General features: G+C 40.0%; 10 protein-coding genes, 6 long non-coding RNA genes and 2 other non-coding genes across 29 annotated transcripts; 10 read left to right on the top strand and 8 right to left on the bottom strand.

The window, feature by feature from the left end:
• Nucleotides 1-14,113: 14,113 nt before the first annotated feature.
• On the bottom strand, nucleotides 14,114-28,046 carry LOC137196656 (uncharacterized). Of its 2 annotated transcripts, XR_010931291.1 has the most exons (5): nucleotides 27,961-28,046; nucleotides 24,342-27,876; nucleotides 15,514-20,685; nucleotides 14,426-14,545; nucleotides 14,114-14,331 (listed from the first exon to the last, which is right to left on the bottom strand). It is a non-coding gene; the product is annotated as an uncharacterized lncRNA (long non-coding RNA). The 2 variants fall into 2 exon arrangements; XR_010931292.1 differs by lacking the exons at nucleotides 15,514-20,685; nucleotides 24,342-27,876; nucleotides 27,961-28,046 and adding an exon at nucleotides 14,947-15,124.
• Nucleotides 21,368-30,118, top strand: LOC137196657 (uncharacterized). Its single transcript, XR_010931293.1, has 3 exons — nucleotides 21,368-21,846; nucleotides 24,121-28,432; nucleotides 30,034-30,118. It is a non-coding gene; the product is annotated as an uncharacterized lncRNA (long non-coding RNA).
• LOC137196658 (uncharacterized) lies at nucleotides 30,041-36,185 on the bottom strand. Its single transcript, XR_010931294.1, has 2 exons — nucleotides 31,352-36,185; nucleotides 30,041-31,085 (listed from the first exon to the last, which is right to left on the bottom strand). It is a non-coding gene; the product is annotated as an uncharacterized lncRNA (long non-coding RNA).
• Nucleotides 36,186-39,592: 3,407 nt separating this feature from the next.
• Nucleotides 39,593-46,347, top strand: LOC137197591 (uncharacterized). The gene is made up of 2 exons (XR_010931467.1): nucleotides 39,593-39,936; nucleotides 45,162-46,347. It is a non-coding gene; the product is annotated as an uncharacterized lncRNA (long non-coding RNA).
• Nucleotides 46,348-85,545: 39,198 nt separating this feature from the next.
• Nucleotides 85,546-92,357, bottom strand: LOC137196655 (uncharacterized). The gene is made up of 3 exons (XR_010931290.1): nucleotides 91,041-92,357; nucleotides 86,693-86,860; nucleotides 85,546-86,034 (listed from the first exon to the last, which is right to left on the bottom strand). It is a non-coding gene; the product is annotated as an uncharacterized lncRNA (long non-coding RNA).
• An 18,264-nt stretch (nucleotides 92,358-110,621) lies between these two features.
• Nucleotides 110,622-110,715, bottom strand: trnai-uau (transfer RNA isoleucine (anticodon UAU)). The gene is made up of 2 exons: nucleotides 110,678-110,715; nucleotides 110,622-110,657 (listed from the first exon to the last, which is right to left on the bottom strand). It is a non-coding gene; the product is annotated as a tRNA-Ile (tRNA).
• Nucleotides 110,716-114,875: 4,160 nt separating this feature from the next.
• On the bottom strand, nucleotides 114,876-115,891 carry hcar1-3 (hydroxycarboxylic acid receptor 1-3). The gene has a single exon (XM_067611116.1). The coding sequence runs from the start codon at nucleotides 115,864-115,866 to the stop codon at nucleotides 114,967-114,969; it is 900 nt and encodes a 299-aa protein (XP_067467217.1). The 5' UTR covers nucleotides 115,867-115,891; the 3' UTR covers nucleotides 114,876-114,966.
• A 3,997-nt stretch (nucleotides 115,892-119,888) lies between these two features.
• Nucleotides 119,889-122,188, top strand: LOC137196653 (transmembrane protein 229B-like). The gene is made up of 2 exons (XM_067609415.1): nucleotides 119,889-120,120; nucleotides 121,429-122,188. The coding sequence occupies exons 1-2, from the start codon at nucleotides 120,084-120,086 to the stop codon at nucleotides 121,911-121,913; spliced, it is 522 nt and encodes a 173-aa protein (XP_067465516.1). The 5' UTR covers nucleotides 119,889-120,083; the 3' UTR covers nucleotides 121,914-122,188.
• Nucleotides 122,189-123,809: 1,621 nt separating this feature from the next.
• On the bottom strand, nucleotides 123,810-127,926 carry haao (3-hydroxyanthranilate 3,4-dioxygenase). Its single transcript, XM_067609416.1, has 10 exons — nucleotides 127,722-127,926; nucleotides 127,451-127,529; nucleotides 126,865-126,948; nucleotides 126,453-126,559; nucleotides 125,920-126,009; nucleotides 125,774-125,817; nucleotides 125,542-125,687; nucleotides 124,444-124,512; nucleotides 124,192-124,274; nucleotides 123,810-124,021 (listed from the first exon to the last, which is right to left on the bottom strand). The coding sequence occupies exons 1-10, from the start codon at nucleotides 127,808-127,810 to the stop codon at nucleotides 123,949-123,951; spliced, it is 864 nt and encodes a 287-aa protein (XP_067465517.1). The 5' UTR covers nucleotides 127,811-127,926; the 3' UTR covers nucleotides 123,810-123,948.
• Nucleotides 127,927-129,553: 1,627 nt separating this feature from the next.
• On the bottom strand, nucleotides 129,554-137,276 carry LOC137196652 (uncharacterized). Of its 2 annotated transcripts, none has more exons than XR_010931288.1 (2): nucleotides 132,637-137,276; nucleotides 129,554-132,547 (listed from the first exon to the last, which is right to left on the bottom strand). It is a non-coding gene; the product is annotated as an uncharacterized lncRNA (long non-coding RNA). The 2 variants fall into 2 exon arrangements; XR_010931289.1 differs by having other exon boundaries at nucleotides 129,554-131,138.
• Nucleotides 137,277-138,563: 1,287 nt separating this feature from the next.
• Nucleotides 138,564-138,635, top strand: trnae-uuc (transfer RNA glutamic acid (anticodon UUC)). The gene has a single exon. It is a non-coding gene; the product is annotated as a tRNA-Glu (tRNA).
• Nucleotides 138,636-139,870: 1,235 nt separating this feature from the next.
• papolg (poly(A) polymerase gamma) lies at nucleotides 139,871-160,223 on the top strand. Of its 2 annotated transcripts, XM_067609413.1 has the most exons (24): nucleotides 139,871-140,206; nucleotides 141,446-141,604; nucleotides 141,919-141,985; nucleotides 142,153-142,234; nucleotides 144,009-144,118; nucleotides 146,907-146,960; nucleotides 147,330-147,441; nucleotides 147,724-147,813; nucleotides 147,975-148,113; nucleotides 148,282-148,354; nucleotides 149,932-150,052; nucleotides 150,352-150,436; nucleotides 152,028-152,081; nucleotides 152,368-152,487; nucleotides 154,196-154,305; nucleotides 155,036-155,157; nucleotides 155,280-155,437; nucleotides 155,537-155,637; nucleotides 155,773-155,975; nucleotides 156,094-156,177; nucleotides 156,267-156,323; nucleotides 156,445-156,548; nucleotides 156,668-156,768; nucleotides 157,874-160,223. In XM_067609413.1, exons 1-24 carry the CDS (start codon nucleotides 140,190-140,192, stop codon nucleotides 158,047-158,049), a joined length of 2,499 nt encoding a protein of 832 aa, XP_067465514.1. In that variant the 5' UTR covers nucleotides 139,871-140,189; the 3' UTR covers nucleotides 158,050-160,223. The 2 variants fall into 2 exon arrangements, with proteins under 2 accessions (XP_067465514.1, XP_067465515.1); XM_067609414.1 differs by lacking the exons at nucleotides 152,028-152,081; nucleotides 152,368-152,487; nucleotides 154,196-154,305; ... (7 more) ...; nucleotides 156,668-156,768; nucleotides 157,874-160,223 and adding an exon at nucleotides 150,758-152,005 and having other exon boundaries at nucleotides 139,873-140,206.
• Nucleotides 160,224-163,972: 3,749 nt separating this feature from the next.
• On the top strand, nucleotides 163,973-180,508 carry rel (v-rel avian reticuloendotheliosis viral oncogene homolog). The gene is made up of 11 exons (XM_067609412.1): nucleotides 163,973-164,102; nucleotides 164,561-164,599; nucleotides 166,569-166,708; nucleotides 166,903-167,051; nucleotides 167,736-167,827; nucleotides 175,869-176,009; nucleotides 176,912-177,016; nucleotides 177,270-177,488; nucleotides 177,691-177,747; nucleotides 177,869-177,943; nucleotides 178,066-180,508. Exons 1-11 carry the CDS (start codon nucleotides 164,096-164,098, stop codon nucleotides 178,962-178,964), a joined length of 1,923 nt encoding a protein of 640 aa, XP_067465513.1. The 5' UTR covers nucleotides 163,973-164,095; the 3' UTR covers nucleotides 178,965-180,508.
• Nucleotides 180,509-192,453: 11,945 nt separating this feature from the next.
• On the top strand, nucleotides 192,454-196,827 carry pex13 (peroxisomal biogenesis factor 13). Its single transcript, XM_067609411.1, has 4 exons — nucleotides 192,454-192,625; nucleotides 193,856-194,577; nucleotides 195,018-195,140; nucleotides 195,728-196,827. The coding sequence occupies exons 1-4, from the start codon at nucleotides 192,462-192,464 to the stop codon at nucleotides 196,099-196,101; spliced, it is 1,383 nt and encodes a 460-aa protein (XP_067465512.1). The 5' UTR covers nucleotides 192,454-192,461; the 3' UTR covers nucleotides 196,102-196,827.
• A 407-nt stretch (nucleotides 196,828-197,234) lies between these two features.
• sanbr (SANT and BTB domain regulator of CSR) lies at nucleotides 197,235-208,705 on the top strand. 2 transcript variants are annotated; one of them, XM_067609408.1, is made up of 21 exons: nucleotides 197,235-198,098; nucleotides 198,884-199,035; nucleotides 199,190-199,361; nucleotides 200,475-200,571; nucleotides 200,707-200,945; nucleotides 201,162-201,220; nucleotides 201,587-201,747; nucleotides 201,951-202,037; nucleotides 202,323-202,433; nucleotides 202,671-202,794; nucleotides 203,036-203,188; nucleotides 203,347-203,489; nucleotides 203,582-203,678; nucleotides 203,802-203,906; nucleotides 204,018-204,117; nucleotides 205,926-206,011; nucleotides 206,124-206,152; nucleotides 206,242-206,315; nucleotides 206,426-206,514; nucleotides 207,631-207,713; nucleotides 207,847-208,705. In XM_067609408.1, the coding sequence occupies exons 2-21, from the start codon at nucleotides 198,886-198,888 to the stop codon at nucleotides 207,881-207,883; spliced, it is 2,196 nt and encodes a 731-aa protein (XP_067465509.1). In that variant the 5' UTR covers nucleotides 197,235-198,098; nucleotides 198,884-198,885; the 3' UTR covers nucleotides 207,884-208,705. The 2 variants fall into 2 exon arrangements, with proteins under 2 accessions (XP_067465509.1, XP_067465510.1); XM_067609409.1 differs by having other exon boundaries at nucleotides 197,240-198,098; nucleotides 203,802-203,834.
• A 2,057-nt stretch (nucleotides 208,706-210,762) lies between these two features.
• On the bottom strand, nucleotides 210,763-239,608 carry xpo1b (exportin 1 (CRM1 homolog, yeast) b). Of its 4 annotated transcripts, none has more exons than XM_067609404.1 (25): nucleotides 239,241-239,608; nucleotides 237,714-237,845; nucleotides 237,269-237,370; nucleotides 232,185-232,257; nucleotides 230,502-230,563; nucleotides 229,177-229,221; nucleotides 227,243-227,424; nucleotides 225,692-225,740; nucleotides 225,478-225,597; nucleotides 225,256-225,384; nucleotides 225,006-225,164; nucleotides 224,703-224,900; nucleotides 223,942-224,080; nucleotides 223,020-223,201; nucleotides 222,701-222,857; nucleotides 222,408-222,571; nucleotides 222,111-222,245; nucleotides 221,397-221,580; nucleotides 219,452-219,558; nucleotides 218,646-218,840; nucleotides 217,452-217,620; nucleotides 217,107-217,241; nucleotides 216,802-216,961; nucleotides 216,602-216,698; nucleotides 210,763-212,226 (listed from the first exon to the last, which is right to left on the bottom strand). In XM_067609404.1, exons 2-25 carry the CDS (start codon nucleotides 237,837-237,839, stop codon nucleotides 212,080-212,082), a joined length of 3,216 nt encoding a protein of 1,071 aa, XP_067465505.1. In that variant the 5' UTR covers nucleotides 237,840-237,845; nucleotides 239,241-239,608; the 3' UTR covers nucleotides 210,763-212,079. The 4 variants fall into 4 exon arrangements, with proteins under 4 accessions (XP_067465505.1, XP_067465506.1, XP_067465507.1 ...); XM_067609405.1 differs by lacking the exon at nucleotides 239,241-239,608 and adding an exon at nucleotides 238,711-238,841; XM_067609406.1 differs by lacking the exon at nucleotides 239,241-239,608 and adding an exon at nucleotides 231,069-231,117 and having other exon boundaries at nucleotides 237,714-237,736.
• A 5,746-nt stretch (nucleotides 239,609-245,354) lies between these two features.
• Nucleotides 245,355-246,849, top strand: LOC137197589 (uncharacterized). 5 transcript variants are annotated; one of them, XM_067611089.1, is made up of 6 exons: nucleotides 245,355-245,495; nucleotides 245,603-245,688; nucleotides 245,796-245,888; nucleotides 246,099-246,242; nucleotides 246,351-246,443; nucleotides 246,625-246,849. In XM_067611089.1, the coding sequence occupies exons 1-6, from the start codon at nucleotides 245,456-245,458 to the stop codon at nucleotides 246,817-246,819; spliced, it is 651 nt and encodes a 216-aa protein (XP_067467190.1). In that variant the 5' UTR covers nucleotides 245,355-245,455; the 3' UTR covers nucleotides 246,820-246,849. The 5 variants fall into 5 exon arrangements, with proteins under 5 accessions (XP_067467190.1, XP_067467188.1, XP_067467186.1 ...); XM_067611085.1 differs by having other exon boundaries at nucleotides 245,356-245,495; nucleotides 245,979-246,242; XM_067611086.1 differs by having other exon boundaries at nucleotides 245,356-245,495; nucleotides 245,979-246,242; nucleotides 246,540-246,849.
• Nucleotides 246,850-250,976: 4,127 nt separating this feature from the next.
• Nucleotides 250,977-264,624, top strand: LOC137196646 (RING finger protein 122-like). Its single transcript, XM_067609403.1, has 6 exons — nucleotides 250,977-252,012; nucleotides 256,075-256,231; nucleotides 257,683-257,725; nucleotides 257,829-257,870; nucleotides 258,908-258,990; nucleotides 261,673-264,624. Exons 1-6 carry the CDS (start codon nucleotides 251,988-251,990, stop codon nucleotides 261,791-261,793), a joined length of 471 nt encoding a protein of 156 aa, XP_067465504.1. The 5' UTR covers nucleotides 250,977-251,987; the 3' UTR covers nucleotides 261,794-264,624.
• The last annotated feature ends 326 nt before the right edge of the window (nucleotides 264,625-264,950 follow it).

Raw genomic sequence — 264,950 nt, 5'->3', positions numbered from 1 at the left:
TTAAAGTATATTTACCTGTCTGTCTGTCTGTGCGTCTCTTTGTCTGTCGCTTTGCCTCCATAGACCACAGTACAGCACATGACAAACAGTCTAAACACAACCAGCTGTGCTTTGGGCGACTGGGAGCCCCCATCATACAGCTTTGCTTTCCACACATATACACGGTCAGTCAGAAATGCACACACACTTATGAGCACAAGTTTATACAGTATGCACACACAGTTGTAAGAAAAACACACTTAATGGCAAACATAGGTAGGTGTATACTGAAGGTATGCAAACATACACGCATGCACACACTCAAAACAAGTAGAGTGTGTGTGTGAATCCCTCAGAATGGAGATTATGTTCATTCACATATTTCATTTTGAAGTCTTTATTTCTTTTGCTTTACTTCTACAACTTTTCCCTCTTCTTCTCTTCTTCTTGTTCAAAAAATTGTATACGACCATGTCCTTTGTGTCTGTATTTATGCAAGTACATGGTGCACAAATGTCCGCTTAGTCTAACAATCAATAAAAGACTCTTTGTTAGAAATACATTAGAAGCAGTAAACCTTGCCTCAGGCCTTGCTGTGCCATAAACACCACTTATTAAACTGTACGAATTGGCATTATCCAGCACAGATCTGACAGTAAAAAATGTATTTTCAGTGCTGCCTTGGCTGGTGTATATCAGTAACAGCTTCTATAAGTTATTAGTTAGGGTGTGTGGAAAAGCTATGATGACAGAGGAATATGTCCCGTACAGCGCAGAGCTATTAACAGAGCATGAGCTCAATGTGAATTGAAGAGTATTAGCATACATTTCAGCACCGCCAGCAATTAAGAGAGAGCAGTGGAGTTAATTTGTTTGCTGTTACCGGAGGAAAGTCAGCCAGCGTTGACTGACAGCTCATAAGTGTCTGTGCTGAAACGGTGGATGCAGATGATGATATTAAACATTGACGCAAGGAAATACATGAGGGCACTGGAAATGGAAGACAAAGTATACAGTTGTTATACACTGTCAGTGAATGCAACATCCACTTTTGAGGCCGGCCCATTCAGATCGACCACTGACTGCAGGTGCACAGTACAGCTACAATACATAGAAGTGTAATGCCCCATGTTCATGACCATAATAGTCTTTTTCCACTGCAGGAATGTAACAACTTATAAAACTGTGGGTCACCTTGACTTTTAAGAACTTTGTGAGGCTGTGATGCTTCATTCTGCCTTGCACTTTCACTATATTTTACAAATTACGGCATGTCAAATATACCTTATTAAAAAGCATATGGAGGATAAACTATTGAATTAATTTAATTTTTATGTACTGCTAGGTAGGTGAGTGAAGTAAGCAGTTGTGGGACAGACTCATGCTCACATTTTTATGGAGAACTGAGGGCACTGCTGGTTGGTGGCCCAAATTCAAACTACTTTATAGTTTTAATCTTTTGTTCCTTATATTACTGGTGACGGCAGCTTCTGTCCTTTTTTAAATTTTAAGTCACATAAGTATTACAAGGACGATTATAACTACACATCAATACTAACCACCAATTGACCAGGATGAAGTATTGGTTGTACATATGCAGTAGTAAAATGGAGGTAACTATTGTACTATGTACTTGTCTTGTCTTGTTGTGTTGTGATGACACACCTGCTTAACCAATCACAATTGGCAGCACTGTAAACATCTGAAATGACCTGGAACTTTTAATATCACCTCCAGAGCAGTGTTGAAATTACATTCTAGGAATTCATGCCTAAAGCAGGCAGAGAACAATAGAAACAACGGCAGAACCTCTGACAATGGCTTCAGTGTTGTGTTATGTTTTGTTAAACCTGCATTCATTGATTTTTTTTGGCCATCTGGAGGCCAATACTCACTCTCCTTTTAGCCCTGTCTGTGTCTAACTTCTGAGGGAAATGTGTGTGTCTTTAGCCACTAAATGTTTCACTATGTTAACTTGCTATTGGCTAATGTCTATCTGCCATTTTGTGTTGGGCACATAGTGTATGTATGGTTGGTTTTTGGAACTTTTTCACTGACACCTGCTGCAACTTGAAACCACATTGATGAGAGCAGTGAAGCAAAACAGTAACCAAACCAAAACAATGTGCTGAAAGATGCTATAATGCTCTGTAATGCTGAGAGGAACCCCAGAGCTGGTAGATAATCCTCTGTGGGTTCATCACTATGAGTGACCCCTTTCATGTTACACTGTACATGCACTGTAAAAGGACTACAACTGACAGTAAAGTCACTAAATGTGCATCAGACAGCAACAGTGGAAAACACAGGTGTGACTATTAGTTTTCCTCCCAGTTGGCTCTGCTTCTTCAAGCCTGGCTCCATCAGCCTCAGGCTAGCTGCCGTTTCACAGCTCATCAAAATGAGTGACAACTGCTGGGGTGGGAACTTGACCAGCTGAGGGGGAGGAGAGCACAACTAACAATACACTTTCTTGCCTGGGGGAAAAAAGTTGCGTATTGGAGTTTCAAGTCGTGTCTTGCAACATTTGCACCCGAGTTTGAGGCCATAAGCAACTCCTACAGGTTTTTCTTTTTTCATCCACAATTCATAGAAGCTGATGAATATCAAACCTGCTATCTGCCAGACGAAAAACTTATAAAATGAAACTTCAAAAACTCCCCTGTCTGGGAGAGACACCAACAGTAAATAGATTATTATCAGTCCTGGTTTCTTAGTAACCTTTGATTTTACATAGCAAAAATTCTCAAATCCAAACCAAACAATCACTATGTTTTAAATCCCAGCACCACATCCTTCAACACACACACACAAGAGGTTCAGTGTATAAAAGGTCCACCTTTCTGTCTTTGAAAGCTGCCCGAGCGTTCAGCAGCTGTAATACTCTGCTGTTGACTTCATGTTGACTTAGCCATTAAAGGCTGAAGCAGGTCTGAAATCAAAACCTGCCCAACTGTTTGGCTTGGACCGAATGTGCCTTATAAGTATACACTTGAGCTGGGTTAAACACTTGTACCTCTGACAGAGTCCTCACACAGGTCGCTGGTGCATCTCTTAAAGAGAAACGTCACTCAGATTAATATGTATTTCTCATGAACCCTACAAAATTGTGAAAATGAGTAACTCATAGAGTCAGACGCCAGTGAAGTGAAACTTAATCTTTGGGTTTCAACAAGTTGAGAGAAGACTGTGATTTTGAAAGAGAAGGATACAGAATATGTTCATGTGTGTGCAGATGGGTGATTAATCGCCCTGGCTCAGATAAAACAATAAACAGAGGAAGAGAGGGATTGTTCACATCAACCTAACTGTCATGTCAGGCTCAAACATCTTGATTTCAACATTCCTCAAGTCTCCGCATTTCATCCTTGACTCATAATGTTTGTTCTTCTTGAGTCTGAGTCTTTTTTAACTCAAGACATTTGAAGGCCAATTCCAAGTTTTGTGAGTTTTTTCTTGCTTTATTCCATTTATTCACTCTATTCATGGGTTTTTCAGTGTATCAATACACATCAACACACATTCACAGTGTCTATCAAAACACAAACCACATTCCAACTCTCACACTGATTGCTACACCCTTTTACATCTCATTCAGGTTCTGTGGACCCCCTCGTTTTTCATTTTGTGTTTCTTTTTCGTTGCTTTGACGTTACAAAGACATTTTGGCAGATTGTTGGAACGACGTTTAAAGTTCTTCCAGATGGATGGGTCGCCTTAAAAGAAGTCCTTGTTTTATGGAATCAAAGTGGAGTCAGGTCTAATTAGAGCTGAGAGTGACATTAGTGAAGGAAAGGAAAAGAAAGCTGGCGTCTCTTAGTTTCAGGTGTCCCACTTTTCAGGTCCTCAACTTGTCCCTATTTTCTGTCGTCAATCCTTGAATCAACTACCTGCCATTACCTCCCTTTTTCCACTGAAAGAATCATGTTATATAATGTTTTTGTACACTGTAATACAAGCTAATACTGCAATGATGCATGTGTTCTCCCCCCAAAAATGACAAATGCTTGAACATTCACAGTATGAATTGGTAATGTGTGTGTTGGCAGACAAACCTCAGGCTGGTAAATACAGATATTTGACACTAGTTGCACACAAAGTTTCACAAAGTACAAGGCTGAAGTGTTTCCTGAAAATCTTATCATCCATCTGATTAGTCATCCTAGCTTTAGCTCTCTTCCAACAAAAACACACACAGAAATATACAAACATGCCTTCCCCAACTGCTCTGAGACGAGTGTGATGTATACTGTATGTAAAGACATTATTTTTAAAAAGAGGACAAAGTGCAACACAAACATAGACGTCTTCTTCTGCCGCTGATGTAGCATCTGCTGGCCCCATTACTCAGCGCTGAGTTAAACAGTCCAGCCAGGGTCTTGGGACCTGGAAATACTAAGGAGATGACTAATACACATGCGCGCGCGCACACACACACACACACACACACACACACACACACACACACATAAATATGTTTTATCTGTGAGTTCTGCCAGATATGAAGTTTCTTGGTGGGGTCCTGCCAAGACACGCACACCCCCACACATGCAAGATGATACAACATCACATGTTCCCATGCATCATTTATCTACAAAAATATGATGATACACATCCTTTCAATTATACTGGTTACAGATCATCTCCAGAGACTGACAGACGCAGCTAGGACAGAGATAAAGGAGCTTAAACCTACAGTATGCTACCTTTAGCCTTGAGACAGTGAAAGATATTAAGTCCTGTCTTCCCTCTCAGCTGTAAGCTGTTACTCCAACACATGATGATGATTGTCTTTTGGTGTATAGGTCAGTGACAACCCCTCTTCTTTTCATCTTTAAGCCATAACCATCATATGTCTCTGTCCAGTGGAACACTTTTATTCCTAATGGGTCTTTCGGCACCCCAAAATGGCCCAACTGCTCCTCTGGTCAGCCCAAGTTTCTCTATGGCTGACTTTAACACCTCTCTCATTAGTCCAAGTCACATTACCATGTGACTTTACATCTTTATTTTTGCCCCTACCCCTTTGAGATTCTGTGCCAGTAAATGAAATGTTTTACAAGCACTCATGTTCCCCAGAGGATGAACCATCAGCCAAGTCTTTGGTGATCCTCTGACTTTTCCTCTGTCACCACCAACACGTTGACCTTTTCAGCTTTTAGTGAAATATCTTAATAGCTATTGTATGGGTTGGCATGAATTTTGGTACATACATACATGGCGCCTAGAGGATCAGTCCTAATGACTTGATCCTAATGGTGATTCCTGACATTTCCTTTGGCGCCACAAGCAAGTCACATTTTTAACTTATCCTGTGAAATTTTTCAACATTTACATGATGGCTTGAGACCACAGCGTGTAAAAACATTCATGGTTCTATGTAGCCTAATGACTTCTCCTCTATCACCACAATGAGGTTCACATTTGGGGTTTTGGGTGAAATGTCTCAAAGTTGGATGGATAGCCATGACATTTGGTGCAGATATTCAAGTCCACCTCAGGATGAAGTGTAATAACTTAAATGACTCCTTGACTTATCTGCTAGTGCCATCGTCAGGTCAAAATTTTACTTTACTCAGTACTTTGTCATTTTTGACCAAATACCTGCAGAACTAACTGATACTAACAGATGACATTCCCATCAGTCTGAGGTGTAGACCTACTTTGTGTTTAGAGCTAATTAGCAAATGTTAACATGCTCACACACTAAACTAAGGTGAACATTGTAAACATTATACCAGCTAAACATCTGAATGTTAGCATTGCCGTCATCAGCCTGTTAGCATGCTGACATTTAGCTCACAGAGTTGCTAGCATGGCTGTAGACTCCTAATCTTGTTAATAAACAGTCTTAGCTTTTAAATAGCCTCAGCCAACCTTTTTACAGTATTTTGGCACATTTTCTTGTTTCTTTATTGAAGGAATTTCTGTGGCATGCTAGCCCCAAACTAACCCCAACTAAGGCTAACTACAACACTGTCTGACTGTAATACCAAAATAGTTTATTTTTCTGCTGATCCATAGAATAATAAAATACTATTTCACCAGCCTCTATTATCATTCCACATGCAGGGCAGTTTGGTTCCAGTAGAAACAACACTGCTGCCATACTGCTCACCATTGTCCAGTTATCTGAGAAATAATATTTTCTCTCTGAATTAGCATTATGGAATATGGAACGAGGCTCAGAGCTTTAACATAACAAGGCAACAAATCATTGGCAGGCAGACATGCAGACACACACAAACAGGCGGGCAAGAACTCACAGGCCAAGACACACAGTACTGTACACACACATATACTGTAAGCACACACACAATGCGTCAGCTGGGTGGTTATTGTGTAGAGCAGTGTAAACAGGAAACATGTCGCAGGACCTCACGGTTCGTCATCAGACCTCCCAAAGCTTTGGTACACAGGAGAACAATACAAGCAAGACCCTAAAAATACACACACAGACACCCACACACACACACACATTTGTCAGCATATCTGCACATACCTGCCATGTGTGTGAGAGTGCATGTGGGTATCTGTTCATGTCTGTGCATGCATGTTTGTATGCCAATCTTTCTACTGTATGTGTGTGTGTTTGTGTTTGTGTGTGTATGTGTGTGGGGTGGTTAGTTGTGTGTCGGTAAGGAGGCAGAGATACAAACAAACTTGTGGTCTGTTCTGGAGAATGGGGCAATTTCCTGGTACACACAGCAGGATAAAACCCTGGACAAGTTAAGACAGAGAAAGAGAGAGAGAGACAGAGAGAGAGAGAGAGAAATAGGAGTGGACGATGCTTTCCTTTTTCATCTCTTCACTGCTTTCACAGGAAATGGCGTGGGATTCATAGATCAGAAATGAATCACTTTCACTTGCATTTTTATGAGAAGTTACTTATTTGACTTTGTTACTTACCCTGAAAAACATTAGAAAGTTATTAAACGTTTTCAGTAGCGCCCTTTCTAATCACCAATCAACCCTGTAGAATATATTGGCATACACAGACAGAGAATAAAAAGCCCACACATAAATAATTCTGAAAGTTTTATATTAGTGATTGGGAAACTCGAAACATTGGCTGCGCTTTCTCAGGCAGCTGGTTTCCTGTCAAGTTTTGAGAGTAAACTTCAACTCTGACCCCAAAAACATTGACCTTCCCAAAACTCCAACTCCAACATCCATGACCAGTTGGATTCTGGTATTGAAGGGAGGAGGAAGTTATAGCGGCACCAATTGTACTGAAGAGAATAATATAACAGTTCGTTTTGTACACTATGTAACCCCTTATCTCTGAATCTAATGGGACTTGAGTAAAAAAATCTAAAGCATAGCAGAAAATATCAGAGAGGATGAGGATACAAGGTTAGAATTAATACTGTGATTCTGTAGCATCCTGGTTAGCCTCTTATTAGCATTATGCTCTATCTTGTGTTAACAATTAGCTCTTGCACACTTGTTTTGAAACTGACATAATCTTTGCAACACTAACTCTCACTGTGTTAGCAAATGCACTTTAGTTAATATGCAAAGCCTCTAGTGTACCTAAACATTGAGCAGCCAGCAGCAGTTAATGATTTCTAAAAGTATCTCATAAATATCTATATCTAGTACTGCAACACATCACAGAGAGTGACACTCCAATAATGCAAATTCCTGCCTCTAACCTGAGATACAGTAGGTTAGAGTAGGAGTGACAAGGGGCGTTATGTTCACATAGCCACAAGGGTCTGCGTAAATTTTGTTAACTGCTCACGTTTGCGAGGGCCTGCATGGATGTCTTCATGCAGCCTAAAATTTATGACTGCGCAGACTATATGTGCACATGTGAACACACATGCATCTGAATACACAAACACCCAATGTTCATGTATACAAACATCCACGGTCTGTGTTCATTTTGGAGTTTAGCAGGTCCTTGATACCCATACCAACACTTTGGGATTGAGGATGTGATAAGATGATATGTAGTACCCATATTTAATGACTTTAAATTTGTGTTTTGTAAATTTGACGACTTCCAGGTCACAGATTTTGTGCCCCAAAAGTTTATTCATAAGCCTCTGAAAAGGTGTTTAGCCTTATAGACAGTTGTATGTACAAGGATGTACAGGTCGTATTGTCACTAACTCACTGTCCCACCATCAGGTTTGATTCCAACAAAAATGTCAACTTTGCTCATTTAGTGTTAATGACTCTGGATAAAAGGAGGCAGCAAAATGCTTACTATTTAATGAAAAATTCAGTGTATATTCAGCTTATACTGTACGTGCATCTCAGAGGGATGTGTGATAAAGAAATTGGGTAAATCCACAGCAGGTAAAGTGAAAGCGGGCAGTTGTGTTTGTTTTCTCTGAATGACATGTGACAGTTAAAGTCTGAACCTGCCTGCACATGCACATGCAGCTCATACGGTAATTGGATGGATAAGAACAATCTTATCATTCTGCCATCTGAAAGGAGTCGTACACAGACACACACACAAAATGCGAGGATGAAAGCAGCACATTTCATACATTGCTTTGGCTGTACTTAACCTGCCATAAATTAACAGTGCGTTTCCTATATTTACTCTGGAGATCGGCCAAATGTTCTCACAGCCTGCATGTCTGACTGACTTTCTTCATAACGTGTCGCTGGTTAAGATTTGGGCTGCAGATCAGCTACTCATGTTCACACACACACGCACACATGCACAAATCATTAATGTGCGACCCCCACTAAAATACTTAAACCCTTACAGATTACTCTGGGGGTAAGCCCTCTGATGATTTTCATTTGAAGTGCAGAGAGCTTGTTTCAGTACAGCACATTTAAAATATTTTTAAAGCTTAATTGACCACGAACGTGACTTAAGATTTTTCTCTCTATCTGTGCCGAACTGTGTTTTTCCGTACTGAAACAAAGAAGGCTTGTGTGTCTGCAAAGTCTGGGTATTATGGTTAACTCTTTGATTACTGAGTCTGTATTAGGACGGGATGGAAGAGTGAGAAAGAGGGAGGTAAGAGGACAAACAATGAGAAACAGGGGGAGGAGGTGAGACTGGGTGAGAGGGTGTGTAGGAAGCAGTGCTGAGTGTGATGACATGAAACGTTAGTGACAGCTCATCCTTGTTGGGTAAAAAACATCTCAACACCTTGTGTACATGTGTGTAAGTGTGTGTGTGTGTGTGTGTGTGTGTTTGTGGCATCATGCCAGAGTCTCACACCCTCTGAGCAACCTGACACCCATTTCTATTGTTATCTTTGTTTTCCATCAAGTTTCTAGAAGACTGTGTGTGTGTGTGTGTGTGTGCCAGGCATTCCTCATGTTGTGGGGACGTAAATATGTGGGAATTTGCCTCCCTTTTACAAAAAGCAAGTCCCCTTAACGTAAATCATTATTTTAGGGTGAAGACTTAGTTTAAAGTTAAGGTTAGTTTAGGGTTATGTTGAGGTTAGGGTAAGGGTTAGGGTTAGACATGTGGTAGTTATGGTTAAGGTTAGGATAAGTCTCCAGGAAATGAATGTAAGTCAATGTAATGTCCTCTGAAGTGATGGAAAACTGACTGTGTGTGTGTGGATGAGTGTGTTTGTGTAGCGCTTCTGCATGCTGGTGCAAGATTAACTCTACTGTAACTCCGAAACCTGATTCATACAGATCTTGTGCTGATGTACATGCTACTACAGCAGTGGTGAAAGAAGTATTCAGATTCTTTACTTTAGTAAAAGTACCAACACAACAATTTAAAAATACTCCATTACAAATAAAAATCCTGCATGAAAAATCCTACTTAAGTAAAAGTACATAAGTATTATCAGCTTGATGTAGTTAAAGTATTGCAGTAAAAGTAGTGCTTTGGTCCCTCTGACTGATATATTATTATATATGACATCATTAGATTACTAGTACAGTGTCTGTTCAAAACTTGCCTGTTTGGAATGGGCAGATTTCTTAATACTTAGAGAGAACAGTGCCCATCCCCTAAACGCCTCTCATCAAGACTATCGGTAGACGCCACAATTTACCGATGTTCCCTAAACGCCTCACACGCAGGCTATCAGACGACGCTATAACTGCCCATGTTAATATATAACATGGGCAGTTTACCCATGTTCCCTAAATGCCTCACTTGCAGAATATGTGGAGACTACAATTTTGAGTTGAGCTGAAGTTGATTGGATGAACTGTAGTGCCCGTTCAAAATGTGCCTGAGACATCCTGCACTATGTCTTGAACATTCATACAAAGTTCTCGCATGTGAGGAACGGCAATAAAGCTTAACTCTCTAAACTTTTTCATTTCATTCTCTATGGTAGTTCCTATCACTATGGATGTAATCCTATCTCCGACCACAATGTGGGTTGCAGTGGCAGAGTGGCACTGTCCGTATTTGCTCGTTGACTCCATGGGCAGATGAAGAAGCAAATCAACGTTGTTTATGAGGTACTTTTATATATTTCTTGAGAACCGCTCATCCAAATAACTTCACACAACGACATTGCACTTCCTTGCTTCCCCAGAAATCCACCTGCCAGGTATGAGGTAGATCGGATGAACGGTTCCTAAGATACGTGAAGGACAAACACACATACATACAAAGATTCCTTGCTTTATATAGGGAGATTAATACAGAAGCATCAGTGTTAGAGCAGCATGTTAATGTTGGAGCTGCTGGAAGTGGAGTTAGTTTGAACTTCTTTATATACAGTTAGCTAGTTTGGTCCAGTGGTTCCCAAACTAGGGGTTGGGCCCCTCCAAAGAGTAACCAGATAAATCTGAGGGGTTGTGAGATGATTAATAGGAGAGGAAAGAAAAAAAAACAAAGTTCTGATACACAAATCTGTTTTCAGTTTTTGGATCATTTGAACATTTATTGAAATGAAACCATGTGAGAAGTTTAGAGGGAAAAATCAATATTTGGTGGAGCTGTTAACAACTCATAGACATCTGAAATGTGACCCCGAAAACACACTGCTTTTTGTAAGACATCAAAAGCCAAAAAGGTTGGAAACCACTGGTTTCATCTTTAACAATGTGTTGTATTTTAAAAGATTGTTATATTATCCATTGTGTCAAATCTTCATCTGAAAAGTAACTGAAGTGGTCAAATAAATGTAGCGGAGTAGAAAGTACAATATTTCCCTCTGAAATGTAGTGGAGTGGAAGCATAAAGTAGCATCAAATGGAAATACTCATACAACTAGTATATGTACCTAAAAGTTGTACTTGAGCATAGTACTTTAGTGCAGTACAGTACAGATTCACAGTGGTTGTAAATTAATACAGTACAGGCAACATCCAGTGTACAATGCACACTGAAATTACACGGAAATACCCTCTTGGCTCATTTAAGCTGTTGCATGTTGTAGTACTTACCCTGCTGATTTATCAGAGCACTGGAATAAAAAATACATTTGCATTATGATTTACTCTACTGTCTGCTGTATCACTTTGAGTTTAACTTGGCAGGTAAAGAGGAGATTTTCCATTAGAAATGAATGGGAATTCTTTGGATGCATCAGTCATGAATCCAGCGACGCAGATATTATGAGCACTAAGTGGCAGTGTGTACGTTTGTGTATGTGCATGCATCTGTAAGTGAAACATTCATTCATTCATTCTTGCTACCACGTGCCTGTCATAAATTTCAGAATTTGCATGCTGAATAACATACAGATAATATGGATAATGATATCAGTGTGAAAGAAAAGTTTCCAGGAGGGAAACAATTGACATTAAGTGTGATTTTCAAGTCTGGGTCAAATTTGCAGGGTGGTTTTATCCCAGTCTACCTCTGCCAGCTAAAGATCCGGGTTTATCCAAAGCGTATCAGTTTAGCACCAAATTGGTCACAGCTTTTCTTGCTTGTTTTTGGTTCACTGATGTGGTGTTATTTTATTTCCCATCTATTTTCTATACCCCTGTATCCTGTTCAGGGTCTGTGTTCAGTGGCTGGAGCTGATCCCAGCTTGCACGAAGAGAGAGGCAGGGTTTACATCATTTTATTTTGTCTCAATCTTAAATGTGAAGTACTGATTGTGGTTTGTGATTCTTTACATTTCACTTCCAAGAGACCATTTGTCACTCAGTTTCACTCGCTTTGTACTGGCAAAGAACTTCCAGACACCAAGTGTTCGAAACAAATGAAAAAGCTTTCATGAACTGGTGGTATATGGTCACAAAATTGATTTTCTTTATCCGTCTTCCAGCCTTCGTCTACCACACATCTCTCGGTTAAAAGTTCGGGTATTTAGGAACGGCGGTGCTTAGGGGTAAATGCTAATGTCAGCAGCCTAACATGCTCAGAGCGACAATGCTAAGATGCTGATGTTTAGCATGTATAATGTTTATAATGCTAATTCTCTTAGTTTAGTGTGTTAGCTTGCTAACTTTCATCATCAGTTTGCATTCAATTGGTCATTAACTTGTCCAAAGTATTGGACAAGTGAACGAATGAATGAACAAATGAATTTTGACCTGGTTATGGAGGATCACAAAGGTTAATACAGTTGATCCTGAGGGGAACATGAATGTCTGTGCAAAATGTAACACCATCCATCCAATAGTTGTTAAGATATTTCAGTGTTGACAAAGAGACTGACATTGCCATTCTTGGAGTCACACCACTAGTATAGCTAAAAAAAAAAACCCAACATTTTCACACTTACTTCTTGTGGTATCTCGCCAAGCATATTGTACAGTTTTGGTTGTATTCACCCAGGTTTGAAGATATCCGTCTCTGAGATCTGTGCCTCACTCCAAACACAATGGGGGTGAAATAACCGTTTCACAGGGACTATTTCTTCAGTAGAATGTTGTTTGAAAGAGAACTTGACTGTAACTGGGAAGATGTTTAAGAAAAGACAAATTTCTGCTGAACTTTTAAAATATAATTTTTCCAATCCATTCACTGCCATTTATTGGGTTGGGGACAGAAACTGATATATAGAAACTTGGACAAATTAAACTAAACACTATCTGCCTAAGTAGGAACCTTTAGAAGTAAGTGAGAAAATATGATTGTAGTAATGGGTGAACTGACCCTTTAACTGCGAGTGCTTCATGTATCAACCCCTGAGCAAAGAAACCAGTCAGTTCAACCTGTCAGGCTTTCACTGCAAAGGGAGCCGAGCTGTCCCAATCCTGAGGCTGACTTCTGATTTATGAGCTCATATTGTTGCCGCTGCACGGCGGTATTAGAGTGCTCAGGGCAGGAGTGATGTATGCTGTGAGATGGATTCTGCTCTCATAAATGTAAAGATTTGTCTGATTCTTTTCTTGGCTCTGCCTTTGAACTGCAGCTCGTGTAATAAACTCTGAATTCCAGCACAATTTCCTGTCCTGCTGGAAGACGCTTTGTGATTCAGGAGATGAGATCAGAGTTTGAACGAAAACACACACACACACACACACACAAGCCCACAATACACACAGTTTATCTCATACATATGCGTATAGATGCACACCCACGTCCACCCAGACACACTTGTTATACAGACTGATTACATGCGCTGCGGGGCCCGAGGGAATCTAGATAAAGTTTGAGTGTGGTGGCAAGTACGAATAACCTCAAATCCAACCTGACTTGCAGGCTTATAAGACAAAAGACTGCAGAGAGACAGGATGTAAAATGCAGACAGTAAATACCTCCTCGTAATGATTATCCTCAACCTGTTTCATAACTGCACTCACGTCAAGAACCTTTTTTTTTTTTTTTTTTTAACATGAACCTCTAAACTGATCTCAGCAGGTTTTTATCCTGCCCTGCTGTCAGATCTTAAAGGACAGTTCCAGCTATTTTCTTTTAATGTTTAGCTTTTTGTATACAGTAGCATACAAAACATGACTTTATAAAATATGTATTACTATAAATTAAACTACCCAACAGTGTATAAAATACTTAAAATTAGCTCCACCTCAACAAACTACAACAGTAAATATTACAGTAATAATCCAATATTTTTGTGTGTGCTGCATTTTTCTGCATTTTGGGTAGCCTTCTAATTTGATACTTTAAATACATTTTGCAGATAATAATTACATTACATACTTTTTATTGAGTAACGTTTTTAATACAGGACTCTTACTTTTAGCAGTATTTTTATATTGCTTGTCACAACCCAGCTAGAGGCTGGACAAAGGAGGGGAGACCACACATGAGTTGTAACTAAAAATAGATTTATTGCACATAACTAAGATAAATTAAACTAACTAAAACAAAACCAAACAGGGTGGAAGTCAGAGGAGAGAGGGCAAGTGACTGACTGTCACCTGCTTCTATAGAAGCCCGTCAGTCCAGGTGAGCTGAATTTCCCTGATGACCCAATCAGCACACCAGACTCCTGCAGGGAGAGACCAAGGGTCCACCACGATCTGGAACTACAACAAACAATGTTAAGTTAAAATTGGCATTCACAGTAAGCCACTGAGTTTTTAGTCCTTTTTTGCCAAATGGTTAAAATGAACACAATACCATGAATGAAGTACACCTCCCACCAATCTGGCACAAAAAGACCACATGTACCGCAAGTTTGACCATCTTGTCCAGCCTCAGATGTCTGCAACCTTGGTACTGGTGGAACTGTCTTTAAGACTAATGAGGAGACAATCAAGACTATAGTTGGCTTAAGCAGAGGAAAAGGACAGAACAAAAAACATGTGGGATAGTTCTGTACATATGACAGATGTGTGAGTGTGTCAAGGCCAACTCCATTACTCCACAGCACTAAAGACAATGCATCAGGTGAATGTCAGCATTAAGGCCCTATTCCTGACTACATGACACACAAACAGGAAGGTAACAAACCCTTTCAAATTAAAAAACCTGATACAAAACATGAAACTTAAAGTGCTGAATCCTAATGTGCATCAGCAAAACCAGAAGGTAGTCCACACAAAACTGGAGCTTCCCCACTCTAGGCTCACGAATACAAGTAAATACATAAACTCAACCCCAGTCTTCAGAAAGATAGTGAAAGGGGGGTATTTACTCACTGTAAACCAGTGGGTCCAGTAAGCACCTGCTATGCAGTTACCCCCAGAAAGCATATAGCTCTACCCACTTTCACTCCCATTTTAAGAGGTCAAGCTGAAACGAACTCACCGCTAGAGCTTGTTACCAAAACCTAGTGGGAAAAACTCCAGCAACATAATGGACACCCTAAACCAAAATGCGCAATAGACAAGCACTTACCAAATTTCAACTAAACACAAAACAAAAAAGAGACAAAGGACTAGAAATTTTCTCTCCCCCAAAAGAAAATAAAGCTCATGTATGATACTCCCCAGACTGTTAACCAAGTAGGCAAAGTCTTTCCAAAATCCACATGCCTACAAACAAATTGACAAACCCCCATCATCACAGGAGGCAGCAAAAACAAAAGCAGGCCAAACTACCACAAAGGCTGAATTTCATCTCACCAAAATGGTTTATTTAATCCCGGATGAGCCCCCTAATTTGTCACAACCCAGCTCGAGGCTGGACAAAGGAGGGGAGACCACACATGAGTTGTAACTAAAAATAAATTTATTGCACATAACTAAAAGATCAATAAAACTTACTACAACAAAACCAAACAGAGTGGAAGCCAGCACAAGCCACCAGCTTGTACAGAAGCCCGTCAGTCCAGGTGAGCTGAATCTCTGAAACTCTGCCCACCAGGCTCCTGCAGGGAGATGCCAAGAAGTTTGTCCAGAGAGGGTTGTCACATTTATTTAAGTTAAGATCTAAAAATGTTCTCCATCACTCACAATGTCCTATTTTAGATGCTAATCAGTGTAACCACATTGTTTCTATATTCTCCAGCTCCGATAGAGTTGCTGAGGATTAAGTGCCTCGCTCGATGGCAATACACAGTAATTGTACTTGAGAGTGGCGAGAAATTGGTATCTTACTTAGATCAGCAGGCTTCCAATGAAAACCCTGCAGGCCACAGATCATCCAAAAATCCCAAAACATTCCTTTACAGCAGCGTAGTAATCTGCCTCTCTTTGTCTTAAGCACAAATCTTATAGAGCGGTGCAGTTTCTAAGATTTAAATCAGAGTACACCACTATCAGATGTGTCTGCTTTTCTCGCTCTCACGTCAGTCCATTAAGGCCATTCATGTTTGCCTTGGTTCATCTGTGTACGTGGACTTGCACGAGCTCTTACACAAACTATAGTCAGAGTTGTGTTCCACACATGTGCACTAGAAAACAGGGCAGCGACCTCATGACAGCAAGAGGAAAAGTTTCTGTTTGTTGTATTTGACAGAACAACAAGAAAAATGGAAAAGAAGAAAATTGTGTGTGCGACCGCTTAATAAGAAGGGGACCAAGAAATGGGAATATAGTAAATACAATACACAAAACAAGCCCCCAGTTTGCTTTTCTAGCACATGCACAGTCGGCACGCTTGTAGTGCGGACAGTCCATGCGGTTAAAATGGGGATGAAATTTACATCACACAGACTCATGCGGTCATGCAGAACTATGCAGACGTGGAAACTATGGTGGCCTGATACTCCAAGTAAAAGAACTAGTACTGTCAAAGGCTTCACCTCTTCTTATAAGTTGTACTATCACTCCAGCTGATGGCCAACATGTACATACAGTACATTCTATACCATCATGAGAGGAAATAACTAGTCAGTAGTTCATAATAATAATAATAATAATAATAATCTTGACTATAAAAGAAGTGGAAACGAACAAGGAGAAAATCACACTAAACTACTGATTCACTACTGAACACCCGGTCACACAGCTCTGTCTCACTGACTAACTCTGATTCACTTCAACATGCTGAATCAGCCAACAATTAGTGCCAACAATGATGGACACAAGGTTCATGTTTCACTTTATTATTCAAAAAGAAACTAGAGGCGATGGTCAGCCAAACGGCGGCTGACTGTCGGCTTGGTGTGTCAGGGCCCTCTGACTCAATATTTCACTTCATCTACCAATTTTGTCTCATTCCTCAATACTCTCAGCCCCCTTCCCCACTTTTCTCCCTCTCCCTCTTTCTCTCTCTCTTTGTCTCTCTCCCTCCATAGCCCCAGGACTTTGATAAACACAGTTGATCCTGGGCCTATGCACTCAGTATGGAGTGTTTGAAGGGCAGCCTTTCTACTCAGGACCTTGTTTATTCTGCCCACTCCCCGTCAACCGTGTTTAATGTCACCAAGGCTTTTCTCTCCCCTACACATACACATACACACACACACACACACACACACACACACAGTCTTTACATAAGTTGTCACAAAGGGAGAGAGAGAGGGAGAGAGAGAGAGAGAGTGGAAGAGGGGATAGAAACAGATAGCAGCTCCATGTGTGTGTGTGTGTGTGTGTCTTATTGGAGGAGGGGGAAGGCAATGCATGAACACCAGAGCTGCTGATTACATCTGTGTTGAGAAGTGTGTGTGTGTGTGTGTGTGTGTGTGTTTGTGTGTATAAGTATGGGGGAGTTTGCTGAGTAAAACCAGGCATACCAGCATCTTGGCACATGCACATGGTTTTGGCATTTTGGTTTTGTTCAGAGGAAAACAGCATTCCCTGTATAGAAAGACTCCAAAGAGAGTGCAAAGAGGTCTAGTGTGTGTACGTGTGTGTATACGCATTAAGTTGTTTGAGCAGTGGTTGTGTGTGCTGTCAGTGTAACACTCAGGTGAAGGTATATGATTTGTATGGTGCGTGTGTGTGCATGCAGCTAATGATAAAAGTGAACCAGCACTGTAATCTGAGTGCTGACAGTCTAAATCCTCAGTGGGAAAGTGGCTTTTATCCAGTAAAAAAAAAAGAAAGACATGTGACCCAGATAGCTCGCAGCAGTGTACATATCATTAGATTATACAACGTATAATCAAATATCATTCATTTCAGTGGGGAAACTCATGATTTGGAAAAAATATATGGAAGTCATCCAGGCTCAAGGGATATCCTTGGAAAAACAAACAGCAACACTGAGTGCAGGATTTTTGTTGCCTATTTCCTTGTCACTGGCTTTGTTTTGGTGGTGATTCATTGGATTAAATTTGTATTTTACTTTGGAGCTAATTATTACAAACCACTTTCCTACTTTCCAGAGGTGTGGCTGTATTTAAAGTAACCTAAATGACCAAGCAAGCACCACTTAGAGTTTAAATTTGGGGAAAAAATACTTCCCTAAAGCTCAGCTAATCTGCTTCATCAGGACTGTGTGGGTGTGGATCAGATTTGACTGACAGTGGCCAGGCAACATAAGCAAATAGCCCACCACTGTCTTCACTTTTTGATTCAAATATTGCTCACATTTCATTGGTGTACAGTAGTATGTGACATCACCTGTTTCCATCTGAGTCCCGCCCACCTCAAACCAGTGAGAAAAACACAAACACAGATATGACTCATGCGAAAACTCTTTAAACATTGGCAGAAAATAATGTGTTCCTGTAGAATCCAATTGCTCGTAGTAAGAAATAGTTTGAGAAAATTGTCTTTAGGGGGCTTTAAATATATGCATGGGGTTTTTAACCATTCTCAGATTTCAAGTTTGGTTCACTTTTTATATTTATGTAAAAGCTCTACCAGAGGGCACATTTCTTGAACCATTTGAAGTGTTAATTGTAAAACAGTAAAAAGGAGAATTTCCATCAGTTCTTCAGCCATATTCCTGAATTCCAGGGTATATCTGTGAAGCAGGAATGTGTAAATTTTGCTGAACAGCGGAGACTGTGGCCACAAATGGCAATTATACGGCAATCTCTCCTTTTTCCATGATTCTCTTGCTTTAAAAAAATAATCATTAGATGATGGACTGAGTGACTGGAATGGGCAAGAGAAACCAACTGCAGACCAGCAGGAACAGAGAAAAGGTCACCAGGAATGAGATGGACTCTCCACCAACCACTGAAAAGTTTAGCTCACATGCTAAATTTAGTTAGCTCAAATAGAGAAGAGCCACAATGTCAGCTACACAGCAATATATATCTAAAGTTCGCTAACATTAGCCACCATAAGCTACTCAAGTCTGGAGCAGCAAAACTCCTGAGTGTGTTAAACTGAGCAACAGTTTTTTTTATTTCTTATGAGATTAATCTTTTCATCTGTTTCAGTGCAAAGACCTGCTTTAAGGCAGAGATCAAGTGGCCCACCTACACATTTACTGCACCTAAATATATCCTGGGTTGTATCAGTAGACAGTTTGCTGTTTTCCCCACTTTGCCTCTACAGGTCTACTTGATAGATTTCTATAAATCAACGGGAGCAGCAGCTAAAGACATTTACACGCTGAGCCTGATGTTTTACTGAGACCTGGACTGGACAAATACACACACACATGCACACATGCACACGCACACGCACACACACCACAGATACACGTGTACAATAAAACTCCAACTGGTTCATGCACGAGATCATGGATGCAAGCACACCACACACACTCACATATGCACACTTTTACAAACACACACACACACACACACACACACACACACACACACACACACACACACGTGCACATCCAAACAGCCCCCTAAGGTCCAGCCTGCTCTACAACCCCCTTCCAAAAGTCCCAAACCCCCCATGTCTGCTGAGTTCACAAAGAATTTATTAGCCGAGCGCAGCCACATCTGCAAGCCATTTCAGCTGTTGTTGTTGAGTCGGGCCGGGTCGAGGAGAAGGACTGGACACTGCATCCAGCCCCCACTTACCTCCCCCACACCCACCTCCCCGGGTCAGGACATCTTAAGGATGTCCAGAGAGGAGGATGGCGTGTCTGCATATGTGTGTGTGTGTGTGTGTGTGTGAGGCCAGCAGGAAACCCATCCTCCCATTTCAAGCTCAGGATGGACTTTATTGTTCAGGTCCGGTGCTAAACCCCTCAAGTTCATTAACATGTTAAAACTGTTTCAAGGTTTCTTCACCAATACAACCCCCCCCCCCCCCCCCCCCCACCCCCTACACACACTACCACCAAACTCCATCTATTGCAATAGCAAAACAATTGCTCCTCTCGCGTGGATTAACATTCAAATGGGGCATAGAGAACAGGCCCTTCGATGTGTTCATATTAATGCTCCTCATGCATGTGAAAGAGACACAGTAGGGGGGACAGATCTGGACAAACCCCCTGAATATTTGCATGTTTCATTAATCTGCTAACATTTGTCCTTGGGTGGGCCGTGTGGGTGTGTGTGTGTGTAGAAGCATTTAAATTTTCCACAAATTTAGGCATTCGATCTCTGTTGAATAGAGATGGTCTGTGAAACCACGAAAAAGAGAAAAATCCTGTCAGAAGTAAAAGGAGCACACAGAGAGTTTGGGTGGCCCCATCGTGTACAGTTATGTGTGCAAGTGTGTGTGTGTGTGTGAGCTGGGGATCTAGAGTAAGCCCCGTGCACACAGCCTGTCTTCAGTGATGAATAGGTGTACCTGTGTGTGTGTGTGTGTGTGTGTGTGTGTGTGTGAGAGAGAGAGCCCTTCATGGACATACACACACATACACAGGCTGTTTGAAAATGGATTACTCTGCACCGAGAATAGTCATCTTCTGTTTCATCTCCTCTATCCAACACAGACACAGACACACACACACACACACATACACACACTGAGTGTAATCCACTGTGTGTGTTTATATTGTCCACGGCCCCCTGGATTACAGAAGCTAAGCGGGGAATGCTGGGAACAGCAGGTGAAGTGCCGTGATGGGTCCTCTTTCCGTGACGTGTAGCCCTGACACAGGGGAGCTGAGGTGGCCACACAGGCCTGCAGAGAGAGAGAGAGAGAGAAAGAGAGAGAGAGTAGTGGACATGAAAAAAAGACAGTAAGGGAAGGTAATACTAAAATACTGTATGCGATGTGAATCTATGACTCTTTTTAAAATATAAAGCTGCACTAGTCAATAATTTTATATAAACAATGGATTAAAAAACTAAGTGTAAAGTGAGGGTCGCTCATAGTGATGAACCCACAGAGAATTATCATCATGCTGCAGTTTCTCTCAGCTCTATGCAGCGTTTTAGCATCTTTCAGCTCATTATTGTGATTTTTTTGGCTCTCAGCTTTCCTGTTTTGGTTTACTCTCATCTCATCACCAGCAGACAGACAACATTAACAACTAGCTGGTGAACATAGTGGAGCATTTAGCAGCTGAAGAGGCAGGGGTTTTTTTTCTCTCAGGAGTTAGTGGAGACCAAAACAGAGCTAAAAGCTGAATGAATACTGGACTTGCGTTCATCAAGTGGACAGAAATATGACTCCAAATTAATGCTAATGTTGCTCCGTGTCAGCTGCTTGTGAACACATTCACCATATTCAATTCATAAGGTGACAAATGTCAGTGTTTGCAGCTCATTGTGCTGCCCCAAAGTAGCAAAATATCTATGAATTAACTTTTGCTAAACAACTATGGTATATATTGTTTCATTTTTGCGAAACAGCACTCATTTTCATTTAGTTTCAATTTCAAAATCTAACCAAAGTAGAGGAGATTAAAAAAACTCACATGTGGGAAGATTTCAACATTGCTACAACAATGTCTGACAGGAAAAATTTAATTAGATTTTCTAAACCACTTTATTTGGAGGTAAAAACCGAAAGTGAGAACATCAGAAATGTCTGTAATAATGAAACTGGGTGCACACACAGCTGTGGCAGGTCCCTTGGATGTTTACAACATACAGATTGAGTAATAATTTTACCATTGTGTTTTCTTCTCTCTTCCAGACGAGTTGGGTCAACATGGAACTTCTTTGAAAAGGCTGCCAATTGTCAAACCGCTTGTTTTTCTTGACCCTTCTGACTTCTTTTTAGCATTATTGCTGCATTCTCAGACCTTTGCAAGAAACTTTGGGAGCAACATTAGTAATGGCCGAAACTACAAAAATAAGACCAACATGAAGCCAGACAGCCAGAAAGCCAGAGCTGGTGAGTGAAACAGAGTGGCACCAAAGAGAACCATGTAAAGAGACAAACATCCTCTTCTCTCCCTCTGCTGATCGCTGAGGGCAGCAGCAGTTAACCTGCCCGTCACTTGCTCTACAACAGGAAACCACTGTCCAAACAAGATATGCTGCCTCTCCGACACTGCGCTCTGACTCATATGACTCATCTGACTCATCTTCCTCGCTTTTATCACCGACACCACTTTCCCACAGCCGCATCCAAAGCCATTACCAAGCAGCTTCCAGGTCAAAGGTCACAGCAACAGCCTGGGTCTCGAAAGTTAATTGAGGATAGAACACGAGATTCAATAAGCAACAACATCCTCATATTTTACATCAGAGTATCAGATTATGATTATGCCAGCAATTTCTACACACGTTTAATGGCACGGATGTGTTACTCTTTCATTCACAGTGGTGCAGGTGTAACACTGGTATGTCTTCTATTTAGGTGTAGCATTATCTAAGCCTGCGCCCCACTGGCGCCACACTAGCTTAATTCTGTACACTTTACTGGATTTATGCGAGAGGAGATATTGATAGCGATCTTCTCTCATAACATTTGCGTGTCTGCATGTGGAGATGCCTGGCCTTGAAAAATAGTCAACAGGCTCAATAGCGCACTTTTTTTGGGAACTGGTTACTAAGCTTGCCAAGGGAAATTTCTGATGGAAGGAAATTTCTGCCAAGGTTATTCGAAGCTTTAAGCTCCTGCTGCTGAATCTTGATGTTTCCACTTGCAGACATCAGATTTTTCTTAAATAACTATCAAAGCAGGAAAACCATCCAATAAATAAACATATGAACAAATGTCAAGTGAAGCAGAAGTGCTCTATGCAGGCTTTGCAGGTAGCAGTGTGGTGTAAATCAAAACTCTTAGACAGACATGGTAAGCATGGTGTGTCTGTGGGTTTTGAGAACAGCACAGATGAATATGTGCTTCATTCAGGTTTCCCACATTTCTATGAATTTTCATGAAAGGCCAAGCCGCTGGTATTTGATTCTGTTTTGAATTTCAGAAATGAAATAGCTTTCAACATAACATTTCCAACATCCTCTCTCTATACAAAACCACCACTGGTTGATTGTCAAAATCATACAAAGAAAAAGTAGCCATAATTATATTTGTTCCCTTCAAACGACAGCTTGTTGGCCTTCTTCTAGACCCCCCAAATCCTTTTGGGCATCATAGGTTGGAAGCATCTGGGAATATTTAGCTCATAGAAATGATTTTTGTCACTGAAATGTTTAATACCCTTGCATTGGTCCTCTATTTTGTGATTTCATCCTCCTGGCTCGGCTTGAGTTTTCTGTATCATTGCCTTTCCGGACACAAGTGTTGCTAATTTCTTTCTGCCTGAGCAATTTTATCTACCGCAGAAGATGTGATTCTCCTCTTGCCAAAATAAGGCTATGTTCCTAAATGACCTGTAAATGCCGGTTTTATTATAAGAGACAGAATAACAGAGTAAATATAGACTGAAAGATGAGGAGACATGGATGTGGTGAGGCAGCAGAGAGCTGGAGGCCTGATTTGGAAAAAGAAAGAATGGAGAAGAAAGAAAGAAAAGGAGGGGGCGGATGGGAAGAGAAAGCAGGAGGGCGGTATTCATCAGTCAGTTATATAAGCCAGCTGAATGAGTCAGTGAAGAAATCAGAGCTATCAGACCAGTGAAACAGCCAGACTTGGCCAAGCAAACACTGTGAGGAATAACACACACATGATAAGGCTGTTTTATGGCTCCTGGCTGCAGAGTCATGTTATGTCTTGGTACTGTTTTAATAAACCTGGAGATCAAAGTCTGAAACCGATCTGGGTCCAACAGATACTGCACTTATGTCTATTTCCTTAACAGATCGATTATGTCACATGCACGTTGTAGCAAGGAAGCTGTCGATCACAAATTTGTAAATTCTGATCACTGGATTAACTTTCTGGCACTCCCATCCTGTTGTGCATTTGCCAACAAACCCATTACAGATTCTATCTTACCTTAAGCAGGAATGTGCACTAAAATAAACACTGTAAGAATGTGTGTGCATGTGTGTGCTTGACTTACCTTAGACAGACACCAAATCCCTCTGCTGCACCTCAATCAGTCAATATGTAATGTCATTGACTGAATTAAGTTCATTAGTTCATTATTAGTTCATAAGTTCATTATGTGTCCATGACCTTAAGCATATCATATATATTTTAATATATAATATTTTCACAAAAACATGTTTTTTCATTTTCTCTTTTTTTCCATTATAGAAAAAGCAGACTTATTGGAGATGTGAGGTAATAAGATGATTACACTGGCAGAGAGACAGAGGAAGAAAGAGTTTCCAGAGTTTCATTTGCATCCACCTGAGTGTGTGTCTCTGTCAACAGTACACACACATTAACCCCAGCTAGGTTGCCATAAGTTATAAAATCAGTTTTTATAACTGGAACATCGGGACATTTGACACAACAAGTTCAGATTTTCTTACCATTTAGTTTTATTCTGATCCAGCACAGGGCGTTCTATACGCCCTGAGGAGGAGATGCCAGAGCAGATTGATGTGACTGGAGAGGGTGGGAGACCTCCATCAGTACTGCCAGTCTGGCCCTACACAGCATGCCCGACAACGGTCACCCTGCTGGGCTGAGCAGTGAGGAGCAACATCAGCAGAGAAAACAGTCCAACGAGGAAATGAAAAAGGGAGGATGCTGACAACTCTGATCCGGAGCTGCTATCATCAGGACAACACTGTAAAAAACTATTAAGCAGTCATGTAAAACAGTTACAAACGACTGTTACAAAAATTACTGATTGGATTGTTTTTTGATCTGCCATCACTATGGTTTAGGTTCAGTTGAGTTTAAGAAAAAAAAAAACTGGTTAAGATTGAGGAATGATTGTGCTCATGGTTAAAAGAAAACAACACTGACTGTTGGCAGGAAATGGGATGAAAACTGCAGGCAAACTATTTGCCCCAACCTTCTCTGTATGAGGTTTTCCAGGACCATAACCATCTCACACTACTACTACTACTACTACTACTACTACTACTACTACTACTACTACTATTCGAGCTTTCCTTTATTATACTTTGCTTCTGTCCCTGGACCAGTGGAATGATGGGATGATTTGAGGAATGGAGTCATTATGTGTGTATATGTGTTGTGTGTGTGTGTGTGTGTGTGTGTGTGTGTGTGTGTGGCTGATTAGCTCTAGATATAAAGATTAGAGATAACGGTGTAGGATTTCATCCAAATGAATGCAACTTCTAAATGACTTTAGGTGTGTGTGTTTTTAGGTGTTCCTGTGTTCCTGTGTGTGTGTGTGTGTGTGTGTGTGTGTGTGTGTGTGTTGTGACGCCACAGAGGAGCCAAGCTGTAATGGGCCCGCTCAGTTTGTTTGCACAGCCACCCAGCAGAACCAGCAGGTCCACAGATTCAATCAGAGAGGATGTGGTTTCACTTCTAATTTTACACAAACAGTTTCGTTATGAGTGACTGTAAAGCTGAGGATGAATGGATGTACAGATGGATGGGTAGCAGGAAATGTGTGTGTGTGTGTATGTGTGTACATGCATTTCTGCGTGCATCCATGTCTGCATGTGAGGCATGCAGGCGAGAGGGATCTTGTTATTGCAAAGGCATGTAGACTGTGTGCAAGGGTGCGTCCCTTGCATGCATTTGTTTATACTGTATGTACTACATGTGTTTTTGCACATTATTACGGTGTGTATCTTTTGTGTGGTTGTGAGTGTGTGTGCAGAACTCCTGACCCACTGCTCTTACAGGGGAGTAGTAATGAGCTTATTAGTCTGGGGATGTATTTAAAGCAGGTCACAGCAGTCTGGATTATTAACAGCAGACTGTATGCACATGGACATGTGATATATGTGGTAGTGGTGGTATTTGTAACTGCAGTAATAGCAGTTCAGGCAGTGTTAGTGCTAGTTGTTTGTGCTGTGGTTATGTAGTTTTCCTAATAAGGGGGATGAGTCTGTGTCACGTAATTTTGATAATTGCCACCATCTGGCTGTAATGAATAGAATAAGTTAGTACCAAGACATATTTCCTAAATCCTTGATGATACTGAATATTCAGACTGTTTTGCCGCAAGTCCCACTGGTACCAAAGAATTTTTTTACATGTTTTGCCACAAGGCCCACTGGTAACAAAGAATTTTTTTTAACTTTCATGCAACTTCACTCAATGATAAATGGAGCTGTTTTTACCCCAAAGGACTGGACACCATTTTGGCTGCTTGTGGCTGCAGTGGGAGTAGGTGCAGTAGTTGTAGCTGTAAAAGCAGGTGTAGTTGTAGTCATTACATGGGCAGACTTCACAGCCATAGAAAGAGCCTGAGATAGAAACACACAGTGGACATCTCAACTGACATGAAATATTTTGTACAATTTTAGAAGTTACTAAGGGGTAAGGAGCAGTTATCCATTTTCTATTTGATAGAGGGTTGTTTTGTTGGTCACCATTTTTGTGGCAATTTACCTGTTGCTATTTGTCATGGATGTAGTTAGCTACCTATAAAGGAAGGTGACATGCCCATTCTTGATCCCAACCTACAAAACTGGCCAATTGTTTGTCCACACCGGTCAATGAGCATCACAGCTGTACAGTTGGAGATGTGGGCAGTAATCAACTAGCTGAAAATTAATGAATCACTAATATGTAATTCCTAAATAACTCTGAATTGAGGACTAATAGATAATGAAGTTACTTACAGACGTAATGATTTGTTCATGTAACTGTGAATCTGATGAGTTAGCGGCTGACAAAGCTAATGACTCATCAAATTTGAATTACTCCAATATTACCTACTATTTTTGTGCCATCTCAGGTAAGAAGTCAAGAATGCCTCATTACTTCATGATCACTATTCCCAACCATTTTTTGTGTCACCTTAAGTTTGTCCAAACTGAGGAGTAGCCAGTTTTAGCTAGCAATTACTTTTTACTGGGGATCCACAGTCACTTCCTTAAAACCAAAGACAGCTAACTGCTAGTCAGGTCACGATTTGTTCCTGCATGACTACACAAAATTCTATGTACCATAATGTAAAGTGTAAGCATATTTTGTCAAATGCTAAGGTGAATTGATCCACATTAGAGTAGCATGCATTGTAATACTACTACTACAAGAACTACTAAATTGCTGAAGGGCACAGCAACATACAAAGATACAGTAAATAGGCTAAGCTACACTGTGGCTCTAGAAAATATGTTAATCTCCCCAACATCTTTTCCATAAAAGTATTAGCCTATAAATCACTACATATCATGAAATGTCATTAAAAAATACACAGCTCCCTCAATCTTTGCTTTCTCTGACTTCCTGACACAGGATTTTTGGTTCCTCGGCTTAATGGTCTCTCCAAGCTCGACTGCAGTGATGGCAGTAATTGAGTAAAAACGTGGGTAAACACACAGGTCAAAAGTTAAAGGCAAATATTGACCCACTGACTCGAGACCAGGAGGCCAGAGAAAAGAGCGAGGTGAGGAGACAGCGAGACATTACTCGTGGAAAGTTTTTACTGCTGGTTCACTGAACGGCTCTCTTGGATGATTTTCACAGGCAAAGAAAGTCACACCACAGGTCCAACTCTCTTCATTTCTATGTGGGCTTTAAGCTTTCCAGCAATGAGACTATTTCAAGTTCAAGTTCCTTTTAATTCCCACCGAGTCAGGCAGGAGGAATTCGTCTCAGCTCAGATGAAAATCACTCTGACATTCACAGCACCTATCAGTGCCATGCAAAACTAGAGATCCTGTACACAGAGCACTTAAAGTTCACTTAAAGAATAAAATATAAACAAATGTGGTTTCTTAGTGTTAAACATTTTGCTGCTTGCTCATATAGCTGTTTCCTTGGTCTTTCACATGATTATTTTCATTTAAATGCAGCCTTTTAGTGAACAAACTCAATGATTATTTTCAAAACTTTCTTCTGTGTCCTTCATCCTGCTGGCCAGGTTTCCTCGTTCCTTCTCAGGTTACAGCTGCCTATCTCTGACATCTGCATGGAAAAATTAGACCCATGAAAAGATTTCCAATCTCTGAGATTGGACAAAGAACCTTACTGCCTTTCATAGTAAATTACCTATATCAGTGTATGTGTATCTTAGCTATATCTTCAACTGCTTGCTTTTGCTTCCAATGGGCATTCATTATGAAAACTCTTGAGTTTCAGCCGAGCAACTATCACGATAAAGACTCCGGGGTGGAAATCTAGAGCAGAGGCCATTTTGGTTCTTCAATGACACGTAATGGAGGCCATTGAGTGGTCCCTGGACAGGAAACCAGGGGCCGTTGGGGGTCGTTGACAGGCGTCACTGACCCCTTTCTCCACTCATGTGGGGAGAAACCAGAGCCCCCCAGCTGACAACACAACATCTCCTCACATTCAGACCCGGCCAAAGATTTGGTGCTAATAGCTGAGGAATGATGATTGTCCCCGTGGTCAGGTTTCACAGAGGAGACGTTCACAGACAAAGAACAGGGAGGAGAATCAGCTCAGTGTCAAACACTGTGTGCATGTAAGCTCCTACAGACAGACTCCAGAGGATTTTCATGTGAGTAAATGGCAATTTGTCCTCTTTCTGTTAAGTGAAAACAACAGATTCAACCTGTATAGTTCATAAAAGTTCAAAAAAGAAACTTAGTCTGGACATCCCAGATAATTAAAACATCTGCTAATAGGCTTGAGATTTACTTGCTTTTCACCAACAAGACACACATTAAAACAAACTGCAATTGGATATACAGTAGTTTCATTTTCAGACTTTGCTGCATTTACTTAATCATACCTTGTGAAGCTTTTGACCATGAGTAACACTATGGAGCAATGTTTTTACGAGTTGGTACCCATTTGGTTGCGAACATGCAGGTGACGCAATTCACATCCTGCTGCTTGTTTCACCCTATTCTGCTAAGTGACAATTGGTGTCGGTACAAGGCCAACAATGTGGCAGTATGCTAACAAAGGCAGTGAAGAAGAAGACTGCAAGCAAACATGGATGTAAACAATGCAGGATTTAAAATATTTATTTTAAAAAATCAGCTTTTCAAATGTTTTAAGAGGAAGGGAATGCATTTGACACATTTGTTAGACCTCAAGGATAACCACAATTGCTGTGGTCAGAAATGCTGATACATAATTACAAACATAATTTTCATTGGTTTACAAGTAAACTCCACAGGGAACCTTTGATTGCATCTTGCAGATGTGCACTGTTAATATGTAGGGATGCATACAACCTCCGAACACAGGATAGCCATCATGGGCACACAAATGTTAAAAATAAGTATATCATAGGCTTTAGAGTTAAAATACCTTCCCCTAAATGGATTGAACAACTGGGAAAATATATTGGAACCACAGTCAAGCTCAGTAATACTTGAATCTTGTAAGTTATGGGTTCAGACGACACAACTGTCAATCACCGCAAGACCCACAAACACAAATACTCCTCTCAGATAACGACATGTGCAGCGAATCAAGTGATCAAGTGACACTCAGTCACACAGATCCCTCTCTTCAAACACTCACTCAAACCCACCACAAACGGAGATGGAGAGGCCTCCAATCGAGTGAAAAGTCAAACTCCATCTCAGAACCAAACAAACAAGAAGATTTGCTTAAGACAAGCGAGACCAAACAGGATTAGTGTCGACTGAATAAAACACCGACATAAAGGACATAAAGGAGTTACTTGGATGTCACAGACAAAACTCTGCTTTGCTTTTCAAACCACTGTTTGAAGTCTGAAGATCTGGATATAGGTCAATAGCGCCCACTCTCTCTCTGTCTCTGTTTAAAAATCATCCAGACCTTTCCTCCTTCCTCCAACCGCAGATATCCTACAATTTCTGCCAAGTCTTCCCTTGGCTTCCATCCAGTAGGCGAGCACAAACCTCCCCTCCCTCATTCCAAACCAACCATCCATCCCTCCTTCTTCTTCTTCTACTTTCTCTGTCTGTTGTGTAAACCTCTGAACTACAACCACGGGGATTTTCATGTTTTTACAAGAAATGAAGTTTGACATGGCCCTTAAAGGTACAGCGAGCTGCGTGACCCCAGGTCCCCTGAAAGCTATTCAAACCCCACAAGAGCAAATTAAAAATGCATTGTCATTAATCTGAAGTGACGTCTGTTTTTTTTTTTTTTCCCAAGTTCAAGGACTTTTTTTTTAGGTTACAAGCTTTCCATCCCTGTCCCTCCTCCTACTCCTCCTCCTCATCATCCACCCATCTCCCTGGCAAGAAGTATTACCACTAATCCTGCTGTCTGAATCAAGCCTGGGACCCTCTTCACATTGATGGCCAAGAGGGAGAAACCCCCATCCAAAACCACACTGCTCTATGAAGGACGTGTGAAAACCCTGCAAATATCTGGGTTTGGAGTAATGAGAGGGAATCTGATGTATAGCTCAGAAACATGAACGCTGTTTCTTTGGTTTGTTCTCTTGCCCGCTCCTTCCCTCAGCTCCTTTCCCTCACATACATGTGACGCATCAGTGAGTCTCGGTTTGTGTTACTGGTGCATTCAAAGAGCTGATAGTTGTATCAAACCTAATTTTTATTGGCACAGGTCAAAAGCAAATACCAGTGTTCCAACAGTCAAACACTATACACACACACACACACACAGCTTTCTTTGTTTAAAGATATGACGGCGTGCCTCGGATGTAAAATTAAACATGTTTAATCAACAAAGCTCTTCTTTTTGTTTCCAGTCACATAAAATTGTCCACAGATCCTCATCCAAGACTTGAATGTGAAAGCAAGTAGGGTTTAACATGCAGTTCAGTATTAAAGTTAGATAGCCAGTGTTCCTAAAGTAGACTGAAGTATGTTTAAGTTCTGTATTTTCATGCCAAAACACTTAATAGCTTAAAGGCTGCAAATGGAAATCAGACGGCTCCTGATATCCCGTTTTAACTTGTGAGAATCAACATGAAGTATGAACATTGTGCAACTTTTCAAAACATGGTTGACTTATTCTCATTACTGAAGGATTACCTTTATCGCTTTAAACGTCTCCAGAGTTGATTTCGACATATCTTTGGTCATTCTGCTTGCGCACAAATATCGTCAGTACCCACAGAAAATGAACAAAAAGCATACTGGCACTGTGCTTTAATAAATAATAAATAAAAGCTGCTTAGACACCATGATGATCAGCAGTGAGACCATTTACTTGAGGGGCAAGTCAAATCCATTGAGCTGTAGGAAAACAGATAAAAGGTCAGAGGTCACAATGCTTTTGTCCCCTAGGATGAATATGTGATGATTTACAATGGAGGAGCTGGAGAGTCTCATCTTGTTTTGTTAAAAAGACATAAAAAGTCTCAGTACTCAGTACTAACCAACATTAGACCACCCATTGAACACACACACACACACACACACACACACACACACACACAAATAAGGCCAGATTTAAACCCCAGTGGTGACAGATAAATGGGAAGCCTGAACATGAGACTCACTGTATCAACAGGCCTTGAAGGGTCACTGAGGGAGAGGGCTTGTCCTTAACGCCTTTGTCGTAACAGCAAACATGCAGCCAGACAATGACCTGAATCGGAAAGGCATTCCGGGCTAAACACAGCTGACTGATGAAGGGCTAAACCACCCCAACAATGACGTGACAGCTAATAACTAAAAAAATAAAATGGAGTGAGGCATGCAAGCTAGATCAAGCAGACAACTTGAGCTCCACTGCTGTAGTCTGTTTACTCTGCAACGTATGGCACCACTTGCAATATGGTGGTTTATTTATGCTGACATGCACTGTGCACTCGTGCTGCCAATGCTGCTGTTGCACACTTCCTTTGTTAACCACTGCTGCTAACATTACTGCAATTGCTGCTGCTGTAAGCCAAGTTAACTGTTGTGCATTATATTTGCTGTACCAAGCTTGGTTTACTTTAGCAGGGAGGAAAGAGTTAACACCTGGACGGCAAGCATCAAATTTGTACTCCCATAATGATAAATACATTTAACACATATAGGTTGACTCAAACAAGGATTACACTCATGAATATCCCATATTAGACTTTTAAAACTATCGGTAACTCTTACTTCTGGTAAGTGCAATTACATAATATAATTATACAATAATTATATTTCTTCCATTGTAAGTTAATATTTTATTCATCTAGATTCAGTTGTTACTTCAGAATAATTATAGCATTATAATAACGTTAACATGGAGTCCATAAAAATCACAATACTAACAACTCGACTTTGACTTAAACACAAATGACTTGTGACTTAACTTACACTTCAGTCTTTTGACTTGGAATCACTCAATATCCTAAACAAGCCTGAGGATTAAAAATGATCTTATAACATATACACTTATAAGTGTGCAGCGAATTAACTCTGATAATAATATACTTTGAATCAATCCGAAAGCGGCTAATCACATTCAAGCAGGAAGAAAAGTTGTATTTGGGCCAGCAGACAGACAATAGATAATACCTTAGATTACCACATTAGAATATAAAGACTGTGCTGTGGTCAGCAGCAACATGCAAAACATGCAGCTAAGAAATATCAGACTGAGATAAAACTTCCACTGCCATTCAAAATTTGAGGCCACACAAAGAACGGTAAGTTATGTTTAATAATCTATGGCCAGCTACGGTTTAAGATAATGTTAGCTAAGAAGTTAGTGTTGAATACTTAACTTTGAAAATGTGCTATGTCTCAATTCATGTTCTTCCGTACTTACATTTGCTATTTTGAGTGCATGAGTGCATTCACACTGACATTTATAGCAAAATGCAGTGTACTATGAGTACCCAGATGGTGTACTCATAACGGTCAAAAAGTTGAGTATGGAACACTGGACACTTCTCACCCTCAATGGCTGCCATCTTGGCTATGTAGCGGTAGGGGAGGGACCACCAACCTAGCAGAGATTTTAAAGCAGGCTAAAAGCTGTTGTAATTTTCACTGAAGGACTGTTAATATGTCAATTTATTAAGTTTTATTATTTCCAGAAAGTAACCATGTAGATTCCCAATATGTGGTAAGTTTATCCAAATAATGCCTGTTTGTAAAGCTGTTGCGACATTTTCAGAGATGTGAGGAGCCGCTAAATGTTTTATTTTTATAAGCCACATAACAGTTTGTATTTTTATTCTAGCTACATTACAGACTAAAATAATTAACTTAATCTCTCCGCCAGTGAGGTTATTTTTTTGTGAGAAAAAAAGTCTTAGTGGAGCTTTGAGTTGAGGTTATTTTGTCACTGTACAGTTAGGTAGGTTTGTTGAGGACTTGGCAAGTTCCGCTCGGGAGTCCAACCTCCCAGGAAGTGAGGACGCCATCAAATGTTGTGATCATCATTTCCAGTAAGTGAACAACAGCCATGTCCAATTTGAGACAACACTACCCTGTCCAAATTCATGCACTACACAAGTATATAATGTAATAATGGAAGTATCCAAATAGAGACACTGATGAAAACAATAAACCCTCAACAGTGTCAGCGTGGTAAGGAAATCCATAACTCCATAACCTAAATGCTGTCTTTTAAAATCATCAGCATATTGGTAATGTGTAATGTTAGCTATCCATCATTGACTTGTTTTTAGAAGTAATAGCCTAATATTTCCTTCTGTTTCAGTAATGTGTTAAGGACTTAAAACATGATGGTTCAGTCTTGAACTTGACTTGGGAACTTAATTTATTTAAGGACTTATCTTGATACTTGTCTGTCTTGACTCTGGACTTGCAAAATGTCGACTTTGATCACCACTGTTCTGTACTGTAGAATCTGGTCAAAATTCGAACGAATTGCTTTAGAACATGTTGAGTTTAAGGGCTTTCCATAGGACTCAAGTAGGTCAATTTAACATAAGTACTCGGTGACACTAAGTGGACCACATCTGAATTTAAATAAAAAAACAATCAGCCTCATACATCAGTCTAAAGCTGATATGTCATGAAATGTTCAAAAGTGCTTTCCTGTAATGCTGAAATGGAGAATGGTACTCAAGGACTATTTTTCCTTTTCACACCCTACCCAACATACCATTTATTGTGGCATTTCTGAAGTGCCATTATTAGGTGCTATTACGAAGTAAATTACAGTATATCTCCCGACACACATGCTAGCTGCAATGACACTGTAAATGTTCATACACACACACACACACACACACACACAGCAGCTGGTGCATAGGCTACATCTGTACATCTCAAACACTGATAGACCCCCATTACTTTAATATGAAAATTACAACCACATGAAATTTCTCCCATGGTTCAAACATACAGCGGCTGGCGACCACACTGTATGGCAGGCTGTCGCTCCAGTTCTGTGCTTTTTTTTTCCCTCCTTCAACTGTAGATCAGGCACTTCAAGGTTTGCCAACCATAACACAGTTGGCACAGCATTTGCCCTCCCATCACAGCCGTGCACGCAAACGTTGTTTTACTTCTTTCTTCTCTTTTTTCTTCATCATCTGTTTATTTTGGTTTTTCGTCTCTTTTCCGAATGGAAATTTTGAGGTCGATTGGTGTTGCCTGTTCCGGGCGAACAGTTCCAAGCACAAAGGGTAGGATGAGGGATGGGCGGAGGGTTGAAGGGAGACAGTAAGAAGTCGCGGGGGAAATTTCGATTTTTAACCGGCATTGAGGGAGCTTCAAAACAGCTTCCATGTGTTCTTTATTTCAGCTGGGGTTCGATGGCAAATGGAGCGAAACGAGAGCTGGCTAGACCCTCTACCCGACACACAAGTACTGTACGCACACCCGCATACACACACAGAGAGAAAGACGTACATACTCTGCCCACTATCCCCATCCGCCAACCACATCCACTGACTACAAACCGATACAGAGCAGAGGACTGTACTTTCCCAGACCCTGCTGCCAGTTTGGACTTATTACATTACCTAGATTTGGTTTATGACAATACAACAAGACACTGAGGTTTGCAAGAATGTAGGACTGTCTTACAAAGCCATGGATATACACATATTATAGTTTACAGTCATTCAGGGGAGGCAATTGAGTATATACTTTCTCTTTTCCAGGAGCAACAGTCTGCTTCACATTCAATCTGTTTCAGGCTTGGGAGCTGCCAGTAGACTGTTGGCCACAGAGCAGGGCTTCCTGCCTTGCTCAAGGGCATAGCAATGCTAGATGACGAGGGAGAAGACAGCATTACTCATTCATTCTCCCTCATCTTCCTGGCTGGTAAAGACACTGAAAAAAAACACCCATCTAGCCACAACCCCACTGTGTCATACTAACATGACAAATTTCTTGGCCAAGCTATATCAAAAGGAAAATTCTGGTTAATTGCAACTTGCGTCTTATTCTCGTAGTTGTGGCCATCATCTTTACTGATTATGATGATAACAGTCATGATCTGATCAGGCAGGAAATGGGAGAGGTCAGACAGTTATTGGACCTTTTGTAAACAAACCAATCTTTCACTGGACAGGAAAGGAAGGTCAAAGTTGAACCAGTAAGTGAGTCTGTAAATTGTGATGGATGATAACGACGGATAAGTTGGGATTCATTTTATTGCTGTTTTGTCTTTCAATTCTTATGCCAAAGCAATGTTTCTGCATTCCATTTATTTAGACACTTTGGGCCAGTGCTACAAGCATTTAAAGGTTAATATGTTTAATGTCTTAGCAAGCAGACACGGACCAACATTAACATTCAGTTGGAGTTGGGTTTCTGGCCACCTGGAAACTGTAGGCCCAATATTCACTCTCCTTTAAACTTTGCTTTGGTCTCCACAAACTCCTGTGGTGGTGCTAAATGTTCCACTATGTTCAATAGCTTGTCAAATTTGTTGGTCTGCTGTTTGTTACTGAGCAGGTAACGTACAATGTGTTTATCAGAGCTTTATTACTGCAAACAGCTGCATACCACAGCTGGAAACTGATGAGAGCAATAAGACTTAACTAATATAGTTAAGTTGCTGGCTGTAAAACCAAAACAATGAGCTGAAAGATGCTAAAACGCTGTGGTAGAGCTCAGAGTAACCTCCAGAGTTGGGTGATCCGGGTTTGTCACCACAATAGACACGTTTCATATTTCACATACTAATTTTTTTCATCGTTAATGTAAACATATTGATTAGTGCAGCTTTAAAATAAGACCAAAGTTATAATAAATCCAAATCATCCTCTAACAGAAGAAATTTACTGACCATAGTTACTAATGTTTAACTAAATAGACATTTGATCCTATTTGTGACATAACTATGTTCATCAGCAGTAATCCTCAGTATAAATGCCAATGACCATTACTAATGACAATAAACATTTATCAGTTGTTCTTTTAAGCTTGCTGCTTGTCAAGCTCTAATCCATTAGAGCAAATGTTTTGTTTCTTACTGCTAGGAGGGAAGGCGGTCATGGAAACAAGCATATTACAGATAAACACAGGAGGTGAAGCCCTCCTCTGTTTGTTCTGCTGTAAACATGAAAGCACTTTCATGCTGGTGGAATGCAGCGATGAGTGTGTTTGTTTCATGTATGAGTGTATATAGAGCTATATGTCTGTTTATGCTCACCCTTGCATGTGTCAGCACTATTGCTCAACCTTGATATATCAGCTGTATCACCGCGTCATGTTTCAGTGAACAAATTGACCTTGCTCTCTGCCATTTGTAGCACAAATGTTGCAATATCCGTTGGGACATATAGCTATTCCAATTTTGGCTGCTGATGGGAGATGCCCCTCCAAAGTTCAGCTACAGCCAAACTCTCAAACCCACCAAATGAAGAAACAAGATGACCGTGGTTAACATCAGCCAGAAATAGTTTTGCTTGTCACTGAAAATCAATGGATTTCTTGAGGTTTCTTTGGTTTATTGCAGTGGACATATCTTCAGCATTCAAGGCATATGGTTGTAAAGAGAGTATACATGGAAACAAGGGTCATAAATCCATGAGTGGAAGTCTGAGAAAGCAGTTAAAGGTTTTTCAGCATCAGTATATATCTGTCAACTTTCCAATCTTTGGTAGTGTGCATCTCACACTTTTAATATTGCTAAATGATAAGTTTGTTTAGCCTTTTTTTAACATATGTACTAAAAAGACTATAACCCAGTGAAAAATTCGATGCTGCCACAGCCTAATATGTCTGCTGTATCTAATTTCATGGCAATCCATCCAAAAGTTATCGAGACATTTCACCCAAACTTCATGGTGACGCTGGATGAAAAGTCAGGGGATCAATAAAGTCAACAGGATTCATCCTCTGGAGACCACAAGCATTTGCACAAAATTTCATGGCAATTCATCCAATAGTTGTTGAGATATTTCAGGCTGGACCAAAGCTGTGGACCGAATGGCTGACAGTAGGTTTCCAGTTACCATCCACAGGGCAATGCCACAAGCATCAGACCTGTATCAGTATATTGTTTTTGAGTCTGTCCCCACAATATAACATAATTGGTCATTTGGTAAAAGACTTAAAAATGACCTAGATATCATTTTTGGTGACAACCTTATCAAATACTCTTGAGTGACTACAGTTGACCAAACCTTAATCATTGAAGTGGCTGATCAGAAAATAATTATTGGGTTGTTTTGGAGGGCAACAAGCTGTTGTTATTAGGGAGTTGAACAGCTCAGCCAGATTGAGCCATCATCCTCTAACACTTCTCTTGACACATCCTTGGTGTAAACACACAGCATGCTTGGTGATGTAACAGAGCTACTTTTAACAGATCAAAAATGCAGATGTGGATTTATGTCAAAATAAACAGCACTGACCATGATGATTGTAATGAAGGAATATGTACTCCACTGCTCTTTTATTTATAATGCAAGCAGCTCTTAAAAAATAATGGGTCACTTTAACCATTAAACTCTGGTGGACAGCTGTAACAATGAGCAACCTGTGGTCCTGCAGTCTAGACACACTGTAACAGGTTCCCTCATGACTGTGATTATGCTCTTAATCTCACGGAAAATGTCAACGATCCGTGCTAAATAACTTGACCTATAGCCTCTCTACACATACACACACAACCTGACCTATAGCCTTGATACACATACACACATAAACATACACACACACTGTGCAGATCAGCCATTGGTGTCCTCCCCCCAGAAACAGGAAAAGGGGAGGTATAACAGATTACTGGGATATACATCGATCAGGACGTTACATCGCTCTTCAGGTTCCCATATACTGTTCAAAAACACACACAACTATTTAAAATCGAGCCAGATCCTCCCTTGAGACGAGTTAACAGCCGACCAGATGTGGCTGTAATGCTGTTTTAATGTCAGACTTATATAGAAACTTCTATAGGAACAACCTGCTTCATCCAGAGGGCCTTCAACACCTCGTCACCAGCACTAGAGCTGCCGAAGCGAAACAGTCAAATCCCTTGTCTGACGATTAATTTAAGTTTTATTGCAGCAAGTGTAGGCGGTCAAAGACTGAGTGCTGTTTGATAGCATCACTGCCAAACATTTGGATGTTTTATCTTTCTTAAAGTTTGGCGGTTCTGCTGTCTGGGGATGATGTTTGTTAACATTGCTATGGAAATGTTGGACATAACAATTATTATCATAACGGGAGTCATGATGAGGGAATTTCCACTGGAGGAGTGTGTGTGTGTTTGTGTGTGTGTGTGCATGCGTGTGTGTTTGTGTGTGTGTGTGTGTGTGTCTGAGGAGGAGATGCAAGCAGAGATGGGAGAGATATCTGCGTGATGATAGTGGTGGTTTGGACTAAATCATCATGCAGGTTGGTACAGCCAAAAGTCTCTGTCTCATTCCCTCCCTCATCCATGAAGCCTCTGCCTCTTTCTGTGACTCTCTCACTCTATTTTTCCTTTTCTCCTCATAGCTTTATCTTATGCAAAATAACCCTGTTCTTCATTTCATGACCTACCAGATCATTTGTGTTCAGAACAGATAATGTAAAAGCTTTCATGAGAAAAAACAAAATGCTTTCAGTGGAAATAAAGTCAGTCTAACTGACCAGACCTACAATGAACTGCAGCTTAGTGAGCATTAAAGTGAGATTTTGCATGAATGAAGGGGAAGCATACCTCTAATTCTGAGTTTTAAGCCTCACTGACTCACCAGTGGGACAGTCATTACAAACTCATGCTGTGCAGCCAAAATTTTGTTTAAATCTGCAGAACTTTATTTAAATTCCAGTGGATAATCCAGAGTTAACATGATACCAAAATAATGTGGTCTTAAAGCTCAGGCTAAAACCAGGGGGAAAGTATGTGAATAGGTTCAATTGTATATGAAAGAGTTGTGTCTGGAGCAAAGGTGCATGTGTGCTATCTCAAAAAAACTTGGGTGGGTGCAGCCAAGTCATGAGCTAGATTTACTGTGGGTGTAATCATTGCTGTTCAGTGATAAAGAGATGCAAAATTGACTATTTTGGCCCTCTCTCACTTTGGACAACAAACCTGTGGGTGAGTTGCAGTTCATTCAGAAAGCTGCAGACAGAGTTCTGACTTGGAAAAAGAAAAGAGAGCACATTACATCTGTCTTCATACTGTATCATGGCTTCCAACATGCACAAGAGCTGACTTAAAAGGGAGGAGAAGAAAGAAGCAAAACTTCCTTACTTGGTCTGGTATGACTAGTAGCGTATGGTGGCTAATGTTAGCAAACTTAATATAGATATTGCAATATAATGTACATTACTGAGTTACTTCACTGACACTTTATTTAACTTGCCCTACTGTTATGCAACATTGTAGCTTTTACCATTATTCCATAGTTGTCACTTATGGCCACTGTTCAGTAAAAGTTATATAGGCTCGCGTTAAGGCCTGAATTAATGCATCAAAATGGGTTTGACGTGCTTGAAGGACAACTCCATGTAAGTTTTTTTCCAGGTTGTACAAATGGAAACGCCCACAGCCGTTAGCAAAAGCAGTGAGGTGGGTTAGAGCACTAATGCCCCCTGGAGGAGAGAGCTGGGAGCAGAGCTGGAGCATCGAGACGAATAACACCTGCAAGTCACATTGGATTCTGCTCTGATCCGGAGCCGTTTACTGGCGGGAGGAGAGTTCAAGAGTTTATTTTTTAAACTTTGAGCAGCAGCAACAGTGAGTGCTCCGTCTATGTGTTTCTGTTAGCACATTTAGCAGAGCAGCAGCAACAGTGAGTGCTCAGTCCATCTCTGTGCCTACTGGCTAGGCAGGCTAGAGGGTTTATATAGGTTTCTATGTAGCAACGTCATCATGCAGAAACCTACACCAGGTCATGTGGGAAAAAAGTTTTTAGAAGGTTTGAGAAAATGGCATTTTGATGCTAAACATACATACTTTGACCGAAATTTGATTTTTCAGGTTTGAATTCATATAGAACACTACTGGGAACCAACAGAATAATATAAAAACCACAAAAAAACAAAATATAATGGATCCTTTAAACGCTTTAAGTCGTTAATGTATAAACAGACCTATCAGGTCATCTAGTATTGGTCTTCTTGCTGCAACCAGCATCAATTCAAAGTATTGTGAAGCTGTCTACAAGTTTTATGCTTCACGTTGCTATTGTATATTAGCAGTTGAACAGTTGGTGTGTGCACGTTGTAAACCACGTGGCTGTGAATGGGTGTCCTGAACTACTTTAACTTTAAAATGCATTTGTCTTTCTTTTCTTTGAATTTCCATGTAAATGGCAGATTTGGCAGTTTTTCCTTGAAAACAAAATGTTAGCCAATCGTCTTGCCAGCAGTCAAGCTCTTAGTATTCAAAGCTTTGGATGGTCTTGACATGAAAACTAGTTGGAACAGCACAGCGGATTTCAGTAAATACAATCAGGGGAGATACATTATAAAACCAGTCCTGGCTGCCATTGTAGGACATTTCAGCTAACATTTTCAACCCAGATACTATTGAGCAACATGAGTTTATGTATTTTTAGCACATTCCCAGTGAGAAATGAAGCCAAAACCATGACAGTATTGATGAACTTAAACCATAATTAGGTCTCATTATATCAGAGATACAGGCTGTAAAGATGTCAAACCTCAAAACAACTTTACGATATTAATCATTAAAGCTGCTTTTGGCAGTCTGGCAGCACCTTCAGGCAACAGGGGATGGCTGTTTTAACCGGAATAACAATTAGGTTCTTTATTCCTTATCCAACTTTAATTGTTGGCGAGTATTTATAGTTGAATGAATTGTGCAATAGTCCTTACATATTTTTGGCTGGAACGTAACACACGCTAAAGTCTGTCTGTGACTGACTGACTGAATCAATGACAGACAGTTACTGCATTAAAACTACTTTTCAGGTTGTGGGTAAGTGAAATAATATATAAAGCATATAAGTAATAGCCTAAATATTAAATATCTCTTATGTGTACAGCACCTTGAGTTACAACTACTGTATGAGAAGTGCTATACAAATAAATAAACTTAAACTTACATAAAAACAGACATCTTAAAAATGCTGCAATGTCCATGTCTGACCGTAACCAGGCAACACACAAATTAAAAGCTCTCTTGCGTTTCATACACAGTCCAGCCGTATAATACTAGGTTTTGACCTGGTCTTGTTTATTGTATGTGAGATCCTGTTTCTCATGCGCTACGCCAACACTCTGTGTATCCTACTGTGAAGAGGTATTTGCCAATATGTCATCATCGGTGTAACAACATGAGAATCCTTAATTTTTATTGCACTCTGTGATTTAAAGTGGCTCTCATTCTGGTTCTGATCTAATGAGTCGGAGCTGCAGACGGCTATTGCCAAACATTTCTGAGAGCCAGTTCCAAAACAAACCCTCGCAGACGTTGGGGTGAGTCTTTCAGTCTAGTGAAATCAAACCCATTAACCTCCTCTTAGTCCTCTTCCTCCTCCTTTACAGTAAATGTTGATGAGTAAATAGACCACAAAGAGGGAGAAAAGGCAAACAGAGCCTCTTCACTCCCGCCTTTCATTGACAATCTCTTCTTCTCCTCCTGCTTTTCACAAGAGTATGAATACAAAGTAATACAACTCAAACTGAAATTAAAATAAATTTTTGCTGTGAAATTAGTGTATATATTATTAGTCTTTAATTTGACTTGTAACATATTTGGCCGACATTTAAGCTTTATTTATTGCCATGATTGGGCCTCCACATTAGCATGGATTTTGGTACTAATTTGATTGTTGCAGTATCTGTGTGGTCAAGTACTAAAAACAATGTTACTTGCTTAGCTTTAGCTTAGCTTTAGCTTAGCTTAGCCCGTGTCTGTGATTAGAGGGGTTACAGGGTAATGTACAGGATGAGAAGGTTACAGATGTCTGTTCCTGTGAGTTTTGACTGTCTGGTTATTTGTCATCACAACAACTAGAGCCATGAAAAAGAGACAACTAATGCTAGCTAGCGCCTATGTGGAATGAACACAACGCTGAGCGTGCAAGAGCTGTCAACGACTCAGTAGAAGTTGAAACAACATGAAGCAAAACAGAACACAGAGCACTTTGTTAATGTTACCCAAAAAGTCACTCAAGCCAGGGGGGTGTTTTGACCCAGGTTTAGTGTTATTTTTCATTTTACTGTTGGGTTTTTACCCAAACTAAAGCTTGTTATAATTATTCATTTTAAACTTACACATCATGGTTTGTTATTGATTGTTAATAACTTGTGTATTTTTTGAATGTCATGTGCAGTGTCGCCAACTATTTTCAGTGGGAAGTAGCTAAAGCCTGCAGGAAAAGTCGCAAGATGTCGCTAGATGATGTCAAATGCGAATTTGCATATCTATGACATTATGACATAATTACATATACATACATACATGCAAGATTTAAAAAAATCTAAAGAAAATTAAGTTAAACTGAACTGACTGTAAGTAGCTATATCATTAGCAGCTCCTCAATGTGCATCTACATCTACCTCTAATAAACAAAAAACTGTTTTATGCAGGCTGTTGTATCGACTCTAACTGGAGTATCATGAACAGAGACATGATAATGTACTGGAATAAATCCACTATTGTTAACTGTGTCTATTGTAACAAAACAAAGTCAAACTTAGTAAAGTTAAAGCATTTAGAATCAAACAATGGGGATCAGTGATTGGTAAGTAGGTACGCACATTAACAGCTCATTCATGTCTCTGTCTGGCTGATGATTGATCGACTGAGTGAACTGCTGCTCTGTCTCACCCACAGGGTCCAGAGAGCCTCATTAGTGCATGTTCACCAGAAATACTGGCAACTCCCTTCAAGGAGAGGAGTTAAGGTCTGTCCAAAAAGTTGCTAGACACATCGCTAGCTGCTTTTTTGAAAAATAGTCACTAAAAGGGTCTTAAAAGTTGCTAAATCTAGCGAGAAAGTCGCTAAGTTGGCAACACTGGTCATACGTACATGTACAAGAAACAATAATTTGTGACAGTTTTTAGCTAAAGCTTGTCATGTGTAACAGGGTCAAAATAAGAAATTGCTACTGAGTAGAGCTAACCTAGTGTTGTATTGGTGCTGTATTGACCCAAATGTTTTTTATTGTGTAACCAGTCATAACCAATACTGTGTGAGCTTGTTGAAAAGGGGGAAAAAAAACATCTTGTTGGCTACAGTGCTATGACGTGCTCTAGTCTGCAGCTCCACCAGGAAGTTGACAGCAAATCTCCTAACAACGCTGGCTCTCAAAAAAAGTTTGATCTCTTTTTGAAGGATGGAAAAAATTGCACAATATCATCATAGTTTATGTCATTACACAAAGAGTGAACTGAAAATTCAGTTTCGACTTTAAATTTTGCAAACATGCTATATATGTGTAACTAAAAACCAAAGTCAACACACAAAAACAACCTGTACATTACACACACACACACACACACGGGAGCAGCAGCCAAGCAGGTGCACACACACTCCAGCCCTTTTTCCCCTTTATTTTTCTACCTGATTAAATACTAAATTAAAAGGCCTTCATGTTCCTGTCTGGGGACTCTGCTTTGGCACACGCTCACCAACCTGGCTCGAGCACTGCTGCACGTCCTGGGAAAAATCATCATGTATGGGACTTACACAATTTCCATGTTGAAATCCAAAGGAACAATATTGATGTTTAAAAGTCTGTATTTTCACCATCCTTCATACACACACACACACACACACACACACACACACTCACTTTAGTACAAGGAGTTCATTGAGGGAAGAAAATAAGGCTAAGCCCTCTTGATTGCTGGAGCGGCCTTTTCCTCCGACTCCCTTGGGTCACCTGCTGCTCCAAACCACCACCACCACCACCACCACAACCACCAGCTCCTCCCTCTTCTCCCTTCTCCACACTTCTTTTTTTTTTCTTTCTTTACATTGTTTGCAGACAGCGGGCCAGGAATGTGTTAATCCGTTGAGCACGCCTGCAGATTAATTGAGGGTGTTTTTCTTTGATCAGGACGGCGGTATCTAACGCTTGAAATATTTAAACTCAATCAGCAATGATCAATTAGCAGAACAATAGTTACAGGGTCGGAGTTGAGGAGCAGGCAAGTGCCCCCTCGTCTTTCTCTCCTCCTTCTCCATCTTGTGTTATTTTGCCTGTCTGTTGATGATGACCCCCCGGCCAGCAATCAGAGCAGTGCAGGAAGGATTAGACGGACATTAACTATGATTAATGGGAAAAATAACAAGGCAGCCAAACAAAGGCTCCACTTCCATGGCATCTCGGAGACGCTTTGAAGGGGGCTTCTCTTTCTTGATCTTCTTGCGCACACTGCATGCAAATACACACATGTGCACTCACACTATGCAATATGCACAGATGTACACACAGATACGCAGACATACAAACACACTCCCCCACACAGAACACACACTTTTCCATCTGTGGGCCACCTTTCACTCAGACTGAGGACCTATAAATCAAAGCTGGAAGAAAAAGAAGGACCCCTGGGCTTGTGTTTGCGATATAAAGAAGCAGAGTGTGTGTATGTGTGTGTGTGTGTTTGTGAGAGATTTAAGGGGAACTGTAGGGCCATAAACCCCTGAGGCTGAAAGAGAACAAAGGGCAGACATTCATTAATCTCTTTGTGCAGACTTCTATTCTCTCCACTCTATTGGAGTACAGTCAACGACACACACACACATACACAGACTCTGCTGCACTATTATATGTGACAACCTGCCTCTTCAGTGTGTGTGTGTGTGCATTTGTGTGTGTGCATGTGATCTCAAATAAAGCCCATATGGAAACACAGCTTCTTGAGAAATGCATCTTTTCCATACTGTTTATGTATTTATTCCATTGATGTGGACACAAATAAATAAGTGATATGTGCGTGTGTGTGTGTGTGTGTGTGTGTATTCCTGGCTGGTGTGTACAGTGCCTCAGAGGGAGCTGGTGCTGCAGCCAGGCCAGGGAGGCAGGATGTTCCCATGCTATGGAGTGTCAGGCAGCTGGCTGGCCCGCAGCCAAGCCAAACCTGTGGCGGCTGGAAGGAGAGCGGCCCAGCACTGAGATCCAGTTACCATTTCCTCAATCACCGAGCAAGAGAGAAAGAGACCTGATGAGCAGTCTTTCCTGTCTACAGAGAGATGATAAAATGATAGATTTGGAGAGCAGGCTCGGCTGTGGGCAAATGCCCCGCGCCAGCGAAAGATGAAAGCCGCATTTCAAATTTCACTAAGAAAGATAAACTGCCAATTCTCTCATTTCTTCTTCTTCTCCCAACATGCCCGTCAACCTCCGCCCCCGTGGAAAAGGAGGGAGAGGTGAAATAGATGTGTGTACCCCATATGGAAGCCATTCTCCCGTCCCTCTATTCACTGCTGGGAATGTTTTGACGTTTTCTGGAGATGAGCACTGTGATGTCACACACTGGCACAGTACTGCTGTGTCAGGAAAGAGGAGGAGAAAAAGAGCGAACGGAGAGAGAGGAGGGGTGGCGGTTGGCGGGAGGAGGGGGCAGGAGAGAGCGAATTGCTGAGCCGCCAGTTTTTTCTCACCACACTGTAAATTAGCGTGCCGGTTCCTTGATGGAAAACATTCGGGGGGCAACACCGAGGGGCCTCCTGAGACCCGAGAAATGCGAGAGAGCCGTGTTCAGTCATGGATGGGGGTTTTGGTGTCCTTTCAGTTAAAAAAGGCCCATGAACAAAACTTCTCTCCGTCAGGATGGGTCCCAGCAGAGGAGCAAAAGCCTGAGAGAGAGCAGATGAGCCCTGCTCTGAAACAGCAGGGGCTGCTTCTAATAAAGTCTCTACATACTCCCCCCTTTATGGAAAAATCAGAGGCGGTACAAACAGCCCGGCCTCACACTCTGCTGGAGATAATTAGGTAAAAATAGAAGAGTAATTTCCACTGGTTAATATTACACATCTGTGGTGTTGTCCCACTGACTGTCTCTTGAAGGGGGACATGCTACGAGCTTCAGACACACTCCCAAGGCTTTATTTACCAATGACACTCCATGTAAAGCAGATACACTTACCTCACTGACCTTACTTAATCATTGTTGTCATTCAAAAATGTTGGATGTTAAAAAATAAAGATGTTTAGTCTAGAATTTCTACACGCTAATTCCAAAATTTTTATCATTATAAATGGTTTTGGAACATCGATTACAGCTTTAAAAAGGCTCAAAAGGTGAACTCTGTATTTATAAATGAACTGAAGATGGAGGAGTGACCTGAGCATTTTTCTAAAAATTATGTTTCCATGAACTGACATGCACTGCAGCTGTGTTTGTGTGTGTGTGTGTGTGTGTGTGTGTGTGTGTGTGTGTGTATGTGTGTGTGTGTGTGTGTGTATGTGTGTCCATCATACTGCCAGCTGTAATTGGTGCATTTCTTTTTTATGTGAGCTTTTAGTATTTTTAGTAATGTATCAAATCAGGCTCTCGATTTCAGAAAGTAAATGTCGAAGCGATTTCATAGCACCAGTATTGGCTTATGACATTATCCCTGCAGTTGAAATGTTCTTTTTTACTCTTCAGAAGCTGCAGTTTAAAATTCTAAAGCTGCTCTAATCAAATTTTTTATATTAACATTGGATCAAATGACTGTGCGCAATAGAGAATTATCATCTGACTCTGCGGTTTCCCTCAGCACTACGGAGCGTTTTAGCATCTTTCAGCTCATTGTTTTGTGATCCACAACTCTAGTGTTACAGTTCAGTCTTACATTGTTTCCAACTGCACACTACCTGGCCACAACTAAACAGTAGTTAGTTGACTAACTAGTGAACATATGAGAGCCACATATTTCCCTCAGGAGTTGATGGAGAGCAGTATTTGAATCCTGAGGGGGAACCAGGGGGTCTTAGCTTCTTGAGACCTTGAACAAACAACAAAAGTTTGAGTTTGCTGGGGAAACATATAAAGTATTATCAACCATTATCTTATAGATACAGACAGACAGATCAGTGATTTGTAAATTCAAGCCATATGCAAACTTTACAGTATGTGTAGGGATTATATGTTTCAAATTAATAGTAACTGTCTATCGTTGACAAGCACATCTCACAGTCTTCATCAGCGTATAGAGGTAACTCAGCCTAGTTGTCATCATGGGGACTTTTGTTGATTGTCATTCCATCCTGTCTCCCCTAATTTCCTGTCTTCCTCTACACTGTCAACTGTCAAATAATGGCAAAAAAAGGCAAAAATGCCGAGAAAAAGTACAGTTGCAGTAAGATTTTGTCAGGCCTCTGTTTCCATGGTCAAGAATGAACCTCCATGCATAATGTTTAAAGATTAATTCTACCATAAAAATGTAATGACAATACCTGCAATGACTGAACCATATCTGGTATTTGATAAAAGGCCAATAGTGGGCTGACACAGATCAGAATAACCAGACTAGACACACTCCTCTCCCTCTCCCCCTCCTCCTTACAGTTGTAAGATCTGATCTTCTGCTCTCAAGTTATAAATTTGGACAGAGAAGGGAGGCGAGAGGTATAAAAAAGGGAAAAAGAGGGGCCAGTCTTTACGAGGCTCAACTGTATTGGCTGTGGCATACATGATGATCGTGGGGGTGAGGGGGTCTTCTGTCACACACACCTAAATTTAAGCCATTCCCAGAGGCCAGGCCAAACAAAGCCTCAGGAAAAGGCCCCTGCTCTGGTGCAGTGAGCCGGCGCAGCGCTGTTAGTCTGAAAAACAACAGGAAACACATGTGGAGGGCTCGATACAGGGAGGGGATGGCGGGGCCGCGGAGCAGCCAGGAACCAGGATCCCAGGGCTGAGACCCAACCTGACCCGGCTGGTTCCCACTGACACTTCCTTATCCGCTACATTAGGGCAAAGGTCGGGGCAGTGGGACAGGCTGAGCAGATATCAGTGCTGAGCTCAGCTACAGGAAGCAACACAGAGTGAGGGATGGAAAGAACGAGAGGAAGAGATGATTGATGTTTTTATCCACAGAAGGATATCGTCCTATCTATGGCACAGGTTTTCTATGGCGTTGTCATGCTTACATAACAGATAAACACAGACTCAATGCTAAACGCTCCTGCAGAGCTATTCCTGAGTTAGAGATGAAAACAGTACATCAATATATCTTGATATTTATATACAAAGATAACAGTTATAGCGCGCAGCTGGAATTAAAGAGCAACACCTGTGTCCTTTATTGGAGGCTGAGGTGGACGAGGGTCATTCAGACATGTTTGTTTTGGGAAAGAGGCCTCATCTGTAGAGAGTGGGATTACTGAATGACTTGAACAGAGGCTGAAATGGGGTGTCAGCAGAGATGTGTATGAAACTTGTCTTCCTTAAACTCATACAAAAGACACATATCGCTGAAACGCCCCCAGTGCATGTTCTCTTCCTCCTCATCATCATCGTCATCATCCTCACTGTCTTCTTCTTCTTTCACCTGCTTCTTCTCTGTTGTTAATCATTGAGGCAGATGGAAAGTAGGACAGAGTTTAGACTCAGTTTGGGAAATGGCAATCTCCTTTTCGAATCTATCCCCGCTACTCATCTCACAGCCAATGTCAATATTTACCCCGAGAGAAAGGGGGCAAGCCAAGTGCTTAGTGGGGGGAAGTTGCACATGCACAGAACTGTGAATACAGTGTATGTCCCCCAAGTTTTCTTCATACTCCAACTCTCTTATTTCTCTTATTTCTTGATAATGTACAAATCTCATCTTTTTTTTTTTGGATTATATTTCCATATACTCACTAAAATCTCTTTAAATCTTCTCTTATCATCCAACCACCAAAAAAGAGCCATGCTAGTGCCTCTGTGAGGCTGTACTTAGCAGTACTTTGAGCTAAATGCTTACATCAGCATGCTAATATTGCTCACAATACCAATGCTAAAATGCTGATGTTTTCCATGTTCACCATTTTAGTTTGGCATGTTAGCATGCTAACATTTGCTTATTAGCACTAAAAGTAAAGGACAGTATTCCTGAGAAAATAATTGTGCTTTGGTGACTAAACCTTATAGCAGCCCTTGTGTGTAAAGCTGTTTATTTAGCCTTACATTTAAAGGAATAGTTCAAAATTTTTGGTAAATGGTTTTATTTACTTTCTTGCCAAGAGTTAGACAACCCAAGACTCGCAGGAGAGACGTCCCGCGTTGCGTTTGGATTTTATAAATAAACTAATACCAGGACACAAGCTTTTTATTTTTCTGACATTTTCACGTCACAAACAATGAACAACAGCATTAAAACACCAGTCTTGCAGGTAAAATATGAGACAAATATATCTGTTATATCAGTTTAGTCTGGTGCTGCTGCTCTGTAGGTGCGTTTGATTTGACTGTAACTGCGGAAACCAGGTGGATTTTTGAATTTGCACTCAAAATGCTGTCAAAACTTCCATTTACAATTTCCACTGCAGCCTCCATAATTCTCAACCGAAAGGCAGAAAAAAAGGCGTATAGAGGCATGAGAGAGAGAGCACACAGTCAAAGCGCCCCAAATAACAATCACGCTGACAAAACACTCAATGCAGAACGAAAAACAAGAGACATCCACAGAGTGAAACAGATGAAAAAGCAGGGAGGGTTAACAGATAATTAGAAAACTTATAATCAGAATTAAAATAAGTTCAAATCAAACATCCCAAGGTATGAGAGGAAAGAATTGTTCTTGCAACTGCATTTATACCCTTTTTTTAATAACTCAAACATAACTTAACCATCTTATGTGATATGCTACTTCAATACACTTTACCAGCAAATATTACTGGGACTGCTACAGAAAATTGCAAATGGACATTTAATATCCAGGAATTCACATTATAGACACTACCACTGACTATCCCTGTAACACAATGGCCACAATTTCTCACACTGACCATACACGGTCCAGCCATAGGTTTTGACCTAGTCATGTTTCTGTAAAAACATGAGAGCCATGTCAATATTCTCATTTAACTCTCTTGCTCACCTTCAAAGGGTGTGACACTGTGGGAAACTACAGACTTTTAAGTGTAGTGTTTTTCTCTGAACTACAAGTAGCACTCATTTGCATTTGCAAAACTATATTTTGGTCTTGTGTCTTTGCATATTTTATCAGTTTATTTATTTTTATATGGTTTTTGGGATGGAAAATACAAATGTTATTTAATTTCCTATCACCTCTCTATCAATGAAACTAAAAATAATCCTCAGTTAGTGCATAAATAATACTGAAATGCAGGCCACAGGTTTAAATGTGTAAAATAAAATAGCAAGACCAGTTTCATTATCATGTTGGTGGGTTAAGATATACCCCACAATTCTGAAACCAAATTTTTGCACATGCTCTGCTATTTTCATGTTAAACACTCTATATTTGCTGTATTCCTTTCTCTCTTTGATGAACCACATAATGTCACTACTGCAACCACCCAATTTCTCTGCAGGATCATTAAAGTTTCTAATCTGACAGGCCAGATGGTTTGTTACACAGAACCATCTGAGAAGTCATCCTTGGAAACTGTTTGGAAAACGGCAGGCATTTTCAAAAACATACTTGGCAGGTGATTGGATGAACCGTCTGCTATCACCGTCTTACCTTGCAATCTCACTATCCTCATAGGATGCTGATTGATCTGAACCACCAGTGGTCCGGACATAAGTGCATAACTTGAAGCCTGACAAGATGGATTCTCGTGTGATCTCGTGATTTCACAATCTCGCAAATCCAGCTGCCTCGCAAGGTAATAAAGTTTCATCTCATCCTACAAACAAACACTAATCCCCTCTGCACTGTGCTGTTTGCACATTTAAGTCTTTCTGCATAAACATTTGTGTATCGTGTTGACACAATCATTGTGGATGTCTCATTAAACTGCATTGAAGGGAGTTATAGTGTGCAGAGTTTCATCTTTCTTTTGACAGAATCATGCGTGAGAGCCTCATGTAAAAACCCATACTCCTCATCCAAATCACGTAACACTCGTAACTAAACATTTTATTTCTCAAGGATTATTGGCATTGTCTCCTGTCAGAAAAAGATACTGCAATTCTTCACCGCATCCAGTGTCAACATCAGGAGAGACAGAGGCAGTTTAAATCGGAGGTGTGATCCCGGTGTGCTGGGACCGACCGGCAAAAAGGAATGTGATTCAGTAACATGCACATGAACTGACACACACTTAAGGGGATAGTTTGGATTTTTTGAAGTGGGGTTGTATGAGGTACTTGTCCATAGTCAGTGTATTACCTGCAGTAGATGGTGGCCTGCACACCCTCAGTTTGAAGAAGCAGAGAGGAGTACTGGCATGGAAGCTAAGTAATGTACTGCTGTGGACGCGGCCAGCAGCAAAACATGTTTCAGCCAACTAGAAAAAAGCTCACCTAAAAAAATCAATATCAGTTTAAGTGTACACTATATTTAGAATATTTTCACTGCTTTACCTTGCCATCAGACAACTCTTTACTTTGGCACTACATTTTCTCAACCGTGGAAATTCCATACTCCTACACATGCCATGCACTGTATTATGCCGCAACAGCACTTTCAGCTGGTCTACGGCGTAATACAGTGTGCAGCATGCGTAGGAAGTTCTACGGTTGAGAAAATGTAGTGCTAAAGGAAAAGGCTGTCTGATGGCATGGTGAAGTGGTGAAGTGGTGAAAAAAATAAAATAAAATAAAATAAAAAAAAAAAAATATATATATATATATATATATATATATATATAGCACACACTGATATAAACTGATATTTATTTTTTTAGGTGGGCTTTTTTTAGGTGGCTAAAATACATCTTGCTGCTTGCCCCGTCCACAGCGGTACATTGCTTAGCTTCCATGCTGGTACTTCTGCCTGCTTCTCCAAACTGGCAGCATGCTGACCCAAATCTACTGCAGGTAATACACTGACTATGGATAAGTACTCCATACAACCCCACTTCAGAAAATGAGGACTATCCCTTTAAACCTGCACATGCACCTACAATCTTTCCGTAGTTCTCAGCTAATCGACATGGGAAAGTGTTGATTCACTGAGTGCTGTTTATTGAAAAAAATCAATCATGTTTAAAGCGTGGGATTGGGGAGTGACTCTTTGAGATTAAATGAATTAGGCTGAATTTCTTTCTCATTTGCTTTCCATCCTCATTCGGCACGAAGCTCTCAGGCAAAGCTATTCCGATGGTAAGGAAAATAAATACAGGCCTTGGGAATCCATGTCCATTCCAAGAGCCATTCATCTATGAAGCAACCTCATTCTTATATAAGAGTCCCTATTTGGATTCGGTTCACATCACAGTTTATTTAACTTGATTTCCCTAAATAGGGTCCTGATTGGGTTGCATAAGGGCTCTGGGGTCCTCTGTGGAAATGGGGAGGAGTGATGGGACAAGTAGGGAAAGGGGGATCAGGAGGAGAAAAAGAGGATGAAAGAATAATGTGAAGGGTGCTTTAAGTTCAAGTCTCCACTTTATTTGTCCAAGTGGGGAACTGGTTTGGCAGTAAGAAATTACACTAACATTACAGGAATATGTAATCCACCAATGCAAGGTGCTGAAAACAAGCAGTGAAAGACAAATCGTCAACATCATTGACAACTTCATTGTTGCCCACATCATGACATCATGACTGAGCCAGAATCAAAGCTATTGCACATTCCTACTATTACAAATGAAAAGTTGAATTCATTTGCAATAGAGTCTACCTTGTTCAACTCAATCCAACAGTCTTGCGTAGTTCAATAAGACCAGTGTTAGCAAACTTTAGATAGATGTTGTGGTATAACTGACATTACTCACTCTGTTTGCTGACTGTATGATTCTTCTCTACTCGTCTTACAGTGTGTTATCCTGTAATTGCCACTTGTGGCCACTCTTTAGCATATGTTACACAAGATGGCTTTAAGTCTTTAGTTATGGTCACTGCAGTTTGTAGCATGGTAGGGTGATAATGTATTGAAAATGGTGATGAAACACACTAGAATAATAACTTTCTATAAATAAATTTCCAAACACAGTACAGCAGTGTTTCCATTGGCCGAGCAAGCACATCCGCTAGTCAAAGTTTAACAAAGGTGAACTCTTGAATATGTCTGTGCTGCAGGCTTCAGTAGTGTAATGTGACCATACCTTAAGCCTTATCATTGCGCTGTCATCTATCAGGAGACACAGAAATGTCAGATATGTCATATACAGCCCCTGTATTTTATGTCTGTCTATAATTAAATACAGAAATCCACACAGAGACATTCTGAGGAAAGAAAAAGTTGTCTTCTTTGTAACATTGCTGGCATATTTATGAATAAATATATGTCACATCTCTTAAAGTTTCTATTTTCTTCTGTCCAATACAAGACCTGTGTTTTTACATGTGTCCACTTATCCAGGCTAGACTGTAGAAAACAGATTAATGTTGTGTAACGTACTCTGAGCTTTTCTCTAGAGGATTGTACTCTGTAAGGCCATTGTCATCAAAGTTTATAAAGTCACTTCTGATTCCTTATAAGCTCTGAAAAACAAGTTCATGTAAGTTTTCCGGCATAAACAAGAGACTCTGTTTCCCTCATTTTGCACACCATTTCACTGTTACAATCAAATTTCAGTCAAATATATTTATGTAGCGTTTCAGGGTGAAAGAGCCCGTGAACCAAGAAAGTTGAACTCCATCAGTACTTGAAACTATCTAAATAAAACAGCTGAATGCAAGAGTTGAATTGGACTCTTGAATCTCACAAAAGCATGTCCAGGAATTTGGCAATATCTTACTCATAGTACCCCTAATGGTTTTTAGAGCAGGATAATAATACATTGTCTGCTTTCAAAAGACCATTCAGATTTTATTGATGTTATCCATTTGCTTCTTTCATGGTGCATCTGCACCTGAGTAAAATATAATATCTATTTCTCATGGCAAACACTGACAGGAAATGACAAGAAACCAGAGACTTGGTGAAGACCTTCCCATGACTGCGTGTATCACAGAATATTTTTGCAGATATTTGGCCCCAAAAACTTTGTGGTCAGTACATCCAAAATAAATTTGGAGCTGCAGCTGAGTGAAATAAAAACCCAAGAACCAGTCTGGTGATTTATTCAGAGAGACTTTTGAGAGGCCGGAGACATTTCACACACTGCAGACACAGCAACTGTTCAGTCGATAAAAAGGTGCACACACATTTCCACGCAGGGTGACCTCATGACCCCCAAAGCAGCATCGTCATACAAACTCCCAGACTGGCCAGACCGCCCTCTTAACACGCACAGACAGGTGTGTGTGGGGGGAGTGTGAGAATCCGTGCTAGTGTGACGATGATGGTGAGAGATTGCTAACACCACAGGCTTAATGTATAGTTTCCAAGGTCAAGCTTTTTCTCCCACACGTCTCGTCTGGTGAATGCCCCTCTGTGCGGTGTGGCGGCCCGTCCGTCGGCCCATCCGGATGCCGACGCAATTACCACGGGGATATTGCGGGTGGATTCCTTAGTGGCCGCTGTGACATTTCAGGATTAGTCATGATGGCTGATAGCATGAGCGCCTGTTAATTGCATTATCAATGGATGGTACTGTCTGTTCTGTTCGCCCACTCATATTTGAAGAATTCTCTCTTCCTCTCTACCCTAACTGTCTTGTCTTTGTGTTTCCTCTCTGCTCATCCCTGATACTTTTAGTTCATGTCAAGACTTTCTAGCAAACATATAAGATTTTATTTGATGACCTTCAGATCACAAATCTACTTCGCACTCTGTTCTTGCTTCCTATTTGACCCGGTGTGTCTCTCTATACGTGCAGCAATAAGTTCAGATACAGTTTGGAGCCCTAATCCTCAGGGGATCACTATATAGAGACGGGAGGTGATGGACAGTGAGAACTATGTGGACTATGAGATCCCCCTCTAAGCCCCGGTGATTGTGGGATAAGACGAAGGTCTGCTGAGGCGTCTTAGTGGAGTGCGAGGAAGCATGTTAAAACCAAGCGCCAGCGTGAAAAAAAAAAAACAACCTCATCTTCTTCTCTTCTCAACATCTGCAGCCACTCACAGTTTCCATGTTCTGGCTTGATGAGCCACAACACATGTTGGGTCTGAGTGAACACACACGCACACACGTACACAACGAATCAGGGGCGACAGGGCTGGTGTGTGTGTCTGTGTTTGTGTACACTGGAGGCAGGGAAGAGATGTTCTTGGCCGAGGCACAATCGGGAATCAGACATCTTGCCTTGCCAAGGACAAGTTTAACTCTATTCTGCTTATTTTTGGCAGCAGTGGCCCGAATAAATCACAGTGCTGCTTTATTGGCAATCGCTGAGAAGCTGCCACGGACTGCAGCCCAGCTCCTATCCGCTCACTACGTCAACAAGACTCCATGCCGCTTGGGGGTCAGAGGTCACACAGTTACACGACTCCAGGCCAGTGCAGGGGCACGAAAAGAGCAGAGCAGCAGTTACAGACAGCAAATCTATTTTTCGGATGTCTGAGAAAAGTGAGACAGCTGCCCTTTTTCTTAGTCACAGGCTGAACAGGAATGTACAGTAATACTAGACTATGATTTAAGGATCCTTACAAACAGAAATATCCACAAAGTCGTTCCTCAAGGCTTTCAGACACGTTTTCATTGACTACTGCCAGTGCAATTAAAGGACAATGATTAGTTGAAATCCCTTATTTTTGGTGTTCAGATAACAGTCAAGGGTCACTGTCAAACACAATATTGTCTCATTTGCTACAGTTCTATTGGAGGTTATGCGCAAGATAATTTCTTGGCCCAAAGTAGTGGCCTCCTCATAGTCACTCCTCCCGGCCAAGAAATAGTCAACAGCAACTTGTTGTTTTTGCACGTACATCATACATATTTGACAAATGAGGTATAATGTGTTAATTAGGGAGCTTCAAAAAAACTGAAGCTTTGTTCATTCGTCACGCAGCTACTTCTGCCATTTTTAATCCAACACCATGAATACCTTTGCAGGAAGACTGTCAGAAAGTCATTGTCCTCAATTATTTGATTAATCACGTCGACTACAAAGATGCACAAACACAGAATTCTTGCAGAGAAGGATCAGAGAGGCAGCGTGATGCAATACAACCTAGTTCTTAGCATAATGTCTGTTACAGTACAGAATGATAAATAATGTACTACAACTTGATTCTCTTGATATACTCAAATTATTCAAATTATGATGAAAGAACTTAGAAAATCTTAGCTGAAATGTAAAAATCAGTTTAGCTGATGAGGAGATATTTTGATTTGTAATGTGTATTTATCATTCATATATCGGCCCAACCAATGTTTTGGCTGCATCATACCACCACAGCTCGTACAATACTTAAGAGCCTTCTTAAATATCTATAGTATATAAAGATTTTAACTGCAGGAGCATTGAAATATTGCCAAACATCTTTGTTTTTATCTTCACATGATAACAACTAACTTGAAATGTGGTCAAATTAGGTGGCACCAAAGCACAGCAACTTTACCTCTAACCCAGCTGATAAAAACACATCAAATTTGCATGTCAGTTTCTGCAACATTTTAAACATTTTCGGAAAATTAAACGAATGCTTAACTCGCAACTGAGTTGTTCTGGATGAGAAAATGTACTAGCTACTTGTCATAAAAGTAAATGAAAGTGAAGGTTCGTTATAGTGTCATGCAAGGCGACCAGCAAGTTCAAGCTGTCATGTTCACAGTCCAGGTTTCTGGTTTGGAGGGGTTAAGGGGTTTCAGGGGGTAGGAGGGATAACAGTGTTGGTGTCTCTCCAGTGATTAGAGTATCATTACGGGAGGATTACTCAGAGGATCATCCAGGAGGTTACACTAAAGACAGCTGTGGGATGTAGGGGTGGTCTGGTGGTCCTGGGAACGAAAGGTTGAACTCAGAACTGAACAGACAATAACGTCATTTAAAGTGTGAGAAAAATCTACTACCAGCTCAGAAACAGTGTTGTGTCTGGGAGTACGACATGTGGTGGGCAGGCGGTGGAGGCCATTTTGGCTCCAAACTGCCCTCAGTGGTGGAGTCAAGTGTCTGCAGTGTCACCACTGCGATTCATGCAAGTCTGTAACCAAACCTGCTCTCTGGGGAGCACTGGGCAACCGCTGCTACAGTGTGTGTCACTGTGTGGTATGTATGTGTGTGTATGTGATGAGGAACGTGAGAAAGTGCAGTGGAACCCCAGAGGTTCAGACTTACAGCCAGGAGGGGTAAAACACACAGCAGGCCAGATTTCACTACACAGCGTAACACTCAAAGAGAGTTACACTGACCAGACCAGCGGCTCCCCACACATAGGATTGTGTTGTAGACATATGGGCCAATGTTGCACATTGTCTCGTCTGTTGGCAGTTTTTATTTTCACTATTGCACTTGTGGTGTAAATGTCAGGGCAATTTTTCATATGTAACAAACACAGTTCACCTATGGAAGGAACTTGAACTTGAAGCTTTTCAGATTTGATTTTTTTCTTTTCACTCAGTGGGAGGGAAATAACATTAAGAGTTCTACAGAGAGGAAAACATGGGTTCATGTTTGAAATAAAATACCTACATCGTTTGTTTTTTTTTTAAGTTAAAATCTGTTATTGATTTTATTAATTCATTCTTGTTATTAAAGGAATAGTTTGACATTTTGGGAAAGGCGCCTATTCGCTCTCTTGCCAAGAGTTACATGAGAAGATCGCTATCACTCTTCTGTCCTGAAATATACATTTTCCCAGTTTTAATCCCATGTCACTGTTTTAATTGTTTATTAATCTCTTGTTATATGCCAAATATATGTCTAAAAATCAGTATCAGAGTATTTTTACATCAAAATCTCAGTTTTTTCTCTTCCTGTAAATGTTTGACTCATCCTTCACCCAAGGATGTTTACAAAAGTTCATCCAATCAAATGTGACTTGTGGCAAGAAGCTAGCCACACTAGACATAAAAAAACACACTTCACCATTTGTGGGTCATAGTAGCTAACAGAGCAATATAGAGAGAGATAGGAGGAGAATAGTGTTTGGATTTTAGTGGGAAAAATCTTTGTTTTCATTTCTAAATCAATGTGGCTGAGGTTTAATTCATTCATCTCTCCCTCGTCCTCCTCCTGATCTAACAACAGGTAAAGGAGGTGTGTGTGAAGCCAACAGTCCTCTTTAGCTCTCTTTAGGTCTCCCTGCAGCTCCGTACCTGCAAAACTCTGTAAGCCCCACCCACTTTTTAAGGTCCAATCAACTCCGAAGGATTTAATTTAAATCCCTCTTGTAACTACACTGCTCAAATGTTCCATTTCACTGGGAAGTAAGTCACAGTACAGAAGCTAAAGACACTCCAACTTCCATTACATGGGGCCTTTAAATACGGAGCTACAGCCAGTGAGATGTTAGCTTAGCTTAAAGACTTAAAGCAGGGCGAAACAGCCAGTCAAATCTGTCCATCGTTCAAAAACACATCACCTCTAAATCTCACCAATTAATTCTGTCTCTGGCTGACTTTAAAACATTTCCAGCTAGGAGTGCTCTGGTAGCCAAATGGTTACTGCTCATGCCATATAACTGCAACATTGTTAGTTTGATTCCAGCTAGGGACCTTTATTGCATGTCATACCCATCTCTCTCTCCCCTTGTGTCCTGCCCACTATCCAATAAAAAACAACTAAATAAATAAATAAAATGTATTGATTTAGAATTTAAATATGCACTTGATGGCTACATTCATGATATTGTGTTAAGATTGAGGATAACACTACATGTCCCAGGCAAAAAGTCACCATCCCTACCAGCTGATGATCAGGTGGAAGACATAAATGGAAATAAAGAAACAGCATTGTTCTTGTTCTGCAATGTAGAACTTGTTAGTCCTGGTATCATAAATAAAAATGCTAAATCACTGTTATTTCCTTCTGAAATGGCCCTCTTTGGTACAAACAATATATTTTCACTTTTAACGTTACAAGAGAAAAGGCCTTTAGGATGATGTGTAATTTATTGCAAATTTATGTGCAAATTTATTGCTTTCCCCAGTAACATTGGTTGGGGTTGCTGGAGCGTAACCTTCCTGAAATCCAATAAAAAGCAGGATAAGTTTAGAAAGTAGGTTAACGCTTGGTTACTACTGTGGGTTGTAAGCTAGTTAGCAGGACATGCTTGTGTTTTTGGTTTTGGAAAACCTAATAAAAAGACATTAAAGCACTTAAAAGATAGATTCACAATTTTTCAATTTGTTTTAAAGCAGTAGTCAGGCACCCATATGAACATTGAAACAGGTTTTGCTGTAATCATTCCTCAGGTCCATATTAGCCATTAAAAGAAAAATGCGTTCCTGATGTGCTTTTAATGTAAGTGATGGGGGACAAAATCCACAGGCCTCCTCCGCTGCAAAAATGTATTCAGAAGTTCATCTGAAGCTAATATGAGGCTTCAGCCTTTCAAATGAGTAAAATCAAGTGGATAGCTTCCAAAGTTACAACAGTTTTAGTCCAAATTGTGTACAATTTTGTAGTTACAATCTTTCCATTGCAGCTCAGTGAGGAACTCACTGTGGAAACACAAAGGGGAAGGTGTTTAGCGAACAGTCAATTATAAGTTTTACAAAGGTAGTTGTTGTAGTGCGGATTGTATTATATTGTTGCTTTTGTTTTGCCCCCCACACACACTATGCAGCAGCTATGCACCAAACTCTGAACATAGCCTTGAAGACACTGCTTTAGGTCAATTTAATTAGAACGGTGTCCTTGCCACTCCAACATTTCTGAACTTTAGGACTTGAAATCATAATAATCGTGCACACACACACGTTAGATTGTAAGTCTGATACATTACTGATTGAGAGGAAGGATGAATAACAGCCTTGTGTTTGACGTCACTGTGTCAGCCTTGAAAAGAGCCAAATAGGCCTCCATTCATAATCGCTAATCATAGACCCGTTGCTTAGCAACAGCAACAAAAACACAACTGTTGTGGAACAAATTAGTCGATGTGATTCAGTGAAAATTCGTAAAAGAGGACATGAGGCCCTGGATGGCGCACATTTGAGTCATGAGTGCGGTCAGGCTGCTTTGTGATAAGTTGCACTGAAGAGCTTTAATACAATACACGTACACACCGACACACACAAACAGAGGGAGTCTCATTAGCATATAAAATCAATTATCCATACACTTGAATATGTATGCACCACACTTAGGTACATTTTCACACATACACATTCTACCTCACACAAACACACATCTCTTTATACTACGGAGTGCCTTTACAACTCCCTGTGGATGAAATCCCTTTATTAGTGGCCAGTAGCCCGCTGGCTGGCTTTAAACCTGGCAGCATTTGCCAGGGTCCCAGCAAGAGTGGTGAGCCATCTATAAATGTGATGATTGTTGCCCTGCGTTTTCCCCTGCGCTCTGTAAAAAACAGCCAATGACCTCCCTACCTCCCACCCTGGCACCAGTCTCAGCATCCCACTGGCCCCAGAATGGCTCCTGCAACAGAGCCGCGAGCTCCAGCGGCCTGCACTTAACTGTAATCTCAGCAACGTTATTGGGAATTCAATAAAAATAACAGCCGCTGAATCTTTCACCCAAATTATAGGGTTGTGTGTGGGGCACAGTCAGGAGGGGTGGGGGTGAGGAGTTGGAGGAGTAAGGTGTAGGGGTCTTGAGGAATAAAAATAAAGGGTGGGAGCAATGGGGGATGTACAGACCAAACCCTGAGTTATGGCCACAAACTGACCGCTAATGGACAAAACTCACACTCCTGTATGATTTGTGAGGGGTTAGGGGTCACTCCACAAGTCTTTCTCCCCGCTCCGAATCCAAGAACCTCACAACGCAACCATTTATTTTCTCCATCCTTCAGTTACTTCCTCTATCCACCAACACAGCAGCTCTCAGTCTGAGGGTCATGGTCCCCGAAGGAGTCACAAGATGATTCATAGAGTGTGAAAACATGGATCTTTAATTCACAGTTACACAGTGGTGCGATTAATTACTTTTTCCATGTGAAATTAGTGCTTGAGCCTTCAGCCTTCAAAAATTAATCAAATTAAATGGCCTACAAAGGTAACATCAAGTGTATGTGAACATGTACGTTCACATCTGCACTGAAGGACTCTGAGTGGGGTGAGGCTCATATACTGTATGGGTTTGATTTGGACCAATGTTGGCCTTACTAAAAAATCTGATCGGCCATCAAAGGATGATTCACTTTATATAATACTGGAAATGAACACATAGAAAATGTCAGTGTAATCCCTCATTACACAGTAAAAATGTGTGCACACATAGTTGGCTAGTAGGTCAAAGTTGAACCAGGAAATTGGTCTGTAAACAGTGTTGGATGTTTAACAGACAGTTAGTGTAATCATTTAGATCATCACCTTTGTTGTCTCTTCCAGATGAGTTTGGCTAACAGGGAGTTTGTTTAAAACCAGTCTGATTGTCTGACCGCTGAAGTTTCTTGCCCTGTCTGATTTCGTTTCAGTGATGTTGCTGCATTTCAAGATTTCAGCAGTTAACTTGGTTAGTGTTGATATAGCCAATAGACAAAGTTATGATAATAAGACCAATTTTGTAAAATAAAACAGAATTATGGTTAAAAGTTTATTAGAGATTCAATTCAGAATTTTTGTGTCCTTTGAGGACATAAACACTAAAAAGAATAAGTATCTAAAGAAAAGAATGTTCTGGCATTAAAGTAACTAAGTTCAGTACTGAGTGAAACCTTAGTAATACATTAGACAGTAATGCGTAACTGAAAAAGGACATTACATCACTGTTATTACATTACTGTTACTACTTTTTCCAGTAACAAAGTGTGGAGGTATTATTGAAATTCAGTAATCACATTACAGTTACCAATCCAAGTAACGCTCTCTTACCTTGACAATTTGTTGTCGGTATGTTTGCTATCTTACTGGTGTCATGGTTCTGTCCCAGTCTGGCTTTATGTCCCTCCACCAGTCCACTGGATGCCCTCAGACCCTGTTTGTTGAACTGGACTGAGTGGCAGTAGGCCTTTGAAATTGTAATTGAAGTTTGCTTTCATACTAGTTGTTTTCTTAAGGAAATGTGACTAAGGACTGTTGCTTGCTACATACTGACCCTCATAGAAACTACGTGCAAAAGTGAACTGAAACTCAGAGCAACAGTTTTCCTTCAGTCCTATTTTTGTTGTTACACGCAGGTCACTCCACTTGACAAATTTATTGTTTCATGTTTATGTCCACAGCGATGTATGTTTGAGTTCCTAGGTTGTTATGTAATGCTGTAGTTTATTTACTGTATTTGCTAAGTGTGACGTGTGTATTTAAGTTATAGTCAAGTGTATGATTGTGTTTTTGGCTTTCTACTTGCCCTGAGTTTTTCCCCCTGTGTTCCCAGCCTGCTTTTCTCTCCACACTTCCCTTCACACCTGCCCTGCATCAGTCTGATTAGCCCTGCCTTGCTCCCTGTGTCCTTCCCAGCCAATCAGCTCCCAGCCTGCTCTTATGTCTTGCCACCTGTTCCTTGTTGTTTCATTAGTTCAGTTTGTATTTAAGTTCTGGTTTTCAGCTCAGTCTTGTTGGATCCTTTGTTCAGTTTTGTTCTGCTCTGTTTGTTCTGCTCTGCGTTGTTTAGTTTTGCTCTGTTCAGTTCCATTTAGCTCTGCCTGCGCTCAAGCCTAAATAAAGAATTATTCTTCAGTTCCTGCTACTCTTCCATCCTGCACCTGGGTCCATCTCCTCCATCTCCCTGGGTCCTTATTGACAACCGGGAGTTTGATTACAGGCTGACATCAGTTTAGTCTCTCTACGTTCAGTAGACAGGCTGGTCCCTAATTAATTTCTTGTGCTGTTTTGCAAAGTAATTGCATTGTAACTACTTTTTTTTGAAGAGGAACACACAATGAGAAATTGATTACATTTTTCAAGTACCCACCACTGATCATGAGCAAATGATCACTTCAATCCAACAATGCATGCATGTATTGTAACCCCAATATTAATCTTATTCTTTTTATGAGTAGAAACCGTTTTACTTTTGGAAGATGAGCACCACAAGGGCTGTGACTCAAGTAACCCCTAGGTCACTGGTGGGCCTCATCCAGGGGTCCTGAGAGACGATCCCAGGGAGGGTGTTTAATGGCTGGGTGGAGGACACAAGACTTGCCAGGAATAAAACAACTCAACAGGGAGACGTTACAAAAGATGAGTTTAAAGTGTAATGATCCCTGTGAGGACCCTAGGTAGTTGGGGCAGCCAGTGGTCATAGGATACTGGAGCTATAAGAAAAGTAATAAATGCATGAACATACAAGCAGATTTTCATATGTGCATTTCGACTGCACTGTAATCCATTCAGTCCATGCAACGGTTTGCTCGGTGACGCCATCTCTCCTCCTTTCTCCCTGTTTGACAAGAAGCCAGCAACTCAGAGAAGCCAGCTGTTTCTTATTTTTCTTCTTCACCCCCCTGAATCCTTCACCCATCCCCTCGCTCAGTCTCTCCTCCATCAGCACTCCCTCCATCCAAACATCCAACCCACCTCCCCTCCACATGGGAGCCGCAGAGCCTACCTGATATCCAGATCTCACACACACACACACACACACACACACGCATGCACAGGAAGGGTGGAGGAACAGGGAACACATATGATTGGTCTTTACAGTGTTGGCGGTTGGAGGTGATTTGATTGGCTCATGCCCTGCACATCACAATACCACTCCTACAAAAATGCAGTTTCTTCCCAAACAATATACTCTGTATGTACGTTAAATGATAAATTTACAGATTCGTGTGTGTTTTTCATGTGTTCAAAATCTCAAATACAGTAGAGGCTGTCTGTTCAAGCTACCAGCATGCAGCCTGAGGTTGGTAACTCACACTACAAGGTGCCAGCAGTTAGCCTCTACAGTGATAGCGTTGTGAGGGTCTACACACGCAAACTGTCCAATTAGCTCCTGACATGAAAAACAGTACTTAGTGCTGTTTTCCTGTAGTTTATTGAGTAAACAGCACAGGTAAATGAGCATCAGACAGCACACACATAGCTGACAGTGCCTCTTTCTCACTTTCTCTGCATCTCTTTATATCACTCACTAACCTGCCCTCTGAGCCTTAAATAGAATCTCTTTATATATAAATATTTTTCTTTTTTCCCATTTTTTCAGAAAGGAGATGATGGAATGATTCCTGACATTTAAACCTGTCAAAATAAGTCAATGGAAATGTGTGTGTGTGTGTATGTATATGTATGTAAAGCCTCTCTAAGTCTCTTCTATCTCCAGCTCCGCAGTCGCCGACAGTTTCACACACACATTTATTCCAAACAGGCTCCTTCATCCACGAAATATCACACACTTTCTGCTTTTGTATGCTATTTTCTGACTTCACTCATGCGTGTGTGCTCGCTCTGTCACACGCACAAACATAACCACAAAAAGCATCTTTGTTCTTGCCCTATCTGGAGAGGGCGAAAGATAAACAAGCATTCTTTTGGGGGAGATGAAAGAGAGCTGGAGTGATTGTAAGGGAGGAGGAGAAGGTAGGGAGGGAGGTGATGATAAGATCTGACCCTAATTATGTGGGAGAGATAGAGCCCCGTTATAGCAGGGGGAAGGCTCAGGCTTCTCCTACATGACACCGAAAACTGCCTTCAGATAGCAGGATGGCACAGTTGTTAATCAGGATATGAGCATCACAGAAAGGTACATTTTAAAGCAGCCTGATTTCTTTACTGGCCTTCAAGGCAAGTTTCTTGGCTTCTTGGGTAAAAAAAAAATTCTTCGACATTTGGGGGGAATGCACTTATTCATTTTCTTGTGCATCTAAAGCTCACAGATTAGCATGATATATCTTATATCATCTGTGCTAAAATTATAATGTAAAAATGGCAAATTGTCACAGGCTAGCTATTTCATGCTAAGCTAGGCAAACTGTCTCCCTGCTCCAGACAGTATCCATCTTCTCATCTCACTCTGAGCAAAAAAAGTGAATACATGTATTTTCCCAAAATGGCATGGCAAGTAAGGTCCCTGTTACATTACTTTAATATTATAATATCTTCGGTTTCAATGGAGAGATTTATTGTCCTTTTGATGGTCTAACTACTTGAAATAACACACATTTATACACATTTATAGATATTCAGTTTTGCCTCAAATCTTTCCCTCCAAAAAAATTCATGTTGGCTTGAACCTTCACTTCCCCTTGATAATCAGTTCAGTATGAGATTACGTATTAGTTATTTAAAAGCCTAAAGTGACTGATTCCTTGTCTGGTCACTGAATGTTCTGACAGGAACGCCTAAACTAACACAGCTGGTCTGCAGGTGATGCAACTCTCTTGTTGGAAACCTGGCAAGATTCGAGAATCAAAGTGTCGATGAAAATCGTGTTGTAATAACAGTTGATTTAATGGGTGAGCAAAACTAGAGCATGAGATTATTTATCAGTGCATGTCAGAGAGTTTATTATGAGTTGCAAATGTTAGGTCCTTAAAACATGCTCACGAGTGTTTCATTTTCTAAACCATTAAGTCTGTGATTACAAATGTTAGTAAGTCATTAATAGAGTGTTTTTACAACAAGCCTATAAAGTTGTTAGTAATAGGATTTTTGTTATCTTCAGCCATATTCTAGAGGATAAGTAGTTGAACGGCCCATTGGAGAAGTCTTCTAGAGAACTCAAAATGTCCTTTTTTTAAAAAAAAAAAAAAAAAAAGATTTTTTTTTTTCAAACTTGTAAGCCAAAGTTGTTCTTATTAATGGGTTATGACTGATCTATAAAGCATTACTTATTTATTAACCTTCATTAAAGCCGTTAGTACAACTTAAAAACCCTTTAAATTTTCAAATATGACACCCAGATTGTTTGAAACAGAGAGTAATTGGACATGTTAACATAGACGTAATATAGTCATTATATTAGCAACATTCATTGTGGGGGGTTTTTTTGTGGGCAGCAAAACATGCTGAAAACACAACATTGACATACTGTCACCTTATAAAGCTGGTAATGGTAAACCTGTTTGGTCCTGTCCTATTTGTCATCCATCAGGCACAAAGCAACATTAGCATTCATTTGGAGTCATGTTTCTGACCACTTGATCAATATTCATTCTCCTTTTGATCTGGTTTGTTCTCTACCACGTTCTCTTTAGCAGGTTGTTTCTTGACTATGTTTTCCAGCTATTTGCTGACTTTGGCCTGCGGTTTGATGCTAGGAAGATAGCGTACAGTGAGTGCTGCGGCTGACAATAAGGTTGTTCACAGCTGAGGGTGAACCAAAAAAGTCAAATTGTGGGCCATAAAACAAAATAAATGAGCTAAAAGATGTTAAAACTGTTCCTACAGCTGAGGGAAACTGCAGAACTGACTGATAATTCTCTGTGGGTCTGTCACTCCAAGCGACCCTTTCACAAAACACAGGGTGCGTCCTAATACCAACACTTGCAGTCTTGAACACGGGCAGTCTGGAGCACTTCAGTGCATGTTCACGCACGGTGAGGTAGTAGGCCAGTGTGTCCCGTGTTTGCCAACACACACTACACTTAACCCGCGCATACAGACTTCTCCTAATACTGCTTCAAAGCGGTATTCAGAGCCAAGTGTATCCCACAATTCTCCACGGTGTATTGCATAACATTGTTGACTGCAATGCACTGATAAGCTGGTTATGTGAAGAGTAATTATAAACAGACATGAAGAAGTTGAAGTTCATGACATGTTGGATTCAGCGTGAATATTATTAATCTCCAAACACTAAACAGTTGGCAGAACCTCCACAGATGGTTATTATTTATTATTCAAACCTGCTCTTCTCTGTGAGAGAACAACATTACGTATCTGAAACATTCATTCTAATATAATTTTATCAATGATTTTGAGACATTTGTTCCTTTTTAACCAGAAAACTTTCCAAATAACATTTTATTATGTCTCCTATGTACAGTTGACCCACGTGCTTCTAATTTGATTTATTTATTAACTGTTACTCCTAAATGTGTTTTTACTGTATGGTTGATCCTACCTGTTTGTTGGAAAGATAAATAGAACCAACAAGCTCGACTGAGCCATGTACAGTGTTGTATTTGTGCAAGCCATGGGATGGCCTCATTAATCAAGCATGTCTCAGTGAGCTCTGATCAATCTCCACACTCTTGTGGTCTTAACGGGTACTTGGGAACTGTAGCAGTTACTGGAAATTCATCACACAAGTAGGCACTTGACTATTTGAAAATGCTGCAAGTGTGGGAATTTGGACAGACCCATTAAGTCATTTGATCCATTGTTAATATAACGAAACTTATTAGCACAGCTTTAAAATTTGGTTGCAATAAATGGCTGGCTGGTATCTATAACCACACATCAGCAGACACTGATGTCTTCCCTTTTTGCCTTCAGTTTGGTCTTCAAGTGAAACATATGTTCAGTTAAAATGAGGTCAGGTGACTGGCTTGGCCAGTGAAGAACTTTCCACTATTTGGCCATAAACGTCTCACTGCATTGACTTAAAATAGGTGGTACTGCAGATAAAAAGGACTCCAAGTCATTTCTTCAATTTAAATCCAAAGTGTTTGAGTACAGAGCCACAGCAACAGATACTGTGTCACTGTACAGACTGCACTGCGCAAGAGATTTTAGATATTTTTAATGGAGATTAATGGATTACCTTCAATTTACTTAAGGTAATGGTTTATATTGTTAAAAGCAATGGATCAACTCATCAGTATCAGTCATGTCTAAATGTGTAACACTTGGTTCTGGGAAGAGAAATGTATTGTCCAGGTATTTCTCATGTTGTGGCGACTCACCTCTGGAGACAAAAAGCAAGTCCCCTTAATGTAAATCATTTTAGGGTGAAGACTTGGTTTAAAGTTAAGGTAAGTTTAGGATTATAATAAGGTTAGGGTAAGGGTTAGTGTTAGGCATGTGGTGGTTATGATTAAGGTTTCCAGGCAATGAGTGTAAGTCAGTGTAATGCATTCTGAAGTGATGGAAACACGACTGTGTGGTACGGTTGCTATTACCATGCCACAACCCAAGGCCTCATAAATCACACAAGGGCCAATCCCTTACTGTAAAACACTCCAAGGCACACTGTAAAAAAGGAGTTATCAACACGGGAGGGAGGGGTGATGTTTGAATGGTGTGTGTGTGAGACAGAGAGAGAGAGAGAGAGAGAGAGTGAGACAGCGAGTTGGGCAGGGGGGTGAATGGGAGAGAGCAAATGGTGATAAGATTGAAATATCTCAGCAGTGTGTTTACTTTGAGAGTTAGCGGTGCTGGTTGAAGTCCAGACCAGCTGAGAGTTGTCTGCAAAATGAGGACTCAGGGCGGGAGTGTGTGTGTGTGTGTGTTTGTGTGTGTGGGCGTGTGTGCGTGTGCATGTTCATTCCCTATCGAACAAAAGGTCAATGGGCTAAAGAGGCGAGTAGCTTGCATCATATACAATAAAAGCAGGAATGCTCTCAATCTGGAAGAATCTTTCTCTATGTCTGTCTCTCTCCATCTTGGTTTCTCATTCTTTCCATCAGTCTCCTCTCTCTGTCTCCCTCTCTCTCTCTGTAGGGATTTAACGTGGATCAGTGTGCCCTGTTGCAGCCAATCACAGCTGCCCTGTAGTCTTTTGTGCCAAGCGCGAGTGTGTTTTTTGAGTTATGCGTACTCAGCGGACCGCAAAATCTAAACATACGCATGCACGCAAGCACACGCACACACACATGCACAGACAACATTGAGTACACACAGCACATCAACCTATCAAATTCTCTTGGTGTGCATCATATCCTCTGTGTTCCAGTGTTGTTCAATCACTCTCCACAAACTCTGATGTTTTGTACTGTACAGTTGATTATTGCACCTAATCAGACACACGTTCAGAATATTTATTAATCTATTTCTACACAATGGATTTCTAGGTTTAGGCGTGTATAGTTTTTATCAGATTGTGCATACACGTGTTTAGATTTTGCGGTCCGATGAGTCAGCAGAACAGTGTTATTCATCTTAAAAATAATGCAACTTGACTACATACTTTTTTGGGAATAATTAATGCTGCACTATTTGTATTTGGATGCCTTTAATCTGAATACAACTCTGGTAGGAAAATAGAAACCAAAAACCCATTTTGCACATCACATGTGTTTGTACAAAATTCGACTTTATCTTAAAATCTTAAATCTGAAAATACTCACATGCTAATATGTACATCACATATCTTAGGTTATTAGTTATTATAATCATTCCCCCTCTCTATATTGACTGGGAAAACATCCCTTCCTAATGCAGTTATCTGTATGAAGGGGAACAAAATCCACAATCCTTTTTTATGCTAAAATGCACCTCAGTTCAGCCAAAGCTAATATTAGCCTACATTAGACTGAGTTAGCCAACTCAAGTGGGTATCTTCCAAAGTTATAGTCTTGCCAGTATGAGGTTCCTTCTTTGTGTTAGTATCCCTCCAGTCCGCTGCAGCTTAGCAAGGAAAGACTGTCTGGAGGAGCACAAAGAGGTTTTGTATTAAAAACACAGTAACTTTGGAAGACACTCACTTGATTTGGCTAACTTCAGCTGAATTTAACTTCTTCTTCTTCAGTGTGTAGAGGAGGCATAATAACAGCAATCAATAACTGTTTCGACAAATATTTAGCAGGGGAGTATTGCATTAAGATAGACTTCTAAAAGTCTGAGTTTATCCCTTAAGTGACAATCATCTGTTCTTATGAGTCCAGTGAGGAAAACCAAATATGGTGCAGAGTGCTAGCTCAGGGGAGAATTGCACTGTTTTCCCAGAATTGAGGTGGATTAAATGGAAAATAACTAATTAAGATACAAAATGTTGAGGTATTCCAGCCTGTGGGTCATAATTAATGAACTAAAACATGCTCATTGACACATCTTGGTGTTTCTTCACATGCGGAACAAACAAAACTAAACCTCTGATTCATTTTGGGTTCCAACCAACAGTTTCAGAAAGTAGGATCTAAAGCCGTGGTATTTTTCCTATTCCTATGCTTCCCCCTCTCCTTACACGCTCTGCTGCTTTTCATTCTCTCAGATGGTGATTGCTGTCTGTTTTTCAAGAGCCCAGCAATAGTTCCCCGATGGATGGGGGGCCATGATACTTAACAGATGTGTGTGTGTGTGTGTGTGTTTGTGTGTGTAAATGTGAGCACGCCAGTGCAGTTTCCACTGATCTGTTCTTGGATTTACGAGCTGGCCTATCAGATGAAGAGAGCTCCTGAAACGTTGCTGCAGGTTTCATCTCACCACAACAACTGCAAGCCTAAAATATATGCATGCGTTTGTTTGTGCATACGTGCATGGATGTGTTGCCCTCTCTGCCAACCAGCATTCCCTCTCTGTCCTTCAAAAGCAGGACCCAACAAGCCTGCATTTATTAACCAAACCAATCCTTTGGAAATCCTGCGTAATCCTCCATAAGTCCCCTATAGCCCCTTTATAAACACTCCAAAAAGTTTACCTCATGCTTTGCCTCATCAAGGATCTGCATTTCCAACCACCATAGACAAAAGATGGAGAACGCCCACCACTCAATAATCAGACACAGGCTGATTGAATGGCGAGCAGACTCAGAGGCAGCCAGCACTCGTCATTTGGGTCACTATGTTACAAAAGATGAGGATTGCTATTGTCATGTGAACCCAGATATTTTCTGTCTGTGCAATTCTGTTTAAATTTGTTGTTTTATTCAAAAGAATTGCAAACACTAGTCATTCTGTCAATACAATGTAATTTGTACAAATCCAGTGAGTACACACCATCTCATTCAGCAGAGATGTGTCACTCTTACACATTGTAGCTCAGTCTTTGATATAAGGTGATATGACATGCAGTATACAGCCTTCCCTGAAAATCTCTCTGTTACGTTTTTATGTGCAGGTTGTAGGTTTATCTCTCCATGATTTAAGTAGATGATACAGTATATAGATTAGGGGATCAATGCATTTATTGAAGGGTCCTCATAGGAGTACAATCAAGTGTGTGTGTGTGTGTGTGTGTGTGTGTGTGTAGTGACAGCAAAGAGAGAGAGAGTAAGACAGTAACACAGGCATCACAAGGGTGTATAATCACACAAGCACTCACACAAAAGCACCATTATTTACATACTTATACAGATTTTCACAAATACTTTCTACATACATGCACAAGCACACATAGATGCATGCCAACACACGGTCTCTACTCTCAGTGTAAATGACACAGCAATAAAGGGTCATTGTGTGTCTGCGTGCATACACACAGACGTGGCAACATAGTGGTGCAGGTACTGACAGATACATATAAGAATGTGCACAAACACACACACACACCTCCCACCAACACAACTCCCCACTGCCACTCATGTAGGTCTGGAGTAAAGCTTCTTAGGCTTAACATCAACTAACAAACAAGACGGGTTCAAGTCAAATTATCAGGGCACATATTTGGCAGGTCTCATTGAAACCCTGCTGGGAGAAGGTCAGCAGCACAACATGTTTGAATTTTGTTCAGCAGTTTATGCCACCTCTACGCTAACTGGATGTTTGTGAGAGTTTTATCTGCTGCTGCACATTACCATCACTAGTTTCAGCCTGGTAGCCAATGGACAAATGTTTCTTTGTGCATCTAGTGGGAAGAAAGAAAGAGAGAGAGAGAGAGGTCACACCTGAACCAAAACATTCATTACTTCTGGCTAATTGTGTGTCTGTGTAAACAAACAGCATCTTGTAATGTCTTGTAGTGTAATGCGTGCAGATGTAGCATCTCCTAGTCTGCACAAGGCCTTAATTGAAGTGCTATGGGCTCACTGTGAGGAGTGTTGCGTTTCAAACACTCAGCAGTCATAAACCGTGTTGCTTCCAAGACCCCACTTTGACAGTCTCAAAGAGGGGTCGTAACACAGGACAGGAGTCCAACCATTGCACCTGATTTGTGTCAGAGGAAGATGGTTACTGGAATAGCACTTGGTTTAAGTCATGTGCATTACTGTCTTTATTTGAAGGGGCCGCAGGGAGGTTCTGACGCATGCTGGCGAACCAACAGAGAGCGGCAATGAGAAACAGACTACAGTGGGTTGGGGGTTGGGTGGAGGTAAAGAAGGAGGGAAGGAATATAGAGAGAATTTGATTTCTGACACGTCTTTTTGGTTGCAATATAACACCACATACAACTGATAGAAATACCTTACGCTAAACCAAGCACTAGTACAACCAGATTAAAGTGTCTCATATTCGCAAATCAAGTTCTGGCATGGCAGAAAATAAGAAAAGGAACAAGTGAGAAGAGCAGCAGAGCAAAAGGCAGTGAAATCAGGGTCAGCTAAACCATAACTCATTTTGTTGGCTTTGTGGCCAGTTTGGCAGAGCTAGCTTGGAAGATCCCAAAGAACCAAGAGTTCCAATTAATTTCCAGTGGGTGGATCTGCATCCAAGGGGGACACAGTCATGTCCCAGTGTCCCATACAGGCTTGACTTCCTGCTGTCCAAGCAGAATGAATGGAGTGTGAAAAGACCATCTGGAAAAATGAGAGGTGATCCAGGAGAGGCAAGGAAAAAGGACAGAGGGGGAAAGACGCAAAGTAAGGAATGGTCGGATATTTATCTTTTCCACCAGAGGCACAGCACAGAGTCAGCTCTCCTTGGAGTCACAAACGACATCTTGTTGCAGTTTTATCGTGGTGAAAGTTGCATCTTAATTATTCTGGATTTAAGTGCTGTTTTCAGTACCATAGATCATAATATTTTATATAACCATCTGGCAAAGTTAGTTGGGATATCTGGTACAGCTCTTGAATGGATTGCTGTGAAAGTGTCTGTGCCTCTCTGCCCTTTGATGTTCCTCAAGGGTCAATCCTGGGACCTTTCATATTCTCTCTTTACATGCTCCCTTTAGAGCACATTCAGAGTCAGGACATCATCAACATAGATCTTTGCTGATGATGTCCAGCTGTATGCATTTGTGAAACCTTTTCAAATTTGACTATTTTACATAATTGTCTTAAGGAGATTAGTGCTTGGATGTCTCATAAATTCACAACAAAACTGAAGTTCTTGTCTTTGCTCCAAATCAAACTTAGGTTCTGGTTTGTAGAAATCTTGGAATCATTTTTGATTCCCAGTTGAGAAACATCTTATTCAGACCTGTTATTTCCAATCAAGAAACATTACCAAACTACGCCCCGTCCTCTTTCCAACAGCTTGATCAAATCATCCATTGTTTTGTCTCTTCATGTCACAACTATTGTAATGTCCTGTATCATTTATTAAGCCAAAAACCTGTAGCACATTTACAATTAGCTCAAGATAATTCTGCATGATTACTAATTTGCTAATTACCCTTCAGGATTGACTTTTGAGGCTTTTAAGACTTTACACAGTTTGGCTTGACCATACATCCATGAGTTTCTGACTCTATATAGGCCCACTCCTCCTTTCAGGGCTCCTTGTTGTGTCCCCCTCAAAGTTCAAGACATGATTGAGATTTTGCTATCCTGGTTCCTTAATTATGGGGCTCCCTCTGTGGGTCAGATCAACAAACTCTAAGTGTTTTAAACCTCACCTCCAGACGTTTTTTTATTTTTTCAAAGATATTTTATTAATGTTTTTGCTTGTCTTTGATTTATTCAAATGCTTTATTGCCTTTTTTGCAACTGTAAAGCACTTTGTAATCCTGCTTTTAAAAAGTGCTATGTAAATAAAATTTTATTTACTTACTTACTTTAGCCATGGGGTTGTCATTTTGCCATGGCTGTGTTCCCTCCTTTATAAAAAGTGTCAGATTTGATTTGTTGGGTGTTTAAATGTGACTGAAGAATGGAGGAAGAGAAAAGCAGTCAAAGGGAGAGGAAAGGTGCGATGATATAAATGGGAACAGACAGATAGAGTAACAGAGTCGGGTCAAATAATTTTGAATATTTATTTAAACCTGCTTGGAGCACCAGCAGGTTAGGTGGGGTTTACACCATTAAAACAGCCCAAATAGTGTCAAGTCAAGTTGCAAGCCACAGAAAAGTTCAACAAACTGACTTTCAAATACTTTCAAATGATTGTCTAATAGTTCTGGCACTCATTGTATTGTTCTATGTGGCAAATCCCACCCATCTGGCACCTCAGCAGAGCCAACACAAATCATAAAAATTATCGTCAAAAATTATTTGGCTCCATTTTTTGGGTCCCTGGTGGGAAGAGAGGAGAAGAAAAATGGAAAAACAGAAGAGTTGTCCTCTCTTCCATGAGTCTCTAGCTCCCCCAGTGGGGCGGCTGAGGTGTCTCTCAGGCTTTCTGCATCCGTTTGTCATGTTCTTATCTGACATCCATTAAAACATAATGGAGAGCAGATGCCCTGGAGATGGATAGCTAACCATAACACCCACCCACACACACGTACACACACCGAAACACACACAGACATCTGCAGCATCCATAGAACCAGGTCTAATTACATAACACTCACCCCGCTCGCTGTGGAACACTGGCAACCATGCCAGGCTTTCCTAATTCATGAGATGCTGGGGTGATAAGTGACACACACACACACAACGTGACAACTTGAATGTACACTCACACACACTCAAACAGAAGGACGTGCATACAAACACACTTTTGCACAAATATACAAAAGCGACTGAATGATCACAGGCAGAAAAAGACAAATGCACGCACACAAACTCAATCAGTCTCACATTCAGATGTAGTGATGTAGCGATGGGGAAATGGAATAACAATTAGCGCAACGCCTTGGGAGAGCTACGCCTATAAACTGCTGAGGACGCAGACTCATCGGCCAAGAATAGACTGTCAGAGAAAGGAAGGGAAGAGAGGAAGAGAGAGAAAGAGGGGAAAATGTGCAGTGTCACTGGGACTGAACCACCATCTCGCCTTTTCACCTGCCAAGAAAAACAGCCATCACCAACAACACAGAAGGAGTAAGAGGAAGAGAGAGGAACAGACGGGGAGAAATGGAAAGAGAGGAGGGGGGAAAGGGAAGATAGAGAGAAACAGAAACAGAAGGACAAAGAAAGAGGTACAAAGGGAAAGAATAAGGAAACCAATGTGAAGTGGATAAGTTGCAGTCAGCGTGGAGGTCAAGGCTAGTGGGACGACGTAATTTGATGGCCCCCTGATGGCAATGATGCTGGGTGCTGATTGGAGGTGAAGGGCTGACACTGTGGAGACAGAGCCAAAGCGGCCCTTCGTTTACGTGGAAACGAACATTGTTATGAGTACAGTTTGTCCCCTGATGTCATCCTGCTGCTTCTCATGGCCGGGCCTTCAGCCATACCGCCGGTCTGCTGGTAACACACGCACACACACACACACTGACACACTAACACACAGAGGCACGGTGGCATCCAAGAGTAGGAATCATACTGAGAAACACACATAAAATGCAAATAATGACACATTAACACTCAGAAAAATACATACAAAAAGCCACTTTAACATGCAAACGTGTGAAACAGCAACTAAGACCTGAGTGTCACCCACTGCTTGGACCCCTTTACTATTTTACCATGAGTCAACATGGTGATGATGATGGTACAAAAGGCTCCATCTATGGAAATACAGCGGGTAAGCTGCTGAAAAGTGTTGAGAACTTTCCCCCTCCTGCTTTGGGGGTAAGTAAGCTGGCTGTCTCACTCCAGGACTCAGCTCACGTTGATGGATTCTATCTCCTTCTGAGTTTGGCAAACGCTGACTGATCCTGTCACCATTGGCAAAGTGTGTCTCCACATGCGCAGTCACTATTCTCCACCCCACAGCCTCCTAACACACATACACACAGAAACAGACAGTCTGCTGGCTTTTGAGTAGCATGCACACTGGCTGTCCAATACAACAGCTTGTTCTAGTATATTATTATTATCGAGTTGGGACGATTACGGCTCATGGAGTATCGGCTATTCTCTTGTACCAGAGGGCCAAACATGACTAACACTTAAAGAGTAACTACACCCAAAAACATTTTTTGAGTAGTAAACTTCCACTTATTGCTGCTCAAGCATTGAATACAACAATACCAGTCATTACGCCATCAGATAAGCACATAAGGAGCTGGTGAAGGCTTCCAAGCCATGCATGTTGTTATCCATGTGTGATTACCCTCCACTCCTCTGCTGCATTTTTTAGATGTTCCTAGCCGAATTTGAGAGTGTGCTTACTCTTTCATGGCTATTTAAAGAGGTTTACGGATGTAGACTCGGGCTGATTTGCTGAGAATTCGCTCAAACTAGCAGCACTTGGACTAGGTTTGGGACAGTGATGGCACCCAAAATTGGACCAATGATGGATAAATTTTGACATGCTATTCATCACATAATTGGCATCAATCCCAGAATGAGGCATACTGGATTTAGGCCTCAGTTGGTCCCATTTTGGCCACCTGGGAATCTAACATTAGCCTCAGTTAGAAACAACATTAGTAGCTTAATCTGGCATCTGGTTTAAAAAGTGTATTTTTGATGTCACATTTCATGTAATGTTTATCTGTCAAAACTACCACAGCAGTCATAACATCATACTAAACATAGCATAGCCTATACTGAAGTGTTGGCAGTTATCACCCTGCAGTGTGTGCTAAAACATTAGCTTGGGGCCTTATATTACTCAACACAATAGACAGCTGGGCCAAATGATTTATTTGGGACACTTGGATGACTCTGTCTTTTTTCCTACAACTAAACATGTCCAACAAGCCTATCTCCACCAAAAAACGGTGTACTGCATTGAAGCTGAAAGGAAATCCCAGTTGGTGAAGAACATCAGCCAGAGGTGAAGAACATCAGCCAGAGTATACAGATTCTGAACTCTGCTGTAGGTGAGGATAAACAAGACTAGACCTGCTCCATGCATAGATTATTAATACATGACTGGATTTGTCTTGTTTAATTAGGCTGGTTGATCTGCAGTCTACAATCGGAGTAGGTTTATTTTGGCTAAAGTGACACCGCACTCTGAGTCATGTCATGACAGATGAGGTGAGCCAGGATCTTGAGATAATTATATGTATGGATTGTGATTGTGATTTGAAGTTTCCTTTGTTTTGTTAAGTGGTTAATGTTGTCACAGACATCCTAAACAAGCATCAAGAAGCAGAGTGTTTTGTAGATTACATCGATTAGTGATGATTGGACAAAGCAGTTCAGGAAGAGTCCACTCTTGTTTACAGCAACAGCCTGAGGACGACAGTGGAATGGGGAGGATCAAACACTCACACCTGGTGGCTGCACTGCAAAACCACAATTACATATGTGGGGATTTGAACTAGCAGTCAGTATTCCCTTTCTAATGGGAGTATATCCCCATCAGGGTGTCCTCAAGCCCATAACAACCCCACATATAATATGCACATTGAATATGATAAAAAAGAAGAGCTTTATTTTAGCTCATTTACAAGATGAAAGAGCTAAAATAAAGGTAAAAAATATTTTAATAACAGATAATATGATGGAAGGAATCAACTAAACCAGGTTTATAATTATACATTTAATTAGAAGTGTTTTAATAAATGGCTGTGATTAAGTCAGTCAGTCATTTATGTGTGTAACCTCAACCAAACTCTTTATTGTTGTTTACAGCAGTAATATGGCAACCAGAGTGCTCTGACAGATATATATAAGTGTTCTCCGGGGCCTGATTATGTGGGTAAGTCCAATGGGAAACCCAGATAATATGAGTCCTCTCATAAATTTGCTGCTTTCCAGGGGACTGAATGTTCTCTGGGCAGCAATGATTGACTGCCGCTCCAAGGGTCATTATTTTCTGGGTGAGTGGCTACGTCTTAGGGGAGACAGCGAGTAACTCATGCCTCCAGGACCAGAGCTATAAATCTGTGTGTTTGTGCCAGTGAGCATGACTACAATTTGTGTATGTGTCTGCATGTCAGTGTGATGCCTCAAGGCTCACTTGATGCTGCTGTGGAGCTCGCTGTTGTGTGTCCATCAATCAATTCTCATGTTATAACCGTTGTGTCTCATACACACACACACACAGTCCTGGTGGAGTTACCTCTGACCTTCAGTGATTAGTGGATTGTGAAGTTAAACATCTGAATCTTGCAGCCACTTAGCAGTCTTCTTTTCAACTATGCTCTCCTCAGAAGCTACAGGTGGGTTGAAAAAGCCAGTAAAGGCCATTTAAAAAGTAGCAGGTGTTGCATGTGTTGTAGCAAAGATTTTTTTAAGCAAAAGTAAAACTAAGTTTTCTGTTCTTTTTCATTTTTTATCTGTTGTAATGTGTTACTGAAAGTAACTTAAATACAAAAATTATTTTTGGTTACTTAAATATAAATTAATAATAATAATAATAATAATGATAATGATAATGATAATAAAACTTAATAATAATTACGTGTAAAGGAGAATAAGTGTGAACCAAAAGGGAGCTCAATCACATTTACTCAACTTACTCAGTTTTAAATACTTTTTTTAAATACTGTAGTTTTTGAAGGCAGGTATGTTTACATTTACTGTTGACTTGAAGCTGCTCTAATCATTATATTTATAGTAACAATAGAAAAAATGATTATGTGTAATATGGAAGGGGTCGGTCCTAGTGCCAAACCCACAGAGAATCACCACCAACTTTGCAGTTTCCCTCAGCTCTACAGAGCCTTTTATCGCCTTTTTAGCTCATTGTTTGGTTTCACGGCCCACAACTTTACTGTGCTGGTTCACTCTCACCACTTCTTATCAACCTCATATCCAACGGGCAGCTGTTTAGTTGGGGTTTTTTTTTTTTACTGTGAGCATAACCATTTTTTTACTCTGTACATTACCTGACAGACAAAGCTAGGAATGAATCAGTGAACATAACAGAGCAGGGTCTAGACATCCAAGCTGTGTGCCTCTCTCTCTCCCATCCTCTGTTTTCAGTGGGCTGTGCTGTGCTGTGCTTGTGTACACGTCTATCCTCTTCCATGTCCTCGTGGTAAAGAGAAGGTTGTGTGGCTTAGGTCCTATCTGTTTGGGCAGCACCTTGATGCTCCTTGGTATCTTCCATATATCTGTCTAATACTGTCATTCTGATTTTCTATATTGTAATTTTACTACTGTTATCTCTGTCTACTCTGTACACAAAGCATCTATTGCATGCGTGTCCTGGAAAAGGGATACCTGCTCTGTTACTCTTCCAGAGGTTTCTTCCTTTTTTTGTTGTTAAAGGGTTTTTTGGGGGGGAGTTTTTCCTCATTTGAATCGTAGGTCTAAAGATATGGGGCGCCCTACAGATTGTAAAGCCATTTGAGTCAAATGTGTGATTTGCGATTTGGGGCCACATACATAAAATTGACTTGACTTGACATTTAGCAGCTAAAGAACCAGATATTTCCCTCAGGAGTTGATACAGAGCAAAACAAAGCTAAATGGAGAGGGAATACATTTGTTAGATTGCTTGAAACACAACTCCAAATGAATATTAATGTTGCTCTGTGTTGGCTGGATGTGTGAATAGTCTGGTTGCTAACATGTTTATCATATCAACTTCATAACGTCAGTGTTAGCGTGGTGTCATTAATTTCAACACAGGAAGTTCACCCGTGCCTTTGGTAGCTTAACATTCACTCAGATTAGCCTAACTTTGCTTGTTTGCTACCTTGCTAGCTAGCAGGATAGCTAACAGCAAGACATAGAAAGTACAATGTAGCGCCTAATTTAACACCTTTTTGATTCATTTAACACCTTTACTTCTACAAGAGTCCATTGAGACAAGCAACTGCTTGAGCTTGCTCTTTTCACACATATGTTTTTGTGTGCATAACTGTCACATCACATGCTCTCCTCATAACTGACTTTACTGGTTACCAACTGATGTTCTAAGACATGAACAGGCCTGTGGTTGGCGCAATGAGGATGACTCACTTACCCATAATAACACCCTCTGCTGTGATTTGCCTAAATCAATCAAACCTCAACAACATACAGCCAGTCTTCTTTGACCTTATAAAACTGAGATTTGAGGTGAACCAGGTCATGTTTATAACCTGCTTGGATGAAAGCTTAAAGGATAGGTTCAATTTTTCAAGTCTGTCTTAAAACAACAGTCAGGTGCCCACATGAACAGTGAAAGAGGTTTTCCTCACTGTAATCATTCCTCCTGTTCATACTGGCTATTAAAAGATCCCCTTCAAATGTGCTTTCAATGTAAGTGATGTCAGCCAAAATCCACAGTGTGTCCACACAGTCATTTTGTGTAAAAATGTATTTAAAGGTTTATCTGAAGCTTATATGAGGCAGCAGTCTGAGTTAGTCATATCAAGTGGATATCTGCCACATTTACAGTCTTTTTAGCATCAAATTCCCTCTTTGTGTTTCCCTGTTGAGCTGCGGTGGAAGTATAGTAACAAAAAGAGGGACTTTGGCACTAAAAAGACTGTAACGTTGAAAGATATTTACTTGATTTGACTCATTTTAAACTTTTAAATACATTTTTGCACAGAAGGAGGACTGTGGATTTTGGCCCTTATCACTTACACTGTAAGTGCATAATGATCTTCTAATGTCAGTATGAACAGGAGGAATGATTACAGCAAGAAAAACTTGTTTCAATTGTGAACCTGTCCTTTAAGACTTACTTGTAAATAACAGAGATGCTCATGACTCATCATGACTTTATGAATTTTCTAATGCGTACTGTATGGTATGTAAATCTTCTCACTTACACTTCTTACATCAATTTCAGATCACCACTCAATATCTAATAATTTTAATAAAACACAGAGGATATAGACTCTTAACAGTGTTTCATTATGTAAGTAAAGGGGTTGTGCTCCCCACTTTCCTTCAGAATGTATCAAATTTTAAATAGTTTTTACAAGAAGTCTACAAAAACAAGTAAAATCACAGAAAGTTGGGCGGCCATTTTGTTAGTCAGCCATATTATACTATTTAACTATATCTGTGTGACAACAACATAATCTGAAGCAATGCCATCTCAGTCTGTGGTGTTGTATCCAAGCCCCCTGTCTGCTTCTCGTTGATACTATCGCATCACTATTTCTGCAAATAGCAGCAAACTTCCTAAATCACTGTGACACAGGCAGAACAAAACAAGGACACACACTGAATGGCTCGATGAAAACCTACAACAACATCTCTCTGTGAATGTGAGAAGGCGGCGGCACATCGAGGAAAAGCATTGTGACAAAAGCTGCGTTCTTGTTGTTATTGTTATGATACAGCAGGACAAAAGTGAAACATTTTTCTCTTTGCATTGGAAAACTGCCTGGACTCAGCGTGCTCCAGCTGCTTTGGTTTCCTCCCTCACCCGTCTCCCCCAGCAAGATGTCTTTCATGCCTTTGTGGATGTGGCATGCTGGAAACACAATGAAACAAGCATGAACCCAAACTACACTTCCCCTGGCACCACTGCTGCATTGTGGGACATGGTGGGAGCAGATGCTGGGTCAGAGGAAACTCAACTGGGGCCTTTGCCCCGACAGCTAACAATTTACAGTTGAGAAAGCAAAGACAAAGGCTAGCCATGTAGATGTAGATCTTCTGGCTACTTCCTTGTTATTACCAACCTCTCGTCATGTCTTTACATTTACAAAGATAATTCTTACCATTTTACAGTCTGTTGGCATCCATGTGTTTGGAGGTTAAATGTGCAGAAATCAAATCCAAGTTTGGAATTGCTTCACCAGTGGGATGTCAATGATTGATCAATAATCGGTTAGTCACTTAATTTCATCAATTGGAAATATATTAACAAGAAACCTGGATGATGGGGAGACAAGTGATCTAAACTGTCTAAATGTTTTGTTAATGAGACAGTTACAGGTGTGTGCTGTCCACCTGTAAAGGCGGCACAGATAGAATAAACAAGCACCCCTCTTCCACACTTAAACAACATATAATTGTGCCACTGTGGCTAAAAAGCTGTGGCTAGAGAGCTGGCTAACTGTCCTGACTGAATAACCAGGTGGTATATGTCAATGACTCCTTAAACATAAAGTAACACTGTTAAAATCCCATCCAGTGTCTGGTAGATGTCCGGTTCAGCTAGCTACCCAGAAGCTCATGCTAATACAAAATGACCAGCTTTAATGAAACAGCTAACTTTGCATTGTATCGTGTTGTGTTGTAGTGTGAGATGCGGGGGAGTCAGGGGACACCCATGAGCGACCGCTATCAGACACTCTGGAAACAAAGACACTTCGCTGGAGCTTTGACAGTCACTAGAAGCACATTCATGTCCCTTTAGTTTCTGTGTAGTACCTGTGTTGTAGCTGAGCTAGCAGCTCTACTATGAGAGGCTCTCCAGTGTGTGTGTGTGTGTGTCTGTGGGGGAGTGTCAGTACGTAGCCGTAGCCCTGCTGTTTGTCATGGCTAACATTACTGTTGTCAGCCCTGAATATCTTGTAAAGCTCTCAATATAGCACAGTTATCGGTGGACCCATGTGTTGTGTTTACTGCCACAGAAAAGGAATAAATCTTTGGGTTATTTGCATAACCACGATTCTCTGAGTAGCATGAATGAGTTCATGTATGATGTCGCCTCTCTGCCGTTTCTTATCAGGCTTGTTAATGGTACCAGACGTTATGTGTGAGAGGCACAAACTAAAGCTATGGTTAGCCAGTGTTCTGATATTTATACTAAGTGTGGCAGAATAGACCTCAGAGTCTTGCCTATCATGTCATGTTTAGGAAGGGGCAGAGAATTCAGCTGAGCTGCATTGTCAAATCCAAGCAGACAGAAATAAACTAATTTTGCAAAGAAAAAAATCATTTTACACACAAAATGTGTATTGTTGTAAAAATCACCTTTATTAAAATCATATGCCAACATAGACCTATGTGATTATGTGTACAGCATAAAAAATGATTTAGTGTGTAGTTACCCTTTAAGGAAATGTGCATCCCTAGTTTTGGGAGAAACATACACTTGGCGAGTATGCATGTCTATCAGCAGATGTAGACACAAAAAAGTGTGACCACTTTTAATTTTCCAAAGAACAGCAGAGAGAGAGAGAGAGTCAGAGCTATCTAATCATCTGCTCATTTTACATCCAGAACCTTGGAGCCAAGGGTTTTAGAGGACAATGTATTGGTTTAATTAAAGAAACACCCCCAAAGCCGACCAGCAGTACCGGCAACACCCGTTTACAGCACATATCATGAGTTCACCCTGGGGGGCTCTATAGGTAGCAATTACAGCCACCACCCACCTGAACCACACACACACATCCAATCACTATCCCTCTTTCTACTGACCATGACCCCACTACCACCATCTCCTGTGTCTACTCAGTCTCTTCTCCAAGAGAGATCAGATTACAGGCTCATCTGATAACAGTAAACACTGTGGTTAAATGCTGGGCTGAGCCTGTGTGTGTGTGTGTGTGTGTGAGAGAGAGAGAGAGACTTAAGCCACTTTCAGGGACACAAACCAGATTTAAGACCAGTTGATTGGGGGCAGTTTGTGCAACTGGGGACATGACATGAAAGTCATATCCCCAGTTGGTAAAACTCTGATTTTGGGGTCAATGGTTAGGGTTAGGGTAAGTCTCCAGGAACTGAATGTAAGTCTATGTCTATATATCTATGTACAGACAGGCTGTCTCACCTATATCTATAGGTAAGACGGCAGGAGTTGTCGATATACACTAAGGGCTATCACCATCCCTGGTTGGCCTTTTACTAGGAACCATACTGCTTTAAGCACAAGGACACACACACACACACACACATACACACACTCATACTATGTATACTGTTTGTGTTTCAAAATAGATTATAGGCTGTTTTATATTCCTCTTCTCCTAAATTCAGTTTGCAACTATGCTTTGCAACTGCGCTATGTGTTTAACTCAAGCCAGTAGCTACTGGTGTGAAAAGTGAAGCCATGAAGTGCCTTTAACCTGCATTCTCTCTTGTGACCAACAGGGGGCGGCTTCACTGGCTCAAAAACAGAAGTCTGATTGCATAGAAGTCTATGAGAAAATTACCCTACTTCTCACCTGATTTATTGCCTCACTAAACATTTTCCTGATGTTATGGTCTCAATCACTAGTTTCAAGTCTTTTTCAATACAGCATGATGTTCATTTTGTAAATTATGGTCCCATTTAGAGTAAAATAGATGATAAATCAGGGTATGCTTTCGGGTGTGGCTATGTTGTGATTGACAACTTACTACCACGGTAACAACGTTGGTTACGTATCCTAACCCCAGAGGCGTAGCTGTTGCTTTTTTAATGTTTTCAGTTCATGAAATTTAATTGTAACATTTTGGTTGCCTAAAAAGTCTTGTTCAGCATTTGGTTGTACTAAAAAATCCTCCAAGGAGTCAGCTGTTCAGTTTTTCCGGTGAGTACATTTCCTTTTAAGCCTGTTTTTCGTTAGCCAAAATTAGCATAAGCATTATCACAGTTAACCATAGACTGTAAGTGCACCATGATAACCAAGCTAGCAGCTAGCGTTATGGTCAGCTCCACCCTCTCATGTAAATAGGCTATGGTCACTTCTGGCTCCAAAAATCCAAGATGGCGACGGTCAAAATGCCGAACTCAAGGCTTTAAAACAGGAGTCCACAAACCAGTGGGTGATGTCACAGTGGCTTCGTCCATTATTTTTTTACAAGCTATGGTTTAACTCCATCATCCGTTAGGTCATGGTCTGTTCAGCCGTGACACCCAGACTGTTCTGCCCCTGCAATCCAGCCAGCCAATTACAGTAATCCTATTGATCCAAAACACACCTAACCCCACCATTACATGTTATCTGCAGGATTGACCACAAACAGCAAGGCAGCCTCTCGCTGTATACATCCATGCGGTGAATCGCCTCTCTGAGCAGTGCATGATATTTATTAAAGATGACAACTCCTATCCAAATCAAGCCCTTCACTTGAAGCTGAAGCCTCCTCCCATCAGAGTTTGGGTTGGAGCAAGAAAAGAAAATCCCAACGGCTGTAGAAACGTTGCTGTGGTTATGTACAGCTGTCTACTGCCCAGACGAGCGGGATTTATGTTTACATGCTAGCCTCGTATAATCTGAGCAGTCTGAGTTGTGTGTAAAAGAGCTGGAATGTGGCAGATGTTAATCAAAAACACTGAAGTTTAAAAGAGCTGCAAAGAGAACTTTGCCAAAGAGTTTTTGAGCAAGATTTTTGTTTTACCTCCATCCTAATGACTTGTTGATCTGGTGTACTGACCAGTCTATATATGATGGTACTTTATGTGCTGTACGGTTTAAGGTTTTGAAGGCTAGTAATTATAGAAATATCTTTGGTCCTAAGGTGCTGGTAGCCAATGCTTTTCTTATATTCAGTATTTTAGAATAATATAAATTTTCTTTCACTTCCAGTCAAGTTTAAAAATGTCAGGGTTAGTGTTGTTTTTTCTAGTAAATGGAGGAAGATTTACATAGACAAGACAATAAAATTCTCCACTGGTTGATTAACTTTATTATCCTGAAGGGAAATTGACTCACAGTGTGGCCACAAAAAGAACTTCACATCAAAGACATAGTCCGCACATGACAGATAGCCCACGTGATACATGCAGGCAGGAGAAAACAACACAGCAATAAACAGCCTTAATACTATGCAGCAGTGGCCTCCAGTGTGTATACAAGTACAAGGTATAACAACTAATAATAGCAAAGGTGCAGATGAAAGAATACAGCAATGAAAATACAGCAGCTACTGTCACAAGAGTGCTAAGAATTATGTGCAGACTAGTTTACAAAAATGTGTGTGGGCACAAGAGCTGCAACTCATTTATGTGTGTTATAAAGTGCAATGGCACTTTATGGGATAAACAAATTCCTGCTTTGTTACTTCAGTAGCAAAAGGCCCGAGGACATCGTCCTGATGGACGGGCCTGAAGCTCAGTTTTTGAGAGCACACAGCCTCTGTATGCCTCTGCTGCTATGATTCTTTCAATAAAAGGAAAAATAAAACACTCAAATGTGAAAAACACAAGGCCATTAAATATATATAGCCATTGCCAGTTTTTCTTAAAGATTAAATCTTTGTCATAGTTCCACGTAATTTTTTGGTCAAGATTTGTCTTCCTCAACAACCCGTATTGGCTAATGGGCTGACAATTTATGACTGTAGGTTGTGCTGGTGAGCAGTTTTTTCCTAAAAGCAGTGTGAATAAAATATTTTCTGGTAGGTTAGTGGCTCCTTAAGGCAGCAGGTAGATGCAGGTTTCCCTGCAGTTTTTCACACTGTTCAGCATCAAGTCTTCCCATATCAAGAATTACAAATTCATATGCGGCCACTGATTGGAATTCTGCTTATTTTTATGGTTTCCCCAACATCAATTTTTATAAACTGTCTTCAGGGAGGACCTTCCCACTTATCAGAGACGGAAAACTGAACAGCCCAATGTCTGTTTTTAAAGACAACAGATCTGTTGAAATTTCGTAAATACTACCTCATTTGGATAAATGAGCGATATCAATGCTAAAGTTATGGTGGATTTAGGATTTAAAAAGTTCAGTAGAACTAGCGACGAGCTCTATAAACAGATATACACTGTTTGGCAGCAATGCTCATGTGCTGAGTGTTAACGGACGGTCCACATACCAGCATGACAGGCCTGTTTCCATAAAACAGAAAACGAGTCCTGTGATCACCTGCTGCAGAAGGGTGGGACTCTCATCTGCTGCTACAAGAGCGCTGAGAGATGGACAGATTGGAAGAATGGGGTGTGGAGGGGGGGGCACAAACACACACCTGAGATCAGATCATCACCTGCGAAGATAGAAAGACAGGCACACATACAGATTAGACCCCCCTATCTCCCTGTTCCTCTTTTCCACACACACACACACTGCACAGGCAGACACAGTCCACGTGTACTAACCGCTGAAATGAGTGTAAATTACAGTGACATAAATGCAGAAACCTCAAGGATTAAACTGAATAAGCTGCAGCAACAGGTACCATGATTCAAACCAGACCTGTAGTGTTTGCAGATCAGTCTTCGGCTTTGTTTCATATTGCTGAGATAATACAGGTCATGTCAGGTAAGTGGTGATGTCACACAGAAGTGTGCGGCTTTCGTGCGCTCTCTGATTAACTAAATTTCTGGTTAAATATTCTTTAAGGCAGGTTTATTTCCAGGAGGCCACCGCATCTGCTACTATAAGCTGGGAGACAAACCCCTCCACAATGACACAAAAGAGGTACACAGTGTACTTTTCATTCTGGTCAAACACACACATAAACACACACACACGCCAGCACATGGAGTCAGGAGGCAGGCATCCCCTTGTAGGCATTTCTGTGGGCAGCTGGGGCTCTTTAGTGGTCAAGGCAGACGCAGACACAGTCAGAATCAGAGCGGCATGGAAATCTAAGGCCCTCATTAACACAGATGATTCAGCCCCTTTTCACAGGGCAATGCTGTGTGTGTGTGAATGGTGGAGGGGTGAGGGGGGAGTGAGAGTGGGTGTGAGAGCATCATCCACTAAAGTTATGCTTACAATGGAAAGGTTGTGACCCCCAGTATTTGCAAACACTTCTTCCAGTTTATTTCTTTCCTGCGTAGATGCCAGGAACTAATAGTTTATTACACTCACTGTTACTGTCGTCATGTTTTCCTCATCTGGATTGTCCTCACATAATCACTTGAACATAAACAGCTTTATACACAGGGTTAGCTGTTGATGCGAGAGGTCACAGAGAAAGGCTGCAGGTGACCGCAGGGATGTGTGTAATCACAGAGGTGTGTTTTACTGGTAGCAGAGGGTCAAAGGTCAACACAGAGACTTCCACACAACACTAACAGTAAACCAGTGGCAATGACTAACAGTGATGTTAGTCATTAGCATTTCCATCACTGTAGGGCACTGGAGAAATACACTTTACTGAGCTCTGGGATTTTTCGATTATTCTCGTATTTGTGCCTTGTTTATAAAATGTTAAATGGTTCGGCCCCTCCTCCACTATGTGACTTTGTGAACACACGCTCAGTAAGTTCTATTAGATCCTCCAGAATATCCTCTATACAAGATTGTACCATACCATTTCGTCAGCTTTCTCTGTGAAAGCCACAACTCAGTGGAATGTCCCACCTGATTTACATTATTAATTTCTAATTGACATTGTGGGTGTATGTGATGTGCTGTTGTGTGTAGCTTTGTATATTGTATTTTGTATGGTGTGTTCTGTGCGTTTTTTGCTTTGTACTGTACTTTCTATGTTTTATTTGTGGGGGACTGCAGATGTAAATTAGCTTTGAGCTGAATGATTACAATATAAATGTCAAGAATAACAACTAAAGAGGAAATGAGCTGTTCTCTAAACAGTCACTATGAAACTGGATCCATCATTTTTATCTGACCGCATTATTTACTGATGTATCAACAATGATGCAATTAACATGTTTTTAAGGGGACAAATGATGGAGTAATGGATTGCATCATATGATGGTAGATTAATGGATGCAGTTTAAAGGGTAAAAACCCCTCAAAATGTATCCATTATAGCCATATGAAAGCAAACCCTTAATTTATACATTGAATGAGCCATAAAGTTTATGTTAACACCCCAACATCAATTGATATGCTTTCAGGAGTAAAATAAGGATGAATTATTTAGTAAAAGTGATCTTGTAGCTCTTACAATCTACTTAATTTCTTAATTGAGATACTTTGAAATTAAGGGACCATTACATTACATTAATGACACCTTAAATTGACAATAATGATCATGACTTTTCAAATATTTCAAATTAATGTGTAAATTTAGAGGAAAGTCATGAGCCACTTGAAATCTTAATGTTTAAACAGCTTTTGAAATGAATGTGTTTGTATGGACTTTAAGTTGAGCGTTTTTAAATGAATGGACATATTAAGTGGTATCTGACAGAACAAGCTGTAAACACAACATTGACCTATGACCTTAAAGTTGCTGGCCACCTGATGAATGTAAGTCCAATATTTTCTCTCCTTTAAGCTTTGTTTTGGTCCGCTGACCCCTGAGAAAAAATATCTGGCTCTGCAGCTGCTAAATGCTCCACTATGTTCACCAGATAGCCCCTCACTTTTACTGTTTGCAGTTTGGTGCTGGGCAGGTAGTTGGTTTTATCAGAGCTTTTTCACTGAAAACAACTGTTGTGGGTCATAAAACCAAAACAATGAGCTGAAAGACGCTAAAAGGCTTTGTAGAGCTGAGGTGAACTGTGTGTGCGGTGATAACTCTATGTGGGTTCATCAATATGAGGAACCCCTTTCACAGAACACATACTATTCTGATCCGTCGTTAGTATAAAAATATTGATTAGAGCAGCTGTAATGAATTCTTGTCTCATATTTCATAAGCAATCCAAAAACTAACATTAAATTAGAAATTCTCAATCTATTATCATCACCATATTTTCTTTTCAAAATGCTTGGTGGAGGTCAGAGGGAAATCCATCCTGTCCATGTGTCTGCAGGTGTGGATTGAAGCTTAACGTACTGGACTAACCTTTAATTAATGCAGCCTGAGGAATGATGGAAAATAAGCCTGGCTGCCTCAGGTAACCTGAAGCCAGCTCCACACACACACGCACACACACAAACACACACACACACACAACCTGCTCCGTGACCACCTGAAGCATTGTGGGATATTGGAACAGCCACCCCCATCCTCCCCCGTCTCTTGTTCCCCTCCACCCAAACCCATTAAAACTCAGCTCCTGGAGGAAACACCCACTTCCTCCACATTCCTGAAGGATTTTCCATACAGAGAATAGTAAACAAACCTGCGAACAAAGAGCTAGTGGGGGGGTAGTGGTGGTGGTGGTGCACGGCCAAGTTAATGTTATTTCCTTCGTGTAGTAAATCAAACTAAAGGGCAAGGAGGGGATTTCTTTTGTGAGTTGGTTGAGGTGTTTACCGTCAGCAGCCATGGCGGCAGGAGTAGGAGAAGGAACAAAGGCCCGGGCGAAGGCCTGCATCACCCTCCTCATCCTCCCACTTACCTTTCCCAGCTCCCTGCGTACACACACACAAAAAAACACCACACACTGCCTGGCACCGCATGGGAGGAGAGAGGAGTTGGCAGTGGGAGGAAGGCCTTCTTATCAGCTTTCAGCATGGGAACCTCTGTGTTGTTCACTGACTCGTGTCAAAACCTCAGCCTGAACTTGACGCAGAGGGAGTGCTTTTGTGTGTGTGTGTGTGTGTGTGTGTGTGTGTGTGCTAAAGGAGGAGAGAGTGAGTGCAGAATCTGGAGGGACAGGAAGAGAAACAGTCTGTCGTTAACTGACAAGTACAAACAGCCAGTCAGACAGTTAGCTCAAGAAACAGACAGCTAAATGGAGAGTAGACATTTGGCTTATTCCCAGTGGGGCTGCTAGACAGGTACAGGTCTGATCTGTTAACTGATGTGTTTCTGTGTGTGTGTGTGTGAGTGTGTGTGTGTGTGTGTGTGTGTGTGTAGAAAGGAGAGGAAGGACACAAAGCACCCATCGGCAACATTTAGCATTTTATCCAACAGAGCAGGTGAGTCTTTGAATTTTCCAGTACTTAGGGGTCACGCTGGCATACAGCTGTTGACTTTTAAAAGCGCTGATTTGTACAGTTGTCAGACGTTTCCTGCTGGCACGCTGGCACACACACACACACACACACACAAACACACACACAAAACCCTGGCATACACAAGCTTCTAAAAAGTCGGCTTCCTTCTTTAAAGGTCACTACACTTGGTGTTGACAGTTTCAGAGGGCATGTGAATTGGACATCCACCTAGCGTCCAGAAACAATAAACCCCGTTCCAACCTTAGACCTCCGAGCAGCAGAAAATATCTGCTGTGCTCATATAACACAAGAGGCCCGTTAAACTGTGTTCCAGTGTGATGGAGGCCGGAGCAGGATGTGTGAATGACTCATCTTCTATCCCTCTATCTAGCAAGGGCCTACTAAACGTGAATTCTGACCTGCTGCTTGTTCTGACGACGTCCTTTTCACTCAATCCCTCTGGCAGAGGCCGGCCTGTAGCAGTGGATCCTGCCCCGGCTTGCACACAGGAATGTACTATTGAGAAAGCGCTGCACCGCAAACCCTCCCAGCCATTCCAACCCGTAATCAGATCCAGCTTGTCATCCCCCATCCCGTCTCCAATCTCTTTCTGTCTTTCTCTCTCTGTCTTTCTTTCTCGGCTCAATCCCTCTCTCTCTAAATGACATGCACACACACAGAACACAAACACCCTCATACAGAACAAGCACCCAGACACCCACAAAGAATCGCAGACACCAATTTGTAGACATGTAAGCTTGTGCAAACACTATCGAAAGTCAAAGAGACTTTCCACAGTGGCAAGTCAATGCAGCTCTACTGAAGGAAATGAACAATGATACAGTGCAGAGAGACGACTAGAATAAACGGATAATTCCATAAAACGTCTTAACTCGTCGGATTTTTATCATTAAAAAACAAAGTGGAACAGGGAAGTTTATCTACGCATTATCACAAAATATTGAACATGCTAGCACTAGTCAATCGCAATATCTATCTGTGGTTCAATCTATTTTCTCTGTAATGTGCTGCTTACTCCACTCTGGCATTTTGCTCTCAAGATTGAACATTATTTTTTTCAATGAAAAGCAACTGAAGATGGGAAAAAGCTCTCAAAGCTAACAAACTAGAAAACTAATTGGAAAGCTACATTATCAAGCTGGTCGGCTTGATCACCAGCCACATAAGATAAGTTTATTCAAAAGACATTGTATTTATGACTAGCTGCAAACCATTCCTCTTTCATGGAGCAGTTTATATTCAGACAGAGGAGTTAAATAAAATTCAATCTAGCAATTCAGCTAATAAGCTATAGCGTCCTCTATTTTGGACTCAAAGTTGATCTGATTTACCGCACCTCGCAGCCGAATCCACTGATATGTACTGTATATGTGTATACATACATGTGTGCTGTATGTATCCCAGAAAAGTTTGCCATTTTAACTGCTGGTGTGCTCAAGTACACTGGGCATCTCTCATGAGACAAGTACACACATCCAAATTAAATACAAATGTGATTCACATCTCCCTCTTGTTTCTGACGTTTTATGAATGTTTCAGTTTACCTTCCCTACTTTTCATGCTCCATTTGCTGTCTCCTGTATGGAGGTGTCACTTGTTTGTGCTTACTAATAGTATCAGAGCCAGATCTACACACAGGCATTCTAGGCACATGCCTAGGGCCTCATAGCCCTAATAAAGGGCCCAGACAGAGGGGTAAAGAAAATCAACTGCCAACATTAAATAATGTTTAACAAAAAAAATAAAACGCTTAAAAAATTATATTATAAATTTATTTTAATGTATGTGTTCAATGTATATATATTTATTCTTTTTTTTTTTATTTATTTATTTTTTTAACATTTACAATGTTATCTTAGCGCCAATGTGCGGGAAAAAGTATTTCCAGTTCAGTGGAGGTCATGCTCGTATGTTAGTAGCAGGCTAGCAGCTTTTTGGTATTGGTATGCTTTTGGGTGCAGCAAAGTGCAAATATAAAAAAGAAAAATGAAGAAGAAGAAAGATAACGACAGACAGGGGCTTTACACAAGTTTCTCTCAGACCCTGCAATTTCAAATTCCACAAACCAGCCTCAGTTACCAGCTTCTGCAAGACCCTCTGCACCCGAAGACTCGACGGCAGAGGCAGGTGATTTGAGCCACAACGTTACATTAGTAGAGCAGCAGTGGGTCACACCTTTGACAAATACTGAGGATAATTCCTTGACAACAACACAAAAACCCCACCATAAGCAACAAAAATGGACAACGAGTCATCAACATCACAGGACAAGACTATTGAAGAAGGTAAAACCTCATTTACTGCATGTATCCATGTGTGAAGGTGACTCACAAATATGCTATTCTGAAAACAACAAATCAACCATAATTTCTAATAGCCTACGCAATGCAATACATTGTCTCTAGGTCTGTGCTATTCCTTATACCTACACATCACTTCACCTGGCGCCCTGTGATCATTCAGCTGTTGAAATGGTTGCTTGCAACAGTTGTTATTGGGCTTGCCTTATTTGATATATGTGTGTACTGATTTTTTTTAGACTTACTGTGTAATGGTTTTGCATGTAGGCCTCATAAAGGTCATTTATGATTGAAAGAACGATATTTAGCATGATGTGTTGCATTGGGATGTGAGTTGCATTCAGATCAGTGTGGGGCTAGTATGGTGTTTGTAGGCTCATGTCTATCTATGATGTCAGGTTTTTTGTTTGTATCTTACATTTTTTGAGCCTGTACTTCAGCAATAAATTCATGTAAATCTACGGTCTTTATATACCCATAGTAAATTTCACTTTTATACGTGTAAAGTGGGAGGAAGGGGGCACTTCAATTGTGGTCCCCCTCAGGCGCCACACTGTGTTAATCCAGGCCTGGTTAAAAGTCATTTTGTTTGTTTACCAAATATCAAAATGTGCAAGTGGGGGAGGGGTGGGCCACAGTCCTCAAAGTGTGATCTATCCATTTAATCTGGTTCTGAACAGTATAGTGTATGTATATTATATTCTTTTATTTATGCTCATTGTTGTTGAATCAGAGGCAAATATTTCAGTTTACATGCCCAGTTATAGTCTTAGTCAGAGTTTCAGTTAGTCAGTCATCCTAATGATGAGCAATCTCTTCATCCCTCTATCTCTAACCACCAAATCTCCTCATCTCTTTCCACCTGACTGGCTAAGATTGCTGCTGATCCTTCCCTCTTGATCTCTCCATCTCCAGACCTCCCTCCCTCTCTTCTCTCCTTCTGTCTTCTCACCGAGGCGGGATGAGGAATATTTCTTTAAGCTCCCTTTTCTCTCTTCTTCTTTCAGGAAACTCTGACTGCGGGGCTGTTTTGCTGGCTTTCAATAAACTCTTGGATCCTGCGCCTCTCTGAGAAACCACAGCTTCGATTACACAAAATGAAGCACCACACAACCCTGGGCAACCGAAAGGTGTTTTCAATAATTACTTATTATATGTGTTTGGCGAATCAGAAACATCTGCGGCGAATTTGACTGAAAGAGCCCCAAAACATTCCTAAAATAGGAGTGACGCACGCAGGCTCTGAGACACACACTGTCTCTCACACACATGCACACACACTGGAGGGCTACACTGTGCCATTGTCAGTATGGGTCTATTTGCGGGCTGTTTTTTTAGCTGGCCTCAGCTGCGGAAATGAATATCAAATGTGGTTCTGCTCCCATAAATCAAAACCGTTTGCCGTGTTCTGACTTTCTTTCCCCCGTTTAAAGTCAATTCGCAAGGGCAGTGTGCATTACACTTACACCCCACGGCTTAACTCTTTCCTCTGAAACAGTCACAGAGGAGTGTTCAGGAGCTGGGGGTTAAGAAGACGTAGAGGGGGGGAGGGGGGATATCAAAGCTTGTTTTGAATGTACAGGCGTTTGAATGCGTATCATGTATTATGTATGGTAACAAGGAGGCTGAAGGGGGAACATTCAATACTGAAAGTGTGGGAAATGAAAGGTATGATGAAGACAGAAGGAATGACATATAATGAAAAATGACTTTATGTTGTACTCCCAGTATGAATAATGTGAATCTCTTGCTTTCTATTTTTCTTCTTGGTATTAGAAAGCATTCTTTCTGTTCCTCTGAGAATGGTTAGCCACATCTTTTCAAACTTTTGGTTAATACTGTCTGGGGTATGTCTTATGATTGGACTTGGCTTCGTGGTTAAGATTAGAATTTGGTTTAGGTTAGGGTAAGGGTCAAGTTTAGGGCTACGGTGTAGGGGCATGTGAATTTTTATGATCTAATCTGAAGAATTTGTATTACAGCCTGGTCACACCAGCAAAATCAGCAGGGGCGAAGTAAACCGATGCTAACTGTTGTCGAGTTTGGTGAACTTTGATGCACAAATTTGCGAGAGGATAACCTGCCTCACAAAAGAACAATGGTTTGCAGAGAGTTATGAGACAGGAATTGATGATACAAATACGTTTTAAATAAACTGTGTGAACTTATTTTTCCGTTAGCAACCAAGCTAAAGAGCTTGCAACTTGTTAGCTTGGAGAGCTTCTTTTTCCACTTCAATAAAACTCTTCATTAAATCAAATGTTGTACACTTTTGAGAACGAAATGCCAAAGCGTTGCAAAGAGTCCCGTACAGAGAAAATAGAAATAAGCTTGAAAAGCTACTGTTACTGTTAGTGCTAACCATAGGCACCTGGTTACGTTTTAAAATGGGGGAGCAAACTTGGAAAGGTACATAATTGGTGTGGGGGTCTGGGGGTCCTCCGCTGGAAAAAAAAATTGTAATTTAAAACTAATTTCCTGCATTTCTGCACCACCTAACCTCATGGATTAAGTCACTTGCACTAGTCTAAATTAGTTTGATTGAGGGTGCTATGAAAACCAAGAATGCATCAAGAACAGTTTATAATTGGGTGGATCAGGACAGGAAATCATTATTAGAAGAATGGCTATTTCATATTTGAAATTACATTTTAAAAAAACATTATGTAGTCTAAAATGGAGGAAGAATGCAGGCTACTTGGCTACAAGGACAAACAATTTATATGAATGAAATATCCTTACAACACATCACAATATGATTTGGACAATTAAACCTGGTTAAACAATGTTAAACCTGAGGGTTGCTATCCTCAATAGTCACAAGGCCATCCTCAAAGTCTAACAATTGCAACACAGTACAAACAATTTGGATGAATGAAATGGCCTCACAACAACTATCTAATTCCAATCCCACCTGTTTATTTTACACACAGGTTCTACAGGTAACTATTCTCAATAGCCATGTTACACTTAAAAGAGCCGACTCTGATTCAGCTCCCTTGCATATGTCCCGTCTCCACACTGTCCGATCAGTGAGTAGGTTAGGTGGGTGGGCTGCCAAAGTTAGCTAACATTGCCGTGCAAATCGGTTCAGCATTTCAGCGACAGTACAATCCTACTTTTAGCTAAGTTAAAGTTTGACTGGGGTCAGTGAGCCAAGCAGGTTCATTTAAGATATGCTAGCCTAGCTTTTCCCTTGTTCTATTAGTCAATGATCGCAGTTAGGCTTAATGGCATGTTTCTCACCTTTGTAAACAGTCAGACTCCAGTGTGGATTGACTGACTATGATTGACAGCTAAAGCATGCTGTGGCAAACGATCAGCGACAGTTTCGACTGAACCAACTCAAAGTATCCAAAAATATGTGATTTTTTTTATTACTTGTTTTTGTCAGTTGCTGAAAATAGTAAAACGATCATCGATATTGGCTTCTCATATATAATCACCTGATTGTGGGGAATGTATGGTGATTTTTAAAAAGACAAAAAAGTTGAGTAGCAAAACCATAACTTTGATCCCTCAAATTAAATAATGATGGGGATGCATTTGCACCACTTGCTTATGTTATCAGCTGGATACCATGTTAGCAATTAGCTTAGCTTGACTGTGAGTAGTAAATGTGTCAGCGAACTAGGAGCACATATTTTACAAAGATGGGCGAATAAATTTTTCTGTTCTACTTTCTGGTGTGACCAGGCTTTTAGGTAATGGAAGACATCATTGCTGATCTTTATGGGGTCCACTATGTCCACTACTGTGTGTGTGTGTGTGTGTGTGTGTGTGTGCGCGCAGGTGAAGGAGGGTGTATCCTGAAAGCGCCGGAGGTCCTGGACTCGGCTTTTCCTCTGCTTTTCTGGGATTAGAGGGGATCCAACACTGTCCAAATCTTATCCTAACCTACTGGCCAGGCCAAACCAACACACACACTCCAGATCAAGCTGTGGGACAATAGACCTGGCCGTCTGTTGGTTTAACAGGTCTGGGTGCTTGCTAAAGGGGGATTGGGGAGGCCTGCTCTGATGTCCAAAGGGAGGGTAGGGTGAGGGAGGGGGTGAAGCATTGCCTAAGGGGAATGTGTGTGTGACTGTGTGTGTATGTGTGTTCAAGTAGGGCAGGGTGGAGAGGGGTCACATAAGGCCGTGTATTTGAGAGTGTATGTTTGGGACGCTGGAATGTGAGGGAGGAGAGAGGGGACATGCAGCAAGGGACATCCCATTAATACCAGACCTAATCTCCACCCTGAGCACTGAGTACACACACACACACACACACACACACACACACACACACACACACACACACAGACACAGAGAGAGAGGTTTACTTAAGTCACTTTTGGGGTATTTACATAGACTTACATTCATTTCCTGAAGACTTACCCTAACCCTGACCATAACCACTACTTACCTAAACCTAACCCTTTCCCCAACCTTATCCACTGACCCAAAAATCAGTGGGGACACAGCTTTTTTTTCCCCAATTGGACAAGCCATCCCCATCAACTGGTCTTAAGTCTGGTTTGTGTCATAGTCATACCCACACACACACACACACACACACTCACACTCACACTCAAACACACAGTGAGACTGACAGACAGACAGCCAGACAGAAGGCAGGGGGATAAAGTCCATGTTTTCACAACTGAAATGGAAAGGAACAGGAAATGTTTTTATTCCACTTGATATAACCAACACCTACCCTCACAGAATCACAAATGAAAGAAAAACGAGTATACAAGATCATTAACATAAGTGTTACAAGATTTAACTGCTTATGTTCCACAAGTCAAATGTGACAATGTTTTGGTATTTGAAAATTATAATTCATACATACATATACAGTGCACTCAAACACACTGTGGACTGAGTGACTTACTTTTTTAAGAAGACTAACACTGTGTCTGAAATCACTCCTTCATTCATTCATTCATTCATTCACTACTTCCTATATAACTGACACTCAACTGTTTACTTAGTAGTGAGCAGTAAATTGAGATTTGGGACACATACTAATCATCATCAGTTTGCGTCATCGCTGTCAGATGTAGAGCTGCACAACAGTAATTTTCACGTTTGTAAAATGCAGTGCATTGGGGACTGTTAGCAGAAAGAAGTGAACATGTCATGGACATTACTTTTTTCTTCAATCGTGGGTTTTTTATGGCATTATGTAGTGGATATATTTATACACTTAGAATTCAGACACTCAAATAAAGTGGAGCAGGGTAGATATAGTGCACTATATAGTAAATAAGTAGTAAATAGGGAGTGATATCGGATACATGCAGCCTAACAGGTAACAGTGTTGTCTGACACGTTAATACTGAACTCACAATTGAATGTTGTTTTCTGCCTTGCATGAAATACACACACGCTCTGGATTTTGTTTTCTACACCATGGCCAGTCATGCATGTGTAGATTTCAGTGAATTCCTTGTGTGTGGATACATAATTTGAACCCAAAGACAGCCAATTAGAGACTGTTACATTCAATGTCAATAACTAATAAGATGATTACTATACATATTATCAAAATTTGGGTTTAACATAATGAAAATCTCAAGGATTATAATTAATAACTAAATATTGTTTGTTTATCTGCAACAATAAATAAAATATCCCTCTTAAAGTTTCAATTCCTGATCTTTATGCTCAAAAATCCAAAATTTGCCACTAGTTCCTCAATTGAATCATTGTCACACTACTTTAGACTCACACTGCTTCGTCACTTTCAAATGTGCTGCTTTTCATACAAAGCCAAAATAAGAGTGATAAATTGCATCAAAGCTTTTTTCATATGTCGAACATTTGCATTGAGTTATGATGGGTTAACAAAGTTTTAAAGAAGGCTTATTTCCCATCAGCTATTTCCCAAAGTAAAACTTTTTAACGCACATGTGAGTGTGGATGGTCAAATAAATTCCAGATTGCACCTTTAAACTCCATTCAGTGAAAATGACTGCTTCGCCCGCACCGTGCTGTCAGGCTTCATAAATTTCCCCTGAAAGCATGTTCTTTGCATGCAGCCTAATGTGTTTAAGCCCCAAGTCTGGGCAACATGTGCAAGCAAGTGCCTACTTCTACCCATGCACACACACACACACACATACACGCACACACACATACATACACACAGAGCTGTAACCCCCCACCCCAAGCCCAGCTTTAGCTTATTAAGATGGGCAGATTTACAGCTGATGTTGAGCCATAATTGGCGGTTTCACCAGGAGTGATAATACAGCAGTGTCAGCCCTACGCTCTTTAATTAAACTGGAAATTATCTGCTGGTGTTTTTGTGTGTGTGTGTGTGTGTGTGTGTGTGTGTGTGTGTGTGTGTGTGTGTGTGTGTGCGTATGTGTATGAAGTGTGTTGGTCTTTTTTAATGCTTACGGTACATATGAGTGTGAATGTCAGTCAGCGAGACTGTATCCAAGCATGTGTGCATTCGTGTGTGTGTGTGTGTGCATATACAGTAGGAAATGACAGAACCCCTGTGATATGAAGTTCCATAGAAATGTTTGTTGTAGCTCCAGCTCTGTGAGCTGAGAATGGCAACAATAACAACCCCCTCAGTACTGGAAGGAATGATGTCAGCCTCTCCCCTCCCTTCACACACTCACACTCACACACACACACACAAACAACCGACACCCCCTGGATCGCTCACATCAGACACTGGCGGAGCATACCAAGCTACCTTAGCCAGTCCTTACAAAACACAACTTCCTTCGCTTTGCTCTCCAGTCCTTCCTCGCACCCTATGCTGAATAGCCACATTCATTGCCATCTGCAGCAAAACATAAAACACTATTAATAAAACAGAAAGGGCCTGCTGAGTGACACCTGCCCAGCCTTGCCAATGTACACTTAAAACTGCTTCAGCACCAAGTGTTATCTTAGTCAGCCCTCTGGAAGGTGTCATAAAAAATATGTTAGAGTTTAAAAATATAGGAAAAATAAAGATCCTGGAGGGTAATTTGTGTGTAGCTGGAGGAGGATAGTTGTACTGTAGCTCTAAGGCAGGGCAGGGCAGGATGGCAGGGCAACAAGTATAACAGTATCTACAGCCAGGTGTGAGTGCATGGACTGCAGGTTATAAACACCAAGCGATAGCCAGGCTGTATGTAGGGCAGAGAAGAATGGTGCTACATAGAAAGCCAATGGAATAATACCAGTGGGATGACTTCAGTGAGCTGCTGCAGCATGGAGCCAATGGAAAATAAAGCTGCGCCATGCTAGTGGAAGTGCCAGAGGAGAAGAGAGAAGAGGAGGAACTAGAAGGATGAGGATGAAGAGACCATGGTGAGGGGTAAAATGGGTAGGACTTACGCGGGTTAGAAAAAGTGTGTTTGCTTTTTGTTCTATCAAACAGCACTTATACAGCAGTTATTGCTACAGTGAGTTTTGCAGAAAAAAATAACTTTAAATAAGCAAAGTTTTTATTTTACATTTTCAAACCTGTCAAAATGAAAAAAGAAGGAAAATGTAAATTTTAGTGATTTGTCCTTTTGTCGTTCCCTCAGTCCATCCAAATCAAGTTACCACATCTTCATAGATATTTGACGTTACATTTTGTAATAGTATAAATTCACGTACACATGCATGTGGTGTCAGTTCCCTGTTTCACAAATGATTTTCACTCACAAAACTGCAGATCAATTTGTAAGTTCCACAGTTTCTTGCATGCTAATACATGGGTCGCGAATATGGTGTTTCTCTCCTAAGTGAAGGCAGAAGGAAATGATCTTGTCTTCAAATAATGTCCAAGTCTCAAATAACAGCACGAATATCAAAAAATATTGAGGGGCGTTGTATTTCCATTTACTGTTAGAGTCTCTTCTATTTGCTGTTTTTGTAGCGCTATTAATTAGCTATAAATAAAACCCGACACTTCCTGTACATGTTTCAAATTAAAACCTTGCCAGGAACAGGAGGGATTTTAATGGCTTTTAATGTGAAACATTAGCGCAGGAAGTGGTGAGTTTCATTGACAGTAAGTTAGCCACACTTGAAAACCAGCTTAAAGGGAAGCAACTGGAAATAATGAGTGAATAAAAACAGTATTTGTCATAGAGAAGAGAACATCAAAGCAACAGAGCGGCTGTTGTATTGATGGAATCAGTGCTGTTGAAATGTTCACTACACAAAGTTTATCAAGACAAGTAAACACAGAAGAAGTGTTGGGTTCTTATTGACAGAAAAGATCATCAAGAGCAAATTACTCTCAGTAATTTACTAAATTACTCTCTTACTAAATTGTTATTTTTAAAAAAAACACTTAAAACTGTTTCATTGATTGATGAAGTCAGACAGTAAATGACATTTGCCTGTGTTCTATTAAACTATTTTCAATTTACAGTCGTAATAAGGCTACATTAAAATAAGTGAACAGGGGTGGAAAGATTAAGATCACTTTTTCAACTTTTTGACAGGCTGGCTGATATTTTACACACACTACGCTACCATCCGTGCCATCCATCAACGCTTTGCTCTCATTGAAATACATGGGATATTGTGAGTTTTTTTTGACAGATCACAGATTCTGGCATATCACAGAGTCTAAGCAGCACTATGCAGCACCTGTAAGTCCACTTGCCTCCCTGCCTGTAACCACAGGCGAGGACGGGGGGCTGCAGAGTTTTCCCAGGCTCAGCCAAGGTGAATATAAAGGCCAGTCTGTTCGCTCTCTGCCTGCATCTTCTGCTCCATCTCTTTGAACTGGGCGGTCATGTCAGCAGCTCCCTGCCCCCAGCCACCATACCGCCCTTCATGTGCCCACGGGGAGCGATAGGCTGGGCGCCGACAGATCCACACAACACCCAGGACTAATGCACGTACACACACACACTTATACTGTACACTCACACACACACACACACAGGCCCGGTTGTACCCTGTCTGACTACATGAGATGTTGATACTGGCATGTGCGGTACACATAAGACAAAGAGAGGGAGGAGGAATATGGACCATTGCCAATATGTTTGCATTGAGCACATATAGACATTTACAGGCACAAAATTTGAGCCAGACCAGGCCACTGCAACAATCAACTTCTTAAAATATAAAATCCTATATCCTACAACCTCTGTGTACCCATACAATCATTAGAGCAAGAGTAATACTGTTGGCTAGCTTCTCAATTTCAGCTTTTATAAGCAATATAACATTTGTTTTGAGTGAGCCAAACAACAAAATGAATTGTTGGCTTTTACCTAGAAAGCATACATGTCTGTGTGCTCGGTCAAAAACACTCACTGCAAGCAAACAAATCAGGTAACATCACATCCGCCACTTCTTGCTTGTAAAGACACATTGACCACATTTCCATGCACACTATTATTCTGAATATGACAATATTCTGAGTTTGATGTAAACAGCATATTCCGTTTAGATATTTCAAATTAAGCCATATTCTGAATGTAGCATTTTCCCATTAATACACGTGGGATATGCCGATATTTAAAAGCATTCTTTAGACATGTGTACAACACATTCGGACTATGTGTCTCAATTGGGGTTTTTACCGCCGTTTGCAACACACGGCCTCTTGCAACACACGGCCTCTTGCCTGTTTACGGTCAGCTCTGTGCGTTGTAAACAAACCAACTAGCCAAAAGTTCGCAAGGCTAGGATAGAGATGCACGATGGGCCGGTTGTGTAACGCACCCCTGCGCAGGCAAAATGACATATGCTGGAGCAGGAAGGCAGACAGAGGAGAGCAATGAGAGGAGAGTGGAGAGCTGTTTGGGGCGGACTGGAAAAACACAGCGCAATTTCTCCATGACGGGACAGAGGGGATTGGTTATTATCCTGACGTACAGCCTCAATGACTCAAAAACACTCAGCAGTGTGGTAAACATCATGGGACAACCTAGATACTGGATGTGCCTGTAACTATACATTCATAGTATCAATCATATCAGTATCGCTTATAAATATCAGGCAGCAGCTCACTAATGTTTTTCACCTTACTGGTTTAATTCACTGCCTGCGGCGATCTCGTGTTTTCCGTTCCCACTGGAGCAGAGGGAAACCTTGAAAACGCTCTGCATGTAAACAGGAATATTAGTAGAGTATTCATTTCCATTAATCCATGTAAACAGCTTAGTAGGAATGTTGTCTTTTTTGGAATAAGGGCAAAAACCGGAATATTTTGTGCATGTAAACATAGTCACTGTGTAAATAAGCAACCTGTAATGTTCCTCCAACAATGAAAGGGATTCAGTAAGTCTTAACTTGAGAAGGGCACCACTCTGTACCATTTTGATTAAAAAAAAGTTTGCTTTTTGCTGTTCAAAAAGACCATCAGACTGCTGTTTACTAAATGATATAGGGTTAAGTGAACGACAGCTAATTCTAGCTAACGCACATAAATACTTTACAATAACTTAACTTTTACAGCTTAATCACTTAAATAGAGATCTCCGGACATTCAGTGCAGAGCAGCAGCTTGTCGTTAGCGTTAGCTTAGCAGCTAAAGGGGACACGGTGCTCAACACCAGGATCAGTTTAGGTTTCTGATATCTCTAGCTTGAACTGTCAGAAATAACTTGCCAGCAGTTTCTCATTTTGATATTAAGTAGACAACTCCATAGCGTTCACTAACAAATATATTTCCACTTTTGACTGTAATGATCAGAATAATGAAGAAGTCATTTTATAAACCGTATCACAGTAAAGTAGCTATTACCACTAAATGTGAGCTACATTAAGTCGACATGGTTTCCTAGATACTAAATTTTCAAGTTCTTTCATGTTGACTTCCATCATAATTTCCTAAAGCTTCTTATTTGTTTAGTGTAATCAAATCAAAACAAATATACTGTATGTCTAAGAGAGCGTGCTCATATCAATTGTCATATCATTTTTATATTAATTTGTAGCACTCAACAGTTGTACATTTTTTACAGTAACACTGCACACAGGCAAGTTTATACACAAAATAGTCAGGACATGCTGTCATTTTTGATACACAAACACACTAATAGAAACACTAGAAAGAAAAGGTTACGCATTCATTCATTAAAAAACATGTTGAAATATGCTCACACACGCCAAGCGTCTTTGCCTAGACAAACACAAAAACACAAGCAGCTACACATGTACACATTCTCTCTGATGCACTAAAAACTAACACTAATCAGACCCTCATTTTCCGGCCGCAGTGACGTTAAGCTGGCCATGCAGGTAGAGCACACAATCACACTGGCAGAGGATCAGACAGCCGGCTTCCAAAGGTCACAATTCTGTTATTTATACAATCCATATCTGACTCATACTGTGATTGTTACGCAGTGAGCAAAACAGACACAATGGACGCATTATAAATCATTGGGTCCATATTAAGTATTTGGAGGATTTATGAAACACACCTGGCTCATGCCAAAATGAAGATTATGGTGTTTGTCGTAGCAACAAAGCAGCAAATACACAAGTCATGGTGTCCGGAGGCTAGTGCATGCATGTGTTTGAGCGAGGGTGTGTTTATTTCAGTGTCTATTATAGAAGAAGCAGATGTTTCAAACTACAATGATCAAATTCAGAGATGTGAAACTTATGTGTGTTTATCTGCGCATGCAAGCTGTATAACTGTTCATGGGAAAAGACAGCAACAGTAAAGGAGACAACTGTGAAAGCAAGATAAATACACACTGGTATTAACAACATATAAAAACTCTCCTCTCTCTTTCTGTCTCCCTCTGATGAGTTCAGGTCAATCCAGCCAAGAATGCTGCTTGGCTCAGACTCTCAGGAAGGACCCTTTTAGAGATTCTGGCCCTCCATCAGGTCACACACTCTTCCTCTTCCAGAAGGCCCTGCGCACACATAAATCAAACAATCTCCCAGCGCTCCCCCCATTATTTGTGACATCTATCTGGATGGGCATGCATGCAGTGGAGGATGTGGTCGTTCACCAGGCCCCGCTAGGCCAGAATCCCGGGCCAGAGGAGAGGGGCGGAGGCTGGGATTTAAACAAAATCTCTGGCCTGGATGATAATACTCCCCATGTTGTTTTTTCCTTTGACAAATGAAAGCCTTAAAACTTGCTGTGAAGATATAGGAAGTTGCAGTAGTTAGGGGGTTATAAGTCCAAGTTTCCTGGAAGTTATGGGAAACTGCAATAGTTTGTTATAAAGTTTTAAGTACAAGTTTCCTGGCTATAAAACAAGGGAAAAGAGTACATTCATGTGCACCTATACAATACACTCACACAGACACTGACTCATACAACAAGTTGCATATCTGACCCAAGAGACCGTAAATGAAGAGTGAAGTACTGCAAATCCCTTAAATCCACTGTAATTTCCAGGAAGACTGTGTTTGTGTGTGTGTATACGTATGTGTGTGTGATTGGAGTTGGCAAAGTAGCCAGGCTGTTGGAGGGATGTTTAATTAGCTTAAGGTGGTGCAGCAGGGAAGACAGCCAACTGGCCTTACACACCCTTGTCCTCGACACACATGCACTTGTAGACACTCCACTTCTTAAGTGCATCTGGCTCTTTGGGCTGAGCACAGTGCTCAGTACATGAAAAAAGTTTCCAGCTGCCACCTGCTGCTTCGCTCACTTTTCATTACTCCTGAGTGAGAACGCACAGCACAAATTACAGCAACCAGCAACCTTTCATTTACTTTTACTTTCTTTCAGAACTTAACAAAGCCAGTGTTGTGACCTTTATATACCCCTTAAACATACATATATAATATTTAATACAGACAAGCATACATGTACTGTATGCATGTCTGTATTGTATTACCATGCTTCACCAAACAACAGGTAAACACACACAAACCTGGAAACTTCTCTGTAGTGCGTCATGGTAAAAAGCATTACCACACCACAAAACACAGTAATATGTTTTTTTTAACAACTTTTTTTAGTAACAACTAGTGCAAGAGATTACAATTTGAAATTCAGTAATTACAACTTGTTTGCCATCTTACAGGTAGTTTGATGGAGGGTTGATATCAGTTTGGTCTCTGTATTTTCATTGGACAGACTGGTCCGGTACGTGCTAGCTCGTGGCGGATGGAGGTATGGGGATGTGGTTAGAGTCGTAAGCTGTGAGAACAATGCAGCTTGACTGACAGGATGAGACTTTTCATGTAGTCACCGCTGCAGACTGGCTGCTTGTTAAAACACAACGTCTCATATTGCTTTTCTACACAAGTTAAATGAGGATGATGTAACGTGGGTGTGGAGGCTCTGGAGGCACCTTTAATGGAGCTGATGGCTGAGAACTGAAAGTTAAGTAACAAGTAATTAACTGATTACTTTTGCTGTTGAGTTGTCAGTTAAGTATTGTTATTACTTTTTAATGAGTAATATGTAATATGTAAGGGATTACATTTTTCAAGTAATTTGCCCAACATCAGTTATTCATTTGAATAGGACATATATTGCTTTCCTTCTGTGACCAATGAAAGAAAAACAGAGTAAATCCAGAAAAATTGGAAGGACTTCTCTCTTGATGTAGACTAATTCATATGAACTACAGAACCAGTCAAAAGTCTGAACACACCAAAGTGTGTATATATACCTATAAAGCTTTTGCACTGCTGTACAGTGTGTCTGATGAGCTTTCAAACTGAACTTCTTGGATTAAATTTCATTTTATGTAGCGACATGATCACAGCCCATAGCGTTGCTTTATCATGGTGCTACTTTCAGTGCAACACCCTCCTCCCCCTCCCAAACACACACACACACACACACACACACACACACTAAGATTTCCTGAACAATTGCTGCTAAAGATGAAAGATGATGGTGATGAAGTGTGAGCGACATTCACGGCTTACCTTGAGAAAGTGTAGGTTAAAAAAATGTAAATGGCACATCTGGGAATTCTTCACCAGATGACCCCAAAATTCACACATATCCCATGAAGAACAGTCACATAATTGGCTGCCTAAGAACAAAATATTATCTCACATCTTCATCGAAACTCAATAACCCTCCCTGGCCGTAGGTTATGTCCCAAACACGCACACAAAAACTCACACACAGACACACACACACACACACACACACAAATACACACACACACACATCTCCCCTTCTGTCAAGACACACCTTTGACCTCAGAGTTTGCTGGTGTGCGGCCAGGCAGAATGACATCACTTCCTTTTGGCAACTTGACAGGCGCTTCATCACTGAAGTGGCCCCAGGCTTAAGAGAGCAGTGGAAGAACAAAAAAACAAAAAAAACAATAATGATAATAATTATACCTTCACACGTAATGACCAGAGCCCATGGGCCACAATACATAACAGCTGGGCCTGGGAGCTGTCAGACAGCTAGATAGTGAGCGAACACTCAGTCCTAACCAAAGACAGATGTGAATTATAGCTTGTGACACATAGCCGCATGGTTTGTAACATGTTGGAGGCTGGTTTAGATCTAAAGATCTTAATATACTCTTGCAGGATGACTTTCAAAACACCGAAAATCAACATTAGAGTTTGACATAGGTCAACCTGTCACCAGTTGCAGCCTGCAAAAGAGTTGTTGCATGTATTTGATAAAAAAAAACAACGCTTACTTGCGGTCCTTTGCAGTGGTGTGTGTGCATGCAAGTGTGTGCATGAAGATGGCTGGGTAATGAGAGGAGGTGATTAATGCTGCAGGCCAGATGAGGGCAGAGATAGAGGAACAGGCCTTGCCACAACACCTACACTCACCGTTATGGTGCCTTCAAGCTCTGTTTATTCTCAGGTCTCTCCATCACATACACTGTCTGTATTTTTCTTTCTCATCATCACACACTCTCAGCCACTCCTACATTCCCATTCCCAATGCAATCACAATTTCACTCTTTTAATTACACTACCACTCATACTCATGCCTACACACCCTGATCAACCTCTCCATTGGAGTGAAACAGGTCGGTGAGCTGTATATTCAAATCATAACAAACCAAAGCTAGCTTGCACAGCTAATAACATGATGACCCACATCATGCTCAGACAGACAAAATGTGTCCCAAGTGGAATGTGATGGTTGATATGAACCTTACTGTATAAACAATACTAACCTCTGATCTAATATTGCTGCACAGGTTGTTCTGACATAAGCGAAACAAAACAAAAAAGATGCACAGTGTATACTGGTAAATTGTTAGTACACCGTGCACTGTCCTGTTACTTTTTACGTGAGACACCAATGTCACCAAGACATTGTTTGGACTTGAGACAAAAAGTGACCTGGAAAAATTCTCGACACGTGACGGTAACAGGAATAGACACAAAACATTCATATAGATGTAGTGTTCTTAGATTTAGCTATGCTACACTGAGACAGAAGATTCCATGCTGATACTTTTGCATGAGCTATGTTGAGAGACAGCAGCTCCATGCATGCTTACATTTTTGTGTGATAGTAGGTGCATACAACATTCTTGTAAATGCTCCAAGAGTTACGAGCTTCAATTAAAATGACCTAGCATGTAGCTTTAGCACTGCTAAGTTCTGTCTTTTATCTGATTTTTCTCTTCATCACATTTCCTGTAACATAGTAGTTACCTTACAATGACAACTGATTGCAGTTCATACTTTAGTCACCATTGTTCTGTCACTGCATAGTACATTTATTCTACAGTGAGCACACAATAATACATCATCTCTCTATTGAAGGAGGGGGAGAAAAGACAACACTGGTAGAATGAAAAGATTCTCCTGCAGATGTTTGGACAGGCAGGTATAGTGCAGTGATGATAGGGACTGTGATGAAAATTAAAGAAAAATTACAGCATGTGTTTGTTGGATCAGGTGGGAAATGTTCTGAGTAGTTTTTATGAGTTTCCCTCCCACACTTCAATAAACTAAATATGCCTTACTTGAAAGAGTAATCCAGTACTCTTTCCAACCCGAACACACACACATGTCCCAACTTTTTTTGTAATCTAGTGATCTCATGCTCATTGCATCTGGCCTCAAGTGATCATAATGGAGCAAGTTCAATTCCCTCAGCACACCCTGTTTTCTACATTAGCCCTGTTCTTGCGCTTGTGACAGTCAATGATAGGCATCTGACTCATTCATCATGGGGTTAACACTGTTGAAATCAATGTGCGTGTGTGTGTTTGTTTTGAATTGAGGTTTGCATCATAGTTGAACACCTACGCCCTATTTTATCCAACTTTCAATTCAAACATAAATACATACACAAAAAATCACATCTCCAGAGCTTTACTCATACCCTACCCTCTTGGCAGTGTGGCAAGAGGAAAAAATAGTTTTACCTCTTTAACTTTCATATATGCAGGAGCAACAGAAGTGCAATTCCTTGTTCTGTTTGACTGAAGCTGCACCTACTAAAGGCACATCTTCATAAACACACACAAACAACATACACAGACATCCATGTGTGCAGATGTGAAGTGATCCCTACAGTGTCCTTGCTCCCACTGGATAATAAAGTCAGCTCATGTCAAATGTAGCTGCATGTGTAAAATGAGCAGAGAGACTACAGGGAGTGCAGAAGTGGGAAGATCACAACCGGACCAACTGTTTTCATTCAAACAGGAGACACAGCCAGTCATATTCAAGCATTCTCATCTGCATCAGGAGGGAAAGAGCAGCGGGCTCAAACGGTGGACAGCAACGACCCCTACTGGCAGGACAGTAAACTGCCAAGTCAATGACAATTCATTGAACATAATTAACACTTTTCACTCACACTGACTCACAATCTAATCACTGGCATGTGAACTAATATTTTCATTCCGTGACTGTTAAACCAAGTTATTGATGTTTATAAGAGGAATGTGACCATATGCTATACTGCTACACTAATGAAATGAAATGGTCCAAGAGTTAAACTGAGTCTCTGGAAAACTGTTTAAGACCAGAGAAAAGCAGATGTGGAATGATTGAACTCTTAACCTCAAAATTTACAATACAAAGAAAAAAAAAATCTTGACTTGAAAATCTATGATTTTAAGGATTTGCTGTGGGCATGATTTGAGAATTTATAACAATTTAAATTACTTGTGAAATCAAATTTCACATCATGCAAGATGTAAAATTTGACATCCACTTTAAACAAATGATTATTATATGATACAATATGAAGTCAGCTTATAGCCTACTGTAAGTGTAACTGTACTTCCCTTTTTAAGCCTGAGTCTGTGCAGAGATGGAGAGATGCTGCCCCCTGCTGACCGCGAAGCTGGAATACTATTTCAGTCTGTAGTCTGTACTCAAATAATCATGCTTACCTGCTTTGTTGCCACCATTTCCATGATGTTTTTGTCAAGTTTGTCCTAAAATATGTATATAAATGACATAATGTGTCTTTGTTGGTATAAAAAATATCGGTTTCACATCAGATAATGCAAATATATTCTAATGCCTCCCTATATGCTTAGATAAATTCTCTGTGTAGACTTTTGTGTGTCTATAAGTGAATTTAAGAGATCTTACTGTAGCCTGTTTTATGGTATTTGGTATGATTCTATGATGTAACAGTAATATTCCTGTTGACTCGTGGTTTATGTGTAAGGGTTCCCAGTTACGTTACATTTAAAGCTGTATCACTGTTCTTGTTCTCGTTACGAGCTTCAATGGTCACAAAGAGATGCGACAAGAATCCCGGTGTGAATAGGATTTATATCTTTTTTCAACAAAACGAAATTAATTCACATAAATATGCGATAGATCGCTATCAAAAGACTGCTCCAGGTGAGGCTCGAACTCACAACCTCGGCATTGCTCTACAGTGTACTGTCATATAAGTACCGCGCGCTAACCGATTGCGCCACTGGAGCTCACTACAAGCCAGCCGCAGTTCAGTTTATAAACAAGCAACATCTAATCAATTGTTCCTGTGTCGTCTGTCTGAATTTATTTGATGACGCTGTTACTAAAGCTACTCACAAACGTTTATATTTGAGGTGAAAGTATGAAAACACAACGGTAGGCTCAACGAATAATGTTGAAATGACAGCTACTTTCTAACACGCAGCGCCATTTAGGGCACACAAAATAATACAAACGATGTCACTATGGACCCAAATTTGAATTTATGGCCAGATAATGTGTCGGCTGGGACTTTTCATGACCTCCAGGACCCTGCGTCTTGCTAATGAAACCGAGCACAGAGCGGCGCTGCTTACCAGCTGGCTGTCGAGCTCAGGTCACGAGGATGGGTCAATGACGTCATGCAAAACAGACACACGAGGAAACATTCATACTACTTATATTCATCTTAAGATTTGTGGATATCAATAACAAATGTGATTTTTGTAAAAATGAAGAAGACAACCTAACATCTTTTTTATGAATGTCAGTACACATCAGGATTCTGGGGGAAAAAATTGAGGATTATTCTGACACTCAATCCAACCATTCAATTAAGCAGGAAGCCAAGGATGTAATATTATACTATGAAAACAAAAACCAGACTGTCAGTTTATTAATTTTACCGGGAAAATTTCACATCCATAAGTCCAAGTTCTGGAGGTCTAGAAAGTATTTTGAGTTTATCCAAGTTATAAACAATAAGAAATGTGCTCATACAGTTATTACGCTCCAAGACTTTTGAAAGAAATCTGATTTTATTGCCTACCTTTTCTGATAAGTTACTTTCTATCTATTTATTTATTATTACTATTTACCATTTGTCCTGTTACCTTGTTGACGGTATCGACAAACTCAAAGTGAAGTCATGTCTTTTATGTTATCTTTATTTCATTATGATGCCAAATTGTTTTCTGTTATTGTATTATCGTCACACACATTGCAAGTGATGCTTTCTTTAAATAAAGTGATGGAGAAAGAAAAACTCATATTACTTATCATTTTATGATAATGTGCACCTGTGATACCCAAATGTTGCAATACTGAACCTCTTGTTTACCTGCACGCAATAAAAAAAAATCACAAAACAAATGTCTTTACGGTCATTCAACCGTTGTTTAAATGTAGAGTGGCAAATATAGCAAACTGTTACCCATAGTTTTCTGGTGTGCCTTCCTCCTCATAACCAGCAGATGAAAGGTGTTTTTAGGCACAATATAATATCTAGCCCAATTAAATGTCCAACAAGTAGCACAGCCTAATGTAGTTTTATTGATATTGGGACAGGTTCAATTAAGTTAATTAAAAGTACATTGATAATGCACTAAACCAAATAACAACAACAACTCTCATCATAATCTTAGACAAATTGGTAATAGTTTAGTAACACCCAACAATTACAGAGGACAGCAGCTGTTCTCTAATGGTAGCAGATAATGTGAATTTTGATACAGACATTCTGAGACGCCACATTCATGTTCTCTGTTTAGACTTTTCACTGTAAGCTTAATTTTAAAGGGGATAGGAAGATTGGGATGGACATGATAACAATGTTTATGTGTTTCATGTGTTGTTTTTATGTGTTTTTATGTGTTCAGCATTTCATTTCTTTGCTGCTTAATGTCCAGCCATTGTCTATCTGTCTCTTGTTTATCAACCTATTTTTACTGGTATACTGCCATATTGTGTTACACTGTGGTCCATTTCAAACATTTTCACTGTACAGATTGTACCTGTGTGGACGCATTGTACGTTACATTGTGTTGTTAATGTGTACATGGTGTTATATTGATCTGCAATGACCTGAACAGAATATCCACTAAGAAGATAGTAAACTATCTATTTATTAACTAACTGACTACTTATTAACTTTTTTGTAAATATTTACATGGAAAATCTTACCTTTAATCAATATCTTCCTCCCTTTTATACATGTTTATCAAATAATGTGTTTTTTGTAGTCTTACTGTTGTAGGCATCCATGATCCAGCTGTAAGTGCATGAATGTATAGTAATGCATGATTACTACAAGTGACCTGCATGGTTGCATGTGTAAAAAACAGTTTTAGATTAGCATATCACGATAAGTTGTCATTAATAACACTAACTATTCCTTTAATACTAACATCAATATTAATTGTGTATAATTATTGTGATTCCTTGATTGGATTGGAATCTATAGGCCCCTGATGCAGCTTTTGTCTTGAGCTAAAGAATTGAAGAAAGATGCTGTAATGTAAAGAAAAGATTGAGGCAAATTTGTTTTGTGTTGTAAATGAGAACCACAATTCACAGAATAACTTCTATGGAGTCATTTCTTTAGAGATGGGATAGAAAAACAATTACATGGCAAGAAAACAGTTGTGTTATGTCACTGTGCATAGGTGCATATTAAATATGGCATAATTAATAACATGTAAAATGAAGGGTCTCCACACTCTGAAAGCCAAACGACAGAAGTGCTAATGAGATTGTATTGTATTGTGAGAGCTATGCATTTGTTTTTCCTCTTTGATAAATATTTTGTAGCATATCGTGAAAATTGTATCCATTCATTATCAGAAATACATGTGAGAATTACACTAGTAAATCTTTTACTGTGTATGGAAACAAATAGATACAATCAGTGCCAACAGATCAACTCATGTTCACATTTTGCTGCTTTTATTTGTGCTCACATCCATATTATACAGTTTTAAGGATAAATATTGAATAGCTCTCTGAATACAGCTCTCACTGTATTTTCTCATGTTAATGTCACTCCCACATACATATAGTTTGAATATTTCAGCAGTGAGATAGCATTTAGTGCTCTAAGCCTTTGATAAGACACACTTCCTCCAAACTAATCAACCAGTCATCTCAAATATGTAAAATAAAATAAAATGATGAACTATGGGAGAACAAACTTGTTTTTCATGCCGTTTTAAACAACTGATTTTTTTGTTCAGTGCCACCATTAGTGTTGTCTGTTGTTGCCACACAATGGTGCGACTCCGTTTCAGTCAATGAGTCCAGCATCATAAAGTCTCCATTGGGCTACTAGGTTGCCTTCAGAGTAGTAATGTACACTGTTAAAGATTTTTCTGTCAAAAAATGGTAAAAAAAAAAAACAAAAAAAAAAACAGGCAGCAGGGTTGCCATTAATTTACTTTATAATTAGTGGTGTCTTGCTGTTGCTGAAATTAACAGTTTGTTGCTGTTTTTATAAATACAGCATACAACTGTTATTTTCTACTTTTACAGTAAAATACTGCCAAAAGGATTGCAATTCATTACTGTTAATTTGCACTTTTTTCACAAGAGGTACAATTACAGATTTTTACTGTAAACTGCAATATGTACAACATGCTACTCAACACACTATTAAGTAATTGACTGCTAGCATTGAGGAGTACAATCAGTTTTGTTAAACTTTTAAAGTATTTTTTTCCTTACCTTGCGACTTGATATTACTCACTTACAGTATTTACAACAGTGAATAACCATAGCCATTTGAATTGTGTCTTAAAATGTTAAGATACAACTGTCTCACTTTATTAACATTTTAAATGAAGATGCTAAACAGGTGTACAGAAATAGAAAGTAATAAAAAAAAAGCAATGCATCAAACTCATTCAGGTAATTAAACCTGCATTTCAGTCATTTAAAAAGTAAATACTTAAACAAGTAATGCAGACTGTCTGAACAGTGTACACAAATAAAGACATAAAACATTATAAAAATATTAACATATTCCTCTAATGCAAGCTGTAACTGTCCAAGTTAAGTGTGTATTTATAAGAGTTTGTAGTGAAGGAATGACTGAGAAAGTGACTGAGTGAATGTCAGTCACTATGAGTGCATGACTGAGTGAGGGAGTTGGTCAGTGAATATCAGTGAGTGAGTGAGTGAGTAAATGAAAAGTGCGGCTAAGCGACTGAGTGTGTAGGTGGGTGAGAGGCATCACTGACTTATACAAAGTCCCATCCCAAAGTCCAGTAGTATCTTTAGTAGACAACACACAAGGGTTGACTGATTTCATCTTTTTCTGGGTGACTTTCTGTCTGCATCCACTGAAATATACTGTATATAGTATTTTATTGAAGCATTTATTTTCAGTAGTCTAAAACAAAACTCCTCCATGAAATAATCTTGATAACACTGACTCTCACTGACTTGTCTATTGTCTAGAGATAAACCCTTACAAGAAAGGGGGCTATAGATAATTCAGTCACCTTTCAGCAGTTATTGGCAACGCTGCTTGTTGGTCTGACATTCTTCTTCACGAAGCACAGGTGACTCATGGAGCTCCTGAGGGCGTCACGATACATGGAGCTGGAGAAACAGTAGATGACAGGGTCCAATGCGCTGTTTAGGTAGGTGAAGCTGATAGACACCATAAAGAGCTGGGTGATCCGTGTGTAGGATGTGCAGTCCTCGGGGTAGAACGTCTTGATGTAAATCCCACCCAGGCCTGTGACTATAGCTGGCAGGAAGCAGATGGTAAACACCAAACTGATCACCCCTATTGCTAGGATGGCTCTCCACATGCTCTTCTGCTGGTTCATCTGCCGTTGGCGCAGGTAGCTGGTAATCCGGACCGAGCAGAACAGCAACATGAACCAGGGCAGGAAGAACTCTGCAATGTAGGCCACATAGTGCACCTTTATCACCAAAGGAGGTACTTCGTAAGAGCTAAAGCTGCGACACAGGGCAAGGTTGTCATGCTGGTGCAGGAGGTTGATGGTCAACAGCGGAATCCGAAGGGCAATCACCAAAATCCAGATCAGGCCTGCAATCTTCCCTGCCTGAGTTAAGGTCATACGGCTGATGCTATGATGTGGGTGGATCACCTTAAAGTAACGATCCAGTGCCACAGTTGTCATGAATGCAATACTAGCAGAGCGATTGACAGACAGCATGAAGAGGTTGATGCGGCACCAGACCTGTCCAAACACCCAATTGTCCCCATTCAGGTGAGTGTCGATACGGAAAGGCACACTGATGAGGAGCAGGAAGTCAGCTAGAACCAGATTAAAGAGATAGAGAGTGTGGGGTTTCCAGGACTTCATGTGGAAATAAAAAATCCAGATGGCTGCTATGTTGCCTGGCAAGCCCACTATCATCTCAATGATCATGAAAATCAGCGCAGTCGATGTTCCATATTGGTTGGGTTTGCAGTGAAAGAAAGTGGTTTCATTCATCACCTCGGGGATACCAGCAGAAGCCATTTCACCAGTAAATGCAGTCTGATCTCTCAAGTTTTTGCTCCTTTTTCAGCAGATCTTTCAGCAGAAACTTGAAGAGGAGAGAAGGACAGAGAAAAGTATTATAGACCTCAATATTACATGGCCCAAATAGTTGAAGCACCAATGTGTAGGATTTAGAGGCATCTGGCAGTGAGGTTGCAGATTGCAACCAACTGAACACCCCTCCCACTCCCTTTCCCTTTCATAAGAGTTAGATGAGAAGATCGATACCACTTTCATGTTTCTTCACTAAACATGAAGCTACAGCCAGCATCCAGTTAGCTTAGCTTAGTATAAAGACTGGAAACAAGGGGAAACTGCTAGCCTGGCCACCTACCAGTGCCTCCATAGCTCATCAGTCAACACTATATATCTTGTTAGGTTAACAAGATATATTTTGAGATATAAAACAAGATATTGATCTGCATAGTCAGTGACAGACAAATATGAGAGTGCTATCAAACCGCTCATCGAATTATCTGCAAAATGTCAAGCTTTTCTTTTAATCTAAACTTTCTATACATGATAAAGCAGTGTTTTAATTTTTAAGTGAAAAATAAGAGAGACATGTCAGCCAGAACATGTTCTTTTAGAACCGTTACAATATATGATTTAATGTGTATAATCGTATGCCAAAAGAATTTCACCTTTTCCCATCCATTTATATCCTACAAAACCTAGTTCAGCATTCTTTATTTTGCACATTAATGATGAAAGATACACAGATAATGACCATCGCAAGTTTTCTAGAGCTTAAACTCAAATGAACATGTGATACAGTAGAGGTAAAAAGTTGAAATTTAAGGACTCACCTGTATCCGTTTGTAGTATTAAATTTGTTGGCTCCCTAAGAAACCTGCTTGCACTCCTTCTCTCAAGTCAGCGTTGGCTTCCTGGCCACACTGTGTATAAAAGCTGGCGTTCTCAGAGGGCTTGTCATAACATGAGGATGATGGGTGACGAAGGTTCCAGAGAAAAGTAGCGGTGAGTTAAGCATGTCTGGTATTTGAGATCACAGTTGTGTGTAAGATTTAGTGGCATGTAGTGGAAAAGACTTGGTAGAAATGGAATATAATATTCATAAGTATCCCAGGTAGCAAAATTGGTGTGGCCCAGCTCGGCCCATACCTGACACTTTCTGCACTTTCATCCGGTCCACGTACCGCATGGAATGATGGCACTTGGGCGGTCAGCTCCTGTTTCCCAGATCTGGGCCACAATCAAGCTGTATCTCAACCAAGAAAAAAACAGATAAAACAGAACTGGCCCACATCCAAAATACACAAACCTGAAAGCATCACATCTTTATAAAAAAAAGGCCCACATTTGATTTTGGATATTTGGGCCATATTCGCTATTTTACATGCAGGCCATTTAAGGCTCACATTTTCCATGCCAAAAGAAGGCCAGCAGTGCCGCATCATTGCCTGAACTGGCCCACTTCTGTATGCTATGTGTGTATAATAGTGTATAATAAGCTGAAAATAAGAATTGTTTTGTTTTTGTTACCTTAAAATGAGCTTCTTATATCTACAGAGGGAGCGGGTCCTCTTCCATGGCGCCCACCATGTTGCACTGCCATGTTTCTACAGTAGCCCAGAAACGACAAACCAAACACTGGATCTAGGGAAGATTTTTCCACCATGGGTTCTCCTACGCACTTGGAAGACCTTTGCGATCTTGACCCTGACCTTTGTAAAATTATGTGACATCTGCCCTGTCCTGTCTGGTCCTCATTTCATCACATCTACTGCACTTTATTTCAACTCATTTAGGTGATTTATGAAGTGTCCATGTGCCATCCCGAGCACATAGACAACTCCTGACTTAAAGGTCCCCTCCAGACATGTATTAAGATAAATACTCTGCTTGGGGCAATAATGTGTCTCTGAGATGGTTGTTCCACACAAAAAATAATTACCACCTTAAAATCCTTAAAATGGCATCTACTCCTCCCTCATTAAAAACTCAGAATTGATGATTATGCAAATTTATTTCATTTCAGAAGTTTAACTGCTAGACACAAGATACTACTTTACCTACTTTACTGTAAAGTCCTTTCTCAGTGTATGTGCACTGGAGGCTTCAAGTTTCCACTTCACACTTGTGTAAGTTGAATACTGGAACACAATTAGCTTCCAGACTAATTGTGATGTGACAAATCATGCTTAAAATCTGATTTTCAATGAGCACAGCGAAACTTTCCACTTTCAGCAGATGAAAGTGAAAACAGTCTTCTCAAACTCTGCACATACATCATTCTGCACAGTGAAGCTCAAACATCCAACTGAAGCAACAAGAAGAAAAATATATTTTTGATTGAAGGGGGACTTTGAGGGGAAATGTATCTTGCAGCCAGATAAAACACAGAACACAGACTTAAGCATAAAACATAGTAAATACATAGACCACAAAATTACAAAACATGTAAGGACATGCAAATCATTTCATCTCATCTAATCTTGTCTTAAGTTGTTTTCCATTTACTAACTCATTCCATCTCATTTCAAGTCATCTTCTCTCTAAATTACTTTAAATTTAATTTGGGTGCATTCAATTCAGAGTACCAGACTGACTGAACATTGATAAATGACTTTCAAAAACAAGCAAAGGTTTTTCTGCTAATTTCCCTAACCAAACTCTCCTTGGTTACTCAATATGCATCAATATGTGACACACACACTGTACACACATGCACAAAACTCAGCCCGGCTCACTACTGTGTGAAGAGTCCGACCTTTGTCAGCTTGATAACTTTATGGTCACTGACTTTCATGCGGCGGTGTAGTCCCCTTTCCGAGAAGGTGTGTTTGCTAGAATCGCTGGACTCTGATCTGGAGGTCCACCATTCATCTAACTGTTTTATTAGAGTACACACAAAACAAACACACAGGACCCAGCAGTGGCACCATGTCAGGACTGACATCTGCTCTCAGAGACACTTTATGGCAACAGTTTACGCTGTGCATGTGTGAAACTGTACAAGTAGCACTCTGCATCCATCTTTATACAGTATGCGTTCATGTGTGTTGGCAGCTCTCTGAACACGTGTCTCTAAGCTTTGCTGTATGTGCTTATGAGATCCTCGTTTTTAAACATAGAGATGAATGACTACTAATGATCCTCATGCTATCATAAAACTCTTTATTGTAGCCAAGACATTCATTTGCTTAAATAAACAAAATGAACAATAACACTGCTTACACAAAGATTATTTATTAATATAGAAGACAGAGTTTTATTGTATACCCATTCCAAAAAAACAATAAACTTGAATATGCAAATGAATTCTTATATTTTGCATAGAGGCTATACAAACACAAAGGCACATATCTCAATAAACAGACCCCAGCAGACTTCAACATACATACGGTACATGTATATAAATCAGCAATATGATGATGTTTGTGCCATTTGTGAAGTTGTAAATAACATCAAGAACATTTTCAATCTAGTGTTTTGTCACTAAGAATTCCCTTCATCTGTTTTAGTTATAAAAAGAGACTTGAAAGCTGGACATTGTTCAGACAAACAAATAAAGAATACAAGGAGATTTAAATATTGTAGATTAATACGAATGTAGTGGAAATAGTATGACCTTGGAAATGTCCAAAATATATCACAAATGCGGGTAAGCTGGGAGCCAAAGTTGAAAATTACTGTTGTAAAATAGTTTAAAATAGTCAAAGGTGTGTATTTCTGTATGTACTGTATTGTTTATATGTTTTACAGTACCGAGTATCACAAGTCAGTTCTTCCATCTATGTATATTTTCGAGCAGCCTCCCTGACACACCCAGCTACTGTGTTTCACTGATAACCTCCGAGCCGACCCAAAACATGACTCAATACGGCAATAAATGGAGTTTGTGCATGATGACTATCCTAAATTTGCCTTCTGAAAGCACACATCAATACACTTACTGTGTGCAGAACAGTTATGCAGCCTCAGCCTGTGACAGAGACATCACTGTCTCACTCTGATAACATGGAGCAGCTTAATGTTTAGCCCAAGATCTACACACACACACACACACACACACACACACACATACACAGGGAAGCAGAGGGATTACAAAGGCACAGAGACCCATATGCTGTCCAAGGATGGAGGCGAGAAAGCTAAATGCGAGGAGAACACAAGGTAATAATGACCTAAGTGAGAATTATGACTGTTAATGGCACTTTTACATTATGTTTAATGACTGCTGAAAGCTGCACTTTGAGGCTTGATGTGGCATTCATTGACAATGCATCCTAATCTCAATTGAAGTCAATGAAGTTATGGAGTTGAATTCAATGCAACTATGGGACCTCTGTTAATTCTATTTTATTTTGAGGAGAAATAATTAATTGACAGAGACAGTCAAGTTGATTTGGCATTCGTAGATGACACTATTTTCTAGTGCAGAGAGAAAACCTGTTGAAGATTTTCCAAGCCTTTAACTTGCTAAGCCGGGCTATTCGCCTAATCCATATTAGAGCACGTACACTATGCTGTGTGGAGAATGGACGAAGGCAACGGTACACACTGGAGGTATTACAATGTAGTAAAAGAAAATCTAGAGGAAAGATCTGCTCTTCCAAATCAAAATAATATTAGTTGTCCAAATGTAATGCAATTTCAAATAAAATTGACTTGATTTGACTTTTAATATATCACATGGAACACTGTGTCTTCTCCAAAAGAGACTAATTTAAGAAGTAAAAGGATTTAAAAGGAACTAAAAGAGAAATTGAAAATTCATTAGTGTATCTATTAAAGACGGGAGAATTTTATGATTGACAGTGTCAAGTAATAAAATTCTCAGAAGAAAATGTGTCGGAAAAAACACTTTCTTTACCCAATTAGCTTTTCTGTGAGAAAATGTGTGTGTGTGTGTGTGTGTATGTGTGTGTGTGTGTGTGTGTGTGTGTGTGTGTGTGTGTGTGTGTGTTCAGTGAGATATGAATTATGGCCAGCTGAGAGACACCCATTCTTTTTTTTCATGCATAACTTTTCAGTGAGATGTATAATATACAATTTCTTTCAAATAGACAAAAATGTACTGATTGTGCCACACTTGTAACTGAAACAGTTTTGTATTTCAATAATTGTCAGTAATTTTACTTTTACTTGAGCATGTTTTAACTTGACATCTATTAAAGAACAGATATTTGGCAACAACAGACATTTCTTCAGACATTTATCATTGTAACTGCTGCACTAAACTTACATTTGAAGTGAAGGTTAAGCAGCTTTAACATGAAATACCTATTGTCCAAATAGAATTAAGTCCCCTTACGTTCATGTTTTTATTCTAAACTACAAATAATCTTTGCGGAAATTATTGGACCTGGGTTGACAGAGAAGTCATTACGGCAAAGTGATGTGTGCATCATGTGTGTCTTTGAGAACATGTCACTTTCACCACATGCCAACACACACAGTAATTCGGCTTCTTTGTGACAGGGACAGATGTTGAAGGTGACGTTCCAGGAGAGCCACATGGGAGCGTCTCCAGTCGTCCTCTCTCCTCTCTGGCTCGTCTCTATGTGTACGCATTGCATGGCTGCCTCTGTGAGGTGGCCTTCACTGCTGTGTGGGACTGGTGCAGCACTCAAGACAGGAGGCTGGCGGGACACAGCAGCCTGTGGGCGCTGCCTATGTATGCCACTGCAATCTACCTCATGGAGAGCCTGAGGGCCTGGCTGCTGGCTCAGCATCACCCACTCCCTCTGCGTCTGACAGCCTACACTGTGTTCATCTACCTATGGGAGTTCAGCTGGGGGGCAGGGCTAACGCTACTGGGGGCATGTCCCTGGGACTACTCAGGTTTTAGGTACAACCTGGGAGGGCTGGTGACTCTGGAGTATGCACTACCCTGGGCTGTGGCTGCCTTTATAGCAGAGCAGTATGTGATCAGGAACACTCTGAGGATAAGACTGCTCAACTGAACTGATATCACTGTGATGTGGAATACTGTGCTTCCAACAACAGCCACAAAGCATTTTATGGACAATGTTTTAGGAATAATATCATTCTTTTGTGAGTTTTTGACATTTTGTTTTTAAAAAATGACCTGTGTGACCTGTCTCATATAAAATTTGACAATTTGTAGTTGAATCTGTGAGTGTTTTTTCTCACGTACTGTAACTGATTGAATGACTGCTTTATGGTAATAGTCTGACATTTTGGGAAATAAAGTAATTTGCTTTCTTTCTAAGAGTTCGATGGGAAAATCAATACTGCTCTCATATCTGTCTGTTAAATATGAAGCTACAGCCAGGAGACTGTTAGCTTAATTTAGCACAAAGCTATAGAAGCAACAGGAAACAGTTAGCATGGATAAAAATCAAAGTATAAAAACAACAATTTGTGGTTTTATAAGTGGGGGTTGTGCTGGACTATTTCTTGGCTGAGCGTAATGATTTCACGAGGTGTCTGATAGTTTCCTGGCAAAGTCTCTGATTCTCTGCCTCCAGGAGGTCGCACCCTGAGAAATAGTTCCAGCATGTAGATTCCTGTAAAATCACAAACTGTCATTTAACATTTCTGTTTGTCTGGTTAATAGCGCACTTTTGCTTTTGTGTATTTTTGAACTTTTGACAGCGCTAACTAGCTGTTTCCTCCCTCTTCAGTCTTTTTGCTAAACTAAGCTAAGCCCACCGCCTCTTCAAACCCCACATTCAACACACAGACATGAGAGTGGCATTGATTTACCCATATAACTCTCAGCAAAAAAGCAAATTAACATATTTCCCTGAACTGACAGACTATTCTTTTAAATATAAGATTGTTTTCATTGGCTTGAACTGTTTTATCACTGAATGCAGAACTGAACTATCAGAACCCGACTTCTGAAAGTGTAAAGAGAGTCATTTTAGGAATCAGAGCCATTTAAGACCACTTTGCAATTAAACATTTAGGTATAAAAAATGTAAAAATATTAACAGGAAAAACATTGACTCCCTTGAGCTCTAGAATAAGTAGCCTAGTTACATTTTAGGTTTTAGTGAGTTTAAGCACGTATGCAAATATCTGACAATGATGAGTGATCCGTGTGTTTCTTGCAGTGGATTTGACCTACATTAAGCCTGCCCCTATGCTTTGTCAACATGTACCCAATACTGGGACACAGTTTTATATTTCAGTGGAAAATCCCTCCTATTGCATCTCACAAATAGGCTCTGAAATCTTGCCCAGGCAGTTATGGGTTTGTCTGGAAAAGGCCCTGAGAATTATGGTGTTGAAATAAAAGAAAACCAAGCTGAACTTGGCATGCTACAAACAGATATCATTTGACAACAAGTTGACTGCTCCCAAAACTTGTTGAAACTTGTGTTTCAAGTAGGATTATTATAAAGCTACAGTACAGTTGTGATTGTGATGCAACTGACATTGATGACATAAGGAAAGTGATAATTCTACACTAAGTTATCCATGAAACACCTGATTAAAGCTTTTATTCAACTTTTACACGTCCAGGGACAATCTATGTACTAAATCACATGAGGCTATATGAGTCGGTTGTGGATAAATGAGCCTGACTCATAAACACTTCAGGGGAAAAACAGGAGAGGTGAAAATCATAAGAATTAAAGGTCATTAACTTTCAAGAAGTGTGTCAAGATAAATGATCACATCACACATTTTTTTATATTTATTCAACAATAAAGATGCTAATATAATAATTATATATTGCAGTGACAAAATTAACTTAAGTAACTACTACAAAGTGCAGTTTGCCGTTTCAATAGGTTCTGGTGTTTATCAATAGGCTCAAAGTTCACTATCATTAACACATCACAGAATCCTTTTACTGAAATGAGGGCATGATTTACAATACTTGCTGTATGGAATGATACGCAATCTACCAGATCCAGATAGTGAGTGTCCTGTTTAGAGTTTGATACTTTGATTTTGTATTTGTGCAGATAGGAGTCCTCCTCCCCACACATTCAGCATACTGTATGTACAGTATGTGAAAGTTCAGGGTCTTTTCCGCTCAGGGTTTTGAACCACAAACAGAGCAACAGTCCCCTCATCTCTCTGCCACTGGTGCCTACAGGAGAAGAAGACATTTCAGATTTTTTAGGGTAAAAATCAGATTCTTGAAATAAGTTTTTACTGCCAAATCACTTCCCTTAAAACTACACCCAAACAGGGATATTTTGGGGTGGAAATTGCTATACCCTTTGTGATTGGAAGCGTTTATTGTTAAAATTGACTTACTGGTTCTGTTCAGGAATGAGTAAACTGTCTCCTGCAGAAAGAGTGAACTCCTTCTCATTCATAGTTACTCTTGATGATCCCTCCTGACAGACAAAGAGAGAAAAGCAGAAGAAGAAAAATGATGTTTAAGAAGAGTTTGGTTAAGTGGAAACAAAGGGTCAGGCATGGATCCATATGTATGGACTGCAGCATCTAAAAGCACTGCTGGGGCAGTATGAGCTAGAGAACAAGCAGCACATTTAGAGGACATACCAGTTGCCAAATCCACACATCACTTTGCCGTAATGACTTCTCTGTCAACCCAGGTCCAAACAGCATCGCCTGTGAGGATCATAAGAAGCAGCATTACCTATAGCACATCAAATCTGCTCCTGTCCTTAATGATAATTCTGCTTCATTTGATAAATTTACAATTAAAACCACTTTAACTCATTTCCCAAAATGCTGTCAAATTTCCTCTTAAATGGATCATAAGAGATCCTGCAAATTCAGGAGGCTTATCTCCACCTGGTTACCTTAGTTACAGTCAAATCAAGCGCACCTGCAGAGCAGCCGCCCCACACTAGACTGATATAACAGCTGACATGAGTTGCTTATTTTACTTGTTTGTTGTGTTTTAATGCTGTTGTTCATCATTTGTGATGTGAAAATGTCAGAGTAATAAAAAACTTGCGTCCTGGTATTAGTTCAGTTATAAAATCCAAACACACAGTGGAGCGTCTCCTGCCAGCTGCCGACAGCGCGTCAGCCAGAGAGTCAATCACACTGGACGGTAGAGGAGGATATGTAGAGACGCTGGTACGCGTCTGTTTAAACAGGAGTTTAGCAGACTTGGCTGCATTTAACATCGGAGCTGAGAGCGTCAGAGCTCGGAGCAGGAAACACAGTCACTCTGTGTCATACTGCTGTCCACTTTCATCATCTCGCACCAGTTCATTTCGAAAGAGCAACAGTCAATGGGGAAACTCCAACACTCAGCTGACTAACCAATGGTTTAACTTCATCACTCACTCAATCACTCACTCACAGACAACCGTGGTTATAGGACTGGTCCATGGCTGGGCCAGCCAAAAACCATATGAGACACAAATTATTATTCCTAGCAGAGTATTTTTTATATATCTTAAAACATGTCTGGAGGAGACCTTTAATGATTTCAGTTTAAAGTGTCAGCATGATGCAGTGCTCTGTATACTGGGTTCACAGTTTTCATATTTCATATTTCCAGGTAAACCTAAGGTCACGGAATGAAATTTGACAGAAGAATATATATGTTTCAATTATTATTATAACAATTTAAAACCGTATTGCTGCCTCTGAAAACACATTTGATAACATGTTTCCTCATACCTCTGTCTCAAACTGAGCTCCAAACATATCGATGGGCCTGCCGCTGGCCAGGAATGGCTTCTGTTTGTTCAGCCAGTCCTTAAAGCAGAAGGGCGACATCACATTCAAGGTGTTCATCTGGAACGGAGGCTCCCTGAAGACTTCATCTGCTCAGCCAAAGACAATTATGAAACTATCTGAAACTTTACAGGGTCCTGGATTAAATAATACAAGAAATCTCATAATAACTCACTTGGGTCAGGTTTTCCTGTTCTGTACTGCTTTGATGCCATGAACCTGCAAGTAAGAAGTCATCCACCAACAAGAAACTGTGTTAAAACAAATAAAGACTGATGGGGAATGTATGTAGCTGTGTATGAAGAGAGAAATGTGTCTTACTCTTTGATTATTGGCACGAGTTGTGTCCCTAGATCCTGACAGTAGAACCATTTCTCAAACAGGATGCTGGTTGTACCGTCCACATAGTACCTGAAAGCACCAACACACTCCAATGTTAAAGCTGGCTTTGAGCCTGTTAAAGACCTGCAACTCTAACATGTATGTCTGTACTCACTCACTGATTAAAAGCATGAATCCTGTGGTTTATCTGGGTAACATGTACTTCTGAGAATATGCAGTCTTTGTATTACACAATTCATGTTTACATGAATTTCCAATTTTCTCTCTAAATCTGTTGTGATTTTCCTGTCACACTGTACATATTTCTAAAAGTTACATTTTGCATATTGTGCACACTTTTTGTTCACGTTGCATTGCATATAGTTGTTTTACAAGGCCCCTGTAGCCTAGGAGAGAGAAGAGAAGAGAAGAGAAGAGAAGAGAAGAGAAGAGAAGAGAAGAGAAGAGAAGAGAAGAGAAGAGAAGAGAAGAGAAGAGAAGAGAAGAGAAGAGAGGGAGGTACAATAGTTAACCTGAGGCAGTCAGTCTCAGTCAGCAGCCGTCTCCTCTCCACCACCAGTCCCACAGTGTTGGCCTGTCTCTGGGGGGAGTGGGGGATCCGAGCTGGCAGCAGGAACATCTAAGAATGGGGAGAAAAAGTTATGAAATGCAGAGTGTCAGAAAGCAACAGTGTGAATGTAACAACGTTCATCATCCAACTTTTACTGACGAAATTGCACCGGAGCATCTTATTCTCATTTACAAAACTCTGCTTAACCATTAAAGTGATGAGGGACAGGTGAATTATCTTGCAACATGTTGTACTGCCACACCGCATGTATGGTAATATATTTTATGTTATATTTTGATGAATTATGCAGAACTACAATCATGTCAAAGAGGGTAAACCAGTATTGGAGTGTATTAAAGCATACAACAGCTCACCTCTCCCTCTTTGATGTGTACATCCTTGTGTTTGCCATTTTCAATCACCTTCAGACACATGTCCCCCTTCAACTGGTAGAACAGCTATTTGAAATAGAGAGAGGGATAGGATAGTGTCAACTAGATCAGATAACAACACATCATTTTAATATCACACATGATTAAAACATATTCAGGGAAGTGCAGTAATTTCTACAACTTTTTGTTACTCAATTGCCACTGTTGCATGTCAGCTGACCACCCTCTATACTTTGACACTAAACTTCAGAATAACTGACAGCAAAGCATGCCAGAAACAACAGGACCCAGGCAAAGCAAATAGCGGTAGCATTGCAACATTGTGCTGGAGTTTACCCTGGTCAGTGGGGGAAGAGTTTAGCTTTAACAGGCAGTCATTATGTGGTGAACTGGAAGTGGGGAGTTATGATATTGTAGGAAATGTAAAACTGTTAAATAAAGCACTGAAGGATAAAATAACAGCCTCAGTTATGCTCAAGTCATTCATATTTTTGTAGTTTAAGCCAAGTTTGCATGTCAGTGGTGGAAGTGAAACTTTATGCAGAATAAATCAGTGCTTCTCTTTTACCTCCTCCCCTTCTTCTATATGGTAATCCTTCCTGGTATTAGGTCCGCCTACAAACATTATGTTCAACTGGGAAAAGTGCCTAAAAGAGAGAAAGACAATCACGTGCTCACTGCATGTCTTCATATAGTCATGTATAATCCATTAGTTGTTCATTTCACTATAAAAAATTGCGCCCTTGTTGTGATTTGCAGAGATTTTCAACCTGAAAACGCACTGCCATTGCTCACATATTAACAATGTAGCTAATATGAAAGTAAAAGTGACTACTCACATGAGCTTGTTGCACACTGGTGGCAGGAAAGCATTCTGATTTTCTGCTATCCAATTTTCCACATTCACCAGAAGAGGACTGTTGCTCATTATTAAAATCTCTTGAGGCTTTGTGCTGCAGTATAAGCCACTCTGACCAGTCAGCTGTGAGTAGTTTAAACAATCTGACTGACGCTGAAAGTCCAAAATGCAGAAGTCAGTGTAAGCTAAGTGGGGAGGAGTTCTGTTTTGTGGACCGGTGAAAGGTTGCCTCCACAGTTACAATCAGTAACAGAGTGTTGTCCTGAAGAGACTCCATTGCAAAAGTCATAAATCCAAGCTGGCAACAGACTCGTTCTCATTAGGATTTCTTGTGGAGAGCCTTCATAGAGGTCTGACAGAAGGATGTAGGTCTTGAGAGTCATCATGCTCAAAGCAACTCCAGTGAGACAACATACGCACACTGGATAAACAAAATGCTGAGAACAGTACTGTAATAGAGGGTTTTTTAAAGAAGGTCACTTATTTTAAACTTGTTTTATTTAACCTATTCAGCCTACTATAAATATTTTTATGTAAATTCTAATTTTTATGATATGTTTGGTTATAAAAACACAGTTGAGAAAAGAGCACATTGACCAATTGTAACAAATTGTCATATTTAGTCTAAAACATGTCCCTTAAATACATACATTAATAATAAGATAGCCTATAGTTATACTGTATGTTGTATATATTTGTTGTCATGTTTAGTGATATAATATAAATCTAATCTGTATTCACATGAGAAATGAAAACGAGAATACCACAATATTTGGGGTTATATTATAGCAGATGTAATTATTTAAAGTGCCCACTAGATGCAGCTGTTTAACCAAAGATCAGATGAAGCAACAAGTCTACCAATTGGGAGGAAGTGTAAATACCGGAACAAGTGACATCTCACTTCAGCTCACGATAGACAACTTGCAAACAGTGTTGGATGGAAAATATATTCACATGACTTCTATTTTTATTTATTACCATGTGACTGACAGCATGTGGCTGCTAACAAGAACAAACAGTGGAGTTAATACCTGCCTTCCATTATTTATACATAGCAGTGGCTTTTATTTGGTGATACATTTATACATTTATTATGTGGGACATTATAACATTACATTGCTCCCAGACGAGCCCCCTTTTGTTACAAACCTGGCTCAGGACTTCCAACAAATGAGACACTAATAAAAGGTGAAAAACGGTATTTATTAAACTAAGTATAAGAACTCATAATGAAATATGGGAATGTTAGGCGTCAGTGGTGTAAAGCATGTGTGGATGAGTGAAGTGTGGGTTGTAGTAAAGGAAAATAACACAAAAGCAAACTAATCTAAAGTGAGGGCCATGTGGAAGGCTCCCTGGCTGCTCAGCAAAAGAGGAACTTGCAAGGACAGCAGCCCTTTTATCTCCTTAAACCACTCCCTCTTCCGCTGCAGACAACTAATTCTGATGGACCTCTTAACACTGGCACTCCTGGAGGACAAACAAAAGGAGAGAACTATAGTGGTAGATAGGAGAGAGATAGAGAGACGTCACAGACATTTATTCATAATTAACAATTCCTGTTTAAATAATGAAAACCTCTGCCTGTTTTACTGTGACTGCTGTCAGTTCAGCTGACAAATTCTGATTCTTCAGTGAATTTATTCTAGGGGTGTACAGTTGGCTGATATTATCCTCTGACAAACGAGAAAATTACATGATTGTATTTTCCCAATATATGAATTACAGATGATCATTGTTGTGGATTTTCGGAGCTGATGCACTGGCAGTTGTCAGTTTGAAGAAGAGAAGACCAAACCAAACTTCGTATGATGATTCTGGGAAAACTTTAATGAAGAACCTTGCAAGGGAGAGCGACTCAAGGGACACCTCCTGTTCGTACGGTGTCCCCAAACTCGTCTGACCCTCACAGTCCAAAACCAGCCTTTAAGCCAATCATAGAAACTAGTTCGTCAGTTCCGAATCATAAACCTATGACCTAAATCTGTATCTTTGGTTTGTCTTGTTGCGTCTGATGATGACCTGCATTCTGGCCTTGGTTCGCCTGTGAGGCTCCTGGTTTATTAAACAACATGTGTTATCTTCTGTTTGAGAGAACAGAAGAGTACAGCTTGACATTCTGTTGTCCTGGTCAGTTATGGAATATCCATAACAATCCCCTCTTATTGATCAAAAGATCAATACAAATTACCAATTTATGACTGGACTGGTGGACTGTAAGGGCACAAACAGAGTAGAAACAACATCCGCACAACAGATAACAATTCTCACACAAAAGTAATACAAGAATCAACAATTGCATTGAACAAAATCAAAAGTAAAATCATCAAAACACATAATCATTTAAACACATAATGCAATAACAATAAAAGCAAACAATCAGTAAATTAGATAAAAAAAACCCCTCTTATGTACCCCTTTAAAACAACTGTCATGTGACCCATGAGTTCTGTCTTCCAACCACCAGGGGCAGTAGTGAGGCAAATCCTCAAAGAAGATCTCCTAGAACACCAAAGCGTTAAAGGAGGTCATTGACAGAGGTCACCAGTCACATGCGCAAACAACCTAAGACAAGACACTTCCTGCCTCTTACTAGATGAAATCCTAGCAACTTAAAGGGGAGTCATACAAACATTTGATTACATCATAACAATAAAACAAATCAATCACAAAGTGAAGTCTTCAACCCATGCACTTTGCGTACAGTAGAGGGCCATCACCATGGAGAGGTTACTAGCACATACGATGCATGGTGATGTGGAATCCATCCTCCTGGAGTGATCCTCTTCATTTTCATCAATTTTCAAACACACATTTCAAAAATAATTAAACATTCAATCACATTAATGAAAAACATATAAGATGACTAGATATTTAAGAGATTAATCATTAACACTACTCTATTTCTACAACTTTTCTCAAACTAAAAATGCATAAGATTAATAATCACATCATTAAAGAATCAAAAAATTATTCTAAGATGTCACCTGTAAATAGAAAATGATATGTTTCTTCAACTTTATGAAGTACAAACAAACATAACTCTATTCAATTTAGCACGGTGTGAGTGATTTATACCAAGAAAGCTTTTAGAAACATTAAACCTACAGATTTTGAGTTTCCTCCTCCTCATCTGAAATGATACCTGGGTGAAAACGCCTCATCCAGTCCTGGAAAGTTTCAAAATCATAATACCTCAAACCTGTGTGATTATGATCTGCAGTGTTTCCAGTGACATGCACCTGGGCTGCTTGGAGTACAGACCCTGTGGTCTTTTTCACTACCAGCTTGATTATCAAACCTACACATGAGCAGAGGAGGATGAAAAGGAAGACAGCAACAGCAAGAGTGGTCAGGAACCTGACCAATCCGGACCCCCATGACCCAAAGACACCTGAAAAATCACCAAGGTTAAAACCATGACTATCATGCAATTCTTTGATACCCAGTGCTGTGTCATGTGCCATGTCCATGACGTCAGCAGTTGCATCAGAGATGTAGGAACAACATTCAGAGCCTATGAGCTTACAAGTTCCTCCTTGAGCCGCTAACAGGAGATCAAGAGCCATGCGATTCTGTAGAGCTACTGTTTTGACTTCCTGCAACTCTTTGTGTTCGGCTAACATAGCTCTGCTTGAGGCATTAAGATGATTTTCTAGGACTTTGGAGAGAGATGAGAGCTCTTGCTGGGACACATACACACCATACCAAGGGAGAAGGAAGCTGGCTACTTTCTGAGTTGATGAGATTTCTCTCTTGTATATGTGTAACGGTGGATACAGTGAAGCTATCTCAGTAGATTCTACTTCTCTGATTAGGGGAATTAAGTACGCCAAATAACAGACACCGCGTGAGTCTTCATACGGCACGCACCGATAGGCCCTGTCACCACAAACTAGATACACTCTCTCAGGCAGTGGGGACTGTTTAAGAGTGACATCTACCACAGTGTTACAGCTACTTTGTCCTAAGTCTTCATGTCCCTTCCCTATCCCTCTGAAACATAAAGAAACATTTTGTAGCTCATGAGTGAAGACAGGGGGAAGATAAGTTGAGCAGTCACGCTGAGGTCTTTGCTCGTTTTGTTGTGGCGCCGAACAGTTGCGTAACTGAATCTTGACTGGCCCTATGGATAAGGTGCCAGCCCATGGTTGCACATAAACTAGAGCTTCAGCCATAGCAGTGGTTGTATATGGTTGGGGAACACACACTTGATTTTCAGAAGGTTTTGAACAGTTAGTTTGAGCTAGAGCAACCTGAACTCTGTACTCAAAGCCTAGTTTCACATATCTTTGTATGTAAATGATGCGGAGAAGAGTGGTGAAATTAAATCCGCTTGGCAGATATTTGTCATTTACCGTTCTTGCAACGTATAGAGCAATATCTGTATTTTGTGATGACTTAACATCCACAGGATATGTTGGAGTATAGCAATCGTCTGCTTCTTCTCTAAATCTTGAAGCAAGATCATTCCAATTGAACATCTCATAATCAGCTTTGGTGAATGGAATTGGATTAGACATTGGAGAATGTATTGAAGCTGGCATATTTTGACATAGCCAACACTTACTGAGATTACGATCACGCGCATAATCAAGCATAAGACTAAGGGCTGAATTTTCTTTTCGCACTACTGGTTGCTGAGCGCTACGCAGTAATTTGTTTTGCACCCTTGGTTCAGATTTAGTTGGAGCAATTGTGTTAGTGGATGCAAAGTAACCACTCCAGGGGTAATCATCATTCTCCATGAACTTACAGCTTACCAGTTCTCCCCCCTTCTCCTGGAAATTTGCACTCCAAGATCTACAATCAGGAGAACCTCTCAGTTGCTGTCTGGTGAAACACCACAATTCCAGAGGTCTGCTTAGTGGTCTAACAAGTGAAAACGTTACCTTCGTCGACGTGGATGAACTCTGCTTCGTCTCAAACAGTGTTTTATCATATGTAGACCACCGCCATCTACCTCGAGAAAAAGTAACTGGATATGCAATATTACAATCATTCATTTTACATCTGTCAATAGGACATTTAAAAACAATAGAATTCACAATTCGTTTAACTCGGGAGAGAGCTGGTAAAATATGTCCATCAGTCTTTTCTGACTCTTTTTCTTCAGACTCTCTCATTGCAGCATTGTCAATGTATCTCACTGTTTTGTCAGGACTTACAGTGTTGTAGAGTCCCAATGGGCTCATTGATTTGTCCGTATGTCCAAGATCTGGCTCTTGGTCTGCATTTTCTGGATCATTCTGCAAAGGGCGCCCCTGTCCATGGGGCACTGGGTTCATGGCACCGACTGTGTCATGAGAAGGAAAGCCTTTCCGCTCTCCTTCGCCTGGAATCAGAGAGACTCCTGTCTCTCTCTCATTTGGACCGACTTGACCTGTCCCCTGCCCGAACCTACTAAACAGGAGAGAAAAAAGGAGTAACCATCCGGTTACCTGCCAGGGCTCTGCTCTCCTCCGCCAGTGGTTGGGGGGGCCAGTCTGCACCTTGTGGCGTGGATCCATTCTGCTCTGCCTTCGACCTTCAGGGCCGTCCTAGTAGTCAGCAGCACCTGGTATGGACCTTTCCACCTAGGAGACAAAGACACTTTTTCCAGAGATTTGATTAATACCAGGTCACCTTCTCGAAAGGAATGAATTGGTTCTTCCGATGGTTTGGGGAGTCTTACAGCCACCTGTAAATGATACTTTCTCAAAATCTCTGTTAGTCTTTTCACATACTCAGTCATGAACTCATCCGTCCAAAGCAGAGTAGCTTTGTGTGGTGTCAGTGGGGGACTTGTCCCTGTGGACATTGGTCTTCCCATCAGCACCTCGTGAGGACTCAGTCCTGTAGTTGCACTTGGTGCACTCCGAATGGAGTACAGCACAATCGGCAGTGCATCAGGCCATTTCAGGCCTGTGGCTAGGACTGTTTTGGTCAATCTGTCTTTGATAGTTGCATTCATTCTCTCAACTTGACCTGAACTCTGTGGATGATAAGGAACATGTAACTGCCACTTAAATCCTAAGATTTCTGACAGTCCCTGAGTGATTTTTGACACAAAAGCTGGACCTCTGTCGCTATCTATTCCCTGCGGCACTCCGTACCTAGGGATTACCTCTTTTAGCAGACACTTTACAACTGTTCTTGCATCTTCTTTTTTCGTTGCAAAAGCTTCTACCCACTTCGAGAACCTGTCGGTTATGACTAGCAAGTATTTGAAGCCTTGTGAGCTTGGCATATGTACAAAATCTATTTGCATATTTACAAAAGGACCTGATGGGGGTTCTAAGTGGTCATGTTTCACTGTGCTATTCTTTTTTCTGGTCTGTTGACATATCATACAACTATCCACAAGTGTTTGTGAAACTTGAGTAATGCCTGGAGCAAACCACTGTGAGCGAATAACATCATTCATCACCCCTCTTCCAACATGCGCTGGACCATGCGTCACACGTGCCAGTACATGAAGGAGAGCTCGAGGGCAAACCGGTCGACCATCAGGGTGGAGCCACAAGCCAGACTCCGCGTCAACTTTACAACCTTTACGCAACCAAAGACTTCGCTCCCTGTCATCAGCGTGATTTTGCATTGTCACGACATCATTAGCGGAAGGAACTGGAATTGGATTGGTAGGTTGTGTGGAGGCACATTGAAGTACCAAAGAGGGAGAGGAAAGTGCCGCTTGTTTGGCTGCAGTGTCAGCCATTGCATTTCCTTGTGAAACAGGATCAGTTCCATTCGTGTGAGCAGCACATTTGATGATTGCAAGCTGAGATGGGCGCAAAATAGCATCTAACAGGTCATTAACCAAAGTGTGATGCTGTAGTGGTTTTCCAGAAGATGACACAAAACCTCTCATCTTCCATAACTGGCCAAAATCATGAGCAGCGCCAAATGCATATCTTGAGTCAGTGTAAATAGTAGCCACCTTACCAGAAGCAAGAATACACGCTCTAGTTAGAGCATACAGTTCTGCTGCTTGAGCAGAGGTACCTGGAGGCAGTGCTTTTGCCTCTACTACCCCCCAATCGTTAACTACTGCATAGCCAGCTAGATGTGTGCTATCAGATGGTCTGCTAGCTGAACCATCAGTGTAAAAAATCAAATCAGAATTGGGTATTGGTGTCTGCAACAAGTCTGGCCTTGGGGATGTACACAGGTCAATAGTTGTGATGCAATCATGCTCATCATCTGTGTCAATCAATGGAAGGAGAGTAGCTGGATTCAATGGAGGTGAGCGTTTTAAAGTGATGTGTGGACTATGAAGAATGATTGCTTCATAGCCTGAACGACGTGCAGCTGTCATGTGTTGGGTAGCAGATGTGTTCAAGATGTGAAGTACTGCATGTGGAACGTGCACAACACAGTCATGAGCCAGTACAATTGGAGAAGATTTCTCAATCATGATGGCAACGGCGGCCACCGCTCTTAAGCAACCTGGCATGCCAAGAACCACAGGGGTTAGTCGAGAGGAGTAGTACGCAACTGGACGGTAATGAGACCCATGTTTTTGCACGAGAATGCCTGTAGCAAAGCCATCTCGTTCATGTACATGCAGATGGAACGGCTGATGATAGTCCGGCAGCCCCAATGCCGGAGCCAAGGTGAGAGCATGTTTCAGGTCCTGAAAAGCTTTGTTCATGTCCTCAGTCCACTGCACCTTGGGAGGAGCTGATTGCAGTGTGGCGTTTCGCAAAACAGAGTCCATAGCAGCATACTCAAAGATCCAATGTCTGCAATAATTCGCCATCCCCAAGAACGAGAGCATTTGTTTCTTGGTTGTGGGAGGAGGCATGTTAACCAGCAGTTTCAACCTCTCCGGTGACAACAGGCGCTGTCCATTTTTCAAAACATGACCCAAGTATGTCACCTCAGACCGACAAAATTGCAGTTTGGCAAGTGATGCTCTATGACCACACTCAGCTAGTCTCTGTAGGAGCAAGATGGAGTCCGTTCGACAAGCTTCCTGTGATGGTGAAGCTATCAGGAGGTCATCTGCATACTGTAGGAGAGTGGAGCCCCCTGGAAAGTGGAGGTCATCCAAGTCCCGTTTCACTGCTGCTGCGTAAACTGTAGGACTCTCGACAAAACCCTGAGGCAAACGCTGCCAGGTGTACTGTTTTCCTTTGAATGTGAATGCAAACAGATACTGGCTATCTGGATGCAACGGGATTGAGAAAAAAGCTGAACTCAAATCAATGACTGTGTAGTGTGTTGAGTTGGATGGTAGTGAAGCTAAAATCGAATTTGTGTCTGGCACAATTGGAGCTGTTGGCACTACAATGCTATTAATAGCTTGCAAATCTTGTACAAAACGCCATTCATCTGGGCGGTTTGCTTTTGGAATGGGTAAAATGGGTGTGTTACATGGGCTTGTTGTTTGAACCAACACACCTTGATCCAGTAAAGACTGAATTACACCTTCAATACCAGCAATTGACTTGTGTGGCAAATTGTATTGCCTGACCATTGGTAGTTTAGCACCAGGTTTGAGTGTGACTTCGTGAGGTGGAGCCGAATTCACAAAACCCACATGGTTTTTATGTTTAGCCCATAAAATAGATGGAACCTCTGAAAGCTCTGATGGAGGCCCATACTGTGTGGGGAGGGGTGGTTGTTGCAAAACAAACCTACTCTGAGGTAGCTGGATGTGCTCAGTTAAAGATAACATGTACAGCTCAAGGCCCAAGTGTGTTATTGTTTGAGTTTGAGGAGTCTGCGCAGCTCCTCTCAATGCCTGGCACTGTGCCACCATGCTTTCAAGCTGTTGTGGGTCACAGCCAGGAGAGACAGCTACAGTGATGTATGGAAATGAATCTTTATCATTAACCAATTTGCGCTGTGCGTCAGATAACCGAATTGGAATTGCACATCCCTGTGGACCAACAAACAAACATTGTTCACACTCCAACCCCTCTTGTGTATTCAAAAACACATCAGCTAATTGTTTGTACACCTCTGGGGGGTTAAATGCTGCTGTACAGTGACACTGTAGTACAGGCCTCATGGCAGACATCTGTGTTGCACATGCTGGTGAAATTTGAGCAATTTTTTGAATGCTAGATACTGTGAAACTGGAAGCCATGTTAAAATCAGTCAATGACCAACAATACAAACAATCAGCAATAGTTTTCAAAAACTGAAATGCATGAGCAGCCTTCACATCAGGTAGGCTTAAAAACAATCCATCAGGTGTGCATTGAATGGTGGCATGTAGCTTGCAAAGTAAATCTCGTCCCATGAGATTAATTGGACTTTTCTCAGAAATCAGGAAAGAATGTTGCACATCTGAACCTTCAACAGTTATTTTAGCTCTCTGTGATAGTGGCTCAACAACAGGAACGCCGGAAACACCCACGGTGGTGACAAAATTAGGTGTTGGTGTACATACATGCTCATCAGCTTTAACAGTGGAAATTGTGGCCCCACTATCTACCATAATGTCAACTCTACTACCATTTACTTCAACAGGCATTATTGGATCTTCTGAAGGATCTTTTGAAAGTCGAATTACAGCTGCTTGAATGGGAAATGTTTTTTCTGATCCTGCCCCTCTATGGCCTCCCTATGCTTGATTGTAATATTGTCCATGATTCACATTATCAACATGTGGAGGAGGTGGTAGTGGTTGTTGTTGTTGTTGTGGTAAAGCAAGGGGGGCTGTTTGTTGGAAATTCCTTGTTTGGTGATCCTGGAATGGGTAATTTTGCTTGTTCTGACGACGACCACTTCTACACTCATTAGCCCAATGTCCCGCTTTCCCACATTTGTGACACTTTCCCGGTTTTCGCTTGTTATTGTTTTTGAAATGCTGTTGTCCACCCCCCTGTCGCGCATGCTGTAACATTTGTTTTGGGAAGGAGGCAGATTTGTCTTCAGCAAAAACTTCACACCTATCTAGCGCCATCATTTTGTTTACCGTTGCTTTCCAGTCTTTGGTTTGCCAATCGGTGACAGACAATTTGTATGCAGCTGCAACATTTGGTTTTAGATTTTGCACAAAGGTTGTAACAACAAAATATTAATTTCCTTCTCGTCCTATTCCTGCATTGCTATCCCAAGTACGTGTAAATCTGTTAACAAACTCAGGTACAGTTTCATATGCATCTTGGACACAGTGAATTACTTTATTAAAGTCAGTGCGCTGTCGTGCACATTTTCTTATTGCTGTTTTTGCTTCTTCATTTAACCAGTCAATCATGGTTCTATGAGGAGGCCACTGGCCATCCTCTGTCCGAGCAGGGAAAAGAAATTCACCTTTGCACAAATCCCACTCCGTTCTGTATGAGCCAGCAAGTAATTGTTCAACATCAGGTATCAGACAGTTATACACAGAGCATACATATCTTAACCATCCCCAGTATTCATCTGGGTTTGTGGTCGGATTGGGGGCATTTTGTGTCATTCCAACTATCTCAGCAGGAGTCCATGGTTTGCAGACAGCTGTGTTGCCAACCATGATTTTTGGAGCATTTATTGAGGTGGATGTAATGTTTAGAGGGGGCTCTAAAATGTTAGTTTTCGATCTTGTATGTCTTTCCAGATGTGAATGTGTCATTCTAGTTGTACCTCGTCTCTGAGTTTTGCTACTTGCAGTGTGGGGTCGTCTCTGTGTCATCTTTGGCCTGACTGCAGGTTCGCTCTCCCTTGCAAGGGAGAGCGACTCAAGGGACACCTCCTGTTCGTACGGTGTCCCCAAACTCGTCTGACCCTCACAGTCCAAAACCAGCCTTTAAGCCAATCATAGAAACTAGTTCGTCAGTTCCGAATCATAAACCTATGACCTAAATCTGTATCTTTGGTTTGTCTTGTATCCATAACAATTGGTTCCCATATGGTCTAGCGGTTAGGATTCCTGGTTTTCACCCAGGCGGCCCGGGTTCGACTCCCGGTATGGGAACCAATTGTTATGGATATTCCATAACTGACCAGGACAACAGAATGTCAAGCTGTACTCTTCTGTTCTCTCAAACAGAAGATAACACATGTTGTTTAATAAACCAGGAGCCTCACAGGCGAACCAAGGCCAGAATGCAGGTCATCATCAGACGCAACAAGACAAACCAAAGATACAGATTTAGGTCATAGGTTTATGATTCGGAACTGACGAACTAGTTTCTATGATTGGCTTAAAGGCTGGTTTTGGACTGTGAGGGTCAGACGAGTTTGGGGACACCGTACGAACAGGAGGTGTCCCTTGAGTCGCTCTCCCTTGCAAGGTTCTTCATTAAAGTTTTCCCAGAATCATCATACGAAGTTTGGTTTGGTCTTCTCTTCTTCAAACTGACAACTGCCAGTGCATCAGCTCCGAAAATCCACAACAATCATTATATACTTTGGATACTGTGGAGCCAACACATAAGCTCCAGTTCTTCTGTGACAGAATTAACTCCACAAGTAGGATATACTAAGGTCACAAGCATTAGACACTGAGAGAAAAAGGCAAGAATATCAGTAGGCTTTTTTGTGTTTACAAAATTGTATTGACAGTGGAAATACCAACTAGTCAATTCAAAATGCTAGCCTTTATCACCCTCTCCACATTTTAGTTGTTTTTTTGGTTTGTTTTTTTAGGCCTATTGATGCATCTGTAATTGATTCATTTAGTTTTCATTTTACACCTTTATTTTATGTTTTCATCCATTAATCCTACTTTTCTGCGAGGTGTTCTCAATAAACACTACACAGTAGTTTATTTTGAGACATGCAGGTTTTTTATTTTACACACTGAAATGCATTATGACATGCATTATTTTCCAGTCTTTTTTATACAAATATAACAGTTACAATAACTTAACCATAATATTTCATTTGTAAATTGACAAATTGAACAGTTGAACATTGAACAACTGTGCAACACAAGCTACAAACATAGTTTACAACATTAACTTTCATACATTGAGTCAATATTTCCTATGTATCCGCTTATTAACATATTATACATTATTTTTTATGCTGCCTTATTTTCAAACTCTTCAATAAAGTGTATATATCTCGCATTTTCCCCTTGAAACCCACCTTATGAGACAGGTGCGGGTATGTTGCAGCTGAAATGAGCGGCAGCTTCAGGCCCCGGTGGTCACGTGATTTCCTCGGTGGGGCGGTGCTTCTTCTGACGGTGGTTACCCAGCGTGCTGCTGACAAACGCCTTTACAGTTGTAGATTTGATTTAAAAAAGGTCCTAACAGCAATTAAACGCGTGTTTAGTTTATAGCATCCAAACACCCCGTGTGGTTTGTTAATGAATTAGACATGACCGTGCTATCAGGGTTACGAACGGATCCGTTACGTTATAAGAAGTGATTCCGGTTCAGTGGCAGGTTTGAACTCTCTGGAAAGTGACCATTGTTGTAATCAGGTCGAGGCTGTTACCATCTCTACTTGCTGACTTTCTTAGTTTTTTTACGGGTTAAACGTTACAGCGGGACAAACAGAGCAAGCTTTTTAGAGTGTCATGAAAGAAATGTCCAGGTGAGTCATGCATGTGGCACATTTCCCACTTGTGAACGTTTCTGTTCGCGTTTTGAGAGAGTCCTAAAAGAATAGGCTAACAACCAAACAAGGCCTGCAGCCACCGTTAGCTGGCTAGTCCGCTTGTTTGCTATTGGGTAACTTAGCTACACTGTGAACGAGCCTAACAAACTGCACGATTTCACTTGTTTTTGTTTGAGAAAATGTCAACTCTCAAGTAGGTTGGACCGGAAAACGAGTCATTATTTAAACCAATTCTTCCGCACCAGGCAGCTAACGTTTGCTAACCTGCTAAATTAGCCAGTTTGTTAGCGGCTCTGTTTGTAGCGTCTCGCTAGCTAGCTGAGGCGCAATACTTTCACATTTTAACTTCTTTCTGCAATGTCGATGTATTTGCCTGTCACATTTAGAATTGCACACAACTATAGAACTATTGATACATGTGTTAACCAGGTTATGCACGTTAAGCACAGTGCTGTGTGTACACATGGATTCACGGTAACAGTAAGCAGAGGAGCAGAAAACAGCAAACAATAACACAGCACTGTGGCTGAGAAATGTCTTATCCTTAAAGATCCCCTCTAGACATATATTAAGACGTATAAGAATACTCTGCTTGGAACATTAATGTGTATCTGATATGTTTTTTCCACAAAAAAAGGTATTATTACAACGCTAACATCCTTAAAATGACATCTTCTCCCTCATTAAAAATCCAAAATCTATTCATCTGTAAACATTGTTGATTTCTTAAGTTTTCCTGCTGGATACAAGATGTCTCCTACTTCACTGTTAAGTCCATTTTCAGTGTTTGTGCACTGGAGGCTTCATGTTTCCTCATCACACTTGTTTAAGTTGAATATTGGACAAGGATTGGCTTCAAAGTTATTTGTGATGTCACAAGTCATCCTCATAGGCCCCTTTAAAATTGTTTTTTCAACACAGACAAACTTTCCACTTTCAGCAGATGAATGTGAAAACAGCCTTCTAGTGTAAAACTCTGCTCGCATCATTCTGCACAGTGAAGCTCAAACATCCAACTGTAGGAACAAGAAGAAAAACAAATGTTTGAGTGGAAGGAACTTTAACGTAGTAACCAACTGTCAGTTTACATATTTTTCATTATTTATGAATGAGTTGTAGAAGCTGTGACATGCAAAAAATGAGAGTAGTAAGGTTGAATGTCATTGTGTGGAAGCTGTCATGTAAGGTATTGCACCTTGTCGTGTTCCCTCGCAGCACCATGCCTGGTGGGCAGCAGCCTCAGAAACACTATGGCATCACCTCTGCCATTAGCCTTGCACCCCCACGAGAAATAGACCACCAGTACACCAAGAAGCTCTGTGATGCTATGAAGCCTTTTGGGGTGTTTGAAGATGAAGAGGAATTGAACCATAGGTGAGAAATTGCTCAGTAGAAAATTTTATACACCTCTACACTATTATTGACTATCTTGGTGGTATACAGTTATTGCAGCATGTGCATGTACACAGGTTACACACAAACACCTGTAAATTAACGTACTTAGGTGTGTATAGTAGACTTTAATCGGCACTTCCCTCGTAGAAACTTAGCAATCTAGTACTGTATTTTACTAATTGTGGTGTCACTCCATGTGTATGCCTTGTTGCTGGAATGCACATATTTACAACTGACGTTTTTAATATGTTTTGTATGTATTATTTATTTACACCCAAGTTGTCTCTTTTCAGACTTGCAGTTCTTGGGAAGTTGAATAACTTTGTTAAAGAATGGATCGCAGAGATCAGTGAATTAAAGGTAGGTTCTGTCATGCCTTCTAAATTGAAGAAATTGTATATGATGCAATATGGAGTCATTAAAGGTGACTAATGAATTAAAGACACTAAAACAGTTGAAAGCTTGCCGATATGCCATAAAGAGGAGAAAAGTCATACTGACTTTATTTTCTATGTTTCTCTCTTCAGAACCTTCCACCATCAGCTATAAGCTGTGTTGGGGGCAAGATATTTACATTTGGTTCATACCGTCTTGGAGTGCACACAAAAGGTATGTTTAGTTGTTGTTTTTATTCATGTGTTCACTCATAGTGGTAACAGTATCAATCAAATCATGACTTAATGCTTGTCTAACAACATGAAATATCAATGACAGCACCTGTAGTACGTGATCTGCTATATTGACGTTCCACTGAACAAATCACAGAGAGGGTTAAAGGCAAAGAAAATTGCTTCCATAACAATACCACCCCACTGCACTCAACCCAGTCTAAGCAGGCATGTGTCATTGTTTTTGAAAAGCACAGTTTTCTCTCTCCACACTAAAGCATGAGGCCAGCATTGTCGTATTTGTCTGAGCTGGAGAGAGTTTTTGAAAAGCCCAGTTTTGGGATGTGAAAAACAGTAAACACGCTTGCTATGGACAGAGGGCTTGAGTAGGAATGTGGTCTACATGTAGTACATACATGCTGTAAAATTCAATGAATAAGATCAGAAACTGAAAATGATTTGAATGATACATGTATTATTGAAAAATGCATTTCTATGTTTTTTGCTGTTTGTTGTGAAACAATTTTTTTTTTTTTTAAATTAAGCTATTAAAAAAAATTTTCAGCAAACTAAATAGTGTTTCCCTTTAATCTGAATAAGTATGGATGTTTAAGCTAATCTACACAGTTGGTAATTGTGCTGATTTAGTTGTTTTATTAGTTGATTGATATCAGCTCTATAACCCCTGAGCAATTCCCAGTGCTCTGTTTATTGTGCACTGTTTCACTTCTGATTAAAATGAATGTGAGAACTGCCACATTGTGTTCCATTAAAACTGGAACCTGTTCATATCACAGTTGTGATATGAAAGTGAACTGCAGAGAAGAGCAAACAAATGAAAAGTGGCTTAAATTCCGTTTGTTCCGTATTTCAAAATGTCTAATTTATTGTAGAATATAACTATATCGTTCAGTTAGGGCTGGGTATCATTTGAAAAAATTATGATACCAGTACCAACACCAGTACCCTGTAAGTGATATATCGATACCAATAGAGTAGAACTAGTTTTTTTTTTTTTTTTTCCTGCTTCATTCGATAATGTGAATGGAAGCATTCAGTTGCGTGAAATGCCACCACTCCTCCCCATCTGAATGATTTTTACACAAATACATTTTGAAAGTGTTCAAATTTTTGCTATAATTATTAAATAACTGTACATTGAAGTATTATCACCACAGACCCTATGGGTTGTAGCTGCTGTTCTAGAAGACCAAACACACGTCACATTAAATGCAGGTATCGTTTTACTGGAGAAATTTCAATACTTCTTGGTACTGGGTTATTTCAGTCAATACCTTAAAGGTACCGATACCCAGCCCTATTCACAGTATAAAAGCTAAGCTGATACACTGTTAAAGGTGCACAGAAATTAGTGTGTGTCTTTCAAAGAAATGCTTGAAATCTTATTTCATTTTTGCCTGCATTGAGAGGTCATCTGTGTCGAGCAAAACCAGCCCTGATGTGTAGTTTTATTTGTTATAAATATCTAAACACCTTTCATTTTGTGGGCTGAGACTGTCCAACGCACGGCTGGATTTATCAGTTGAACAGCACTTTGACTCTCGACGTAGCGCTGTCTATCTCCAGTCCAGTTTTCCCTTTAGTGTCTCTACATGATCTTTTGAGCTCACAGTCAAAGGTGTTTATGCATAATGTTTTATCACATGAACTCTTTAACCGTCTGTGTACCTGACAGATTCTTATTGAAGTCCTCACAATCATTTAACCTACTGACTCACACAGATTACACTGATCAAAGTGACTGTTTATTACAGGAGCTGATATTGATGCCTTATGTGTGGCTCCACGCCACGTAGAAAGAAGTGACTTTTTCCAGTCTTTCTTTGAGAAATTGAAACAGCACGAAGAGATCAAAGACCTGAGGGTGAGTCTCTGTGGCATTATGACATTAAAGCACAAGACAACAAATAAACTCATGTATAGGCTTCAGTGTCCTAAATCTCACAAGTCATTTAGGGGAACCACCATGTTTGGTCATTTCCCAGTGAAGGAAGCCCCTGTTTCATTCCTAAGCCTTGAATAGTCACAGTGTTGAATCAAATGTTTTTCAGTCAGGGTTCCAGCAGTTCCTTTTTAAAAAAAAGTCCTAAATAAGATGTTCAGAATTGAAGGTCATTTTTATCATCAACACAAAAAAGCTTTATTGTTAATTATGCTAGGTCTTAAATTTTGAGGCGATGCCTAGTTGTGTGAGAAATATCTCCCCACAGGATTCTTATTTAATATGGTTTGGTCTTCAGTGATGACTCAGTGTAGTCCAGCTCTTTCTTTTTTATGTAATGTTTTGATTGGTTTCTCACAGGCCACCTGCTCTCACCAAAGTAACAGGATTAAAGATATACACAAAACAGCACAGATGATGCTCATCTAAAGACAGTTAGCCAGGGGGGTTCAGAGGAGACGCAAAGTCCTCTGTTATATCTGATAGTTGCTAGAATCTCCATAATAATGTTTGTGATGCGGAGCTGCAGCGGGCAACATGAAGGAGAGGAGCAGACTTTTGATTTGGTGACTGCTTAGCTGGAGTTTACAGATTTAATGGGCTGTTAATGTGAATGTAAGATAGATATACTGTAACATATGTGTCTTAGCTGGAGATAAACGCACAATATGTCATTTCTGCCGCTAAGGGTCTCTCAATCAAAACAATAACAAAAGATGTAGTTTGATGATGTTGTGAAGTAGCGAGGTATCATGGGAGTGGTTGTCTTCATTGTTAATCAACCAGCTTCTCCGGGTTAGGATTATTACAGTGTTCATCGTTCAGAGGTAATTAAAACAGGTAAAACACTGAATAAAGCAGTTTCACGTAAAAAATCAATGTTTCCCTGATGCTGTTCGGCAGGCACAGGACGTCTGGGAGGGGCTGCTGATGTTTGCTCAGCTTGTTTCTCTGATAACTTAAGATCCAGACATCCGATGACTAAAAATTTTTAATCCGGTTAAAAGATATAGTTAAACACGGCTACGATCTAAAAAAGTTTATCATAAAAATGTGGCTTAAAACTGAATAAAAGTCAATTTATGACAACCACAACGCTGACGTATTGTCTTTTATGTGTATACTCTTTGGCAGACGCCATTGTGGCAAACAGCCACCACGCCGCCGTATTGTCTTGTAGATGTGTATTCTTAAGTAGACGTCATTGTGGCGGACAACCACAACGCTGACGTATGATCTTGTAAGTGTATACTCTTTAGAAGACACCTTTTGTTGTGGACAACCACAAAGCTGACGTATGCATCTTGTGCACATATACTCTGGTAGAGGGAGTATGACGCCACTGACAGGTGACCAAATGAAACGGACCGTTACCTTGATTAAAAGTGGGTATTTCTCTGGGTTTGAAAATTGTTAGAAACTTGGGATAAAGTAAATGTAGGATAATGTAAGTACACAACTCCACAAAATATATAACATACGTCTAGTCGTTTTTAGCCATTTTAAAGCGGAACAGTCACATATTATAGCTTTAATGGGCTGTTAAAGTGGTTTAAAGGTAGATATACTGTATGATGTATGTGTCGTAGTGGGGAGAATTAAGTACAGTCTTACTCTGTGGGTGTGAGAACGACCAGAACAGCCTTATTGTTTCACACAATGTCAAAATCAAAATAATTAAAATTTTATGTTAAAATGCTTTCTTTTTTAAAGTTTTATCTAATGTAAAGTGTAACAGTGGGACACAGTTCGTTGCATTTGCCATTAATTTGATCACTTTATGTGATTTTTAAATATGATTGTTATACGGAGATACAAAATTATCCTGAAAAATATCCCGACTAAAATTGTCAAATTGATTTCTAACATGAAGCTCAGCCCTAATGTGCATTTGTTTTGCTGTGGAAAGGTATTAAATTTTCTCGATGGAGGGCTTAAAAAGATCTTAATAAGCATTACATTTGCAAAGTGTGCAACAACACTGTCAGTGTAGAAGATGCAAGAGCAACAGACTGCTTACATCACTGCTCCTGGGAGAGAACTCAGCTCTCTACGGTGCACTGTACTGGGAATGCAGGAGTATGCTTAACATTGGTGTGGATTGCTGGATTACATCTGTATGATGGTTACATTTACTGAGTTGGTAGAGGATTAATAAAGCAGAGTAATAATGTGTTAACTCTCAGGAGGTGAGCAGCATACAGGCCTGTGGTGTTGCTAGGTCTGCTAGCAAACTGTTAATTTCCCAATGTGTGTATTTACTAACACCAGTACACATAGTTAAAAGTGTGCAATACATCTTAAGTTTTGTTTGTTGTGAAACTTTGATTATGTGGAAATGAAGTTTCATAATTAGGTGATATTTCTTGAAAGTTTTACTACTTAAAAAAACAACAACTTTATATTAGTTTTCTGAATTTGAATCCACACTGCACCCACAAATCTGATGAGGTTCCACTGAAATTTAGTTTAGCTGTTACTTAAGGGTCTACAAATATTTTCATTGCACTGTAGGTGACATTGTGAGTGCTATGCTGGAGACAATACTTTACCTGTTTTGAAACACATTACAGTGTGCAAGCTCAGTGTTCTTAATTTTGTTTTTCACTTGTTCTTTTGGTGTTTGCTTCATACAACAATAATGCCACTTTGTGACTTTGCCTCATCCCAGATTTGTTTTTGATGTTGTCTCTTCTGGTGCTTTTTCAAGGCTGTCGAGGATGCTTTTGTACCAGTGATCAAATTCAAATTTGATGGAATAGAGGTAAGTTACTGAGGGCAAAGTGGTATTTTTTTTGTCTTCATCAGAGGTTCTCAGTTACTGACCTGCTGCCAGCTTGTATGATGTTGGCTAGTGGATTGCAAAGAATTTGACATTCCTGCAAGAGTTGAGCAGCACTGATCTACCTTTTTATGATTTTAAAAATGCCTTTCATTGTGTCTAATATTATAGTTGTTGTATTGTAGGTATAACCTCAGGGCCTCATGTATTTGATCCAGAGAAGCACCAAGTTCAGAAAATTCAACTCTGACTAGGATAAGATGTTGTAGATGAACAGTATTTTATACTTTTTTTTTTTTTTTTTTTTTTTAAACTACTTTCTTTTTGACTCTTCTGTCTGTGTCTGAACAGATTGACCTGCTTTTTGCCAGACTGGCCTTACAGTCCATTCCAGACAACCTGGACCTAAGGGGGGACTCCATCCTGAGAAACTTGGACATTCGTTGTATCCGCAGCCTTAATGGTACACCACATGGCTTCTGTTGGATTGTACACATACAGTAGAAAGGTTATATTGACCGAAGGCCTGATGCTGTTTTCCAGAATGACATTTAATAAGTAAAAAAGTAAAATAAGCCAATATTGCATCACATTTTGTGCAGCTAGTCGTGGCAGGTATAACAGTGGTTTGTCTTCATGTGAAACATAAACCTTCTCTGCCTTGGAATTTACACATGAACTGAGTTATACTGTGTAATACTGGTCAGACAGTGGTTGAGTATTCTTGTGTTTTGTCTTATTACAGGCTGTCGAGTGACAGATGAAATTTTGTATCTAGTGCCAAACAAAGAAAACTTCAGACTGACATTGAGAGCCATCAAACTGTGGGCAAAACGTAAGTAGATTTAAGGTGTTCTTAAATGAATCTCTCACGGATGCCTTCACAATTTGGTTTACACATAACCAACCTCCTGTAACCCAGTAAACCTCTTGTAGATAACACCAGCGTTGTTCAAATGGCACACTGCCTTGTTGTAATGTACCCTGTGTCTGCAGGTCGCGGCATCTACTCCAACATGCTGGGGTTTCTGGGTGGAGTGTCATGGGCCATGCTGGTGGCCAGGACCTGCCAGCTCTACCCAAACGCTGTTGCTGCCACGCTCGTCCACAAGTTCTTCTTGGTTTTCTCCAAATGGTGAGAATCGAACACTTTAATTATGACTTCATTTTTCTTAATATCCACTTGATGGCAGTATTTCACAGCATTGTGTGATGTAGTATAAATTGTCTCATCATTTACACAAATAAACATTTAAAGCTTGAAAATTTGTTTACTACATTTGTCATTTTTTCCCCCTCCCAGGGAGTGGCCGAATCCTGTGCTATTGAAACAACCTGAGGACAGTAATCTGAATTTACCTGTGTGGGATCCTAGAGTAAGTATAACCACATGTTTATCATATTATTTGACTTCTGTTTATTACATGGACTGCTGTGCAAGAACAGTAAAGACTATCTGGCCACAGCTAATGGGCTGAGTTGTGAAAAGTTTGTTGCTGTTCAACAGATACAGGTACATTTCATTTCTCTTATTTCATGTCTCCTCGCTCCTCTGTCCTCGTGTGACCCGGAAATCGATCGGGTCCCCCCTCCCCCCCATCATGAGTTCCAATACTCTTAATTCTGCTCGGAGGGGGCTTCCCAGAGCAGCTTGGAGCAAGGAAGACTTCCTACGTGGACGTCTTTTTATCAGACGGACACACCCCTTCAATGAAGTGTGTTAGCGTGTTAATTGGACAGTGCAGCTGACCCGATACGGCAGACTGTGTTTAAACCGACAAAAAAAGTTTTAAAAAAATACCGTCGAAAATAACAGCACCAACTTGGGTGTAGCTGTTTGCTAGTTATCATTGATAATTATGTGTTAAAGATACCTTTTACACGCAGTCTTTTTTGCTAGTCCAGGGCTTTGTTTTCTTTCTTTAGTTTCTTTCTTTTACCGTTATGTTTATCATAACAGAAAATCACCCAAAGTAATTCATCTGTAAACATTATTTCAAATATTCTAGCTGGTGTATTTGCTATCATGTTATGTTCCTTCAGCAATAAACACATTTTAATTGTGTATTGGTGTCATTTCCATGCAGTCGAAGCAGAGCCAACAATCTCTGTGTGCGTTGGGTAGAAAGTATAGTTTTACATACAATATAATACAGAACGTCCTAAATGTTTTAGCTGCTTAATTATTTCTGTGTGCTATGAAGCATTTACGGTGTAGACACAAATAACTGGAAGGCAAAGACTTCCTGCTGGTAATGTGATTAGTTTCCATCAACTATTCAAAATATCAGCTGTATTCTCACTTCGAAATAGTAATTAGTATCTAAAGTATATTCTCATATGGTCTTGGTTCTTTTAATGGGTAAGCAGGAAGTGTATCTTGAAGAATGGCGGGCATCTGGAGAAAAATAGAGATTGGTTGGTGATGTAAAATAAGCTAAGTGGGCTCCACACAGTTTAAATACAGGTTTATTGTGTGGGTTAATACTGAGTAATGCTGTCTTTTTTTTCTGTTTGGGCAGTTCTTAATAATTTCTGTGTAAAGTCAAACTCTGTAGAAAGACGCTACCGAGCAGCTACAGCCCACTGACAGGGGAACCAGTGGTGCAGCCTTTATCAGTAACTGACATATCACTAGAGATGATATTTGAGAGGGAAGCATGTCTTATTTGTCCCCCTTCCTTGCATCTCCTACGTAGTTTCTTCTACTAATATCATGAGGAAACATGCAAATGAGGGAAGTGCGGAGACAATTCAGGGCACTGGGATGTACCCTGTGTGTGGGTGTGGGTGTGTGGGTGGGAGGGATGTATGCTGTTGGTTTTATGATACCTCTTGAGCGTGTGGGTGTGAAGTTGCTTTGCTTCAGGCAGTTAGGTGGGTGTAGTGTAGTTCTCATCGCAACCAATCATGGTCCCTTTGCTGTCCCTTTTTATTTTTTTATTTTGTTTAGGTGAACCCATCTGACAGATACCACCTGATGCCCATCATCACACCTGCCTATCCCCAGCAGAACTCCACATACAACGTCTCCACATCAACACGCACCATCATGAGCGAGGAGTTCAAATACGGTAATAAAGACTGAAACTGCACAGTGACACAATGAAGAATGTTCAGAGAAAATGAATACATAAGCATATTTCTGCTTTCTGTAAAGTTCTTAAAGGCTTAGTGTTGTGAAAAGCAGTTGTAACGGTACATTTCTGATCCTCTTACAACTATATTTACAGTGGTAAATATTACTAGAAATGGAGTTAGTAGAAAGTAAAGATGAGCCTCTACCTTTTGTTTATGTTCTCCAGAATGTCACGTTGAATATTGAATTGTTTAGCTTAATATGTCTTTGTCCCTTTGTGTCTCACGTGATCAGGTCTCAGCGTCACAGATGAGATTCTTCAGGGAAAAGCAGAATGGTCCAAGCTCTTTGAGCCACCCAATTTTTTCCAAAAGTACAAGTAGGTGTTGATTTTGTCAGAAGGATAGCTGGATAGAACATTTCATAAACCAAAGCGAGATCAATAAAGCGTGTAGAGTTGTATGATCCTTACAGAAACATCAGTCGTAATTTCCTCTTTGAATTAAGATTATAATTCTTTAAAATGTGTTTTCAAAATGCATTTTAAAAAGTAAGCATCATAATATATCCATGTGTGGAAATGAGCTGTTTGTGTGACATTAACATTTTTGGAGGCCACAAACTGTATTTGTGCTGTTGAAACTAAAACCAGATGAAGCAAGTTTCCTACCAACTTATTGTTTTCACTTTTTTGGTTTAGGCAGATTTGACTCATCCTAACTGTGGTCAGCAGAGTTTGGTCGACTCATTTTGTTTATGAAAGTCCCTCCCACACTATTCAAGTGCTACAACTGAGTTCTCTGCCAGCTTCTACTGCCTTTTGGAGTTACATTAGTCGCCTGAGCACGAGTGTCAAGTGTGAACTGTTCCACTGTATAGCACAGCAGACACAGGAGTTTTAATGATCAAAACGGTGCTGAATTATCCAATAAAATGACATGAATCGCATGACATGGATTGCAACCCACAACTTAGATTGATGCATTGATTCTAATACAGTAGGCCTGCAATAAATGCTGTTTATATTGAGACTTGTTTGAGTAAGGTTTTCCTTTGTTGTATGGTCTTAAAGGGGAACTCATCAATCAATTTTATACATCCATCTGTGTTTTTCCATAACTGAGACTTACCGGCCGTTAAATGAGATTGTTGCCGTTGTCTGGGATTCTGCTTTTGCTTCCGCTGTCCTCCGATCGCTTTGGAGACGAGTTACAGGAGCTAAATAAATGTCAGAACCCTTCCAGAGGTGGTAATAAATCAAGTTCCAGGTACTCGCAGGGGAGTGGAGGATGCTCACAGTACTGTCGCTTGCGATTGGTCAAGCAAATATGTCGAAACATCTCAACTACTACAAACACAACACAGCAGTAACCATCATTTTACTTCTATGTGCACACCGACAAGGACTTTTTAAACTTTTTATAATAAAGAACGATGATGATATCTGTCCTACTGTAAGAAAAGCAAGGCAGAACGACCGTCTGTGCCTTACAAGTTCTGAAAGGTTCAGTCTTTGGGAAGCTCTAGGTTACAGTTTGTTACTTCCCAGTAATGTAAGAACACCAAAAGTGTTTTTTCTGGGTGTTGGGGAGTACTACTGCATATGTGAAAAGATACATAAAGCCTTTGTGGCTCCAGAGAGAGCTGTGCAAAATCAGATAGTCAGTTTGGGCTGAAGATTGAAAATGATAAGAAAGAAGTGACGTTATCAGAGCTGTAGCTCGCTCCTCTTCTCTGCGTGAGGCGACATCAGCCGCTAGTAGCATAAACTGTCCATCTTGAGTCCAACTATGTTATTTTACATTTGAACGGTGCCAGGCCCAGTGTATAGATTTTGTATTTGTGTATGTGGGATACGTTCAATCAGGACACATTTTATTTGTATGGCTGTTTAGGCACAGTGTTTTAGCAGGGAGTCTGTTTGACTTCGTTACTTTGAATCTTGGCTTATTTTTTGTTTTGTTCTGCAGGCATTACATCGTTCTGACTGCCAGTGCGTCCACAGAAGAAAACCACTTAGAATGGTGAGTGCCAAAGGTCTGGATTTCAAGCAGGTCTACAGGGTCAAATAATGTAAAACCACCCTCCCTATCACATAGTTTGAAACCAGAGAGCAACTCTCTGCCATTCTTCATTGTTAGTAAAGAGTGATTTATTTATTTTTTTGCATTTATGCTCTAAAGGAACAGATATAAGATAACTAAATGGAAAAACTCTGAAGTCAGGAAAGTGTCTTGCAGTACTGTGAAGATAAGTTGTATTACATTATATGTGACACTTCTGTGAATGCATTCTGATGTTTTCCCTCAGGATTGGTCTGGTGGAGTCCAAGATCCGTGTTTTGGTGGGAAACCTGGAGAGGAATGAGTACATCACCCTGGCTCATGTCAACCCACAGTCCTTCCCTGGGTCCAAAGAGAACCGCAATGAGTAAGTCCAGTTTTATCCACACATAGAAACAGCTGAGTGAGAAAGCATATCCCACTAATCTAGAGCTTTCAGTAAGGGCTGGCTGCCGGCCAAACAGCCAACTACTCATTTAAGTCCAGCTGGCAACTTAATTATATTTTTGTTTCTAATCAAATAGTTTTGATTAACAAGTAGTGATTCACTTGCGTATACATTTACGACTACTAGTCTCCACTTCAAAACAGTGCGAGCATGATGACGGAGAAACGTGCGTATGTCTGTGTCAGTCCCGCCCCCACATGTTCTATATGAATGTGAGTGTGAGAGGTTGTGTCCTGCCAAGTGGAGAGTCATTATCAGTGTTTAGCAAAATAATTGATTACAAAACACATGAAGAGTTGCATTGATTGCACAAACAGGACATCCTCATTAGATGGGTTACTCTGGAAAACACCAGAAAAACCAGAAAACACTGGAAAACACCGGTGGCAGCAACTTGATGATTGTGCAGAAACCATTTAAAAAGTTCACTTAAACGTGCTGCATTTTCCATATACGCCACATATGGTCTCAGTGAACGAAGGGATTAATGAATTGTCTTTTATTTACACTGAGCTTTTTACAGCAGGACCATCTCTAAGCTGCATTGCAAACACACAGCAAAACAGGCAATGTTGTCAAAGTAACAGGCTTGTGTCATATGAGGAAAATGTAGGCTGTGCCTCAGCCTCCCACTCAGGATGATAGTGAAGATGAAAATGAAGATGAAGGTGACTAGAAGTAGAGGAGTTGAGTCAGTAGATTCACATGATTTGAATCAAGTGATTCACATGTTATTTTTGGCATAGATATATTTTATAATTGATTTCATTTAAAACCAACACATAGGTTAGATAACATGTTCCCCCCCTTAAAATAACCTTGTTTATTTTGGTTGAAGAGTGCATTTATGTTTCAGGTAACACAATACATTAACTATCATTGTGGCATGTCTTGATAAACCCTACATTGAAGGTGTCAATGAATAAATAAATAAAAAATAATACATAAGGTCTAATGAGTCTTAATTATAAAAGTTCTGATCAGTCAGGAGTAGGTGTGGCTTTAAATATTAACAGCTATTTACAGACTGTGTGGGCTAAAACACACAAGAAGCCTAATTCTCCTTTACAATGATTCACTACATGTTTACAGTCAGTGAACTCATTAAAATATGCAATAATTAAGATCAGTGTAAATGATTGAAAAGTGGTATTAGAATGTGCCAGAGTCCACCAAATTTGGCCTGTTATGGCCAAAAGCTTTCTCTGTGGGGGAGAGCCCCCTGACCCCCTTAGCTGGCTACTTTCCCCACGGGCTGGCTACTCCATTGCCTTGTGGAAAGCCTTGCTAATCATTAAACCTTTTACAAAGCACATTCAGCAAGTTTTGTTTTTCTTGAGTAATTGGAATGGAAAAGTTTGGTTTTGACATGTGTGAATACTGCTAGTGTAAGCCAGGAAGTCATGAAGTCACTGCTGCTGTTAATTATCATGCTTGAACGCAGCTTTAAGAGTCCTTTTTAAATGTGACATTTCAACCTGCCTGACTTGCTCTAATATCACAGACAGATAAGAACAGCCTTCTGTCATGTTGTCAAAGGTTTATGATTTTTGTGAGCTAGAATCTATGTTAAGTACTCTGGTCTAGGAGCAATTTTCATTTAGTTCCTTATGTGTTTCTACAACAGGAACGACTTTGTGTCCATGTGGTTCATCGGGATCATCTTCAAGAAAGTGGAGAATGCAGAGAGTGTGAATATTGACCTGACATACGACATCCAGTCCTTCACAGACACTGGTAGGTCCTCATATTACATATTACAGTTCTCTGAGAGTGCTTTTGGTATTTCTTAAATCTGGTCAAACATGTCATAGAATAAAATGGGCGGCGGTGCTGGTCATTTACCAGCATCACTGTGTACTGTGAGTGCATTTAAGTCTATATAGTAAATATTAACTTGATATTTATACTGTAAATACTGTAACTGAATATTTCAGCTTTTGTTGTCCTCTTAGCAACTTTTTAATTGATCAGTGTTTTCTTAATCACTGGCATCACAACTTTTTTAACTCTTAGTAAACCAGAAATTAAATTACATTAAAACAAAAGACCTTTTTGTAACTAAAGGTGTTGCTATGACGAAAAATAACCTCTATAATTAAAAATAACTGATAATGTTTGGTTTGTTTAGTTTGTGTTCAATGTTTCTTAAGGCTCTGGTACACAGAGGCACGAGCCTTGTGGTACATATACTGTATATACTCAGCAGCTTTAGTTCACTGGATTCATAACAAAAATCACTTTGTGTTCAAGATGATACAGAAAAATACAGTGCCAGCTTTCAAAATTCACAAGTATAACTTACTAGCACAATATTTCCCAAGCCTCACCATACAGCATAGTTAATCTGTTACTGCATGACTGCAAGAAGTATCTGAAAGTATCAATGTACTGAAGAAAGTCAATCATACACAAACATTCATGCCAGTAATTAGTGAACCTTAACATGGCATGACGTCTCCTGCAGTGTACAGACAAGCCAACAACATTAACATGCTGAAGGATGGGATGAAGATTGAAGCAACACATGTAAAGAAGAAACAGCTCCACCAGTACCTTCCTGCTGAACTGGTGCAGAAGAAGAAGAGGGTGAGTGAGGTATTTTACCATGCATGTCATTTAAAGGTAATTGTGTCTTTTCTCTCATGTTTTTTTTCTTTTTTTCCTCGGTTCACTCACCTCCTTTTCCAAATGTCTCCTCTTTTGCGCAGAGCATAGCGGAGTTGAACCGTAGCTCTAATGGGGGGAGCTCTAAGAGGATCTCTCTGGACAGCAGTCACCTGGACAGCTCCAGAGACACAGACTCAGGGACTCCCTTTAGCTCCCCAACCAGCAAACCCTCCAAGCCCACGTCTGACACAGAAGACAAGTATGATACACACATCTTCACAATGACCAGGCTCAAATCCCCAACATGATGCTGAGTGTATATACTGAAGTTGTTTTTACTGTTTACTGTATTTTGCAGTGTCAGCCCTCCCAAGCAGCTTTTTGTGGAAGGCTCCCCAGCACCCAGTGCAGCACCTGCTGCTACAGACCAGGGCATGTCCATCCCTGTCATCGGCTCAAGTGAGTCTAATTTTTACACTATCATATATAGCAGGAATCTGTGAAGTAGTAAAACAAAGTGAAAATGAATTGCACAAAACATTATCTGTATTTGAAAAGCTGTTGTGAATAATTAAAACCTTGTGCGTTCTGCAGAGCCACCGGTTAAAGCGAAGGCTCCTTCTCCACCAGCCAGCAGCTCCGTCACCACAGTGCTGAGCGGGAACGTGAAGCCCAACACCACTAGCAGCCCCAGAGAGGAGCCCAACGGCTTGGAGGACTCCGTCAATGGAGCTCCTGCCAAGAGACCGCACTCACCTACACAAGAGGACCTGGCCAAGAGGCACAAAGACACAGAGGTAGACAGGCTGTTCTCCAGTCACAGCAGGAGTTATGTGTGTTTAATACATTTGGCGTTAGATTTAAACTTAATGGAATTTGACTGTTTTGTGACACTTTGCTGTGTTTTTGCTGCAGGTGGTGTCCAATGATGACTCTACTTTCAAAGAGCCATATCCACCATCTTCTGACTCCCATATGCATGGAGAAGGACCCAACATTGTAGGTGTTAACTCTGTCTGACAGATTTGTGTAAAGATTAACAAAACAAATCAGCTGTTTCACATTCTGTCTCTCTCATCTTTAATTAGACTCTTTCTGGATCAAAGGCTAAGCCCATTCCAACCATCGATACCTCAAGAACACAGGTTACTTATTCTGGTTTTTAATTAACATTAGGTCATTTCATACCTTGCCTGCTGGACATGGGTTTCTTTGAAGCAAATGTTAAATGACCGGATTGTGAAATGTCACCTTTTCCCACCTCAGAGACTTCCCAGCATGGAGCTGCCAGACGCCTCCTCGCCTCTCCCAGCCAGCAACAGCTGTCGGGTTGTGAAAAATTCCATTAAACTGGCCCTGAACCGCCACAAGTGAGCTTCAGCTGTTTTTCCAGCACCGTTAGGGCTTAGTTGAAACTGTTGGTGTTATTTGATTGTATTTCCGTTGCAATTATTGTTCATCATGGCTTGTCTGTTTCAATGTCGTGCAGCATCACACCTCCCAAGCCCCCAGTGTTTGAGGGCACCCTCACAACTGACGCTCCTCCCACCAGTGAAGAAAAAGGCATGTCCATTCCTGTCATTGGGTCAAGTGAGTGTCTTGTTTTTTCCATACTAGTTCTCAAAACTGAAGTCATCAAGGTTCTCATCATGTCAAAATAGGCTTGATTAATGACGTAACAATATTTTGAAAGATGAACAAATGGACAAATGACCTAAAACAAAGTATTTTTCTCTGACCTGCAAGTATCACATTAGAAAAGGTTGATGGAAACAGGAATTCAGAAAAACTTCATCAGTTTCACACAAAAGTAATAGTGAAATCATTTTTACGCTCGCTTGAGGTGTTTTTTTTCCTTTTTTGAAAGAGTTAATGCGCTTTTAATGGAAGGTGGAAACGTCTTTGCCGAAAAAGCTCTGACGTAGCGGACATTTAACTCACATGACTGACTAGCTGTTTCCGCTGCCAATACTAGCTGACATGAAAGAACAATTACAACTTGCCGAATTTGAAACAAATTCTCTCCATTTTTCTGTTGTAGATGGCCATGGTGACTGGTTTTGTTTCTGGTTTGCAACCTCTGCTTCTTCCTCTCTCTTTATTACAGCCATGCGTAACCTATACTGCCAACTCCTGATGAGACTAGGCTTCCCGTAGCCTAGTTTATTCTCTCCAAACCAGCTGATGGAAACGTGCCTGATTCGCATTTTCTTTTCTTTTTTTCTTTTTTCTCCCTTTTTTGCGACATCAAAAGTTTAAAGTTGGCTTGACATTAGATGGAAACACAGCTATTGTTGCTCCTGATTAGTAATCAGTACATATTTATGGACTAAACGAATCCTACTAAAAAAAAATTGACAAAGAATGACAAAACAGCGTGAGCGCATGTGTGTGTATATATATATATATATATATATATATATATATATATATATATATATATATATATGAGGTATATAACACTGTTTTGTCATTCTTTGTCAATTTTTTTTTAGTAGGATTACGTTTGCACCTGTGACCATGGTGACTGTACAGTACAAAGTTGGTGAGAGCTGTAGCCTTAGAACGCTTAGAAGACTTAAAAATGCAAGACAAAGACTACAACGTCTTTGGTTTTTGTTGACTAAAACTAAACTTCAAATAATTAAAATAAAACCTTAATCAAGTGTTTTTGTCTTTGTGTCTCTCTCTGTAGAAAATACTGCATCCAAACCCACTGTGCCCCCCGTCGGCAGCTCCATACCTACATTAGTGAGCCGAGGAGCCGACCCACTGAACGGAGCGCCCTCCAAGAGACCCCACTCTCCATCTCTGGAGGAACAGGCCAAGAGGCTGAAAGAAACAGAAAAGGCCAGAATCCACATAGCTTGAACACACAACTATAGACTGGATGAATGCATAAAAACACAGAGGTGGGGCTTTGTTGTTAAGTCTAACACCGAGAAGTTGACTTCACACAGGGAGAGGGGGAGTGCGTTCAGGTTGGACAATCCTAAGTGTGAAGCAGCAGGATGGACACCTCACCTCAAATCTCCAGTGATAACAGATTTGCCAGTGGATAGGTGATTTGGTCAAACCAGATGTTGTCAGCACCTTCGGTCAAACTCACAGCCAGAGAGCATTTAACACAACAGTTACGGAGATATCCGACATGGGAACTAAAGCGGCAGTTTTTTTACTCGTCTTCTCCCTCAGTGTTTAAATATGTACACAGTACAGACGGAAAATGAGCTGTTGTTCTTTTCATTTTCCTCTTTTTTTTCGAGTTAACATGTTTTAAAACAGCCCAGAACATTTATCGATGCTTGCTACACACACTTCCGGTGTATGCTGATGTTTTTTTTTTCTTTTCTTTTCTTTTTTCTTTTCTTTTCTCCCAAACAGGAACCTGTACAGTAAATGTTGATGTACATAACTTTTTTGTCTTAAAAAAAAGCAAAAGATCACTGTTAAGTCTTTTGATCATTCTATTGTAGTTTTATCTAAAAACGTGAAAAAAAAGTTTAAAAAATTGTAATTTTTTGTTTTTCTCTACTGCTTGTCCAAAAAAAATTTGTCTCCAGCCCTGAATATTTTTTGTAAACACCGTATAAGTTTGGATACAGTTGCAGGGAGGATTTATTGAGGGTTTGCTTGGATATGACGGAAATCACAACCACGACTCTTTAGACCACCACGACTACCCAAAGAGGATTCCAGGTTAGTATCGGACTTGCAGTGTGTATGTAGGTGATCATATTATCCAGATCCTTGTTTAACAGAAACGGTAGTAGACGCCCAGCGACAGCAGTGCTTCTCAGGTGCCGGTAAGAGCAAGAAAATCATCCTAACGACAACAAGAAACTGTCAGGCGTTTTCTGAAAGTGACGAAATGGGTCTGAAGCTTCTCAGTCATTGTTTAGCTCTCGGAAAGATCAGTATGAAACAATGGAAAAACCATATTGTCTTGGATTAAAAGAAAAGGTTGAGTTATTCATTATCTGCCTACTTTTCATGGTTTGTTCAAGCTTTAGATGTCAGATAGTTGTGGTAGACACAAAAAAGAATCAAATGAGTGCAGGACAGTTTAGAGTGCTCAAATGTCAGTCTTGACTCTCGTGTACTGTACGTACCTGTGTTTAACATGTAAAGTTATCCTCATGTGGTCAACAACCCAGCCATCAGGAGGGCTAAACAAAGAAAAAGTAATTTCTTCAGATTACTGCTTGACCCCCCCACCCCCACCAGTTCACCGTGGTCTGTTGGCTAGTGAAGCTTGATCCTGAAGAAGCCAGGTCCTGCTTGTGAGCGCGTTTCATGTCCATGAAAGAGTTTGTGGTGCTTTGTGAAAAAAAAAAAAAAAAATGGTTCGAAGCTTTTTTGACAAGTTGTGCTGGTTTGTGTGTGTATGCATGTGTATGTGGTTGACTGTGTGTGAGCGTGCATGCATAGATGGTTGTTTATGTGTCGGAGAGAGACGGAATTCCCTTAGATATGGGTGTTATGCGCCTCCTGTGGAGGTTCTTAAAAAGCATCTCCTGGGGCCACAGGTGGGGGGTCAGGAGACAACTTTTTTTCCTGCCTTGGGCCCCAACCCTCCATCTTTATGGTCAGAAGCTGGGCATCTTTGTGGTGGATTTCAGCACAGAGGATATATACAGTATATACAACATGTGCTGCTGCATTGTGTAACTAACAAGGCGAGAGTTAGGACGCAGGGACACAGGCTCTTTTTCCAGCATCAGTTTCCCCAACGAAATGTACAGAGAACAGTTTTTTCAAAAAGGCATATTCTTCATTATTGGGGGTTTTCTTATCACTTTATTTATATTTGCATATTTGTACCATGTGATCTTTTTTTTAATAGCATTCATAGCAGGTAGGTCTTTTTTGAATGAAATCTGCACCACTCTGTTTCAGACAACCCATGTTTTGCTGTTCGGAAACATTTAACAAAAAGAGGTCATTTAGATGTTTGTTTCTAAAATGTATTGAAAGGGTATTTTTGTATGTGTTTATCACTTCCTTTAAATGAATCCGTACACCCATTAAACCCCTAAAAACTACACAGGTGTCTTGTGGTGTTTTTTGTTGCGTGTTTTACATCGCTGAATGTTTTACAAGCCGAAGCTGCTGGCGACTCAGACCGTCAACAGATGCTTCAGCTGGGTTTGAAATGACTCCTTGAGACCCCTCCATGAGAAAATGGCCCCATTCACCAGTAACAGTGGATTATCCGAAATGAATCACAATTGTCTCTGATGAAAATTTGTAAAGCTACCCGTAACTAAGAGTACATGCGCTCTAGTGTTTATATAGTGAAGGAGGGGTCATGCTAGTAACCTCTCTACATCAAAGAGCCACCATTTCAGGCCTGCCCAAAAAATCCTGAACACAGAAATGGTGAAAAACAGTTTAACGCTCTAACTCCACAATTCAGTACTACATAATTTAGTCTCTTCAAAGTTTCAACAATTATTTTCTAACATGTACAATTTGTTTTAAAAATCTCTCATTTTCCTTTACATTGACTTTAAACCAACAAGGAGGAGAAGTCCATGAAGTGCTTAAAAAATGGAAATTTGAACATCTACAATTCCATGACAACTGAACACACTCTCATCTGCTGATGAAGACGGTGTGATACAATTGAAAGCACCAGAACAGCTACTAACTGGACCTTGTGGTGAGATTGGAAAACCGAAGGTGGCTAAACAAAGTAAAGAATTAACCTTTGTCAAAATGAGAATTTCCTTTTTATGCACTCCTCGAGTTCGTGGTTGCTTTGAGACTGGTCTTGTCATTACAGGTATCAGGAGTCTCACCTGATAGATCTTGTAAACATCTTGAGTTATGGTCTGTATAACATGGCCTACAGCCATGCAGCCTGTGTTTGTAATCAGGGCTTGAAAATAACTTTTTTGATCACCAGCCAATATTGCTACTAGATTTTAACGTTACCAGCCAAAATGTTTTTCTTGAAATAAACCAGATTGAAAGCCACACGATCAATTTAAACATAAGTATTAGAAAAAAATAAGATATAGCATAATAAATCTCTTTGATAGTGTCCTCATTGAAATTATTGCCATTTGGCATTAAATGTCTTGATTTCCTTCTGCTCCCCTCCTACGTTTTCATTTTTATCCTCAGCCTTCCTCTTCTGCTCATTTGTTTGTTTTTTTTCTTTTTTTGCCCCAGTCAAAAATCTCCACATTAGCCAACTAACAAATTCATAGATAAATCGACATCAAGTAGGCCAGTGGTCTTCACTATTTCTGTCATGGGAGCCACACTGGCAGGACAGTCGATAGGAGAGCCACTTCTATCACGAAACATCAAAATCCAACCTAACCATTAAAGGACCAGTGTGTCAGATTTAATGGCATTTAGTGGAACTGACTTGGCATAAATGGAATATAATATTCTTAAGTACGTTTAAATTAGGGTATAATCACGTGAAAATAAGAATTATTGTGTTTTTGTTACCTTACAATGAGTCCTTTATGTCCAAATAGGGAGCGGGTCCTCTTCCAATAAGGATGCCATGTTGCACCGCCATGTTTCTACAGTAGCCCAGAATGGACAAACAAAACACTGGCTCTAGAGAGGGCCTGTCGTGTTTTTTGTGAGTTTCGCTGCCACCGTAGGTTCTCCTACACGCTTGGAAGGGGAGGGCTATTCAGTTGGTTGCAATCTGCAACCTCACCACTAGATGCCACTAAATCCTTCACACTGATCCTTTAAATAAATCTGCCTAAATTTGTCATCCCATGACATACAATCTGTAATGCAGCCAATACAATCTGAATTAAAAACAGGTTTACGTTTATACTGGAATGAGCAGACGCAGGCCATTCCTTGATTTCCTTCATGTTTTATTTGTAGTTTGTTGTCCTTATGAATTATGTGTATTGGCTGCATCATGCATGAGAAGTGAAGACCACATCAACCTTGTTTTAGCGTCTTTGCATAGACACATCCACTGCTGGTTCGACTTGATTTGATCCATGTCCAAGCTAGCCCCAGTTTTTGTCTCTCCTGTATTAACATTACATTTGAGTCACAGAGCTAGCTGTTTTATGAAAAATAAATACCAATCTCTGAAACACTCAACAGTGATCTGAAGGTATTTACAGAATCCTTAAACACTCTTCTAACTATCTGGATGAAAAAACGAAACCCATTTCTCAAGTTGTGACTGTTTCCTGTCCAGGTAGCTAAAATGTAAGTGATATGATTTTTTTTGTAAATTTTGGTTCACACTATCATCTTTATTTGGATAAGAAAAAGTATTTTAATCATGCAGCAAAGAGAATATTTTTTAGATTAGAGTCTTTGAGCTTAGCATGAAGACTGGAAACAGAGGGAAACAGCTAGCTTGGTTCTGTCACAAGGTAACAAAATTCACCTACCAGCACCTCTAAAGCTCACTGATTTCCATGGTATGTGCTTTTTATTTGAAAATACAATGGCAGTAACTTCCTGGAGTCTTCACTGGTTGCCTGGAAAAAACTGCTGCTAAGCTAAGCTAACTGGTCACTAGCCCGAGAACTGCTGCCCATTGGTCCGAAGACCTATTATTCCAAAACCTCAATAGTTTGAAAAATGTCCCACTGGATGGAAAGCCCATTAGTCCATCGGCCTGTTATCCCGAAAACAAACACCCACTGCTCCAAAGACCCATTGCTCCAAAAATACACACTCTGGAATTGTTGGAGCTCCGTGACTGCCAGCCCTGTCCATGGTGCTGAATCGATGGGTGATGGACGCACTGCCATTATTTATGGTTAGGCGTTCCAATTAGGCTTCCAATTATCATCTTTTGGGTTAGGGTTAGTATGCACTAAATGCACTAAAAAGTAAGCATTTTGGTGGTATCTTCGCATTTGCATGTCAAAATACACTAAGATATTAGGGGCAGAAAACTCTAGGGGGAATGTGTATTTTCAGAGCAACAGGTCTTCGCAGCATTGGGCTTTTGTTTTCGGGATAACAGTCTGTTGGACTAATGGGCTTTTGGTCCAATGGGAAGTTTTCCAAACTATTGGGGTTTCGGAAATAATGGGCTGTCGGACCAATGGTATGGCACCACTAACTCCGGCTACATATTTATCTTACTTATACTATTTAAGAGTGGTATCAATCTTCATATCTAACTCTTGTCAAGAAACCAAACACATTTATTTTCCAAAGTGTCAAATTATTCATTTAAACAACCTTCTGGGCTGTTAAAGATCACCAGGTATACATTTTCCATAAAAACGGATAATTAGCTTTGTGACTCAAATGTATGAGGCTCATAGGTGAAAGCATTGGGTTTCCCAAAGTCTTGATTAAAAAAACAAAGTTGGTTCCATAGTTTCTTTTTGCTCATTGTGGACCGCTAACTTAAAAATGCTTTATATATAAAATCATGTTAACCATCGGTGTTGGACGACATCAGGTATGTATGATGGTGCCTCCATGCTTTACAGTGAGTGAGGTGCTACCTGATGCATGTGGTGACATGCAGTAGGTCTGCAGCACTGCTTACAGTTGAATATAGATCCAGTAGACCACAGGATGCTTGACTCTTTTTTATGCCTTTAACCTTTCTAATGTCTTTTTCCAAGCTGCAAGCTGCTGTCATGTGCCTTCCTCTACCACCTTCCTCTACCAAAATCTTAAAGCACTGCACTGAGTTCCCATATTTCCCCACATTCTGTCTAATCTCTAATTCTCCTTCCCCTTTATGCTCGATGCTGTGACTCAGGTGGCTTCTGATTGGTCAGTTCAGATGGAGGGGGGCGGTGACAGAGGGGAATTCCCGGCTAGACCTCTTTTGACAAATATTACTTTTCCTGTCCACTGTCACTTCATTCAGCTCGGGGTTCTCCAAGAGACAATAACCTCTGATAAGTCTGAGAGTGGGAGTGTGCGTGTGTGAGTGTGCACCATGGACGGTGAGTAGCAACACCTTTGTTTACTGTATAATAACAATGCTGAACTGCAGAATGAGAGATTAAGATAGAATGAAATAAATAGCAGTAATCATGCATGTGATGTTTAAAAACATGTAATAACTCACTAACTTTTTGATTCATGTGAATATGTTAAGCTTAAATGTAGAATAGCAACAGTAATGTTTAACTGCTAAGTGAAATGATACTATGTGGCACTATTTGTATGAGTTAAGTAAACTTCCTCCTTGTTGCAATGATTGACTGATATTGGAGTCAGAGTCAGGATTTACAGCGCAGCTTTAGTAGAAGTGAATGATTTTGCTAAACACTGCAAACCACTTCAAGTGCTACATTATCATTTTTTTTAATTTTATCAATACTATTTAGTTGGATTTTGTGTCTTATTCGTGTTTATAATTGCCTAATTTGTTCCTATATGTCAACATTTTCCTCCTCAGTTCTTATGCCCTCCATGCTAGGGGACGATCCACACCTAAGTAAGTACATTTTGATATCGCTTGTGTGAAAATAAGCTGCTTGTCTCCACAAGTCAAAGCGTATAAGTGCCAAAAACATACAAAAAATCACTCAATGTATTGAAGTGTCTTTTCACTTCCTCATTTTTGTTTTATTGGTAAGCAAGTTCCGTTGCTTTTTATGACCTGTGCTGTGAGTGTCTGCGAGGGCCAATCATCATCTTTATAGTTTGTGGTGATATTTATATTGTGATAAAATTGTCTGTGTGTGTGTGCGCTACATCATATCTCAGTTCTGGGTTTGGAGCGTTTTTGCTGCTGTTGTAGAGCAGCTGCAAAAGAGTGAAAAAGAGAAATGAGAGAGGGCAGAACATGGCTGAGCTGCTTTTTGGCAAAGACACATTTCTTGATTATGTCAGAAATGTAACAGGACTTGATCCATACTGGCCTATATAAGATTTGTATGTGTGTGAAGGTCCCACAGTTTGGTCAGAGCGCCTGTCGCTCGGCTGTCATATCCACAAAACGACATATTTGTGTTGTTAAATCATTGAAAGACTATAAACCAAAAACAGTGACACTTCCCGGATCAGTTTTAGTTCCTCTCACACAGGCATCATGTGGGGCAGGTTTTTTTTTCATGCTTAAGGATCAAAGTTTGACTGATAAAACTCATTTCATGCTTTGTTTTGGATGCAGCGTAGCTGAGGCTTGACTGAACTAAATTGGTGATTTGCAGTTAAAAAGACATCTAGAGATCCAACCAGGCAGAATTTGGTTAAATAAAATATTTTTAGATGTCTAGGTTACATTTAACTGTAGTTTCAACAGTGTGTTAGCAAACAATTTCAACTAGAAGCTTAACTATACTCTGAAATATAATTGGATTATTGGACCATATAGTGGATGTCAGAAACAGAACTATTAGATGAGTATGTGAGGTTTGCCTTAGCTTCACTTGATCAATCAACTGAGAAATCTTTTGCGATTTTTCAAAGAATTGTGAAGATTACCTTTATATTTTTTAACATTCAAATTTAGTAGAATAACAGGACTAGGATGAGGTCATCAATTAAACAGACATTTACATTGGCACAGTTCAGTACACAGATTAAGGCACCATCTGCCCAAGTTCTGCTTACTATAGAAAACAAAAAGGAGAAATGAAGAAACATGGTTAAAAAAAGAGCAGTTATCAGTCTCTTTCCTTTTCAGCCTCATCTTTCTGTAATCAAATAATATAATAAGTCATGTTTTCCATGGAGCATAGATAGTTGACAGTGGGATTCTGAAGCCAGCATTAGGTTTTTCACTTCAGGCTTAACACATATTTAGGATGTAAATATCCCTTTTAAACAAACCTTTGGGCATATCTGCAAAATACAGAGAAAAAAATTAAACATCAGCTCTAAAATCTGGGCATTAGGAAATTGTGAATTTGCCATTTCCATTTTCATTTTGTAGGCCAAACAATTAATATTAATTTTTCACAGCAGACATCTTGACTTTTCACAGTAGGAAAAGTACAGGTGTTACTAATAACATTTATGATGCTCTTCGTTAGTTACACCTGAGTTTTCCTGTTGTTATGTATCAAAATGCCCTCAAAAGGCCTTTTTTGCCCAGTTTTAACCAAAACATTTAGACGTCTTGTGACCTGCAAATCACTGTTTACATACAGTAAACGTGACAATAAGCTAGACTTATTGATCCTGTTCGTCCTGTTGATCCTGAACTTTTGTAATTCCAGCAAAGAACTAACTCAAACAAAAATGATCAGAACCTGTTTAGCAGTCATATGTAATAAAAACTTAGGGGAAGTACTCATGCTTTGAGCTGACTCTACCTGCCTTGAATTTTTGTTGATGAAAGTAGATTTGATAGTTTTGTTAGTGACAGCACCACTCAGGAGCAACAAAAAGCAGTGAATTATGTTTTGTTTTTCCTCCAAGTATGTTCATTGACTGTTCTCATCGTCTGTCCCCTCTAGTGGCCGAGCCAGAGATCCAGATCTTTGAGCAGCCCAAACAGAGAGGAATGCGCTTCAGGTACAAGTGTGAGGGTCGCTCTGCCGGCAGCATCCCCGGCGAGAAGAGCTCTGACAACAACAGGACCTACCCCAGTCTGCAGGTCAGTCAGTTTAACTTCAGCCTCTAAAACTGCAAAGATTTATGTATTCATATGTACAGAGAAACACTTACAGTGTACATTTGGGTATAGAAATGCAGCCTCCTCTGTTTCCAAGTTTCCATGTATGTGTATCTGTATATATATATACTTTTAAAACCTATTAATTAAAACAACCTCCTCTTCTCCATCCTCAGATCCTGAATTACTGCGGCAAGGGGAAGGTGCGTGTTTATTTGGTGACGAAGAACGAGCCTTACCGACCACATCCGCATGACCTGGTGGGGAAGGACTGCAAAGACGGATACTATGAGGCAGAGTTTGGGCCGGACCGCAGAGTGATCGCGTGAGTTCACCTCCCACAGTCACCTCTGTCCAACAACGCTCCTCTCCAATAGCATCCATTGACTTCACTGTCAGACTAATTACCACTACGGTCTCGGTCTTAATCAGCATTTCATCATCGAAATAAATAAATACAAACTCTCTCTGTCGTACATGTAGACACCACAACATAATCAATTTGCTCTCTATTAACAGTATTTCTCGTTTCACTTGGCGGTTTCGGAAGGCATCGAGTGTAAATTGGTGACCTCTCAGATACAGAAGAAGAAACTCAAAGCAAATCTCTCACATAAACACACACACACTCACACAAAGCATATTTGTCAAACCATGTCTGTAATGAGACTGGCAATATGGGAATTCCCCAAGTGACATCACCCATATTTGCTGTGTGTTAGAGAGAGAGAGTGTACTCGAGCATGTGTGTGTGAGAGTGTGAATGAGTCAGTATCTTTTGGTGTTTATAATTTGCAATTCCCTCATGGACCTAGAAGTAGTAAATTGAGATACATTTAGATATTCCGTGTTTTACAAGTAAAACCAGATGGCTGAGATTGATTGCATCATTACTTTATTACTTTCACACACAACTCAATATGTAGTGTGACCTTGTGTGTTTTGATAGTAACAGCTTGTTGCAATAGTGCTAGTTTCTCATGTCATTGTTCCATTATTATTCCCACAGTTTCCAGAATCTGGGTATCCAGTGTGTGAGGAGGAGGGAGGTGAAGGAAGCAATCTTACAGAGGATTACCAGAGGCATCAACCCCTTCAACGGTAAGTGCTCTGGCTCCAAAGTTCCTTATTTTGTCTGTTTCTGATTTCATCTAATGGGGAGTACACATCACACTGACTGCAGGTGACATGTTCCTCCATTACAGTAAGCAAAGCCACTGTAGTTTGTAGTCAGTCTTGCTTACACCGTCCTGCTGTTGTTAATGCTTACAAGAGCAGCAAATATGTATTAATCCACACATGAAAATAGTCCCCAATAAACTGTTTACTCCTGTTTGAGCAGCAGTTGCTAATAGTTGTTGAGATATTTCAGTCGGGACCAAAGTGGTGGACTGACCAACTTACCGACCTACATTGCTCTCCTTAGAGCCACACAGCTTGCTATCATGGCTAAAAAAATGCAGAATAATTCCAGCCTTAACTTTTGAAAAAAGAAATAACAAAATCTTACTCTTAAAAATGAAGTTAAATTCATAAGCAATAAAGCACAGCGTTGCTCAGGGTTTTTAATGTCACAGTCGCACTTGGTCTGGTGTGAACAGGAGCTTGTGGTTGCTAATGTGAGCTAATGTTAGCAAACTTTACACACATATTACTTTGTAACTGACACTACAGAGACAGTTCGCTAACCTTATGACTTTCCTTTTACTTATTGATTTAACTTATTATTAAATAATAACTGTAAATAAGAGTACAAGTGCAACAAAAATGTTGTATTGGCAAAGGCACATTTTTTAATTATGTCAGAAATGTAACAGGAATTGTTCCATACTGGCATATGTAACATTTGTATCTGTGAGGGCCCCACAGTTTAGTCAGACAGCAAACTAATTTAAAAAAAACATGGATATACTGACATTTCTTTTTGCATATTTAGGTAAAGTACCTAAAAATCTGAATTCTCCTGTTATTGGTACAGTTGCAGTTGTTTATTGTCAGTGTTACTGTAGCAGGTACTGTGTCTGTTGTTATTGCTGCTGCTGCTTTTCCTGCTGTTATTACTGTTAAACAGGTTCAAAACAATTCAAAAGAACTGTTTTCATACGCTGGTTGACCCAGTTCTCAGGCAGTCGAGAAGATTTTCCTAACATGAAGACAGAAATCCGCTCTCTTGAAGCCGCACTATCTACAGTAATGCCATTTCCTCTATGCGCTTTCTTTTTCATTCTGCGGTCCTCCTGTGCAGACAGACAGCGGTTCTCGTGTACAAACAGGCGTTGAGCTACTTCCCCATTCTTGGTCACAGTTGCTCAATTCAGCACAGTGCAGGATGCCACGTGAGAGCTGGGAATGCAGGATTCATTAAAAGGGGGAGGGTGGACCAAGGGGGGTTCCCCAGCTCTCAGAGATGATGATAAAAGTAGGGTTTGGTACTTTACAGGTCTGTAAAACTATAGAAGGAATGGAAGGCTTATTACCAGGTTTAATTCAAACACATATAGTATATGTTTTGCTTTTCAAACATAAAACATGTTTGATGCTGATCTCTAATCTCTGATCTACAGTTATAGATATGAAAAAATATATTTCACACTTCTAAATCTCCACTTGGCAAATTTGCATGTTGGCAGGTCTGAGTGGCAATAAACGGTGACTGAGACTGTTTGAATTAATCTCATTAACCAAAGAGTCTCCTGTGAACCACACATATTTCACATATTTGTAATTCCACTCATGTGTTTTGATTCATCACTTTCTGTAATTGCAAAAGTGTTCATGCCAGATACTTTAAAGGGGCACTGCAGCCATTTTGCATCTTTCTTTCATTAAGTTGGGAGACTCACATGAGACAGATTTTGAAAAAGAACAGTCAAAATGGGAGCAACAGAGGCCAAGATATCCTGACTTTTAGTCCCCAGTATGGGTCAAGCTCTAAAAATGCTGGATCCTACATTACCCATAATGCAATTCAGTTGCATCTTTCGTTGACCTTCCCTGCCTTGTAAATGCCCGTGTCCCAATCCGAGATAACACCAATGGCATCATCAGGGTTATTGTCTGTCCTTTTAAAACTCCCTTTAAAGCCACAACGTCTAGCATAAAGTACTAGTAAAGTACAGAGTCTCAAAGACTGACAAGAAATGTGAAGCTGTTATAAATGGCTCCTGTGTGATATCAACCTCTAAGTCTGGCTGACATTTTTAGTCTCTTGCTCTGACTACTGACCTTTATCATATATAACCACATCTCTATTCTTTAACTGCTCTATATAAAAGAGAGTTAAGGAACTAATTTAAGTCTGTGCAAGTTGCAGTTACCGTCTTTGCTGTCATATCAGAGTGTGCAAAGATTTTGCAATGTAGGATCCCTGTGGTCTTTGTGTATATTTTTATTAACTCTCTTCCAAGGCCAGAAACTAGCTAGAAAAATAACACTTAATGTTGTTGCTGTTTTATTTCAGGGACTAAGAGAAAATCTTAGATTTCTTGCACATAAATGAGCACAAAATGATCCCATTGGACATGTCTGTTACACCATTTACCATCATTCCTTAAAGGAGAGGTTTTCTTTACTGTTACAAGTACAGATGGAATTTAATAGATGAAACGAGTGTGCGAATAATGGGTCAGAATTCCTTATCTTAATGCTGTTCCTCTTTAAAAAGGCGTGCTTTCTGCATCTTTATTTAGAAAGGGAGTGCAGGGAGGAGTTGAGCAGATAACCCAAGCTTTGACCTCCAACATGGATGAGATCATAAAAGAAATCTTGTTAATATTTTTTCCAAGTAGAGTCATTCTGGTAATCAAACATCATCATCATCACCCAGCATGAGTGGAAATGGGCCACCGTGTTTAACATACTTCCATCTACCAATAGGAAAGTTGTTGAGAGAGCGGAATTAAAGTTGGATGAAGACAGTTTGTGTGAGAACCTATACTTTCTTTTTTGTGTGCTTAGCTTTTACTCTTGTTGACTTAAACTGAGCGCAGCAGTGGAATAATCTTTAATGTCTAGCGTTAAAGACTAACATTACAAACACCCGAAGAGAGTCTCATCATGACGATGCACATAAAATAGTCCTCTAACGCTAAGTGGAAGGTACAGATATAAGAGCTGAGTGATTGCTGGTCAGGTTGCAGGTACATGTTACACTACAAGCGTAGTGTTTTATTGCCACATGTGATGGGCCGCTTTTTCACATAGCTCAAACCTTCCCCTCTCTTCAGCTCACTTCTGCTGTGAAACTCAGCTGCTTCCTGTGTCGGGGGAGATAAGTTCCCCCCGCTCTCCCTCCCCCCTCCCCTCACCCCAACACACTTGCACATAACCACTTTTACACAAATCCCCTGACCTCCTGAGCTACATCGGTGTACTTGTAGGTTGAATATCTTATATTTAATGAGATTACAGCCATGATGAGATCACTGCCTATTAGTAAAACTAAACATGTAGTCTGACCTCGCCTGTACCAGTGATGACACAGAACTGCCTACTGTGTGCGTGGAGTGTGTGACGTGGTAATGTTTTTATTACTATTCCTACCAAATCTTACCATGTGGTGGTAAATGTTTGTTCATTTCAGGAGGGGCAGAAACAGTCAATAGTGATTTCATAACTTTTATATTACTGAGTGAGAGAGAGATGGGCTTAAATAAGGATCAAAAAGCTTCCGGAATGATGTTTAAAAAAAATTCAAAGCTTGTGGCTGTAGATGGCCCTTTGTAAAACTGTGAACAGACTCAAAGACTGCGTGACAAATTCAAGTCTGTGAAGGTGTGGAGAGGATGTGTAGTTTTATCAACTGTGAGGCCACAAGAAGACATTGAGAAAAAAAGAAGTGCTTTCATGAACATCTGAGTAAAGACTTTTAGGCTGAAACTTTCTTACAAAGGGTGATTTACAACTACAGAATTTGTAAGGATTTCTCAACTTCCACAAGCTCCAAATCTTATTGACCCTCGTTTGATCCCATACAAACATATTATTTCTATTCTGATGTTGTGGGTCATCACCTTAAAGGCAGTGCTGGGGGCTAGTTGGTCAGTGCTGTGGAGGAATATTATAATGAAGAACTATTGAGTTTCATTTGGACTACCACTGTTTTGCGAGTACAACCAAAAGTACCATTATTATTGAGTAATAAGTTAGTAATAGTATTACTACAGAAGTAACAAGTAATGTACAATCTTTCTGAGTAAGCAGCCCAAAGCTACTTCAAAAAATGTATGTAAATTATTCTTTAAATTCACATTATCATTTGTAAATTAATTGTGTTACGTCAGTATATAAGATAATAATGGAGAGTTGTATCAGTGGAGGTAGCAAGTTCCATAAAAACCGTTCCATAAAACTAAATGCTTTCAGGCGCAACGAAGATATCACCACTTGTCCTGTTTGTTGCTGGTTGTAGTTTTTCCAGTGGTCCTTTACTCTTTGTATCAGTTGCCATTGCTAGAATACTTCTGTACTATTTTTACCCAAATTCCTCCTCTTCAATTTTTGTACCCTAAAGCAATTCCCTATGTGCGATAAGAAATCCTGCAGATTTCCAAGGAAAACTGATGGTGTGGAAATCTAAAATGTTAAAAATTCTACACTCAGTAGTTTTATAGTACAGTAAAGGTATATATATATATGTATGAAGTAATGGTTCTGAAGTCATTCCATCAACCTCAGTAAGACACACAAACTGAAATTTGCGTGTCAACTTGGTTAATTGTGAGTCATGCAGTGGAGAGGCTGTTTGTGGTGAAGCTTGGCACCTGCCTCCCCTTCTTTCTCACTCTCATATTCTGCTCCCACATTCACACTAACCACCCCCCCGCCCACTGCCGACCCCCCAGCCGTCGCTGCCCCCTTTACCACCATAGCCAATGGTCTCGTCCCATGCAGCTGCAGCCAGGCTGCCCGATGACTCTCAGCCCACACACATTTGCTCATCACCACTACCTGCTCTCTTACTCACAACCCACTTTCCTGCACCTGTCCAGCATCTGTCTCACACAATAACATACTCCACAAACACTCACGCACACATGTAGACCAACATAGTATGTTCCATCGGTATTTACTCTGACAGTTCCGCTTTCATACACGAGCAAGTCTTCATTTCTCCCTCCTTCAGTTTCTCCATTGTGTGTCTGTCTTTTCCACCTACAGCAGGCAAACCTGATGACCAAACAGAAATCTGGAATAGAAGATGCAGCAGCAGCATAATTTTATGGTTATAGAGAGACCATTTGCTCCCCCAGAATATAGGGTTAATCCTCACAGTGTCATTGTTGTTGTTCAAGACACCCAAACTCCTCCACTCAATGAGCATTCATGCATATAGATACTGTAAGCCATGTGGTTTCACCCATACTTGCCTCTGGGAAAAATGTTAAAGAAACACATTTAAAATTACACTGTATTAAATTATTTATGTTCTAAGAAAGCAAGCACCTGCTATGTCTTGACATAATAATTTGATTTACTCATGAAATTGTTTGGCAGCTGTCCAGACAGAAATGTCATATTATATACTGTATATCAGATTTCAGATTATGGGCAGTGCTTCATAAAAATGAAGTGCTTATTTTGTGATGACTGATCTTTATTTTGGTCTTAAAGTTAGAACAAATAAAGATAATCACTGTATTCAGAAATGTTAAATGTTAAAACTTATCTGAGCACAACTAGAGGACCCTTTTCTTTGAAACATAAAGGGAACTCCTCATTTGGTAAATGCTGTATACTCCAGTAATGCTACGTCAAAAATTTACATACTCTTTTACATACAGTACTTCTAAACTCTTTAGATTGTCTTCATAGACCTCAGGAAGCCACTTCTCCTGGTCAGCAAAGAGTTTATATTACTCACCATAAAAATGCAACTTGTCATTTTTAAACTTCAGTTTTTGTTCAGCTTGTGAACAAAGCTTGAACCTTCACATAGATACACATTGTTTGTCTTCAGAGATGCACAAGTAGATGTGGGGATAACCTGTTAGCATTTGTTTTGCTTTTTCCCCTGCTTGTTAACTACACAGTAATGGACTGAAGTCTGACTCAAGTCACAATTTTGATGACTTCTGACTAAGCACAAACACTAATGACCTGTGACTTCACTTGAACTTGAACCTCGAGAGGAAAAATGGCTGGTGCCAGCCGTACATGCAGAGACAGAGCAGGAAAAATGCCTAGCTAGCTGTTTGCACTGCACACGTCAATCTTCACGTTCAGTAAGGATGAGGAGTTTCCCAACATCTCATGTGTGACTGCACTGAAGTTTTTTGTTGTATGCTTAAGTGTTTCTGTGAAGAATATGCACATATTATCACCATGGAGTATGTTTGGAAGAGTAAAAAACACAATTTGATATTGTACTGTTGGTGTTCACATTTTGAAACAGCATTAAATAAGGGAGAAACACATTATGAAGGATTTGAGTAAAAGCAAAGAGATTTAACTTGAGATTCTGTCCTGTCCCACCACTTTCATACACGTCAGGAGCCATCATGGTCAGTCATGTAGGGAGTCTCAACTGTTGTCTCTATGTTGTGCAGACTCTGTCTCACATACAGACACAGACACACATTTTTTTCCACCCTGAGGTGACGTTGCCGAGCGTCACCGTGGCGACAAATTGTAGGCGGGGATGGCCTCGACATGAGAGCGAAAGATAGAAATTGAGAGATGGAGGAAGAGAAAGTAGGCAGATGTGAAAGCCTGGTGTGTGTGTTGGTGTGTGGGCGTCTCTCAGTAATAGCTCTCCCTGCAAGGTGTGTGTTTGTGTGTGTTGCCTCTGGGGGTGGGATGTGTGACGCTTGAACATGTGTGTGTGTGTGTGTGTATGTGAGTGTGTGCAGATGAGAATGTAGGCCGCTTAGGTAGCTTGAATAAGCTTATCTGTGACGTGTTTATGTTGATCCAAACTTGAGGTTTTGGGTACAGCTTACAGATTTGACTGACACGACCATGAGAACATTATAGAGGATCATCTATATCTTTGGTTACATTTGGTTTATTGTATTATTCTAAAATTATCTGTGATCATTAGTTATATTGATTGCATGCTTATATTGTTGTTATAGTGTCCCATAATAAGTGAAGTAGTGGAGCGTGAACACCCCTAAACCCAGTTTACAAATTGCATTAGAGCACAAGAGATAATAAAGGATCAGTTCACCATTTTTGAGATATCCATCTTTGAAACATCTGCTGTCATTTGTTTATGGTGGTCAAAGTAAAGTGTATTTTCAGAAACAGTATTCTGGTTACTCAAGATAATCCAGAGACCTTGCATTTAACTTTTTTGATAGTGATTATTTTTTCAGTAGAAAGTAGTTCCAGGGAAAATTCTTTCCTGCAGGGTCTGTGGATTATTCACAGTAATGAGAACTTTGTTTTTTGGATGGACAAATTGCTGCTGAGTTTTTAAAGTCATTTTTCAGGGCTTTGAGACCACAAATAAAATTCTATTCACCCCCATTTAAATGGTGTGACTGCAGGAATCTCAGAGACGGACAGTGGTGAAAAGTAACCAACTTTATTCAAGTACTGTTTTTAAGTACAGACTTCAGGTCCTTGTACTGAATTTGAGTATTTGTACTTCTACTACACTAAATCAAGAAATGTGTATGTTTTATTCCACTACATATAGTATTTGACAGCTATAGTTACAGATTTAGCAATTTTACAAAAAAAACATGTAAGTTTCTAAAATATGATGCATTTTTATAGATTTACTATTTATTATAGATAGCTACTTACACATTAAAACTGGGGCCATTATAGGTTCAACATTAAGTACTTTTTAAGTACAAGCACTTTTACTTTTGCTATTTTAAGTAAATTTTGCTGATGATACTATTATTAAGTACTTAATTACAAGTTACTTGTAATTAAGTACAAGTAACTTGTAATTAAGTACAAGTAACTTGTAATTTTACACATTTTTTGGCAACTTAATATCATTTGGGTAAACTGAACCTTTAACAACAAAACATGTTTGTTTAATATCAAAGCATAAGCTCTGTAATGTAAGTGATCTTTGGCTAATTTGCTTATTTATGTCAGTCAATGTCAACCAATGTCTTATAAAGCACTCTCATCTGCTTGTGATAATGACATTCATCTCTATGTGTGTGTGTTACCTTAGTGCCACGCGAGGAGCTGCTGCAGTCAGAGGAGTACGACTTGAACGTGGTTCGCCTGTGTATCCAGGTCTTCCTGCAGGATGAGACTGGCCACTACAACCAAGCACTCAACCCTATTGTCACCAACCCCATTTACGACAACAGTGAGTGGCTGAGCCCTGTCTACATCAAACTGTGTTCATGATGACCTCACGTTAGGCAACATCATGTAATTGCTATATAATTGCCCTTATGGGAATACAGGCTGCCTCAGGTTAGGTGTGTCCACCTTAGGGTACAATTGATGTTGGAGCTGATGATGATATTTCATTAATGAAAGCTGCTAATAGCTAATATTTTGTGATAATGTACATTTGCATGACATTTTAATTGGACCAATTAAATGGTTCCCAGAATTACTGTTAAGACATTTATTATGTTGTTTTGCACAAATTAAAAATTAAAAGAGAAACAGCATTAAGATTATAATGGAACAGTGCAATTTGCCATTGAATCCTATAATATTGCTACTATAATTAATAGTAATAAAACATGCAATAGGGCAAGTGACACACATAACTGTGTTTGCACTTTGCACATGCCTGTAGCTGCAGCGTCTTTGAACACAAGTGTTTGTTGCAAGACCTGTGTACGTGTGTCCAGTTGATATTCTCTCAACAAGTTTCAAGTGTTGCACTTGGTGAACTAGTTTAGTGTTCCTCACACACCAACGAGAAAGGGGAAGTTAACACTCAAACAACACCGTTACCATGGAGCACTTCCTCTTCTGACAGGAGGCATGTGACATGTGACTCAACCTGGTGAGGCTTCAACTGTAAACTGAATGTGGTCTTCTTCTAAACAGAGACAGATATAAAACCAGCTATACTGAGCCACTTCAGCTGGTTGTCATAACAGTGCATTAACAAAGTAGATAAAGTAAAAGTAGATTCTGACATTTTCTATATGAAAAAAAAACTAGCATCTCAGTTGTATACAATCTGATTTGTCAGATTTGTTTGTCTATTTTGTTGCATGTTTACAACATGTGTTTCTGCATCATCAGGGGCCCCAAACACAGCAGAGCTGAGGATCTGTCGGGTCAACAGGAACAGTGGTTGTGTAAAAGGAGGGGATGAGATCTTCTTACTGTGTGACAAAGTGCAGAAAGGTACATGGATGTGCTGAATACATTTGGAATTAATTGATAAGCATTTCCACGCTTTTATGTTCTTTTTACGGTGTAATCAGGTTTTTTTTTTATCTATCCTGCTTCTATTTTATCTCTTTGCATCTTCATTCAATCCATTTTCCATTCATTTTTCATATCACGAATTTTGCTTTTCATAGTCATAGTGCTTCATCTCTTTGCATGTTCATTCAATATTCCATTCCTGTCATCCCATCATCCCTCTTTCCTCCAGATGACATTGAGGTCAGATTCTTCTCCTCCGATGGCTGGGAGGCCAAAGGCTCCTTCTCCCAAGCTGACGTTCATCGCCAAGTGGCTATTGTCTTCAAGACTCCACCCTTCTATAATACCTCCATAACAGACTCTGTCACCGTGCACATGCAGTTGCGCCGACCGTCCGATCAGGAAGTCAGTGAACCACTGGATTTCAGATATCTGCCTGATGACAAAGGTGAGCAGTGATCATCATCTTCATCTTGTGATAAGTGAACTTGCACTGTCGCCACCATTCCTCTTTGTCTGATAGTATCCAGGAAATAGGCCCACTTTTAAATTCAGGTTGATAGATGAAAAGTTTAGTCATGTCAGTAGACCTGGGTAGATCTTATACCACACATCCTTCATATCTGTGATATTTTTTGTGTTTCCTTTAGACCCTTATGGCTATAATGAGAAAAAGCGGAGAAGAGGAAACTTGATGAAGATGTCAGGTAAGAGTTATGATACTAAATATAGTAGAGCACAATTCATCCTATGTATGAGCATGTCCTCAGTAAGTCAATACACATTTATGTATTTTAACATGGTTTCTTTGCCTTTCTGCACCTTTAGCTGGCCATTTTGTTGGTCTGGCTATGAACAGGCCAAAGGCGGTGCCACACAGTACCATGAGTCACATGCAGAAAGGTAACTGGTTTATACTTGGTTTCCCACAAATAGCAAATGATGTTAAGCCAAATATAACATTTCATCCAGATCAGGATAATACTACCCTGCAATCACACTCAAAGCCATCATATGTTTTCCAGACCTCAGCAACATGTACGTGAGGCAACAGCCTTCAATGCAGCAACAACCTGCCATATTCAACCAACCCTACCAACCAAGCCCTCAGAATGTAATGATGACATCACAGGCTCCTAATGTGCCAGTCAACCATTCATGGGCAAATCCCAACCCAGCACTCTCAATGGATACGGTCACCATCAATCCCGCAAGTGCCATGAGCAATTTGCCACGTCTTAATAGCAGTAGGCAACAGCAGTCAACTCCAGTGTCTGGTTACACCTGTGACAGTAACACCCTCCCTCAGCTCAACCTGAGGGACTTGCAGTGCTTGGACACAGTCCCCCAGGCTCCTGTAATGAGCCAGTCAGAGTCCCAGCATCTCTTCCACATGCAGCACCAAAGAGAGGAACTCACCTCTGACACCCGGGCCCAGAACCATCTAGGGAGCCAGAACCAGGGTCTCCAGACTATGTGGCCCAATTTCAGCACCCCCAATCCAGTTCAGAACACCTTTAATGGGTCTGTACCTGGAGGTGGAGGGGGGTCACAGGGGCTGAGCTCCTTCCCCTTCCTAGAGGGAATGGAGGGGAATGAACTTCTAAAGAACCTGGTGGGAGGTGGGCCTCAGACTGGCTTCCAGCTGAAACAAGAGCCCCAGATCACAGTGGTACAAGAGTCCCATACTTCCCTCATGCATTCCCCAAGAGAAAGCCAAGGAAACACGTACACCAACTTGCTTCCTCGTCCTATGAGCAATGGCACCAACATGGATCCTATGAGGCAAGACGGTAGTGGAAACAACCAGTCTCTTAAAAATCTTCAGAATCCTTTCTCACAGAATGGCATGACCGCCGATGGCCACTATGCAAATTTAGCGGACTGGCTCAAATCAAGTCGGCACAGTGACTTCAAGGAATGACATTGTTGGCATCAAGAAATAAACAGAAGCAGTGCCAAGGATTACATCAGTCTTGTTAAGCCTGCAAAGCTAGAAATTTTGCCTCATCCATTCTGGCCCAGTAAGGCTTAGTGGGCATTTGCTTGGGTTGGGTACATTCGTGCCAAAATTACTGGCAGCCTATTGGACCCACAAACAGAAAAAGGTATAGTTTCTAGGTGTTACAACTGATTACTACCTAGTTCCATCTTTAGCAAAGACATCACCAAGAATACTCTCTACATTTGATTGGCTAAAGGTGGCACTTCCATTTCCAATTATTAATCTAGAAAGACACCTTTCTCCAAAAAACTATTGACTAAATTTTGGTTTCTTGGTAAATTTGACACAACAAATAGACCATGCAGTTTCAGAATGTTGCTTCATTTATATATCAAAGACACCTTGTTTAAAGCCCCAGTTCATGATTAGTGTACTGTGCAATTCTTTACCAGTTCCACTCCAACTTTTACTCTCTGAACAGTTGGGGTATTTCAAGAGGTGCAAAGTTTAATCATAATTTTATTCACACTGCTTAATTCACTGATTGGCTCAGCTTCCAGGTCCTGGTCTTAGTCGATTCCCTGTAGATGCTCTTCAGACTAGTCTTGAAAACTGAGCTCACAGGAGTTTGGCTGATTTCTGCAAGGTTAAGATTTTTATGTCAATGAACCATGTGTGAGGTTGTAATGATGAAGATCTCACCAAAGGACACATTGATGGTTTCCAAGACAAAGGTTCTGAAGAAGTGAATGTACTACTTTCTTTCTTTGTTTTTCTCATGTGAAGATGGATTCACGTTAAACATATTGTATAGTAATCAATGTTTTGTTTGGGTGTTTAATCTTGAAAAAGAAAATGGGGTAAATGGATGGCATATTGAAAGTACATTAGAGGAAATTTCTTGTTGTCATGGGTTTATTTTTTATTGCTGTGTAAAGGATTCTTTCGTATTACACATGTCAGCTAAGGTGTGTTACTGTTTTATTGATTTTTTATCAGAGCATTTGCTGTTAAGTGCACTCTGTACATACATGTTAGCCATATTTGAGAGTGAAAGCTATAACCATGCTGAAGCACTCAAGAACTGGCGAGGTACTGAAATTTCCATTGAGGAAGTGGGAGGAAGCACATTGAGTGGTGTCTTTCCTTTGTAATGACTATGTCATACCAGTGATCACATGTGTTATCCAGAGTTCTCAGAGCATTTCTAACAGATGTTTTACAGATACAGATGTCAGTTTTGTATTTTCTTGTTGTTTTATTCATTTAGCCTCACAGAGCGTCTTGCTCGAGGACATTTTGATCGGACACGTGGCTGATGATGGACAAACACTGGCATTTAAGCAGGGCTGGTCTGTCATCTTTAGCCTAGCTCATACTAACGTGATGTATATCACCTGTATACCCTCCAAGAGTCTTCTTTGTCTTAATTGAACGTAAATATTTTGATGACTACTTTGTAAGATTGGATATGTTTTGAATTTTCTTACAGGATCAGTTTTTAATAAATGTATTCTGTCTTATTCCAGATTTTTTGTCATTTAATTGTTACCTTTATATGATATCTTTTACACTGTATACATGATCTCCCCATGCAAACATACGTAACATTTATACAAGTGATAAAGCAACAAGCAACAAGATGTCTTGATATAAGATCAAAAATGGTTCAGTGCTCTATTCTCTATATTGGGACACCTCAGAGAGCATTATCATACATATACAATGCCACTGAACAAAGTATTTTTTTCATGAATGATCTGTTCATATATTCAATTAGAATACATGATAATATTGCGCTAAGTTATCATATCAAGATATGGTGGCTCACATTCTTCATGTCTAAATGCATAATAATTAAAAAATGTAAAATCCATTACATCTAAAATACTTGAGAACCTTTACTTTTGGAAAATTATAGGATTTTGTTTTAAATTACTTTTCATAACACATCAACATTGAAATAATGCTACAATAATTCTGATAGGTGGAATTATAATATTTTTGATAGGCACCTGTGACTTTTGTCTGTTTAAGTGACCTATATGACATCATCAATTAATAGAACACAATTTCCTTTACAAGAAGCCATCGAACATCATCACTGAACTTTAATTAGGCCTTGACTAATGTCATTTTGATCTTAAATACTAAAAACAACACCATTTGTGGGATGGGAAGATGAGAGATATCACCATGTACAAGGTTGAAGCTAAATTTCCACATTGTTAACAATACTACCACATTACAGATAAGAGTTTATGTTTGTTGTAGTGTGTAAAATGTACTGTTTAAGACAGTTCTGGCTGTCAGGTGTGATTTTTTGTTTTTCTGTTGGAGATAATAAGGTGTTGATAGCCTGACAGTGAAGCATGTCTTCATGACTCTGACTCAAGCAAGTCTCAACAAAGTGATGAGTAGATTGAGCCACATGACTTTGCACTTTCAGTTTAAGCTGCACCAGGCCTGCCCTCAGATGACTTTCCAGCATGATCTTGGTCATGGTTGAAACATTTTCTTCCCTTTCTTCTCAATCAGACAAAACAACATGAAAAATCCAAATTAAGCCAGACTGAAACCTGGTTTTTGCGGCCTGTTGTTGTGGTACACCCGTGAAACCTTTTGTTTTCATGTCCATACACAAATGTAAGAAGTGATTGGTGCTTTCAACACTATAAATGTATAAATGATTACATTACTTTTGAGTCTTTTACATTTTTAAGAAACTGCTGCCTTCAAGATTGTGTTTTATGTTTTGTGCTATGTCAGGTTTGACAAGAAATCTGCCAAAAGGAGAAAGCAGAAGAAGAAAGCCAACAGCTTAAGCACCAGTAAAATAATATTAGTCCTGATATCAAGACTACAAAATAACTTACTAAACTACTTAAGCATAATCAAATATATTCAGTAAATCCTAAACCCTTATTAACTACCCCCTGAGTGTGCGGGACTAGTTTAGGCAGTCACAGGGAAATCTTGTGAAAGTTTGAATAATGGATACTATCGGATAATATTGTGTGTCTGCTATTATGTCAGAGACGTCCATTTTGTGAAAAAATTGTGATTTCGCTTTTATTTCAGGCTCTGAATTATCAGGTTTCTGTGTAGAATAAGGGTGAAACTAGAAGTCACCAATTACCCAATAAAGGAAATGTGATGACAATTATAGTTATTACCATTAAGCAATGCTGGCTACGTAAGTGGATACAGTGTTTGGCCCAAACCCTTTTTAAACTTCTACATTGTTATTAACAGGCCTGTCTCTTAACAACTTTTATTTTCTACTTCTAAGATCAAAAACCATTATATATTAAACATATTTTGTGGCATATACCAACTTACATGTTAAAATACTTGATTTCATTTTTTATCTTTAATCTTAAATGTATATTCTAGTTGAGGTTAATGTTAGAGTTTAGTAAATGCTGGCGCTTTGGCTTTAAGTAACAGTTGTGTGTTTACTACTAAACAAAGGGTTGCTTCTCTTAATCTCTAGTTGTATTACTCATGTGGTTTCGAAGACGAGTATGGTATTGTGCAGACACGCCTAACAGCTCTCTAGAAATGTTCCTTTTAGTTCCTCGTAAAATAAATATATAAATCAATTAAATACTCTATAGCATCATAATGCAACTTACTTGAAATTTATCAGCTCAGATTTTTTATTTGCATGAGATGTTGGCAACCAAAAACAGATGATAATCTATATCATGCCTTTGTTATGACTTATATGAATAACTGATCAAATCTAGGAAAGACAGTTGTTATGTCATCTCCTGTTCAACACTGGGCTTCAAACTGAACTAGATGCTTTACACGTAATTTTACATGAAATGACGTGCAATTCTGACACATGTGAAACTGATCGTTACCTCAAAGTTTCAACAATCTGGTGTCAACAATTAAGAATTACCTTTTAAATATCTACCTGAAATCTCAGAGTCTGCTGCTGGAGCATGCTGGGATTTAGGGGTTTTATTTGCTTTAAGTACCTCTGGTAAGAGATTTTTAGATGACCAGCATGACACATTTCTATGATACACAAAAGTGTGAAGCTATTATTCGTACATTAAATTTAAAAAACTCAGAAATCTGAATTTAGGTTGCAGTATTTATACCTTTTGCACCCCATGGCAGTCAAAAGATTAGAAAACCAATGTGAAGGGTTTTTTTTAGCTTTGACTACTGTAGATGTGAAGAGTGTGATTAAATACACATCAAAGTTAAAAGTCATCATGTTATGGCTTTCTATTATATCATGAGTTTTAATGTCTGACAAGGTGAAAATGTCTTCTCGCAAATGCAAAAAATGTTTCTTGCACTGGTGTAAACATTTTTTAATGACGGTCATGATGACGCTGTGAATTTCTTGTACAGTTTCATATTCACATCAGTGTTGTTCACATTTACATCACAATTAGGCAATAAATGTTGATTGGGTGACAAAGCAACATTTTGATCCTAATCTCATTTCTTGAAAAATTCTGCATTCTGTATCGCCAAGGTACTTTACAAACAGTGTGTCCTAAAGCGTCATTACCAAGGAACTCAGGATGTGCTACATTGGAGATGTTTGTTTTCTCTTGTATTGGGAGACTGAGGTGAAATGCTGTAGCTTCCTTCCTGTCTCGTTGAAAGGAACCACATTGAACCCTGATTTAGCCTCAGTGCACAGGATACTGTCAACAATCTGCTCACGGGCTTTTGGTTTTGGTTCATGTCAGGGACCAAGCAGTAAAACTCAAGAATACAAGGTGTATAAAGCAAAAATTAGTAATTTATTTACAACTTAATTTCAACTTGACAAATTATTTTTTTTCAATATACAAAAATAGAAAAAACTAGAGGAAAGTAATTTCAAAAACTAGGGCCCTTTAACTCAAATTGAGGTCAACTAAACAAACAGCAACCTAAAGTGAACTCAACATAACAGACCTGACAAATGACACAAAAAAAGGGGGGGTTTGTATACACACCGGCTAGCCTACACAGACACACAAGGGGGGCAGGAATAAACAATTAACTCTATAACACAAATTAACCCTAATCTCAACAAAGATTTAAATCAAGAAACTATTTACAACCCAACCAACATCAAAAGCAAGAAAAATAAATCTAAAGTCCTAAAGTAACTGAAGTTAACTGGATCCCGAAAGGCAGACTCCCCTCTGACATGCCCGGTTGGCCTCTTCCACTTCCTGCCAGCCACAGTATAAGAGGCCATCTTTACCAGTGCTGCCTCTTTTGGCCAGAGGTAGGACTCGCCAGATCCGTGAAACAAAAGACAACGGTAAATCAGGATTTAACATAAGAAATATCAAAGACAGAATGTTAACCAAAATGCGTGCACTCAAATTAGCAAACAAACTGTCAATAATAAAGTGTGTGCTGTATGAAAACAAAAGACCATGTGTACTGTGATTATTTGAAATGTTTGTATGTTAAGTGTTAAAAAAGAAAACTACTAATACTTGCTCACATGTAGTGTGGCCACCACAGTTCACCGGTCCCAACTTATTTGCAGACAGCATTTGTTATTGAAGCTTCAATTCAATATATTTGACTTTGTTTAACTGAAACTTAATGACCTCAACTATCAGTTAAAATCTCTACTGTCAGTAGTAATATTAATACAGTATAGCTTAGACAAGTTTAAGGCCACTTTTGGTCAGAACAACACAAAAAGCTAACAATCACACTTTTGACATATCGTTTTGTTAAAATGGCTAACGTGTTAGCAAACTATTGCCACACCCAGGAGACATGAAGCAACATTAGCATTGATTTGAAGTTGTGTTTTTGGCCACCTGACTAACATAAATCCTATTCACTCTCCTTTTAGCTCGAGTTTGGTCTCCACCATCTCGGAAGGATGTATCTTGCTCTTTAGCTGCTAAATGCTCCACTTTGTTCACCAGCTAGTTGCTAACTTTGTCTTATGTTTTAAGCTGGACAGGTAACATACAGTGGGTTTATGAGCTTTTTTGCTACAGCTGGAAATGAGAGTGGTGACTCGAGAATGAACCAAAACAGTGAAGTAAAACCAAAACAATGAGTTAAAAAAAGTTAAAATACTCTGCAGGGCTGAGGGGTACTGCAGAGATGGGTGATAATTCTGTTGGTTTACTATGAGAGACCTTTCACATAACACAAATCCATTTGACATATTGTTCATATAAAAATACTGATTAGTGTAGCTGTCTTCTCAGACATAAAGAGATTGATGGAAGGAAACATATTTTTGCTAGTTTTGTTAAAGTTATCTACTGTAACTGGCTCATAAAACATTGAAAACACCACCAGAAAATACCAGTGATCATAGAGGTCAATAAAATGCTGCTCTTTTTTAGCCTTTAATCTGTAGATAAAATGATGGCAATGCACACAATGTGTTTGTTTACATGGGTTACTCCATTGACCCTCTGACAGAACATCAGTGTTTTGACATCTGAACGTCACTGGTGTAATATTTTTCTTGACCAGAGTTCAGTTCAGAGAGAGCACCAGTTCAAAGGTTCAAGCACAAGATATAGACCTGTGTGATTACTACATCTTCATTATGTGACAGTTCAGCATGTTCCACTTCACACACTTGAATGACCAATAATTACAACATCAAGCTTAACAATGAAGATGCCCCGACATGTTTAGGGGCGAGGGAGGGCAATTAAATGTGACATTTTAAGTCTATCACATTAGGGGGCAATAAGGACCATGAGGACCCTGCTCATGAATAGATTCTGAAATTTTATTTTTATGGTATTTACACACTGGCAGCTCATGGCCTGGCAGCCACTTGGTTTTATAGACCCTTTTGGGCAACACTTTTTGGTCAAGGACTTTCATTTCCTTTTCAGACTTGCAACATGAAATTTGGCATGCCTGACGTTTATCCTCAGGCTAACTAATCCCTCTCCCAGAGTGCTTATTTTCAGGTTTATTTCTAAAACAGCATTGTGAAAATTTTAACCCTGGGCTGCGATGTTTAGGAGTGAATCCCTAACCCAGCGCTTACTGGTCCACAGTTAATAAATCCATGTGTGAAAAGAGGTTAAGATGGCACTGATCTGTGTGATGAAATAAGGTGTTACAACATCAAATCTAGTGTATTGGTACATTTAAGAGGACCACATGTCCTCACATTGACAATGAAGTAATTCCTCCACAGTCAGGACATTTCACTTCTGCAAGGAGTTGCACTGCATTAATGTAGGATTAAACAGAAAGTTCTAATGAACTGCATGAGTGTGTGGATGCACATGCATGTTCAGTATGTTGTGTTTGTATGCTCGGCCATGTTTGTGCTTCTGTGCATACGTAGTGAAAGTTTGTCCTCAGCGCTTGATGCAATGCGTATCTTGCAATATTTCCTAACCATGTCCTGGAAAAGGCAAGCTAGACCTGTTTAGCCACCTATTTCCAGTAATCCCCACCTCTGCTGCTCTGTCTCCGCCCCTTCGCTCCACCTCCCCTCCTTCCCCTTCTCTCCCCTGCCTTTGTAGCTCTGAAACCCTCTTTCGCTGCAAGTGGTTGCTGACAACACCGGCATCCGGTCACACTGCACCTGAATGAACACAGCATTATCTCACCAAATTAGGCTAGGATTACTACAGGGCAGGCTTGTCATTGATGTAATCAAACAACAGTGCACTGACAATAGCAAATTAGATTTTAATGGTATTTATCAGCTTTATTCATCATTATTGTGATTTATCTGATGTTATCACATACATATACAGTATCAGTCAAAAGTTTGGACACACTTTCTCATTCGAGCGAATAGGAAGATGTGTTCAAACTTTTGACTGGTGCTGTATTTTAAGTGTGATGTCCATTTTATGTATGTATTCGCATTTTAACAAGTGAAAACAAATCTGGCTATCTGGGGTTTTATATTACTACTAATAATCATAAATGTGGAGACAATTTTTTTTTTGTCTTATTGTGTCCAACTTTCTTGCTCAAATAAGAAATTTGACCTCTAATGTTTGCAGTGATTTTGATATAACATACACCAGACTGAGGATAACATACCCAGTGGATTATAGTAAATATTTTTTTTTCTTCTTTCTTCTTTATCACATCAGGTCTGCATACAGTAATTCACCTTTTTCAGGAATAAAACAGGATCAAAAAGGCCCATTCATTTAGTAAACAGGCAAAAAAAAACATCTGTTTACTTCTGGATCAACTCATGGGATGATTCCCAAACAGTGTCATAACCTCATATAGTCATCTTTTCCACCTATAAGATCACTGAGCTAACACCTTTCCATGAAATACGGAGAACAGTTATTACTTCCATTCTCTGAGAGCAATTTCCCTGATCCTACAATTTGCAAACTTCCTGCAGCACATTTTAATTATAGGTACTGTACCTTACGTGTAGCTAGAAAGGCTCCTCATGCAAGACCTAACTCATGTTTCAGAGCAGGGAAAATCCCACCAAGCTCATACTGTGAATGTTTGACCAGAGCAGTGTAAACCTGTGTGTTACAGCATTGTTTTTAGAGCTCTTATTCTATAGGTGAGTGACTACTCCCTGTTTGTGTTCACTAATGTTGTAAGTGGATAGGAATAAGTGGCATAACCACTCGTTCAGCAGTGATATGCACTGCCATACAAAGCCAAAACACAACAATTACATATGTACTTGTTGCATTGAGACAGGATTTTGACATCTGTTTTATAATATAGAAATATCGTACATAGAAATGTGAAGAAAAAAAAAGGTTCTGAAAAGAACTACAAAACAAAGGTAAAAACCAAACTGCAGTGACAAGCCTTAACTAGCTAGCGGAGTGACTAGTTACTAGATACTGACATTTTTCCAACCTGCTTCATCTGATTGAAAAAGCCAAATCCCACTTCTCAGTAATTGAGTTAGTTATACCACATAAATAAGGCAGTAGCTAAATATTATCAAAATGGAGAAAATGTAACCCCGCATAAACTAGTCCTGCTAAAAGCTAACTAGCCTAGATGCCCTTTAAAATGCCAAAACATAGAGTTCAGTATCTGATAGTAATATATGACAAAGTTACACACTTTGGCTAATTAGCCTTCAAACTTCAAACCCTTTCTTCTCAACTTCATTGTTACATATCAGTACACATATTATATACATACAGTGATTCATACGTTGACACCCAGATGAAGGAACTTGATAATATTTCCTATATGTCCATCACAGTGCCTATTATAGTTGTTGTCAAGCAACTAATGTCGCAGTCAGTTACTGTATTTCCTTTTTTTTGACAAGCAGCCACACAAACATGTAAACAAACAAAGGTGTTAAATACACATGAACTTCAACTGAGTACTGTAGGTTCCACCAATATTTTCTCTTGATAGTTCCACTTTTGTACAAGTCTTGAGCTTCCCCTCCGTCATGTACAATTTATGCAATGCTCACATACACAGCACAAAGAGAACACACACATACACACACACACGCACACACACATACACAGAGCAAGGAGGAACCAGTGTTTAAAGTAACCACCTCACTTTCTGGCCAATCCAGCGTGCTGCCCAGAAAAAATACAGCATATAACCAGCTAGGAAGACTGGAATTTCAGAGCAAGTGGAGAAACGCTGTGTTACAGTGAAGTCATAGGTCTGGTCGGACCAGCAAACTATATCTGCTCAGAAACAGAAAGGGATTTGACAGATATAAGTTATCAGTAAAAGATTAGGGATTCTTTGAACAATTTTTTGGTGTTTAAACAGTCTTATGATTACTACCAATTGTAGTTTTCTAAACACAGGAATATACAGGGTAAGTTTGTGGCAGCCCCAGCAATTGTTCTATTCATTTCATTAAGATTATCTGACAATTATAGGCAACACTTGATGCCAAAAATATCTGACAGCTCTTAGAGAGAATACTTGTGCAACACACTGCAGGGACACTGATGTGTTTCTTTTGGTTCACATTTGTATTGGTGAAGGAGGAAATCAGACTGTTTCTCTCAGGAATTCTAGGTTTTGAAACATTTTATTTATTTTAGTTTATATGGCTAAATTCTTCAATTGTCCTGTGTGGGATCAACAAAGCTAATCACCGAAATCAGTATCATACACAATATGACCAAAAGTATATCCACATGAATTTGCGTACTTTTGGTCTGGTGCTGTTTTTCATCATTTGATTTAGGCCTACAGTTTCAATTAAAGGAAAAGTTTGACATTTTTGGAAATACACTTTCTTGCTTTTTTTGCTATCTTGCTCAAATGAGAAGATCGATACCATTATCGATCTGCTCATCTAACTTTAAGCAAGAATTCAAATAAAATGTTGAACTCCTCCTTTAAGGGAAATGTTAACACTACCAGCATGCAATGGCATTTTAGACTGATGGTTCCCAACTTTATTAGCTTGAGGCTCTTCATAGTTAAGTCATACCTACTTGTGACCCCTCTTCATAGTGATAACCAGTGATGTTCTCTTCTCAAATTACATTTTAAAAGTTTGTACAGACATGGAGAGGTCAAAAAGCAAAAACATTTAAGAAAAGTCAGAAAAAATTTTGCTGCTCTATCTTGTCAATCATTTTTAACCCCTCAGATTCAGTGTGTTACACCTTCAGGACTCCCAAGTGAAGTGAAGTGAAATCCATAAAGAAATGGTGTTATCAGTTTGATGTGGAATTACTTGACTGGCCTGCAGAGGTCTGACCTCAACCCCATCCAACACCTATAGGATGAACTGGAATGCGGACTATGAACTAGACCTTTAAACCAACGTCAGTGGCTGACCTCATTAACGCTCTTGTGGCTGAACTGGAGCAAATCTCTGCAGTCACGTTCACAGCAGATGGCGTGTTCAACAATCTCCAAAGGGTTAGGCATCGTCATACGTTTGACCACGAAAGTTGACCTTTATATATTTGCTTAAATGTAATGATCCTTTACTGTCTTTGACCTCCATATATCATCACAGTGCAAAAGGTCACTGGTGCTCAGTACGAACCCCAAATACCAGGACCAACATCAGCATAAAGGTCTTCCCACACACAACGACATCACAGGCCACACTTTGGATTCCCACCTTTGGCCTGGGATCCTCACACCGTCATGTCACAAACGGCAGCCTTACTCCTACACACCTAGATTGTGGCAGCACACAGGCACATAGTGCAATCCTACCCCCTGAGAATCTGATGTGACTGCTGTGTACACACTCCCCCCACACAACACTTGACATCACAGGACTCCCTTCTAAAACCACACTGTGCACCTCTGCAATGTGCTTGCGCTCAGGGGAGCTCTCCTCATGCTCAGAGCAGCGTAATCACGAGTCGCCCCCTCACACACCTCACTAGAGGGTTAACCGAACAAAACTTTACTTGATTTTGAGAGCTGGTGAAAACACAAAGGGGACTCCATCATCAAATCCAATTCACACGTCATTATAAGTCTGCTGCTATGTCAGCAATGAAATGAAACCGACATAGAAAACAGTGATAATACTCAGTGTCATAAACTAATGTCACTATATATTTTTTAGATTTATGGACATTCTGCTTCGCAAGTAAAGTCTCCATCTATCGTTAGTGGTCTGTGATGAAATGATTGAACTATTTAAGACTGATTACATGTTATGTCTTTCTTAGAATGGATTTTCATCAAATAAAAAGCAGCTGTTGCAGATAAAAGCTTATAGTCAGGTATTAATTGAGGAACCATTACGGGGCATTAGTCTGTGGATGGCAGACTCTTTTGCATCATGTTAATTTGATGACAGAGGTCTTTTCAGTCAGCTCACATTTCACATTTCACCTAATACATGTTGTGCAAATCGACGTCCAAACTTCAGGACACTGTTAATGTTTTTCTTCAGACAAATCACTGGGAATATAAAAATAGTGGAGTTAAAGTGACTGGATATTAGTTTGTAAGAAACTAACTAACAATGTGGCTTCTTTGTTTATCACAGTGTGTTTCAGAAGGGGGAAATTCCCTTTTATTGTAATATTGTAGGCTGTACACGTTTATCAGGTCTTGTTTTCTGATAAGTCACAGCAGCCTCTGCTGGACAGAAGTGACAAATGCATTCTATTATTTTAGGGTCCAGGTCGTACTAATCATGTGTGGAAAAAACATACAAGGTTGTAAATGGATTTGAAAAGTAATTTTATCGATGACAAAAAATAGAAAAATATGGCAATGAAGAAATTGATTATAGTTACTGCTAAAATACTCAAGGTTTTTGAACGAGAGTCGCGTGAACAAAATATATCTTCTATCGATTACTCTGGCCTAAGAGATGGTGCCTTTAGGAGCTGGCGGGATATTTCCATGGATGTATAATAAGAGCTCTTATAATACATCCATGGATATTTCACTTATTGTAGCTCCTGGAAACATTGGAAATTTCATTATGCCTGTTTAGAGATTAATGTCGCGGAAGCCATCCTAACCTCTAACAAACAAAGTGATATGTACCAAACCATTTAATATATAATACTATTTAACATTAGTCCCTTTAGGCCTATTGAAATCACCCACATCCCCTTGAGGTTAAGACATCAGAAGTAAGAAATTATACTGAAGTCAGCTACCAATTCAGGGTCAATAATATTTAGCGGCTGATTCTCCGTTTTTACACCACTTACTCTTATGAAAAAGTGTTAGACATTGCAGCAAAAGCCTTAATGCTGTTTAAACCCACTTTCAGATGTGTGAAACCTTTATTTTGCTTCTGAAACAGAAAAAAGGGCGATTTCACTGAAATTTCTCCATCCAGACCACATTAAGTGACAAGTTTCAAGTTAATTTTATTTATACAGCATTTGAAAAAGCAAACAGGTTTTGCACCAAAGTGCTTTACAAAGACATATATGTACAAGCATAAGGACATATATGTGTATAACAGGTGTTGTGAAAATAAAGCAAAATTAATACATAAACAAGTTTAAAGACAATTTAAAACCCAAGAAACCAGATAGAAATAAAAACAAATTAAACAAGAGAATAAAAGTGAGTGTTAAGGTGCATCTTAAAAGCATCACCAGACTCAGCCTGTCTAATGGCCTCTTTATTAGACCAGACATTAGACGAGATTTTTTTAGTTTTCACAAATAGAATAAAGGTTTCACAAATCTGAAATGTGTTTTAATGAGACTCTGGAGTCTCCTTGGTAATCTAGTCCAGATTTGACGAGTCCAAGTATAGTGTTTTGTTGTTGTTGTTGTTTTTGTTTATCTGAACCTGGTCTAATGTGGTCTGGAAGGAAAAATATCAGTGAAATTGCCCTTTTTTGTTTTCATAAGCAAAATAAATTTTTCACAGATCTGAGAGTAGGTTTAGACAGCGTTAAGGATTTTGCTATAATGTCTAACATTTTTCCACAAGTTTGAGTGGTGAAAAAACAGAGAATCCGCGGCTAAATATGATTATTTATGTTTTTTATTATTTCCCCTTAACCCCGAATCAGAAGCTGACTTCAGTGTCGTAAATTACGAGCAGTGCATGAAGGCAGCAGGAAGAGCGGACGAGGTTCAGGACCAGTTCAGGACAGGTTCCGCATTATTTTTCTTACTTTGTAGACAAACATTTGCGATGGATTCACAACCTCCTCCAAAGCCATGGGAAAGGCGGATTCCAGGATCAATAAGTGCACCTGTAAACTACAGGTAAACAGCTTTAGCTACAAAAAACAACAAACAGCTGTAGCTGTCTGTGTTTACTCGCCACAGCTGCTAGCTGCTGCTGCTGCTAAAGTCTTAGCATGAGATGACATCCAAAAAGTGAAGTCAGCGACATGATGGCAGGAATTATCGACAATTTACCAATCGTTTGTCCGTTTGTCATGTAATTTCTAGCCACCTAAAAGAAGTTTGTCCAGAAAAGAAACGGTTGTACAACTTGCTAGCTGTGCTGGGCCCAACGAGGCCTCCTCATGTGTTCTTTTCTAGCCAAACTCCACCTATAATTTCTCACGTTTTGTTGACTTGATAATGAATAGTTTCATCATTTCAAAGCGTATTAATTGTCATTTTCCATTGAAAAAACTGTCACTGTAGTTAAAATGAAACCGACATAAGTGTCATTTAATCTGTGTAACCTTTGGTCTTTACTGTTTGAGTTACCAGATCATTGATGTTACGTTACTGTTGTGATTGTGAGCAGCTTCATGTCAATAATCCAGCGGTTCTCAAACGTGTTCACGTCACGGACCCTGGAAATGACACTAATTGGACCGTGAACCCCCATCTGATAAAATTTTTGCTTTTAGATGTTTTATTACAGATACAAATGTATGAAACCCTTGATCAATCTAGTCATTCTGTCAATGTGTTACTTATGGATGAAAATATAGTGAAATAAATGATTCCCATTTTTGCTTGGGACACCCTGGAACCTCTGGGGGTCCCCGGACCCCACTTTGAGAACCACTGATATAATGTGATGACTATGTTTGAAGAAACTCATTTTCAATGTTCCAGCAAGGGTTGTTTTTGAATATTGTTGACTCACAATAATGACGTTGAGTTGACATTATGTCCATTACAACAAACTGTGCCTTTGTGAGCTCATAGTGCAACAAGACATTTAGCACAACATGCTAATAATAAAACCATAAACTTATGTAAAACAATCCCACATATGACGAAAAGACCATTAGCTGTTATACAGACAACCATAAACTGAAAACAAATGTATCTTTAATTGCCAAAGTTTTACCATCCAAGAGTCAAATGGCCTAAAAGTGCCAGAGGTTTACTAAAACCAAATGCTTGCTGTAGTTTTAGTTAATATTTCATTGAAATCCCACTGATGCTTTTCTGTATAATAAAATTACCTAAAAAATCACTGAAGATGTTTTGTAACTTATGTCTTGTCTTGACCTTTTCACCCAACAGGTCTACAGACTTTGGACCCGCTGCCGGCCCCTCTGTATCTGCCGGCCCTCCTGTCCTGACTAGGATGGCCCCCCCAATTCCTCCTCGTCCCGTCCAGCAGTCCTACCGTCCGTCCTACACCTCTTTCACCTCCTCTTACAGTCCCTATGGGAGCTCCATCTATGGGGGTTACAGCCCCTACAGCTATGGTGGTGGCTATGGCGGTGGCTACGGCCTCGGAGGGTACAGCCGCTTACCCCACACAGAAGACATTGCCCCCAGTAGGTTTGTGCAGCAGGCAGAGGAGAGTAGCCGCGGTGCCTTCCAGTCCATCGAGAGCATCGTCCAGGCCTTTGCCTCAGTTAGTATGATGCTGGACGCCACCTTTTCAGCCGTGTATAACAGTTTTCGTGCCGTGCTGGACGTGGCCAATCACCTGACACGGCTGCGTGCGCACCTCACCAGGGTTTTGTCAGCATTTGCATTGGTGCGCACCTTGCGATACCTCTACCGACGGTTACAGAGGCTGCTGGGGAGGAGGTCAGACTCTGAGGTTGATGACTTGTGGGCAGATAGTGCGAGTGACGCCCTGGCTACAAGTGCATCCAGAGGGCATGGAGCAGGGGTGGAGGATTTGAGTCAAGTTAAGTCCTGGCCAATCATTCTGTTTTTCGCTGTAGTCCTGGGTGGACCCTATCTCATCTGGAAACTGCTGAGCTCCAGCCCTGGCTCTGAGGAAAGCGGTGAGATTTGGTTACATTTAAGATTTGGTACTTGAAGATGAGATGGTAAACTTCCACAAGACCGTGCTGAGGTTTTTTCAGCCAAATACACTGACTGCACACTTTAGCAATTACTTGGAATAAAAACCTGCACCGTCTTGTGGCTCAGTGGCAACAGATGAGAAGTACTGCTGTAAATGGTGTCAGAAAATATAAGAGACTGATATCAGTATGTCAACAAGTACTGGTGGATTTGTTTTTGTTTTTGCTTAAGATTTAATGAAAATGTGATATTCTATATGCCACACACATATACCAACTTCTAAGCATTGGTCTGTGTATTCAATTCAATTCAAAATACTTTATCTGACACAGAAAAACAATCTAAAAAATGCAAATATGAAAGTGTTGAAGAGTTGAATGTCAGTGGTAATAAAGATATTTTGTGTTTCTTTGTTTAGCTACTAACTGGGCCAGCGGGGAGGATGACCATGTTGTGGCAAGAGCAGAGTACGACTTTTCAGCTTCATCTGAGGAGGAGATTTCTCTGCGGGCTGGAGACATGCTCAACCTCGCCCCTAAAGGTCAGAACTCTTTAGTATCAACATCTCTTGTTGAAGTACGCTAATCGAGAAACGTGTTTATTTATATCATGTTTTTGTGTTTGATGTGATAGTGATATTGTCTTACTAGATGAAGATTATTTCCTTCACTGTACAATGTACTGTATGTAGTTTAAGTGTAAACATTTGTTGTTTACTGTATGTAATATGGACCCTGGGAAGTGTAGTTGTAACCAAGGTAACAACTAACATAGATACAAAGAAACTTTATTACAGCTCTTGTTTTTGTGCCCATGTGGTATCATAATTGAAAAGTGTGTATTGCAAAGATGCGGGGCTGCAACTAACGATTATTTTCATGATTGATTCATCTGCCAGTTATTTCCTTGATTAACTGATTAATTGTTTAGTTGTCATAATGAAGCTTTCATCATGAAACAGCTAGTCAGTAATGGAGAAAGAAAACATGCTTTGTAACTGTGAACTGTTACTTTTTGTAAAGAGTTATGAACTTGTTTGTGACAGTTTCTTTGATTAACTTGTAGTGCCACAAAGTTGTTCCACCTTGATGAGCTAAGACTGTCCTTTTTATTCTCGCCTGTGTTTAGAGCAACAGCCCAGGGTACGTGGCTGGCTGCTGGCCAGCGTGGATGGTCAGACCACAGGGCTTGTCCCCGCCAACTATGTGAAGGTCCTTGGCAAGAGGAGAGGTCGTAAACATGCAGAGATGGAGAGGCTTGCTCAGGTCCAGCAAGAGAACTCGCAGGCCTCCTACACAGCCTCGGCTGCACACCCACAGCCCAATCCTACCCAAGGCTTTACTCCAGGCCTCGGTTCAGCCTCCACCTCAGCTTCCTCAGAGGAGCTGCTAGAGTCGGTGTTCAGAGAAACACCAGCTTCCGTCAGTCTGGGAACATCCAACTCCAGCCTCAGTTTGCCCTCCAGCACAGTGCTAAACATCCCAGACAAGACTGACCTGTGATGTTTGTGCGTGTGTGCATATCTCTGTATGAAAGTCTGTGTGTGTTCATAACATCGGTCGGCTCAGTCAGTTTTTGTTTTCGATGTTTAACTCTGAAGCTTGACTAAATAAACAGCTGACTGTAGATATTTAGGGGAACACTGTGGACCTCATCAAGAATTGATCAAGGTCCCATGTTCATAAAAATTATGATTCAGTCTTCAAACACAATTTTGATTTTGGTTATTGGTCAAACACACAGGTTCCCTGTAGTTGTACTGTTCTGTTTAGAAGCAGCGTGTTTCAAATTATGAGGTTGTCTTTACATTTCTTTAGTCAGAGCTTGTGTAAGAAAGAAAGCTTTGTGCACGCTCTCAGTATGGTACAATGCTGTTCTTAAAATCATGTCTGATGCGAGATGTAATGTCTACAGATTGCTCAACAACAAGAATTAGTTCATGTTAAAGTGAATGAATCGTGCCGATGTCATCTGTACACTAACAAGAACGAAGCAGAGGTATTTAGTTTCATAATGTAATTATGTAACCTTGCATTTGGTCTTGGCCCTCATTTGTAAGCTGCTTTGTCCTCTGTATTGTGTTCTTAGTAGAGAAAATGAGAATGATTCATTCAGAATGAGAGGGGGCTGATTTTGCACATTTTCAACAGTTCATTAGTTACAGAAGTACACAGTAATTTTGTAAATATTTAATATAATTATTTTGAAAATAAATATTTTCAAAAATCTGTCTTTGTCCATTGGGTGATATCTTCATCAAGCAAATAAAAAGGAGTTGAAAGTTTAATTCAGCAAAACTCTTATATGTATTAGTAAGTATTTAGTTACAGCAAGGTTTTCATATCATTAACATCTAATAAGTTCAATAACGGTAAACTTAAACCCAAGAGCACTGATTTAATTTAATTTAATTTAATTTTAGGCTGCAACTACTGTTTTGTTTTTCAATTCTTTTTTCGATTATTCTGTCAATTATTTTCTGATAATAAATTCTAATAGATTCTAATAAATTAATACATTGGTTAACTTACCAATAAATAATAACCATAACTTCTACCATTAATCTTTCAACCTTTTATTCAAGCATTTTCTCATAAAAAATACTTATTTTACAAATAAAAGTTTCCCAACATAAAAGAATTAAAAGTGCCAAGAATTAAAAGGCATGTCAGTAATAAAAACGTCCATCAGTCCAACATGAATTGAGCCCAACATAAGAAGTGCAAAAACAAATATTAGCGCATCATTCAGTCAAAAGAATGTCTATTTTTTAGTATCTCTCTTGCAATTGTATCTAGTTTTAGACCGTCCGAGGATGATTTATGATAGAAACATTAGATTTACGGCTGCTGTCTCTAAGCAACGGGACGCCTAGCTGTTAGCTACCTGCTGCAGTCTGCGACAACACAACGAGTCATCGTTATATCGACGGAACCAAACAAAACGCGACTCTTAGTCAAAATTATGTTTGAATCTAACAGCTTACTTTGGTTTTGACAGAGTAGCCTGTTGATAACCTTACCTTAGTCCTACTGGGTTACAGAATATATATATATATATATGTATATGTACATATATATGTAGCTACTGACTAGCTGATTAAAGCTAATGCTGCCTTCCAGTACTATCGGAAATGTTTGTATTATGGAAGATACTTGGAGTGAACGTTCATTCTTGACCATGGAAATAGTAATGACAAACACTCTCAGCTCAAGGTCTGCTTACTAATTTCAGTTTAATTCCAATTTTCCTAATTGACACCATACTTGACTCAACAAACTCGTGCATTACACTTGGACAGAAGTGAGCAAAGTTTTTAATAGGGGTGTAGCTATACGCGACTGTTAGGAGGAGTACCTGAAGGCAGCATATCCTGTAGCTGTAGATGCAGTTAGCCGGTAGGAGACCGCAGCATCACCCAAACACAATGACATAAAACACGCATCAGTTTATTTTTATGTACGAGACGACGGGGAGGAATATCTCCGACACCAGATAAGTATGTTAACAGTACCTTATCCTTCTTTTTACTTGAACATGTGTCGTAGAGAGCCTTTAATTAATCGTTTAATTTGACCTAAAAGCGTCGGATGCTGGTGCGGCCGGGAGGGTGACAGAGCGACTCGGCCTGTGCTAGCATCACTACTCTGATATTACTGACTTACTGTGTAGAATTCACATGATATATCACTACTCTATATCAGAAAATGTGTGTACAAATCATTCTCATCCTCTCATCTCTCATACTAACATTATCTCATTCAATCCCTGCAGAGCTTTCAGCATGTTATATGACCTGCTGTGATGTATTTAGTGGTAGAAAAGGATGGTGGTAACTTTGACCTCCAGTGAGTGATAGCATCATACATCACAACCACTAATCAACTAACAAAATCTCTAGATTCATTTGAGCTAGGTCACTTATTGTGATGTAGTCTGTGAATTTACCTCTTAAAGATTATGTTAGTATGACAGTGTGAGCTAAACTTTATGGAAATTGGCTAAACTGAGTGATTCCCCTCCACTAGCTACATCCTCAGTTGTGACCACAGCTGAATAATAAAACTACATCAGAAAATACATCAGGAAAGAAGCAAATCCTCACAATTGGGAAGATGGAACCAAAGAATGTTTTGTATTCCAGCTTGAAAATGACTTAAACATTTATTAAAACAGTTGAAGATCAGTTTTCTGTCACTCAATGAATTGACTTATTGTTTCAGCTCCAGTTTGGCATTCATTGTTGACTCACTGCCTCTTGTCTGTTGTCGTCTGTCTCTGTAGAGATGAGCCGCTTCTGCTCGGACAACAACAACTTTCCTTACGACAACAACGTCCTGGTGTTGGACATGGTGCTGGGCTCTCTGTGGGGAGTGCCGCAGCCCATAAACTGGGACAATGTAGCCAAGCTGGTTCCAGGATTCACTCCCAAGGAGGTAACTGGAATGCTGGGTAACTATGAGTGCTTCCATCCATCCACTCCACCGTTTATCCCATCTCATCCCATCCATCCATCATTAGGTGGTTTAGCAGCATGAGGCCTGACTCGTCAATAAGAAATAATACTGTTACGCTGATGTGATGTTGCAGTGTTCCCGTCGCTTTGAGGAGCTGAAAAGCACCGGGGGTTTTCCTCACGTTGACAACCAGTGTAATGACCTGACAGAGGGAAACACCTCGCCTCCAGATGGCCTGTCCACGCTGCTGCACACCGGGGAGGTGGTGGAGACAGGAAGCAGCCAGAGCGCCAGCAAAGTTACAGGTCAGTTAATTCCACCTTAAATAGTACAGATAAAACGTTTCATTCAGTCAGATGAACCAACTAGAGCTTGATATTAAAATTTTCTGTTTGTTATTGACTTACACATTTGTGTCAACCTCTAGAACATGCTTATTAATTACACTGCAGTTGTTTATTGAAATTGTCTTATTTGCTGATGTGACAGCTTAGATTCACCACAGGAATAATTTCAGTAAAATGCTTCAATGTGTCATTCAATAAGTAAATAAAATAAAAACTCACTTTCTCAACAGAAACAGTCCTTAAGCTAGTAGAAAACAACACTAATGATTATTTTCATTATCGATTAAATTAATTTTAATCTCAATTAATCGTTTAGTTGTTTGGTCTATAAAATATCAGAAAATGGTGAAGCATGTCGATCATTGTTTCCCAGAGCCCATGATGACGTCCTAAAATGCTTTCTTTTGTCCCGACCAACAGTCCACAACCTAAAGATATTCACTTTACTGTCAGAGAAAACTAAAATGTTCACATTTGAGAAACTGTAGTCAGATAATCTGGACATTTTAAAAAAATGACTCCAAATGATTAATCAATTATCAAAATAGTTGGCGATTAATTTAATAGTTGACAACTAATCAGTTTATCAGTCAAGGTCAAAGTCGTCTCGTTTGCGCATAGTTGACTGCTCAAAAATATCTTGAATTAATTTTCAGTTGTTGTGTTTGATAAAAAAAGAATAATACCACTTAATTAGAAAGGGATTCACCTTCAACTGAACTAATTTTTTAAGCAAGATGTGTGGATGAATAGTGTTAAAAGCAGAACTAAAAAATCAATAAAAAGCAGTCTGGCTTATGCAACAGGAAGCATTCTTCAAACCAAGATGCATTATTGTAGAAATGGCATCATTTGTGCTGCGATTTCTTATGTAAGCAAATTGGTAGTGATCTAGGAATGGCTCCACCTCTCTGTGACTAATCATTGCAGCTCTAAACACAACAATCTAACATTTTGGAACATGACATTATGTGTGTCAGTGGCAAAAAATATCTCTAGCTATCATATTGATATTTATTGTTTTTTGATACCTGGAGTTACAGTATATTTCATTTTTTTCTGTCTCAACAGGCTCCAAATCGACACCCTCAGGAAGGACTGGTGCTGTGGAGAAGAGGGAGAAACGAGCCTCAGTAGAGGAAGATGACAAACCTCAGAAGCCCAGAGAGTAAGTTTAATGAAGTGCTGTTTCTCACAGCAGTGAAGCTAGCAAACAAAAACACACGTCTACTCCTCACACACACTCCTCTGTCTTAAAGTGACACTCCTTCTAAAAACAATCATCCAAAATGTTCCCACACAGTCCCAACATGGTCATCCATGTGTGCGACGAGACCAAAAACCTGAAACAGGACTTCACATGTCCCAGAGACCTCCTGGTGAAAGAGATGCGCTACTTCGCCGAGTATTTGTCTGTGGACGCCCAGAGGTGGGAGGAGGTGGACATCTCCGTTCACTGCGACGTTCAGATCTTCGACTGGCTCATGAACTACGTCAGGAGGAACTCGGCCGGAGAGGGAAACAAGGACAAACCCCGGCTCGGTAAAAACCAGGAAGAGAACTGTACAACAACAATAGACATGACATTATTACACATGGGAATGCCTGAGCTGTCACACATGTAATGTTTGTGTGTGGTGCTTGATTTATCGCTCACCAGATGTTGTGTGTGTTTGATGGGTCACTGGCTGCGTGTTCTGTGTTGTTTGTTGGTTGTGGGGTTTGCTCGGTTGGTCATGTGGTGTTTATCGGTTACAGAGCCCAGCAATGTGATCTCAATCCTGATCTCCTCCGAGTTCTTGAAGATGGATACGTTAGTAAGTGTTGTGAGTGGTGCGACGCTGGGTTGTTGGTGTGGTGATGTTGTTCGGGCCCCTCGTTTTTCCGACGTAACGAGGAGAACTTGGAATGCAATTCTTACATTCACATTTATAATACACTTAATTTCTGTTTTGAAACCAATTTCTCACAATCCAGGGAAAACAAGAGGCCCATAGATAAAGCTTTGTTGCATGGATGTTAAGAGTTATTTAGACAGTTAGCAGTAACTATTCTTACTGCAGCTGTACTTATTAGTAACATTGTAGCAGTGGTGTTTGATCAGTGGTTGTGTAGTTTGGATTATTTCAATGAAATTAAAGTGAAAGATCTTTTGAGAGCTGTTTGTGTTTGTACGCGTTCAGGTGGAGGAGTGCATCCAGTACTGTCACAAACACATGAGCGCCATCGTGGCCACGCCCTGCAACATGAACTGCATCAACAGCAACCTGGCAACACGCATCGCCGAGCTCTTCAACCACAACGAGGCAGACGACATCAGAGACAAAAAAGACAAGTTCAAGAGGTAAGAAGAGGGACGTGCGAACGGTGGAGGGAAACGGTGTAGAGAGAACGTAGTCCGTTGAATGTTTCGTTACCAGCTATTTGTCTGAACATCTGTGCTGCAGCAGGTAGCTGATGTAACAGTGCAATGAGGAGAGAGAGAGAGGCCTGTGATGATGAGTCATCCTTACACATGAAATCTATTTTTCTATTCTGCTTTCAAAGCAAATTGTTTCAAAAGAAAATTGAGCGTCTCTTTGACCCGAACTACCAGAGCAGAGATTCACCGAGAAACGCCTCCACTCTCTATCGGTGAGTAGAAGCAGTGAGCTGCTTACAGGCTGTATGCAGGTCTTGAAAAGCCTTACATTTTATTAACAAAAGTCCTACATATGTTTATCTTGCCTGCTGTAGACAGTAAAGTTAGTTTTAACATGTGGAAGATGTTTTATACCCATAAATTAAAAATGTGATTGTGCACGCAGGAGACTTTTTAATCCTTTTTTTGTAGAGTTTCAGTTTCAGTGTTTCCTGGATTTGTGTTGTTCCTCTTGTTGTTAGTCTTATTATTGACATCTTCCATGTGTTCTATCCCAGGTGTGGTCTGTGCCTTAAGATGCTGACCAAAGACACAGAGAACAAGATCTCTTGTGTTGCAGGGAAAATCAACATTGACGCTCGTGGAGAGATCATCTATACACACCCGAGGTATTATAGCAGCTGCTTGACATGACTCCACTTGACAGCAGTGTGCTGCCCATAGACCAGATTCATGTAGTCAGAGTTCCTGTGTTTGTTTGGCTGTCAGCAGTAATACAGTAGAGAACAGAAACATTTCAGTCACCTTTTAAAGCTGTAGTAACATTCCCTTCATTTCCTGCTCATTTTGAGTTTCTTATCACTGTGTGTGTGTGTGTGTGTGTGTGTGTGTGTGTGTATTTGCAGGCAGAAGAACTGGGATGTGCATGAATACATCACTAGTCTGTATGAGGAGCTCAAGTCCTGGGTCCTGGTCTACTGGAGAATCTGGGGTACCGTCAACTACCTCACCTGCTCCCGATGCCAACAGGTCAGAAAGTATATGTGTGTGTGTGTGTGTTTGTTTGTGTCTTACATAACTAAGAAAATAAGAAAAAGTGGGAATCTTACATACGGTAAGAAAAAAAACATTTCCTCAAGTATTATGTGAGTAGAGATGGAGAAAACAAGTTGATTCTGTAAATTTGACATATTATTAAGTACTGTTTGTTAATACCTACTTAAAGAGTTTGTTTGTGTGTGTGTGTGTGTGTGTGTGTGTGTGTGTGTAGGAGTTTGTGTGTGCAGAGCTGACCCATTGTAAGTACCATCCAGACAGTGTGCTGTACCCTGGCATGGGTACAGAGAAAGGCTGGCATGGCGCAGGAATCTACCCCTGCTGCAACCAGAGGGTTCTTCGCTTTGACCCCACTGGTATGCCTAAGGTATGGACACACACACACACACACACACACTTTATCCATATTTTGTGATAATACCATATTTTGCAACAATAGAGTGAAACAGAACCACAAAACAATTTTAAAAAAGCTGCCGAGGTGAAATCCTGCTTAGTATAAAGTTGTGTTTTGTGTGTGTTCAGGGCTGTAAGATGCGAGACCACATAGTGAACATGCCGGATGAGGAGAACTGTGACGAGGCGACCTTGGCTGAGACCAGAGTCCTGAATGACCTGCTGCTGCACAGAGACGCAGTGTGTTTGTCCAACACGCCGCCTGCAGAGAGGTGAGCATCAGTGTGTGTGTCTGTATGTCAGAGTTTTACACAACCACTTGTTTCTAAACCTTCTGATGAAATACATTTTTTGTGCGCGTCAGTGCTGATGATTGTCCGACCGGTGTAGAAAAGGTTCAGGACTGTGACGTTCTCCTGGAGCCAACACTCCTCAGACATCTGAGGGGAGATGGCAGCACTGTAAGTCTCTCTCTCTCTCTTTCTCAGTGTGTTTCTCTCTGTCTGATCATTTTCTTTTACCTGTGAGTCTTTCAATGCGTCTTTTTCTAGTTTTGACTTCTGCTACTTTCTCTTTTCAACCAGTTTTCCCTTTTGAAAAACTGGAGTCTGCAACTGGTAGGACTTCCCTCTCATTTGCTTCATTATATCTGCTTATATTCTGTTATGGATCATTGTGTCAGCATCCAGGTGTGTGCAGAGAAACTGTAAATGATGCTTTTACTGAGATCAGATGTAATGACTGAGTATTAGCAGCACAATGTTTACAGAGTGATAAACCTGTGAGCTTTGCCCTTCCAGAGGCAGCAGTCTCTGCTGTCAGAGGATGAGGAGTACACCACGGGGTCAGAGGTCACTGAAGATGAAGTGGGGGACGAAGAGGAGCTGTCCAAGAAACAAGGTGAAGTAGCTTCATGTGACAGAACAGGGTGGGACCATGGTTGTAGCAGACAGTCAATGAGTGACGGAGTGTGTGAACTTTGATTTGACCCGCACTATCAGGGCAGTGACTCATTGACTTTCATCAGGGACTAGTCTCCCAGTGATGTGTTCATTAATTATGGCAGATTATGACATAACTAATTAACAAGTTTCCTGTTCCAGTTTTTTTAAAGCAACAGTTCAGTTCAGAAAGAGTGAGATGAGTAGATTAATATCAGTTTCAGAGAAATTTTAGCGGGAGTGACATGGTGGGACTATTTTCTGGACAAACAACAGTTTTTCCATCTGTTCAGCACTTCTGAGCTTTGTCTCCGGGTATGTCACAAGTTGTCAGATACAGTGAATGCAGGTTTTGGTCTCTGATCAGGCACAATGGTACCAAACCTGGCAACCTTACCATGACAACACCAGGAAGAATCTTGGAAGCTTCACACGCTCACTGTGACGGCTGTTGTTAGCCAAGAAGTAGTTATACCATGTGACTGCCTGTTAAACCACCAATTGTCTTTTTTTACATTTCTGTAAAAACAGATGTGATGCAACATGTTAATCAGTGAGTGTTACAGCTATTTTTATATGTTTCACTGTGGACAGAGCCAGGCAGTACAGTACAGTAACAGTAAATTAATGAATATTGATCTTCTGTCAGTTTATTTCCCAAAAATGTTGAACCACTCTTTTAAAGGATGAGGCTGGCAATTTTCTATATTTTCATTATTGTCAACAAATCTCGTAGTTTGTGTAGAAACGGCTCCAAAGACTACTAACAGAGAGTAGTTCTGTGTAAGGCAGACGCCACTGAGCATGCACAGGAACACGGTTCACTTTACAGAGCTTCACTAGTTTGTTGTGCTACATATCACAAGTTCTGGACTTTGAACTGAAGTTTCGTGACAAAGTTACAGTAGAATGTAGAAGAAATTGCACAATACTCAGTAGGATGAGTTCCTGGTTGGTTTTGCTCTGCACATGAGATTTGTTGACAATAAGAAAAATATAGAGAATCACCAGCCTTATCCTTTAAAATCTCTCATTCATTTGATCAGCATAACCCTTAAAAATCGAATGTCATAGTAGATGAATTACAGAAAAGCAAGCTAATATTAGAATTTGTATAGCTGTAACCTCCAAATGTTTGGTATTTTGGGCAGCGATTGAAAGGTTTAATAATGCACTGATGCTGAGAACATAGGTAACAGGATAATCATGAGAAATATATATATAAAAAGGATTTCTGTTCACTTTCTAAGTGTCATAATTGTAACATATGAATGTCACAATCACACATTCATGACACTTTTATTCCTTATTAGAGTGAGAAGTTAAATGATAAAAATAGACATTTCGCATCATTCAGTTGGCTGTGTATCATTTAACACGTGAAGCCTTCAGGTTTCATCATTTGGGGTGACTAATCAACTCTGACATCACAGTAAATGTCATGTTTATTTGCAGTAAATGTTTCAGTGAATTTAAGTTCATTTGACCCTGTTCATGCTGGGAGCCGCCAACCGTCAACACACAGTCACTGCTGAAGTTTGAATGATACAAATGAAGTGAGGATAGATGATGAAACCTGCTTCTATTTATAGCACATCACCAGCACTGACTACACTATTACACTCTGTATTTTCATCATTTCTATTTTTGTGACTTCCAGCCCTCGCATTGTAGGACAGGAAATAAAATAGTTGCTCTATTTGGCCAGCAGATGGCGTCAGATGCCGTCCGTGTATTCATCATGTTGCTGTTTTTCTCTGTTTGCAGCTGCTAAAAAGGCCAAGAAGGCCCACAGACCTCTGAAAAAACAAGTGTCCTCTCCAAACTTCCAACGCAGAGACAAACCAGAGAAAGTGAGTCAGTGATTTCATTAACATTTGATTCATATTCTGAGGAGAGACAGTATAATACTGCAGAAGTGGTGCTGTGTTGTTATGTTTTCTAAATCTGACTTTATCTCCACAGTCACAGTCCAGAGACAACACACCTTTCACGTGAGTTCATCTGTAAATAGTGTGTTCATGCTCAGTCTGATGTCACTTGAATATCTTGAATTTAAATCTTTTATCTGTGTGTTCTGCAGGGTGAGTGTTCAGAAAAGTAAGTGGGACAGTTCTCGCTCCATGCGGTACAACCAGGACGCTCAGAGAGAAGAAGGTGAAGGAGGACTCTACTGAACATTAATACCTGAAGTGCTCTTAGCATAAATTGACACAAATATATTTGTATCTTTATCTTTTTTTAACAATAATTTCTATCTGTAACAGACCAGCGTCGCATGGTGGAGATCATCGGCTACTTGACCAAGATGAGGTTTGGCGATCAGGAGCAGAGCAAATCCAAGGATACTAAAGAGGTGTGTGTCTGCTCATATACTGTATCAACCCCAGTATAAGACAACCCCACCTTTTCTAACAGCTGTTTGTGGAAAAAGACATAACAGTCTTTGACAACATGTTTTCACACTCATCCTGTAAGGAAAGTTTCCCTGAGTTACTATTAATCCAAGGAGAATAGAGTCCTCTTCTTTAAAGCCTTTCTCTTGTAAAAGTGAAGTAATACAGCACCATTAAAGCAGAACCTAAATCACACATTTGTATAGCTTGTCTATCAGTCGCACTCTTTGAAGCAGTCAGAATTATTTTCTCCGGCAGTTAGTGTTTGAGCTCCTTATCATCTGTGACAGCAGTAATTCTTTACTGCTTGACAGATGTTTCAGTCTCTGCAGTAAAGACATTGGAAGACACTGGTGACTTTTTCGCTCGTCAGGATTTAATTTCTTCCCAAAAACACATGACATGAGCCTTCAGATACTCCTACAGATTAAACTGAGCCCAATTACTTTTGGGCTGACTTGCTTACTTACTGACTTAAAAAAATACTCTAAACTGACTTAAAGACATTCAACCCATGATGCAACACTATCTGATGTTATGAACATGTAATGACATGTATAAGACGACCCCCACTTTTTCAAACGTAATTTTCAGAATAAAGTATCTTATATATAATATTATATATTATTATATTGAGGCCAATATGGGACAGTATTAATAACATAGAACACACAACACAAAGAAAATAGTAAGAAGAGTTAAGATGAAAAAGCCTTCCTGAATAGAAAGATTTGTAGGCTTTTTCTAAAAGAGTCTTGGGGTCTGTGATGTCCTCAGATGGTTAGAGGGCTGTTCCAAAAGCGTGGTGCAGCAGAGCAGAAGGCTCCATCCCCCCATGGTGCAGAGCTTAGTACTGTGGGCCCGGAGGAGATGGAGGTTTGTGGTATGATCTGTTCCTGTAGGTAGGAACTGATAAATATAAGTTGTAGCAGGATTTATGACCTAAATACACATCATGTTGTCATGACTGGTGCTGAGCTTTCCTAGTTTTTGCAGCTTTTTTACCGTGTGTGTGTGTGTGTGTGTGTGTGTGTGTGTGTGTGTGTGTGTGTGTGTGTGTGTGGATGCTGTTGCAGCCGGCAGGGGGAATCTACTGCAGACTGGAAGCGCAGTTCAAAAGTACCTCTCAATCAAGACAGAGTTCAGAGAAGACACCCAGGTTCTCTTTATAGTATTGCACACACACACACACACACACACACACACACACACACACACACACACACACACACACATACCTACCTCCTCATCTCCCATTCAATAATGAACCCTTTTCTTCTTTGGCCCCGCAGAACTAAAATACGCTACGCTCAGATCCGGACAACCTAGAAGATTCGATGAAGAAAAAGCAGCTGAACTGTTTAAAAGATGAGCAGGAAAACAGATGAAGAGGCAAGATGTTTTCTGTGAGGGCTAGGTTTCCTAACATATCGTCCTACTGGCAGTGCCTCTAGCACGGCCGCCGCTCATACCCCAGCTGTGCTTCAACCCTCATCAGCCCACCCAGCACGGACTCTCTCCTCCCCCTCAGCCCTTGTCAGTCCTGCTCCTTTCCCTCTGTGCTTAACTCAGGTGACTATGTACGGATCACCATCCATTGCATCCCGTGTCACTCAGCTAGGGTTTATTTGTGCAGCTGTGCTCAGTCCATGAAAAACAAGCAGCACTCTGGATCCAGATCAGCTCTTAGGAAATGCACTTTGACTGATCGACCTCTTGAGTGTTTCTCTAGGATTTATTTTTGGAGTTCAGACAAGTGGACAACACAAGAAATGCTTGTTTAGTTAACTGACAATTTACCTGACAACCTGACTTGTTTGGATCCAGTAAACCTCGCACTTCTGGGACTGAAATGCTAGTTTCCGAGTAGAAGGAGAAGCTTAAGTGATTCATAGTAGGTAAAGAAATGTTTACTGCATCAACACAGTTCAGCTCGTGTCAGGTAAGCTGATGATCACAGTCCATCACTACATGAAATTGACTTGTATTAACTCTCTCTGCCTGCTGCCAGACGGACGCTAAAATTGAAACAGATGTTAAAATAATTTACACATGTCGCCCCCTACAGTTCTGGTAGAGATATAGTTAAAGTCATTCCTATCTGTGACTGTACTGTTCAATACTGGGACCAATAAACATGAATGAACTTCAGCCAGAGCTCTACTCTATTTGACAACTGTTTTTTTTGTCCACTGGGTGGCAGTATATCACCTTAAAGCAGGTAGTGGGTTCTCAATGGTCAACTTTGCCCCAGTTCAACCACAACCTGTCACTTGTGCTTCAAATGTCAGCCAGGTGATGTCACAGAATTGAATGAAGGTAAAACGAAATTGAAATGAAAGCTCTGAAAAACCAAAAGAAGTGTGTGTGTTTTGTAGAATGAGTCCTGGATAGAGGGCTGGTATGTGCCACCGGGTGGAGAGAGGGTCAACCACCTTCTCTGTTTGAGAGGCACTGACTGGTGCGGGTGAACTAACCTGGCTCTTCCTGTATAACTCACTCACAGCGGTATTAATAACCCTGCTTACCCACAGCGTAGTTAGAGAGCAGGGCATAAGGGGGCATAGTGCATAGAGCGGGCAGTAGAGGGGGGTCTACCCCAGCTGTTCCCCCTTCTCCTCGACAGCGGATGCCGAGAATGGCTGAGGATCTCTGGATCTGGGTCAGGAAGAGAGGGAGGGGGGTCCAGTTACAGCCGGACTGAATTATGGTCCCAGAGAGAGATCAGTTATAAAAGCATCAAAGCAGAATTATTAACTAGTAATACCCCAGAAGATAGACATGCTGACTACACTGAAGCCCGCAAGACAAAAAAATACAATTGTGTCATTAATAACAGCAAGACCCTGACTTTAAAGGGGTTTGTGGACATTAAAAACGAGGGTCTGCAGCCATTCAAAGTTTGGACAGCTTCCTCTGTGGTTGCATCGGAGCTAACAGGTTTTGCTTCAGATGAGTGTTTCAGCTTTCAGTAGCAGATCGTCATCATAACCTTTAATGTAATACCAGTATGTTAACAGGGATTAGTGGCAGCGTCAGCTTACACCAGCACCAGCCCTGGCCAAAGATGTCTGAGCGGAAATGGCCGCATGCCACAGGAGTACTGTGTGTGGCAGATGACATCCATCATCATCCACCTGCAGACAGCTGGGTCAGATCAGAAGAGGCCAGTCCAGGTGTCAGTATACAGGTTTATATAGTTCTTTAGGTAAATCAAAGCCATTATCTAAAATCCTGTGATGTATTTCACTCAGCTTTGATTTAGACAAGAACCAAACTTAAACCAGGTGTGTAAAAAGGTTGAATATTTGATGGGTATGGCATATTGCTGCCATCTTGACAACAATTTTTTTTTACTACATACTACAGCCCCTAATTTCCTGAAAGATAATATTGTATGCACAAGATACTATATTGGGAACACAAGATATTAACTTGTGCAAACAAGATGGATCTAATGTCTTGTTTGCACAAGATATCTTCTACTACCTTTTTTACATCATAGGAAGATATTTTACCTATTCTTCTTGTTATGACAAAATATTAGTTTATCTTGTTATATCCCAAAACACTTACATGGTCGTTGTAAGACATGCTCAAACCTGTCTCATTAAAAAAAGGTTCTCATAAGTCATACCATAAGTTGGCATGCTGTCGTAACAAGAAATACTTCTCAGTCAATACCTTAACATCTGAGGAAGTGACAATGACTGGTTTATGTGATTTAGAAGTTTTTTTATGCAGTACAGATTGAATGTTATGATTTTTAATGCCATTATGGTTAAGAACTAATCTTCCATGTATTTAACATGTTTAGTATCTTAAGTGTACTTTGTAATTTTACTGATGTCTGTCAGAAGCTGCACCCAAACAAGAGTTCAACCATAACATTTTTCTTCTCCACTCTTAGTCAAGATGGATAGAAGCCTTAAATATAAACCGTTATTTGTCCATATCTCAGGATAAAAATGCTACATTTTCAGGCCCACTGACAAACTGTTATCAGTTCATGTGGTCCAAAGTTTCATTTTACAGGAAAGTCAATAATGTTGCACTTCTGTTGTGTTAATTGAAATATTCATGATTGTTTACGTATTTGTCTTCACCCCAGTAGAAGCATGTTTGAGTTATATACTGTAAAAGATGAAATGTATTGTTATAAAAAGGAGTCTCTGTTGTGGAATGAAGAAATCTGAGCAAAGGCAGGGTTATAAAATTCTCAACTTTAATCAATTCAAAAAGTTCACAACAAATGTAACACCTTGAGAAGGGAAATTTGCCATTAGAGATTGGGTACTTATTTGGATTTATACATTCTTTTCCTAATTAAACTCGTTGGCAATTCATTTGCTCTGTGGACAAAAAGCCTTTTGTTTATTTGGACAGAACTTAAACAGGTACAAATGAAAAATGCAAAAATACAAAATTAAATGTAAACCCAGTTTTATTTTCATTTTGCTCTAAAGGTAGTGTCTTGAAGCACTACTGCATGGTAAACAATCTAAATTAGTACAATTCAAAATCTTAAAAGCCATCTGAGTTAAACAGGAGTTGTTATAAAGATGCAACCAACCAAGAACCCATAAATACCTCCGCCACTTCCTTAAAACATCCCATTAATGAAGGCTCACAAATGAGCAACAATCCTCTTAGAGGAAAACAAAACGCTGATGTCGACTAGGCGACAGCACACACGCGCACACACCCACAACAAAAAGAAACAATAGAATAAAAGGAAAAAAATGTTCCCATGGTATTAAAGATGCTATACAATTGGGATGATATGCACATATTCGGTTTTGCTTTCCCTAAAAAAACCCTCCTGCGCGGCAGCAGCCAAACACTTCTTTAGGTTAAGCTTAACTCGTGAGCAAGAGATGCTGATCCATGAAGCAGCATCTCTCAAGCCTTCATTCATTATCTGTTAGATTCACATTCTCCCACAATGCCGTGGGGCACCAAACAAGCGGTGCGTGCGCCTCTAAAAGACCTCACCACTTCCTGTGTCACATACAGGTCTAGAAGCCTCTATGCAGACTTGACACATATGCCGTTTTTCACAAAAACCCTGCTCAGACTATATATAATATATTTATATATAAACAAATATATGGGGAAAAAGGGAAGAACTGGGGAAAAGAACATGGGAGGTGGGGAGAACAGAACAAAAACAAAGATGGTTAACTTGTCCTAATTGTTACAACCTCATCATGCAGGTCTTGGGTGGGCCAGAGACCAACAAAACGTAAGCTTAGATTAACAGTTCTGGAAAGATATTACACAAAAAGTCTCCATAGAAAACGCATATTATGTAAAAAGGGCCACAGGGTGACGCGGTAATCATTTACATATTATTGGCATTGTTTTGGTCAACAAACATCCAATGGGACGACCCGCTCTGCAGAGGGTGAGGGGCCTCCCACCACACTCAAGTGCCTCTCTTGGGTTCTGTTGTGTTTGCTGTGGTTAGGGTTTATTTGTTTGCTTGTTGTTTGGAGTACTGTACAGTTTGGATGAGCTGGTGCTCAGTCACACATCTCCTCAGGGATCTCGTGGGGGTTGAGGATACCAGGGACCGACATCTGGATCTTGTGTTTCTCCTCCTGGGCCTGACGAAGTGATGCCTCCCTCTCTTCCAGGAACAGGTCTGTGGTATCCTCGCCTGCAAACTCCTGGAACAGCAGCAGATGACAAGGAAACAGATTACATCTTCATCCATCCGTGACTCTCACTACATCTCCAAAGCTTAATTTTAACCTCACAACGTCCACATTTTTGCTGGGAAAATAACCAGTGAATCAATTGCACCTGACAGCTGAGAACTGGACCAGTCAGTGAACTACAGGAAGTATTGTGCAGCCAAAATATTGGGCACAAGTTCACTGAACTCTAGCACAGCAGCCACAAACCTTCCATATACTTAGAAGGACAGCCTGGCCATGTAGGAAAATGTTATTTATGGAAACAACAGCTAAGCAGCTAGCTATGCAGTCACTGATAACCTCTGTGAGAACAGACAAAGCCTGCGCAGCACAGACAACAAATGGCAAAGCCAGAGCTATGCAGGTCTTTGTTCAATTAAGCTCAGCTTATCTGCAAACAAATATACTATACATGATCAGAGAAATAAAGTAAAAACCAGGAAGTCTTACCAATACTGCTTCTAGATCAGACTATTCAGATATATTACATTAAACTAGAAAAGACTAGTTGCTCACTGCTGAAATGTTGCTGTTGAAACATATGAAACAGCTGAAACACAAAATGTTGGATTTGAAGTCAAAATACAAACATTGAAAGAAGTTGAAATAGCAGTTATGATGGAAGTGCTGGAAGAAGTTTCAGTTTGAGTGTAAAAACTGAATGAAGTCACAGCAGTTGAATTGTGGTTTAAAGAATAAGAGAGGAAGGCAGATGAAAGGTCAGTTGACTTGTAAGTGTTGGAAATAGTTAAATTCAGTTCAAGTATCAATAACAGCTGAAAGCAGTTGAAGTGTCAGAGGAAGTGTGAGTGAGGAAAGCACTTGTCATTTTATTTAGTTGAGAGCTGAATTTCCTAGGAAGCTGGAGCTGGTTGCACCAGCTGTTCTTGAGTTCTAACTTAGTCTGGTTAGAAGGTAACTAAGTGGAGATTTACACATTCACAAAATTTAACCTGGTGATTAGTTACACCTACTAACTGCTGTGTGGAACTGGAGCTAAATGAACCAACTGACAAAACTAAGGTTAGCTTGCTAATATCTGACCTATTCAGACTAAATATAAGAGCTGAAACTTTTGGCTCCTACAACGGTTATTTTTGGAAGTTACATTAAAACTCGTGATGCTACAGTGACTTCCTGTTTTTATAGTTGGTTGCTTATTGGATGATGCAATAGATGTTTCGTTGCAACTGCAACTTTACACATTCCTAAAGTTTTTACTAGAAAACTAAGTTTGTGTAACCTGATTTAGTAAATCACTTGTTTGAAACTAATTAAATGTCACAAGACTTTACACACAAACCTGGTGATGGATTTAAAACAGCTGGTGCAACTACGGTGTCTATAATGAATATGTGATGTCATCCACTCTAGGTTTAGACATTTCGTGCAACACACAACAATGTTAACATCTGAGAAGGCCTGAAAAGACCTTAACTGTGATCACAGAGCGTAGGAAAAAGCTCGACTAATGTGATAAAGTTAAAAGGTTTTAAGTTTAAATTAAATTTCTAGGTGAAAGTAGGAATGAGTATGAAAAGGTTCAAGGGGAGTTGAAAAGAAAAGCTCCATTGACTTGAATGGGGAAAATCATATCCAAAGTGACTTGATTAGTTCATATGTAGGACTGGGTGTTACAATCCCTGAAGTTTCTGCATTACAATTGACTTGACTGGAGTTGTTCTTGGAGATGACCACTAGATGATGTTACTACCATTATTATTTATCACAAGACACCCTCAGCTGAGGCAGGCTGATCAGAACTGGGTGTGTCTCATGGTTAATCTCTAGATGGTCACTTGGCAGCCAAGATAGTATCTCTTCTTTTCAGCCACAGCCAGACTGCTCCTTTCAGTGGCATTGGCAAGCACTTTCATTGCCTTCCTATGGGCCTCTGACTCCTACTTCCCTCAGGAGCCTTGCAATGGAATTGGCTACAAAGCCCCTGCAACCCACCTCAATTTGACACACTTTTACATTTCAGCCCCGCTTCTCTGCTTCAGCTGCAAAGTTGGCGGATCACAGCCTTTTTCATTCGTATGCCTCGTCCACAGCATCCTCCCAGGGGACCGTCAGCTCAATGATGAAGACACGTCAGCAGGAGTTGGACCGGAGGTCCAGATCCGGTCACAGTTTGGTTGTTGCAATTTTGGATGGGAAGACGAGTCTCTGGCCTACTTCAACACACATTTCCCAGTCCCTTGGCTGCGTTAAGTGGGCATAAGTTGGGAGGTGAGGGGTTAGCCCCCCATTTCTCTCCTTCACAGATGAAGGATGGTAGTTGTGGGAACAGTGTAGAGCAGTGTTGTTGATTTGCTTGAGGTAGCTGATTGTATCCTGCCTGAGTTTTTCCACCTGTTCATTGCCCTTTGAGGTCTACGTCTGAGGCTTTTGATGGGCTTTTGATGGGCTTCTCCAGGACAGTTGGTATTGGCTCATCATTGATGCGGAATCTTTTGTCTGTGAGCCGGCCTTTGACACTGAAAATACTGCAGGATCTGCTGTGTTTTATTCATGCCCATTTGATGTTTCCTTGAAGTTTATCCAGCAGGCAGTTGGTGACATACTTTTGTTGGTGTTATTGTGGTCATATCATCCATGTACGCCCCGATTGGAGGAAAACACAGCCCATTCTTCAAGCGTTCCCCTCTGACCACCCATCATAATGCTTGAATGATGAACTCCATTGCCATGGTGAATGCCAGGGGAGAAATGGTACAGTCCGCCATTATGCCTATTTCAAGGTGCTGCCAGGCAGTGGTGTTGTCCTGTGTTGTGATGTAGAACTGGAGATCCTGAAAGTAAGCTTTGACCAGCTTTCTGATGCCCTCTGGGACGAAGTTCAAAGCTGTCCAGAGTCTTGTGAGGCACCGACGCAGAGGCATTGGTAAAATCGAGGAAAACCACATGCAGGGCTCTTTTCCTTCTTGGCAGTTTGTATCTGGTGCCAGATGACATTTGCATGTTCCTGACATCCTGAGAAACCGCATATCCCAGCCTCCTGCACTGATGTGTCAACGAAGTTGTTGCTCTGCAAAAATGCTGAGTCTTTGGGCCACCACATCTAAGAAAATCTTTCTTTCAACATTCAGAAAACTGATCTGGTGGAACTGGCTGATGGTTGAGGAGTTCTTTTCTTTGAAAATTAGGATCCCTCCTGCCCTTTTCCATGCCTTAGGTATGATTCCTTTCCCCCATGCCACTTTCATTAGCTTCCAGAGGTATAGAGGAACACCGGGAGTGTTCTAATAGAGCCTGTAAGGAACACCATTGGGCCCTGGGGCTGATGCTGTTCTTGCCCATTTTACTGTGTTCTCCACCTTGTTCCATATAGGGGGGCCTTGTGTCCATCTGATGCTCAGGTGGGTGAATAGGTGGCATGTCATCTGGAATGGTTACTGGCTCATGCCTCTGGTTGTCAGAGTAGGTCTTCCTTGGGTGCTCCTTCAGTTCCTTTACAGGTACTCGAAGGATCCCACTCTTCTCCTTGACAAAGAGGCTTTTGACAAACTTCAAAGGGTCTCTATAAAAGGGGTCTCAGGCATTCTGCTCTTTGCAGCATTGCCATTTCTTTCAATTTCCTGCTGTCTCCTGGAATTGGGCTGGACTGATGGTTCCTTCTGTGTCCTGTCCACCCCATAGCTTAATATGGTGTCTCCCATTTTCTCCAGTTTTCTTTCTAAGCATCCCTTCAGTCTGTCTAGAAGATGGACACGGTCTACGTTGATGGTCTCACACTCTTTCTTCTGTCAGGACTTAGGCCACAAGATTTGAGGCTTCCGTCCTTTCAACTTCCTCTTTAATTCTGGCCGAGGCTGGTTGGGCTCTGGACTCATGTCTGTTGGTGGGTCTGTACTTGGTTGAGCTTGCAATGCAAGGCCCTTTGCCGAGCTCCCTCATGCATATCTTGAGCCCTTTCTCTGATGTTATCTTTGTCCAGCCACAGATGCAGCTTTGTATCTTTGTCCTGCCAGCACTGCTGCTCTGTCAATTGCCATGCTTGTCATCTGATTCATTGTCATTTCCATTCCTGGGTCTGTTACCGTGTGGTCTATCACTGAGTCACCTTGTGCCCCTGCTCTCATGGACTCAGGGGGTATTCTTCGTCTTGAAGTTTTTGTACCAATAGATGGGTGGATCCAACACGCTTACTAGTGATGGATCCTGCTGGCATGAATAGCTAGCTCATGCCAGCCCTGCTGGGGTCTGTTCCCTCCAGTCAGCAGTCTATCCAGACCATCACTAGGTCTTTCCCTGGTTGTCAGCTGCCCTTTCACAGCGGTCAATTGTTTGTTCAATGAGTGTAATAGAGCTTTATAGGCCACTTGTACACTGACAAACTCACCTTTATCTGTACAAGGAAATCCCTAAGGTGCTCCTTGAAGGCAGGAATGTCCTGGTTTAAGCTGAACAGCCCAGTCACAAACACCTTCACCTGAGCACTAAAACAAACAGAGAAACACAAACACTTAGAACAACTCCACAGTAATGACAAACAGGTTTTTACTGCAGTACAGATTGTGTGTTCATGTGTATTTTACTCACTCTTGTAGGTGAGGGAAGGCAGTCTTGAGCAGGTTTGCTACGTACTCCTGGATGAACACCTGGTTGTTAGCAGGGGTGGCGGGGTTCAGTGCCGTGGTGATCTTCCCCTCCTCAACCAAGTTGAACATGTAGGCCAGGATGGATGCATGCATCGTCAGGCCTGCAGGACACATACATTTACTACAGAAACTATCATTCACACAGAATTCTCACCTCTGACATTGTATTGTGTATAATATCTGCGTTTAGTGAATTCAGTTTTTGTGAAGTTAAAGTGCCCTCTGTGGTCATCTGTGTAAACTCACCAGCAGTGTGAGATGTGTCGGTGACCACAGAGAAGATGTGTTGCAGGATATCACAGAAATATGTCTGATAGAAACTTTGAGCAGCTGCCTCCTCCTGAGCCACGTTCTGTAGCAATGTGTAGAGAATCTGCAGACCTGGATGAGCAAAAACACAACTCAGCATATATTATCTTTTATGTCCCCGCCTGTGACACCAGTCCCCACTAGACCCTGGTATAAAACATGATGAAACACAGCACCTTAGTTTTGTTTTACATCATTTAGTATTCATGCTCTAGGTGTTCTTGCTCAATAAGAACATTAATAAAAGTAGTAAAATGGGTGTGAGTCTCCCAGCAGTCTTACCGGTGTCAGCCACGTTCCTCATGGTGTGTTTGAAGGCCCAGATGATAGAGTCCAGCACCAGTTTGAACTGGGCCGGGGGGATGGCGAGGAATGCAGGGAAGCAGTGGGAGTTTACAGCTTGGAGTAAGTAGAAGAAGTGGGTCCTGTGCTCGGGATACTCCTCAAAGTTCTAGTAGAAAAATACAAGACTTATTTTTAAAAGAAAATTACATCACCAGTCTGACAAGACAAAGCATAACTCAAAATATTTTATACCATAGGACATGTGATTGACACATTTTAAATGTTGAGGGTTTTTTTTTTTCTTCAAACATGACAAACAGAGCATGGAAACGTCTTTATGTAACAGCTCTGTGCAGGCTGTGACTAGTTTGCCTCATGGTATCAGAGATGATCGCCAACAAACAGTTGAGAAACTCAACTCCCGCAGCAGTTTTTCATTAGTAGTTCTCACAGTATAGGTTACATGAAAAATGCACCTCACAGAGCTAAAAATGACAAATGGAAATCACTTGTTTCATCACATCAGCGGTCCTAAACCCAAAGATATTCAGTTTACTATCATCTGCAACAGAGAAAAGCAGCAAGTCCTCACATTTACAAAGCTGAAACCAGCAAATGTTTGGCATTTTGATCTAAATATGACTAAAAAAAAATAGCTGCAGATCAATTTTCTGTACTATTACATTATCTGACTCATCGTTTCAGCTTTACATACAATCATAATCGTCAGATCAGGCTTTCTGTTACTTTAGACTGCAGTCAGCTGATTGACATCTTAAATTGTATCTTGGTTTTCTACTAACAAGGACCAGTCACGTGAGAGTGCACAAGCATTATAAGTCTAATACCGTTTGCTGTGAAAGCCACATGACAGACTGCTGATATGTGAGAAAATGAAAGCTGCTAATTCAAATGTTTTATGATTTTGATGACTGAGGTGCTCACTCCCCTACCACACTGAGACAGTATAAGATCAATGTACAGTATTTAACTAGTGCTAATCATCATCAAACACTATACACAGATGCAGAAATAAAAGGCTTTCTGCTTGTGTCACATATTTAGAAAAATTGTAAAATTCTAATATCCACAAATCACACAGTAAACTAAACTGTTTTTTGATTGGATGATTGAAACGATGATCAGCGAATCACCATTAAGAATCTTAGCTGTCAGAATACGAGCAGTTACCTTGTTGATCATATTCAGGGTGCACTCAAAGACGGCGTCAAAGATCTGGGGTATCTCACTGGTGATGTGTCCGCCCAGTTTGTTGACGATGGTTGCCATGGTGCTGAGGACCTCAGGCTCACGGGCGGCAGGGACATTGCGCTGGTAATCAATGAGGACGGCGTCCAGCAGCGGTGGAACAAAGTTCTCCCCAACCTGGAAAAGAATGGGAGAGATGAGCAGGGAGGGAAGGAGAACGTGAACATCCACACATTTAAAAACAGGAGCTGGAAAAAGATTCAAGAGAGGATTCTCAAAGGTTTAGTTTTGACAGGTACATTACAAAAGTGCAGCTAAATTGTTGTATATGTCTTAAAACTCGGCTCAACAGAAAAGCTATGAATATTAATTGTTATGCTGATAAAAATACAGCTAAGGGCAGAAATGGCCACAAGGAAATGAAATCTTTGTGTTTGATCTAAAAATACCAACTGGATTAGTTGTACTTCTTTTCTACTGTCAACTGTTTCATTGATTGCTAAAGTATGATTCCTTTTCTTCGAGTGAATTTAGAATGAAATGTTCGTCAAAACACTCAAAACAGATTAAAAAAGTAAGTCAAGGTCCATTTTAAAGCTTCATCTTCGGAGCTTTCAACAACATTTAACAGTCTTTAACAGATGGTGTGACTGCAAGATGACACTGAAAGCTTCAAACGTCAATCTCAAAAGGTCAACAATGAACTTTCACACTCAGGTCTACTGTTGATAATGCTGATGTAGCAATTACACTTCTACATCTTTTATGATTTCAGTACAATTTCTCACCATCTGTGGATCATTTGATCGGCTGACCCAGCCCGAGATCAGTTTCAGAGTTTCTCGTTTCACTGTCCTCATGCTCCGGATCAAAGGCTGTTTTGTCACCATCTCACCTGCAACACAAAGAGGAAACACATGTTAAACATATATGAAGAAAATGTACCCAGACTTTTGTCTAACAATATACAGTGAATTACATTCAGCTCGATTTTCATGTGCATCTTCACAAAACTCAGTCGCTATACCGGTATAGCGACTGAGTTTTGTGAAGATGTATATAACCTCTAAAAACTCAACTGAATGCCACTGTTGAGCATAGATAGATCTGCAGGAGCGTGTTTGCGAATCAGGATTTCCTCTCATCTGCTATACATTACAGTCGGTGCACACACAGACGTTCAAGTAGGATTGGGTGATATGAAGAATTTCTGCTGTGAGATGACAGGTTTGTCAAGCACTATACTAAACCTTTTCTACCTTGATTTGTCGGCTATGTAATTCATTACATTAGCCAAATTTTTTTTTTTTAAAAAATCTCAAATTTTTAGGATTTTGTATATGTATATATATATATATATATATATATATATATATATATATATATATACACACAGAAGCTAAACGTAGCTGGATAGTTTCCTCTGTCCTGTCAAGTTGATAACTACAGTTTTTAGTTTTGCTGCGCTGCTCGATATAATGAGCTCAGGATTTATCAGGAGGACGACTGCTTTACTCCAAACAGTATGAACCTGGACTGCGTGTATAACAGCTGACCTATTGGATGTGTAGAAGAACATGGAAAATTAATTAACATGAGATCCTGACCGATCCTGTGTGCGTGTCAGAGATTTAAATAATCAATGAAGTTATGCTGCTGTGTCTCATGCGTAAATGCACACAGTGTCTCTGAATGGAGGCGCAGCTGTGGGGAGATCACTGCATATAACTCTATATATTCCGACACGGCACTAGAGTGAATCAATAGGACGGTCGTTTGATATTCATGAGGGGACACAATGCATTGTATATTTGTTTATCCTGTTATCAGATAAGTTGAACACAGCTTTGGACAGAGCAGACCCCTGGTCCGGTCCTTCCGCCAGTTAATAACAAACTAATTTGGTCTTTGAAAATGGAAATGATGTCCGTGTTTATTTGCATATAGAGCGGGGAAGTGACACAAGTGGTCACTCAGGACGCATGTGGAAACGCATGTTAATACCAGGTGAAAACAGGGCCACAATTAGTTCCTCCTACACAGATTGTCATGACCATAGCACATATAGTAACTGGTGTGTACTTTGTGCAGAGCCTTTCTGCCCTCCTCTGAATCAGTGGCAAAAGTCCCTGATACATGATCATTACTGACACACCTCATACGGCATCGCTCCTCTCAATTAGACAGAGAGCGGCTCAGAGATGAGTCACCAAAACAGACGCAAGCAAGAAGAAAAACACAGTCATGCTGGTCTACCACCAAAATGCCATTACTGTATGACAAAAAAAATGAAAAAACAAACAAATACTTCAACCCAATACATACATTGCTGTGCTGTAATAAAGAAGAAATCTATTACATCTATAGAGCCAAGAAAACAAGTACAAACTGATCTTCAGAGATGTGGTATTAAACCTTTTGAGTATTTGTTTTAAACAAGAACACAGACGATGCCTTGTTCACACAGAGGACAGCATGCCTAAACAACAATGGAGCAACGGTCTACGCAGCGTACGGATCTGTACATAGATTTAACAACCAAAACAAGGAACAGTTAAGACTCAGCAGTGTTAAGGATACATATGTTTATATCCTAGAGAGAGAGACACTAGATGGTTAGTAGATGTTAAGAGGCCATATGTCTCTGATGACTCTCATGTGACATCAGAGTGTGAACAGCGATGAGATGAATCTGTACACACACACACACACACACACACGCACGTCCCTTACCATTTGTCTGAATGGCAGCAGAGATATTCTCGCTGAGGCACTTGTAGACGTTGAGCATGTCAAGGTAAATTCGTCCCAGCTGGATAACAAAGGGGTGTCCCACAGCCTTACAGGCTCTGACGTTTGTTTTCAGGATGCTGCCCAGCTGTTTCACAGTCTCCGGGTCCTTCAAAATGTCCACGTTCTGCAGGTGGAGAGATTAACACATTGTTCTTGTTTGTCTGTCATTTCCTACTGTGTAGTGATCTGACATTCAACAGTTGCTGGCTTCATTTCACTAGAAATATAAGTCAACCATTTAGTACTGAAGAGAGGACACTTACAATTATAATTATAGACTGCATTTCACAAAATATGTTTTCTCTAGGAAGGCTCAATTAAACAGCCAGATTTTTGAAGGTAGTTTGGTGATGCAGGAGTTTGAATCATCAGTGAAATTCAACAACTTCACTCCAAAGACCAGTTGTATCTTTTGTGAATAAACATAATATTTAAAACAGCTAAACAAGTTCAAAATGTAACAAGTTAATTAACAAACATTGCTAATTTGTTGATAGTGTTTTGTTCAGTGTTTAATGGCCTTTGAATCCTGGCTGCACTTCGGATGAAGACTGATATACTGGGTAACTCTATCATGATTATAATTAAATACATAATTAAATTAATTAAAATCATAATTAAAAAACAATATGTGGTGGTATATTTGTCTCTTACCTTGGTGGCCTGCTGGATGATGCTGTCCCACACTTGATTGGGCAGCAGCATGTATTTCTCTATCAGGTGCTCCTGAACAGCCTGGTCTGTCTGAGCGCCGATCATATAACCTACTGCCTCGTAGAACGTGTGCACCTGACACAAACAAAAGAGCTTGTCAGCGAGTAAACTTGATTGAGCAACAGCAAATGAGAGAAATTCTGGCAACAGCTGTGTCTCTCTCTGTATCTGCAGCTGTAAAGTCTGATAAATCTCTAGAGATCGTTTTTAAAAAGCCATGAGCGTCAATGTGCTGACCTGCTGTGGTTGAAGGTCACAGATGATGGTGTTGATGTTGTTCAGGATCTCGTCGATGAAAGGCATCACCTCTCCCACCTGCACCTGGATGAAGTGGCGCCGGCACTTCTGGGCGATCTTGATGAATGTGTCGCACGCCATGTCCTGAACGCCGTCATGGGTCTCTGATGAGGAGGGGGCAGAATACACATCATTCAAGAGCATTCTATTCATACATTTAACATTTTCAAACCAAAGTATGTGAATTTCCAACATTGCATTCAAGTTTAAAAAATGAAACCTTCATCTCTCACCGTGCATGAACTCGAAGAGCTTGTTGACCACGGTTTTGAGGAACTTCCAGTGCGCTCTGAGAAAGCGTGGATACTGGCCAACGATGTACATGATGTTGGAGGCTATGATGGCCTTGTTGTCCTTTCCCCTCTTCTGCTCACACAGACCCAGCAGATCCTGAGACAAACACAAGATTCAGTGTTTATTGTTCGATACAATGAGTTGAAAAATAGCAAATGACCTGACCAGTGAAGGCTTTAAATGTTTACTTACAGTGTGATACATATAATCTAAGCAATTTTACTTTTTTGTTGACGCTTTTGTGCTTTTTTTTAATACCTTGATGACAGTGACCAGGAACCTCTTCTCGTCCTCTTCGTGCATGGCCCCGCTGATGGATCCGATGGCCCAGCACAATGTGTTGAGGTTCTTCCAGGACCACTCGGTACCGTTCACCTGGTTGTGAAGCTTCTCTGTCATTATGCGTTCCGTGTCGGCGTAGTCCAGGTGAGTCAGGTACACTGCAGGATGGCAGAGTATCAGTCAGTGTGCAATTGGTGGAAAACAAAAACTTAGAGCCAAAGCACTTCTCTGTACAGCTGTGAACAGGACCAAACATGAAACAAGTGAAACAATGGAACAAAAGCAGTGTGTGATACTGATCAATATATCCATCAAAAAACTATTTCACCAGCAGTTGGTGCCTAACAGCTACGGTTTTACGAGTCTGCAATCGTTATTATGTGTAGAGCGATCATGATCGCTACATTTCAGCCAATGTTACGAGTGACCAATAGTAAAGACTATAAATATCAAAGCTGCATCCATCCATTTTGTGAACAGCTTATCCTATCGAGGGCCATAGACTGCTGCAGCCTTTTTCTGGACAGGTCATTATTCAACCCAGTTCCAACTCCTTTAACCTGCTCTCTTTGGCCCCTTGAGGAAACCTGGACAGACACTGGAAGAACATGCAAACTCCACATAGAGCAGCCCCAGCCAGCAGGCGGTACTAACCACTGAGCCACCAGATTATCCTACAATACTTAAATAGTAAAATGAACCTAATCTTATCTGAGTGTGCAGGAAGCTGCATTAATCCATTAAAAAGTTACTGGATGGATGCATAAACTAGAAGATATACAAAAGAAATAGCAAAAAAGAGCACTCTTTATGGTTTTGATCAACTAAACAGCTTTTTTTTTTCTTTTAAGAAAAAAATAAAATAAAATAAAAAAATAGATTGATTACTGAGTCGTACCAAGTGTTTCCCTCATGTTCTTGTAGAGGTTGATGGAGTCTGTGTCCTTCATGAACTCTCTGACCACCTCTCCCTGGTCATTCTCCACCACCAGTACCTCCTCCGGCTTGGCCATCCGACTTACCATCAGCAGGCGCACCTGTCACGAGGGATAAACACCCGTCAGCACTTGCACACATCGAAGAATAAACTCATTGCTCTCACACTTGTACACAGACACTCACTCATATCACGGTGTCGCCTCTGTGGGCATAAATGTAAAAAGATGATTATACTACGCGGTGCTTGTCTCAAGGCTATTTCCACACACTAAGTTATGAAATGTTACATGTTATTACCAAAGAGAAGTTATTTTATTTTGCTGGCTGCTGATTATCGTTGTAACTAGCGACTTTTTTGGCAGCAGTCTGACAGCCACCTGTTGCTTGACTGGTGCCAACTGGTTCTAGTATGTCTGCAAGCTAATACTTCAACTGAAACTCTTCTTCATCTGCTGTGCCATCTCTGCCTTCTAAGAAATAGTTTACTTATTGGTATTCAATTCAACTACGGAGCAAATTCTAAATATTTGTGAGTTAGTCAGCTGATTGCCATGTTGTTGACATCAAAACAATGTATTATTTTGTCATATTACATCAATTTGTGAGCACATGTCATCAAGTGACAAAAAGGAAGCATGTCAATCAAGGCAGTGGTTGTCTCTCGGAATATACATGTGTGTAAACTCTTGAATTAAAAATAGTATTGGCTCTGTGCGGTACCTTGGAGAGTACAGGCAGATAGAGTTGTCTGCGTGGTGGCACGTCAAAGTGCTGGTTGCCAGAGAGCAGAGGGGAAGTGGACGTAGAGAAGGGACTCTCTCTGTAGAGCTCAGCGGCCAAATGGTTCCAATACTCAAGACAGATTTTAAAGATCTCAGTCTCTTCCACCTCTGACACCAGCAACATGTAGTGGAGGGCCTGAAGGAGGACAAAGGAAACGATAAGACCGTGGACTTATTTGTTTGTTCTGTGTGCAGACGAGCTGTCTTACCACTGAGATAATACTGTCTTCCTGCAACTTACCTCCATTAATGTTTCTCTGAGGTTGAGCCGCTTCTCAATGAGCTGCCCGTGCTCTTTCAGGAAAGTGCAGAGGAACAGACTGAGGTTTTGGATGAAGTTCTGCTCGTCGTCCTTCCCGTTGGCGTAGGCCAGCCGAATGTTGGTGTTCAGAGGCAGCATCTAAACGGATATGGATCAAGAGGAAATTATTTGTATCTGAGACAGAGGGAAAGGTCATTGTTGTCTTATCTGAGTCCATTAATTAGCTCACCTGTTTGAGCTGACACATGGTCAGTGTGAAGAGGGTGACAAACTGCTCCTCATACTGGCTGACGCTTACGCCAGCAATCTCTGTCAGGCACTTCAGTGTCACATTGCGGAACATGGGCACGTTCAAGAACTGAAAACAATGAAACAGATTTAGTTTAAGATCTTTTTTTTTTTTTTTACGTAAACTTGCTACATGACATTGTGTGTGTTTGTTTGTACTCACCTTATACACCAATGTGCTGATCAGTTTGGTTTCAAAGATGTAGCCCAAAGGAATCCAGTTGAGAAAACGCAAGAGGGTCTCCAGAGTGGCGTGGACCAAGGGGGCATTCTGGGAATTTTCCTACGGTGCAACCAATAAGACGACAAACAGCTGAAGGGCAAGCACAATACAAGGTATGATAACACTCAAAAGTAAGAGATGAAGATTTGCTTACCATAACAAACTGGCAAAGCTGGAATATCTGGGAGAATTCATTACACATGCTGGAAGAAACAAAGGAGCATATTATGGAACATGTGCATCTAATACAGTTGGACCCTGACATAGATCAAGCTGCATTTGAGCGAGACAATCTCTCTTGAAATTAAAATGTAAAATGTTTCTATGCTTGATGTAAAACACATATCTAGCAACAGTGTGACTGATTAATCAGTCATCTTCTGAGCTGAGTGTAATGAGTCACCTCATTCTGTAATTATATGGCATTTTCTGTATGAAAAGGCTCTTTTCCTGAAGGTATGGTACTTTAAAGTGTAGTCAGTACTGTCTGATGTTAGTGGAGCCAATCTTTATTTCAAACAAGCCGACCTCTTCTATAAAACACTAAAATACTAAAACTTCTTCTCAAATGAATCAATTTTTAAAATCTTAAAGTTGCAACTATAAAGCTTATGTGATACACAAAAGGCTAACGCAACATTGTGAAAAACCTTTAGTCAAATGTAGTGGTTGAAAGGATGCAGCTGGGAGGAGAGTTGGTGACTTGAGCAGGATCAACCGCACACAGACCAAAGAGAAATTCTACTACACTCTGCAGGGGTTTGACACTGTGTATAGCTTAAAACTATAAGGAGAGGGATTCTTTTTTTCAGCTGGAAAATATTCTCAAACATGTATCAAAGCTCTGCCAGATTTATGTCAAGTTCAGGACAGCACACGCACAAAATGCACACTTGTACAGCTTTCCCTTCAGTCAAAAGACTTGAGGCTTTAAAAATCTCTGAGAACGTCTGAAGAGATGAAGGGCAAAATAATCAAAACCTGGACAGTGAGATAATGTAACAAAACATCAACAACAGTCAGCAGTCCTTGCTAGGTGACAAGTGTCCTTTGATATGAGGGAAATTACGTTTATTCATCTTTGACTTCCTGCTTCAAACTGTTAAGATCAAAGTCTCCACACAGAGCAGCTGACATGCTTATATACTGTATATACACACTGTATATTTACAGGCTGCAAACACAAGTCCATAAACTGCCCATAATTAAGACAACATTGAGAATGTTATTGCATAATACTTGTGTCAATGCTGATAGACTTGTCAAATGCAGCTTTGTGGAAACGTGTAAACAGCTACAGGCAAACGTCCAGAGCACTGCGAAGGCAGTTTGTCTTCAACTCTGTTAGATACAGATCACAGCATTACATCACTGAGTTAATTGCCTGCTGCAATATTTTCAAATGCCAACACAATGACATATTTTGTAATGCTCTGAAAGTGCTGGAATAACATGGACTCGTAAATTTGAAAAAAAACCAACAAAAAAACAACAAAACTTTGTTCAATTGATGACAGACAGATGCTGGATAAATACTGTAATTAAGCTGTTTGTTTAGAAAGCTTGACTTTAAAGTCATATTCCACACAAAACTTTGTAGCTTTTGACACATAGAAGCCACTGTAGGTTTTTCCAGCAAAACCGATTCTTTGACATTAGCTACAGTTAACATGCTGCTTCCAGGGGAGGTTAATAAGATGCTGACCTGTCTTTTAGGTGCTTGGCCTTGACCTGGGTCATCTGGCCACTGGAGAAGTCAAAGACCTCCTCGCTGAGCAGCTTAAGAATGATCATGTTGTTCTGACAAAGGCTCTCGCTGGTTCGACTTGCTCCTACAATGTCACTGATGAAGGTGGGCCAGTGTTTGGGCCACTCCTGCTTCAAGATCTACAGACACAGGGACACACATACATTGGTGTTAGATGATTCAAAAGTGACATTTTCCACTGAGAAGGACATGTGATCTTAAAATGAAGAATTGAGGGGATGAATCTGTGACTCTTGCTAAAAATAACAACCCCTCATTTAAATCTCAAGTCAAGCATATGCCCCTGTTTCTACTTCGTAGGAGGACTTAAAATAAAATCACAGAGTAGTAAAGCAGTAAAGACTGTAAAAAAAATGTGTTTATGATGTAAAACTGAAGTGTGTTTCTGACGTGACATGATACAAGCAAACCCTACACAAGTACAACTGCAACATACATGAACACACATTTAAAACGCAGCCTCCTGAGGATGAGTGTGGAATCTGGAGCTCCACAGTCCCTGAAGGCCAAAACAATGTTAGCTCAGCTGACGTAAGCAGTGACTCATTCTCACTGGCATTAATGCAAAGTCACTCATGTAGCCAGTGAGCCAATTTCTCTGTCCCTCCTGCGAATATACATCAAACACATGCGCGCAAAGAGGTGGTGTCAAATTGTTTTTCACTCTTCAAGATGATCCTCCTTCCAGTCATGAGGCCACAGTAACACTTAACGACCATCAGCTACCTCGGCTGAGACGTTCAAGTAGAATTAATATTAATGTCATTTAATATTTAATAAAGAAGTTAGGACCTGACTGACACCGGGTTCAGAGTCTAATTGAGAGTGACATCTTCAGGTTAAAAAGCATCACTACAAAAGTTGAGGCATTGTTGAGGAGGAAGATGCAAAAAACCCACATTGTTTCTGTGCTCTTTCAGTATAATAGAGTCTGTTGACGCATCAGTTTCTGTTTATATGCACTGTGTGGTACTGTGTGTCACATGGGCTAAACTGTCAAACATTCACAGGAAGAGAGAGTGATATGACTAATATAGTTTATCTGCACTAATCCATAATCCACACCAGGCAATGATAAAGGTCAGTGCTGGTAGTTTAACCTGTGAGAGCCAGTAGGAACCACTGAGTCATCATGTTGTATTTCGCTTAATATACTTCGTAATATAAACAAAGATAATTTGGTATATTATCTTCTTGTATAGTGTGTATTATTTATACTCTTGCAGTATTAGTGGCTTTCAGTGAGTAAGATATAAGCAGCTGGCTAGATCTGAGCCTGTTGCTCTGGTGTGCTCTCTTGCTGTCAGTGTGGATATCTTCATTGAAACTGTTTGCTGCCATTTCTTTGTGCCGCTGCACAATTCACTCACATGCAACGCTGTGGGGTTGGGAAAACATTCCAGCATTGTAACAGAGCACAATGAGCTGTTTCTGACCGCTGGTGTACCCAGACTGTGATGGGTTACAATAATGGTAAAGCTTCATATAAACAATACAAATCAAAAAACACTTGCAGACTGGCTTGAGGCATCCCCACCACAAAACAACATTTAAACTTCACAATATATAAAAGCACACAAGCAATGATCAAATGCTTTCCACCCACATCAATAATGTCAATTTCAGCATGTTTTCTATTAAAAAGTCTGTTATTTTACAAACAATTCTCAAGCCTCAGATGTCAGTTACAAAAAGACTGAAGCAGGCTGATGCACTGTGTACACATGTGATGTAGTAAATGGGCTTTAACAGTGCAATCAATGTCTTCACCACTCTGTAGTCTAAAAGCTCAGCAGCAACAGACGGTGAGAGGTTTACAAACAGCTGATAGATGCTCTAACAGTCACAGTTTGGAGATTTCGAAGGCTTACCTGAACAAGGATCATGTTCAGCTTCCCAATGTACACCTTTTCTTTCTAAAAAATAAACAAGAAAAAAAATTAACTCTGATTGCATCATCTCAGTTTCATAACACTTGTCCAGACTTTGTCATTTCATAACATCAAATTACATGACAATGATTGCATTATTCAAAACTTACACATTTGAACCACAGAGCTGAAGCCTTTAAAACACCAAATAATGTAAATAGTAAAGACTCTAAAAGATAGCAAGGTGGCAGCATGTCCCATCGTTTGACATTTCATTTAGAACATTGAAAATCATGTTGAAATGTAAATGAACAAAAATCACTTCAACATCATCAAAATCATCATCATCTCTGATTTCAATTCCAGTTTAGTTTTCAGGGTACATTTCAGTTTTTAATTTTTGGAAATTAATTTTAGTTTTGTTTAGTCATTGAGCATGTTTTCATGAACAGTAATAACACTATTAATATTAAATAATAAAGGGAGCTTCAGTTATAACTTCTAACTTCAATTAGGCAGGGAAACTACATACACACAGTCAACATGGGTTCCTGCCATGTTGTGTTCAGACAGTTGAGTCATACATGTGGCAACAACAGTGGCAAACATACTGCACATAACAAGAAGTGACTTTCTGAACATTTCTGTAATCAATAATGAATTTGAATTCCTATTTATTTCATTTTACATCAGAACCACACTGATGACAACTGATGTTTGTACACTTGTTGCCTCTTTTATGCAGGAGATGCATGTTTGCAGGTGGACTGTTCATACATCAGTAAACAATAAAAATTCACTGGAGTTGATTTCACTTGTTGACTCGCCGAATGCTGCATTCTCTGGATGAAAGGCCTAAAAAGTTGCTGTCGGTGTTGTAAAACACAATCGTAACGTAAACTTCTGGTTGTTTGAGTGGTTAAGCTGGCTGAAAACCAACTGAGGTCACCATATTTGGTGTGTAGTACACAACGCTATGGTTACACCAGCATTACTCATGGCTATACTGAGACTGGCTACGAGCAATGACAGTTGACTCACAAATATGTTTGTGGTCAGTACACCTCCAGTCCATATCAATGAGTGTAAACTTCACACGGAAATATTTGTCCATTTCAATTTAATCAAGACTAATTATAGAAAAAATGATCATTTGTTCTAACCTACATTTTTGGTATTTTTACGTTGATCCAACTTTGGGATAAAGTCTTAATGTTAAGTGGATATTTCATCATAACTAATGTGTGCTGCATTATTTTATACATGTATGACAACTACCCCAGTTATTTTATTGACTTTTGATTTAAATTCAACGTGTTACTCACCTCCACATTTGAAGCATCTGATGAAGTCTTGATAATCAGACCAACAACATACTTTTTTATACCTGGCAAATATACAAAGATATCAGAAGAAGAAGAACACTGTTAGCATGCAACAATAAAATGTGTAAACCTCAACATATCCTGACATGACGAGTTGCCTGGGGCACGATACTCTGTAATCCTACACAGTTTGCTGGCTCATAACTAGCTGAATCTGCCAATCTTATCCCCGTATACCCCTGCTTTATAAAAAAAAGGTGTGGTCCTCCATTAACATACTCCTGCCAAGCCAGTTGGTCAACATATGGATGTGGGCTGCAACTACCACTGAACTTGTATGGGGCAAAAACTGTGGTCAGTTCAGTGGGAGTTACATTTCCCCGGATGTTTTCACAGACAGTCAACATTCTCAATGTGAGCAGAGCATGTTAAAAAACTGTGTTTTCAGCTCCCTCGCATTTGTTTTGAGGCTGTAGTTGTACTGAATTCTGAAACTAATGTGGTGGGGTGTAGTGAGCGGAGCCGAAAACAAGGCAATACTCTGACACAAGGGGGGAAAAGACATACTTGCCGGTCGCCCTGCACTGGGTTTGCCACTTGAACAAAATTCAGGCATCTACGGTCAGAAGTAGGGAAGTCTTAGGTCAATGAAAAAATGAATTTTGAGCAAAGAATATAAGAATGAAGGGAGCAGTATCAACTGATTTGCACATGATTGATTTTTTTTTTTTTCATAATTATTGTTTCTTTGCTCAAACCACAATCTTTTAAATTTCAATCCCATGCTGTTTTGAGATTCTTTAAAAAAAAATCCAAAAAATTTGTTTATTTATAGTTGGTAACAAAGGACATTAAATATAGTTTTAAAAAATTAAAAAAAAAACAAAAAAAAAAAACAAGGGATAGTGGAGATAAAATCGAATTAGCAACTAAGCAAGAATTACGGAGGATTTAAAACATCACATTTTTGTTACATCCATATAAAATTACTGAACTGATACTTCCTCAACACTTCTACCCATGATCTTGTCTTAAAGAAAAAAAGTTGAATAATTATAAAATTACCATCTGTAAATTTTCCCAGAAAATGTCATTAAAGCACCTTTGAGTAAAATTTGAAAATTTCTCAGCTTGGCGGCACCTAGTGGTAGCATAAAAAAAGACAGTGTGGCAGACATCAATGCATGCCAGTTCCCCCTCCAGCTTTGCCCCACAGATTCAATATAGGTGCACTAATATAAATGGGCTGACTACATTGATTATCATTGGGACCATCTCCTTTTTCTACAAACAAAAACTCATGCCATCATAATAATTTCAAAAGGTATTACAATCACATAAAAATTAGACACATACATGTTAAAGCAATGTAAGCAAGAGAAGAAATAACTAACTTAAGTTCTTCTACTTCTTCAAAGCTCCCCTTCACAAAGCTTTTAAATCAGTGCTGGGGTGTTTTTTATTGTTTCCTCTCTAAAACAACTGCTTCAGTCCAGAACCAAACCATTTTGCAGCAGCCAATGCAAGCCAGTCGAGCAGAAAACAAATCAGCACACTTAGTGGCGGAGTACTCCTCAACTTGGCAACCGCACGTCACATTTAAAAAAAAGGCACTAACAGGGACAGAATTCAAGTATTTGTGAAAGGTATCAAACACAGATATGCCACACGGTAATAATTTACCTTCACACTGATTCCTGGGAAGAATCTTCCATCTTGTTTTGATAACCGTTTCCAGAATCTGAAGAGCATAGTACTGTAATATGCAAGGAAGGAGAAGCATTAGGATAAAGCCCTTATGAACACACTGAACAACAAGCACTGTGTAATTTTAATACGAACCAAAAACAGTATGAGGTGGACCAGCCTGTAATAGCTTGTATTTCTAAATTAAAATCGGACTGAACCACATATTTCATGCAGATTTTGTAGTATGCAGAACATTGACTTTTAAGTGTTTTTTTTTTTTTTAAATCTCTAGAAGCATTAAGCTGGAACACTGCAGAAGTCCTGCTGTTTCTCCCAGCATCACACCAGACAAGACAGCAGAAAAATAAAACAATCCATTAACCAGCTTTGGCTCTGATTGCTCCAAGAGTGAGTCTAATGGACTAGAAGAAATAACAAGGTCCATGGTAAATGTTTCTTTACCAAAGCTACAGAAATCATGTAGGGTTGGGCATCGAGAACGGATTTTGACTGGATTGGAACTGGTTCCAGTATATAATAATTTTGTGAAGAAACATACTTTCTGATCTTGCTTATCGACTCTTGAAAGCAAAGCTCGATCCTACTATGCGTCTCTGGTTGTCAAAGCACAAGTATAGTGCTTTTAGTGCTATAGTGGCAAACTGGAGCTTGTTGTAGATAAGTTTTTAAAAAGACAGTAGTGATACAGTGAAATATGATCACAGTACTAAAATAATTGCATGCAATAAAAACTTCAGTGTATCATGATGAAGCATTAACTTAAGCAAGGGTACAAGACAGCGTTCACACTAACTTTGGTTTCGATACAGCGGGGTTGCCAATGCAGAGAGCTCCAGCAAACCCCACAGAGCTTCCTGGCGAAAAGTTTATCTGGCTCAACTTTTGCCGGACCGCAATGTGACGCAATTCTGCAAGGAGTTGCACTGGCCAATCAAATACATGCTTGCTCACATTCCTGGTAAATTAATGAACGCCATATAAGATTTACTTTCTATATACTATTTGCTCTCTAAGGCGATAGAGGCTTTGTGGAGTGAGCAGCCAGATCAGGCTGATGTTCTAGCGGGCAATCCTAGAGAGCATCATTAGATATGGAATTACAGTATGGTTTGGCAACCTAACAGTGCAACTGAAAAGCCTGCCAGCATGCACAAAATGCCTATGAAGGTAAAAGTGAAGAAAGAATATGATCCCATACAGAGCCTGTATGAGCAGGCAGTCTTGAAAAAAGCAACAAAAATCATTGCAGACTGTCAACATCCCTTCTTCTCTGAGTACGAAGAAAACTCTCAGTGCCAAAGTGCAAATCAAACCGCTTGAAGCTATCGTTTGTTCCAGCCTTCATCAAGCTGCTGAACTCTAAGGCTAAATCTTAGTGCAAATAGAGCAATGTGCAATGAATACACAAGCACATTAGCACTTTAGCGATTTAATTCTTAGTTTCTTTTAAGCCATCGTTTTGTCAATGCCAGATGTATAGTCAAATGTCCCTTATGTTTTTAAGATGTTTTTATGTGAAGTAACTGTCATGCATCGTGTCAAACGCTTCTCATGTTTTTGTGATGTTTTTTAATGTGAAGCAACAGACCATAGCACTGTGCCCAAGACAAACTTCCCCTCAGGGACAATCAACTTTACTCTACTCTACTCTACATCACAACTAAATATGAAGTCATTGTCACTATGACAATATTCCAAGGAAGTAAACAGCGGTGCAGTGATTATTTTCTGATAATCCTTCAAACACATGGATCTACTAGTTAAAATGGACCTCTTGGATTGTGTTTTACGGTATCAGTGGTACCTGAAGGAAAGTGGCATCTTGAATTTTTTTTTTTGTTCATGGGCTGGTTTTGGTCTGAATGCCCACTAACAATGCATCATTTTCAATATCCCCAGTCCCCATTAGAATCATCTAATGCTATCATGTCCCAGTAAAATAACATCAAGCTTAAATATTATTAGATTAATCTTTATCTTGATTTTTCTCACTATAAACACAATCACAAAACACCATAGGATTTATGACAAATGGCGGTTTATGGCAGCCTAAAATCTGCTGAAAATAAAGTTGGTTTTTGCCTTCATAATTTGGTTTCTTTTATTACTGAAAAAGCACGCCAAGAATCTGAATGAGCATAATCAACTTAATAAGAACCAGAATCATTAAGCAAAATTCAAACCAATAAAATCTCATCGATACCCAACCCTGAACCATGTGACTCAATTATCCTAAAACTAAAACACAGAATATGGTTTAATCAAAATAACAGGGTATCACTGGTGTGTCATAAGGAACAGCAAGACCAACCACAGGTTACGCCCTGTATTCAATTCTGGGTGCTCTATAGTGAAGCATGAAGACAAAACCAAAAACCTTTTATTTCAAAGTTAGTTATTGATCTAGTGTTACTTCAAGTGTCTATTTCAACTGTAGGGATCATCAATACAAGGGTACAATGATTCCAAAAAATAATGAATGGCATGTAGTATAGGATGTTATTAAAGCCGGATTAACAATGCACTACAGACAATGGATGCTGGGAAGATTAAAGGTGAAATCTTTGGCACGCTGACAGGTGTCACATTTCTGACTTGTTTTGTTTCACCTTTAACTGCCACACTTTGCACAAACCACCACAAGAGGTTGAAAGAGAGAAATTACCAGCAGGAAATCTGACAAATGTTTTGCAACTTTTTTTGCTGGCAAAAGCACATCATTAAAGGGTCTTGGCTGAAGAACTGAGGGGGACAGAGGGAGGAGGAGGAGGAAGAGGATGCACTGAAAAGGAGAGAAAGGTAGGGCGGGAACAGAGCCATGATCCCTACAGGTGAAATCAAGTCTTCAACAGATTGTCTCTCTACTATGGATCCTACTGACTGCAGCCTGCACCCTCCCTCTGTCCAATAAAACAGATGCAATAGAAACGGATGAACAGAATTCAGTCAAAGGGAATTTAAAAAGGGTAGACCTTGTGGAGGCCTGCCGTCAAAGCCTAGCTGTGTCATGATGCACAGGATGACACACCCCTTTTCTTCCTATTACAAGCCATAAACATAATGGAACATTGTGATTAATATCAAATAGTCACAGCTTGAATTCATTACATTTCTTCAAATATGATTACTGTAATTATGAATAAGAAGCCAAATGTTCAAAGTGCTTTGAAAGTATGCACTTTTAAACAATTCAAACAAGACAAATGCAGAATTCAAGAGGTGTTTACCTTTTGTTTCCTCTTTTCCTCTAATGTCCCTATTTTTTTTTGGCAAATTACAAATTTGGAGCTATAAAAAGTACTGTTGATACATCAACTCAGACATTAGTAATGAATGTCAGTGTTAAAAGCAATCTTACAGGCAAGCAAAAAAGAAAAAGGCAAATGTCACCAATTGCTTTGAGGAAGTTGTGGATGCATTGCACTTAACTTCATATTGAACATTTGCTTTCCATTATGCTTCATTATTAGAATATGTAATTACACTTCATCATTATAAATATAATGGCCAATTCTGTTTTCTTAGTACAATTCTCTGAATGTGTCTGAAGACTGAATCACTGGGTTCACTAGTCACAGGCAGTTGGCTCTATCAGATGTATCAGCACACTTATCAGTAGACACACTGTAAGAGACAAGACTATCTGAGAACCTCAAACACTAAGGATGTTGATGATTAATTAGTAATTAATTAATTACTGTTATGAAACTGATCAATCAAGAACATACTTATTGACAATGCTCAAGCAGTGTTTGTGAATCTGGTGTTTCCGGCAGTTGAACATGTGCCAAAATGCTGGTACATCTGTGATAACCATGATCACAGGTCATGCTGCGGGTATAATGCTGACATTTTTTATATAACAGGAAACTGGAGGGTAAAGGTGTTGCTGTCCTTGATGGTATACATGTTGGAGATGGTGATTTCACTCAAACTAAAGTAAAAGCTTATTTCTTGCAGCTCTTTATCTAAACATTTCCCTGTGACTGCCTGTTTTTCTACCTTTGCCCATTTTCCTTTGCAAAACTGATGCATTGATGATTTTTTTTTTAATTATCAAGGAGTTCCAGTAACCACACACACATATGCCCAAATATTTGAATAAACACTAGCAAAGAGAATGGGGCAGGTCATTTAATTCTTCTACTTGACGTTGGCATTTGTAAGCTATAGCCCTTTCTATTGATACAGTACAGAAAGGGTTGGACTTGCAGCTCTGCTTTTTATTCATATCTTAATTGATGTCAAGAAAAGCATAAAAGCTGCACAGAATTATGTTGAAACTTTTGAATTTTGCATTGCCATTTGATGAAGAATAGAAAGCAATTTAGGAGCAGTAATTTTGAACAACTGTATATTTTATTTTATCTAATTCATGACTCAATAAATATACAGTACCAGTCCAAAGTTTGGACACAGTTTCTCAATCAAGGGGAATGGGAAGGTGTTTCCAAACTTTTGACTGGTACTGTACTTGTGTTCATTATGATTCAACTACCGAATTTACTAGATTGTGCACAGGTTAAATATTTAAATCATGAACATGGCCGACAATTTAAAAAGAAAAAAGCATCAACTTTAAATATCTAGAGAAAGGAGTAAACTATACTGACACATCAGATTGCTATGATTAAGAAAGATCAATGGACTAATAGGAGCACATTCCTGTCAGGTCAGGACTTTAAAAGGCATATTTGGTATTGTATTGTATTACCAACAGGAGGTGACAGGCAAAGTCCATTGTTCGTCTGGTAGGTTCAGATCCAGCAGAATTCATTTTATCTGAAGGACAGAGGTCCCACATAGCTCAAGAGTTAGGGCATGGCGCGAATGCCACCAGGACTACGTATTCAACTTCTGCTGGGTCCATGTGCACCCACAATACATGCTCACGGTACATAAAGCTGCTTTGAGTACATTATCTGCAAACCACTGTGATTTAGTGTAATGTTTTTTTTGTTTCCTCTTCACAAATGCCTTTGCATGCACTTCTTCCTCAAAGCACAAGAAAGTTTTTTTTTTCCCCACCAATGTTTTGTGGGATGAAGCTTACTTACCTTTGTGTTCATGTTCTGGGAGAACTCAAGGATGGTATCCACTCTTGTCCAGGCATCTGGGTGCTCTTTTAAGTGTGTCAACACTTCTTGCGCCATCCTTTGCTGTATGAGAGATATGGATGACACTTTAGATTTAACATTCAGGTGCCAGGAAGAGACTTGTAAATCCTTGTTGTAAAAAAGGTGGAGGAAAGTCATTTCTAGACTTGATTGTGTTGCACTATTGATGCCAAAGTAAACAGATAAACATTACATGAAATAGTTATTGATAGATGTGTTTTAACGGGTTGATCAGGAGAGTATGAATTTACAAACAATGCACTTTAGATCAGGTGTGGGTTAAAAAATGAAAATCTTGGCCCAAATGAAACATTTTCCTTTTCTTTTGGGTACAAACATTTATGTTCCATGGCTTATAAAACATTTCATCTGCTTCACATCTTACCTGTGGTCCCACCCCATGATATAGACAGTTCACCACATTATCCAGCAGGTTGATATCCAGTTTCTGGTTGAAGTCCAGCAGCTGCTGTGCTGCATGGTCTGCTAACATTGTCATAATTGCTGGCATAGAGCTCTGCAACAAGGACAGCAGGGGGAGGAGAGGGGGGTCATGAGAGCACCGAACACATTCAACAGGCAAAGTCATGTGAACTGTGTGTTTTGAAACAATTCCAAACAGCTGACCACGTAACAAACATCCCCTCAACCCACCAGTGAGCTGTCATTCTAAGTAGTTCGGCTCATGGTGGCACAAGCCTGCCACTGTTAAAAAAGTGTACAAAGGAAAGGCAAGCTTTGTCAGTTGTCCTGTTGGACTGAGTTTAAAAAACTGCTGCATTTGGTTGCAAATTATGGGCACAGCGCTCTGATCTACCCCAGGAGTCAGGACTTTGGAGGAGGGGGGGGGCTTTTGCAGCAAAGACAAATTAAGTTAATTATCTCACCCCAGTGGCTGGCAACACCAGACTGTAAGTGTAAAAATGTCTCAAAACTTCAGGTAACCTACATTTTAATGGTGATTGGAGGGATTTCACCAGACTGCCTCCATAAAATCCTACCAAAAACACTGGGTTAAAACCGATCTCTGAAAGACTGATATCAGCAGTTATTTCACAATCAGTCCCTACTGCCGACTCGTTTCGACTACTCAGTCACTTCTTTACAAGACCATATTAAGAAGGTTAACGGAGCCACGTGCCGGATGTACGAGGCGACGTCACGTTGTTTACATCTGTAAAGTGACGGAGTTCACAGTTAACAGGCAGCCTGCGGTTTAAAACTGCGAATAAGGAGCGCAATTTACAGCTGTGTTGACATTATCTAGCATGCTAACAGTGGCTAGCCTTTAAGCTATATTTCTAGCCGTGTGTCGTACAAACAGTTCACATGTGGTTCGCCAATGCGACCACTCCCACCGAGGATATGGTAACGTTACTCACTGTGAAACTTTAGGGGAAGTTGACGCTTTGGGGGATTTGCTGCTACACTTTACATTACTTTTACAGGTCTGTTGGGATAAAGTTAACACCGGCTGTCGCTAAAGCACCGAGCGACATCAACCTGACATCCGCTCACATCACGCACACTGCTGATGCTGCTGTGGATGGGAGAGGCACGGATTTAAATCATACAGCTTTGTTTGGTTACTTATTCATCCGCAGCGTGGCACGTAACGTTACAGGACACGGTTAGTTACGCTTTTTAGTCAGGTTATAGCACTTTCTATGGACTGCCGACGCTAGCTAATCCTCATTAAGTAGTAGTTAAATGCTATTTGGTTATCCCAATGATGCTACTTGGGTTTCTGATTTAGCAGGAGCACTGTGACAAGCAACGTAAACTGTATATTAACACAACTTTTTACCCCCACACAGCAAAAAAATGCATTTTATTTCCTGCACAGGTAAAGCCAGTCAATACACGTTAATCACAGCATGGCAGGTTTGCACTTTCACCGCCGGTTACCTACCTAAAAGTCCGAGGCTCTGACTGAAAAGAAGCTACAAGATATAGTGAGTAGTTGAGTATCACTGTTGGTTAGAAAAAGGTTTGAGCAGCGTTGACTGTGTCTCCAGCTCCAGCAGTGAGAGAGAGAGATGTCTGGCTGGGAACAACCGCTGATGTGGATTCAAAAAACTACTACCGCGGCAAACCCAGGAATATGTCCCTCCGGTACATTTTACGGAACAAAGTAAACCTTGATTCACTCATTAATTCGTTGTTGTAATAAATATCCGGCGGGGCGGGATGGAGGTTGTGTGTCTGCGCCTCCTCTCCTCTCTCAAGCAACTGACTCGCAACCGGTTGAAACCGGTTCAGACTGGGAGATTCCATCTCGGTTTAGTTTTCAGCCGATGGCGCCGCGTAAAGTTTGGACTGGGGTTACGCCCACATCCACTCTGCGATTGGCTACAGCTTTGGCGGAGACTTACAAGCTGGCGTCCTATTGGAGGATCGACCTGTCAGTTTGTTTCAATTCGCTCAGGCACCCACGCCACTACTCCGCCCGGAGAGAAAAAGGAGGGCAGACTCCCGTGCAGAGTGGACTCCTGCATGACTCCGCTTATCAGAATAGAGATTAACTTACTGTTTTATTGATATTCCTCAGGTTAAAGCTGTGTATTACCTTCATTCATGTTAATTCCCGATAACATGACTGCACACGCGCATTAACACGAGACGTAAAACTAATGTTATTTAATGCTTTTATCCACTTAGACTCCCTCTCTCTGTTAGTTATACCACTTTTAAACGTAACATATCCAGAAAGTACTGTGTCTGTCTCATGCAGGTACACTGTTGCAAGTACCATTCATTTGCCTGTTGCTTGTAAAGCTGGTAATTTTCCACCAGCCACGAGTGGGAGTGGTTACATGATCATGAGCGCACGGGGTTAGAAAAACGACCTGGAGGAGAATTTGTAACACTAGCAAAGTGCACGGTGGACTTCATAAATATATAGTGTAAGCAGCAACTGAGACAAGAAATGCAGCAGCACTGTCCACATTCTGCTAATTCAGAGCCATATAAAAGTGTGCACCGCTGTCAATTGAGGATGCAAACATGACAGCGTTTTTCCCCCCCTCTCTGTGGTCACGTGGTCCAGCGCGCTACTTGATGGAAAAATACTGGATTTGGTGTGTAGTGGAGACAGTACACAACCCAGTAAAGTCATTCAGGGAGGATTTTTCGAAGGGCGTTTGAGTCTTTACCCAGCAACAATGTCTACCTCTCATTTCTAAATGTCTCTGCGAGCCACAGAAACATGTACAGGTCAATTTGTGTTCTTTGAAGTAGTCTGGTGCTGAAATGCTGTTTGTTCAAAGTCATTTCTGTCTTTAAAGTGCACGTAGCATTTGGGCTGGAAAGGAAATGTCATTTTGTCCTTTTTTCATGTTTTAAATGGATTATTTGATGAAAATGTGTAATTGCAACAAACCCTGGTATTACCTTGGTTAGTGTTGCACACTGGTCATTATATTAAGTGCACTGTAATCATTCAGCTCATAGAAAATGCTGTCAAGCCCACAATCCAATGTCATACTGAATTGCATGGCAGGTGGATCCCTCATTATAATATAGGAATCATGCGTAGGTGCAGAGTTGTATGATAAAGTTATCAGGGACTTACATAACTCTTCAAGGAAAGTGTGACCTCAAACCTTAACGATTTAATTGACAGCAGAGTTTAATATACATACCATTTTCCATCACAAATGTAAATTACCTTTTATTTCACCTGTTATATATGTGCACTGCTGATGTGTCCCTGTCCTTGGATCAGCCTCACACCCCAGGCAGCTGGCCTATATCTGTTATTTGTTATTTGTTATTAACAAACAAGATTTCAAAGGCTATTATCTATGCGTTGATTCATAAATGCCATTTGGTTTTCCCTCCGTGCTGTTGCATTCCTAGAATCCTCTGCCCTCCGAAGAAAAGAGAAAACACACACATTTCTAGCCACAAACTGGTCAGCCCACTTTTTAGGAATACAATAGTCTTGGAAAGACCTTCACCTGAAGTTCAACTTAAGACGTAGTATATGGGATAAGAGATGTTGATATACCGTAGGTCTATATTCCTCTACATCCTATGACTGCAAACAAATAAGCATGCAGGATAGACTGTTATGTCTATCTACGATAATTGTTTTATATTTTGTCCTTCTAAAGCACTTTGTTATCTCTGGTTTTGATAAGTGCTACATAAATAAACATTTATTATTATTATTGTTATTATCTTAATACCCAACTATTTAGTCTTATAGTGCAAATTAACATAAATCTACAAATAGGTGTGTGTGGACCCTTAAATCTGTGCATGTACTTTTGTTGATGTTTCAAATAGTTGCTGTCAGTGAAGTAATGTGATTGAAACAGTGGGTTAACACATAGCAGTGATTCAAAAGAGCATTCACCAGCCCCTTTCACTCAAAGTAAGCCACACTTCACAAAGCTTGCATCATTCTGATATCACCGAGTAACTCGTAGTACTATGAAATTCCATGTCATCTTATTCAGAGTGTCATTTTGGTCACGAAAAGTCAACTGCCTGCAGGCCCTCACTGCCAACACAACTGAGCTTCTCTCCAAGTGCAGTGCTGGAATTTATTGTTACACGTGTGAAGTTTGGGGGTAAGCAACCTCACTCAGGCGTAGGCTGGTTAAATCTTGTTCTGTCTGGTCGGGGCATGGCAGTCCATCCATTTACATATATTATCATTGCACCACACTAGGGGGCTGACCTCCATGTGGCAATCAGCTAAAAAAAAACACTTGTGATTTGTTGTGCGAGCTCACACTGTTTTTAACCAAATGGCTGAATGGACAGCTTTGGAATAAAAGCCTATAATAGTAAAAGTTGAAAATTGGTGTACAGTTTCAGAAGAATTACGCTATATACTAATATTGTATAACAAATAGTCATATTTTAGGTTTCCTTGACTGTTTGAAGTGATGTTAATCATTTCATGTGCTTATACTTGTGGATAGTATCTGTTCACTTAGGACTAAAATACACAGTTGTGATTGTGATCAGCCTGCTACTCCAGCCCATGCTTCAGTCAGGACATTATATAAACAAATAACAGCGCCATCTTCTGCAACTCCAGTATTTAAAATATTGCTGCATCTGAAATGCAATCCTGGAGCACCCTCTGCTGGGGAAAAAACAGCCATGTATGAGTGGAAACACCATTTTTACTGAAAGCCACACTGAAACAAGATTATAAATATTTGATGGATGTAAATTTATACTCAATATGGGATAGGTGACACATCTAAATCATACCTTGATATTCAAGCAAAAATGGCAAAATGACTTCTGTGAAAAGGGTTTACAAGAGAAGTTTGCTGAGCTTTATAGTTTCTGCAGGTTTTGACAACTTAATTTTTCTGGTGATTTTACCATTTATATTGATAATTGCTATACTTCTTAAATTAAATGGTTAATCTGGTAATTTCTGCTGATCATGTGAACTTGTGAATTGGCCTATATGCTCAAAGGGGCTCTTTGTTTTGTCTATGACTTGCCAGATTTTTAACTCTGATGTCAATATGTTCCTAATATATTTGTTATGTTCTTTTTCCGCTTCAATAACTGTGTTCTCACAATTAAAAAAAAGATTATTTTATCTTGTTTTGTATTTTTTTTACTTTACAATTGCCATGCACTCTATGTATACCACATGTATGCATGTGCTGCTCCCCCTCATGAGTTGTGAGCAAACATTGTAAGTGGACATTATGTATAGGAGGATGCATCGTTGGTGTGACTATGTACTGTAGAGGACCAAAAGAAGACATGCAAGAGCCATGTTCCATTCAGTTTTATGATGCAAAACAATTTAAAAAAAAAAAAGATCATAAAAAATAAAAATGCGTAATAATCACAAGCAAATACTTCATGATTTTTTACCCATGGCCCATTTGGGGAGAAAACTGTCATTCTAGAAAATCCACATGGACCACTGGCTCAATGTACGCAATATTAAAGTACTCATTAGGCTCCTGTAAGAGTATGGTTTTATATTTTTGAATTACTGTTATTAATGCATTACTGTGGATTACAGTGGAAGCAGCATTTGAAGTTGAGTTATTGTATTGTTTTCAACTGAGGTATTTGAGTATCAGCCTCATTTTTACATATCTATGTATGTGTGTGTGTATATCAATTTGTATACTTATACATATGACCTGATTATTTCTGATATTGATTGCAGACCAAAATAAATTTCAATCTAAATATTGTAATTTGTCATTTTAACTGCTCCATATATTGTTAGATAGTTTAATCAAACCACTGAATTGTTTTAGTGGTCTCTTTAATGGTTATTTAAGACAAAACAAGTGGTTGCATTTAATGTAAAACAACATCATAGGTTCTGTTCTGTCCCTTCATCGATCCTACAGAATTTAGAGGAGAGTGACTTTCATTCCGTCAGCGTGCATCTGGCTGAACAGATCATGTTCATCTTAAAATGCAAGGTTGTGAGTGAGTCTGCTACAGCTCAGCTGAGCAGACAAGCTGTGATGAAGGTACAATTATAACACTACAGCCAGTGTTTTCTCTGGTGTGCTTATTACAGTGCTTCCAGTAGGAGCATCTTGTCTTTTCAGGTGTATGTTTATGGAATAGTGTATCACTCACTATTAAGATCAGGCCTCTTTCAAGTGTTTTTGACTAGTTAGGTCAGAGTTCGTGTCTAGGTTGGTTGTGCAAGCTTAATGCTGGATGACATCTATATTTGGATTCTTTAGTTTAGCAAAAACAATAACTTTTGATTTTTTATACAAGTTATCCAGCAGTTACAGTATCGCTGGATTGAATCCATGAGGTGGTGTGGAGCAACAGTTACAAGGCAGTTTATAGCCCTTTGGCCTGTTCCCATGCTACTTTGAATCAGCAACCATTTGAAATGTACAAAAAAGATGCGTATAACAGTAACAATAATTGTCATGAAGTCAAAATCTGTGGTAAGCTTCACAGTAAGTTTCACAGCACTTTCCCAGATTTATCTCTGTTATTGTGACTCAACAAAAACAGTGTTCAGAATACACAGTTAGTGCTTTTGGTACCTATTTATACTTTGATGATAAAACAATCTGTCTCGACACCAATGAGAAATATGAACTTTGTCCAAGAATTGCTTCCAGCGTGTACAGTTCTTTTTTATGAAGTAATAGTAATGTTAAAGTATATTGTATCTGTAATCGACCTGTGTCTCTAAAAACGTAGATGTGAGTTTCTTAAATCTTATAGCAAACAGTTGTGGATCTTCAAACTTCACAATATCACAGAATTACTTACAGAAACAAGGAGAGGAATGCAGCATAGCTTTCTCCAACAATTTTCCTCCAACTGCTTTGAATCTGAATTGTAGCTGTCAAATAAATGTGGTGGAGTAAAAAGTACAATATTTCAACAGTAACTGTGTGGGCTTCCGATAAAACAAATCTGAAATCTGTTGAATATTTGTCAAGTAAAGCTGTGACATCAAATACCACTTAATGAATTTAAAGCTGAAGGCAAGTTAAGCTCAAAATAAAAACCCAAGTAGTCTGATCAATATCTTCTGCAACTCCTGGAAGCTATCATTTAGTTTTCCCATCAAGCACACTCAACACAGTACACTAAACATAGTTTGATTCATTTTCTGACCACAGACCTAGAAACCAACCAGCACTTGTTTGATGGAATACAACCTGGCTTCAGGTTTTTTTGTCTGTAAGTTGCCCACTTTACACATCTGTTATCCAGCACTGGGCTTTATTACCTAATCTAAAGACTTCTCTGCATGTGTTATACCAAGACCCCACTTTCCAAAACTGGATCTAAGCTTCCTAAGATATTATATAAGTTTATAATTCCAAAGGAAGAGTGATAGAAAAAGTGATTTACACTCATTACCACAAGTGACTTTAATCATGTCACCTCAACCAGGCAGCTGTTGCTTTTCCTTATTTGACATAATTTGAACTCTGCAGATCATCTGTGCACTAGATAGATGTCTGGATAAGAGCAGTAACTGGAACTGTGTTGCTGGGAAACAGCTTGGTTTGAATCAAACTGGACCTGTTTAGAATATCTGTTTTTGAAACTGAAATTGTCTATACTTTTCCTCCTGTTTTTGATTTTATCATGAGCATATCCTCTTGATTATATCTGATTATTGCTCATTTGATGATATTTCACACATTTAACAACATTTCACCTCAGTTTCGTAGGTATTTGACATTAGGCTATTTTCCTTTGAAAACTGAAGTCTAGACTAAAACAGTAATAGTCTCCATGTGAGAGTGAATGTCAATATCAACTTCAAATCACCAGCTATCAACTTATCAGCTACAACACCACTGAGCATTAAGAAGAGGGACTTCCTGAGGAGGATTTGTACGAAGATGGATGAATTCAAGGTAGGGACTAAAAAATGCACAAGTGAACCCACTGCTCTCTGAAAATGTAATCTTAACCACTTCAAGATGTCAGATGTCAGTTTTGAACAGTTGTTTTGTGCTGACAGAGTATAAAAATCTATGCAAACCTGGGCACCGAATTTACTGCTGAGGATCTGCTCAACATCTGCTCACCTTTTGGATACGTGGTTAGAGTTCAGGTAACTTTATTAAAGACAGTTTAAGAAGCTTAAGAATTTATTTCACCGTCCTCAGTAGTGTGGTCAAGATGTTTTCCTCTCATACCTCAGAAAATAGTGAAAAATGGACTCACACATGGTGTGGTGACCTATTCTAATGCTGATGATGCCTTTGGGGCCATGATGAAGCTATGCGGCAGACCAGATTTCTTTGTGGGGTATTTATACCAGGAGGGAGCCAGAGAGACCTATGAGAATAAAAGACCAGAAAGTCCAAGTGAACATCAATGTCTCCCACAAGATGAGTTCAGTGACATGCCGCCACCAACACTGCCTAGTCTGCTGGACACACTGAATCCACCAGCTCACAGCCAGGTAATGAGGCACAAAATTGTGTTTGTTTTACTTCATTTTTTTCTACTTTGTGGTTGATTTTAGGTGCCTAGGCTAATTTGAGTAAATCTTTTGGTTTCTGTTTGTCAGAGTGTGTGTCTTCGTGTTCATAACTTGCCCAAACATACGAATGAAAAGTACCACGTGCTCAGCCTCCTCCCTGCATACGCAACCCTTGTGAAGGTGCTAACTCATCAATTTAAATCAGTTAATTAGTTTGAGATGTTGAGTGTACCTGCAGATTCCAACATGTAATTTAACATTATTATGATCCCATAGGTGCGGTTGAAAAAAGCCCTTGTGATGCTTCCTGACATCCACAAGGCCTCACAGCTCATGGATTTCTTAAATGGTCTCTATACAGGTTCCAGACGTCTGTGTGTTTCCTTTGCACACGCAGGAGGTGAGACAAGGCCTCCGCCAAGGGCAGCACACAGAAAAGGCCATAAAAAGCACCAAGGTCTGCTCTAAATCCCCAGTGTACTACAGGATCTCTGACACTGATAGAGACAGAGCAGCCAGCCAGTTAAGAATATGTTCAAAACACACAGAAATATAGTAAAATATTAATAAATACTTGTATCCCTGCAGAAAACGAGTTTGGCATTTTATTGCATGATTTACTAAATAGAAAAACCTTAGACTGAGCAACCTACCAAGAAATATAGATTTAGAAGTACAATCAAAATGGACTGAAATTTTATACAGATATTTGTTCTTGGTAATCATCATTTCCAATGTCACACACATGCTATTATAGTCACATTCATGTCATGTCAGATTTATTTAAGTACAAAACTGGGGAACACAATCAGATTACATGGTACCATGAAAAATAACATGTCATGATATTTATATATACATTTTATAATAATACATTATATTAATAACATTGTATTTATGACTCAGGACTTCAATATTCAAAGGACAGGTTCACAGTTTTTCAAGTGTGTCTTAAAACAACAGTCAGGTGTCCATATGAACAGTGAAAGAGGTTTTCCTCACTGTAATCATTCCTCCTGTTCATACTGACTATTAAAAGATCCTTCAAATGGGCTTTCAGTGTAACTGATGGGGGCCAAAATCAATTTGCAATTTGTCCAAAAATACATTTAAAAGTTGATGTGAAGCTTATATGAGGCTTCAGCATTCTGAGTTAGTCATATCAAGTGGATATCTGACACATTTAAAGTCTTTTTAGCATCAAATTCCCTCTTTGTGTTTCCCGTTGAGCTGTGGTGGAAGTATAGTAGCAAAAAGAGGAACTTTGGCACTAAAAAGACTGTAACGTTGAAAGATATCTACTTGATTTGACTCATTTGGAATCTGAAGCTTCATATTAACTTCAGATAAACTTCTACATATTTTTGCACAGTAGGAGGACTGTGGATTTTGTCCCCAACTTACACTGTAAGTGCATTATGATCTTCTAGTGTCAGTATGAACAGGAGGAATGATCAGAGCAAGAAAAACCTGTTTCAATGTTCATTTGGGCTCCTGACTGTTGTTTTGAGACAGACCTGAAAATTTGTGAACCTGTCCTTTAGGTAATAAAGTGTCAGAAATACATTTAAATGTGTAGCCTACTTTTAACAATGGCCTCAATATTATTCAAGACAGAAATACAAGATGCTCACAAAATGTCACAACACCATCTTATAAACAAGGACTTGAATTTAACACCTTAGCTATTACACATGCATCTGTGAACTAAAGAAGAAAGTGTGTGTGTGGCTGTTGTACACTGAGTTATTCCTACAGTTTTACTGGGATCCCCATTAATTGTTACCTTGGCAACAACTACTCTTTCTGGGGTCTGTATTAAAAATAAATACATATTATCAACCATGTTTGCATTACATACAGTAAACAATATACGTCACAATTACATTCAACAATATACTGACATCAAAAATATGCTAAAAGAAAATAGAACCAAAATAATTTGACAGGTAGAACAAAATATCATTAGTACTGCAAAGAAATTAGATGAATTATTTTTACAGCTTTTCATTCAAGAAGAACCTCTTCAGCTGTTAAAACATGTCTTAAAGCCAAAATGCCAGTAGTACTTTGTAGTATGTTGTGGGCAGTATAATGTGTTCTAAACCTTTAAAATCTTTAAAAACTTGACTTTCTTATGGTGCACCATGTTGTCTTTTTTGCAACACACACACTGCTTATTGTGTGACTGAAAATGAGTTTTCTGCTTTCTGGTTTAATGTGAAAGATTTCTGCTGAAGAAATGCTGTTCCCTTCATGCTGAACTTCTGCACATCATCCAGCAGGTGGCGCTTTGTTATACTGCTTCATAACCATACAGATCATTAGGGTTTTATCTTGAAAAATTGCAGTTTCTGTCAAAAGTTTATTGATGGAAAGTGTTGTTTTCAAGTAAATAAAACTAAGAAACACTCTCCCAGCCCATATTTGTCATCTGGCTGCTTTTTTATACTCTTTAAACTTTATTATTATTTGCTTTGAGCCTTTTGGCTACAGCCTTCCCTCAAACACTCTTTATATTTAAAGAATACTGAAGAAATATATATTACTTTTTTTCTTTATTCTTCTTATTTATTGAAACTTTCTAGCTACCACTTTCATTCCATTACCACTTTTCCATTCACGTTCCATTCAAGTTTCATACCAAACATATCCTGTGTACATAATACAGTACATCTCTTTCCTTAGAGAAAATGTATGCTGCCTACATTAAACTGGCTAATAACGGAAATCTTTCAGAAAGTTGTAGTTTTAGTTCTACAAATACATTTGAGGCAGCTATGGAGGAGGAAATAAACTCACCGTTTTGAGTTAATCCTCACTTGGCAGAGCTGAAGATCTGCAGTTTTTCTGGCCCATAACCTCAGGGCATGCTCACACCAAGTGTGTGTGTGTGTGTGTGGAGTGGTTTATTTGAACTCTGGAGTGTTTACTGCTTTGGCTCAGTTCATTTGGTCAGGTGAGAGCATTTGAAACAAAGTGGCAACAAATGACAACCACAGTAAGAAGCAAGCTACAGGAAACAAGTGCAAAATACCAGTCTTTATGTTGACTCTTCTTCCTGTGGTTGACGCATTCTTATCTTTGTAATACTGAAAGAATGTTGGTCCCCATCTCAGTATATGATCTGTTATGTTTTTACTGATATGGCTTCCTGATGCCTAGTGTTGATTTTTTGATTGAAGTATTAGATAGTGTCAAGTAAGGTTCCTGATGGCAGGCAGTATTGTATATTGATTCTCTTTAAATCTGACCACTTTTCTGCCCAAAATCACAAATAAGTAAAAGTACACCAACAAGTATTATCAGCATTAATCACTGATGAATCAACGTGTAAGCAGTATTTTAATGTGGTCGCTGGTTGAAGTGAAGTTCTGTGAACAATTTTTTATCATGTTGAATAGTTTCATATATATCAGTGCATAATATTTGATAAACTGATCATATGTTTTGTATGTCAAATCAGAAACTGTAACATAAATAGTAAAAATAGCTGTTAGATAAATGTAATGCAGTAAAAGTACAATATTTACTAATAGAAATAATATATATTATAATACATTTAGAAATCTAGGGGAGTTCAAGTATACTGTATAGCATAAAACTGAAATACTCATGTGAAGTGCAAGTAACCAAGTTATCCTGCACCATTGGTACCAATAAACAAGTCTACAGTCATGCTTGCAGCTAGCTGTTAGGCTGCTCTTGTGCTAAATGCTCACATCAGCATGCTAACAACATGCTACTTTGTTGTGACAGTGCCCTCCACCAGGACAAAGTATTGAAAATGTAAAAAAAACTTAAATTCAAGCACACTACAGGTCTATGGTACGGGCTGTCATAGTTTGTTCACCATTTTGCTATATTCTTATCAGCATGAACAAGCCTCTGAGACAAGATGATACTGAAATATGTACACTATTGTGGAAATCAGGGCTGGATTAACCCACTAACGGGCCCCGGGGCAACAATGTGCTGTGGGCCCCTGGTGACACCCTGTTTCACTCACTTTTTGTGCATTGTGTAGACATTACACCCAACATTATTTAGTAAAATGCACCACATAAGCACAAATAAAAACTTGAAATAATAAAGCTCTTAAAACTCCATTTTTACTCCATGCTGAACTAGAAGATGGGGGCTCAAGATTAGATATAATGGTGGTGATGCTATAAGGTCCCTATCATTTCAGTTTATAATGTGCTTCAGTGGTGCACACAGTATCAACAAATACATTTGCGATTAATTAAAACCACAAACTAATTGCCACATGGTGAACCTGGAGCCTTGGGCCTGCTAAGGGTCTGGGACTCAGGTGCCATTGTCCGCTTTGCCCTGTTGGCAGTGCAGTCTCAGTGGAAACAGATCGATATTCCCCATCTGAATCAGTTCAAGTTATGGTCTGTCTGTAAACAGACAGTTAACACCAGTACTGATCAGTTCTACAAATAGCATGTAATCAATCAAACTACATCATAACTATCATATCACAGACTGCTTCCACATCTGCCCGTCTGCCATCTGCTCTGCTGCTACTTCAATAATAGCTTGCAGCTGCAAAGGAAGGAGGGGAGAGGAGGGGGCTTGTGTGTGTGGAGGGAAAAACCCAGAGGGGCGAGGGGTAAAGGGAGGGCTGGGAGGCGGGGAGGGAGGGAGGAAGAAGGAAGGAGGGGGCGGTGAAAGCAGAGCTGTGATGCAGACAGCGAATCACATGAGCATGGATCTGTTTACAAACTGAGGGCTGTAGACGAGAAGTGGAGAAGAGAGACGGGGAAGGAGAGGGGAGGAGAGTGAGTGTGAGAAGAAAATACAGGAAAAGAGAAGAGAGCGTCAGTCTGAATCTGAATTAACATTAGCTGCACTGTTTTCCTGTGTTATATATCTTGTGGTCTGTGTTCAGAGCAGAAAGGCAAGGGAAGAGATGAAGAGCTGCTTTCCACAGGAACACTGAGGCTGCCTGCCTGGTTGGCTGGCCGTGCTGCCGGGGAATCCATCCATGTCCCTTCCCTTTGTCTCTCCATAATTGGCCACGGCAGGTTTTCACAGCCAGAGAGGAGGAAAGCAACGTGGAGATCTAAAAGGAAAGGACGAAGGAGAGGGAAGAAAGGAAGAGTGAAGAGGAAAGAAGGGGAAGGGAGGGAGAGCCTCGTGACAATGTTTTGAAGGGGAGACAAAGCAAAAAAGCAGGGACTGCTCGGCCAAAGGTTCATAAGCAGAGTGCTGGATGGGATTTGGAGTATATTTCCTCATGCTGTCAGTAGCATTGTTGTCTTTTTATCGACAAGACTCAAAGATTCAAGACTGTTTTTAGTGTTTGTCATGCAAAGGGAAGACACAGGAATTAGATTTCTTTGTCTTGTTTTGGAGTCTAAATCTGGGTCAAGGAGGGTGTTTGTATCACATTTTTTTAGGGTAGATCACCACTGCTGACTGAGTAAACAGTGTTCAGATGAGCGACTGGTTATTTGTATGATGTCTTTTTGAGGAACTGAGAGTCTCTAATCAGGTCTGCTTACTCCAGACCACAAGGATTTAACTCACTGTCCATCCGCTCCTTCAACTATCAGGGTCAAGTAGTCTGAACTTAAAAAGAAGTGGACATAAAGGCCTCACCTTGTCCTTTTTAGTCCGAGGAACGATCTCAGAAAAGTTGATTCCGTGATATTGGAGAGCTCAAGAGCCCAAAGATTTCCTGGGTTTGCGATCCGAACATCCACACATTTGATGCATCCTGTCCAATGGTGTAACGGTAAGTTGCAACAGCTTTTCCTAAGTTCAAACGTAGCCTAGTTATAAGGAAAGGGTTTACTAAGTGGAGATTCACACACATCATACACTTGATTAAAATGGGTTACACCACAGAAACTACTTGTAGGGATTAGTTGTTACCATATATTTACTTTTACTAACTGGCAGGTGTGGCGTTAAGTTACATAGCTAACAGAACCAACTGACAAAACAAATGTTAGCTGGCTAATGTACAACTTGTTAAGACTGACAAAAAAAGAAGAAAGATCAAAATGCTGTTTAAAGATTATGTAAACAGGGAATATTTTAAATGATTTTTCCCTAAAATAACACAATATACTTCAAATTACAAAACATTATGCCACATAATGTTAGACTAGCTAAATGACCAAATAGCCTAGAGTTGGTTTGGTTAGCATAATCAGATATATTTCCCACACTTTCTAAACTGCATGAATTCTACTAATTCTGAAACACACACATTTCTCCATGTATGCATTAATTAAAGAATAATAATAATACCTACATTTACAAAGGTTTGGCTTTTAGCTTCTAATCTATTGTTTTCCCCCCTAAAAGCGTAATTATCTGAATGTCTGTGAAGATTCTCAGTCACTTAGGTCATGGTTATCCAAGGGTTGAATAAAAGGTAATTGGACTTGGTTGTAGATACTTGAAGACTTTTCGCCTCTCATCCAAGGGCCTTCTTTAGAACTCTCCGCAAGAATATAAGTTGTTGCTCTTGACCTCAAGAAAGCATTAACTACTGCGGTTCAAGTCAAGAATCCCCTTGGATGAGAGGTGAAACATCTTCAAGTATATACAACAAAGTCCAGTTGCCCTCAATTCAACCCTCCTTGGGTAATTTTCTGAAGTTATGCTACGACTTGTGTTTAGTCGATTGTTTTTGAATTGGAGAGCACTACAGATGTTTCCTAGCAAATCTTTACTAGCTGAGATATTTCTCAAGTTTTGACAGTGCAACACGGTTTAGTAAATCACTATTTTGAAAGTAGCTAGTAGTTACAAAGGAATTGTGGACTTTAACACAGAATTAGTAATAGATTTATGAATAGCTAATTCCGAATCCAGATATAATTATTTTATATACAAAGTTATGACATATATGACCAATAAGAACCATGATCACAATGTGTTTTTTGTCTGTGATATACCACCTACATGACAGAAATATGACCTCAAACATCCTCTGAAGAATGCCTTAATACAACCAGATTTTTTCTAGCCAGAATTGTAAAAAACAAGCCTACTATTGTTGTATAACAGTGTTCAGGTACTGTCCTCCCTCAGACTGCATGCATTTGCAAGGTGGCCTACCTTTTAGCGCTCAACTATCAATGATTTACTAACATCGTGCTAAGATTACAGTTGCCTCCTCCTTCACCCAAACCTCCTGTCAAACCCCCCCCCCCCCCCCACTATACACTGAGATGGCACTCTCCTGCTATGACCCCTGTCCATTAGAAAATGACTTTTGAACCAGGAGGTCTCCACCATAATATAAGTTGTTGCTCTTGACCTCAAGAAAGTGTTAACTACTGTGGTTTAAGGCTGATGTGCGTCATGCAGAATGAAAAGTGCCATGTTCAAGCCCCTCAGGCTGAAAACACTTCTTTCTCCCAGAGCCCAAACTCCAGCGAGTAAGTGCTTTTGGGCCAAGTAGCAAGTGGAACACATTCCTGTGTGACGCAAGGATGGTTGTAAAAGTTCACATGAAAGTACTTTGCAGTGCTACAGAGAGGTTTTTGCTGTGGGACCTATGAATTTTATAAATATGTGTAAGGTTTGCCCCCTGGTAAAGCCAGTAAGCATCCTGAGGATAGTGAACACCGGTAGAAACAAAAATAAGTTGTCTCCCTTAGTAGACTCTTCTTCTCTAGTGTACATGTAATCTTTATTGTTATGGATTTATGCCATTAAGAATTTATAACCCTAAAAACATTGATTATACAAGTAAGGTGGTAACTGGTTGTCACTTGGGTTGACAGTTTAAAATATCAGCATGAAAAAAAATTGTCACAAGTTATTTCCTCAACACAGTTCTCTCCCTTCCTTTGACTTTCTCACTCACCTTAGTTGAACGCAAATTAGAAATTAGGCACCTCCATAGATGTCATTACACACCACCTCTACACGTGCACTCATATCTTTCATCCAAGTTCAGAAACTTTGTGCAGCTCATTACATTGCAATTTGAAACAAGAAGCTTCCCAGATTCAGTGTTGAGCATGTGTGCCAGGCCTTACAAAGAACACAGATAGGAACACACACGTGTGCCTCCTATAATCCAATCCCACATCCTTGCAGTGGGTGGTGGAAACAAGCAAAGTGTGGGACTGCCAGATACAGTTGTGTATGGAGGGCTATGGCTATGGCTCTGGTGGAGCCAGTGGACTCAAAGAAACAACAATAAACCTACAGCAGCAGATCCATTATGAAAGACCTATTCTCCGCTAAGAGTGGAAGAATTTACTCTATGAAGAGAAAGATACAGTACACACATGGACACGTAAACCTGTCTCACTATCCTTCTGGGGACTCTATTGATTGTGTCATTCTTTAGCCCCTAACAAGGAAATTCCAGTATTTTTCAGCCTGTGTCCGATTCTATTCCCATTCAAATGCTAACATGCTGAGCTATTATAGCTAACTGCATGGGAATCTGCTTTGAGAGCAATTTGCTGGCCAACCAAACTGCTGCCTTTTCATCTGTGTAATAATTTATTACATAACGTTTCCTACATTACATGATTCTATTTCAACAGAGGTAAACATATATTACAGCAAGTGTTTAATCTATCCTGGCCTAGATTCCAACAAGTGTTTGAAATGATTCATGTAAACTTGAAGATCATTTGGAAACTTTAAGGAGGCTTGCACTGCTTGCCTCTATCTCTATTACGAAATCTCAGATTACGGAGGTTGCAAGTACAAAGTTAGCATGACCTATTGTCAGGACAACCACAATTATGTGATTAAAAAAGACAGTAATCTCCCTTTAATATTAACCATCAGAGCTACAAGCCCAACTTAAATCATTACTCTGGACCTAATATAAAACTAATCCAGGACCTAAAGCCAAGTTATAAGCCTAAAGTGAACTGTTAAGCTTGTAGGAACAAGTTTTTTGATATGTGAATCTGTCCCATCAACATGAGTGGATGGGACAGATTCAAACTATTAGGTTTGGGTACCTATAATATGAAGAACAGCACACACACATACACACATATTATGCAAACCATTTATGATAATATGTTCTGTCTGTGTAATAATTAATGTGTCTTAATCTCTTAATGGTTACAAATTGATTCAGAGTCTTGAAATGCCATGTATTAAACACCCTTTTTGCAATTCATATATTCATTCTTGCTGATTTCTAACAGGCTTTTAAATGCCACATTATGTAGGCTACATTCCTCATGTCAATTGACTCACTATCGCTCTGTGTGCTGTGGCAGTTCATGGTTAAATAAATACATTTGTTGTCATTCATACATACAGTATTTTCATACATTTTTATAATGCATTTCAACACAGGACTGTGTATGTGCATTGTCGACAACTGTAGGCTATATTCATGAGTGCCTTGTTCTTTGTGCAAAAACACATTTGATATGAGATCAATATAATCTCCAAACTATTTGAAACACTTGATGAATTTTGGCACTACACCCGAAGAGTATGATTAGACTAAAATACGGGTCAATACCAACCTTTCATTAAGAAATCATATTTGTGGGTGTGATAATGCACTTTGATATGTATAATAGTACAAATACATATTCAATGGATAGCTTAGATTGCCATAGTCTAGGTGCTGTTTCAGAAGATTTTTTATTTTAAATATTGTGTTTTTTACTGTAAAAAATTAAAAAATATATATATATAATCATCAACTGTGGCAGCTGAATTTAAAAAATACTGTTCTTCCAAACAAAACTGGTCTAACTCTGATTTAAAAGCACTTGAGGCTTTATTCATACAATATCTTTGCTCCTTTTCTCATTGTGTCTTTTTTTCATGCATCCCCTCTTCTTAGGGTGTCTGTGTGACCTTGGATTGCAGAACTCCGACCCCTACTGCAAGATGACTTCAGAAGAGCTCTTCCACCTGCCGCTCAACGTCTACATCATCATCCTGGGCATCGGCCTCTTCATCCTCATGCTCAGCCTCATCTTCTGCTGCTACCTGTTCAGGTACGAAATAACAGACAAGACTCCCTTGCACTTTTACAGACTGACTTGCAATACAGGGCCAGTATTAGCTTGATATTGTTCAGTTAAATTCATTCACTTCTGACAGAACAAATACATTTGAATGTTAAACTGTGGGAGGATTTAACTCAACAGTGTGTCAAACCTGAATTGAAATTTGCCTCGCCATGCCTTAAAGTAAAAGTGTCACATATCATCAACCTATAATCTTCAGTTTCTCCAAGGTCCTCTAATTTACTTATTTGTTGTTTCCACTTTCCCTCATCCTGCCTCAAACCTTTACAAGTCAGTGGTCTCATTTTCTAGCAGTGAGTGAATGTTTCATCCATATTCATCCGACTTGGTATCATTTGGCTTTTACATGGGACAACTGATATCAGTGGCATGAAACATCCACCCAATGAAAACCATTTAAGTTGTATTATGGGCAGGTTTCACTCTAATTGGCTGACTAGCAGATAGTATTTTCACAGCTCTGAGAAATCTGCTTGAAACTCTTCACAAAGTGGGTTTTAATATTTTCTTGAAATGCCCTCAGTTGATTCAGGTCATCTGTCCATGCAGAGGACTCATTGTATTACATGGAAATACATGGTGCATTGTCTGTTGTTTGACAAATCACAAAGGCTCAAGTGATCGCTGCTTAAAGCAATTACACAGTGGGTGGGATAAGGTTTGTATACTGCTGTCAATCTTCAGGATTTCTGGAAAAACCTGTTCACCCTTTGGCAATGAGGTTATGCTTTGTTAATTTATCTATCTGTCAGTCAGAAATTTGACTGTGGGATAGCACTATATAAAGTTGGGTTTACAGCTAGGCTTTGGTTCAAGAAAAAAGCTGTGGTAATGATTTGATAGAGTTTGTTTTTAGCCATAATTATGATGACAGAGACTCAGGGTATGTTTGCAGAATCAGAGAATTCAAAATGGCTTGATGAGAATATGTTTTATCAATCAGGTTGGTATTTTTTGTGCGCTGGCAGAGGAATAATTCAAACAGTTACCTCAAAGACAAAAGTGCCCCTGTAAATTCAATCACTTCCAAGGAGGTTTCAAGCTTCTCAAATGTTGTATATCTCAATTAAGAATGAAAATGTTTATTCATTCACTGAACCCAGAATAATAATAATATATTTCTGCTTTTAACAACTTACAATCAACTTAATGAAACATAATTTCAGTCAGAAGTCTCAGGCATGGGTGTGTCCTTAAAAGTGTTATAGATCTGCTCATGGTGAGAGTAGATGCACAGGCTGTTACTTGAATTTGGCATTGTGTGAATTCCAGGACTGCTTGAAGCACTATCCCAGCTGATTCATACAGCATGACAAGACATGCCCTGATAAAGACAGATATGGAGGCACCAGGCACATTATAGAATTTTCATGACTCTAAATTTCAGCATTATAAGTTTGTTTTATGGTGTTTCACAGACTCAGACGACAAGGTGCACGAGAACAGTACGGCTACAATGAGGTAAATGTTGATGCCATATCCAGTTATAATTCAGAATATATTCATTTGCTTATTTGTCTGTTGCAATTTACGCACATTGTCATGAATCCATTCTGGTTAACAGGTTGTTTTGAAAGGAGCGGGGAAGAAACTGAGCCTTCTTGGTGTAAGTAGGCATGAACACTGTTTTGAAGTAGGCAAAAGAACAATGCTAACAATCCTAGACCTGGCTACTAGGACGAAATCAATGTGGAAAACATATTCTGTAGCAGTTTAAAGACTCACATGTATAAAATGTAGCAAAATGCAGTGATGGCTACAACAAACGAAAGTATATTTCACCAACACTGTTGGCCAATTGCTTATGTAATCTGCACATGAGTCACTGACATCCCAGTCAAAACGTTCTTAAAGTTCATAGGATAAACTATTTTGTAGATCCACCCAAGCCTTTCGCACACTATCAGATAGTAATTCAGATTGTAATCTTCCTTTGAAATGACTTTGTTTTATCTGTTTCTAAAAGAACTATACAGTGATTCCTTATGTGGAAAATCCTACAACTTTTTTCACCATCAATGAAGAAGAAAACAAGGAACAGAACCTCATCTGCTAAATTAATGGCTGGTGGAAGTTCAGTATCACAGAGCTATTCACAGCTACTCTGCTGTGTCCCAATTCCATACTACATAATAACTTTAACCAAATTTGGGAAAAATGAGAATCTCAAAGATGTCTGTAAACTAAATTAGGTTAATTTCAGTGTAGTATTGTCCCACAATGTGTACAATATAAACAGAGGAGCTATCCAGCAGAAAATTAAACCAAGAGTAAACTGTGTTAACTTCTGGAAGATCCTCACTGAACAAACAAGTAAGAAATCTTCATCATTTTGCTTTTTGTTAAGTTGCCAAATTTGAGATTGGTGAAAGGCTGGTAGTGTTCTAAAGTAACAGTCAGACGTGTCAGTGTACATCCGCACTCTTATTTATTGTATAATAAAAGCAAAAACAGAGTATTATTAAGATCAGTTGTTCATACTGTACAATATTAGCATGCAGTATGGTGGTGGTGATAAACTTATGCAGTGGGGTCATGGTTATGTTGGTTGAATTACTGTTGTGGTTGAATGATACATTATTGTTCTGACCGTGTAAATGCTGTATTATGACTGAACTGTGTCATGGTCATTTCCCCTTGCAGCAAACATGTGCGGTGTGTTTAGAGGAGTTTCGCAGCCGGGATGAGCTTGGAGTGTGCCCGTGCTCCCATGCTTTTCACAAAAAGTAAGTTCTCCAGCCTCACTTGGTAATTAATTATCAAAGGTCCATCAGATTGGACACTCGACTCCATATTTGTGAACATGCACAGCTGAATTTCAAAATTACAGTCCACTGAACAAACCCCCCCCCCCCAAAAAAACAAACAAAAAAACAACTAATGCAGCTGTTTCACAAATTGGAAATTATACAGCTAATTTTATTGACTCATATATATGTGTTTGTGACTAAAGCAGACTATTTTCATTTCACATTAAGATCTTAGTTTAGAAAATAAAACCATGTGGAATAGCACTTTTGGAACAGCCATTGTCTATAAATCCAGTCCCCAAGTGCCATTAAAACCACCAGTAAATATCCTGGCCTATATTTCTTCTTCTTCTTGAAGAAATCTTGACTAACCAGTTCACAGGAATGACACACAACTTCCACTTTATTTTGATGGATTTTTGCTGTCAATATATCAACTGAAGCAGTCAGAGAAGCAGTGAAAGGCAGAAACAGATCATCAGCAACTTGCCCTGGAGAAAATGAGAAGCAAATTCCTGACAACATACTGTATGTCGTACATGTTTGAACATGAGCATGCTCTGTGCAACTGAGACCTGTTTTTGCCCTGTGGCAAAGGTGTGACATTGACAGCAGCACTTTTAGACCGGTTTGCTTTCTGACCAAAGTTCTGTAATTGCTGTCTTAGTTATGGGGAAATCAGGATTAAGTGCACTCTAAATGAGTTCCTCTATATGTGACAATCTGGAATGAAGTGTCCTAATGAGTGCCCTTTCAGTGGAAGAAGATGTGATAGTCCCTTGTAAAGTACCCTCACAAGATGCAAGAATGTACTGCCCTATGAGTTGCCATTGCAATGGAGTGAGCTGGAGGTTCTGTTATGGGTACCCTTCTAGTGAAAAAAGTGTAAAAAGTGCCATTTAGGGTTCCCTTAAGTCTAACATACTGAAGTGCAGAATTGTCCTTTCAACAAAAAAAGTGCCCTCTAGGTTGCCACCTGGTGTGAGAAAAACATGGTGAAGTGTCCTTCCAGTGAAGCACATGGAGTAACCTGGCCATTATTGTAGAAATGAATGTATCCTTTATTTAGGCTGACCATTAGAAAGATACAGCCCTTAAACACATTTTGTAGTTGTTGTGGCTGACATTATACCATTCAGTTGATTTTGGTACAGTACTAGTTTGCTCAGCCACAACCCCTTTAGATCGTTCTAGCACAGTCTAAGCTGCCAGTGACAAATGCATCAGTCGAGTGATCATTCTCTAAATTGAAGCTGATCAAGACCCAGCTTAGAAACAGATGTGGGGAAGGATGGCTCACAGATCTTCTGCTGTTGTGCATTTGACCATAATGAGGTCATTAACATTTACAAACGTATGGCCAAAAAAATTCTCCTTTAATTTCACCAGTCTTGCTTCTCGCTTCCCTGACAAGACTGCTCAAAACAGCTGATTCTCAAAATGTTAATAGCTCCATGTTTTCACTACAGATGTGTTTGAAAAATAAACATTTTAAACATTACCTATTCTCTGTATTTCATCACAGAGATGTTTGCAAAATAAATGTAAAAAGTACATCCTTTTTAATACAGAGGTGTTGTTTTCCTTATAATCTGAATCACCCTATAAAATGTTAATCTTAATACGGGATGTAGCCTTTTTACCAACCATGTGTCATTGTTCTCTGCTGATGGGGGCCCAATGGATGTATCAGGTGCCCCTGTATATTTTTTCACCCCTGCCCCTCAGACAACCTGAGTCCACCAACTGTATCTCTACATGTATCACCCAGCCCATCCTCCCAAGAAAAACAACAGTATAAGTCAGTTGCCAAAAACAACCTATAGTTACATTTGAGTGACAGACGCCATCTAGCAGCCCTAATAATTGTGACCCAAAGAAGTGATACAGCTCAGATGATGTCTATGTAAGGTGACAAATTTCTATATTGGAGGTGGTGTGTTGGGTGGTTGGATAGATAGATAGATAGATAGATAGATAGATAGATAGATAGATAGATAGATAGATAGATAGATAGATAGATAGATAGATAGATAGATAGATGGCAAAAAGTGGACTGTGCTGCAGGAGGCCACTGTTCGCTTCCTGTTTCCCACCATGAATGTCACATTTCCAACCAGGACAGTTTTTTAAAAACCATAATGATTGTTATAGTGTTTACTGTTGCCATGACGATGAAGGTTGCCTAACTTGAAGGAAGTAATAACTTAAACCCACACCACGCTTCAAATGATCATTTTAACCCAAACCATGATCTTTCCCTAATCCTAGCCAAGTGGTTTTTGTGCCTAAACCTAATCAGACCTTACCCACAGCATTGTCACACCATAAAACATCATTACTTTTTAACAGGGATTTGTAATGGTTTTGGAGAGCACAGACAAAATGCAGCATATTAGAAATCGCTCCTACGATCATTCTGCATGGTACATTCTACCTATGTGGACGTGTTGCAGCACCAGTCCCTGTGAACTGTGTAAATATCCTGCATGTCTGTTCAGTCCTGTTTAACAAGTGTCAGTTCAGCTGGTTAAACTTCTGCTTCTTGTCTTCATTCCTAAAGTGTACACCTCAACCAGCTACATTACTTTGTGTACCTTGTTTCCCTTTAAAATGACAAGACAGGGTAATACTCTATCTCTCATCTGCTTTTCTTAGGTGTCTGCTAAAATGGTTAGAGATCCGTAGTGTCTGTCCCATGTGCAACAAGCCCATTTGTCGCCTCCAGCCTGACCCCCCACAAGCTCCTGAGCGGCCGCAGAGTCTCCTGGAGGTCTGAGAGGGGAAAGCACGTCACGCAGCACCTCACACTCTCCAGTCGATTGACACCTATCACTATAGAGGGTCCTGTTTCCCCGTTCAACAGATTGTAGTTTTAGTAACACAAACATTTTTGAGGCAGAGCTGCTATGGAAGCAGAAATTATATAAATGTGAGAGTTAAACTGTAAGTGCAGAACCAAAGAACCAGAGTGCAGTTATTTAGTGACAAACATCACTGAGAAGGAAGAAAGTAAATATCAAGATTAAAAATATAAATGGTAATAGGTAACATAAAGATAATCTCAACTCAGAGATCCATTTACTAGCTTTATGAGCTTTCAATCACCTCTCACTGTCTTTATTCAGCTAATACAGCTGTCATAAATGTGAAACTTTGATCGTTTCATTCCTAGTGGTTGTATATGTGTGAAGATAATAACCCTGAGACATAATGACAGTCAGTTGGTTTTTGACCATGGCATTCATGATAGCAGATTGTAATGGCAAGGCTAGCATTGCAAGTTTGACTGTGAATTGTCAGGTAAGCTAACTATCAAACTTTCAAACCAAACAGCAATTTTCTGTAAGTGGCCACGTGACTGGATGCTTAGAGGGGAACTCCGCTGATTTTACACATCTAAGTCTGTCTGACAAGTTTGAAAATGGAAAAAAAATGTGTGGTGCTAAAAATAAGTGAGGTTACCAGACCTCTGCCACCCACACCTCAACTCAGCTAGCCACTACTAGCATTGCACACAAGAATCTCCCAACCAACTTTTAGCAGTCTTGTTGCATTGTGGGTAATATAGGCACCAGGTTTTGATAAGGAGGAAGAATGCTTGGGGAAAAAAAGAAGACATCTCTGCTTCTGCTGTATCCATTTTATAACAACATAAAGTTGTAGGAGTGCAATGCTAAATCAGTGGAGTACTCCTTTAAACTAATGTACAGGTGCCCTAAAGCTGCAGATCCTCTAATGGCCACTAAACAACACTCAGATTGGGTTATCAAGATAGAGTGTCAGCAAGCTAATCCCACTTCATATGTGTATATTGGTGACGATCTTTAAAATAATTTTATTAAGACGATACCAAGGTGTAAGTTGCTGTAATGAATAAGGACAACAAGGCAAAAAACATTCATAGGCATTAAGTTGAATTTAAAAAGTGTAAAATGGGTGTGCTTCCCTCAGAAATTGTCACAATGGAATGAATTGTGTGTCTATATCACGTACATTGCTTTTTTTGCTAAAAATACCACAATGCAATGCTTCACCTTTGTTGAATGTACACTGTATACTGTCATGAGAGATTATGCCTGTTAGCAATGATGATTCTTAAGTGTCTGAAATCCCAGTTTGCTCCTCATTATAGATGAGTTGTTAGGGAATAGTGGATGATCTTCAAAATGCTTTTTCTGAATCCTATGGACGATTTAACTGTCTATTGTGGTAGCAGGACAGCTATTTCTTTGCCTTTTTCAATATGCTTTAGTTTAATATTTCTTAGGATAATAGAATCTTTGTTATATCACCAACAACATGTCATTAGCATCATCATCATTAGCACTTCTTCCCTTAATTCAACATAGTTCACACTTGCTGTTGTCAGCACTTGGTCAACAGAGGCCAAATGTATGTATTTGAAATTTTTGTCTGCATATGACAGAATGAGGGACATCATCTGTCTTACTTGGAGTCCGGAGAGTGTGGGGGTACCAGAATGTTAAAAAGAAATCAAATTCAACATTCAAGGGCCAAATGGAGTAAGAAAAGATACTTATAGCATTAGCAAGGTCATGTATCATCCAAACAGTCATGATGGGCGCTCAGCATGTTGAGGATGTTGATACTGCTGTAACTCAGCTAATGAGATTACCTCTGCCTCCAGAGCAGCTCTGCCTCTGAGAAATGTTTGTATGACAAACTCCAGGCAACTCCAGCTTTCAGTTTGCCCAAAAATGACATGCAGCTCCGCATGAGTATGATGTGTCTTGATCTTTCACCACAACTGAAGAGCCTGGAGCCAGGAAAAAAAGAAGATTTATCCACCAGACACCAGCTTTGAAGATTTCAAAACCTCCTAAAGCCCATTCTGTTGCCCCAAATGTGAGGGCAAAGGTAGAGACTGTAAAGAAAGATGTGCAGTTGTGGAACAATCAAAAATATCAGAGAGGCCTGTTTAATTTAACAAACAGGACATTCTTGTGAAACAACAAGATGCAGGGATGGTGTGTGTTTGGGCTTTAACCTTCCGTATCTCAGAGTCAACCGACTCCATGTTGCCAAGTTGCCAGGCTGAGTGAAGAACGTGAAGACTTGACTGCTGAGACAGATGTCATATGGGGTCTGATATAAGAGACACCTGCATTACATGCTGTCACATGCCTGTTCAAGATATCCAGCAACAATTAAGGTTCTAAGTGATTCAATCACTAAAATAACACATATTATATACATGGTTTTTAAGTTATTTCTAAAGGAGTGTTTTGTATCGTAACTGGCTTTCAATAAAAGGTATAGTGTTTCAGTGATGCTATAACACTTTGACTTTCATTTGTCAAACAATCGACAACATTTCCAGTGAAACAGAATGGAACCAACCATCCTACAGAGAAATCTTACCTTCTGATTTCTAAGAACAGCTCTGTACTACAGTGATATAAATAGACATGCTACACTGATATGAAGAGCCTGTTTGAACTGGTTAGTTGTCTGAGTATTGAGGTGCACCATAAAGCATCCTTCTCTGTATTTAACATGTAATATATACTATGAGTACTTTGTAAATTGTAAATGCTTTTAAAATTTCGACTTAAAAGAAATATAACCAGTGTTTTGATAAGGTCATCTCAATGTAAGTCTTTTTTTCTAATTTTGCTACATATTGACATTTCATTGTAATATATGGACGGGTTATACTGTTGTGCTATTTGTGCCCACTCTTTGCTTTAGGTGGGTTGGATTTGGTTGATCTTGAAATAGATTGTTGTCATTTTTCTATTGAAATTCAGCACTGGCAATGCTGCCCACGTTGTTACCGTACCATGCTAGCGGCATGGCTTTAGAGTCATTTGGTTCATGTCAATCTCTCGGTTAGTCAGTCTATCAGTCCACCACTTAAGTCTTGACTGAAATATCTAAACAACTATTGGATTGTTATTGAAATGTTGTAA

This window comes from Thunnus thynnus, chromosome 14 (assembly GCF_963924715.1).
Source record: "Thunnus thynnus chromosome 14, fThuThy2.1, whole genome shotgun sequence".
In the NCBI taxonomy this organism is placed as follows: domain Eukaryota; kingdom Metazoa; phylum Chordata; class Actinopteri; order Scombriformes; family Scombridae; genus Thunnus; species Thunnus thynnus.
This window is presented reverse-complemented; position numbering and strand designations above follow the sequence as displayed.

Coding starts and splice junctions, on each gene's coding strand:
- hcar1-3 (XM_067611116.1), bottom strand. CDS start 115,866: ATGATCATTGAGATGATAGTGGGCTTGCCAGGCAACATAGCAGCCATC.
- LOC137196653 (XM_067609415.1), top strand. CDS start 120,084: ATGGAGGCGAGAAAGCTAAATGCGAGGAGAACACAAG. Junction 120,121..121,428: donor AAATGCGAGGAGAACACAAG/GTAATAATGACC, acceptor TCTTTGTGACAG/GGACAGATGTTGAAGGTGAC.
- haao (XM_067609416.1), bottom strand. CDS start 127,810: ATGAGCAACAGTCCTCTTCTGGTGAATGTGGAAAATTGGATAGCAGAA. Junction 125,818..125,919: donor CTCGTGCCAATAATCAAAGA/GTAAGACACATT, acceptor TCTTACTTGCAG/GTTCATGGCATCAAAGCAGT. Junction 125,688..125,773: donor AACAGGAAAACCTGACCCAA/GTGAGTTATTAT, acceptor TTGGCTGAGCAG/ATGAAGTCTTCAGGGAGCCT.
- papolg (XM_067609413.1), top strand. Junction 147,814..147,974: donor CATCAAACTGTGGGCAAAAC/GTAAGTAGATTT, acceptor CTGTGTCTGCAG/GTCGCGGCATCTACTCCAAC. Junction 156,178..156,266: donor ATGGAGAAGGACCCAACATT/GTAGGTGTTAAC, acceptor ATCTTTAATTAG/ACTCTTTCTGGATCAAAGGC.
- rel (XM_067609412.1), top strand. Junction 167,828..175,868: donor AGGCATCAACCCCTTCAACG/GTAAGTGCTCTG, acceptor GTGTTACCTTAG/TGCCACGCGAGGAGCTGCTG. Junction 176,010..176,911: donor CAACCCCATTTACGACAACA/GTGAGTGGCTGA, acceptor CTGCATCATCAG/GGGCCCCAAACACAGCAGAG.
- pex13 (XM_067609411.1), top strand. CDS start 192,462: ATGAAGGCAGCAGGAAGAGCGGACGAGGTTCAGGACCAGTTCAGGACA. Junction 192,626..193,855: donor AGTGCACCTGTAAACTACAG/GTAAACAGCTTT, acceptor TTCACCCAACAG/GTCTACAGACTTTGGACCCG. Junction 194,578..195,017: donor CCCTGGCTCTGAGGAAAGCG/GTGAGATTTGGT, acceptor TTCTTTGTTTAG/CTACTAACTGGGCCAGCGGG.
- sanbr (XM_067609408.1), top strand. CDS start 198,886: ATGAGCCGCTTCTGCTCGGACAACAACAACTTTCCTTACGACAACAAC. Junction 200,572..200,706: donor AAACCTCAGAAGCCCAGAGA/GTAAGTTTAATG, acceptor GTTCCCACACAG/TCCCAACATGGTCATCCATG. Junction 201,221..201,586: donor TCTTGAAGATGGATACGTTA/GTAAGTGTTGTG, acceptor GTACGCGTTCAG/GTGGAGGAGTGCATCCAGTA.
- xpo1b (XM_067609404.1), bottom strand. CDS start 237,839: ATGCCAGCAATTATGACAATGTTAGCAGACCATGCAGCACAGCAGCTG. Junction 229,222..230,501: donor CAGATGCTTCAAATGTGGAG/GTGAGTAACACG, acceptor TTTATTTTTTAG/AAAGAAAAGGTGTACATTGG. Junction 225,385..225,477: donor TCAGCACATTGGTGTATAAG/GTGAGTACAAAC, acceptor CATTGTTTTCAG/TTCTTGAACGTGCCCATGTT.
- LOC137197589 (XM_067611085.1), top strand. CDS start 245,456: ATGATATTTCACACATTTAACAACATTTCACCTCAGTTTC. Junction 245,689..245,795: donor CGAAGATGGATGAATTCAAG/GTAGGGACTAAA, acceptor TTGTGCTGACAG/AGTATAAAAATCTATGCAAA. Junction 246,243..246,350: donor ATCCACCAGCTCACAGCCAG/GTAATGAGGCAC, acceptor TCTGTTTGTCAG/AGTGTGTGTCTTCGTGTTCA.
- LOC137196646 (XM_067609403.1), top strand. CDS start 251,988: ATGCATCCTGTCCAATGGTGTAACG. Junction 257,726..257,828: donor AACAGTACGGCTACAATGAG/GTAAATGTTGAT, acceptor TCTGGTTAACAG/GTTGTTTTGAAAGGAGCGGG. Junction 258,991..261,672: donor TCCCATGCTTTTCACAAAAA/GTAAGTTCTCCA, acceptor TGCTTTTCTTAG/GTGTCTGCTAAAATGGTTAG.